Genomic DNA, 236,930 nt, shown 5'->3' with positions numbered 1-236,930 from the left:
AGAGACTTCCAGTACCTGGTCCTGTCTGTCTTCAGAGAGGGTCTTTTGGCCTCTACAACCCACTGCAGCCTGGCTGGAGTCATGATGGTGTCTCTTTGTCACATACACTCCTTTTGATCTTACACTGGGCCTCCAAGCCGTGGGGCTTGGTTGATGGGTGCCATGAGAAGTCACTATTTGCCAGAAGGGATTCTGCAATTCCTCTAGAAGTGAAAGGGTTGAGCATGTGAGAACTCAGGGTGGGAAATCATTTCCAAGAGATGTTCATTACATCTATCAGATAAAACTTAAATAAGTTGTTTTCTATTCCACTGCCAAACTACTCAGTTCCAAGAAGTCTTTCTGGCCCGAACCTAGGGTAACCAACCACCCCGGTTCACCCAGGATGGCCCTGGTTTAAGCTCAGCCCAAGTCCCGTGTCCCGGAGATCTCTCAGCCCCCGAGATCCCTCAGCCCCTTGTAGTTGGTCACCCTACCTGCACCCATCCACGTATTTCTGTCTCACCTCTTCCAGGCGGAGGACAGCAGAGATAACAGAAGTTTGTCCCCTCCGAGGTGGTCCTTTTCCTTCTCTACCTTGAACGTAGCGTTTCTTCAGTTTCGTTTTCCCTACCTTGCCCGCAAATTGACCAAGGTCTGTTAAGGTACTATGACTACATTTTCTTTTTCTTCATAAAAGTATTGCTCATTCTAAATGCTTCTCTGTGTCCCTGTAATGATCTTCCAACATGCTCTTGACTCATGAATTCTTGGTCTCTTGCATAATCCTGGATCCCACCATTTCCTCTTTGTTCTTATATTTCACGTTGCTGGACCCACATAGGCAGATTGAGTTTTAATCACCGTCAATTCCTTTAATATGAGAAGTTCTTCTGGCTAATTCTCTGGGGTTCCTGGCAATGTTTTCACAGATGATAGGGAATCGTAATGAGGCCTCTTTCATGGGGTAACAGCCCCATAAAAATCAGCCCAGTCCTAGTTCTTGGTTTCAGCTTAGGTTACATCATGCCACCCAGTGCTCCAAAACTTCAAACGGGTTCTCATCTCCAAGTAAAAGCCAGTGTTCTTACTGATGGGCTGGGGGCCTTCACTGCCGGTCCTTTCCTTGATCCTCGTCTGCCTGGCCTCCACTCCTGCTCTTCTCCACCTTCCATGTTCTGTTCTGGCCATACCAGCCTTGCTACCCCTCACATGCGCCAGCCGTGCTTCCCTCCAGGGCTCGGTGCTGGAGCCTTTGTCTACCAGGTGTTTGCCCAGGTGACTGCATCATCTTCAACTCCCCCATGGGTCTCTTTTCAAATGTCATCTTCTCAGGAAGGCCTCCCCTACCCTACCACCCTGTTAGGATGCAACCCCACCACTTAATAGCGCTCTCTTTTCCTTGTTTTGTCTCCATATCACATGATCACCACGTGACATAAATTATTATGTCTCCTTCCGTAGTCTAGAAACACTGTGAGGGAAGGGCTTGGTCTGTTTTCTTTCCTTCTGTATCCTCAGTGACGTTTAAAACCATTTCTGACACATGCTAGATGTTCAATAAGTATCTGTTGAATGATTAAACAAATGAATGACTGTACTTAGTCTCATGTTAGCACAGTGATTATATGGTGTAGTTGTTTGAAAGGGGGTCCAGAACCTGAAAAACTTGGGTTCTAGCACCGTTCTTGCCATTTATTAATTATGCGGCTCTATGCTAGTCACTAAATCTCATTTTTCTCCTTTGTCATATGAGGGTAATATTCCCTGCCCTACAGGATTAGAAAGCATTTATTTAACCAGGCAGGATTAAATTAGTCAGGAACGGGCATTCACAAAGAGGAGTTGTTAAATCTAAATTTGTGTCATCAGGACAGATACATGATTGCTCATGAGCCAGAGCCTGGAAAACACTGACGCCCAGCAGTGGCTCCGCATACTATCATTGGAGGGAATTTCTAATGTACATTCGTGCCTATTCTATTCCACATTACTATCTTAAGCATATTAACCTCAGAGGGGGTTTTAAGAATTAAAATGCTGAACTCTGCCGAGATGAAGCCTCAAGTAAACCAAAAAAAAGCAAGCAAAGTCTCTTACCACTCACTGGGTGTATCAGAGGATATAATATTCTTTTCTAAGTCGTTTATAAATCTTCCCCAAAGTTCTTGATCTAGCATTTAAAGCCCATAATGGAATTTATTTTCAGATGTTTTTTTGTAAGAATAAACTGTTTTCTGGAGTTCCCGTCGTGGCGCAGTGGTTAACGAATCCGACTAGGAACCATGAGGTTGCGGGTTCGGTCCCTGCCCTTGCTCAGTGGGTTAACGATCCCGCGTTGCCTTGAGCTGTGGTATAGGTTGCAGACGAGGCTTGGATCCCGCATTGCTGTGGCTCTGGCGTAGGCCGGTGGCTCCAGCTCCGATTCCACCCCTAGCCTGGGAACCTCCATATGCCGCGGGAGCGGCCCAAGAAATAGCAGAAAGACAAAAAAAAAAAAAAAAAAAAAGAATAAACCGTTTTCTGAACATGTCCAGCTCAGAGCTGGAATCCTCATATTCAGGCATAATAAACACAGAACCTAAGTGTCACAGTTTTGTTCTGAAGAGTGATCCCTCTGGTAATTGCCACAATCTCCAAGGCACTGCCACCATCCTTTTCTTGGACTTCCTCATTACCGTATAGGTAATAACATCCGCACAGAAGCATGCAATGTCAGCACAAGGCCAAATTAACAGGGAAAGAAAACGTTCTTTTCAAGGGAAGCTGTTATTTTAGATTATATAAGCAATTTTCCCGACGTAACTGTGTTTGTTGAAAGGCACTCCCCATTTTCTAAAGTAGGATTTAAAAATTTATCATTTTCGGTTTTAAAAGTTCCTTCCTTTCTGAAGGTTACAAACAGCATTTTAATGAGAAGAGAATTACACCACATTTTCTGCTGATATGATTCACTAAAGCCAAAGCCCTCTGAGCCCATCTCAGACTTCATCCCTTCCTCAGCCACAAAACTGGTACAATGGTGTCAGATTCGGCTGACTCACGTGAGGTCACACCAGTGCAGCTTCATTTGGAACTCAAGACTCCTGGTCCCAGCTACACACCCAGACAGCAAAGTCGCATAAATCATAGACAACCACGGACTGGGAGAAAATACCTGCAAACGATGTGACTGACAGGGGCTTAATTTCTAAAATAAACAAATAACTCATACAGCTCAATAATAAAAAAGCAAACAATCCAATCAAAAACTGGGCAGAAGATCTAAATAGACATTTCTCCAAAGAAGACAGACAAATGGCCATTAAGCACGTGAAAAGATGTGCAACATGGCCAATTCTTAGAGAAATGTACAGCAAAACTACAATGAGGTATCACCTCACACCAGTCAGAATGACTATCATTATTAAGTCCACAAATAATTAATGATGTGCAGCCACTATGGAAAACAGTATGGGGCCTCCTCAAAAAACTAAAAATAGAGTTACCATATGGATCTAGCCATCCCCCTCATGGGCATATACCTGGAGAAAACTCAAACTTGAAAAGATACACACACCCCAGTGTTCAACACAGCACTGTTTACAATAGCCAAGATGTGAAAGTAACAACTTAAATGTATATCAACACATGAATGGATACAGAAGATGTGGTGTGTGTGTAATGGAATACTTCTCAGCCATAAAAAACAATGAAATAACATCATTTGTAGCAACGTGTATGGACCTAAAGATTATCATATTAAGTGAAGTTAGAAAGATGAATGCCAGATGATATTACTTATATGTGTAATCTAAAATGTGATACAAATGAACTTATTTACAAAACAGAAACAGTCACAGACATAGAAAACAAACTGAAGGTTACCAAGTGGGGGCGGTGGGGGGGGGGAGATAAATAAGGAATGTGGCATTAGCAGATACAAACTACTATATATAATAAAATAGATGACCAACAAGGTCCTACTGTATAGCACAGGGAACTCTATTCAGCGTCTTATAATAAACTATAATGGAAAATAATATAAAAAATCATACACATACACACTACATATAAACTTGACACTACTGACATTTTGACCAGACAGTTCTTTGTGATGGGGGCTGCCTTGTGCCCCGTAGGAAGTTTAGCAGCACCCCTGGACTCAGTAGATGCTATTGCATTCAGAGTGAAAAAGACGTTGACAAACTAGTTTTCAAGGTCTCTACTTACATGTATCTGACATCCACAGCCAGCTAGAAGGTATACAAACAAAATGCAAAGTCCGGTGCCAAGACGACACAGGCCCCAGAGGGGAGAGTAAGTCATTTGTACCTCATCACTGTTTTTTCTTTTCCCACCCTTTCTTCTTTCTTTTTGGGGGTGGATGTGAGCTCTTCACGTCAGGCTAATTTAATGTCTCTTGAACATCTACTTTACACAACTCCATGGGGAAAAAGAGGAGCCTCTCTTCTCCAGGACAGCTTGGCCCAGACCCATGTGACTAAGTCAAGCACAGAGCAGGGGTGATGAGTTCCCTTCATTAGAGCTTTCCCATCTCTGGGCTTGAAGGGCTCTTGCTGTGAACACCCACATCCACATCACTTTGTGTCTCCAGTGATACCTTGTAGCTGTGCACTGACAGGTGGAAACATGCCTGCTTTCTCTCCCTCACTAGAACCTATGTTCTTTGAGGGTAGGGCCTATTGTTTACTGGACTGTAAACATGGCACTTAGTATGGTGCTCAGCACACAGTATGTGCCACACAAATGCTTGTGAGTGCAGGAATGCAGCACCAGATCAGAGACAGACTGTCTGCTATAGCACCAAGCTTCTAAGGGGGCGGTCAGTGGTGCTAACAGCGCAGAGGGAAAAGAGTCATTGCAGATGATACACGTCACAGTTAGAGCTAAATTCTCAGGGTCTGATGGTTCCGGGAGGCAGTCCTTTCCCTGCCTCTTCCAGCTCTGGTGTTGGCTTGCGATTCTTGGCTTGCAGGTGTTCCACGCCATTCACGTGGCCATCCTCTCCCTGTGCATCTTCACCTTCTGTGTGTGTACATCTATCTTTGTGTCCAAATTTTTAAAAATTTGATTAACTTTGTAAAGACCGTATTTCCAATGAAGGTCAGATTCTAAGGCACTGGGGTTAGGGCTCTAACCTTTTTTTTTTTTTTTTTTTTGGTGGGGGAAGGACACGATGCAACATGCAACAGGTGGCTCCAAGGATATAGGTCCACAGACAGCAAGTGGGCCCGAGAAGAAATTAAAGATGCTAATGAGAGGGTTGTGGGATGGCCAACTGTAGGGGCCCAGGCTGTAAGGAAAGCAGTAAGGCCTGAATTCTAGAGATCAGAGGGGTGAGTGACAGGGTAAAGGCTAAGGGCTCAAAGGCAGTAAGTGCAAGGAAGAGCTGGTTCCACAGGAGTCCTATGATGAAAGGGAAGGCTGGGACAATGAGACTTAAGGCTCTAAGATCCTGGATTAGTGACACGAGGCTCGGTGGGGGTCTGGCTGTGACCATGGTAGGCCAGCTAGAGGGAAGGAGATCTGGTACAAGGAAGGTCATCTCCAGAGGCCAGGGTGCCAACAGCAGTTTCTCCATCCATGTGGAAGAAATACAGGTGGCAGTGGTGAAACGGCCAAAGGGCAACGGGGGTCAGCTTTTGTGATCATCCAGGAAGGTGAGAGGCTATCCTATAGCTCAGGAGATGAGAGCCTGGGGGAAGGGCGGGAGATGGGTGAGGAAAGACTCCCAGAGCGCAGGGTTTGCGAGAGGGATGGAGACGCACATGTGGAAGAACTCCAAGGAGCGGGGAGCAGGAAAACCGCTGGGCAGCAGCACAGTGGAGGTGGTCTCTTCTGGTGAGGACTGGAAGCAAAGTGCGACAAGGACAGATGAGGAGGAGGAAGATGGAGGCAAAACCACAAGTAGAATTAGCAACCAGACACTTTTTGAATGATGGTCATTGAGCAAAAAGGCTCTTTTTGATGTATCTCAAATCCCCCTCTTGACATAGTAAGGGAGTGGCTGAAAAAGCCCTGCCGTGGACCAACACGTGAGAACTGACTTTTGGTCATGACCCTCTCCCTAAGATAAGGCCCTGAGGGGATACTGTTCGCACCTGTGCATGGAGGTGACACGCAGGGCGAGGAGCAGTACGAGCCTAACCTAACGGCACATGAGGTACAGCTTCAGCTTCCTCATTCGAAAATGGCTTAATAGATGCAAACTATTGCATTTGGAGTGGATAAGCAATGAGATCCTGCTATACAGCACAGGGAACTATATCTAGTCACTTATGATGGAACGTGATAGAGGATAATGTGAGAAAAAGAATGTATATATGTATTTGTGACTGGGTCACTATGCTGTACAGTAGAAAGTGACAGAACACTGTAAATAAACTATAATGAAAAAGATAAAAAGCATTATTAAAAAAATGGGAAAACAGTACCTACCTCATTCAGCTGCTGGAGTTGCTGGCGTCCAGTGAGTCCTCAAGAATGTTAGTGGTGGTGGTGGCTACTATCATTGTAAATGCCACAGGCTACTGGGGAAGGAGGGTTGAAAATATGCTGCTCGAGATCACAGTAAGTATCATGAGGATGCAAGTCCCTACCTCTCCCTCCCTCCGCCCAAAGATGAAGACCACACCAAGATGATCCCAGAACATTTATTTCCACAGGTTCTTGATAAAAGAGCTCAACGCTGTGTAGAAATACACCGCTACACCTAAGGGCAACATTACAGAGCAAGAGCTGCCCCGACCCCTTCCACAGGGAAACGTCGGAGGGGAGTTCTGCGCCTCGAGACAGTTTCACAATCATGCATCTCTCCTCTGCACTGCAAGCCCCACCCCATCCCTCATTTTCTCCAACTTCTAACTGGAACTTGTGTTGACAAGTTGTATGTGTGTACATGTGGATACACGGAAGGCTCCTTGACCTGACTGATGAGAAGCTGAGACAACGCTTTGTATAAAAGTTATCCCAACATGATGGGAAAGCCAGGCCAAGGTCTCTCCTCAGAAGCCCCTGCATTCTCAAAATGCCACTGGGGCCCCCCTGAAATTCAAAAGCCAGCAGGCCTTATGTTTGCTCCTGCACCGAACTTCCCACAGGTCAGTTCAGGAAGGGGGAGACGCAGGAAGAGGGGCAAGAGGGCGTGTGGGCACCCCCAACCCGCTCGGGCCGAGAGCTTGTGCAGAAGAGGAGACTGAGGGGATAAGATCTCAGGATGTGCAGCGGGTCTGGGCTGGGGACAGAAACCATTCCAAAGCTTGTGCTTAAGACCTGATTCTTCAACCATGGCATCACCATTGCTAGGGATTAGGGACTTTCAAAGTTCAAAATTGATTCCTGTCCCCCAGGAACTCCACCAGAAGCCTTGAGAGCCCTTACTTAGGGTATTTAGCTGGTAGCTTCAGACTGACTACTGGCCACTTCCGATGGGTCCACAGCCTTCTTGGCATCTGGGTGGGTGGTCACAGTGGCTGGACAGGTGGAACAGCATGGCCTGTACACCACAGGTGCTCCGCTTCAAGAAAAGAAGGTGGATGGAGGCAGCTGAGTGACTACGAATCCTGCAGCAGGTCTGGTGAGGGTCCTGGGGTCCCCGAGTGGCCTGGTTAGGCAGATGCCTTGGCTGCTCTCCGAGCCTCGTAATCCTGCCTCGCCCTCTCCCTCTGCTCTTGTTCTCTCTGGATCAAACGTACGCGCTCCCCGTGCCACTGCTGCAGCCTCTGCTCATAGACAGCGATGTCTTCCGCTTCACAGGTTGGGAGCTGGGCCTTGGCGAGCTGGGTGCTCAGGGTCAGCAGGCTTTCTGACTCCACTTTGCCCAGAGCCTGCAGCTTAGAATGTAAAGCCTGGTGCAGACAAAGGGGGTGGGGAGGGGGGAAGATGTGGGAGAGGTAGGGAGGGGAAAAACAAAGAGGAAGGGAGAAGAGGTAAGTCCCTTTCAAAATGGCCACACATTCTGCTCGCAGGAAAAGGTACTTCGTTGGGAGCCTGTCATGCTGCCTTTCATCTAGACACTGTTAGCTCTTGTGCTCTCCTCTCTCTCTCTTTTCCCAGCCCAGCAGTTCTGCTAAGATGTGCCGCATGTGATTTCCTCCCCTTCACTCAAACAGGAAATGGAACTCCGTATGCTGTGATTCCCCAAGTAATCTGCTTTAAACCACAAAGACTACACAAGAAAAACCCTCCATTTCCACCCTGATCTGCGCCAAACTCTATGAACAAAGAACAGTGAGATGCAAACAAAATGGCAGAAGTAGGTGCTAAAATGGAGTAAGCCATCTACAGCTTTTCCTTTAGAATAACTGAGATAAATGCTTGCCTAACAAGTTCTCCTTTCAACAGATGGCAATCACGTCAAGGCTTTCTCACTAATGGCATGCTAAACAGCTCCCATGAGTGCCTGCACTATTATAAGCGTCCACCTGCTGTGCTTCACGGCAGGTCAGCCTTGACACCCCTACTGCTTATGGCTCCATCTGAAGTGGCAGCTCTGTGTGGCCGGTATTGTATTTCTGCAGAAGTAATGCACTAAAAACACTCATCTACTTAAGTGCTTCAAGATGTAGATCATCGGAGACCCACTTATGGCCCCAGATTTAGCATATACCACACACCCCATGTTCCACAAACAAATGCAATTCACTGGGGTAGGAGATGAGCCTGCTCCAATGGGGGGTGGGGGGCCTGGAAGGTGGGAGGGGCCTATGGGCTTCAAGGAGTGGCAGGGACCTAGTGTGACATGTCAGTCATATAAAAATGAGCCCCGAAAGATTACCTGGGTCTAACAAAAGTCGGGCACTGGGAAGAAAAGAAAGTGTAAAATGAAAATTATTTCTTTTTGATATCGCTTTCCACGTGGTTTGAGGCCAAGGAGACAGCTTTGGACACAGAATAAGGACTCTACTCTGGGTCAGCAAACTTGAGTTCAAACCCAAAGTCCAGGCACTTACAGGCCAGGTTTGCTCAGCCTTGGTGTCACAGGACACAAGACGTACACTACCGACCACCCCGGGCTATAGTCAGGATGAATGAAATGCACTGGCACCGAACACACAGCCAGCAGTCCAGAAACACTGGTTTTTATTTTTTTGAATTAAAAAACAGAAGTTCTTATCGTGGTGCAGCAGAAAAGAATCCAGCTAGGAACCATAAGGGTGAGGGTTCAATCCCTGGCCTCGCTCAGTGGGTTAAGGATCCGGTGTTGCCGTGAGTGTGGTATAAGTTGAAGATGTGGTTGGGATCTGATGTTGCTGTGGCTGTGGTGTAGGCCGACAGCTGTAGCTCTGAGTTGATCCCTGGCCTGGGAATCTACATATGCCATGGGTGAGGCCCTAAAAAGCAAAAAAAAAAAAAAAAAAAGCAACCTCGGTGTCATAGAACACAAGAAGTGCACTATCTGGAAAAGTGAGGGCTGAGAATTTAATGTGGGCACAGATTTCTATTCTCTCAGATAAAATATAAAGGAAGCAAGAGAAACTGCTAATTTTTAGGAGTGATGGGTGGACTTGGTCAATTCAAATATGCTGAATGATCATCTATGGGGCTAAGAAGAGTTTTGTTGTTTAGCTTCTCTAAATCTGCAAAATTAGGCAAGGTTAAAAGGAAAGAACAGGTATGTAAATTCTTAACCTACCTGCTCATACCCTGGAAACATCGATTATCCTTCCTTTCTCAGTTTTTAAATTATAAAAGAGGAAAGCTGATCAATGACCTTATAGAAGCACTGGGAGAAACAGCTGCTAAAGGTACCAGCATCCTCCTTAGGACACGGGAAATAGGTTTCCCACAGCTGGTTCAATATAATTACTGCAAAGATTTCAATGCAATAGTCTGGCCAAGGGTACATCCTTCTGTTCCAAAATGACACAACAGTTCAGGTGGGATGGACGGGAAGATTTTCTGCTTCACACAATGAATTCTCCTTTGGGCAATATATATCTATTTCTGCTAAATAGATGAGAAACAGAGCAAAGAAGAGGCCAAGGGTTTAAACTTTGAACATGGCTCTTCCTCCCTGACTTGGCTCACAGAGCATTTTGGGATGTACAGGTGGAAGCTACCAAAGGCAGCTGGAGTGCTCGGGGCTGCCCTGAAAAGAAACAGTGGGAACCTGCTGACATCGTCCATGAAGGACAGAGAGCATTTCCAACGGCACTAGTGCACATCACAGAGCTAAGCAAAAGAAGCTGCTTGCATTTCATCTCCATCATATTCAAACGTGGCTTTGCGATTTTTTTTTTTCCTTTAGGACTACACCCGAGGCATAGGGACGTTCCCAGGCTAGGGGTTGAATCAGAGCTGCAGCTGCTGGCCCACAGCACAGCCACAGCAACTCTGGCTCCAAGCTGTGTCTGTGACCTATACCACAGCTCACAGCAACGCTGGACCCTTATCCAGCGAATCCTTATGAATACTAGTAGGATTCTTAACCCAGGAACTCCCACGGCTTTGCAATTTCTACTTGGGTTTCTGGTGATCAAGAAGGTTCAGTGCAATATGGAGAAGTGAAGATCCTCTCCACTCAGGATTGAGTCAGGTGCTTGCTATGAAGAAGTAAGCTATTCCCCAACCCATCATGTACACTTCCGGGATGAGTGGGTAATGACATGCTGCCTTAGGGAACAAAACTGTGACCGATTCGCTCCAGTACAAAAAGGAGCATAAAAATTCTATTTGTTTCTTTTAAGACCACTTCCTGTGTCAAGCAATAAAAATGTGATTTTTGACGTCAGTCTTCAATGCCTTTGTGTGCGACAGTGATGCATGAAAGAACTGCCTGTCCGGCACCACAGCAGAGAAGCATGTTTACTGCACAGCTGAGGGGGACTCAATTCAGCTACAACTCACCTCAAATCGTTCCAGGTACTGAGGAAGCTTGGACTGTTCAGTTTCCTCCACATCCAACTGCTCTACCAGTTCTTCTGACCTCTGGCTTTCCTCACCTTCCTGGGGCTGTTCCTCTGAAGTCCCCTGGGCCGGAGCAGTCACAGCCTTTAGCACTCTGTCCAGCACATCGAGCTGTGGAGTAGAAAGAGAGGCAGGGACTAAACATCCTGTGGCCCCGAAAGCAGAGTGGTTGGAGAAGGGAAGGAAGGGAAAACGGGGGTCTAAAGAATCGTGAAAAGAGTTCTCTTATCAAATTATAGGAAATAGAAATGGTTACACAATTTTACAATGGAAACATCCTGTTGTAAGGCATGGAACACTTAGTACAAAACAAATGGAATAAATAAGCAAGCTCAGATTTATCTACCTGAACCAGCGTGCTGGCTTTGATTTCACTTCTAATCAGTTCAGATTTATCTATGTGAACCAGCACATTGGCTTCGATTCCACTTCTAAGCAACCAAGAATTATGCTCAATGGGCACTGAAGTGGTTGCCCCCTCAACCCCCTCCCATATCTTTCTTCCTCATTTGGTTTGGAATTGGGAGAAAGGCAAAGAAAAACCACAAGAGACCACAATCAACAACGGGCCATTCGGAACGCACAGTAATGCCTCTGAACCTAGGCAGGGCCCTCCTTCAGAGGAAGAGTTTACCTCATGGAGTATCCACAGGTTAGGGATCAAAGATCAGACAGGCATACGTGAGCTTTATTGTACAGGTGATTTCTAGGACTTAGAAAGTAATCAAGTTATAAAACAGAGGGTTTCCTTTTGTTCTGACCCCACTTCCCCTACCACTTCCATTTTGGGGCAACCTCCCTTGACCCACAGAAGGGTCAGCATCAGAGGTGGGGCAGAAACAACTTCAAAACCAGCATTAGACCCTGTATGGATACTGAGTAATTTCATCCATGTCACATCAGAACAAAAATCCAGAAACTACTCCAAGGCTTTTTAATGCCACTAACACATTATACCCAAAGCTGACACATACCCCATTCTTGCTGATATCTGAATCACATTCCTATTAAGTCGGAACACAAAGAATGCAAATACGGCTCAAACTGGAAGGAATATATTCCATAAAGCATTTATGTATAATTCTGTGCTTTCACTCACTAGCACTGACTCAGCAGGGCTAAAACATGGATATCTATTTAGAAATGTGTATGCTTTGTTATAAATGTCTGGCAGAGAATATAGTGATTCACAGGACATCAGGAAAAGGGGCCAGTACAGGAATCAGACCCTATGGCTCAAACAAAAGCCAAGGTGTGAGTTTTAGTGATCAGGGTCAAGGCAAAACAAAACAAATAAACAGCTTAAATTTAACTTTTACACCCTGTTAATGAAACAGCCAATAGCCTTCTAGGCCTCACTCTGAACAAAACCTGCTTGGACAGGAATGAACAATGCAGTTCCCTGTCGGGTGTGAGGCTTGTCACATGGCTACTTTCCTGGAACCTGAGCTAAGTCTAGTAACTCTGTAGTGCCAAGAGCTGGAGGTGACCAAGAGGGATAAGCTTTGAGACTGGTGGGAAGTTAGTTTCCTAGCCAGGCAAAGTGAACACCTTAGAGCTTTGAAAGGATCATCTGGTCCAGATCTCAGTATCACGCATTCACCACAGATGGTTTAATGGAAGGAACAATTGACAGGTAGTTAAGTCTCCCAGGGCTACATGAGGATACAGAAATGCTAAACATTAAAAATGAGGAGTTCCCTGGTAGCTTAGCAGCTAAGGACTTGGCACTATCACTGCTATGATGTGGGTTTGATGGCTGTCCTGAGAACTTGTGCACGCTGTGCGCTCAATGCCCCTGCCCGCCCCCCCCACCAAAAAAAGAAAGACACGAAGAAAGAGGGAGTGATCCCTGGCCTTGATCAGTGGGTTAGGGGCCCAGCGTTGCCTTGAGCTGTGGTGTAGGTTGCGGACTCGGCTTGGATCCCATGTTGCCATGGCTATAGTGTAGGCCAGCAGCTGTAGCTCTGATTTGACCCCTAGCCCGGGAACTGCCATGTGCTGCAAGTGCAGCGCTAAAAGCAAAAAAAAAAAAAGGACGAACGAAGTCTTCAGCTCTCCTGAGCTCATACTGAGATTCTATTTGTGTGTGTTGGGGGGTGGACATTAAACATTATTTAATCTCAGGGGAGGGGAATTGTTTTTCTCCCAATGAGCTCTAAAATCAACATTAATCTTATTTTCTAGTGCTTTTTGTAATACTGACAATGTATGCGGTTTTTCATTGCTTTTCAACTGAATAAGTACATGATTCTATAGAGATAAATTGGGGAAGGGAGGGAGGACAACGAAAACAAATTTAAAGCTTAACTTGGGAGGAATGGGAGATGGCCAAGTCCCAGTGAAGCTGGGCTGGGGAACTTACCGCTTCTCCACACAGCTGTCCATCTTCTGGGGAGGAGGCCACCTTCTCCATCACTTGAAGGGCTCTGTGGAGGTAGCCTGGTTGCCAGAGCAGGGGCATGTTGCGGTACACAGCCCTCAGCCCTTGCTGCAATTCCACCTTCCCTGAAGCCAAAAAGAACAATGAAGATGGCTCAGCCTCGGCTTCCTGCTCTGCCTGAGACTGAGGACATGAAAGCACAAAGGAACGGTCACTGGGCAGTGGCAGAAATGGAGAAGGACTGGTTCAAATCTATACCAAGAGCTTCACCCCAGCCAGTGAAGAGGACACTTCAGATGGATGATGGAAAATGTGGTAAAATTCAACACACTCTTTTCAATATAAAGCTGTGCCAACTTATTTTTCTTCTTTTTCAACTTGGACTGCTGGCGATTATCATGAGGAATATGACTCACAGGGCTGAGGGAAATTTAGAGAGGTTGCTACATCTGCCTCTTAAATGGAACTACCTTTGTAAAACAAGTCAAACGACCAAAATATTACTTTTGTTTCAAGAACAAAATCTTCCAAAGAAAAAGAAATCCTACAACTTTCTTACAGCGAAAATCTCGCCCACATCTGACAATGCCCCTGCCAGGAAACGTTTGACATTTTTTAAAATGCTCCAAAACATCCCATTGATTGTCCTAACAGGAAAAAAGAAAAAAACGTGTATTACTTTGCTCTTCTTCCCTTTATTTGAGCTTCATCAGTACTTAAATCATATAGTCCTCCTCATCCTTTCGGATCTCAGGACATGAATGTTTGTGCTGGTTTGAGATATCAACACAAGTGGAGCTTAGGATGTGGCTGGCAGACAGCAGGGCCCCCACATGGGGGCAGGGGCTGTCTCTGGATTCCTAGGGAACAGAAGTCCTCTCCACACTAATGACCGAAGTCACCTTGAGCTGCCAGCTCTTAAATCCACCTTCACTTATCTTTCCCAGGAAGGAGGATTTGGGAAAGCTGTAGTGGGACATAAATAGACAAAGCTCATCAGGTGACAGCTAATTTTAGACCTTTAAGGTGCTTGGGGCTGGCTGCAGTCACGTTCTGGGAAGCTGCTTCTGTCGGAGGTGAGTGAGGCTGCACAGCACATGATACCGTGACAGCAAAGAGCTTTGGATCTGATGCTGCCAGAACCAAAGCACCCAGGGCTCTGCTCAAAACCAACAAGGTACCTATTTCTTAGCCCTGATAACTTTCCGGACAATCCATGCACTGTAACAGTCCTGAGCAGTTCACCTGAGGGCAAGGGCAAAAACATTTAAATCAAGAGCAAACGTAGATGGCAAATAAAGAGAAAATGATTTTTCAAAAGAGCAGTCAACTCTTTTGTCGGCCTGTCTAATAAATTCTGAAACTCCTCTGAGTCAGTTTCTATCAGAATTAGCCTCCAAGAATGCCGCACACATTTTGTCGGTGAAAATCAACTTAAAAAGCAGCCAAACTGGTCTAACTTGGATGATTTTCAGAAAACAAAGGTAATTATGTAAACACAATGTACGATCAGGAAAAGGTGCTTCTCAAACACCTATCTACTTAGGAGACCGAATGGAAGGGTAACGAAACAGTACCCAGCAAATAAAACTCTGCAAATCGGGACACACTTTATGCATGTTCAACGTTATTTGTCCAAGTTCCACACAACCCAGGTGCCGGGGCCACTCCTCACAAGGCTCTGCTCTCCCGACTGAGTTCCATGTGACTGAGGCTCTAAAGCAAAGCCAGACCCCCTGCAGGGTACAGTCACACTGCACCAGTGAGTTCCCCTCCGCTCTCCCAGTGCTACTGGAAGTGCCCTCTGAGCATCTCTTCCCTCACCAGCAAACAATACCAAGGGTATGCAGTCATCGCCAACTCTTAATTTCTTACCTCCTGGACTTTAGGTTTAAAGAGACAAAAAGATCTTCATTACTGCAGTTCCCGTTGTGGCTCAGTGGTTAACGAATCCGACTAGGAACCATGAGGTGGCGGGTTCGATCCCTGGCCTTGGTCAGTGGGTTAAGGATCCGGTGTTGCCGTGAGCTGTGGTGTAGGCTGCAGATGTGGCTCGGATGCTGCATTGCTGTGGCTGTGGTGTAGGCTGGCGGCTACAGTTCTGATTAGACCCCTAGCCTGGGAACCTTCATATGCCGTGGCAGCAGCACAAGAAATGGAAAAAAAAAAAAAGAAAAAAAGATCTTCGTTACTAATGGGAAAGATTCTATTGGCTGGTTTTCTCAAAAGAGGGCCAGATCTTTCCTTTCTTTATCCCTTCCTCATATTTGTTACCACTAAATATAAAAGACAACTGTCAGCGGAATTCCCGTCGTGGCTCAGTGGAAACGAATCTGAGGAGGAATCCATGAGGATGCAGGTTTAATCCCTGGCCTTGTTCAGCGGGTTAAAGATCCGGCATTGCCATGAGCTGTGGTGTAGGTTACAGACATGGCTTGGATCCCACGTTGCTGTGGCGTAGGCCATCGGCTACAGCTCTGATTCAACCCCTAGCCTGGGAACCTCCATATGCCACGGGGTAGGCCCTAAAAATATAAGAAGAAGAAGAAAAAAAAGAAAGAATGCTGTCAGAACTAGTTCTCACTTGGGAGTTCCCACTGTGGCTCAGCGATAACAAACCCAACTAGTATCCATTAGAACGAGGGTTTGATCCCTGGCCTTGCTCAGTGGGTTAAGGAACTGAGTGTTGCTGTGGCTGTGGTATAGGCTGGCAGCTGCAGCTCTGATTTGACCCCTAGCCTGGAACTTCCATATGCCTCAGGTGTAGCCCTAAAATTTAAAAAAAGACCTAGTTCTCACCTTGCCAGCAGTGACAGGTTTTAGAAGCTTCTTTACTGTCTTAGGTGATACCTCTAAGTCCATCAAGGTCTGGTGTTATGCTAAAAGGGAAAGCTTCATTGGAGTTCCACAGCAAGTTTAAATCAAATTACAATTTTAGTGTGAAGCAGAAGAATGCATCAGTTCCATCCATGAAGAACCATGTTTGTAAGGACCACTCGCTTACCAAGAAGTGCATAGCCATATAGCTGGGAACTCAGCCCCACTGAGTTCTTTTGCTTTAGACCTGGGAGTAACAGGGATGCACCAAAGTTCCTCTCCTCTTCCCACTGCAACAGAATATACCAGGTCATGGTCCAGCCAGGCAATGCATACCATATGCAAAAATGTGGTTTTTCATGACACAGAGGAAAAAACAACACATTCTAACACTAAATAAAAGAAAGTAACAAAGCTAAAGATACATTATAATCCCAATTTTGCAAGCAAAAAATATTTAATTTTAATGAAAAATAGGGAATAGAAATGCCCTATATATGGAGTTCCCTCATGGCTCAGCGGGTTGAGGTCACTGCTATGGCTCTGGTTACAGCTGTGGTATGGGTTCGATCCCTGATCCAGGGACTTGCTCATGATGCTGAGTGCAGCCAGAAAAAAAAAGAAATGCCTTACATGTTAACAAATTTCTGGGCAGTGAAATTGTGAGCAATTTTGGTTTTCTTCTTTGTACTTTTCATTATTTTCCACATTTGGGGCAGTGAGTAAGAGTTCCTTTTACAATCAGTACACTCTAGATCAATGCTGCCTTGACACAATCAATAAGATTATCCATGTCGTCAGCCCTGTATTCACTGACATTGCTATGACATGATGGAGAAAACTTTCTGAATTTTAAACAGTTCAGAAATAAGACTCCTACTTTACAGTGTTAAAATAAATACAACTATTAGGCTGCTTTTAGATAGATTTATGCCTCTCAAAAATAAATTAGGCAATCAGAAACACTTAGTGATCATTTCTTTCAACCCAGGGTGCAAAATTACACTTTAATAAAAATTGAAGCCTTTGGAGACTTGGGGGAAAAAAGGGGCAAAAATACAAACATTGCTAAGGTTGCTGCAGACTAGCAACAGCTGTGACAGGCGGAGCGGGATGCTCAATGGAAAGGCAGGCCTAAGGAGAGCCTTGACAACGCCCCCAGACAATGAAAGCTGTGATGGGATGGAGAGCACACGTCGTCAGCCTGAGCCTTTGTTCTGGGTTGGAAATAAAAAAGGCAAAGCTCAGGTAGCCCTGCACTGGTGGAAGAATGAACAAGCTGTGCGAGCTACAACTGCAGCCAGGTGTAAGCAGGGCACCCCAGGTGTTAATGGGCACCCGGACCTCTTTGCTGGGAATGGCCTTTGTGCAATCCAAGCATAATTTCTTAAGGTTTTTCTAAACTTTTAAAAAAGCAAAGATCTTGGGAGAAAAACAAAGCCTCCCCAGGAGCTCCGCAGCACAACTGAGTAAGAGAGCTGGTAATTAAGGACCAGGTCACTTCACTTCCTTTTCAAAAGCAAATCACTCAAAAGCTTGATTGTCCCCCACATACACTGAATGAAAAGGGCCCCCCCCCCCCGGAATAACACATAGGGAGCCTTAAAAACTTTGTTTCTTTTCTTTAGGAAAAACATGACCTATAGTACCAGGACTCAACAGGGGCTAAAAGCCAAATGAAGGGCATGCCTGCTGTGCCAGGACCTAGCAGGGGTGGGGCTGGTGAGTCTTCCAGAAAGATTTCTACAAAGATGAATGGAAATGAAGCAATGGATGTCTCAGAGATTTTCTGATGACTGCTGGGAATAATACAACCACTGCTGCTTATATGAAAGACTATCAGTGTTAACATAAAATATTAGGTCTCTTCCAAGCCTGTAACTTACATTGTATGGACTATTATGGACTAAATCTGGAGCTATTCACCAGAGTCCTCAGGTTTTCTCATTTCAGGCTTCTGCTTCTCGCATGAATACAGAGCAAACCCTCACGCTCCCCTCCCCTTCTTCCACTCTTCATCTCAAAACACTGCCTACTCTCGCTGTCTCTTTTCTGCACCTCTGACTCACTCCACAATCCACTTCAATTTGGTTTCCTGCTCCATCATTCTAAGGTGCTCATGCCAGTAAGGTTCAATGCACTCTGCAAAAGCCCTCATCTGACCTGCCCTCTCAGGAGTGTTCTATACGTAGACCTCCTCCCCCCACGGTGTTTGTTCCAATACATTCCTGATTCTCCTTTTGGCCTGTGCATCATCTACAGACATTTACACATGGATGTATACAGAGTACAGCTCCGGTCCAGATTTTTCCATTAAGACGCCAATTTCCCTTGTGAAATCTGTCTCAAAAGTATCTCAAAATGCAACACATTCAGAGCCAAATTAATTATTTTCCTTATCAAATCAAGTCTTTGTATTGTTCTTTGCAAACATGCAGTGACCCTTTTGTCCAGATACACAAGTCAGAAACTGAGGAGGTCAGATTTCACCACTACCTCCCTGCCTCCACATCTACTTCTGAATCGTGTCATTTGCCTCCCAGATACATTCACTGGCTACTTTCTAACTGCACCACTTCTGGTCCCCGTGTTACCGTTACGTTACGTCTTGGGCAGACAACCGTGATAGTCTCCAAGTGCTCTGGCCATAGCCACCCTGGCCCTGATCTAATCTCTTACCCATATTACAGCCAGATTCATAAATCTGATTACATGACCCCTTCTGCTTAAAACTTTTCTGTGGCTTCTCACTATTTTTAGGATGTAGACAAAACAGCTTAGCATGACCTACATTTTCCAACCTTATCTCACCCTACAATTCTCTTTGTGGCAGTTACACTATCTTCCTATCTTCTTCCAGCCTTTCTGCTCAGCATGCTTTCTGCCACAGGGCTTTTGCATATGTCATTTCCTCTTTTTGGATTGTTCTTCCCCTCTTCAGTCTGTTTATCCCTATTCATGCTACAAATATTAACTCAAGAACTATTTCCTTAAGGAAGAAGCTTTTCCTAACCTAAGTTTAGAATACAAACAAAAACTCCCTGCCATATAGGCTTTTCATAGATGATATCTTTGTAGTGCTCACTACAGCAAGAATTTTATATTTGCGTATTTGCTTGGTTTGTTTTAAATATCTGCATACTTCTTAGATGTAAGCAGGAAATGTTTGATCACCACTGTATAACTAGCACTTGGCAATGTATGGAATGTAGTACTTGCTCAATATATATTTAATGAACTAATGAACAAGAGGTATGCCGTGGGCTATGACACACTCATCTTAGAAAGACAGAACACACCACACATTTTTAAGAATGGAGACCGGGCTAGATGATTTCTTCAATTCCTACCCAGAGTAGTATTTTTGGGTCTGGAGGGCTAGGCTGCCTGGCTTTACCAGGTGGCTTCATCACCTCCTAGCTGGGTGCCCATCTGCATGGAGTTGTGGGATTAAATGAATTAATAAATTTAAAACACCGGAAGCAAAGCCTGATGTGAAGTAAGTGCTATTTAAGTATTATTGTTGTTATTATTACTGTTGTTATTCTTAGCATAGCAATAAACGATGACTAAATATCCTAACCTAAAAGATGAAACCAAAACCTGGTGTTCTGCACTGACCCAGAGTCACCTTAGAAAATAATGACACAAATTAAACCATCAGTACTTAATACCTGAGGTCATGGGCAAAGCTAGCTGCCTCACTGCCTCACTGCCATGCCATGTCTGGCTCTCAGTGACTATCAATTACCCGTTTCTGAATGTCTGAGGTGCACTCAGTGTAGCTCAAGTTTCAGAATGTACATAAAGACTTTTCACTTGAGACTCTTCCAGGTGGAGGAACATCTAGTTTCAGCCTGTTAGAACCCAGTACCTAAAATGTACAGAGCAAATTCTCATTTCTGCTTGTGCAGAGTCACAGGGCTGCACGCCACTTATCTCTGTCCAGATGCTGAGGGCAGGCGCTTCCTCTGGCCACCTCATCCTCCCAAGCAGCCGCTGCTTGCTTCTTTTAAGTACTGCTCTCAGTACTGCTGTGAGGTAGCTCACTTACACTCAAGTCTGTCTTCTCTGCAAGGCAGTGGTACAAAACATAGAGGGAGAGGAGCTGGGTGGAAGGGACTTCAAAAGCTTCTTGCATCATGACTTCAAAAACCACGGATAAAGCATCTGGCAAGAAGATCAATGTAAAAACGAGAGGAAATTAGCTTTAGGTAACATCATCAAATCTGTATTTAACTATAAACACTCTTTAAAAAAAAGTGGGGCATGACAGAAAAATAAACAGAATTAAGAAGTTAAGAAATGTGAGCTCTGATCCTAGTTCTTCCACACACCAGGTCTTTCCCAAATCTTTAGGTTCTAGTGTACATACTACCACGTACTGAATAAGGTGCTACTGCACCACTGTCCTCAAGGGCACTGAATAAATCACTTAATTTCTCTCAATCTCTCCCAGTATCATCTTGATAATAAGAAAAGACCATTTGTACCATATATTTCTCAAAAGATTGTTGGACAGTCCAATAAAATAACACATATGAAGATGTCTCATAAATTGTGAAGCCAATTTAAGGCATCGTGTCCGTCAGCTGAAAGAGCTGAGGAACTCAGAAAGGAGGCAAATGTATTTTCCAGGTCACCCTGACAAGTAGAGAGGGGGTGGTGCTGACTGTCCTACTGTATGTTCTGGAAACTTCTCCCTGCTTGGCCAAAAGAGGACAAGTGTTAGAGACAATTCTAAACCCCAGGTGTTATTTCAAAGACAGAAAACTGATGACTACAACAAGGACCATCAGGCTCAGTTTAAAAGAACTAAGGAAAGTCTTATTCACAGGGGTTATAAGTCCCTGAGTGCTACATGTAAGATATTTGTTTTCACATGAATGCTGATCATAGGAGACCAGATCTTGAGCAAGGTCAAGATTTATTTTCCCTCAATATTTCACAACAGAGGTGGGAGCCAAGAAAATCAAATTCAAACACTTTCCTTTAATATTGGTTGCTAAATTATAGAATGTTACTGTTGGTTTAAAATATGGTGCCTGCACATAATGCAGACACAAGAAATATTTTTGACTGGGCTGCTCTTTTAACCAATTTTTTGCATACACTCATAATTAATTGAGGACTCATATATACCCATAATTAAAAAATAGTAACTCATAATTTTGACTGTTCCTAGTCAGATGATTTTGTATGTGTGGTCATAGTTCTAAATGAGGCCACAGGCAAGAACTGCTATATTCATTTTGCAAATGGAGAAGCTGAAACGGGAGGCAGACCAGGGAGTCACCTAGTAAGTCAATAGTAAGATAAGAGCCTGGAAGAGATTTTAAAAAAACACCCCTCTCCCTCAAACAATCTGATATTTTAAAAGAACACAAAGATCCAGTTTAAAAAAAAAATCTCAAGTTTGTCAACTGTTCATTACTGAATTGAAAATTACACATGAAAAATAAATAAAATTTAATTTATAGTCTTCATTTCAGTTAGCTTGGGAAGTGAAATTACATTGACCTGTAAAAGTAATTTTCTTTTTCTCCATGATTTATGTACTTTGATATTCCCTACTAAACAATAATACAAAGTATATTTTCTAAATTTTTGATATAAATGATAGTAATCTTCAAAACATCGTTTTAAAAAATCCTCAATGTTAATTAGTCATTCTGAATTTAGGAAAAAAAACAAGCTCCTTCCCACATACCCTTTAAAGAGAGAGTGAGGAGAGGAAACTTCTACTACATAATTTTCCAGTGATATATGAATAAGGATTCTTATATCTGATGTTCACAGAGAATGGATTATGAAACATGCGAATGCTAATTATCTCTTAGTTGAATTCAGGAAATACTTGTTTAAAACTGAGTAAAAAATGGACAAAGAATAATTAACATTTCAAAAAAACCCCCACGCAGTATATATTCTTTGGTCATCAACAACTGCAAGCCTTCAGAGAGAGAAGATAAAGCAAAGAGAGGTCCCCAAGCCCCAGGCTCGTCACAGAGTAACGGATGCCATGGGAAAGGCTGAGGGTGCCGGTGTGCAGAGATGAGGGGATGTAACCCAATGACAGGAATCACAGGTGTCAGAAAGGCATAAATGACCCCCACTCCACAGCCACATCCCTGGGGTAGTGACTATCCTAACAAGGTGGCTTATGGCTCCTCAGAACCAAGGCTGAGGATGAAATGGTGGGAGAGGAAGCCAGTGTGTGGCCTCCTCTTTCCTTCTTCAATGCCCGCAGAGCTGCGAGCTCAGGCATACTGTTCCATCCACAGGAGACTGCCAAGGCTCCACTGTGGCTCTGTAGGGTCTGCCGAGACCGCATCTTTCCTTGGCCTCCCTTACTGTTGCCGAAGTTAAGAGCCACTTGAATTTGGCAGGGTCAGAGAATTTGGCAGGTAAAGAGAGGTCAGACATCACCAATGCACTTTTTTTTAAGAGATGGGGAAACAAGCCTGAGGAGGTGAAATGACTTCCCTCCATAGCGAGCATACTCCTCTTTCCAAGAAAAGTTGACAGACTTTATAGTCACACACTGCACACACTGTAACAACTGTGATTTGAATGAAACAAAGCTAGCAAATGGTCTTTTAAAAAGTCAAGCTAACAGCAGAATTAATATAATCTTAACTCGCCATGGAAACTCCGGCAAGGTTTACTGCTTAAATTCACTGTCCTTGGCCCAAAGAGACATGAACAAATAAACTCGAGAAATTCAGAGGAGAAAAAAAAAAAAACCTGGATATGATTCAACTATCTGTTCTTCTGGTATGGTATATCTATTTTTGACTGAAAGAGTGATGTTGGGAGCTCCATGGTGGTCTAGTGGTTAGGATTCAGTGCTTTACCTACCACTGTGGCCTGGGTTCAATCCTGGTCTGGGAACTGAGATCCCACATGAAGGCATAGCCAAAAAAAAAAAAAGGGGGGGGGGGGAGGGGGAAGAGAAAGAAAAGAAAAACAGAAAGAGTGATATAGAGAGATGTCATTAAGAAATTTTAAAAAGGAAAAGTGCCTACATTTACCTCCCTTTGGGAGCTGAAGATCCATCATAAACCAGCCCTGAGTTTGGTTTCTTACCTTTGTAATTTTCTTTCTTTATGAAATAATCCATCAGTAAATTAAATGTATAGTTATCTGGGAAAATGCCATATTGGACCTGCAGTGAAAACAAAAATAAAAGTAAAATAAGAGAAAAAATAATCATTTAATTCAGTTTATAATATATGCCTATGTGTTATTCAGGAAAAAAACTTGCCAGCATTAGCTTTAAAATATCTGAGTATCATTTTACAGCATCTGTGACAGTGAAATAGAAGCTATGACTCATGCAGTTTGGTAACTGGAACTTTTGGTCAGGGTGAGAAAGTTCTAAGTGGGTGTCTGATATAAGACAACTGACATGTGAAAAATAAAGCTCAATTCTAACACCTCATCATAGCTAAAAAAAAAACCCAGATCAAACCAAAACAGTAAAAAAACCACCATGCTCCACTGTTCAGTGATTCTTTTCATAAGGTATGAATATCAATGCAACAATGGACTCCCTTGAGAAAGCACACATTTATCACATCATGCAGCATTTTCTGGTCCTTAGACTGCTTTCCCCCCAATTTTACTAAGATACAGTTAACTAAGAACATTGTGTAGTTTAAAGATGTAAACGTAAGTGAACACACTATATAGACACTGCAAAATGATTACTACAATAAGGTGAGTTAACACATCCATCAGCTCATAGAGTGACCATTTTTTGGTTGTGGGGCTAAGAACTCCTGGCAACGTTCAAGTGCACAACACAGGACTGTCAACCACAGTCATCATTCTGTACATCAGATCCTCAGAACCTCATCATCCTACCACTGCAAGTTTGTACCCTCGACCGACATCTCCTCATTCCCTGCACTGCCCAGCCCCTGGCATCCGCTATTCTGAACACAGCTCTGCTATGGGTTCAGCTTTAGATTTCACATATGAGTGAGATCATAGGGTATTTGTCTTTGACTTATTTTACTTAGCCTAACACCCTCAAGGTTTGTCTATGTTGTCTCAAATGGCAGGATCTCCTTTTTCATGGCTAAATATTTCATCATATGTATATATATACACACACCCCTTCTTTATCCATTCATCTGTAAATGGACATGTAGGCTGTTTTTATGGCTTGGCTATTATAAATAGCGCCGCAATGAACATGAGGGTGCAGATATCTCTGAGACAGTGATTTCACTTCCTTTGGATAAATACCCAGAAGTGCTGGATCATGCGGTAGTTCTAGGTTTAATTTCTTGAGGAATCTCCATTCTGTTTCCCACAGTGGCTGCATACATTTACATCCCTGTCAATAGTGCACAAAGTAGCCCTTCTCGCCAGCACTTATCTCTTAGACTGCCTTTATTGGCCGTGCCCGAGGCACGCAGAAGTTCCTGGGCCAGGAATCAAACCTGCGCCACAGCAGCAACAGTGCCAGATCCTTAACCCACCGAACCAACCAGGGAACTCCTAGACTGGTTTTTAAAGACCCAAGAAACTTGAAGTTTTCACTGTTTCCCATGTGATTTTCATGCACAATCAAGTTTGACTACTAATGATCTAGACAGTGCTATACGTTAGTTTTAAATTCTTACTTTAGGAGTTTCCATTGTGGCTCAGCAGTAATGAACCCAACCAGTACCCATTAGGTTGCGGGTTTGATCCCTGGCCTTGCTCAGTGGGTTAAGGATCCGGCATTGCTGTGAGCTGTGGTGTAGGTCACAGACATGGCTAGAATCTGGCATTGCCGTAGCTGTGGTGTAGGCTGGCAGCTTGTAGGTCCAATTCAACCCCTAGCCTGGTAACTTCCATATGCCATGGTGTGGCCCTAAAATAAATAAACGAATGAATGAATGAATAAAATTTTTACTTCAGTAGGATAACCGCTCACCCCTCCCCCTGCATCTGTTAACTGGCAGAAACAATGGAGGAATTTTTTCCAGTTATACCCACCACCTTGAGAAATTCTGATAAACCTGAACCCTAGTTGCAAATCACTGCTGAACTGAGTCACTATTACTAGTAGGCTGTACAGAATGCCACAGATGTGCTGAAAGGGGAAAACAAAAAAAAGGTTAAAAGCCATTGTTTTAAAGGGCATGGGAAGTGTTTAAATTTATCAAAGCAGTATCCAAATCTTCATTAATCCCTGGGGCAAGGTAAAAACAAAATATTTTATTTAAAAAAAAAATTTTTTTTTTGGTCTTTTTAGGGTCACACTCACAGCATATGGAGGTTCCTAGGCTAGGGGTCTAATCAGAGCTGTAGCCACCGGCCTACACCATAGCCACAGCAGAACCAGATCCAAGCCGTGTCTGCGACCTATATACCACAGCTCATGGCAATGCCAGATCCTTAACCCAGTGAGTGAGGCCAGGGATCGAACCTGTGTCCTCATGGATACTAGTCAGATTCATTTCCACTGAGCCATGATGGGAACTTCAAAAACAAAATATTTTAGAATGATAAATCATTCAAGATGGAATCTTAGAAATCAACTGGTCAGTGATTCTCAGCCCTGGATGCAAATTAGAATCAACTTGGGAGCTTTAAATAGATACCAATGAATTATGAATAGGCAGAGCACAGAGGATTTTAAAGGCAGTGAAATTAGTCTGTATGAAATTATGATAGCAGATACATGTCATTACATGTCTGTCACACTCACAGAATGTACAACACCAAGAGTGCACGCTAATGTAAACTATGGACTTTGGGTGACTGTCATTGCAGGTTTATCGGTTGTAACAAATAACTCACTGATGGGGAATCTGCATAATGGGAGGGCAGTGTATGTGTGGGGACAGGGAGCATATGGGCAATCTTGGAACCTTCTGCTCAATTTTGCTGTGAACCTAAAATTGTTCTAAGAATGAAATCTATTTTTTTAAAAAACATTCAAAATACCAGTGCCTGGGCTCCAGAAAGATCATTTAAATTAGAATCTTAGAGGTGGAGAAAAGCATCTATAATTTTTAAAAACTTTTTTTTTGTCTTTTTGCCTTTCTAGGGCCACTCCCTTGGCATATGGAGGTTCCCAGGCTAGGGATCTAATCAAAGCTGTAGCCGCCAGCCTACGCCACAGCCATAGCAAAGCAGGATCCGAGCCTTGTCTGCGATCTACGCCACAGCTCATGGCAATGCTGGATCCTTAACCCACTGAGCAAGTCCAGGGATTGAACCCACAACCTCATGGTTCCTAGTTGGATTCATTAACCACTGCGCAACAACAGAAACTCCTTTAAAAACTTATGTGATTCTAATGGGCAGCAAAGGTTGGAAATCACTGATTTAGTTCAACTCACTTGCCTTAGAATTGAAAAAACTAAAACTTAGAAGGATAAAATTACTATTTGCCTGAAGTTATGGGCAACTGGTGGAATTTATGGGCTTACAGCTTGTGTCTTCCCAAAGACACAAGAATCCTTGCATGGCAAGACTAGAAGAGGCAGAAAACGACAGAGACTTTTTTTTGCCTTTCTAGACCCTTCCTGTTTTGTTTTCATCTTTGAGTATAATCTGTGTCGTTTAGCACTGAAGTGAGGAGCAGTATTTAATCCATTCCTTTCCCTGGGCCCTAGTACTAGACTTATCAGTGAATCTGTTTATCTACTTCATTAAATTATAAGCTTTCCAAGGGTAAGGGTAAGATATTTCTCATTTTTGCAGACAAGGCCATACTCAATGCAAAATCTCAAACACAAACTGTCTGCAATGTATATTAAGTTAAACTGGGCCCAAGTCATGGAAACAAAACCTAAGAACAAAATTTTCTTTTTGAGTTCTATCATACAAGGCCCAGTGACACTACAGAAATAGCACACTTCCACAGAAAGGTTGTTAAAGTCTTGTTATGGGTCAAACTCGGACTGTAGCTTGAGACTCACAACAATTCCATCTAAACTTTTGCTTATTCTGCACTTAGCTTTACACTATGAAGGTAGTGAAGACTCAACCCTTGGGTGGAGTGTATAACACTCAAAGTATAGGGCGTTCTAGGCTTGAGGGAGCAGTTAGGCACTTAGGAAGAGATGTTTTGAATAATCTGGGAATTCTCTCTTTTCCCCTAAACTTCATCGAAGGAAACTAGGCAAGAAATCCAAGACTCAGGGATAGAGAATGAAATGACTACTGACAGTTCTCATGATTGGATTATCTTTTGCTTTTATCTGTCCATTTTTAAGTCACTATGCTTGGAAATATAGCAGCTACAGGAATTTTTATTTTTAATATAGTGATTAATTTATTGCCAGCTCCATCCTAAAAAGGATATCTGAGGACAAATAAATTTAAATGTAATTTCTTTGTAATATTCTTTGCAGTAACTGTAATGGTGCAAAGACCACATTACCTAAACCTGGGAGAATAAGCTGCAGATGCCAGGAAACCACTCACCTTATTTTTAAGGGTGTATAAGGCTTTGTCCTGTGCACCATATTTTAGACACTGCCTAATCCACGTGTGGATAGTCCAATCTCTCAAGTACCAGCAGTTGGGGCTGTGTCGAAATCTAAATAAAGCATAAGAAGAGACAAAACTGGTATTAACTCTTAAATGTCAATGCCCAAATCCACCTTCCATCAGTAGGTCCTTCTCTTAGATATTCACAGATGTGCAGTCAATGTGATCATAAAAGTCATCAAGGCCATCAGTTAAGAAAAATATAAGGATAAAACTTACTAACTATAAAGTCTGAAATGGGAAAGGGAAGGCAAAATAACTATTAAACAAAGATATAAAAATTTTACTCCTTACTTATACCTTCCAATTCAACATCTTCTTTTATTTAATATGAGATTTTCAAAAGATGATCTGAGGAAAATATTCTATTAATCATAGTGTTATATAAATCCATATTTCATTAGAAGATAGATGTGGAAGCTGATACTTCAGAAGCTTAAAATAAAATAGACGAGAAAGTTCCCTTGTGGTGCAGCAGGTTAAGGATCTGGTGTGGCTGCAGCTGTGGCGTAGGCTGCAACTGCAGCATGGGTTCAAGCCCTGGCCCAGGAATCTTCATGTGCTACAGGTGCAGCTAAAATAATAAATACATAAAAGTAAGTAAATAAAACAGATAAAGCAAAAATGAAAACTCTAATAGCATAGCAATTCTAGAGGAAAATCAGTTTTTTTTTTTTTTTTAATTTTTTGTCTTTTGAGGGCTGTACCTGAGGCATATGGAGGTTCCCAGGCTAGGGGTCTAATCGGAGCTGCTGCTGTCAGCCTACACCACAGCTCATGGCAATGCCTGATCCTTAACCCACTGAGTGAGGCAAAGGATCGAACCCGCAACCTCATGGTTCCCAGTCAGATTTGTTTCTGCTATGCCACGACGGGAACTCCAGCTTTGAGTTATATTGCTATTTCTTGTGGCACTTAGGAGAGACAGGGACAATCTTCAGTAAACAAAACCAAAAAGAAAAAAAAAAAGCAAAATTTAGAATTCAGGCCCTCGCATATCCATGATGATGCTGGCTTTCTCAGGGCTCTATTCTAGGGCTTTCGTCTATCTCCTCTTGCTTCCTACTGCTCTCCACATTTTTTTTTTTTTTTTAAGGGCCACACCCTCAGCGTATGGAAGTTCCCACGCTCGGGGTCGAATTGGAGCTGGAACTGCTGGCCTATGCCATAGCCACAGCAATGCCAGGTCCGAGTTGTATCTGCAACCACAGCTCACAGCAACTCCGGATCCATAACCCACTGAGTGCGGCCAGGGATTGAACCTGCGTCCTCATGGATACTAGTCAGGTTCATTACTGCTGGGCCACGACAGGAACTCCTCCACATGGTTTTAAAAGGCCCAAGCAGTCCAAGCTAAGCTGTATTCAGCACCAGTATTTCCACAAAGGAATGGAATTTAGAAAGTAACTCAAATGCTGCTCCTGCCTAGAGCTGGCACACACTGCTGACCCCTGAGCAGGGGTGGCTTCTCCTTGCTCCTGGGGTCCACGCCACAAGGCTGAGTGAGGAGGGAGATGGAGCGTGAGGAGGCCTCATAAAGGCTTTTGCAAAATCCTCTATTGTTTATCTGTTCTGATCGGGATGGTTACTTAAACATCATCTCATGACTGCTGAAGTTCCTACCTTTTCTTTGATTATTTAGGAAGCCGGTCAATCTCTGGATTCCACAAAAATGAAACAATTTTCTTAAAAACAAAAAGGTAAGACAAAAACTTAAAGGATTTTGTGCCATATTTCGGAGTTGGGGCTATAGGCTAATACTGGTGTTTTTCAGAGGCTGGTTATTCAATCTGCCACCTGCTATTTCCTGCCATCTGGTATTGGGATAGCTTCCTGCTGAACAGGTTCTCTGTCAAAGGAAAGCTGAGAAAAAGAGAGTAAGTGAGAGGTAATATTTTATTTAGGGTATTTATTAGTGATCTGGTGAGAGATTTGGCAAAAATAAGATCTGAAAATATTTTATGGATTTAGAGTCATCTAGCCTTCTCCAGTCTTTGAATACCTTAGATTTGGCTGGAAATGTCTCTTTCACCCTTTCTTTCTCTACAAAATTAATCCCTTTGAAAGTAGAAAGATAGAAATGTATCAAATTATATTCAGGTTGAGCATGACCCAGCCAGAGAAAGACAGTGTATAAGTGCCTTAGATACTAGGTCTAATGCATACAGACGAAACAAAATATATCTTTTATTCACGCTTTCTTCCACATTTTAAAGTCAATAGTTGAGCTATTTTGAGCATCTCTCCCTGTTACTCTGGAAAAAATCTGAGATTTAAAGTGTAGCAGCCAATTAAAAGTTAATTTTATTAAAAAAAAAAAAAAAAAAAAAAGGTCAAGCTAAATACCAAGTGTACTAGTCATGTGTCTTTGCTAGCCTGGAAACTTCCTGGGCAGTAAGCAGGGGCAGTGGCTGACTCGCTCAACACTGATTCCTCAGTGCCTGACATAACTTGTGGCCCGTGGCGGGTTTTTGGCAAATAAAAATAGCTTCAATCAACACATGTATTAAATGCAATAATGTACTGATCATTTTGTTAACTTCTATGGTATATATGAAGAACTGTAAATTCTCTATCTGAGGCATTTATAATCTCATTACAAAAATAAGGTCAGTAAAACAGTAATATGGGGGGGTATGATATATGCTAAAGATGCAAAGGGAGCTGCTAGAAGCTAGAGGTGTTTTTGGTAGTAATGTTTGGTTTAGTCCATTTTCCTTTAAAAACAAACAAGCACATTAACAAAACAAAAAAAATGTCAATTACCTCCTTCACCCAAGACTGTTTAAATCTCACTTCAATCTTCTGCTTTAGGATGTCTTCAATGACTACTAAATCTACTACTTTTCTTCTGGATGGACTTTAAAATAAAAGCACCACGACCACAGCCAACCAAACACCCTTTTCTCTTATTCACGATCAACAGACCATTTTTAGGCTTTGAAAAAGCCTAACAAAAATGAACAGGATCTAGCTGTAGACTTTCGAAACTCACAAGAAAATTTGTTTAAAGCCTTTTGGGAACCTCCTGAGGCTAACTGTAATACACAGATGAACAGAAGAGTCTCTTTTTCTGAAGTCTTTCCTTTTCACAGTTTATTTCTCAGAAGCCTAAAGGGAATGTCACTCAAGACTTCACATAACTAATATAATCATCTCTGCATGGCTGCCCTTTGAAAAATTTGTTAAGAGACTCAAATTATTCTTTAATAAGTTCACTCCCTCTCCCATCCTGGAACAGAGCTACTTACTGGGTGTGATCTCTGCTCTGTAAAACCTAATAATCCAGACACATAACCATGACTAGGACATTTTTAACTAAGTGACAACATGAAATCAACTTAGGAATAAGAGGCAACATTTACACGTGACATGTATTATTAAATATGCTGGCAAAAGTGCAATTCTTGCATTTTCTAGCCAGGCGACAAATAAACTTTTGAAGCCCTCACCAGTATTAAAAAAAAAAAAAAAATTAGCTCACAACTTCTGTAACTATCTAGAATATAAACAACTCAAAATGTTGACATACAGCCCAACTCTGGATGGTGAGTTTAAAAATTCACTGTCAATGACTTTTTAAACAGGTCAGAGAGAAAAACTTGGGCCTTTTTTAGAACCACCAGTGGCAGGTAAGTCTCTGGAATGGGTACTTGCCTGGAACGATTCTGTGAGCTGCTGGACCAGCCTTCTCCTTTTCAGCTAAGAGAAAGGCAAAGAGACAAGAACACAACTAACACATTGATTTTTCCAAATTGCCTGCAAACAGACTGGCTTTTGTTCTCTCCTGCTCTGACCACCAGCCTGGCAGATTACAGGCAGCCACCGTAGGAGTCTCCACTGTGCCCCGTGCCATCAGCTGTTTGCTCACCTCGACAGAAGCTTTATTATTGTCCAGGCCTGCAGGCTGCCAAGCTAGGCAAACCGTGTGAGTGTGTAAAAGATAAACAAGAGCAACCCAAATAACCCCAACAATGCTTGTGCTCACAAAGGCAAGAGACATTTTGAGCTTCCTGCTTGTAAGATAGAAGCAAACTTAACGACAGTTCTAAGGGCATGAATGTTTCCTTGGAAGAAAGGAGGAGTACAAGGAGAAGAAGAGAATGAAGAAATGTGCTCCCCAGCTCCCACTTGACTAGTTCCCAAAGCTGGTATCCCATGGCTGAAGAGACCTCTGCCCATGGAGCTCAGTGGGGTTTCCAGGTGAAGACAGAACTTGCTTAGGCCAATCAAAAGCAGGAACTGAGAAGCTTCCTCTCCTCAAAAATCAGGCTACATTCCAGACTTTTCAGGGCATTTGCCAGCACTATTGCTCATTCAAGACTGATGTCACCAGGAAGGAAGGAGTGCAGAATCACAGGATGCATGACTTGGGGCAAAAGTCTTCGATACCTTTGAGGTATCTTAGAAGGGAAGAGCAGTTACATAAAGGAGGTCAAGAGTGAAAAGAAAAACACCACTTACTGTGATTACATAGAGGGTTCTTTACTGTATGTAGAAGTCATACGAGATTTCTTACTTGTGATCAATTTCATCAGTTCATTTAAAAAAAAAAAAGTGCAACACAGCCTTTTTTCCATGGGTTCAACTAAAGGTTATTGCTGAAGGCAAAAGTGGTGATGCTCCCCAGCTCTTTCAGTATCACAAATAAAAGCGCTCCTGGCTGAGCAGGGCTAATGCACAGATGCCAGGGCCTGGAGCTCAGCAGCTCCACCATTTAGCTGCAGCGCTGGCTCTTCCATGTGAATGAGCAAGCTTTCCACAACATTTATCTGATTATGAGAGCCACCATCCGCAAACATACACATGCAACTTCCCCTCCTCCCAAGTGGATTCTGTATCCTGTAGCAACGGGCTTTACAGATGGAAGCTTTGGTCCCTGAGCTGGGTAGACATGAAGATAGGTGAGGGGGCTGGGGTAAAGGGAGGACAGGGAGAATGCCAAAAGGAAAATACAGCTGGCTCCAAAGCTTGTAATGCAGACCTGGAATCTCATCAGTGAAGCAAAATGTATAATATTTAAAGGCTTGAGTATTTTCCTAAACTAGAACCAAAGAGCAAGAGGGTGTCCTGTGACTATTTAAATCAGAAGCCGATTCAATCATGGCCACCCAATTTCTTATTCTAGAAGGACAATTACTTTCTTTTGCTTCCTGCTGGAAATTCTGCTCTCATCAATCATTAGTTGTCCCCAATTACTACAAATAAAACCAAGTTTTGTCTTTTTTTTTTTTTGGTCTTTTCTATGGCTGCACCCATGGCATATGGAGGTTCCCAGGCTAGGGGTCTAATCAGAGCTGTAGCTGCCGGCCTACGCCAGAGCTACAGCAATGTGGGATCCAAGCAGCGTCTTCGACCTACACCACAGCTCACGGCAATGCTGAATCCTTAACCCACTGAGCCAGGGATCGAACCCACAACCTCATGCTCATGGTTCCTAGTTGGATTCGTCAACCACTGAGCCACAACAGGAACTCCAAAACCAAGTTTTGATGAGATAATTTTCTAATGGTTATTATATCTTAAGTGTTTAAAGGTGGGGGTTAAGATAAGAGCCTAAAATAGGAACTGATAATAAAGACATTGATATTATAGATTAAAACCACTTTCCTGCTTGAGATCCCAGATTCTTACTTTTACAAGAGAATTACAGGGAATTTTAACTTTCAACAATCCCTCCTGAGTGTGCATTGGGTGATGCATCAAGAGCAAGAACTCCCCTCTCAAACATTTTCCTCACGAATGCTCAGTTTGGCTAGTACATTCCCAGTGAATTCACTATCTACATCTGAGGTAGATAAAGACGTACCTTTTTTCTTTTTCTTTTTTATGGCCGAATCTGCAGCATGTGGAAGTTCCCGGGCTAGGGGTCAAATTGGGGCTGTAGCCGCCAGCCTAAGACATAGCCACAGCAATGCCAGATCCAAGTTGTATCTGCGACCTACGTACCACAGCTCTTGGCAACGCTGGATCCTTAACCCACTGAGCGAGGCCAGGGACCAAACCCGCATCCTCACGGAGACTATGTCAATTTCTTAACCATGGAGCCACAATGGAAATTCCTGCTTTTTCTTTTTTAAAAAACGAGGTTTACAAAGATATAATGTACAAGCAGTAAAATTCATACTTTTCAAGTGTAGAGGTCTGTGAGTTGTGACAAATGCATCCAGCTGTAACCGCCACCACATTCAAGCTATAAGAACAGTTCTATTGCCCCTAAAAATTCTTAATGTCTCCTTTCGAGTCAGTCTCTCCAGGGCTTGCTGGTCAATTTAGGCAAATTTTATACAGATAACCTCCTTGGGGGCTCTTTCTAACCCTAGAGCTACTCACCTTATAAGAGGAAAAGTAAATAAAGCAATAAAACTTTAATTTTAAATAGTTTATCATTTATATTCTGCCAATTTCCAAATGAAAATTTGAAAAAATTATAACCCATTTTAAGAGGAGGTTTCTCTGAGTCCTACATACAGCCACTTGACATTTGGCATCCCTGTTTGCCATTATAAAAAGAGTGAGAAGTCAGTAGATTTTGGGTAGAGAATAACACAGGCATAGAGTTTTGCAAATGTAAAGTGCTAAATAAATGCAGCACAATAACACATTTCTTGAAGCAAAGATGGATAACAGAGGAACTTGTTAGATACCAAAGTCAAAGTCTAAATTTGTCAGACCTAGAGCTTAAAAATGAGGTCACTAGCATTTCGCCTGGGATAAATATGACACATGAGAAATTACTCTAGTAGAAATACTCCATTTACCATGTCCACTCATGGAAAAAAAAAAAAAAAAAAAAAGCAATGCCAAGTGGGACATACATCCCCAAATTATTCTCTCTCTTCTCTCTAACCTGGCTGTTGTTCAGTCAGATCAACGTCTCTCAATCGAGGAGACATATTTTTCATTCGCCAAATATTTACCAAGTAGCTACTCTGTGCCAGATGACATATAGTCATCCCTGTGGGTCTTCTCAGTTTCCCCTAGTTTCAAACAAACTTAATGATGCTATCTCTCCCTTTCAGATATGAAAGAAAAACACCTACAGGCCGACTCTATGCTGTGTTGCTCTTTTTCTCTTGGTGTATAGGGAGGGGTTAGGAGTCAGTCAGATGAGGCCAGCTGTTCTTTGTCTGAAGTCAGCTATTTTTATCAGCCTCCAGAAGGTGATGCATGTGGGTAACAGGGGAGGATTATTTGTGGGAAGAACTGGAGAAGAAAAAAGTTAAATTTACAGTGATTGCTGAGGTTCCTCCTTGCAGTGGTCCTAAAAGCTTAAAATGTTTGTCTTTGTGGCCAAGAAATGACCTGCGTGTGAAACTACGTGGAAGTGCCTGGTGGGGCTTCTCTAGCCACTAGTAAGCTGGACACACAGGTTAGCTTCATGCCTGAGAGACAGTGGACGGCGAGGTGAGGCTAAAGGAGGGCTTTGGAGTTCCCATCGCAGCACAGTGGAAATGAATCTGACTAGCATCCCTGAGGACACAAGTTCAATCCCTGGCCTCACTCAGCAGGTTAAGGTTGCTATGAGCTGTGGTGTAGATTGCAGATGCAGCTCAGATCTGGCATTGCTATGGCTGTGGCATAGGCCAGCGGCTATAGCTCTGATTTGACCCCTGGCCTGGGAACCTCCATATGCCGTGGGTGCAGCCCTAAAAAAAAGGGACATAAATAAATAAATAAATAAATAAAAATAAAGGAGGAGGGCCTTTAGCATGGAACACCAGGAAGCTGAGCAAAACTGCATCCTGGAACCAGTCCTATTTATAAAAGCATATAAAGTTGTGGCAATTGGCTTGGGTTGGGCAGAGATACGGGAAATATTTTTGGTTTTCAGTAGGAAATCTACGTGCCATAAAGAGCCAGTTTGAAACAAGATACCAACGTTTTCTGATGTCTTCTAAAGTTTTGACTAGGAACTTCAGATATAACTTTTGCAAAATCATGAATAATACAATGACTAAGAGAGGAAAATCACATGTATTAATTAATCACAGGAGGCTGTACATCCGAATAGTTCTGAGGAAGGGGAAGGTGAGAAAGAAAAAGAAGGAACACAAAGGACTAGAAATCAGAATTTCTGGAGTATTCTAGGCTTAGTGAAGCTGTCAGGATAAATCTGCCACAAAAGAAATGAGCAGGCAGAAATGCCTGGCCCAGGGGACCAAACACGCCAACATAAAAGCAGGGAAGAATTAAGCCGGTGTTGAGCAGATTTACATGTGCTTTTGTGTGTGAGATTATGGATCTCTTCAGGAATATTTCTGATGGAAGAGAAGCTCAGCACTAATCTGGATTTCTTAAGAATCAGACCTTTTTTTTTTTTTTTTTATTAAAGAAGAAAAGGATCTCTGTGTTTTAAACATTTTGATTCCCTAACACATGGAAAAGTTGAATCTATAAGGATTCTGTTTACAACAAAAGGTAAGACTGGATTTACTTTGAGTTATACAACCTAAGTTCGTAGCTAGTTTCTATTTCTGTAACTCTACTGACTTCTTTATTAAGCCTTTAAGCTCTTAAAAGGCTGGGGACAAGTTATCTAAATTTTTGTGTCCTACAACAGTGGTTTGATGATCTGGCAATAGTGACTAGCCTGCTAAGACTATAAATACCAATAATGTATGTTGAAACCAATGAGTATTATTTATATTTGAAATGATAATCCACTTCTGGTTTTGAAGTATTATCATGCCTACAAACAGCCAGGAGGAAACACTACCTTCTCTGTACAAGGCCGGAGGAGATCAGAGATTTCAGAGTATGTGAAGTAACATGGAATCATTCTGGAAAACCACCCACCCCTCACTTCTTCCCTCATCTCCTTCTGCACGGATTCCTTCTACATGGATTCTGCAATATGAGAAGTTTAGGGAGCAGACAAGCTGATGGGAGAGGGAAACCAAAAACAGGAGGACAGAAAACAGCATATGGGTTCAAAGACTTCCCCTAACAATTTCCAAATTAAAAACTTAGACTCCTCTCAGGATTGGAAGAGACTCTGAAAGCCATCTAGGCCAAATAAATTGGGGTAAGAAAGAAAAATTTCATATAGAATTAGAAAATCTGTAGTTTAGAGCTGGTAGGGACCTTCAATATCCACTGTTCACTGACCTATTTATTGAGAAGTCACATTTACCAAGCTCTGTACTGGGTGATGTGAAATTGCCTAGTCTAATTCTTTTACTTTACAGATGAGGGAGGAATCTTGGTGTCTAATGAGATGAAATGATTTACCAAGATAAACACAGTTAACTATAGGACCTAAACCACACTGTTTACTCTTATTATCCCACTACTACCTTTTAATTCTTTTATTTGTAAGACATCTTTAAGAAGCATCTCTGAAGTTTGGCAAAGGTCTCTAACCTACTGAAAAAATAACTAACATCTCTTCTAAATTTAGAAGCAAAATCCAGAGGAAAATACTGGCTGTGAAACAGTTCTGGAATTGCCCTGAACTAGTTGTTTGATTTTGTAAAGTCACTCAATCCTTGGGGTTTCCTCTCCTGTAACTGTAAAATGAAGAGGCAGGATTATCTAGATCATGAACTCAAATGTCTACAGGGCCCAGTCGGTTACTATGAACACATAGAATCTTGTACAATAATAGGTACAAAGCTCCTTGTATTATTATCATTATTATCGTGCAAAGTAGCTGCCTAGTTGCACAGTTTTTGAAAGTATACTGTATGGGTCAAACGAAATGCACTGGACCTCAACTAGATCAGACCCCTGAAACTTATTCCAACTTTCATGGTTAATGACGCTAAAGAATAATACACCTAATTCACTCATTAAAATATCACACATTTACACATTTCTATTAAACCAGAAAAATGGCAGTGATACAAATAAGTGAATAGAGACTTGAAGATAAAAGCTACCATTCAGCCCACAAGGACTCTACTCGATTCCAATAGCCTCATCCTCCAACCAGGTGAATATCACTTTACTTAGTTCAGGCAGTCTACACAGATTATTATGGGGACAGGAGATCTCTCAAATGGGCATCTAAAATTTCAAGATGAAATGATACAAACACTAAATTAAATTCAAGGTCCTTAAAAGTAAAAAGTAGATTTTAACTAGCTATCAAGTTTTATAGGAAATAAAAATTTCAGCAATTGATCCTTCCATTAGTAAAGGATTTTCTGCTCAAAATGAATACTTCATTGTATTCAATTTCTATCTAGAGTCATCCATTAAAGTAACTTTCCTATAAAACACAATTTATTTCATATGTTGCTATTTTCCTTTACTTCTTAAATAATTTACTGCTAAGCAGTCATAATCATCCAAACAGTTCACCACTATAACTTACTTATTTTTGGTATCAAACCCGTTAAGTGGCAATTCTTAAAGCAAAGACGGTTTTACTCTTTACAAAAGGGCGAGTGATATGGGAGTGGTCACTGGGATATTAGGGTATTACTTGCCAGTTTCTGGAACCACAGAAGGATAAATCATCTTATTGTAGCTAAAATAGGAAAGAAATTTGAAAGTTGAGGTTCAGATTTGTTAGCCGAACTGGTTTTCTGGAAGCTTTAATTTTATCAATCACCAAAACACCCTTATTTATACATGAAGGTAGGAGAATTAAGGTAACCTTCCTTTCTTGTACTGCCAAATGGTAAAAATCAGAAGGATTACATTTAATAAGCAGCTCCTTTTATTTAGCTCAAGCTAGCATCCTTGTACTAAAACCAAACTTTCAAAACATTATTTGGAATTGTACAAACATCACACACTAAGAAAATTCTTAAGAATGACCAAATGCAAACTTCATGCCATAGGAAGACTAAGGGTTAGAGACAACCCCTAATAATGTGGTAACAGCCTTAATATGATTACAAATTTTGAACAGGGAAGAGTTCCTTAGTAATATTCCGGAAACAAAGGTCTAGGTTCATCTGTTCTGGCTGGCAAACCTTCCATACAGCTACCATGCTACAGCTAAACAAAAGCTCTTAGGCTGGCCCAGAAGGAGGGAATGAACAATTTGAAAAACATCTTTTACTGCCTGAGAAAATTTTTTTAAATGTCTGAAAGTGCCAGGAGAGCTGTCTCAATGGGACTGCAGGCAGGTTTCCAGAGTCCTCTGCTTTTCTAAGGATGAGTCACAAGGAGAGGAGAGAGCATCCTGGCAAAGATACAGCCTTTCCTCTCTGATTTCACCCTCCCTCCCCCTTGTATTTAAAAAAAAAAAAAAAAAAGCTTTGATGGATAACAGTGAATAGATTCCAGACAGGCTTAACTGAAGAAGTTTGAAAACCAGGGAGGCAAAATATCATGGCAGCATCCGTACTGTTAGCCATTGTGAGCCACAGACACAAGGAAGCATCTCCTGCATCCTAAAAAGGGCTGGGCCCACAATCATGTGTCGGGTAGTGGCTGTGCTTTGTGTGAGAGGAGAGAGAAACAAGCTATGAAACACCTTTGCTTCCCTCACTTCCTAAACATTACTAGCTCATATACTGAGGAATTACAGTGAGCTGGAAGGGGCAGGAGCCCATGCTTTATGAGTGCACAATAAGTGGAATTTCACTTGCAGTAGATGTGAGCTATCCATGGGTACCTGGCTGCTACAATGCATGCAGCCTTCAGTGAATGGGCATAATTTTTCCTTCACTAACTCCAGACAAAAAAGCAAGGGAACTAGTTAAAAATTAAAAACAAACAAAGAATAACATTAAGGAAAAACTGAATGTTGAACTAGAGAGAATACTTCTACTGCTGAACCTATATAGACTCATTTATTCAGAACGGAGCATCTGGTGAGGGCAAAGCTGCTCTTTTTTGCATGGGATCATCATTACCTACTATGAATCAGGATATTCTTTCTGCTGGGCACTAAGTGACAAAGATAAGCAAACATACTTCTTGCCTTCAATGAGGTTAGACTGGGATTATCAAAAACCAAGTAAGCATAGAGGGTACTTCTTAAGCATAATGCAATTCCTCATTTATGTAACATTATTTCCTAACACCTTGGTATAAATTTTTAAAAATCAGCTCTCAATAGAAAAGTGAATAGAATTTTTCTCCTCTCTTCCCAGTAAATAATCTGTCTTTTCTTGTGTTCTTTTTTCCATATTAAGAAGAATAAATGTTACAGGGAGAAAGTTGTACCTTCCTCCTCCCACATTTCACAGGAGGAAAGTTGGTGTCCATCATTCTCATGCATGATTTCATACCTTTATTGCCTGCGTTGAGTGCTTTAAGGTACATATATACCTTTTTACTCTGTATTCAAGGGCCTTTCTGATAGAGAACTGGGCCGAACCATACTAATGTGTGCTTCTCCAGGGTAGGGACAGAAACAACGATACTTCTGCTACCTCAGGCACAAGGGAGGCTCAGGTGCCACTCTTACTGTGGAAGCTAATCAGCACTGCCACCAGGAACATCCCTGCCAAGATGACTGCTGCTCTGCATTCGATTGGAACCCAGCCTTGACTCATTCACTCACTGATTAAATCAACCTGAGGATCAATTTTGTCATCTGTAAAGCAGAGGTAATAATGCCTTTATCATTAGAGCACTATGGAAATCAAAGGAGAATTAAGTATTTTGACAACTTTTAATCCTTTCTGGAACCAAGCAGAGTAGAAATATGCACACATACAAGAAATACTATTCTTACAGCCTACCTGCTACAGCACTTGATGGCATTCTGTCTGATACTGCTCACTAACTGCCTTAGGTGTGTTCTTTGTGAGGCTAAGGCCTGTGGTGGAATTGCCTTTGGTAGTAGAGAAGTGGTTGAGATACAAGATTTGGCAGCACACAGACCTCATTCCTATGTTATAACCCCAGGAAACTGACTCAAAAACCTCAGCATCCTAATTTGTAACATGTGAGTACAAGTTGTACAAGTTGTACCCACTTCACGTGGTACAACTTTGGATTGAAATGAGGACTGAAGACAGAAGACCTGTGACCTGCTTACTGCAATGGCTGCAATGGCACTGTCACACAACAATGGCCATGTGCAGAGGGCTGAGGACTTACATGTGAGCTCTGACAGCTACTTCCCTCTACACGGGACTGACATGCACAGGCCTGGGCACACATGAGCAGCAATGTGTGGGATGGAACAGAAGAGGAAGGGCTGTCTCAGTAAGAGAGCCAGGAGTCCCTTACCCCTCACTCCTCTAGACATGGTCTCAAGTGAGGAGCTGGAAGGCAAACAGAGCAGGAGAACAGAGAGGTTTTTCACAATCCCAAAGGCTCTAAGCTGGCTAGTACAGCGCGTGCCAGTCAGTCGATGACTGGTAGCAGGGTTTCCGATCTTACTTATAATAGAAAAAGGCCCAGGCAGGAAGAAGGGAGTTGGAAGGTGACCTAACAAAGAGTTAATTTACCCTTTAGTGCTTTTGGGCCCTTAAGACTGGTTTTTACAAGCTTGGCAAGGCAGGGTCCCAACATAATAGTTTACACTTTGAGTGCTCTGTCCTAAAGCACATTCAGTGCCCAGCAGCCTGTGCTGGAGCTAACAACGAAAGAGTATGTACACCTACTGAAGAGAAACGCAAAAGAGAGAGGTGCCATGTACGTGCATGGCTCCAATCTGTGTGTGGGGTAAAACAGAGAGGAAGGAAAGAGTATCTATGGAGGACAGGCCAGCAGCCATCTAAGCCCAGGAAATAAGGAAAAGAACAACAAGGCAACACATGTGCCTCTGCCCAACCCGCAACCTTTGCCATCCCCCAACCCCAGAGCAGCCAAGAATCCTCTTTCCCATCACTTTCCCACCATCAGTTACCCCAACAAGTTTAAGACTGAAAGCTTGCATTCCTTCCTCCTACCCGATGGAGCCATCAGCCCTTTCAGACAACTTGGACAAGGCAGCTGACAGCAGCCACGTGGCGGTAAAGGGCCACTGAGTTAACGGAATAGCTATGCAAGCCCAAAGCAAGCCCAAATAGTTTTTCTCATGTTGAAAAACAAACTGGATACAACTAACCTCTATTAACTGTGTTTTACAATCCTGTGTTAAGATAGGTTCAAAAAATGAGGGAAGGACAGGGCAGGCTGTTGCTATAGTGACCAAAGATTTGATCATCTCTAGGATTTTTCCATAATCCTGTGCAACCTTAGGCAAGTCTAATTATTAGCATTATTTGAATTCACTATGTTTCTAGGAATGAATGAATACTTTAAAAAGGGTACAACATGCTAAAGCACTTTCATTTTTTGAGTACTCAGATTTCTTTTTTTTTTTTTAAATCAAATTGAAGGACAGCTTCCATATCCCGGGTCAGTTTGCGCAAAATCTTTATTACTGAGAATGATGAGGAGAAGATAATAATGAATAATAGCATTACTAATCAAAAAGTACTGAAGACTTATTTTCTAGGCATTATCATAAGTACTTTATACACACTTTCTCCTTTTTACAGAGTAGGAAATTGGAACTACCGAGGATAAAAATCTTGCCACTCATAATGAATCCAATGCAGGTGATTTTCCCCATAGTGTTTGAAACAAACCACTGGCTGGTGTTCAGCATCAGATGCAGTTAGTTTGCATTTAGACAGCCTGCTTTATTTAAAAAAAAAAAAAAAAAGTCACTCTGAGCACTAAACTTGAATTTGGCATGGCAGGAATGTAGCAATGAAGACGAAAGGTTCTTAAATTTCATCTCACGCCTTTGCTGGGGTAGCCTGGCAGCCTTATTTTGTTGGGGGCCCCCAAGAAACGTAGGTCTTTTCTCATGCATTGGTCACTTTCTTCAGAGAGGACTCTCCAAGTCTCCTCCTGAGAGGCATAATAGGCCTTGCATCCTCAAGTCTAGAGTCTGTCTGCTTCAATTTTTCCAGAAAGAAAACCACCTGTATTTTGCAATGGATATTTCATTGCTTCTTATGAAAAACCTCTCATCAATCCACCTGTTTCAATTCCACCTACATCTCTTGTTTGGGAATTACCTGCTGCTTTTTATTTCTGAGCCTTTCTAGGGTCCTGTGGTACATACTGCCTTGCTTCCAACTTGCTCTCCTGCCAGCTTAAGTTTTATTGCTAAGAAGTTCGTTACCTCTTGTTCATCTCTTTTCTAGCTTCCAATTTTTTTTTTGCTACTGTCTCCTCTCTTGTTCTCTTTCATGGATTTTTGTATTTTTTATTCTTTATCATCCTATTTGGTAGGGAATGGGGTTAAGCACATATGTTCAAGCTGCCATGTTTCATGAGAAGGCTTCTACAGGCTGTTTGATTTCTTTATGGCTGATCAATGGATTATATAACCTAAAAGCAATGATGATAAAGAAGATGTACTTGAACCATTCAAGTATATTTCAGCAGTAATATCTTTTGCTTAAAAAAGAAGGAAACATCTTGAGTGAGAGATTTAACATATCTGGATTTTGATTTTAATAAATTATGAAACAAAAGGCTAGAAAAGTCTGTAATAACCCTTTCAACTCTAATATCCTTTCAACAAAGGCCAAAAAGAAAGTGCAGTGCTATATTTTGAATTACCTGATCAATCTAAACTATTTTATTAAAAATATTTTTGTACACACATTAAGACCCAAGTACATGGATGGTATGCTAAGTGTTAAGAATGTTAACACCCTGGGGAAAAAAGGATAATCATGTATAAGAACATTATTCAGGATAACTCTGAGCAATAAAAGATAGCTGACTCAAACTTGGCAAGTTCCTTTGTAAGAAAGTAGGACATTATGTAATACTGCAATAATTTTTTAAGGGGTAAAATTTCAGCCATATTCATAGTACTTTGTTCCGATGACTTTTTAAAAAATGAAATGTTTTATCTCTATCTTAGAGATCAAGATGCTAGGGGAATGGATCTCACATGATTATGAAATCAACACAACGGGAATATCTAACCTAGGCTGAAGCCCAGCAGAGCATCAAGATACTTATGAGGCAATGTCCCATGGCAGGTTTGCACAAAGCCTGGGAAACTGGGAACATATATCACAGCACAGCTTCCTGGGAAATACAATAACCACCCCTACTTACTACCTTCAGGTTTGACACAAAGCTAAAGAGCATATCTCCCTTCCTGGAACATGGATCCCAGTGTTTTACATGGAGGAGCAGCTAGAGTCTCTCTTCTAGAGTGAGAAAAAGGTCAGAGTTTAGTGAATTCATACCACATTGCGCACTGTGGAGAACTGTATGTATTACAGCATAATATTGCACATAACGCCACCTCTTCCTTGAGTAAATATGATGGAACTTTTCATTCCCTGTAAATGCCACATGGGATGTGATATTACACAGGAGTCACAGCTTTAGGTACATTTTATTTTGCACTAATTCAAGGGATAAAAAAGACTCAAAGAGTTGAGTTAAAAATTTAACTTTAGTCAATTCAGGTCATTCAAAGATCAGGACTGTTGCCTGACTGATATGCTGAATCATCTTTTGCTTTCTGGTTACCCTATTCTTTTCTTCAGAGAAGTACCTTCTGCCAAGAAATATGAATGTCACTTTTATTTACTGAATCAGGGAAATCTGCAGGATTTAGTAGCTCTATAGAGAAGAACTTGTCTTTCACATTTAAATGTAATTTGTTTCTTGATACAGATTCAATATACACACTTACATCTGAAATAAGAACAGCAGGCACGAACAAAGAGCTAAGAGCACCCACTCCAGATATAAACACTCATGGCATTGTGATTACCACTGCCCAATGCCTATGCCTCGACAATTGTTTTCTCTTTACACACTTAAGATGACAACACACAGATGATGAAGGTATTCAACAGTAACAAAATCAGCAGCCAGTGTTTTTGTGAACTCTTACATTACTGCAGTCACTGTGCTAACTGCTTCCCAAAAATTATTTCCTTTATATATTAGAATGACTCTATATAAGGTAAATACATTATATCCCCATTTTACAGATGAGGAACCAGAATATCAAATGGTTAAATAACTTCCCTAAGGTCACATGGTTCATATGAAACAAGGCCAGGATTTAAATCTAAACAGGTTGCCTCCAGAGCTCTTGAGAGCTGAACATACTACCTGATACCACAAAGAGGTGATTTTAGGGGCAAAGTCCTTATTAACTTTCTACTAATAATTGGGGCTTCTGAATGCCCTAGTCAGAGTATAAACAGTAGAAGAGGGGTCAATACCAATTAAGGTTACCCTCTAGAGGAGGAGGATTTGCCTAGAAAGCTTTGATTTGTCATTAGAGACAAAATCATTTGGTTTGAGATGTACTGAATGAAAGCCATTGTTGTGCCTCTCCTGATCCTGGAACCCAACATTATAAATAGATGTTCAGAAAGCCCCTCAACCCTAGCGTTTCCACTGTTATTCACTAATGACAATCAAGTATCATTTGCTATTATATCCTGTCAATGGCTATCTGTACCTAATGTCACAGACATGTATATCTCTATATATCTGATATACTCCATGAATTATGGAATTATGTGTTTTATTCCCTTACAGGTTGATATATTCTACATAAGAAAATGCTATCAAATGGAATAATATGCACCTTTTAGCTAAGAAACAGAGCTATAGTCATTCCAAAAATTTCAATACCTAAAAGTATAAACAAAAGATAAGTAAAAACAAAATTAGGGTGAGCTGGTAGGTAGGAGAAAGGACCTGTGCTGACTCAGTGGTAAGGCAGCCTACAGTAAGAATAATAGAGAGATGGAAAGGGACTCTTCAAAGTTTCCATTCAATCCTTGCACTTTCTTCATTATAAACAAAGTGAGCTTGGAAATATTATGCAACTTAGCCAAGAGCTCTCTGACAATTTTATGGTGTAAATTATATTAACGGAGCCTTACTGTATTGCCCTCTCTCTTTTCTCTCAGCAATCCCAATACCAATAATTTGGCACTGCAGTGGGTGGAAATGCAAAAATACATGTGTGAGGAAGAGTGGACTCAGTTCAGAAAGAAGCCTCACAGAGAAGAGGCAACTATTCCATGTTCTATGAATTTAGGCATCGGGCTAAGTGATCTCCAAAACAATAGTCTATTATAATGTTCACTTCCCCATAAAATGTCCACCAGTTCTGTACTCAGCACCTCTATGCTGACTCACACTGTATTATCAGATCTCAAGAACAAGATGAAAACATGAGACTCCTGAAAGCCTAATGCATCCATCCACTGATCACTAGAGGACATTCCTATTTTTAGAAGATGCTGTGGTGTGTTCCCGTACACAACAACCAGACATGCCGTTCTTATAAGCTTAGGATTTAAGGTGCCCCCTTAATTTCCTAAAGAAAGATAAATATAAGCATAGTAGATGTGCAATTATGTGCCATTTATATACCACTGATAGGAAGGAGAATCACCCATAAGGTATCCCAGGCCCCTAAAGCTTCAGCTTTTATTCTCCCAATTCTACTTATAATTGTAATGATTTTTGGTGGAATTTCTATATAAATATACTCCATTACAAACAGCTATATACTTTTGGGAAAGTACTTTACCCCTTTTGATGTACTTTCCAGCTCTACAGATTTGATTATCTTGAACAACTCAAATAAACTCTGAATCTGTAATATAAGCATGCCTTTGAAGGTCTACGCATGCTTAGATTATTTTGTTCTCGGTATACTAAAATGACTGCAGCCTATTTCCTCCCCATCCCTCCCCTCTGCCCCCCACCCCCCAACTGATTAAGTCTTCTTTCTCTTCTCTCACTACGTGCTGCTAAGGAGAAAGTGACTACTCACTATGCCTGCTACATTCACCCACAATTCTGAATCAAGTGAATCCACTGAGCTGACTGAATGGTAGCCCCCACCGCGTCCATGTAGATTAATATGCGTGTGTTTTATGGGAAGTCTGTTTCAGAAGACCAAAACTTCATATTTCAGGTTATGGTGGGGAAAAAAAGAATAAGAACTAGGTTTTTGTGACACTCCAAACACAGCAGTATTTCACTATTATTTTTACTTATTCAGTGAGGACTGGAATGGTGGTACTAAAGAAAAGACTTTTAGAGATGGCTTTCTCAATTGGAAGTTTGCAATTATTTAGAGTACTGGAATGTACTGCTTATAACCTGAGGATCTGGTCCACAAGAAGGTCAAAGACTTGGAGGGTTCCCGCGACCCTAGTTCCTCGAAGATCAGAAGTCCCAACAAAGAAAGATGACATCAAAGAACTCTGACCAGAGAAAATGCAAGGAAAGCCCACACATCCAAGTGAAGTGTCAGTGCTGTTCTAAAATGCACTGATGTCTAATGTGCGACCCTACCATATTCTCTTGTTTTTAGAGGCTTAAAAAGCAAAGAGAAACAACAAATTGCATGCTTTTTATGATCTAGGCTGAATATGAACCATTTCCTCTTCATGATTTCAAGAACTAAAGACCTTAGGTGAAGATGTAGGTAATAAAAAAGCTTAGCTGCAGGTGACTATTGAATCTCCATCTTCAGACCAAGTATCTCCCCCAGCTGAAGACCTATACATTCAGCTGCCTCCCAGACATCTCCATTTGGACCCCATACAGATTTTTTAAACACACCATGTTCAAAGCTGAGCATATTATAGCTACTCAGTCTTCCCATTTGCCTCGACTACGGGTCTTCAACATTCTGTATTCTTGCTCTCCGATGGTCTAAGGTGACTTAAGATCACTCAGATAACCTAATCCAGAAAACTCCATGCTCTGAATTCCACTACCAGACCTCCTGAAAATCTATTAGCCTCTGTTCTACCAAGTTAAAAAATCTAATTCCCCTAATTACTTTTTTACAAGCTCCCATTTGAAAACTTTTTTTAATCACAAGAAGTTATCTTTTCTGATATAAATGTATCAGTTTTTATGTAAAATTAACATGTGATTTTTTTCATGTAAAAATCACCTGAATTCTCACCACCCAGAGCTAGTTTTCCACTGTTTATTTAACTAATCCTCTAGTGACTTAAGTAATGATGGGCACTTTTCACTATTATAAACAAAGCTATAGTTAATTTTCTTGACCTATGTACAAATTTCTCCTTAGAATAAATTCTTTCCAAAAAGTACCAACTTAAGTTCCGACCAGGTCGCTAAGAATGTCTGCTGCCATAAGAACGGGTATTGGTAAATTTTAAATCTTCCTCAAAATGACAGGCAAAAAGGATTTCACTATGTTATTTAGTGGTAAGGCTGAACAGCTTTTCACATGCTTACTGGTTATTTCCTTCCCTTGTTTCTAGAACCGCCTCTTAAACTTTCTTCTATTGAATGTTTATCTTTCTATTATTAGAACTTTTTCTTTTTCGGGCTGCACTTGTGGCACATGGAAGTTCCAGGGCTAGGGGTCAAATCAGAGCTGCAGCTGCCTGCTCTACACCACAGCCACAGCAACACCAGATCCGAGTTGCATCTGTGACCTATCCCCCAGCTTTCGGCAATGCCAGATCCTTAACCCACTGAACAAGGCCAGGGATCGAACTGACATCCTCATGGATACTAGTCGGGTTTTTAAGTGGCTGAGCCACAACAGGAACTTTAAATTATTAGATTTTTTTAATTATGATTATTAAACAAATATTGTAATTACTGTTTCTAATTTAACTTAAAGGCATTCTTATATTTTACTTTTAAAATTTTCACACTGTCAAAACTGTTGTGTTATTTTTTTGTTTGTTTTGTTTTGTTTTTGCTACACCCATGGCCTGTGGAAATTAAACTGCCAGGCTAGGGATCAAACCCACGCCACAGCAGCGATCCCACCTGCTGCAATGACAAGACCAGGTATTTAACCTGCTGTGCAGTAAGTGAACTCCTTTGTGACATGATTTTTGACATTTACATCATATTTAGAAATGTGTTCATGTGTCAAGATTACAAAAACATTTGCCTATTGTATTTTCACATATTTAGATGGTTTTGCTTCTTAAATTTGATTCTTAGATCACTTGGAATTTACTCTGGTATAAAGATACAAGTATGCTTTAAAAATCTCTTCACGTTACATATTTCTTAAGTAATATATCCAGTCTTTCAGGCATTGATGTTTGTTTACCCTACTGTTTAATTTCTCCTTTCGATCTACAGACTCATAATTTGAAGATAAATCACACAAACGTTTTGGCTGCTGTATTCTGAATCAAACAGGATTCACTGCAACTTTTATCATGGAGAAAAGTTCACCACAATATAATCAAAAAGGGAAGAGGGCTTCTCCTGCTCCTTATACCTAAACATTTTAAAAAATCTGTTTTTGTGCTAAAAACAGTAGAGATAAAAAGAATATCCACTGAGACAGAATGTAAAAATCACTGCATAATAAAATATGTATCAGATATAAAAGAATCTAGTTTTAACAGTCAAGCAGTCAAAATGTTGTTACACGTAATTAAGTGGTTCCAAATATACATGGAATGCCAGGCTGTGTTTCCAGGGCAACAAAATGCCAAGTTTCATATTACCTTCTGCAATAATTAACTAAATCATTTACATTTAAGTGGCACCTTCCACATGCTTCTGAAGATTGCTACACTGATGTAATTATAATGCTGGTCAGGAAACTGTGATTTTAAAAAAGTACCCACCTGCTACAGACGCATAAAAAAAAAACTAAACCTGTCAGTGCACTCCAGATGCTTGCTGTATTGCATTTTTCTACTAGATCATGAGAGAAAAGTAAGGGTAGAAAAAATAAATACTTTCAGCAGCAGTAGCTCTGATACTCCTATAGTACTTATGAGTATGAAGGGGGAACTGATGTAATGCAATGTCTCTACCACAAAGCAAAACAAGGATTAGTTATCATAATTACTCATAACCTCTTTCCTGTCCACTGCCCATTACGTCACACTACCATGGCCTTAAGATAACAGAGATTTCATTTGTAGGCCATTTCTGGTCTGTCGGCAGTGGCCATTACATTGCTATATTGAGAAGGACTCTAAGGCTGAATCATGACAGCTGAAGTAAGTCCATGGTCAAAGACAACTGTCTGCCAAGAGTAGATCTAAACTTCGGTAGGACACGTGTAGGTTATCTGCCATAACTACAAACTTTTTTTTTCTCTTTTTGTCTTTTCAGTGCCGTACCCACGGCACATGCAGGTTTCCAGGCCAAGGCACCAATCGGAGCCACAGCTGCTGGCCTATGCCAGAGCCACAGCCATGAAGGATCCGAGCCGCGTCTGTGACCTATACCACAGCTCACGGCAATGCCAGATCCTCAACCCACTGAGCAAGGCCAGGGATTGAACTGAGATCCCATGGTTCCTAGTCAGAACCGCCTCTGCTGTGCCACAATGGGACCTCCACTATAAACTCTTTTTAGTCGGCAAGTTCAAACACATATACTAATGCACACTATACTTGCTAACCTCTATTTGGGAAAAGCGGTATGGCACAATGGTTAAAAAGTAGGGCTTTGACTCTCTGGCATGGGTTTAATCCTATCACCAGCCACTTCCTAGCCTATGTGTGTTTTTAGGCAAGCTACTTAATTTTTTGATTCTTGATTTTCTTATCTATAGGGTGAGAAAAATAAAGAGTATCCACTGAAAACGTTGTTGGGAGACTCAGCAACATATGATCATTTGGTCAGCACTGAAAGGAAAGCTATTGCTAGTATCTCTATTCAGTGACTTTTTTTGTGGACTCACAGTATCCTTTCTCCCCCTAAAGCCCCCATGAACAGCACTCCGAAGTTCAACTACAATAGTTTAGCAAATAATAACCACTCACTGGATACTGTTGAATGCCAGAAGTACAAAGATAAATTCAACGAGGCACTTCTGGACACCCCCTTAGAGGATGACAAGTGTCACAGGAAACCTCCACATTACCAGTCACAAACAACAGTAATAAACCAATTCCCCCAAACGAAAGGGGTGCTAAAAGCAAGGAGATGGAAGAAAAGGAGAAGGGAGCTCCCTCTTGTCGATGGAAGGGAGAATGAACATTTCATAGGAGCTCTCCCAGGAACAAAGTGACAGTTCTTCACGCCTGCCTCGTGTAACCTGTGTGATAGTGAACTTTATGTGTCAACCAGACAGGGCTACAGGATACCCAGGTATTTGGTTAAATATTATTCTGATGTGTCTGGGAGAGTGTTTCTAGATAAGATTAACATTTGAATCAGTAGGATGAGAAAAACAAATTGCTTCTTTAGTGTGAGTGGGTCTCCTTCAATCTCCTGAAATCCTTTTTTTTTCCCCCTTCGTTGCATAGAGTACATATAATGGAATTCTGTTCAACCACAAAAAAGGCAAGAAGTACTGATAAGTGCTACAAATGAATGAACTCTGAAAACATTATTCTAAGTGGAAGAAACCAGATACAAAAGGTCACATACTGTACAATTCCATTTATATGAACAGTCCAGAACAGATAAATCTAGATGCAGAAAGCAGGCTGTGGTTGCCAGGGGCTAGGAGAAGGGGGTAATGAGGAATAACTGCTTAATGGGTATGGGGTTTCCCTTTGGGATGGTGAAAATATTTTGGAACCAGATAAAGGTGGCCATTGCACAACAATGTGAACAAACTTAATGCTACTAAATTGTTCACTTTAAAATGGTTAATTTTGCGTTATACGAATTTCATTAAAAAAAAAAAAGAGGAGAGAGAATGAGTGTGATGGGTTCAACTGTGTCACCTAGAAAGATACGTTGAAGTCCCAACCTCCAGAACCTGTGACGTGACCTTATTTGGAAACAGGATCTTTGCAGATATTTATTTAACAGGCAATTACTGAACATTTATTGCATATACAATCTTTTTTTTTTTTTTTTAGGGCCACACCCACGGCATATGGAGGTTCCCAGGCTAGGGGTCCAATCGGAGATACAGCTGCCAGCCTATACCACAGCCACGCAGGATCCATGTCGCATCTGTGACCTACACCACAGCTCACGGCATTGCCAGATCCTTAACCCACTGAGTGGGGCCAGGGATCAAACCCATGTCCTTAGGAATACCAGTCAGGCTCATTAACGCTGAGCCACAACAGGAACTCCAATACTTTTAAGGCCCATTGCTAATTATCAAGTCTCATTAGACAAAGTTTAATTCAATGAGATAATCTCACAATTTGATAACATCACAAAGCTAGGTGACTTGTGACCAATGTAAGCTAAGCGATGCAAGCTAAGTTATACCAGTGGGCAAGGAAGGGTTACTGCTGGCTGAAGTGATCTGAAATGGCATCACAGAGTCTGGACACTGAACATCTGGCAGATTTTTTTTGGGGGGGGGGGGCATCTGCAGCATGTAGAAATTCCTAGGCCAGAGATCAACCCATATCACAGCTGTGACCCAAGCCACAGCAGAGACAATGCTGGATCCTTAACCTGCTGGCAAACTTTTAAAAGGAAAGGAATGAATCCCCGGAGCAAGGGCAGGGTCCGATTTACAGATGAAATACAATTAATACTTGTTAAGCAAAATTGAGCCAGGAAAGATAATTCCCATAAATGTAGGGTTTATGTTAGGGATTAGTGATATCTGGCTAGAAAATTAGGTTGGGACCAAATCATATAAACAGTCTGGGCGATTTCTGAAATATGTAGCATCAAGAAAAGGAACGACCCTATGGAATGGAGTGGAAAGGCTTGGTTAATCATTTTATTCCTCTTCTAACTTCTAATCTCTTAAATGATAGCGGACCTACTGATGACTGTGAGAACATATGAGTCACATAGTTTTATCACCTTCATAAAGAAAGTTCACTTGGACAAACGCCTCATAGTTATAAATAAGTGAATGATGATGTTCACTCTCTAGTTTACAAGTGGGGACTGTAAATCCAAGAAGCCATGAATATAACTTGTAAAACACAGCAATAGCCAGTGTCTTAATTGAAAAAGAAGCTAGATTCCATTATAAAAACCAAGATTATGACTTCAAGAAGATTTGTGACAGTAATGAATTTAACTGAGATTAAATATCTTATTTTAAACTAATGATCAGATTACTAAAGTGAAAGCAGGATTCTGATTTAAATTTTTTTTTTTTTTTTGCCTGCACCCACAGCATATGGAAGTTCCTGGACCAGGAATTGAATCTGAGCATAGCTGCGGCCTATCCCACAGCTGCTATAATGCTGGATCTGTAACCCACTGCATCTGGATGGGGATTGAACCCGAGCTGTTGCAGAGGTAATGCCAGAACATTAACTTACTGTGCCACAGCAGGAACTCCTGTTGATGGTATTTTTTTTTTGAAGGCTTGCTATAAACAAAATTTGAACATACGTGCTAGGAACAAAAATAGGAAACAAGTTAGAGCTTGATCTATAGATGATATTCCATAGGACAGAGCAGGGGAAGATCCAAGAATGTGGAGGAAGAAGAGGCCTCAGTTGAGAAGATAAAAAGTAAACCACAGATGCTAGGATATTAAAGAGAAATCATGTTGGGAGTTCCTGTCATGGCTCAGTGGAAACAAATATGACTAGTATCCATGAGGATGCAGGTTCGATCCATGGCCTCGCTCAGTAGGTTAATGATCCAGTGTTCCATGAGCTGTGGTGTAAGTAGCAGACTCAGCTTGGATCCCATGTTGCTGTGGCTGTGGTACAGGCCAGCAGCTGCAGCTCCGATCTGACCCCTAGCCTGGGAACCTCCATATGCTGCGGGTGCAGCCCTAAAAAAAAAAAAAAAAAAAAAAAAGAAGAAATCATGAAGAACAGAAAGGGGTAACAATTTGAGAGAGGGCATATGTCTACCATTATTCTCATAGAGTTGAAAGACATTAGGGCTAGAAAATCAGAGTCCGCATTGCATCCTTCTCCTATTTCTAAGACCCATACCTTCCTTTTTCAACCCACTCCTATCATGTTAGGAAGTGGGTATCTGTATCAGCTTCCCTGCAGGACTGCTAGATACAGTGTACACACGCCTAACCCAGGTAACCGAGTTGCATGGTAACCTTCAGTGGCTGGGTGTGAATGCAAATGAAGTCCCAAAGTGGCACTGTGCACTTTTTTTTAGGTTTTACGTACCTGCTGCCGACTCAGTTTTTAGCTATAGGCAGAAAAATGACTAAAAAATTGTTACTCAATTACAGGAGAGTATTTGGAAGGAGTATTATGGAAGGAGCCAGAAATGTGTGTTGCCATTAGGTTCATGAACCTTTCCTCACAGTAGAAAACATGCTGAATTTTATGGCAAAAGGGTCCCCAAACCTTCCCAAGTGGGGCTCAGAGCTCTAGGGAAAGCCATCTCGAGAGCAATGGGTGCCTCTTTACACCCAGATGATGCTTTAATGTTTCCAGAGATCTCTACACACATGAGCTGAGTGACAGCTACACAATTTTCTATATTCATTTTAAAGATGATGAAACTGAGGTCAGCAAGGCTGTGACATGACAAGCATCAGACTATAAAAATCATTTTGGTAGAACCACATGGAACTTGCAGTCCAGGGCTTACTGCCAACCACACCACTTCCCTAGACTGATATTCTGTTTCACAAGGAAATTTATTTGAAATTGTCTAAAAATCTGTCCTTAGTCAAACAATGGGTTCAAACAGAAGACGACAAAGTGTACGCAGTCAGGGTTTTAAATGATGTTAATGTGCTTACAGACTTTATTCAACAAATATTTATTGAGCCTCAACTATGCTCCAGGCACAGATAAGTGCTGGGAATACAAAATCAAGATATAATAAAAAGTTCACCTTAGATCGGTGGTTCTCCAGAAGTACATTTTGTCCAAAGTCACAAATATCTGCACCCAAAATCAAACTTACTGCTGCCAAAGATACACATATCAAAACAAATTAAAAAGAATCTGTACTATCTTGCAGTAATAAGATATCAAGATCTTAAAAAAAAAAAAGTGTGCTCAGATGTTGCTTTCCAAAAACTTTCCAGGTGAACTTTGTGAATCACTACAAAGTACGTGCCCAAAATGATCTAACTGCGGAGCTAAACAATTAGGCACAGAAAAGTAATAATTAGAAATGAAAAGAGAGAAGGGAAAAAATTACAGAGAGGCATTAAAAACCACTTTCACAGTGACTCCAGCTTCAGCAACAACATGGGCACCAAAACTAGCCTCAGCAGTTTCCTTACTTGGTTTTAAACCTATATTCATCCAAAATTAAAAGCTCTTCTTTTGGTGGGGAAAGAGCTCCCTGAAAAAGATCTAAAAGTCAAAGCTCCTTAAAATACAATAAAATTTCAGAATCATAAACATGACAAACGTAATTTACCACAGAACTATATCAGAATATAGTCTTACTTTCAAATCATTCTTTCTTTCAATCTTCTAAAAGCCCAGAGGCTTGCTAGTGAATCAAAACAAACATCAGGCAAATTCTGCCTTTGTTCTTAAAAAGATTTTATTATTCTCTTTACCCCATGATTGTTTTTGAATAGGAAGGAAAATGTTTTGGCACCACTAGGGACGGTGATATGAACACCTAGCCAGAAACATGAGAATGTACTTTCAGGAGAATGAAACACATCACCACAATTTCATAATTTAAATTTAACATGCGTGGATGTTTGCGGAGCTGACAAATGATGTTTTTATGAGATTGGGTGATATGGGGAAAAGGCTCAGAGGAAGAACCAGAACTTCAAAAGATCTAGGATGACTGCCCTCTGCTGTCACCCACTAGCTGTTTGACTTTGGAAAAGTTCTCTGGCCTACATCTTTCATCTACAAACGAAGGGCAAAAACAGTATCTGCTCTTTTAATTTTGCAGGCTCTTATTTTAGAATGATAAACAAAAATGAGATGACAACGTACATTCATACCAGCAAAGGTAATTGTATTAGTAGACCTTTATTCTGACGACCCACAATTCTGCTCCAATTGATGGGTGGCCAAATGGACTTTTGAGAGTTTTGTTCATTTCATCCCACTCTGGCTGAGCATTCCTGAAGGCAGGGAGTCTCTGTGAACAGCCACTTGCACTCCCTCTTAAGGAAGCGCATTACTGAAAATGATGTAACCAGCCGGCTCTGAAGCCAGCAGCTCCGATGGGAAGGGAGAGACAAAGGAAGGAAGAGGCATCTGGCTTTCTTGCTAATTCTTTCATTGACCATATTATTCATATGGTACAGTACAATTCAAAATTGTTATGTACACGTTTACTTTGTAAAGTAGCCCAAAAGTGGGAACAGGGACAAAAATCAGTCCTAGTAAGTGTGTAAGCAAATACAAGGCTGCATCTTTCAGAAAAAAGGTGGTTTTTCTCTAATTTCTCTGCCTAGAAGAGACAGTTTTTTTATTTGCACAAGCATGCCTTAAATGCTCTTTGGTGTCCTGGTCACATATCTGAGACTTTCAACCATCACTTGCGCCTCCCCACAAGGGAGGAAAGACAGAATGTATATTCAAATAGGGTATCTGTAAAACATTTCTAACAATTAACAAGAGTGTTAAACAAAGGAAAAGGGAAATGATGGAGGCTGAGCAAAGTGGTCAGAATTGTGGACTTCATCATCAGATATCAAAACACAGTAAGAAGCCATAATAATTAAAACAAAGACGATGCTAATAAATGAAAAGGCAGATCAGTGGAACAACAAACACAGAAAGTTCAGAAACCCAAACAAGAAATTAATATATGATAAGGCAGCATTCATATCAGTAGGCAAAATATGGATTATTCGGTAAATGGCATTAGGGTAACTGGGTAGCTATTTGCATTAGGCATGGGTAAGGGTATGTGTATGTATGAATCTGTACCTTACATAATTAAACACAAATAAATTCCAGGTGAACTGCATATTTACATGTTAAAAAAAAGGCATATGTTCACTTTTAGAAAATATGGGAAAATGTCTTGGGATAGAGTGTCACTCTTAGCCTGATGCAAAACCCATAAAAGAAAAGATTGACCCCTTTAGTTACATAAAAAATTAAAACGTCTACCTAGCAAAACCTACCATGAAGCAAATTAAAAGAAAAAAAAAAAAAGAATTGAGAAAAATATCAATCAACTCAAGGCTATTCCCTAAACATTAAGAGAGGTCCTACAAATCAATTAAAAAGACCAGTAACTCAGCAGAAAAACAGGATAAGAGATAAGAAAAGAAAGTTCACAGCATTTGGAATGGCTTTTAAGCATGTAAGAACATATCAATCTCACCAATAATAAAAAATATAAAATAAAACTACATTGAGAACATGTCAATCTCACCAATAATAAAAAACATAAAATAAAACTACATTAGTTTTTAAAAACTAATTTATAATTTAAAATCTTCTTAAGAAGAAAACTCCAGGCCCAGATGACTTCACTGGCGAATACTATCAAATGTGGAAGAAATAACATAAATCTTAAATCGAAATTCAGATAATAAAAGGAAAGAACACTTTCCAATACATTTTACGACATCACATAATCCTAATGGCAAAATCATACAAGGACGTTACGAGCAAAGAAATTTAGAGACCAGTATTACTGACAACATAAACATTTCTAACAAATATTAATAAATTAAGAACACATCCAGACAATACATTCTTGGGCGCTCATCCCCAGAATGCAAGGCTTGATTAACACTTGAAAGCCAAAGTAATTCAGCATTAGAACAGAAAGGAAGAGAAAATCCACATGATAGTCTCTGTATGTAACAAAATTTGGCATCCATGCATGATAAAAACAGTCAGGAAACTAGGAATAAAAGTGAACTTCCTCAACCTGATAAAAGGGTACCTATGAAAAACCCATACTAACATCATTCTTAATGGTGATATATTAAACATGTTCTGCCCAGATTACGGAAAAAAGCAAAGACATCTGCTTCTACTGCTTTTACTTACTATTGTATATTGTAATAGAGGTCCTAGCTAGTGCAATACGGGAAGAAAAAAATTAAAAGACCTAAAATTTGTAAAGAAAGATATAAATATATTTCTATTCACAGACAGTATGATGGGGTATGTAGAAAACACCAAGGAATCTAAAAATAACTATTAGAGCTAATAAGTGAATCTATCAAGTTCTTGGGATGCAGGGTCAAGATACAAAAATCAATTGATCAGTTGTATTTCTTACGGCAAATAACTAAAATAAAATAACATCAAAACCCATAAAAAACTTTGAAATAAATTTAATAAGACAGGATACCTATACTGACCTGAAAAAAACAGATGGAGGAAGGGAGGGACGCTGGTGGGGTGGGGGGTACAGGAAGAAACCATATTCATGGATTAGAAGATTCAATATTTTATGACATCATATTAAGAACCAATTATTATGTCATTTCTTCTTAAACTGATCTATAGATTTAATGAAATTCCGATCAGAATTCCAGATCTGTTTAACAGAAACTGACAATCTAATTCTAGCATATGGAAAGGTAAAGGACCTAAAATAACCATAACGATATTGAAAAAGAACAAAGTTGAAGGATTTACAGTACTTGGCTTTAGAATACAGTAATTAAGAGTACAGTATTAACATTTGGATAGACAGATGAATGGATCAGATTAAAAAGTATGGTATCAGCATTTGGATAGACAGAACAATGGAACCTCAAAGTATCTCCCCATACATTATTTACTAATTACAAGGGGAAAAGAATAGAGAAAAGCAGAAACATACATATGGAAAAAGATGAATGTCAACACATATCACACAAGAACTGTTTTGAGATTAAACAGAAACAAAATTTAAAATTATGTTCTTAAGAAAACAGGGAGTTCCCATCGTGGTGCAGTGGTTAACGAATCCGATTAGGAACCATGAGGTTTCAGGTTCGATCCCTGGCCTTGCTCAGTGGGTTAAGGATTCGGCGTTGCTGTGAGCTGTGGTGTAGGTCGCTGATTCGGCTTGGATCCCACGTTGCTGTGGCTCTGGCATAGGCTGGCAGCTACAACTCCTATTAGACCCCTAGCCTGGTAACCTCCATATGCCACGGGAAGTGGCCTTAGAAGAGATTAAAAAAAAAAAAAAAGAAGAAGAAGAAGAAGAAAACAGAAGAATATCTATGACCAAGGTATCAGCAATAAATATTTAGGACACAGAAAACAATAACCATAAAAGATTGCTAAATTAGATTTCATCAAAATTAAAAATGTCTGCTCATCAAAACATGCCTTTAAGAAACTAAAGACAAAAATTTGTATTAGGAGAAAATATCTGCAGAACATTTATGACAAAAAATAATGAGAATCAGATTTCTCACTGTCAGAAAGGAATTACAAAATAAGGTAGAGGGTAAGACTAAAATGAAACGTGAATTGTTAGACTGGAATTGGAGGCATCAGCAAGAAGATGGTTTTAAATATATACACAGATGACAGAGAGATGAATGAATGACAGATTGAGGTTCGAGCTCTGCCCTCTGACATCACACTACACTAGCAATGAGCACACCTGACATCCAGATTGACTTCTCCATACATTTTCCTCTGGCAAATCAGCTAATTCCAATTGGACTGGGCAGGTAATAGTATGAGACTAAAATATCTTCTGATATGCTAGAAAATAAGAAAATGCTCAAAGAATCATGGGGACAAACGGAACAAGGGTAGAGAGATGGTCTCCTACTGACCAAAATCTGGGATACCCTGAGCATCAAAACAAGTAATGGATCAGAACTAACTGAATAAAATAAAAAGTCCTTATGATAGAAATACATGAAGAAAGAAATAGATGAAGGGAAAGGCTAAGTCTTTCTTACAAGAGAAGGCTAACTAAAATATAGACAGAATGATACAATTAGAAAGTCATCAAAGCAAACCAATATTAGTGAGTAAAAGTTTGATGAGAAACAGGGTTACTTCATTAACTCAAAGTATATCCCCACATATCACTTACTAATTACAAAGGGAAAAACAGTGAATTTATCGTGGCCAAATCTGGTAGATACCATGTTACTAACAAGGTGATCAAAATTACATCACCAATGCAGGAATGAACTATCGACATGTATCACCTGATAAAGATGCACTGAGAAGAACACATCTCTGTTGGGGCACTCCTATCTGCAAACTCTTCCCTCCTGTGGGAATACCAGAGAAACCTATTTTTGGTAGAACTGAGGGACGTTCTATAGGCCCATCCTCTTAAAAAATGTCAAGGTCAAAACACACACACACACACAACACCAAAGGCTGAGGAACTGTTCCAAATTAAAGGACACTAAAGAGGTATGAAAACTAAATAGTCTGGATCTCTGGATCCGGGATGAGGGGGGAAAAAAATCCATAAAGAACATTAAGGAGGCAACTGACACAATTTGTATGTGGACTGTATTCAGTTTGTATATGGACTGTACTATTTTATTGCTAGTAAATGTTTTGATTCAATCACTGTATAGCAGTTATGTAAGAGGAATGCCTAAAGAAAAAGGTCAAGTTATCAGTACAAATAATGTTCGTGTAAACTGGGTGTCTATCAGTTAGTTAAGGACATCTTTCTTCTGGAACCTACATGAAAAAGAAGCACATGCCAGCCATCTGCCACTATCCAGCATTTGCTGCAGGAGTGATAATTATACCTGTGCCCATCCTGGATACAAAATAGCCACGCAACTGATTGCTCCCCAAGCTCCACGTTAACTGCAAAATCAGAAAGCTTAGGAGTGAAAGTTTGAGTCTTTACTTTCCCTCTCAAAACAAAACACAGTAAGGATAGATGAAATGACCCAATAGGATGTTTCCTCCTGAAAATCTGAAGAATAGGGAAGTGGGTGAGGGTACAGATGAAGGGTTGGCAAACTGGGGCTTATACGCCACATCTAACCTGCAGCCTATTTTTGTACAACCTGTGAATTAAGATTAGTTTTTATAGGGATTGTAAATTGGTGCAACCACTGTGGAAAACAGTACGGAAATTCCTCAGAAAACTAAAAATAGAAGTACCACTTGATCCAGCAATCCAATCCCACTCCTGGGCATCTATCCAGAGAAAACCATGACTTCCAAAGACACACGTACTCCGATGCTCATTGCAGCACTATTTGCAATAGCCAAGACACGGAAACAACCTAAATGACCATCGACAGAGGAGTGGATCAAGAAGATGTGGTACATATACACAATGGAATATTACTCAGCCATTAAAAGGAATGAAATAAAGGCATTTTTAGCAACGTGGATGGACCTAGAAATTATCATGCTAAGTCAGTCAGACAATGAGACACCAACATCAAATGCTATCATTGACTTGTGGAATCTGAAAAAAGCACACAATGGACTTCTTTACAGAACAGATACTGACTCACAGACTTTGGAAAACTTATGGTTTCCAAAGGAGACAGGATGGGGCATGGGGGGATGCTCTGGGGGTGTGGGATGCAAATCCTATAAAACTGGATTATGATGAACATTGTATAACTATTAATGTAATAAATTCATTGAGTAATAAAAAAGATTAGTTTTTATATTTTAAAATGGTTGTATACAGAAAGGAGCCCTGGAGTTCCCGTCATGGCTCAGCAGTTAACAAACCTGACTAGCATCCATGAGTACGCGGGTTTGATCCCTGGCCTCACTCAGTGGGCTAAGGATCCTGCGATGCCGTGAGCTGTGGGGTAGGTCGCAGACGCAGCTCAGATCCCGAATTGCTGTGGCTCTGGCATAGGCCAAGACCATTATTCTTAGAAGAAGGGTAGTTACCTGGCCCAAATTGGACCAAACATATTATTACCCTGTCTTGCCAAAATGAACTCTGACCCAAGGAGGGCCAGTCCTATCCTCAGGATTTTTCAAGGAGGACATAAAAAGGAACTAGCCTCAAATCTGTTCAAATAAATATTCTAACAAATATGACAAGATTTTGTGTGTGTGTGTGGTGAGAGAAGATTATTAAAAAATCATGAAGTATTTTAAATATTCCGAAAATTATGGAGAATATAACATTTATATACCCAAGTACTATCTTCATCAAATTCTAAAATCTTGTCACATTTATTTCCGACATTTTCTTTTTTAACAAAACAAAGTATTACAGATAGAGTGTAAGCCTCCCTACATGCATATTCTAATCCTATTTCTACCCTACAGTCCCTCACAGGTAATCTCAAATGTATTTATCATTCTTGAGCATGTTTTTACACTCTTACACTTTATACATGTATCCATATACATACAAAAGCTAAGGCACTGCTTTACATGCTTTCAAACTACATAAATGGTATCGTATTGATCCCTACTATGCTTTTTTCACTCATCAGGTTTTTGAGAGAACCATGCTTTAGTTTGTTGTTTCTCACCGCTACATGCTCTTCCACTGTGTGATACTATCCCACTTAGTCTCCTTTCCTGTCAATGAACATTTAAGTTGCGTCTAGATTGCTATTATGGCCAATGCTATAACAAATAACCTTATAACTTCATCCTTGTGCAGGCCAGCATTTCTCTAAGGTACATACTTGGGATTCAAAAGCTGAGTGGAAGACCATGTTCATCCTCACTTTTACCCCCTACTGTCAAATTGCTCTTTAAGGTGCTTTGCAACTTTCATCCGTCACTAGCAGTGCATCAGTTCCTATTGCTCCTCTACTTCGCCACAATTATTACGGTCCAAATGCTTCATTTTTGCATCTGATGAATGTGACTACACCTTAAATGATTATTAATGAGTATCTTTTCATATACCGATGACTATTCTGTTTTTTAAAAGTTTTACTGAAGTATAGTTGATTTACAACGTTGCAATAATTTCTGTTGTACAACAAAGTGATTTAGACCATTCTGGTTCTTTATTCTGTGAATTGCTGGTTCACAGTCTCTATCCATCTCTCTATCGGATTATTTTCTTCTTCTATTGATCTATAAACGTATTCTAGATATTAATCTTCGCCAGTTATAGGCAATGAAAACCTTTCCCTTGTCTTTGGCTTGTAATAATTTGTTAATGGTATCTTTTATGATACAGAACTTTAAAACTTCAATGCATCAAAATTTATGAATCTGGGCATACCCTTCGTGGCTCAGAGGTTAAGGAACCCAACTAGGATCCATGAGGATGTGCGTTTCATCTCTGGCTTTGCTCAGTGGGTTAAGGATCTGGCATTGCCGTGAGCTGTGATGTAGGTCGCAGATGCAGCGTGGATCTGGCGTTGCTGTGGCTGTGGTGTAGGCCGGCAGTTACAGCTCTGATTCAGCCCCTAGCCTGGAAACCTTCATATGCCATGGGTGAGGCCCTAAAAAGCAAGATAGATAGATAGATAGATAGATAGATAAAAAATAAAATTTCTGAGTCTTTTGTCAGTTTTTAATGTCATTCAAAATATCCTTCACAATGTCATATAATAAATATTAATATTTTCCTATATTTCTTTATAAGTTTTATACTTTGCTTTTTCCATTTAGGTTTTTAATCTAAATTTTAAAAATGTGCATTTGTGTTCTGAGGTGGGAATTAATTTTTTCCATATAGATGATCAATTGTCCAAGCAACATTTATTAACTAATCCATTCTTTCTCCTTTAATATATAGGACACCACAAGTTTCCATTACATACCGATACATTTCTGGACTCTATTCTGTTCCACTAGTCTGTTTGCCTTAGTCTAGTCCAAAATCTCATTTTTACTTATTGTAGCTTTCTATTAATTTTTGATATCTAGCTGGTAGACCAATCATTTTATCTTAACTTCTTAAAACTGTCTTAGTTATTTTTGGCCCTTTAATGTTTCATTTGAATTTTAGAATCATCTCAGGTTTCACAAAAAATTCTGCTGAGATTTTCATTGGAACGGCATTGAATTTATAGAAATCTGAGAGTGAGTTTTAATAGTTTTAAACAAATAAAATAGAAAGATATAGTAAAAAGCCTAGCAGGAAACACTTAGTAGGTGATTTTTCCTTTATAAATTACAAAGCATGTAATTACTTTTTTTCAAAGCAAATTTTTTTTTTTAAATATGGAAAGCTTTGTATGTTCTAAACTATCCTGTAGGGCCACATCGGTCAGCCCAGTTTTCCATTTAACAATAGGTTATACAAATAGGAATTCCTACTCAGTTTCCACAGCTTAGGAAAAAAGAAAACCCAACAGAGTACAATTAATAGTGGGGAATGCTGACAATATTAAAACATCTTTATCCTTTCTGAGCTGCTTTTGTGCACTACAGGTATCAGAGCTAAAATCACTGGAAAGCAGTCCCTCAGTTTCTATTTCAGCTATTTAAATGTTTTCCTGTCATGCTCCCAGCCCTCAGAACAGACTTCTCTTTTTGTGTCTAATCTCCATTTTGACTGCTGATTCAATGACATCTTATCAGAGATCAGTTTGGATGCAGATTGTTCCTAATGGGAAATACCTTCTTTAGGCTTCTCCCTTCCTCCACAGATGGAAGCAGCTGACTTTCTGCTGCCCCCTTCTGGTTTCTGGCTGCTGGAAGCTGAGCAATATGGGTATATTACAGGATCCCTTCCTTTTTAGGAACTAAAAAATGTGATGTTCCTTCCATCTGGGTGTTTAACTTTTACGGTTCATAAGCATCTATTTCTTCCTATCCCTGAGCCATGATAATCTTTGTAATGTGGGAGTGAAGATACTTGGGGTCTATTAGTCTTAGAAACTTAAACTGGAGTCAAAATACATTTTCCCTAAGGAGAGCAGTACAGGGAAGAAACGGTCCTTGTTTTCCAAGATGTTACAACCTAGTATAACCAATACTAGAGCTAAATTTATTGAATACCAACTTTCTTTATCCCAAGATTGTGCTATCCCAAGATTGTGCTAAGGACCTTATAATGTACTAATTTCTTTAAGTCTCATAAGTATCCTAAATCATGGGCACTATTTTACTCCCCATTTTATGGATGAGGAAACGAAGGAACAGGGAATATAAGTAACTGAATCAATAGATGGCTGTATTCAAATTTAGACAGACGGCTCCAGAGGCCATGCTCTTATCTACCATACGATATTGTTTCTCAAGTAAAGAAAAATAGTAAACACATATTTTTGATGAGTCAAAACACAAAACTACATAAGCACCCCTGCATAGGTAAAAGAAAATTCTATAGCAGGGGGTCAGAGAAATCATATTTAAGTGGTAAAAATCAGGAGACGTTTATGGATGTAGCAGAATTTGGGACAGGCCTTAAAAGACAGGCTGTATTCCACTGGAGAAGGAGACTGGGAGGGGAGGGACGGGAAGACCAGGGGCAAAGATAATTTAACACAGTGCAGTGCACAGAGACCAGCAGTCTATTTAAAAGCCTTGCATAAGTGTGCCATATGTGTTAACTGCTACTACCTGTTATTAAGTCAGCAATTGGAGAATTTTAATAATCTATATATACAAGATCCACAAACTTCTCTCTTTAACAAATACAATAGAGACTAATGACTGATTTGACTTTCCCCTCCTGGTAGCATTCAACACTGAGCCACGAAACAGTGTGTAATAAATACAGTGTTCATATATTTTAATGGCCTGAAGTTGGAAGGCCTGGTTTTAAGTCCCAGCCTTGTCCATCACTAGCTAAGAAACTGGTGATACATGTGTCTTAAAATCACAGATATTAAAAAGAACAGAAAAGACCTCAAAATATAAACACTTGCCTGGTAAAAACAAATAAACGTAACTAGAAATTTGTCAAGGAAATGACGTAGCCAAGACCATTAAAAAGAATTCACATCAGGAGTTTCCGTCATGGTGCAGTGGTTAACGAATCTGACTAGGAACCATGAGTTTGAGGGTTCGGTCCCTGCCCTTGCTCAGTGGGTTAACGATCCGGCGTTGCCGTGAGCTGTGGTGTAGGTTGCAGACGCGGCTCAGATCCTGCGTTGCTGTGGCTTTGGCGTAGGCCAGTGGCCACAGCTCCAATTAGACCCCTAGCCTGGGAACCTCCATGTGCCGTGAGAGCGGCCCAAGAAATAGCAAAAAAAGACAAAAAAAAAAGAATTCACATCAAATACTTGTCTCCAATGTCTTTTTGCCTGGACACATGGCATGTGGAAATACTCAGGAATTTGTCATTGGCCTAAAAACTCATGATGCTATGGAAACTTCTGTTCTCAAAAATCTCTTCTTGAAACATATGTTTATCTACTTATCTCTTCCTTAAATACTGAACCAACTCCTTAAAAGATCTCTTAATTATTTTCAAATCAAACATCCTTACATACAAAACTCCATTAGAGTCTCTTTGTTTGATAAATATAAGGCAGAATAGTCAGATATGCTTTCTCTCTAGCCATGGCTATAATTCCTTGTACTTAATTATGACTTTACACTTTTGAAAATAACCAGTAAAAAGATTTTTGGATCAAAGGACTCTATAATGTGGAAAAACAACATGGGATCTATCTTTTTTCAGGAAACTACAGTTCTTAGGCTTAATCCACAAGACATTCTGCAGCTATTGGAATAGATCAACTTTAGCCCTCTCCTTCTAAATCCCATGAATATGTAAGGCATCAAAAATAGGTGTTCTGTGGGTCTTTCAGGGAAAGATGATAGGAAAATGTCAAATATCTATGGCACGGACACTAGTTCCCTAGAAAATAAGAGTGAATACTCTACTCTCATACCAAAAAATTTGCTAAAGATAGTAAATGAAGGCTGTCACCCAAATCCAGAAGAGACTAAGAGATCCTCTATCCTTTTTGTTGTTGAATTTTACGCTTAATTGTTCTTTTGATACTCAAGGTGAAGGTGGCTAAACTTGAATTCCACTATTTAGATAAAAAATGCTCTGAGTGAGAAACTGAACAAAAACCAAAACCTCATGTTTTCAAAGTTTGAGGCGTGTGGTGATAAAGTCTAGCTTCTCTTCTCTATCAGTGAGACTGAAAGACAGGTTTCACTATGTAAGATGTCTTGGGAGGCATTTAAGATCATTTACTCATCTAGGAAGCTCATGTCTAGATCGTTCATTAATTGGTTCCAAGTTACAGATCAAAGGGGGAACTAAATTGGTCCTAAAATCCAGGTTGCTTAACTGTTTCTTCTCATCCTAACTCCTTCAAGGTTTTAGTACTTTTTTTCTTTTTTCATGATTATGTATTTTTCACTGTTGAGTCTGTTTCTGCTACCTTCTTTTCTGGGTTTAATTTTATGCCACTTTGTCACCAGGTATTTAAGTATTCGTTGAGTCTGTATCTTCTAGTTTATTACCTAGACTTCTCTCAGGGAAAAGAACAGGCACAAAGAGACACACAGGTCTAGCCGATGAGCCGGAGAACTTGGAAGTTAGGCCTTCATTCACAACTAGAACTTGGACATGTCACAGGGCTTTAAGGAAACTGCTTAGTCTTTTCAGGCCTCTAAGATTTCAAAGACTCTGAAAGTGAGCAGGACTTCAGAGATCATCTAGCCTAAGAGTTCCCAGCTGGTGCCAGGACACCAGGTAAACCCTCATGTAGGTATGTTTTGGCAGCTGTTCTTTCTCCAAAGGTCTATGGCCAGAGAGGAACTGGCTACAGAGGGGTACAAATGTGGTCAGTAGGCACGAGATGTGATGCCAGAAACCTAGAAATATGTATGTGTACAATGAACAGGCAAAATAAAAACCTATTCCCTTGCTGTCTTCTAAATCGGTCTCCAATTCAATACTACTATTAAAGGACTAGCCATTTCCTCATTAGCTGAGGTTCAATTTTCAGTTCATTTTTGACTCTCTTTGTTTTCTATCTTTATATTAAACCTGGCACTAATCCTGTGGATTGATTTTTTTTCCCCCTCCTATGTGGAAAATACTTCTCTTCATTTCCACTGTCAACTATAACAGGACAGGTCTTTTATCACCTTAGGCATAGACAATAAATTTCTAACACTTACCTCTTTCAATCTAAAACTGACTGTTATTAATCTTCCTGAAATACTTTTATGATATATACTTCTCAAGAATCTGACAAATAACAATCTTAAGGGTCTTTTAAAAAATATTTCTTGATCTTAAGGGTCTTTTAAAAAATATTTCTTGGAGTTCCCGTCGTGGCGCAGTGGTTAACGAATCCGACTAGGAACCATGAGGTTGTGGGTTCGGTCCCTGCCCTTGCTCAGTGGGTTAACGATCCGGCGTTGCCATGAGCTGTGGTGTAGGTTGCAGACACGGCTCGGATCCCGCATTGCTGTGGCTCTGGCGTAGGCTGGTGGCTACAGCTCCGATTTAACCCCTAGCCTGGGAACCTCCATATGCCGCGGGAGTGGCCCAAGAAATAGCAACAACAACAACAATAACAAGAGACAAAAAAAAAAAAAATTCTTTGATTAACCAACATACGCAAGTCTTGATAGATATAATTTTGTAATGGATATGCTTTCACATGTATGTGAGTGTATCAGGAACTGGAAGAGGTGAAATTTCTGGGCCAAGGGTACATGCATTCATAATTTTGATAGATGTTACCCAAGTCCCCTCTATAGAAGTTGTGCCAGTCCGCCTATCTGCCGGCAATGTATGATGCTGTCAGCATTCGATTCCCTCTATAATCTGCCTACCTTATTCCCCACTACTCCCTAGTAGACCCCTGTCGATCCTCATAAAGTCAGTTCTCACCCAACTCTATTAACCCCACCTATACTGCTTGCTGCATCTTGAACACTTGCTCTTGTTTCTGTACTCATCCAAACTTCAAGGCTCAAGCTCTGCCTCTTTTGTGAACACTTGCTGTTAATGAAGTTAACCCCTTTTGCAGCCTGCCCAAAGCATGTTTTCTCTGAAACACGTGTTCTGTTATATAGTCAATTTACCGATTTATTATATCCTAGATTTCTGTCAATTTTGAATTGTTCCAGATATCCAGTTATCCCAGCCGATCTGTAATATTTTGGATTGTAGTAATTCATACCCTTCCTTTGAATACACCATAGTTCTGGCAAATTATAAAAAATACTTCTCTTAAATATTCTCCTGGCTCCAGAACCTCCCGAATAAACAGAACTGAGAATCATTGATCTTACAGACATGAAATCTGAAATTCTGTCAAGGGCGGTTTAAATTTGCCTTCAATGGAAAAAAGATGATTACTTTCTCAAAGTCAATCTTCCTTTATATCCCTTAAAATCTTCCCTCTTATCATCTTATTTCTAGATATATATATATATATATATATATATATATATATATATATATATACACATACACTAGGCATTTAGTATGTATTTCTGGAATTGGTCTTGCTCCTAATTTCTCTATATTAATAATGCATGTATGCATGTATGTATGTACATACCTATGTAGACACATTCAGTGATTCTAAAATTGATATGGAATGCAAAGGACCTAGACTGGGTAAAACACCTTTGAAAAAGAAGCACCCAGTTGGAAGACGTACACTATCTAATTTTAAGACTTACTACAAAGCCACAGTCGTAAAGACAGTGTAGTACTGGCATCAAGTCAGGCAATGAGATCAACAGAACAAAACAGTTCAGAAATAGACTCATATATAAATGCCTGATTTTCGACAAAGATTCAAAGGTAATTCAGTGCAGAGAGAATAGTCTTTTCAACAAATGGTGCTGACAGGACTAGGTATTCTTATGCCAAAAAAATCAGTTTGGACTCCTACCTCATATCATCTAAAATAAATAAATAAATAACTCAAAGTAGATCCCAGACCTGTGAAACCTGAAACTGTAAAACCTAAAATAAAACATAGAAACAGACTCAAAGATTTCAAAACTGAACTTAAGTTTACCAAAAGCAAAACGTGGGGGGGGGGGGGAGTGGGAAAGGAATAAATTAGGGGGTTGGGATTGATATATACACAGTACTATATATAAAATAGATGGGTAACAAGGACCTACTGTATAGCACAGGGAAACTTACTCAATACTGTGTAATAACCTAACGGAAAAGAATCTGAAAAGAAATGGTATATGTATACGTATTACTGATTTACTTTGTTGTACACCTGAAATTAACACAACTTTGTAAGTCAACTATATTCCAATAAAATTAAGACATTAAAAAAAAACATAAGAGAAACATCTTTGTGGTGTTGGGTTAAGCAAAGATTCCTTAGTTGACACCAATAGCATAATTCATGAAAGAAAAAATTAACTGGACTTACATCCAAAGTAAAAACTGCTCTTTAAAAAACTGTTAAATGAATAAAAAAATAAAGTACGAGGAACAAGTTCTCAAAACTCAGTAGTAAGAAAACAAATGACTTGGCAAAAGAAAAAGGGGCAAAAGATTTGAAGAGAAACTTCACCAAGGAGTCACATGGATGGCAGATAAGCCTATGACAAGGTGCACAACTTTATAAGTTACTAGGCAAAAACAAATTAAAACCACTAAGAGTGAGTTATCATTAAATGTATGTTAGGATGGCCAAGTCTATTAGCAAAAACATGGAGGAAAATGGTATAGCCACTTTGGAATATGTATACCTACCAGAGGCTCCAGCCATTCCACTCCTAGATATCTACCCAAAGAAATGACAGCATATATCTCTAAGAAGCCTTGTGCACAGATGTCCACAGCAGCATGGACTGCTCTGGACTCCAAGGATAAGGGCCTCTGGGGGACCCATTCACTACACCAGAGGAATAAGAGAGTAACTATCTAAGGTATGAGATCACTCTGGGCAAGCTGGATGGAAAGTTAGAACCAAAGCCAAGAAAACATCCTCGAAGGAAAATTACCCCTACACCCTTCCTATGATCAGGCTCCAGGCTGAAAGAACAAGACCCGTGGGGAGAGAAGCGCAAAGTCGGAAGGAGTGGGGCCTCGTCAGGTCTTTGGCAAGGCATGGACGATGTTCCTGACAAACTGCTATCCTCTCAGGCAGAGCCACTAACAACAACTCTCTCCCAGAACTGTGGGAATGATTAGCAAAGAAGAACTAGATAAAGCACCTGACAATATTAAACTATCACAGAGTTTCCAAAAAACGCTCTAAGAGTCATTTACTACCCCTTGGGCTCTTTACTTTTTCCTTAATAATGTTCAAACATAACAAGACTTGGCTAACAGAAAACTTTAAAATTTCCTTTTAGTTCTATAAAATACAAACAATCCATATGTCCTCAAAGACAAACTACTACTGTTTAAACTCATGAACAGTGTTCCCTCCTAATAAACGCCCACCTTGCCTTTTTCCTACAGGCAGAAATGGATTCTCACAACATAGGCCTGGGCAGTGCCCTCACCTTCTAAGGAACCATAGGGATATTTTTGCTTATTGAAAAATGAAGCTATTTTGGTCCTTCCTTTTTCAGGCTGGCTGCCAATCCAGGACCTGGAGACGTGCAGGCTGCCATCTGCCTCACCCCAGCTGTTCCTGACCCGCCATCCGTCTCCAACTGGGGACGCCTGGTATCTGCCAGGTCAGTTAAGTCAAGGATGAAAGACGTCTGTGGCCAAGGTACAGCGTGGACCAGTGTGTTGGCAGCACACAGCCTGCCACACAACCTTGACTTCCTCTCATTAATGGGTGGCTCTGCATGCTCCATGACAACACAGAGGGCTGTATTCTGAGAAAAAGACTTTCCTATGGAGTTCTGCAACAATCTGTCTAACTGTATGACAATTGTGCAGTATTCCTCACATTTCCCCTAAAAACCCAAAGGCCCATATAAAGAATATGTGACATACCTAACAAATCTCTATCACTTATTCCTCAGAAATGACCATCTCTGTTGCAGATTAAATTATCAGTTCAGACTAATGACATTCCGCTAGTAAAAGGAGCAACTTTAATTTCATGCATCTCTAAACTGCCATAGTCCCAAAATGATTTGAAAGTCTAAATAAGCCTTTAAAAATGCAATCTGCAAGCATCCTCACTGAAGAGGAGGATATCTCAGAGAAAGAAGGAATTTTTATGGCCTGAGTTTGCATTCTATTAATGTAATCAAATACGAATAGAGCCATTGTTAAAGCATGTTATAAACCATGAAAATAAGAGCTTTTACTGCTGTCACAATTTCACTGATAACCTGCAGTTTTATCTCCTAAAAGGGGACACAGAGCCTGCCTCAGGGCTCACATGCCTACATGTGGGCAGCACCAACCTGCAGAGTCCTGAGCTCAAAACTACTGACTAGATGGCCCAGGAAAGAGATGCGCGAAACAAAATGAGAAAGGAAAATTCTAGATAAATTCACTATAAAATAACATTGACCTCAAGCTGACAGATCCCAAGAGGAGATCTCTTGTGGAGAAAAAAAGATCATATTCTCAGAAAACAAACAACTCATGGACTATGAGAAAAGAAATTCAAAGATTTCCTCTTATCCCTTAATTTTAATTTTCTCCTGCTTTACCATTCTCTATACTCTGGTCTCCACGGAATCCCTGCTGTCTCAGTTTTCTCCCAAGTAAACTGTAGCCCAATCTGAAAAGCTTATTGACAATATCTTGCACGGGGAAAGCACCACCTTGGTCTTTCTAGCACTGTCCCACTGTGCATGTGCCTTCACTGTGGTTTCCCATCTCCGCGCAGGGCAGGCAGTGGCTTACACTCTCTATGCTGGGTGTACTTGGTGAATCTCCATGTGTCAGCAAAGCAAAGATGCAAATTGGATTCTTTTATTTTTATTTTTTCCTTTTATGGCTGCATCCATGGCATATGGAAGTTCCTGCGCCAGGGGTCGAATTGGAACTGCAGCTACCATCCTACACCATGGTCACAGCAATGCCAGATCCGAGCCACATCTGCCACCTATGCTGCAGCTTGCAGCAACACCAGATCCTTAACCCACTGAGTGAGGCCAGGAATCGAACCTGCATCCTCATGGATACTAGTAGGGTTCTTAACCTGCTGAGCCACAACAGGAACTCCTGCAAATCAGATTCTTAGGAACAGAATAAATTTATAGTAAGGCAAAAGTAGGAAGTCTTTACTACAAAAGCCTATGACATGGCATGTGGGTAGGAGGCAAAGATTAATCCTCTGCCCAAGGAAAAAAAATAGTTTGCTCAATTCTTTTTAAAATGAACATGGGGTGTATAAAACTCCTTAACAAACATAAAGCATCAGTTGGTAGTCAGCTTCTCCTCTCACCAATCACTGAGCCGCCTCTTCTTCTCCGCTGCTACTGGCTGTACTGCTCTCTCACCTTTTCCCTCCTTGCCACGACACCTCTGCTGCTACTGTGGGGGCCACACTGTGACTTCTCCCCTCGCCAACCAGGGGGTGGGGTGATGATGCCAAAACCGAGCAGAAGTGCTCTTGCGCAAAGCCCTCCCAGCACTGGTCTCCGGACGGACAGCAGCTCAGGGCCTGTCCAGATCTCACTTTTCACCAAACCTTTTCCTGCTGCGGTGGGGAGAATGAGACTGGCCGTACCTGTGTTCATTCGGATAACAGAACACGCATCAACCATATGCTTGGCCCACTCTATAAGGTCTAACCTAAAACAAGAGAAGAGAGCCTTCTTTGTAAGAAGAAAAGCAAAGAACTAGAAAACTTGAAAAGGCCTGGAGGAAGAAGCAGCAATAAGCCTAAACAAAAGACCTTCATGGTGAGATTCACAGCTTTTTTTTTTTTTTTTTGCTTTTTAGGGCTGCACCTGTGGCATATGGAAGTTCCCAGGCTAGGGGTAGAACTGGATCTATAGCTGCCGGCCTGTACCACAGCCACAGCAAAGCCAGATCTGAGCCAAGTCTGGGACCTACACCACAGCTCACAGCAACGCCGGATCCCGACCCACTGAGGCAGGTCAGGGATCGAACCTGCATCCTCATGGATGCTAGTCGGATTTGTTTCCGTTGCGCCACAACGGGAACTCCCATAACATTGTTTTATGACAGGAACTCTGGCAGTCTGATGACACTGTCTCGAATAATGCTTTACACGCACAGGATTACAAAGGAAACCAATTATAGTGAAACAAAATGATCAAAACTTTAAAAAAATCCTTGAGATACAGTAATACATGCTTCTTTACTAATGCAAGAAATAACACTAGCTAGCAGTAGTTTAATTATAAACCTAATTTCTAAGGAGTGATGAATATAATTTGTCAAGGTATCTGCAACAAATGCAATGAGACATAAAAAAAAAATCAATGATCTTTACTGGTGAGAAAGACATAGACACTGCTAATACTGTACTGGGATCTACTGCCTATATTCGTAACTGCAGGCAATCCTAAATACTATTGAGAGGTTAGTGAAAATAAAAACAATTTTATTTTCATCTAAATTCACAAATCCCTCTGAATTCTCTCTGTAGACCTGATACTTGAAGCAGCTGGAGAGAGTTCTTTGTGGCTCAGTGGTAACGAACCTGACTAACATCCATGAGGACGTGGGTTCAATCCCTGGCCTCGCTTGGTGGGTTAAGGATCCGCTGTTGCTGTGAGCTTTGGTGCAGGCCCAAAGCTCAGATGCCCACGTGGCTGTGGCTGTGGCATAGGCCAGCAACTGCAGCTCTGATTCGACCCCTAGCCTAGGAACTGCCATGTGCCTCAGGTGCAGCCCTAAAAAGACAAAATAAATAAAAAAATAAAATAAAATAAAATATAGCAGGTGGAGACACAGATCTTCTGGCTGAAAGAGAAGCAGAGGGCTGGTGGTGGCACTGCCTAGCCTCTCCCTCACTGCCTATTCCTCCCCACCCACCCGCCAGACACCCCTGTAAGGGCATCTTGGAAGAGTTTGCAGATGACTCATGAAGAGATTTATTATTCAGCCTGCAGCAAATCTCTCTGCAATAGCATGGCTGTGCCTATTTTCCTAACCTCTCAGCTATACTGATAATAGTTTATAAAGTCTCTGGCTTAAGTCCTTCTTATCTTGCTTGATTTTTCATTTATTTTACTTTTTACTTTTTTATTCTCTCATTTTAATCATGTTTTATTTTGTTATAGCCCAACAGTTCTTATCAGGCTTTCTTTTTTTGTTTGTTAGCTTTCATATTTTATTGTACTTGAATTTAGCCTTTTTACTATTTTAATCATTGTTACTCCTGGAATAACAATTACTAGGTTTTTAAATATATTTTTTATTGTCAACCTATATATCTCCTGGTATTTTTTTTTTTTTTTTTGGTCTTTTTGCTATTTCTTGGGCCGCTCCCGCGGCATATGGAGATTCCCAGGCTAGGGGTCCAATCGGAGTTGTAGCCACCGGCCTACGCCAGAGCCACAGCAACGCGGGATCCGAGCCGCGTCTGCAAGCTACACCACAGCTCACGGCAACGCCGGATCATTAACCCACTGAGCAAGGGCAGGGATCGAACCCGCAACCTCAAGGTTCCTAGTCAGATTCGTTAACCACTGCGCCACGACAGGAACTCCTCTCCTGGTATTAATTGCCTTAATCACCTTCAGTTCACAGTATTCTTTTGTTTAAAGCATCATCTCCCTTTCCTCAGTGTTCCATTTTTTATCTGTATGTGACAGGGCACAAGCTGATCAAAAGGTTGTGGCCCCCAGAGAAGAGCCCATAGCCCAAACAGGAGTTGGTTGGATATTTGTTCTCCCTGCTGCTATCTAAAAGCACCCTCTCTAATGCTCCCAAAAAGATCCCTGGGGTGCTTTAATGTTGACATTCCTAAAATTTAAAATCTGCTTGCTTTAGGAGGTTCAAAGGCTGAGATTCTCTCCTGGGATGGTAGGATGATAACAAGCTGGCATGTGCCGGAAGCACCCCAAACTGCTCGAACTGGGAACCCCCTACTTGTGCACCTGATTCAGTGTCAGATGCTAAATCAGCCCTCCACTGATCACTCCAGGTTTCTAAACTTCTGTGGCTCTTACGAGGCCTTTAAGTAATCACTGGAGAGATTTGATCACTAGAAGATGAGAGGATACACTCAGCCTGCAGGCTGGGGCAGGGAAAGATCTGTGCCAGTGACAGAAGTGGCGACCAGAAGTCCTGTGGTGGGCCTTCCCCTCCAAGACAGTACTGCCTGGGGAATGAGAAATCCTGCAGGTGGGCCAGCAGGAAGCTGTTACTTGTAGGATTAAGAAATTGCTTCTATATTTCCGCATCCTTGACCTGTAATTCTAAGTTTACTCTGAGATGTCCATCAAGTCAACCCATGTTAGGAAATGTCAGGCATTAAAACAGCGCATGCTCAATACCTAACTGGTAGAAATCTCACAGCCCTTGGTGTCCTCAGGATTAACATTCCTGATTTCATTTCAGAGTTCATAACCCCAACCTGTCATTTTACTGAGGCTATACGTTTTGCATATCCTCTAAGGCTAGAAGGTAGGAGTTGATACTTAGCTGATTAGTGAACACTGACCAACGTCCACTATCTACACCTAACGCAGCTTTACGGCATTGTACCTCGTCTCACACACATACAATAGCAATCTCATCAAGTCATAAAAATGTTTCTTTAAAAGAAAAAATAAGCTGAGAAAAAGAGAGCTAATTTTCTTGGCAAGAGAAGGGAGGAGAAATAAGAGAAGTAAAAAGCGTGATAAGTCATGATTAGAACACTAGTTCTATTAAGCAAAGGATAGGATGTCAAATTAAAAAATGGCTCAGACTTAAGATAACAAGAGTCTTCTATATGATCTATAGAAAAACAGGAAATAGAGATTTTATGAAACTTTCAGTAAGACTCCAACCCTCACAAAACTGGACATGATATGAAGAATTAATAATCACGAAAGGTCTTCAGGTTGGACTTAGATTTCTCAATTAAACTTTAATGTAGGGAGACAGGCATGGTGTCTAACTTATTATCACCAAAGGCTGAGCACCTTGGACAAAGCCTGGGTACACAATAAGTGCTCAGTAAATAGATGTTGAGTGGTGACTTGTTGAAATCAATTATATGCTACAGAGGTCCATGTAAATTTGGAACTTATTTCTTCTAAGACCTTCTACTGTGTCCTAAAAGATAGAATTCTAAAAAAATAGTTTCTATTTATAAATTGGAACTATTTCCTGCATTTTTGCCATGAACAAAGCCAAGGGTATGAGAACTGGGCAGATGCCAGCCCAAATACACCTTTCACCATAAGCAAAAAAACCCAAAAAACAAAAATCCTAACAAAGGAGCCCTCCAGTGCCAAAGAACCACTAAAGGAGGGCAGGGCTTGCTCTCATCAAGGGACCCATTTATGTTCATCCTAATGAAGGGCAGGAGGGCACTTGCAATTACAATTTCAGACACTGTTATTTTAGACTTTTTTTTTTTTTTTGCTTTTTAGGGCAGCACCTGCGGCATATGGAAGTTAGGGGTCGAAACAGAACTACAGCTGCCAGCCTACACCACAGCAACGCAGGAACCAAGCCACGTCTGAGACCTACACCTCAGCTCACTGTAACACCAGATCTTTAAACCACTGAGTGGGGTCAGGGATCAAACCTGCATCCTTATGCATACTAGTTGGGTTTGTTTCCACTAAGCCACAATGGGAACTCCAAATTTATGTTTAAAATAAAAAATTTTTATTTTAAAGTGTGGAATCACATCCACTTGAGATTTATATTTAAACAAAAATAACCAACAAAATGGTAGACTCTACCCAATTCAGAAAGAAAAAGAAGTCTCAATACTAGTAAAATCACATAAAGGAAAATTAGGTAAGTCTTCACTAATATTAAGAAAGTTTTTAAAAATGTACCCGGATGGAAATAACTGAAAACTCTTGATCAAACAAAGTAAAATCAAATGGGAAATTCTAATGGAATGCTTTCTGGAAACATTTTAAATTTCAATCTGAGTCTATTTTTGTAGTGTAGGAATTGGAACAAGTCATAAATCAGATTTTTAAAATCACAATGAAGAATCACAATAAAAATTAGCTGTAAGGTATCATTTTGACAAACATTTGAGATGTGAAAAATCAACTATAAGAATAAATCACTTGATGAGTCCTTTCTTTAATGAGCTTTTAGCTTATCCAGTTTTTGCTGCTATAGATGGTGCAGTACGGAACATGCTCCTCTGTACACAGGGGTGGGTGTGTCTGTAGTTCAGGGGAGTGGGATTGGTCCCAGTTGTGAGAAAGAATGAAGTAAATGTGGTAACGCAGAAGAAGTTTTCAAATATGGTGTCATGTGAAAATACGTATTGAACAGTGCTCAAAGAGTCTATTTCCAGCTAAATAGAAGAGACAAATCTATATATTATTTTTCACTTATCAGACTAATAAAAATCCAAAAGTGTGAAAAATATCTCTGTTGGCCATGCTGTAGAAACAGGCCTTTCTCACGGCTGGTGGGAATGTAAACTGGTGAAATCTCAATGGAAAGCAATCTGGCAACAGCTATTGAAATTACAAATGTAGATACTCATGAGAACTATGTACAAAACTACCTACGTACCAGATTATTAATCATTGCATTGTGTATCATACAAAAAGAGAGCACAAACAACCTAAAGGTCCCACAACAGGGAACTGGTTTAAATAATATATTCATACTATGGAATATGATGCAGTTATGAAAAATGAGGAAGCTCTCTATACACTGATGGAGAAAGATCTCCAAAGCACAAACGTAAAAAGCAAGGCACTGAACATTATACTTAACACCTTGTGTGTTAAAAAGGGATGTGAAACAAGAGACTATACAGTCAAATGAAATGGAAAGCTTACTTGTAAAGATAATACTCCGCGTGGTCTATATCTTCTCGAGATGCAATGTTGTCCACAAACTAAAAGAAAAAGAAACCTTTGTTTGAATAAAAATTATGTCCTTTATTGAGACTAATTCACACAATGACCTTAAAAACAAAACACCACTTTATTGGAACAGTGTTCTTGGATGTGCGGCTCCATCCTTGAAACCCCTTATGTTAATGCAAACAAAGAATCTACAATGGCCTCTTTTTGGATATGCAGAACAACCTTGGTCAGGAAACCTGTTTGAAAACTAAACGTGAACCATGTTCAGAACAAGAGAGAGCTACTCCTACTAATCAGTCACAAATATGTTCCTTTATTTTTAAATTCTGATATCATCTCTGTTCTAAGCTCCAAGTACATAGGGACACATTTGAAAGGATGAAGACTCCAATGGCTGAAAAAAATTAGCCCCAAGAGAGGAAAGTCTTATAACCATTTTTTTTCTACTCTGATTTGGTTCTGCTATGGACTAGTCAACCTGCAATTCTTCTATCAAGTCTCCCTTGAATCCCAAGTCTGAGTGTGCTCCTTAACTCTAAACCAAAGAAACAGAAAAAACTCTTCCAAGGATGAATTCCACTCTAAAGTAGAGAATGAGAGGCAAAAAGGATGAAGTAGGAAAAATGGCATGTCACGGAGTTCCCCAGTGGCTCAGCAGGTTAAGGACACGGCATTGTCACTGCTGTGGCCCTAGATACACCTGTGGTGCGGGATCGATCTCGGACCCAGGACCATCCTCATGACACAGTTGAGGCCAAACAAAACAAAAGAAAAACCTTGTGAAGAGGGGGAGGAGAATAAAGAGGGGGAGATGTAAGGATCTTCCTCTTTTTAGGACTTATGAATTTGGGGCCAAAATCTCATTGAGGGGCAGATAAAATATGGTTCAAACACAAGACCTGATTTGAGGACTAGTCCTCCTGACGGTTTGCTGTGTGGCATAAACAGAGGGCACAGCCTCTCTGGAACTTAACTGCTCCATCCACATAAACAGAATAAAAGCACTTGCACTGCAAAGTATGAGGCTCCAATGAGAAAATGTACAGAAAGCTCTTTAAACTCTGAAGTGCTGCCTAAAGAAACACCAGGCATTATGGCATACAGATTTTATCCATCATGTAAGGGATGAGCCAGTGGCCTTTCAGTTCCCCTCCAATATGAAAATGATAAATCTAAAATTTAGGTTATGATCTAAACAGTTTCCCTACTAAAAGGAACGTATCAAGGAACAGAAAGGACTCAGACTAAAAAGGACGATGATTCCTGTATTTGTCCTCATCTAGATTAAACACTATCTTGAATTTTATGATGCCGTTCATTTCTACAAAGAGCTTTCATAACTAAGATCTCAATTCAGCAACACTTCAGCTCTGTGAGTGAGATATTATTGTCTCTATGCTGAATATAAGGAAGTTGAGAAGGACTTAGGTACCCAATGTTACAAAGTGAATTCATGAAAACAAGATCAGATCTTTCTGACGGAGGCAACAGAAAACCGCTTCAACGTCACAGAGATCTGAGCTTGCAGCCCGGTTTTCCCGCCTATGAACTGTATGAGCCTGGGAAAGTCATCAATCATTCTGAGTCTTACATGCAAAACGGAGAAATAATGCTTATCATCTCATATGGCCACTATGAGAAAAGTGAGACAAAGTATGTTGTCTATCATCTATTTTACTAGAAACTAGTAAAATAGCTGGCAAAGAAGGTGATCGGTAATGGTTAATATCAATTCCTATTCCTGATGCCTAGTCTAATATTATTCTCTTATCCACTGCTCTGTAGCAGTTTAACATTAACATTAAAATCCATTATTTTATAGATTTTCTCAACTACCAAAATTACTTCCAATATTAATAAGTGAATACTATCACTCTGAAGAGGCCACAAACTTAAAAAAAAAAAATCATGGTATCATATCAAATCCTGGAAAAATTAAGATAAGGGAGAAACACAACAGTGATCACTGACATTGGACTCTGGTCAATTTATTACCTTTATTTATCAAAGAAATTTGCTATTTAATCATAAAATATCTGCTAGTAACTGCAAAAACAAACTATACGCAGGAAAAATATTTCCTATGATAGTCTTAATTTGTACAGCCTCATCTATACATAGAGCTTTGCTTGCTTGCTTTCTCCTTCTTCCTTGAAAAAATATATATCTAAGATTTCTTACCCGTGATATTGTTAAAGAACTAACAGGCAACTGTCTCTCATATGTTTTATCCATTAAAGATGCTAGATCCGCTGTGAAGAAAAAAAAGAGAATCTTGTTAAATATACAAATTTCTTTAGAAAAATCTAATAGCTACAAATCCTGCCAGATGACTGTCAACATTATAAAGTCAATACTAAAACAGATGCTCTTTCTTGCTCTTTTTAGAAATTATTTTTGTATAAATTAACGAGGATAGAGAAATATTAGTATATTAGTATAATTTTTAAAAAGTATTAACTGGAGAAAGGATTATTTTTAAAATCTTAGCATAGACAGAGCTTTTAAAAAAAGGATCAATAAAATGTCTCTGGAAGGAGACACAAGAAAGTATTATTATTGACAGACTCCAAGGAAAGGAATTAGATGGCAGGGGGCTGAGAAAAGGAGTCTCTTCATTGCTTACACATTTGTTCTTTTGCGTTTTTAAACCAGGTAATATATGAAATGTTCAAAAATTTAAGTTGGAATTCATTATTATTATTATTTTAATTTTTTATGGCTAAATCTACCACTTAAGGAAGTTCCTGGGCCACAGCTTGAATCTGAGCCACAGCTGAGACCTACAACACGGTTTGGCAACACCAGGTCCTTTAACCCACTACGCTGGGCCAGGGATGGAATCCGAGCCTCCTCAGCGACCTGAGCCATTGCGGTCAGGTTCTTAACCCACTGTGCCACAGTGGGAACTCTAAGTTGGAACTGATTAAATGACTTTTATACATTCTCTGAACAAATCAGAGGGGCTATGTGCCCTGGCTCTAATTAATGATTTTCAGCCTGAACTATTCCTATCCTGATGCCTTTTACCAGTACATCCATACAAATACTTGGTACTCCTGTGATTACGCTATTATCTCAGAGTCTAAAAAGATCTAGAATAATAGGCAACATACTCTCCAAACTAATTATTTCACTTCAATAATTTTATTACTTCTCATTGCTTCTAGAACTTATAATATGTGCACCCTTTCCCATCTCCCCACACTCTCAGCTCACAATTTTGTCTTACTTCCCTGCGTATAAAACAGAAGCAATTAAGAGACCTTTATCTTCCTACCATCAGGTCTACCAGGTTAGCAGCATCTGTGCCCATATACCCTACCCCCCCCCTTTTTTTTTTACAAAGTATGAATTTTATTAAACAGAAAGAAAAATTTTCTTTGACCTCCAATCTCCCTCTAGCTCTAGCTGCTTTGCCTTTGCTCTGCTCTTGTCAGCACCGAGACTTCTCAAAAGTTATCCCAGATACAAGCATTCCCACTTCCTTAGTTCCGTTCTCTCCTGAATTCACTCATATCAGATTTTAGTTTCCATCACCCTACTAACACCCAAAATCATCTCCACCTTGTTAAATCCAATGGTTAATTCTTCATCCTGATCTTACCTTATCCCTCACTAACGTTTCACATGGCTGACCATTCTATCCTTCATGAAATGCTTTTTTTCCCTCTCTTTCTTGGGTTCCTCTGCAGGATCTCCTCTTCTTGACTTCCTAATGTTGCTGTGCTCTAAGTCTGAGGAGCCAACTCATTACCATCTGCTTGGTCCCTGGGCATCTTATTCTCCCTCTCTCTCTCATAGCTTTAAACATCATTTACAGATTACTGCCTCACACATATATGCCTACCCTGACTTCTGCCTGTAACTCCAGACTTTTATTTCCAACTGCATAGGTGACATCTCCATGTGGGTGTCTAATGTTGTCTAAACATCACGTCTCTCTTAAATCTCCAATCTCCCATTCCAAACATTCTTTTCTCTAAGCCTTTCCCATCTCACTACCTGGCCACTATGTAGGCTGGCTTACTCAGGTCAAAAACTAAGACATCACCCCTGATCCCATTCTGTTTTCACACTCTGTAAACATATGACAGCAGATCACATGAGCTCTAGATCTGAAATTTAAATATATCTGTCTCACCACTACCAGTACTAACCTTTCACCTGCTGACTAGTCCCCTTAACTACTGTCCCTACTCCTACCATCTAATCTCCACAAAGGAGTCTGAGGGAGCCTTTTAAAAAATAAGAATTCCTGGAGTTCCCGTCGTGGTGCAGTGGTTAACGAATCCGACTAGGAACCATGAGGTTGCGGGTTCAGTCCTTGCCCTTGCTCAGTGGGTTAACGATCCGGCGTTGCCGTGAGCTGTGGTGTAGGTTGCAGATGCGGCTCAGATCCCACGTTGCTGTGGCTCTGGCGTAGGCTGGTGGCTACAGCTCTAATTCAACCCCTAGCCTGGGAACCTCCATATGCCGCGGGAGCGGCCCAAGAAATAGCAACAACAACAACAACAATAACAACAAAAAAATAAAAATAAAAAAATTAAAAAATAAGAATTCCCATTGCGGCTCAGTGGTTACGAAGCAGACTAGTATTCATGAGGATATGGGTTCGATCCCTGGCCCTATTCAGTGGGTTAAAGATTCGATGTTGCGGCGTGTTGTGGTGCAGGTTGCAGACGTGGCTTGGGTCTGGTGTTACTGTGGCTGTGGCCAGCAGCTGTAGCTCTGATTCGATCTCTAGCCTGGGAAACTACATATGCCACGGGCACGGACCTAAAAAGCAAAAAAAAGAAAAGATAAATCATATCCCATCGTCTTCTTTTCTCAACCAGCCAATAGTTTCCTATCACATTTGAAAATAAAATCCAAAATATCTTCTATGACTTACAAATGCCTACATAAGCTATTCTGTATTTTTTTTCTGTCTTTTATACTTAGAAGTAAAAATCCATGCATGCAAGACTTAATTCACTAATATATTCTTAGAAGAGTTCTTAAGAGGCACTCAATAAATAGCTAAAGAAATAAAAGGAATAAAGTAAAGGAGGAAGAGAGGGTCAGGAAAAGAAAGGATCCACCGCAGATACCAAAATCCAAAGATACTCGAGGAGTTCCCGTCGTGGCGCAGTGGTTAACGAATCCGACTAGGAACCATGAGGTTGCGGGTTCGATCCCTGCCCTTGCTCAGTGGGTTAACGATCTGGCGTTGCCGTGAGCTGTGGTGTAGGTTGCAGACGCGGCTCAGGTCCCGAGTTGCTGTGGCTCTGGCGTAGGCCGGTGGCTACAGCTCCGATTTAACCCCTAGCCTGGGAACCTCCATATGCCGCGGGAGCGGCCCAACAAATGGCAAAAAAAAAAGAGACAAAGATACTCGAGTCCCACAGTTGGCCTTCCACATCCGTGGATTCAACCCACGACATCACACAGCACTGTGCTGAAATGAATCTATATGTGAGTGGACCTGTAAAGTTCAAGCCCGTGTTGTTCAAGGGTCAGCTCGAACTGGAGTTCCAAGTTTTATTTACTCCCTGGTGGAAAAAATTAATATGAAGTAAAAAGGAGACAGGTATTTGTGGAAGACTTATTGCTGTGTACTTAACCAATTTTTTCTCTTTTCTTTCCCTGGGCAATGCTCTTAATGACTCAGTAGCTAGGAAAGGAATTTTGCAAAACCACTAAAACCCAATACAATATAAAAGTAATTACTTTTCTTATCATTACCTTAGAGAGACTGATACCTGTGGTGATTATTATTATTATCATTATTATTTTGCTTTTTAGGGCCTCACCCGTAGTATACAGAAGTTCCCAGGCTAGGGGTCGAATTGCAGCTGTAGCCGCTGGCCTACCCCACAGCAACAGCAACGTGGGATCCGAGCAGCGTCTGCAACCTACACCACAGCTCATGGCAACGTTGGATCCTCAACCGACTGAGCGAGGTCAGGGATTGAACCCGCATCCTCATGGATACTAGTCAGGTTCGTTATCGCTTAGCCACAACAGACTCTGTGATTAAAAATTTCAAAACAGACATACACACACAAAGATATTCCCTAAAACCTTTTCACACTGATGAAAATTAATATTATTAAATCTAACCACTCAGAGAATATTAAAGAGCATTTCCATGATACCAAATCTTTATGGTCACTTCATAACAGAGGCTCTTGTGTTGATGATAGGCAATATAAAAAAAAATCAACTCCCTTTACTCAAAATTTAAACTAAAAAAAAAAATGCAGCATTAGGATACACTAGCCTAATTAAAGTAGCCTCCGTTTCCCTGTGGATTTCATATAATGCACAATGTATACCTAAACACTGGGTTGAGTTGGCTTCTGCAGTGTGGTAGCCAAGATTCCATTTTAATCTTTTACACCAAGATCTCCTCAGTCAAGCAAAATTGGCTGGGGCCTCAGAAAAGGCAACAGCTGCAGAGCCAGCATCTGATGAATAATATTTGCATATTATAAGTCAGAGAAAGGTTTGCTGCTACATATAATATGCAACCAATCACCTCACATGATAGCACTGGGGTGATGAATGAGGCGGAAAACTGCACGGAGCAGGGATGGCCAGGAAAGCTGGGGCAGGCAGCTGTGGTCTGCAGAGGGCCAGCGCCATAGGCTTCTGGACTGTAGCTTCAACAGTCAAAATAATCATACTTCATGTTTTAGCAAGGGGCCAGCAGATGCCCAGGTTTTACTCAAAGGGATGTGCCAAAGATGCTTTCTTGCTTCTCACTCAGCAACTCAGGAATATACACTGCAGTGGATGGTTGAGGTCAACAAAGATCATAAAGGAAAATGGGTCTGAAATGTGTGAATTCTTTATTTAACAAAGTGTAAAGCTATATAGACAATGTGGAAGTAAGTCTGTAAAATGAAAAGCACCAGTGTAAAAATGCTCTTTTTGTTTGAAGAAAACAATACCATTGATAATCTAATGACAAAGGATTTAATGAGGACCCTGCAGTATTCCAAATACAGGGGTGTAATCTTCATTATGGATTTGAACCTCTGAGAGGGTTTAAAATTTTAAAACATAAGATTCCTAGGCTTCATCCTAGAGGGTGACTCCAATTCCACTGGCTTGAGGTGCGTCCAGGGAAATACAAATCTTTAAACAAAAGACCCAAGAAACTGTGATACAGTCTTGCAAGCACACTCCAGTGCATTCATTGGAGAATTCCCACAGAAGGAACACGAAACAAGTCTTGGATGTTGGTCTTGAGTTTGGAGATGATATTTACTAAGCTGAATTCATTTCTGGAATAAGGTGGACTAAATATCCTTTTAAAAATTCCCACTATAAAAACAAAACACCTAAATAAAAAAAAAACCTTTTTTTTAATATATGACTGAGCTTTCAAGAAGACAGCTATAATTGTCAGAGGCAAGATGGGGCAGAAATCTTGAGTGTTTAAGGGAGTACCAAGCAGTCACTAGAGAGCATTTGAAGGTTCCCAGTGACACGGAGGAGTGGTTTTAATGACTTACAGGGAACAGAGATTAGAACCAAAGCCTTTATAAGGTGGGAAGCTGCTTCAGAGATCCTCAGGTAGAGCCTGGACGGCCGAGGGCTACACTGTAGTGAAGGCGAAGTAGAAAACAATGCATCCAGCAAAGGGAAACAGTGAGGACACTGTCTCCTGAGGATTCTAAACAACAAAGTCAGCCCCCACACCTCTGAGACCCTAGTTTGTACTTCCTATGTTATACAAGATTCAGCTACCAGAGGAGTGTGTTTTAAGTGACTTAAAGAGTTGATTTTGTTACTTGAAACTGTAGGAAATACATCAATCTATGGTGACAGTATCAGTAGTTTCCTGGGAATGTGGGGAGCTAAGCAGGAAGAAGAGGAAAGGACTACAAAGAAGTAGGAGAAAACGTGGGGTGGTAGGCAATAGATGTGCTGATTATTTTGCTTGTAGTGATGATTTCATGGACTCACACACATGTACATGTCAAAGCTTGTCAAACTGTACATTTTAAATATATGCAGTACGTTCCACATAAATAATACATTAACAAAGCTGTAAAAAAGAAACAGGAAGAATAAATTAAAGAGCAGGTTAGACACTGATGAAGTGAGAATTAGTGACCTGAAAGATCTACAAGAAATTACAAGAAATTAGAATGCAGCAAAGATACAGATGAAAAGTATACATTAAAAAGGGGGGGTTAAGAGATGTAGAAAATAGAATAATAGGGTCTAAAATACATTTAATTGAATTTCCAGAAGAGAATGGGGAAAGGTGATACATGATGAGCTAATAGCTAAGTATTTTTTAGAAGTGATAATAGACATCCATTTTCAGACTCAGGAAGTACACAAAAAATCTACAGGCAATTAATCCCACACCGGACAAATAAGAGGACTTTAAAAGTAGCCAAAAGGTAAAGACGGATTACTAACAAAGTAAAAACAACTACACCAGTAAGTGTTTTCTCAATAAATAAGAGAAAACAGTAGAATAATATGCTGGGAGTAAATACAGTCAATACAGAATTAGATACCTAGCAAAACTATCTTTTAAGGTTAAAGGAAAAAAGACATTTTTAAAACAAAAACTGAAAGAATTTATTAGCAACAAATATTCACTAAAGGAACTTTTTACATATTGTGTCTTTTAGAAGATGTGTTTTTGGAAGAAGGAAAATAATTCTTTAAAGAAGACTGTATAGCACTGGGAACTATATCTAGTCACTTGTGATGGAGCATAATGTGAGAAAAAGAATGTTTATATGTATGTGTGACTGGGTCACTTTGCTGTACAGTAGAAAATTGACAGGACACTGTAAACTAACTACAATGGAAAAAATAAAAATCATTTTAAAAAAAAAGCAGACTTGAGATGCTAGAAAGAATGCTAAGTAAATAAAATTGGTTCAATGTGGGAGGAAATGGACTGTTTAGTAATGTCTTATGTGTGTGTGCATGTTTTAAAGGATAAAATTTCAATATTAGACAATAATACACGGTTGGGGTTATGTGACTGGACTAAAGGACTGCAGAGTACGACTAACACTAGAATTTAAGTTAAATATGCATGCTAGAAGTTATGCAGCAACCATACAAAAGACATTTAGAATGGTAAAATCTATCATTCTGAAAGAGTAGAAATAGAAGATACAATTTCTAATGGCAGAAAAAGGTAGAATCAGAAATAAAACATTTAATTCAGGAGGGATCAGGAACCAATTCAGTCCAAGTCATCTTGAGGCCCTTATCCCTGGCAGGATAACACAAGCAAACTTCTTATGGAATGCAGGGAGCTTCCCCCATCAGGCCTGCCCTCCTACCAGCACCCTACCCAGTTCCCTGGAATGGTTTTCTCCTGAGTCCTAGTCACTGAGGGCCCTAATCTGTAATTCAACAGCTGCTAACTGGCTAACGCTGAGAAGTTTCACCCTGTATCCCCCCAGTAGATCTGCACCATCCTAATGTCAAGAGATAATGCTTTAATTCAGTGTTTATTTCAACCCAAAAGAAGCCCATTACAGAAATAGTCTAAAACTGAAATCTTCTGATTTGAGCTGGAAAGCCCAAGAACTCCTAGGCTGTATAAAGCCTAATTGGAGAACTAAGGCTCTTTCAATAAAAATATCAAATGCAGTGGATTAAAGTGTCTGGAATCCTTTTGTTTTGTTTTTTTGTTTTTTTGGTCGTTTTGCCTTTTCCAGGGCTGCTCCTGCGGCATATGGAGGTTCCCAGGCTAGGGGTCTAATTGGAGCTGTAGCTGCCAGCCTACACCACAGCCACAGCAAGAGCAACATGGGATCTGAGCTGTGTCTGTAACCTACATCACAACTCATGGCAACGCCGGATCCTTAACCCACATGGAATCCATTTTGAGTTCATGATGATATATTTTAAACTAAAGCAAAACCTTTATTGATCATCTTTAGAGGATGGTAGGAAGTCAATTCATTATTTTCAAAGCTGCCCCTTCCGTACAAACTATATCTGAGGTTAACTAAACTGCTGATGAAAGGGAATTTTAAAAAATTAAAAAAAAAATTTCTGGGTAATAAAGAAAAAATGACAGAATTAAAAGAGCAACATTTTGCAGCTTCTAATGAAATAAGCAATGATCACGAATGGCTCTAACATTAAACAGGGACAACCAGACGCTGTGTGCCCGTGACAACAGAATACAACACTATCTATGAAGTATTCATACGAAAAAGAGAAACAAAGAAAACCCTCTGAATCTGATCAAGCCTCCTCTAATTACCAGTTTTCATAGGACATACGGGAGGTAGAGGAATATGTTAAGCACAACCATAAGGATGAAAATAGCAAATCCAGAACACAGCAAACTACGAAAGACCTGTTTTCTTAAATAAATTGTAAGAGAGAGAGAAATCTATAGATTAAAGTCATTTCAATATATTACATTGTATGGACCTTATCTGAATCCCATTTCAAATAACTCTAAAAAGAAATATGTAAGATATTTGAGGAAATATGAACATTGATGAAATATTTAATGATGTTAAGGAATTACCAATTTTTAGATACGAAAATAGTACTATAGTTTTTTTTTTTTTAATCCTTACCTATAGAGGTACATGTCAATATATACATAAAATGCAATAACAACTATTTGTTAAAAAGTAATCTAGTGATGGGGTAGGGATTTGATGCAACAGGGAATTGGTAACTGCTGAAGCTGGGTTGTCTGTCTACTCTTGTATAATTCCATAAAAAATATTTTAAGAGGTAAGAGAAGGAGAGAACATAACTAATTGCACCGTAAAGATCTTACGTGAATAACCATTAAAAACTGTATTAAGAGTATAGAGGAAATTTGAAAATTGTCTGGATATTTCATATTTAAATGAGTATTAATATTTTATTTTAGTCTTTTTAGGGCCATACCCATGGCATATGGAAGTTCCCAGGCTAGGGGTTAAATTGGAGCTACAGCTGCCGGCCTATACCACAGCCACAGCAATGTAGGATCTGAGCCGAGTTTGCAACCTACACCACAGCTCAAAGCAATGATATATCCTTAATCCACTGAGCGAGGCCAGGGATTAAACTCGTGTCCTCACGGATACTAGTCGGGTTCATTACCCCTGAGGCATGATGGGAACTCCTGATTATTAATATCTTAGATGTGATAGTGGTATTAAAAATATCCTTATCTTTTACAGGTACATACTGAATATTGATGGGTAAAATGATATACTGGTATCATTTGGGGATCAGCCTCAAAATAATTCGAAGGATCAGGACAAAGTAGAGATGAAATGAAGACTGGCCATGAACTGAATCTGGGTGATGGGTAGAGGGGTTCCTTATACCATTCACTATACTTACATGTTTTATGCTTTCCATTACAAAACCTTAAGAAACAATAATAACCTATGGTGTTAGAAGTCAGGAAAATGATTACCTTTGAACAGGGGAACGAGGGCCGCGATAAGGGCTCTGGAGTGGTAAGAATGTTCTATTACACGTGTTCATTTTGTGATAATTCATCCGTCTACACATTATGACTTGTGCGTTTTCAGCATATATTACACTGCAGTCAAAAAATGAACTTTTTTTAAAGCAAAAGAACCACTGCTTCAGTGCACAGCTGATACTACAGCAATCACTAAAAAAACCTATTTTTGACCAGAAAGGCAATACAATATTGTGTGGCCCTAAGCAAATGTTAGGATCTGGCCTCAGTTTCCTCATCCTAAGAGAAATAACAGCTGCCTTGGCCGGCTGTTGTGAGCATTAAATGGAACGGTGCGTGCGAAGTGCTTAGCACATAACCTGGCGCACAGCTAGCCCGGAACAGAGGCTGCCTTTTGACTTTTAAATCAAAGGATCCGGCTTGCATTCATGCATTCATGGCCTGCCTGCTTGCCCCCTAGACTGCAGCGAGGTATATATTGCACTACATAGCACTTCCGGTGTTAATCGAGACCTCCGTAGTAATAAACTACTCTCAGACAGGGAGCTGGACAGATCCCCATCACCCCTCCCCCAAGGCTCTAACAGAAAACCACTAATGAGACTGAAGAGAGGAGGCACCACAGCTGTAGGACCATCTGAGATAACTCGCCCATCTCCCCTGCAACATTCAGATGGACGCCCCACACCCACACCCAGGTATCTTCCCAACCCAGACGGGATACACTCCACCCCACCCCACCCCACCCCTAGCCCTCCAATAGGGAAGCAAGGAGTAAAAGCCTCATATCGCCCCTCCTCCCTCCCCCAATCAGCACACCGCACCAGATAGCTGTACCCAATCACGGAGCTCCACATGCCGAGGGCAGCCTTGCTGCGCAGGCGTGCTCAGGAAGGCTTCCCAAAGGCCAGCGCCCAAACGCCAGCCTCCACTGGCTGCGAACCTCCGCAAAAGCCACACTGCCACCTACTGTCCGATCATGGGAATGCACCCTCAGGCGCACTGCCTGATTGTGGGGTCCATATAACTAGCCTAAAAGCTCAAGTAAGTATTAGGGAAAATATACAATATCACGTAAGCACAAAAATTGTAATCGCATTCTTCTATTACACAGAAGAAAAATAAAAACACTGTCTCTAACAGTCTCTCTTTCTTCGAAGCATTTCAAGTTTCAAAACCCTGTCTCACTTCCTTCACATCCTAAAGTTTGATACAGGGGGTAAAATCAAGGGACCTGGGAACTTATTCTTTCCACTTATTTTTGGAGCACATATTATATGTCAGGGTATCATCTGGGGCAGGCATTATCATCATCCCTAATTTATAGGTACAAGAACCAAGTTAAGTGACATGGTTTCTGAAAGCTGGCAGAACTAGGATTCACACCCAGATGTTTTTTCCCTCAAGTGCAGACTCTTCACATCACACTGCATAATGAAGGTACAAAGTGCTGTAAGAATACAGGGTGAGGAAAAATCATTTCTGACTGGATAGGAACTCAGGATATACAGAGAGAATTTCTGGCAGGATAGCATTCAATAAATGGTAGCTAATACTGCTTTTGTAAGTACACTAATCTTAACAGAGAGGAGACAGTTACTTCCATGTGATATTTATTCATTGCAGATTATTATGCTCATTCTTTGGCAAATAGCATCTTCTTAGTCAGGAATCCATGGCAACATTCCCAGATTTGTCTCTGAATAACAGAGTTGACTATAAATCCATACCAAGACACCAAATGTAATGGCCAGTTTCCTAACTTTCCCTTCATACCTAGGAAAGTATTGACAAAGGCTTTCCTAAAATCCTGTGTTCTCTTTTCCATACTTCCACAGCATTTTTCTTATAATTCCGATATGGCACATCAGAACAAGCTTTGCAGTATAATTGAGTCCATGTTGCTTTCATCACTAGAACAGTGGTTCTCAAAAGAGAAATCTTTTAACATTCTAAGCCTTTTCAACGGCATTTCAGAATATAGAGAGGTCATCTGACTGAACCAATGGCTGCAGGGCATTACTAGCACTTACTGAGTAGAAGACAGGAAAATTAGTCTGCAATGCCAAGAATGACCCACACATCAAAACACTGTCCCTGCTGGGGCCAGAGGGGCCAGAGTTTTCAGTATGGAAGGGAGGTACAAATATGGACTAGAGGAAGGCAAGGAAGAATGCTGGAGGGATAAACTGGAATTGGAAGTTTCAGTATAATCCATTACTTGTACGTATATGTAAGACTATGTGCATGTATGTGTATATATGTTTGTTCACATGTATACAGATACATAGTTTTCTTAGCTTTTACACTGAATGAGCAAAGAAGCAAAAATTCCATAGGAGCAAGGGGACACCTAGTACATAAATCCTAGTTTCTAAAACTGTTCCCTGGTGCAAGGAACCAGTGTTCTCTGACCCTTGGACAAAACAGGTTTGAACTGTGCAGGTCCATTTATACACTAAATTTTTCACTACATGCACACTACTGGACTATTTGCATGATTCACAGTTGGTTGAAGCCAGGGATGGAAACTCGGCTAGGAAGAAACCACTTATCTGGAGAACCAACTATAAGTTCTGTGTGGATTTTTGATTGTGTTGAGGGTGGGTGCCCTTAACTGCCACTGCTCAAGGGTTAACTGTAATTGATTTCTGGGCTAGGGAGGAAGGGTACAAGAACATTAGGAGCCAGCTTGAAAAGGATACTACTAGGCAAATCTGGGAGAACTGGACTACCAAAATAACTACGGTAATGAATCATTAAAAGGAAAAAAAAAAAAAGGAGAAATCCACAATCCATGAAATCATGCTGGTAGTACACAGATAAACAGAGAAAGAAAGAAATGGGAGAGAAAGGAGGGTTCTTGCTTGTAGTAAATACTGAGTACTAACTAGTAAATATGGAGGTTAATACCTCCATATTAATATGAGGTTGGAAAACCATCATTTGCAACCATCATAGTAGAGATTGATTCTGCAGTTAAAATAGCCAGGCTGCATGGTAATTAACTATGTGATAAAAATGAACAACAAGTAAGAAAGAAAATAATCATTTATAATTCAGAGAGATTAATCATCAAGGCAAAAATGAAACAGAAATTTGCAGAATAGAGAAAATAATTCTGTCGTGTGTGAAACAATATTCTAATTCTTTCTAAGGCTTAAAATGTGCTTATCTGAACTAGATTATCATAAAAGCATCATTTTACATATATATCATATGAATATATGATAACAAACATGGAGTGACTGGAAATGGCACATATAATAGCCTGACAAGTACCTACCGAGGTGACAATCTTCTTTATCTCTTGCTTCCCATTTATGGCTGTCCACATACGCTGCAGAAAGCAGGCATCTTCTACCTGAGGAAAAAGACAGTTATCTCAATAGGCATGATTTCACCACAGGTTCAGTTTATGTATCTGTCTTACTAAACATATCTTCTATCATTTTTTTCCACTTACCTAACGATCTATTTTGAAACTAACCAATATCGCATAGTTTACAATTCAGTTCATGACACCATGCATTCAATCCCTAACAAGCAGAAGATGCAGAAAACCTGTTCCAATTTCTAGTGTTATGACTAAAAACATTAATTTTGTTCCTATAGGAGTTCCCGTCGTGGTGCACTGGTTAACGAATCCAACTAGGAACCATGAGGTTGGGGGTTCGATCCCTGCCCTTGCTCAGTGGGTTAAGGATCCCGTGTTGCTGTGGCTCTGGCGTAGGCCGGCAGCTACAGCTCCTATTAGACCCCTAGCCTGGGAACCTCCATATGCTGCGGGAGCGGCCCAAGAAATGGCAAAAAGACCAAAAAAAAAAAAAAAAATTTTGTTCCTATAACTTCAGGACTAGAAGCCATTAGGTTACACTGAGAGCCTACATGAGCCTTAAAATTCCTTCTTAGAACCCAGAATACTTGCTGAATGGTTGCTTAATTCATTAACTGGCTGCTTTATAATCAGTAGTCCTAGAAAAGTCCATCTGACTTGGATCAGCATATTTACCCTTATTTCACATAAAGGAAAGAGTACTATCATACCCAGTAACCCAGCACCTTAGAGTTAAATAAGAGAAAAGTAGGCCAAATTTGGAGTAACCCACAAGATGACATCCGTCACAATGACTGGCATGTGGCAGTGCTCAATAAACATGAGCTCAAGGAATGAATGAGAAAGAATGAATGGCAACTTAATCAAAATTAAAGTCTTTTGTGCTTCAAAGAACACCATCAAGAAAGTGAAGGGATAACTGAGAATGGGAGGAAATATTTGCAAATCATTTATCTGATCAGGATCTTGTACCCAGAATATATAGATAATTCTCACAACTCAAATTTGAAAAAGAAAACCCAACAGAAAAATGGGCAAAGGATTTGAACAGACAGTTCTAAAACAACAACAACAACAACAATAATAATACACACACACATATGGCCAACAAGTACATGGAAAGATGGTTAGTATCATTTTCCATTAGTGAAATGCAAAAAACACTGAAATACCACTCCACAGCCATTTAGGATGGCTATAATCAAAAAGGCAGATAATAACTGCCATTGATAAGGATGCAGAGAAACTAGAACCCTCATATTCTGCAGATGAGAATGTAAAATGGTACAGCCACATTGGAAAAGTTTGGCGGTTCTGTAAAATGTTAACTTAAGAGTTATTAAATAACCTGGCAATTCCACCCCTAGATATATATCCAAGAGAAATGAAATCATGTATCCACACACAAAAAAATGTACACAAATGTTCTTAGCAATACTATTCATAATAGCCAAAAAGTGGAAACAATGCAAATATCCATCAACTGATAAATGGATAAAGAAAGTGTAGCATATTCTTACAAAGGAATTACTGATACATGCTACGTATGGATGAACATGGAAAACATTATGCTCACGAGAAAGAAGCTGGTCAGGAGTTTCCATCACGGCGCAGCAGAAATGAGTACGACTAGGAAATATGAGGTTGCAGGTTTGATCCCTGGCCTCACTCAGTGGGTTAAAGATCCGGCATTGCAGTGAGCTGTGGTGTAGGTTGCAGACACGGCTCGGATCTGGCGTTGCTGTGGCTGTGGTGTAGACTGGCAGCTGTAGCTCCAATTCAACCCCCAGCCTGAGAACCTCTATATGCTGTGGGTGCGGCCCTAAAAAAGCAAAAGAAAAATTCCATTTTATGAAATGTCCACAACAGGCAAATCTAGACACAGAGCAGTGTATTGGTTGCCTCGATCTGGAGGGTAGGGGGTCAGGAAAGCTTGCAGGGGAAATGGAGAGGTGACTGCTAATGTTTTTTTGTTTTGAGGTGATAAACATGTCCTAAATTGATTGTGGTGATGGTGGCTGCAGAATCCTGAGGAAAGACAAAAAAAAAAAATTGAATTGAATACTTTACATGGGTAAATTGTATATAAGTCAAATCTCAATAAGGCTGTTTAAAAAAAAAAATGAATGGCAGATAACTACCTCAAGGTTACAGCAGATGATGCCAAACATAACTAGATAGCAAGGGAGCAGATTAAACAGAATATCTGCATGCTATTGTTATTCTCTTTCCATCTCCCAACTAAAACAAATATAAACACATCTTTGTGTGTTTATACACAAAAACCAGTCCCTCCTTTACCTTAAGCAGGTGAGACCTTTACCAGGATAAAGCTTAAGCAATGATGCAATAACATTAAAAGGGTTCCAAAGGCTGGGGATCTAAGACTTTTTTTTTAAACGGTAACTATTAAAAAGTGCCTATGTTGGGAGTTCTCTGGTGGTGAAGGGATTTAAGGATCTGGGGTTGTCACTTCTGTGGCTCAGGTTTAATCCTTGGAATGCTGCCAACATGGCCAAAAAAGAAAAAAAAAGTGCCCACATTTCAAATGGATTATTTATTTATTTATTTATTTATTTTTTATTTTTTGTCTTTTTAGCTATTTCTTCGGCCGCTCCCGCGGCATATGGAGGTTCCCAGGCTAGGGGTCGAATCGGAGCTGCAGCCACCGGCCTACGCCAGAGCCGCCTATGCCAGAGCCGCAGCAACGCGGGATCCGAGCCGCGTCTGCAACCTACACCACAGCTCACGGCAACGCCGGATCGTTAACCCACTGAGCAAGGGCAAGGACCGAACCCGCAACCTCATGGTTCCTAGTCGGATTCGTTGACCACTGCGCCACGACGGGAACTCCGAATTATTTTCTTAAATGATTAAATTTTTGGAATTTAGAAGACATTTTTTCATAGAAATGATGTTATAAATTGTCTGTTACATTCCTAGATCTGCCAAGAAGGATGAATAAAATCTGGCATTACATTGGGTGTGTAGGTGTATACCAGGTTAGGAGTGAGCTAACCTGAGACTTAGTTTGAGTTTTACCAGCTGGTAGAAACCTTCAAACTCTGCAGTTCCAAGTGAAGGAGCTGAGCTGGGTGACGTTTTAAGGTCCCTGCACGCTCAGTCTGACACAGAATCAAAAGAATCAATTCAGACAACCCATTCCTAATTTCTAGCAGCATTTCCATGCAAACTAATTCCAGTATCTAAAACCAGGTAGATCTTTTGTGGGAAGTAAGAGCAGCCCTTTTCTATGTGAGCATGAATGAGGAGGGGGCTGTTAAGCTATATATTCCAAGCTACCAGTGATTTACATATTCTCTACTTGCTGTTATTACACTTTCTCCTATAGTCTCCGTTTCTTCTTCTAGCATGTGCTTTATTCTAGCATAAGAAATCAGCCCTCCTTATTCTAAAGTTAGGACAGACAATTGTCTAGACCAATGTTTACGAGTTTTGAAATGGGAGACAAAAAAGCAGGGGAGGTGATGGTAGGGAAAGGCAGGAGTCCCACAATGCCTTGTGTGCAGTTGTTCAAGGGGATCGAATGAACCTTAAACAAGTTAAATTAGGACTATTAAATTTGCAAAAGATAAGCCCAGTAATTTTCATATATACAAATTTTTAATTAATTTTTAAAATTGAAGCATAGTTGATTTACAATGTTATGTCAGTTTCAAGTGTACAGCAAAGTGACTTATACATGTGTGTATATATATATATGTGTGTATGTATATGTGTGTACACATATGTGTGTGTATATGTATGTGTGTGTATATATATATATATATATATATCCTATATATATATATAGGATCCTTTTCCCTTATAGATTATTACAAAGTATTGAGTATAGTTCCCTGTGCTATACAGTAGGTCACTGCTGACCATCTATTTTATGTATAGTAGTGTGGATATGTTAATCCCAAATGAATTTTAAACACTTGCTTTATAAGGAAGTAACCATTTTCCATCTCCATTGACGGTAGAACAAAAGGAAATGCATGTAAGGATGAAGAATTTAGACTTGGCAATGTTAAATTCTCCTAATAAAAACCAATGACAAACAGAGGAATGAGTTGCCAAGCATTGTAGGCAGAACAGTGTCCCCTCAAGAGACGTCTATCTCCTATTCCCCAGGACCTGTTAATGTTAGGCTACATGGCAAAGGGGAGTTAAGGCTACAGATGAAATTAAGATCAGCAGACCTTAAAATGAGGCAACTGTCCTGAGCTATCCAGGTGGGTTCAGTGTAATTACAGGTCCTTAAAAAGTGGAAGGGGGAAACAGTGATAATTGAAGGACAGTGATATAAGGAAGGCCTGACTTGCCACTGTTCACTTTGAAGACGTTTGAGAAAGGGACCATCGGCCAAGCAATGTAGGTGGTTTCTAGAAAAGGGAAAAGACAAGGAATCAGACTCTTCCCTAGAGTCATTCCTTAAGAAAATACATCCCTCTCAACACCTTAATTTTAGCACAGGAAGACCCTGTGTCAGACTTCTGACCTACAGAACAGTAAGGTAATAAATCTGTGTTGTTTTAAGCCACCAAATTTGTGGTAATTTGTTACAGCAGCAATAGGAAATTATTGCACCTTAAGACAAACAGATAAGAGTTCCCGTCGTGTCGCAGGGGAAAGGAATCTGACTAGGAACCATAAGGTTATGGGTTTGATCCCTGGCCTCACCCAGTGGGTTAAGGATCTGGCATTGCCCTGAGCTGTGGTGTAGGTCACAGACACAGCTCGGATCCTGCATTGCTATGGCTGTGGTGTAGGCTGATAGCTATAGCTCCGATTGGACCCCTAGCCTGGGAACCTCCATATGCCTTGGGTGTGGCCCTAAAAAGGAAAAAAAAAAAAGGACAGATGTTCCATTTCTGTAAGCCTCTTAAGGCATGCCATTCATCTTTCTGAGATACTTTTAAATGACCTAATTTAAATTTCATTCCATCTCTATAATGTAGTTGGGAGGTCTATATATTAAAAACAAAGAATTTCTATTAAGTCAGAACATTACATTGAGTGGACAATGGCAAAATGGAAAATCTAGATCAGCTTCTCAGACTTTAATGTGCATATGAATCTTGATATAATGCAGATCCTGATTCAGTAAGTCTGGGGTGGGGACAGAGATTCTGCATGTCTAAGAGTTCCCAGGAAATGCTGATGATGTTGACCCTCAGACAACACTGAAGTAGCAAAGGGATTGGATGGTATCAGTCTCACAAGGTAAGATCTCTGAGCCTGTCTAATCCACTCTGAAAATGCCACTCAAGAGTATATACAAACCCTTGTTAAACCTGCTTATCCCTTCGGCCCGTCAATTTTTGGAGCAACAACATTCTAAGATAACTATCCACAATGAAAAGTATTTCCTCTATTAAATTCTGAAAAGATACCTCCTAAGACCAGAATTTCAAAGCTTAGTAAAAACTTATTTATTTTACAGTTATTTTGGCCTTTGGCAAAACTTCTCCAAATATATTCTCCATCCAAAGGGAAGCAGCGTGATTGTGAACACAGACAGGCTTTGGAGTCACAGTCTTAAGTATGAATCCTAACCTTGCTAATAAATATTATGAAAATGTGAGCAAATTACCCCAAGTCTCTGAGCCTCTCTCTTCATATGTAAAAATGAGGAAATACTGTATCATAACTTAAATGAGGACGTATATTACGTGCCTAGCCTAATGGCCACTACGTGGTTAAGTGTCCAGTAAGTTTCCTTCTCTAGCTTCTTCATGTACTTAAGTCACTTTTTTGACTCATCTTAAGAAATCATTCTTTCATCCTCTTCATCATTTTAGTTGCCCTTGCCCATTATGCTGTAAGGAGAATCAGTGGATGCACCAAGTATTTTCCTCTTTTATCCTGTAATGGTTCAAGATGTTTTGCTGACTTAAAGCTCCTTATCAGCATTTTCAAATCACCAGTGGTCCATAATGTAGTATCCTACCTACTTATATTACTTGCCTTTAACCTCCTAATTAGAGTTCCCGATTTCAAGACTCTCTTCATCTGTGGTCTAACCCAGTGCCTGTGCAATATAACTGTGTAATTAAAGAGAAGTTCAGTTCTGAGCTGTCCAATACAGTGGCCGCTAGCCACAGGTGTTAGTGGTTTGAGCCACCATTGAGCACTTAAAATGTAGCTAATGTTACCAAGGAACAGAATTTTTAAATTTAACTCTAATTTAAATAGCCACATGTAGCTAGTTACTACTACAATGGACTAGCACAGGTGTAACCTACCACAAGTTCACCAGTTCAAACTAAGACCAAAGTGCTAACTGGAAATTCTCTCATTTCACCTTTATCTAATTCCCATTCCTTCATTAAAACGATTAGCCCCAAACATCCTAAGCAACTCTGATACTTTCCCTGATAGACAATCCAAGGTCTTGCTTAAATTGAAAAGCATTTACTAACAACCACAATTAAATAGCTCCAATAGTTAATTCGGAGGTGCCAATTCTGAACATCAGCTAGGTTAACCAGTAAAATCTCAGAAAACTTCTGGCGGCCAACTATGAGGTTTCACCTTCATATTTAAAGGCCTGTGAGCAAAACTGTTGATTTTTAATAAGGGCTAGAGGAGGTATGTTAGAAAGAGGAGATAACAGGCACTGGAAAAATCAATTGTGATTATTGTAACTTAATCATATAACCAGATACAGCTGTCAGGATTTAGCTTCTGTAAATTAAAACTTTTTTTTCCAATGTCTTTATGAGCAGCAGATCCTTTAAACAGGTTTTGAGTAAGCTGTCCTTCACATAGCTATCAAAGTATTTTAAAAGTAGCTTAGCATTTTCTGCCGGGATGGAAAACTTTAGCAAAGAAAGGCTCATCAAAAGTTGTGCCCTAGGTCATCAGGTAAGGTGAGGTTAGTACTGAGAAATTCCTCCAAGTGAAAACCTGGGGTCTGACCCCGTGTGAGGCGCTGAAAATATTCACGGCGTCCCTCTAAGCAAACTCAACAAGGTGAAAATTTTCATAGCCCCAGGGGTGAAATTTAGGCTTTTCAGGGACAGCAAAAAGATAACCATCCTAACACACAAACATACGCAAACCTCTCATGCCGAAACGTCCCGTACTCTGGGCGGGGAGACATTATTAGGTAAGCAGAAGGGTCAGAGACCTTACCTCCCCCTTTCTGTGCTAATGAAAGCTCCAACGCTTTCTCTAGCAACTAGATTCCAGAAGCACTTCCTCTTCCCTGTATTCAAGGAACAGAGGTTTCAGGAACCTAATAAAGCAGCCCCACGAAAGTAGTAGCCACCAACCTGCCAGGGAGAGTTGAGGCAGCAACACTTTCCGCGCCCGCAGGACCCCGCGCCGCACTATGGAGGACGCCATCTTGGAGCATACCAAGGGGAATGCCGGCGCGGGGGCTGCCGGTAGACGAGGGGGTGGAGTCGAGTCGACGCTCCGTCCCCCCCCCTTAGTTCCCTCAGTTGGCGCAGCCCTTGACAACATGGCTGCCGCCTTTCGGTCCCCACAGCAAATTGTGCTGCTGCGGAGTTTGGTATGGCCCGGGGTCTTGGACTCAGGCTCCACGTGCTGCCGCTGCCCTCTCGGAGGTATCCGCGGTCTCGGGCCATGAAGGAGGGGAGGGATGGGACAGAATGGAGCTTTACATCCCAGCAGGCATCTCTTTGGAGAAAGAAGAGCGCCTCAGTCACTCACTGACCTAGTGCAAGCGAGCATACCCTCCTCGCCCTTTGCGCTTTGCGCGTGGGTGCAGTGGTAACTTCTGGGTGTCGTGGACGCCCGTGTGCCTGGGAAGCAAAGGAAAGCTGGGCTGGGGTTTGATCTTGGGGCTGGACTACTTCCTCGGATGGGGCTATGCTGCTCTCCGGAACACCCCTGCCTCTTGGGATATTCTGTTCTGCAGAATTTGGGAGGGGAGGTCTAACTCTCCAAGTTTGGAGTCCAGCTTTGCAGCTAACAATCTGAAAGACCTTGAGCAGGTTTCTTTATTTGTAAAATTATCCCTTAATATGAAAATGATTAAGTTTGAAAATACTGGTGAGTGATAATAAAATATCTAACACTTTGTGTCAGGCGTTACTCTAATGCATTTTACATACATTCATTCCTTTTCTCCTCGCAACACCCAGTGAGAAAGGTGCTGTTCTTTTCTCCCCTTACAGGATGGAGAAAGGCTAAGTAATTTGCCCTAGGTCAAAGGGAACTGGTATAAGAAGGATTTGAACACAGGCCGCCCAAGAATAGAGCCCTGTAGTAACCACTCATCTGGGCTGCCTTTTTGGAAATCAGCAGCAATTTTTCTTGTTATTTTGCCATCACAGTACACAGAGCTCTTTTAGCGGACAAGTCTTTAGCCAAGCATCCTAAAGAAATGGTGTTGCTCAAACTCACATTTCTACTAAGTTGTGGTCAGTGATTTTTCGTGTATCTAGAGGACATCAAGAGGGCAAATCCGAGAGGCCGTACCTCGGACAGTACTGAGAATTTCAGTGGTCACACTAACTTTTCCCACTACCCTGTATGATTCTACCTAGATAAATCCAATCTAGGTATACCTGTTTTGTTATCTGTCTTTCAGATCCCAGATTCCTGTCTATCCATCTCCATACACAATGAATCACTAGCTCCTTTTACACGTATGTGAGGAATTTGCACTCTCTGGTAGTTTGGACATTTTTTTTCCTTGCCAGGGTGACTACTATATTTGTACCTATCTGGATGGTTTATTTAACTAAGCATGGATAAGACTGGTTATTAGAAAGAGACAGCCAAGCTCTACACATGTCATTTGCTAAGTATAAAACAGTTGATTTTTACTTTCTTTAATTATTAGCTAAAAGATACCTACTTATGGAGAATATTATGAAATTAAAAGAATTCCAGCATAAGAAGGTGGCTGTTGCATGTAATCTTCCTGGCACCAAAGGTAATCAAATCTACTTTTTTAACTTTTTCATTGATCTGTCATTCATTCACCTTTTCCATCTTTATTCCTTTGTAATCACTCCTTCAGTGACCTTCCATGTATTCTTAGTTTCCTGGTCTACCCTTACATGCACTTTTCACCTCACTCTGTTTCTGCAGAATCTACTGTTTTCTCATCTTAGCCCTTCTCCCAGGATCGCAGAGAAATACTAAAACTAGTGCTGCAACCAGTCCCCTAGATTCATGCTGCTCAAAGTAAGGTCAAGGGTCAGCAGCACGAGAGAGCTTCACAGAGATGCCAAACCTCCAGACGATTTGTCTGCACAGTAACGTCCGAGAAGAACTGCTCCACATGACTGGCTTTCAAACTTTTTGATGTAACCCTCAGTAAATACATTTTTCATCGCATCTCCAGTACACATACATACCTAGCTATATGTGAGTGAAATAAAATGAAACAGAACGGTGCTAAGTATGAAGGGGAAGCGGAGTTTTTTAAGGAACCTCCATACTGTTCTCCATAGTGGTTGCACCACCAAATGGACTTGAATGTAAGAAAATACAGGAGTTCCCGTCATGGCTCAGTGGTTAATGAATCCGACTAGGAACCACAAGGTTGTGGGTTCGATCCCTGGCCTCACTCAGTGGGTTAAGGATCCGGCATTGCCATGAGCTGTGGTGTAGGTTGCAGACGCGACTCAGATCCCGCATTGCTGTGGCTCTGGTGTGGGCTGGCGGCCACAGCTCCGATTAGACCTCTAGTCTGGGAACCTCCATATGTTACAGGTGTGGCCCTGGAAGAGACAAAAAAAAAAAAAAAAAAGAAAGAAAAAGAAAAAAGCTAAATCCATAGCACTACCACTCTAGATTCTATTCCCTTTCAGCATCTGAGAAATCTTGTATTCATTCTCTCTTTTCTGCACATTTTGAGTTTTTCCCAGTACTTCATATTCCTTTATAGATACAAGACTCCATTTAAATAAATCCTTTTTTTGTCCTTCACTTTTCAGCTATCCTTCTTCTTCTCACTGTCAGATGTTTATGAGCACCTAATAAACTCATCAAGCTACTTTCTTCCCTTCTCTCCCGGTCCAGCCCTGCAGACATCAGTCTTCCTCCACCGCTCTGCTATTTATATATATATACACATACGCAATGTTATGTAAAATATATATATGTTATAGAAAACCACCTGTAGAGCAAGAAGATATGAGCGAAGGAGAAGAGATTAGTCTCCACCTTAGTAGACTCCATCTAGATTTTACCTCAGTCTTTTCTTTTTACCTCCAGTCATCTGGAGCTCTGTGAAGTTTGCAGAGTTCAGGCTTCATGTTACCATCTAGTTATTATTCCAGTTGTCAGTCCTTCTAGGGCCGTGGCAGTTGTGCATATGTTCTGAAAGGCAATTAATACGAGTGCCAGTCTACTCCACTGTCAGGTATTTATAAGATCCTAGTCCACATTTCATCATTATAAGCAAGGGTTTTATATTTTACAGTGAGTTGCATGTTTATGGGAAAAAGTGCTGAAAATGGGGTGTGCTCTTTTCTATAAATTCTTATGTAGCCATAGTATATGATAGACTGCCCCATAACACAGCTTTTCATCAAGAGTTTATTATTGTACTTCACTTTGGAGCCAAAAGTTGGTTTTTTTTGGGGGGGGGTGGGCAGAGTGGGAGTGATATATCCAACTACATGAGCTACTGTAGGTATTAAAATCTTAGAAACTTTGAATGAAATTCCACTTTGTCCAGATTGGGAGAAGTAGAAATTTATTTTAGTTTAGAGCATATGTTTTTTATTTCCTTTGTTGTAATCTACAAAATACAGAAATAAAGGCAGTAGCCTTTCTATAGTTTTATGACCTGTATTTTCAAGCAAAACATATAGGTTACAACTTACTGCTTACCTAAATTCATTTTAGTACTTCGTGCATTCTTTTCATTTTTTTCATGGTGACCATCAGAAGAAAAAAATCTTATTCTAACTTCTTAAATATATCATAGTGAATAATGGAGCATTTTGCTCTAACATGCCATTATATTTAAGGTATTATTTCCAAGACTGATTATAATAGTTGGGGGATATAATAAACCACTATTTTGGAAAATGACATTTTACTATTTTCAGTGTATATCACAATTGATGTCATTATTTTTCTTTAAAAGATTTCTTCATGTTTATGAAATGGCCTTTGTTTTTTTTTTTTAAGTTTTGAATTGTGTCTTAATCTCTCCACATTTAACTATTCATTTACAAAAGCACTGATGCCATGATTATGGGAGGCTGCTATGTATCAAGGCTATGTATTAGACCAAGATACAGCTGGTTTCTAAAAGTGTCATTAGCTCAGTTCTCCCAAACATGGTATTTCTATTTCAGTGGTACGAAAGAATGTTTTAGACCATAACATAAAGAATAAGGGATTTAACCAACTAGGAACCATGAGGTTGCGGGTTCGATCCCTGGCCTTGCTCAGTGGGTTAAGGATCCGACGTTGCCGTGAGCTGTGGTGTAGGCCGCAGACGCAGCTCAGATCCCATGTTGCTATGGTTCTGGTGTAGGCCGGAGGCTACAGCTCTAATTAGACCCCTAGCCTGGGAACGTCCGTGTGCCATGGGAGTGGCCCTAGAAAAGGCAAAAAGACAAAAATAAATAAGGGATTTTTAAAAAGAGACCCCACGGTGGTACTCTGTTATATATCACGTCACGTACAAACTCCTCCCCTTCTAGAAACTCACCCTTTCTAGATAGAATCCAGTATAATTTCCTGTTCATCTACTCACCACCTTTCCCCCCAGTTCTGTGCTATTTCTCATGCTGATTCCCATATGAAAAATGCCCCATTCCCTCAGTGTCCCCAACCTTGCCTGGCCCCTACCTTCCTCTCAGTACCTCTCCACTTCCCCCAGACTTGGTCTATTTCTCCCATCCTGATTTCTCTCTTCTCTCCTGCTCTGTTTATGGTCAGTCATGTGTCACCTACTCTGTCATTATTTTCAGACAGCTTTGTGTAAATATAGCTTCTTGAGTACCCTTTAAGCTCTTTCAGGGCAGGAACCATACCTTATCCTTCCTGGTGTGTCTCACACAAAGAAGGATACCTCTGAATATGAATCTACAATAAGCACTTAAATCTTGATTGAATTGTTTCAAAATACAAATTACATCTACTGAAAGTTTGGACTTATTAAGGTTTAAGATGTATAAGATATGGAATTCCCATCGTGGCTCAGTGGTTAAGGAACCAGACTAGTATCCATGAGGACGCGGGTTCAATCCCTGGCCTCTCTCAGTGGGTTAAGGATCCGGCATTACCATGAGCCGTGATGTAGGTTACTGACACGGCTCAGATCCCACGTTGCTGTGGTTGTCGTATAGGCTGGCAGCTACAGCACGGAATCGACCCCTAGCCTGGGAACCTCCATATGCCCCAGGTGCGACCCTAAAAAGACCAAAAAAAAAAAAAAAGTGCAAGATTTAAAGTCATCCCAGTCACATCTTTTAGACTGGAAATTGTTTAGAAATATTTAACAGAACAAATCCTCTTAAATCTGAAAGTGACAGAAGGAATGAAAATAAGAACAATAATGTGTACGGTTTCCTGGCGGTTACTATACGCTGGGCCCTGCGCTAAGTGCTTTACTTAGATTATCTGGGGATGACCCCTGAGGTCCGTGTCATGATCCTCACTTTACACACGGATCAAGCCACACGGACAAGTATCTCCCCACTGGATGCAAGTGGCAGAGCTTAAATTTCAGTCCCTTTAACTATTACTGGTTCTACATACGAAGAATGGCGGGTCCACTGCATTAACTCAAACCTGTGGGGTTCTTTTCTTCTAAATCGAGAGCAGTATCTGCCTCAGCCTCCCGAACTTGTGTTTTTAATGTGCATCGTGCCATTCCTTTAAGCAGCATTCCTTCAGAGCTCTGGGCCTTGGAGCAAATCCTGTCGACTTTTCATGGCAGCTTCTGATCGCTGAGAACAGCCCTGCCTTCTGGAAAGCAGATGCTTACTTGGTGCCTGCCTTGCCTCTCACCCCACATTCTGGCAAGAAGACAGTCCATTCCTAGTCCTGGGAAGCAGTGTTTCCTTTTGATGTTTGACTCCTTCCACAGTTGATCAGAGACAAGTCAAGGGACACAGACCGTGATCACCTTGAAATGCTTCTGTTACTAAAAGAGGGTTTGCTGCTGTTTGAAAGACGTTTTTCACCCAGTCTGTTATGTTGTGCGTGCTTTCTAACAGCTGAGCAGAGGGGGGCCGAGAGGCATGAAAACGAGGTAAAAAACTGTGAACCAAGTGTACATGAAGTATTCCTGAATCATGTGAGGTAGTCTTTATGGATTTCCAGTTCACATTTTCCTTTCAGTTTTCCTTTTTCCTTATGGGTCACTTGTATGAATTCATGTTTTTGTTTTTGTTTTTTCTTTTTGGCTATCCCAGAGGCATATGGAAGGTCCCATGCCAGGGATGGAACCCGTGCCATGTCAGTGACCCATGCAGTGACTGTGCCATGCAGTGTCAGGCCACAGCAGTGACCACACCAGATCCTTAACACATGGCGCCACGAGAGAACTCTTCATGGGCCACTTGTAGACACAGCTCTTTGGTCTAAGCTCTGGGACATTAGTCTCAAACTTAAAGTGCATAAGCATCATGCGGGTAGTCAAAAATGCATGTTCTTGCGCTCCTACCCCCAGAGATTCTGTGGGGAAGCCTGGAGTGTGGCCTGGGCCTGTGCTCTGTGACGCAGATGCACTGCTGCTTACACCGCTCTGACACTCTGCTCTCGAAACCAGCCAGTGGTGGGCGCTGTGTGGCCCTTCGTAGTGCGCCAGGTTCTAGCCTCCCTTCTCCTTCAGGTCAGACTCCTGATAGTCCGCCTGAGTGATGGCCACCAGGGATGTGCTTTCTTGCAGAAACCTATTTGAGAAACTTGGAAGAGAAGTTGACCCAGAACAAGCTCATCTTGAAAGAGGAATTGAGAACCTTGCTTCACCTGTGTGAGTCCCGGGATGACATGGAGCTGGCTAAAAACGTCATTTACAGGTGAGGCATTTTCTTAGAGTCCTGCCACCCTCTGTCTCTTCCTGAGCAGGCTCATCCACCCCCAGTCCCCTCTACCCTGGTGACTTCCAAACCTCGTGTCCAGATGCCTGCCCTGAGCTCCGCACATTCATATTCATTCACTTAGCAAACCCTTATTGAGTCTCTGTTACACACCAGGTGCCCAAGAGAGAAACACAAGTCATTCGGGCCCCAGGCAATCAGCAGCCTCTTCCCTGACTCCACTAACATGTTCCCTGGGTCTTACATTCAACTTACGCAGACACCTTCCTCTTCTGTGTTTCTGGTCACGCTGACCAGTCACCCTTCCCACCATCTCATGTGCCCCCATCCCTGACAGGGGAAGAAGCCCCCCTGCACCCCTTCCCTGGTGTCTTTGTCTTCTCCAGCCTTCCTCTCTCTGTCCATTCTTTAAAGCTGTATTTCTATGCATGGACCTGTCCATTTATAGAGGGAAATACATAGTATTTGTATATAGACTGTTGGAAGAATGTATACCAGAAGTTAACTGTGGTTCTCTGGGAATTGTACATTATATTTTTTGTTTGTCTAAATGTGGACTTTTCTGATTTCTCAAACTCATCCATAATGGACATTATTAATCTTATGATATGAAAAAAGTTAATGTTATTTTTAAAAAGAAAAGAAAAACAGAATTACACATTTCACTGAAAATTCTAAAAACACCAAAAAAGGAGAAGGAAGAAATACACTGTCAGGGTCTGCTGTTTCGATTGTCTCTTGCTGTATAACAAACCAGCCAGAACTTAAGGACCTAAAATGACAGCTCTGTGGGTCAGAAATTGAGGTCAGTCTCAGCTGGGCAGTTCCTGTTGGTATTGGCTGAAGTCACCTGCACATCTGCAGTCAGCTGGTAGTGGCTGAGCAGGAAGGCCCAAGAAGGCCTCGCTTGCATAGCTGATGCCTCCGTGGCCCCTTTCTCCCCATGCAGTATCTCACCAGTCATGAGTGCAGCCTGAGCTGCCTGAGCACACAGCCCAAGAGGCACCTGCAGTCTGGTAGAGCTGCCCGGGATCGGCACATCTGCACTTCTGTCCCATTCTCTTGGTCAGAGCAAGTGACCGGCCAGCCCAGACTCTTGGGAAGGGGAAAGGATTCCACCTCTGGATGGATGGAGCAGTGAGCACAGACAGGCCTGGGGGAACTGATGGCAGCCGTCTTTGGGGCCTGTCTACCACATACAAGAAATCACTCATAAAATTTTGATGTATTTTCTCACCAATTTTTTTTATGCAAAGATTTTGTGGTTTTGGTAGGGTTTATTTTACATAGTTGTAGTTGCTATTGTGTGTATAAAGTGATATTTTTCTTGTTTTCTAATTAGCATTATAGCACAAATGTTGTTGCTTGTTAATCCTTTAGGAATCATATTTTAATGGCTGTACATCATTCCATTATTAGAATGGTTAGATATTTTAATTAACTGTGCACCTGTTGTTGAACAACTAAATTATTTCTAATTTTTCACCAGTATAAATAATGCCATGATGAGCAAACTCTATGCATAAAACTAACTCCTTATTTCCATTTTGGGATAGGAGGGTATGAATCTCTTTTTTTTAATTCAATGAATTTGATTATATTTATAGTCGTATAGGGTGTGACTCTTTTGAAGCTTATCAATACAGAATGCCCGATTATTTTCCAAAAGGGATTATGCTCATTCACAGTCACTATAGGAGCAAACCTACGTCTGCTATTTCAGTATCATAAAGTTGAATCATTTGAGACCTCTGGCTTGTTTCATTGGCAGTGAAAGCTCTACCCAAAGCTTTTGGATGTTTACAAAAGTAACAAAACAGGGTAACATTCTGAACACTCTTTCAACTCTTATTTTTGTCATAAACACTCAAAGTATGATTCATGACCCCTTTATTGAGGCTTGTAACTCTGTCTGTAACTTCCTTTCCAGTCGGGGAAGAAGAGCAGTGAGCGGGAACACAAGGTTTTTATTGAGCCCAAGATGAGAAGCAAATGAATCTCCTCATAGTCTTGACCATGTGCTGTTGTTTGGTTTATAGAGAGATTGTAGATCCTCTCACCTCAGTGTTTCTTGTCAGGAAGAGGTGATGCATTATCCCTGTGACTTTTTTTAGCACTTTGATTAGTGTGAATGTCATTCAAGTTGGGAGATCTTTCATTTTTGCTTTGTTTTGTTTTGAATCTGGCACACATTTCTCATGAGACTATGTACTGAAATATTGATTTTCAAAGATGTTTTCCTGAGCATGCCTTACATTTTGTAAGAGGTAACATACATGGAAGACTTACTGTGTGCCAGGCACATCATCTCATTTGATCCTCACAAAAATTCTTTGAGTTCTTTTCTTATTTATGTTTTACAAATGAGGAACCTGAGGCACAGAGTGGTTAATTCATTCATAGTTACCCAATTAGTAAGTAAAATAGCTGGGATCTGAAATGTCATTTTGGAATCAGTCTAAGAATCCTTATTCACTACATATATTGCCTTTTAATAACTTAATTGTTTCTTCTTTTCCCCAGTTTTATTGAGGTATAATTGACAGATAAAAATTGTATATAGTTAGGAGTTCCTGTTGGTGGCTCAGCGGTTAACAAACCCAACCAGCATCCATGAAGATGCAGGTTCGATCCCTGGCCCTGCTCAGTGGGTTAAGGATTCAGCGTTGCCGTGAGCTGTGGTGTAGGTTGCAGACACAGCTCGACCTGGCATGGCTGAGGCTCTGGCATAGGCCAGTGGCTATAGCTCCAATGGACCCCTAGCCTGGGAACCTCCATATGCCACAGGTGTGGCCCTAAAAAGAAAAAAAAAATGCGTATCATTAAAGTATACAACTTGATGTTTTGATATAACTTAATTCATAACTGATAAAAATGAAGTAGTGAATATTTTTTGTAACTTACGTAATTGGATTATGAAATGTATCCTTAAAAGTACACTCATCATTCTATTTGGTAGTATCTATGTTTAGAAAAGACTATTGATAATGCTGCTATGACTTTCCTCAGTGATTTCAGCAGAAGGTTAAAAAAAAAAATACTTGGAGTTCCCGTTGTGGCGCAGCAGAAATAAATCTGACTAGTAAACATGAGGTTTCAGGTTCAATCCCTAGTCTCACTCAGTGGGTTGAGGATCCAGCGTTGCCATGAGCTGTAGTGTAGGCCACAGACTCAGCACGGATCCTCCATTGCTGTAGTGTAGGCTGGCAGCTGTAGCTCCAATTCACCCGTAGCCTGGGAACCTCCATTTGCCACAAGTGCGGCCCTTAAAAGCAAAAAAAAAAAAAAAAAAATCTATTCTTTGATGTTATAGTTTTTTACATAATGAATGAATCTTCCTAAAATCTGATTTACATGTAATCATGAGGTACTTGTTTTCTACCAGATTGTCTTTCTTGGTGACTAAAGCGGCTCTTGAAAGGAAATTTTTGGGGGATGATTTTCAGTTCTGCAGTTTTAACAGGCACACTGGCTGCTTGTAGAAATCCCAGGCCACATATAAGATATCACTGTCTTGGAAATTAGCCTATTCCTAAAACTAAAATTTTAAAATTGCGTTTAACTTGTTTGGTAGGTGACTGTGGGTCACATATGCCTCTCCCTGAGCTGGGAAAACCAGAGATTGGCCTAAATTGTAAAATGCGCCTGTTGTTTGTCTGCCATCAATACGGGGATAAAGGCAGACTTGAGGGACAGAGCATCCCCGACTCCTCTTCCTCTCCAGGAGCACAGAGACAGTACCATTCCGACGGGCTTAGAGAGGCAAGACCCCTGCTGCTCCCTGACATACACTCACACGCCATCCAGGCAGGTTGTTGGTAAATTGGGTATATGACTGCAATCTGCATTTTCCTTTCTTTTATTTCACAGAATATGTGGGCCTTTAACAAGCCCTGTTTTTTATTTAAATGCCTGGTATACTCCTGCCCTCGGGGATTCTTCTGATCATCTTTAATTATGCTTTCCCCTCCAGTCTGAGAGGGCCTCATTCTTTCCGAGTCTGCAGCACCTAGCAGAGTGCCTGCCACGGTCTGCCTGTCCCTTTCCTCAGTCCCACGCCTGGCTCATTGAATCATTTTGATTACCAGGTACCATGCAGAGAATAGGAATATGACTGTGGGGGAGTATAAGTTTGGACCGCTGTTCATGAGGCTGTGCTACGAGCTGGATCTGGAGGAGTCTGCAGTGGAGCTCATCAAAGACCAGGTTATTGTCTCCTGATTGCTTTCCCTGCCGCTGTGATCGAGCTGGGCTGAGGACGGGGTGTTTTCAGCCTTGTCAGGAAAGGCAGTTCTCTACACACCACTCCTGGGTTAGATTTTCAGAGAAAGGCTGCTGGGCTGAGGGCTTGCTCCTGCATCTTTTTTTTTTTTTTTTTTTTTCCAGCCACCCCCACAGCATATGGAAGTTCCCCGGCCAGGGATTGAATCCTGGCTGCAGCTGCAGCATTGCTGGATCCTTAACCCACTGCACCAGGCTGAGGCTCGAACCAGTGCCTCCACAGACACAAGCCAGATCATTAACCCACACCCCACAGCAGGTGCTGCTCTCCTGCATTTGTAAGGTTTCCCTGGAGTCAGTGCCTAGGAGGTGGTACAGGTCTCTTTACCCAGAGGAGTAGAAGAGGTGCAGGTTACAAGGTATCTCCCTACCTTGGATGTGTGGCCACGGGACTGATATCTGCTCTTCTGAGGAGCTTTTAGTGAGGATGGTTTAAGGCAAGCTGCCCTTTTAAGACCGCCTGTTCTGTCCTTCACCTGTGCTGCTCTCTCTCTCTCTCTTTTTTTTTTCTTTCAGTTTTTACTTCTGATTGAAGGCTATATTGTAAAGTGCTTTTCCAAGGCTATATTGTAAAAGTGCTCTTCCGTTTTCAAAATTACCGATTTTCTTTTCCTAAAAACAAAGAGAATCGTTTGTGTATTTATTGAATATGTCCCACGTCCTCAGCCCGGGGCTAAGGCAGTGTACATGGTCCACTTCATTTGTTTTATCGCAACAGCCCACGTGAGGTAGACACTGTTGTTTCCATTTTACAGATGAGGAGACTGGAACTTGGAGACATCAGAAATTTTTCCATGGTCAGAAACATTTACTCAGTCTGGGGCTGGGGTTGGCCACCAGACACTTTGCTTAGGGGCCTCCATAACGAAGTTGTCCTTTTGCCTCTTACTCTTTTTCATATAAAGTGTTGTGTCCATAGTGGGGCCATTAATGCTCAGCTTGCCCCTTTTTAAGGACACTCAGTATTAGAAAGATGACCATACATATTAATAAGCAGAGAAAAGGTGGCTTCAGAACAGTGTGGATTCATTTGAGCCTGTTTTTTTCCGAAAAGAAGAAACACACACACATATTTACGTTCCCGGACATACGTGTTAAAGATTTGGAAGGAGACACACTACTTACTGGTGACCTTCAGTGGGGAACTGGAGGAGTTCTCAGTTTTCACTTGATACATTTTTTAATTGTTTGACTACTTTACAGTAAGTAGTGTTAATGTAATTAAGAGAAAGTTTCACTGTAATAAATCATAGCCATGAGTATAACCATAAAAAAGGAACAAGAGGAGAGAAAATGATGTTTTTGTTTTTTTTTAACCCACCCATGCATGAAACATTTATGAATGGGTGAGTTTCCTGGAGCAGAAGGATGACTGGACTGGAGCCACACTGCCTAACGCCCAACCCTGCTTCCTCCCCACCCTGTGTGACCCCTGCCCCCTGCCCAGAACCCAGCAAGGCGGCCCCTGAGCACATGGGGCCATGGAGCCCTTGGACTGGGGCTGGTTCAGGCTTACATGTGCCGCAGAGTAAAATACATGGCAGATTTCAAATGCTGGGCATAAAGAAAGAGTGCAAAGGATCTTATTGATAATGTTTTATATCGATTACAGGTTGAAGTCGTATTTCACATTTAGTGGGTTAAGTAACAAAGTAGTAAAACTGACTCCATATGTTTCTTTTAACTTTTTAGATGAAGCTCCTTGAAAATTTAGTCACATACATGGGTCACACTTGAGGTTAGCCGTAGCTTTTTATGCACAGGGCTGCTCAGGTGGCTGCCCATCACCCTTAGCATTGACCTCTACCCCCTGACCTTGCCCCAGAGGGCTCTTTGTGGTAGTTCATCTCCCGCCGCTGTCCCCCTTGGTCCTTCCACTCTGGACCTTCTTTCTCAGACACGCCAAGTCCGTGGCCTCAGCCTGGAAGACACACCTGCATCACTGAGGTCTCCTCTTCTCACAGAGCCTTCCCTGACCACCTTCCATCGTCTTCTCTGACCCTTTATCCTGTTGCATTGCTCTTCATGGCCCTCATTGATACATGAAATTATGTATACATATGTATATTTTTCCCCCCTGCTTGTTTTATTCACTTGTTCTTTGTCTCCCCTATCAGAATTTAAACTTTGCCAGATTATAGGCCCTACTAGAGTTTAGGGCAGGGTCTTTGTCTTGTTCATCATTTCTTTACTCTTAGTGCCTAGAACAAGGTCTGCATAGTTAACTCTCAGATGATAACAAACTTGAACAAAACCTTTACTAGTGTAATTGAATAGTATGTGTCCCATGTTCAAGGCATGAAAAACTTGAGAAGAAAAGATGAGAACCACTATTTTAGTGAGTTATTTCAAAAAAGTGAAAAATCAACTCTGTCTTATTCATTTGCCAAAAGAGGATCATGGCTGTGTAAGCCTCTCTTGCCTTTGTCCTCAAGCAGACTTTTAGCTGCCATTTCACGTTAATCAGCTGCCTCTCAGGTTCCAGGACCACCCTCCCCAGGAATTATCGGCCTGGCTCTTTTTTCTAAGCTCAGCAGAGCCATACTGTACAAAGACATTCTTCACTGTATTTCCAAAACCCAGACATCTCTTGCCGTACCTCTTGACTCTTGTTCATTGTGCCCACTGCCAAAGGCAAGACACCAAGACAGGAAGCAGCATTTACATTTTTTAGAAAAATAGATCCTTAGCATAAGAGATTAATTAGAGTTCAGGAGGCCAAATGAATTAAGTATACACAAAAATAAGTCCTAGACAGAGAAGATGCAGTATAAGGATAAGCACTCCCTCAATAATTTTAATTTTTAACCAAACTGTACTGCTTTTCTTCATTAGCATTTACGAGGTTTCTTCTCAGACTGCACATCATTCAATATTTTGATGGATACATTGTTTATCAAAGGCAAATATAAAAGTAAGTATCACAGTTTATGTTTGCTGAAAAATTCTGTCCCTGCTGGTACAGAAATTAGGACAAATGATGGACCATGTAAAAATGACCCTTTTATTCCTGAAGAGGGGCTGAATTATGGAGACCTCATTCTTTAAGTGTGAAAACATTATTGTATCACAGGTCATGACTTAAAGACCCCGGATTTTACTTATGCTGCAATTATAGTTGGTTTTTCAATATTAGTTCTTCTGTAAGACCTGATAATTTGTTTTGAAATTTAGTTAACTGCTAAGTGACTTTGACAGGTAGCTTTTTTGTGCTCAAGTATACTTTTCAGTAGATTGTGCTAAGCAGATTGAACTGTGGGAATCAACAGTAGAGGACACTGAACTCCCCTGAATGCGTCTAACACTGCTGCCCCACTCCTGGCTTTTGGCAGGTGCACTGGAAGTAATGATTGAGATGAAAAACCAAGATGTGAAGTTCAGCAAAGACACCTACGTTCTTGCTTTTGCAGTTTGCTACAAATTGGTAAGACTGCCTTCTCTAAACTTTTAGAGCATTTTGGGTAGTGTCTGAGAGAGGATTTATTTTTTTCTCTACAAATGAAATTCTGTTCCTCTGAAGTCTGTTTTCCATCTGGTGCCGATATTTCCATTTTAAATGTGTTCATTTTTAGAAAACCCAAGTTAGCCACGTCAGACAGTTTTATCATGGGAAAAGCAGTGTTATCATCTTCCGTCTCCTCTGGCATATTGTAGATAATGGGAACAAGAAGCAGTGTGCTGGGTTCACACTCTGCTTTAGAGTCCTTTTGCTCTAGAGTCCTCTTGCTCATGCTGGACCTCACCAGACCAGTGTTCTCTGTCGCCTTCTCCCGTGGAAGTCCTGCCACCCTTCAGTGGTGAACCCAAGGACTACTTTGTTCCCCTCGGTGAATTTTTCTGTGATCGCCTACATTGTGTTGGGAAGGGATGTCTCTCTCCTCCAGTATCCCTTGATTGTGCTCTATTTTATTCACGTATGAGGCACTTAACCGATGTGCTGAACAGATGCACGTTTCATTCTCCCCACGAGAGGATAGACTCCTCGAGGCATCTTTATGTGCCCGCACCTAACAGTACCTGGTTCACAACTGATAGTTAATAAATGTCATGTGACATTAAAATGAATTCTCTTAAGAAACAGACTCACAGACATAGAGAGTAGACTTGTGGTTCCCAAGGGGGAGCGGGGAAGGGTGGGATAGACTGGGAGTTTGGGGTTAGTAGATGTGTTTGCATTTAGAATGGATGAGCAATGAGGTCCTACTGTATAGCCCAGGGAACTATATCCAATATCCTAGGATAGACTATGATGAAAGATAATATTAAAAAAAAGAATGTGTTTGTGTGTGTGTAATATATATATATATATATATATATATATATATATATATATATGTATAACTGAGTCACTTTCTGTACAGCAGAAATTGGCAAATTATAAATCAACTGTACTTTAACAAAAAATAAATTATTTGAGAATAGAGAGCATGACATATAAATCCCTATCTCATTACTGTATCAAGACTGCTTCGTACACATGGGAAGTATTTATTAATTATGGAGTGAGTAAATGGTAACTGAAACAGGGTGACCAGGGTTCCATGCATTACCGTCCACATCCATGCCGTTTTAACTCTGGGAGCTGAACAAAACCTTTTTACACTTTTAAAATGAAGGAACACCAAGCAAGGTAGAAGAACATGGCCTATGGAAAAATTTCCCTGAAAAGTACAGCAGTATCAGCTTTCCAAAACAAGACGGGTAGTTGGGTTATAGGGGAAAAAAAAACCAACTTGGAAACTGAGTGATGTGGAGTCTGGTCTCAACTTGAGCACTAATGGCCTTGGAGTGGTCACTTACCTCATTTGTGAAATGAAGTATTTGGATTCGGGAGCCAGCAAGTTTTTCCTATAAAAGTCCAGAGAGTAAATATTTTAGGCCTTGGGGGCCACATACAGTCTCTGCTACCTATGGTCCCTGCCATATCTTCTTTGTTTTTATAAACCTTTAAAAGCGTAAGAACCATTTCTAGCTATAGGCTGGATTTGGCAGCAGGGTCAGAGTTTGCTGACTGCCGGATTATGAGATGGTCTTTTCCGGTCATGCCACTTGATGATTCTGTGAAACAGAAGGCCAGCAAAGACAAACAGCCCCTGAGCGTCAGTTCTTCAGCAGTGATACCCAGTTTCCTGACCTCCTCAGAGATGCCTCCCTGAGGACATACTGAAGTGGAGAGAATTTGACTCGACGACCTAGGAAGTGCCAGAGGCCTCTTCTCCCCTATGGCGTGTCCAGGAATGACTTGTCTCACTCAGTGGAAGCTGGAGTTGAAAAACTAAACTGGTCAGCTGTGAGAAATCCCAAGCCAATTTTGGGAACTGTTCTCTCTCATCTTTGTGAATCACCTCATGACAGACAGATGCAGTCGCAGAGCTGCTCTCATAAACCCAGTCCTCCACCAACATAGTCAAAAGGAGAGAATTCTGTTTTACTACTGCTGTCTGCTAGTCCATGTGCCACTCATGTTCTTGGATTTTTTTTTTTAAGGTTTCTGTTTTCATGGATTTTTTTTTTTTTTGTCTTCTTCTAGGGCTGTGCCCGAGGCACATGGAGATTCCCAGGCTATGGGTCTAATAGGAGCTGTAGCCACCGGCCTACGCCAGAGCCACAGCAACTCAGGATCCGAGCCGCATCTGCAACCTACACCACAGCTCATGGCAACGCCAGATCCTTAACCCACTAAGCAAGGCCAGGGATCAAACCCACAACCTCATGGTTCCTAGTCAGGTTCGTTAACCACTGCACCACGACAGGAACTCCTTCATGGGACTTTTCATGATTTACATTCAATTAAGTGTTCATATTTTCAAACGTTTAACGTGGATATTTTCAGATTGGAAATTCCCTCAGGAAAAGTTCTGTGGTGTTGCTGAGCTTTATTTTTTATTCAGGTAGTAGCAGGCTGACTCTTCACACTGGAATGTTCTGGAACCTATATTTGGAAACCAACCTGCCTGGATAGAGACCTGTATGCTTGCTGGTAAAACTGCCCCAAGTCAGAAAATTGACAATGAACTAAAAATAGTTAATTTAGATTTGAGCTGTTAATATATAACAGACTATCTGCAGAGCGTCTCTGTATAGAGCTTATTAATCTTCTAAGTAGCTTCAGATAGGCTCTGGGAAATTCTTCCAAAAGGAAACCTGTAACAGTGAGCACCAGTAACCATCTTATTAAACTTAAAGGTTTGTGACATTTATTTATTGAGCAACCCTCTCTCTCCTCCCAGAATAGCCCTGAATCTTTTAAAATCTGTACCACATTAAGAGAAGAAGCCCTAATCAAAGGAGAAGTCCTCTCCAGGAGAGCATCCTGTTTTGCAGTGGCGCTAGCTCTGAACCAGGTAAGGCACATCAGTGAATTGGGAGTGGGTAAGACTTTGACTTTCATTTGTTCTTGCTTTTATTTTCTTGTTTTTCCTCTCACTCCATCAGAAAGAAAAAGTAAGTCCCCATAAAGGGACCAGTGCCTCTGGTACCATGGCAACCTACACGTGCCTCTGCCTCCAAAGAATGTTTGCATTTACAGTTGAGGGCCTAACATGCACTGCTGTTTACAAGGGGTTGACCAGGATTCTGTGGAAAAGCAATGAGGGAAGCTGCACTCAGAAATTTCTCAAGTAATTAAAAATTTCAAATGAATTGCTCATTATGTAACATGCTCAGAGACTAGTTTTAATTTAATGCTCTCCGAAGTGTATCTTTTAGTAAATTCTTCAGGGGAACAGTATTCCTTGAGTTCTTGGTACTTAAAATCATTTGTCCGTTGTTTTTTTTACCTGACCTACAGTGTGGTCAGATATAAAATTTTGAGGCCATACTTGCTTTACTTGAGGTTGTCTTAGGCATTGCTCTTTTGTCTTCTAATATGGAATGTTGCCATGGAGAAATCTGAGGCCTGCCTGAATTTTGGTGGTTTTGTTTATTTATTTATTTATTTTTTACTTCTCAGTGACTAGATCTCTACCCTCCTCCTACTCATTTCCTTTATATCCAGGGAAACATTTTTCTATTGGGGTTTATCTGCCAGTTATTTTCTTAAATTTGTTTTGCTATAATCCTTTTTTACACTCCTTTTTTTCTCATAATGTCTTTATATAGATCATGTGCTGGTTCTTTTTTGGTTATTCATCATTGAAAAACATAAGTTTCTCTTAGACCAGCCATTTGCAGAAGATTCGTGTCAGAGACCAGAGCCATGTTGCTATGTTCTAGGCAAGCAGGAATTTTTTCTTTCTTTCTTTCTTTTTTTGGTCTTTTTTATTTTTATTTTTATTTTACCCTCAGCATATGGAAGTTCTCAGGCTAGGGGTCGAATCAAGGCTGTAGCCGCTGGCCTACACCACAGCCATAGCAACAGCAACTCGGGATCTGAGCCTCGTCTGCGACCCACACAGCTCAAGGCAATGCCAGATCCTTAACCCACTGAGCAAGGCCAGGGATCGAACCTTCGTCCTCATGGATGCTAGTCAGATTCGTTTCCACTGAGCCACGATGGGAACTCCAGGAATTTTCTTAATGCTGTGAGTTTTGTCCGCAAATATGCACAGACTCCATTTCTCCCTGGCCAGTGGGTAGGCATGGAGGTGACTGTTAGTGCAAAGTCTCTTCTCAGCTGCTGCTCTCAGTGACTTACTGTTGCCTGCAAATATAGCAGATCTGTGCAAATTCTTGATTAGCTTTACCTCTGCCACCAGAAGGATCCAAAGACCTCATTACTAGTCCTAGACGCTATTACCATGATGGTAAACAGGAATCGAGTACTTCAGGCTGTGCCCCTCACGCTGGAGAACAGCTCTGTGTGCTCTCTCTGAGATGCCCAGCGCTTCGTCTGGAACTTAGCCATGCTCCATCTCCACTGGGTTTTGGCAGTGCAGACCTCTTCTGTGGTTTGAGGTTTTTGCTATTTTCTAATTATGTTAAAGATGGGTTTGCATTTCTGTTTCTCAGTCTTTTTTTTTTTTAAGTTCATCTACTGGGAGAGGGAAATGCCAGCTTCATGCCTCCATCTTGCAGGTTGTTAAAACAATCAGTAACATGCCACTGTAGGAAAGATTTCATAGAATGTTCATTTTTGATTACCAAAAAACTTTTTTTCTTTGTGGACTTCAAAACCCTGGGGCACCATGAATAGGAATATCCTGACACCTTGAAACGACCTTTACGACCACAGCGTAATGTTCATGTGACTTGGGGTATGACTTTGTTTTTCTTCCTTCTAGAACCAGCCGGCAAAGGCTCTATCCATTTTTTCTCAAATCATGAAGCCGGAAGGCATAATCTGCACTAATTTAAATGTAAGTGACTGTTTTATGGTTTAAAGTAAGGCTTAAAATTTAATAAAATGATGTCTAGGGGTTTTTCTGTCTGTGTACAAAGAATGACTTTGGATCTCCCAGGGCCTTCATTCATTCCGTTCATGTGCTGATCCCTGCGTGAAAGTTACAGTAGAGCCCCCGTGAGGGGCGCCAGCCTGTGCTCCTGGGAGTTTAAGTGGGGAATCTAGCTACGCTCAGATGTAGGAGGTAGCTAAATGCTGCAGGTATTGCACATGACTGCAGGAGGCTGCGCTCTAGAGAGAAGGGAGATGGATGCTGCAGTCTCCTCTAAGAAAAGCCTGCTGCTTACTTCCTGTCCATGGGGCCTAACTCACAGAGTCAGCCGACCTACCCTGCATAAAGTTGTGTCTAATGTGGTAAGTGCTCAATAAATGCTACTTGCATTCTTTGTTGCCAGCCTGCCGTGGCCCAGTGAGTCATCTGTGCCTTCCTGGGGCAATGAAAAGACTAAGAGACTCTCCTGTCATTAAAGACATCACAGCCCCCACTCAGCCTGGCCCGTTGAGGCCCTGCCTGTATGCTGAGTACATCTGTGCTCTGGGGAGTTGAAAAGAAAGCCCCTAACTTCCAAGAACTTGCAGTCTCGGGGTCAAGACGAGGAAGACAGTCAAAAGAAGAGAACTGTGTAAATGCCAGCATGACATGAGCTGGGATAACGGGTCATAGCCAGTGCGGTGCTCCAGGTTGGGGAGCCAAGGGCCAGCCAGCAGGAACACACAGAGGAGACCTGGGGAGGAGAAAACTTGAGCGGGGTTCTGAAGGCGGGCAGGATGATGGGGTTGGAGGGGTGGAGGTGAAAGGGCATTCATTGTAGGGGATTAGTTTTGCTGAGGGTTTGCTCGTTAGTTTGCTAGTTCTCTTCCTAGCTCTGAGTCCTTATGCAAAGTTTTATCTGAAGTAGCAATAGTAACAGTGATGGTACCATCCTTTTTCATTATTAGAACTGAAAGAACGATGCATACAAAGTAGTTAGTACAGCACAGTGAGTGCCTGGCATGTAATCAGTGTTCAGTGATGCTTGCTAATACCAGTCTGTTTGGAATATGTTAAATAAAATGGATGATTTATTTGTAACTAGTCCCAGGGTCATGGATGGGAAATGGGCTTAACTCCATGCTCCCATGGTTTTCAGTTCTGCCCACAGGGATGACCCACACATGTCCCCCCAAGACTGGTGCTCAGATGACTTTCAGGAGAAGGATAAGATAAGCCTTTAGGGTAAACTTTGGAGAATAAGTTCTAGTGAGAAGTCTGAGATAAGAATACCTTATATTTGACCTCATGTTTACTTTTCAGAAGGCTCCTTCAGGGAGCCGTGGGGGTGGCGGTGGGGGGAAGCCCTTGAACCTGGCGGGATGGGCATGTTTCCCACAGGGCCATGTAAGGATCCTGGAATTGATCTGAATATGAATCATCCTTCCCCTCCTTGAATTGGGTCACAGAATTGTCACTGTCCACAAACTTAAAGAGAGTTTTACTGCTTAAAAATTCTCGCACAATTCTTCCAAATTTCCAGTATTTCAGTATAAGTCTGTTTTATCTTCCTCTGGGATGGTGAAAAAGAGATGGTTGCCATTCTCAGGTTTAATAATCTTTCAGATGCTGGGTCTCTTATTAGAACAGGTTTTTTGTTTTTTTTAAATAATTTAATGGGCCCTAGCTGCGTCATCTGCTTGTAATCCCAAAGGACAATTTGTTAATTTTTCAGATATGGAAACAAGACGAGCAAGCTGAGTAGAGTCTGTCTGGTCAGTGTTAGCAGAAACAGGAAAAAAGCTTTTTTTTTTTTTTCCTAATCTACTTTAAAAATGTATGCCTTATACTAAAATCTTTTCCTGCTGCCAGCTGGAATTTGAATTTACCTAATCCCTCCCCCACTTAATTCTCTTTTCATCAGAATTGTTCCTGTTGTCTATATGACCCCGAGGGCCTGGTTCCCTTTTGCTCAGCTAATGCTGCTCCACACTGAACTGACTGAGCACAGGCTCTCCTGGAGGCGCAGAGCGTGTTGACTCTGCCCTTCCGGTCTGAATTTAAACTCCTCTATTGCAAAAGAACGGTACCCCCTCTTTAGCACTGCTGCTCAATATCAAAGGACCCATTTCTACATCCAAATATGCCTGAAAGACGCAGAGACCAACACATGGTAGCTCTCCACTGATCTTATTTGAATTCTAATTGTTTCTCTAGAAATCTAAACCCATTTTGGAACTTTTTTACCTTGCAGGGGAACTGACAAGTGGTTAGTTTCACTGCTTTTATCCTTATTTAACACAGGTTAATTTTTTTTATGATTTTTTTATTTTTTCCATTATAGTTGGTTTACAGTGTCCTGTCAATTTTCTACTGCACAGCAAAGTGACCCAGTCACACATACATATATACATTCTTTTTCTCACATTATCCTCCATCATGCTCCATCACAAGTGACTAGATATAGTTCCCAGTGCTCTACGGCAGCATCTCATGGTTTATCCATTCCAAAGGCAATCGTTTGCATCTATTAACCCCAGATTCCCAGTCCATCCCACTCCCTCCCCCTCCTCGTTGGAAACCCCAAGTCTGTTCGCCAAGTAACACAGGTAAATGTTTTAATGTTTGTTTCTCCTACTCACTAAGGGGCATGCTAAAGTTCTAGCTCAAGCTGAGAAGTCTCCTAGGCTGCACAGGTAGGAAAGGAGACAGGACTTCATATTTCTCATAAATCCCTTTGTGGCAACATCTCACCTATGTGTGTAAGTTAAGAACTGCATTTGGATGGACTCTTTAAAAAGAACAAGACTCTTTACAAATTAGAGGCTTTCTTTTTCCATGGAGAAAACCAGAGGTGGTCAGTTCTAGGTCTGGTATGACATTCCACGATGTCGTTGAGACCCAGCCTCTTTCTGTATTTCCACACCACCATCCTAAGCACGTGCCTTCCTTCCATTACATTTCCGTTCCAGCAAGGAGGAGGAGAAGGGGGGAGGACCAAGAAATTGGTCCCTTTGAGGACTGTCTTCCCAAATGTCGAACTCACCAACTTGTACTCACGTGTTATTGGCCAGAGCTTGATCCCATGGCTGCATCTAACTGTTCTTGAGTTCCATACATTACAGTGTCAGTTAAAGTTAGGGAGCTCTGTTATCAAAAAAAAGAAGAAGGGGATATTGGTCACACTATGATATTCTGCTTCAAATATAGCAAATTTAAAAAAAAAAAGAAATGCAAATTTCTGCATGTTCAGGGCTTCTGTTCCCTTTTTTGGTCAAAGGTGTCCAGTGACTTAACATTTCTTGAGGTCTCAGGGTGGGAAGTATGTGTTCTTTGAGTAGTTTTTCTTTTTTCTTTTTTTTTTTTAGGGCCGCATCCGTGGCATATGGAGGGTCCCAGGCTAGGGTCAATTTGGAGCTGCAGCTGCTGGCCTATGCCACAGCCACAGCAACGCAGGATCTGAGCCTCGTCTGTGACCTACACCACAGCTCACGGCAACAAGATCCTTAACCCACTGAGCGAGGCCATGGATCGAACTCGCAACCTCATGGTTTCTAGTCGGATTTATTAATCACTGAGCCATGACGGGGACTCCTGAGTAGTTTTTCTTAACCAGAATTCCCCCTGCTTCTTGCTAATTCAATTTTCCTAGGCTTTTGTTTGTGCTCTGTAAGAGCACAGCAGTGTGCCACACCCTGATTTAGCTTTTCTAATTGTACCCTGAGACTTCGGTATGAGACAAGCTCCCAGCTTTCAGTTTTCTCTTTGCCTATCATCAGTATCTGCCTCCTCTGTGTTGCCCTTCATCGGGATTGTTCGAAGTACTGAACCTTACTCTAAAATCCCTACCGAATCAGAGAGAGTTGCCAGCGGCAGGAGGGAAACTGGGGAAACTTAAGGAGATAAGTTGAGCACATCATTATAGTTCCTAGCATGGGGCTCTGGAGGCTTAGCCTTGTAGACTGCTTAGAGCTCTCTGCTCCCTTTCTCTCTCTCATTGATTACTGTTGAGTCTCTGTGCGGTGCCAGGCACTGCAGATATGGCATCAATGAGGTCGGCTTGTCCTTGCCCTGGACAGGACAGACCGCTGTCAGCCACACAGGTTAGTTTTCATTAATAAGACTGTTAAGAACGATTCAGAGTTGGAGCTTTTGCCCCACTTCCAAGCTAGTGAGTTAAGCTGCCAGTTTCCTGATGCTGCTGGAAAACAAGACACTGAGAGGTGTCACAGCAACAGCGGTAGCCAGAGGCTTTGCATTTACGCATCTGTTGCTTGCGCTCAGTTCCCACAGAGCAACATGATAGTTTTTGCTGTCCACACAGGGGGGTTATTTTAAGAGAAGAACGTGGAACTTGGGAAACCCAAATCTCTTAAAATGAGCAGTGCGCTGTCTGTCTTCCCAGGCTGCTGTTGTGCAGACACCCTTGACAGTATAGTCTGGACTAGAGACAGTCAGTGCTCCTGCCTGACGGTGAGCGACCCACAGAGTGTTCTCTCCCGACGAGGGCTGTGCTCGCAGTTTTGCCTGTGCTCCGGAACACTGCACTTAATCAGGTCCTTTGGAGTTGGGCCCATTTAGGATCATTTCATTCTGTTCTTTAGGACCAAAGACCACCTCTCATTCTGATCATCTGCTCAACAAACATGCAATACTATAACAAGGACTATTAAGAGAACTTAGCTGGTTTGGTATGAAAAAGGAATATCTCTTCCAGAAAAGAAAAAAAAAAAATCATCCTTCCTAAAGATCAAGAGCCTTAAAAAATGTTTATACCCTTTGACTTTGTAATTTCACTTCTGGGAATCAAATCTAAGAAAGTAACAATTTTTTTTTTTCACTATTTCTAGGGCCCCTCCCGCGGCATATGGAGGTTCCCAGGCTAGGGGTCCAATCGGAGCTGTAGCTGCCGGCCTATGCCACAGCCACAGCAACGCGGGATCCGAGTCATGTCTGTGACCTGCACCACAGCTCACAGCAACGCCAGAACCTTAACCCACTGAGCAAGGCCAGGGATCAAACCCACAACCTCATGGTTCCTAGTCGGATTCGTGAACCACTGTGCCACGACGGGAACTCCAGAAAGTAACAATTTTTAAAAAGTATGCACATTTATTGATATAATAAAACATGTAATTGCTTTATTTGCTGCATTATTTACATGCTGGATTGCTATGCATTTGTTATTAAAAATTAGGTTTTGAGATAGGAAATGAGTTCAGACACCGTAGTCACAGAAAGGGCAGCTCCCGCTGGCAAGCGCTGCCGGTGAGCGTGAGCTCCTAACATGAAGCATGGAGACTCATTCCCAGCTCCCCTGCTCCTGTCCTGTAGCATCAGGACCTGGGGAACTTGACCTTCATACTGGCTCAGAAAGGCTTTCCGAATAGTTGATGCTTATCAGGGGTTGGTGCCAGATACACCCAGGGCAGCTACAAACAGAGTCTGTCTTTGCTGCACCAGCAGGGCCAGCAGCGTCCCCTGAGCTTGCCAAGGCTGAGATGCGAGAGAAACATCCCCAGGACCCCCGACGGGATCCAGCTCTGAGCAGCTGCAGTGGCTCCAGCCCGTCACCTCCTTACTGGGTCTCCATTTTCTCAGGCAGTTGGGGTGAGGCTGAGATGAGGACATGTAGGAAGCAGTGGGTAAACCGTGACACACACAGGACCTAAGACCAACCCACCCACCTTCTTCCTGCCTGCCCTCCCTGCTGACTTGTCAAGTTATCGGGAGGGGGCTGGCCCAGGGTCAGGGACACATCCAGGTGTTCATGGTGTCCCCACAGTTCACCGTGACCCCCTTGTCTCTCTGGAAGCAGCAGTCGAGCCCCAGAGAGAACATGGCCCTGCAGGTGCCGGCCATGTGACCTGACAAGGGACCTAGCCTCTCAGTGCTTCACTCAGACATCAGCAAAATGGGCATAATAATAATAATACCTACCTCATGGGGTGGTCATGAGGATTAAAAAAAAAAAAAAAAAGTAGGTTTTATTTTTTTCCCTAAAATTATTTGGAAGATAATATGTAAGATTTTAAACAATGGTTAACATCAGTCGGTGAATTCTGAGGTATTCTCATTTTCTTTAAACTGTTCTGTATTTTTCAGCGGGCGCTGGCAATGGGGAGGGCTGCAGGAGAATGTGTTTTTGCCCTTCTGTTAATTGTACCTGACGGCAGGCGGTGAGCAGTGTCACGCGGAGGCCACGTCTAGGGCCCCCTTTTGAAAGTTCCTTACTAGCTACCATGTAAATAGGAATTCCTCATTAAGACATTAACCAGCTTCCACTCTACACTTGCAACAACCTCTATCCCTGCTGTTTCCGAACCCCAAAGTTAAATTAAAAAGATAAAGGTGTCATTTGCCCCAGAGCCAGTCTTTAGGAGACTGAGTGTCTCAGCCTCTGAATCTAGAAGAAATAGGAAAAACTAGCAGTAAGGATTATTGAGTACCTCCTGCATGTTGACAGTAACCCCAAATGTGAGCTGTATTTTCCTCATGTTACAAATACAGGAATTGGAAGAGATTAAATACCTGGCCAGAGTCACTCCGCTGGTGACTGCCAGTGCTGGGATTCTGGCCCCCGCTATGCCAGACTCTAGAATTCCCCCATTTCTGCCCTTTAGCAAGTTGTGAGGTTTTGGTGTTTTGATTAGCTTATGAAAACAAATTTTGGCTTGTGGGCATTCATTTCGAAGCACTTTTGAACCTGTGCAAGCAAATGGAGGAGTTGGCCTGAAAGTGGGTGGAGGGGGGGTGGTGCCTGTCAACGTGGGCTCGTCTCACAGGGTTCGTTGCTCAGTGCTGATGACTGGCTCCGTCTTGTATTTGCTTGTTTCTTCTTTTTATTCAGATTATGATCCATGTCCAGTGCAATATGCTGAAAGCCCTCATAGAGATCCTGAAGGATGCCACAGAGGGAAATTTATCAAGATTTGTGAAAAAACATGTATTCTCAGAAGAAGTGGTGAGTATGGGACAGAGATGACAGGACGGAGCAGGGGCAGTCTCTGAACCGGCCACTCAGTACCTTAGTCCCCTAAGGCCACCTCATTAAACACAGGCACAGATCTGGCTGCCTCGCTGTTTTCTTGTCAGAGCTCTGTGTGTGGGCGCAAAGTCCGTTCTCCCTTCTAACGTAATAGAGCCTCTGCAATTCGAGGAAAGCTTTCTCCCTTTACATAGTTCTTTCCCCACACTGTTTGCACGGGGGGTCGGCTCTCTTTTTTCCCTTTCTCCTCAAGCATCCACTTCCTTCTCCCCACTCCTCATGCTTCAGGGGTCAACCTTGCCTCATGTCTCAGAAGGAAATAGAAGCAATCAGAGCAGAGCTGCCTCCTTGTCCCCCCACCCTGCCTTCCCTCCTGAAGCCCAGGTGACTACAGACAGACAGCTCTCTAGAGCCAGCTCGGCTCCCCAGCTGCGCCTGGGCCCCCCCCCCCACCCCTTTGGAGCATCCGCATTGTGCCTGTGGATCACTCCCGTGGGCACATAGTAGACAGGCGCATCTCATCTTTAAAAAGAGCTCCCCGCCTTAAACAAGTGAAAAGACAGACCAGGTATTTAGATAGGAAGCCTCAACCGCATAAAATTAGTTCTTCCAAAGTTAATGTGAGAATGTAATATCACAATAAAAACACCGTTAGGTTTTTTCCTATAGTTAAAGCTTAGTAGAGCAAACTAGCAAGAGTAGCTGGGAAAACCCTGGGAAAGAAGAGTAGGAAAAGGTGCCAGACCTGCTGGATATGAAGCCACACTAAAGCTGCTCTAATTAGAACTCTCATTTTGGCTCCTGAGTAGACCAACTGATGGAACCATATAAGTGCTTTGCAAAATTATAAAATAAGTTAAAATTGAAAAGAAGCAATTTCTAAACATTGAAAGCAAAATGAAACAAAGGAACCAATGTGTCACATTGATGGCTTAAGCACACAAAGAGGAATTGTAAGTTATTTGAAATTTAGAAGGCTGGCAAAGGGAGCCTGTCAGCAAACTTAATTGGATAGGATTAAGTCTAAAGCTTCTTTGTATTTGATGTCTTAGCGCTGTGTAGGTTGTGCCTCACCCACACCTTTCCGGAGGATGTTTAGAGAGGTAGGGAACTAGAAGGTAAAGCGGGGTTAGAGCGCTGGAGTGTGTGTGTGTGTGTGTGTGTGTGTGTGTGTGTGTGTGTGTTCGTGTTCCTTAGACCTGGCTCATGCATATGTTGTTCTAGTCGTGTGACTGAACCATCCAAACAAACTTCACGCTGAAAAGTACTGGTTGTTTTGTTTCCCCTAAAGCCTACAAGGCTCATTTACTCAGAAAGCTCAACCTCCAGTTCCCTGTGTCCTCTGGTTGTTGTGAGGCCACTCGGGGAACTGCTTGTTGAGACATGAATTGATCCATAAAACTCCAGCAGCTCTTGATCTAGTGCTCAATATGTCAGCGAGATTGCACATGGAGTCTAATATTGTAAAGCCCTGTATTTTACAAATGCTCTGTTTGGTGTTTATGCCACCAGTTATTAAAAATATCCTATGCGTGGAGAGATGGTGCCGTTTCCGCCCCCCAGAGGAATGTTGGAAAGAACTGGCGACTTTCTGCAGCCCCCCCGGGGAAAGCATTCAAACAGGAGCTGCTTCCTTATTGACTTCTCCTGTAAAACTTCAGTTTACAATGTGGTACCGCCTCTTCTCTGCTTAAATTGCAGAATGGACCAATACCACGTAGTATTTCTGCAGTGAGTTAAGAGATGGGTAGTATTTGCCGTGAGGGCAGGGTCACCTGCAGCTCGGCTCCCCTGCTTTGCTTCTACTGGAAGCCGTGCACTGCTGCACATGGAGTCACCCCACCTTGAACTTGAGGCCTAAACAGGCTTTCCTCTGTAAGAACATGACAAGTGTTTAAACTTTATGCGAAGGTTCAGTGGGGAGCCCTTGTTTGAAAGTGTGTAGAGAGCAGACAGGAGTGTGGTAAATTAGGATTCACAGAGATTCACCAGAGACCTAGATCACCTCAGTGTCATCAAGAAATGCTGTCAGGTTGTCTCCTTAATAAGGTCTGAACTACGTAAAATGTTGGTTTTGTTCAAAAAGTGCTGTTGCATTCTGATTTTGAGCTGACCCCTTTTTGTAGCATAAAATACCATTCATATACTTGTGATGCTGATATTTATACTCCTGGTCTTGACCTGGCCTCCATGCCTCCTACTCGTGTATCCAACAGCCTCTGGAAATATCCACGTCGGTGTGTCATAGTCACCTGCCTTGTCCGAAACAGCACTTGTGATTTTCCCTCCCAAGTCTGCTCCTCCCCCTCCCATCTCAGGGAGTGACACTCCCCATCTCCAGGCTGCTAAAGCCCCAACTGGGCAGATGTCTTTGATTCTTCCTGTTCCCTTAGCAAAAAGTCCTTTCAGTTTAATCTCCAAAAATACACTTTCTTTCCCTCTACTTCCCTATCTCTTCTATACATTCCCCATCTAAACCATCACGTGTTCTCATCTGGCCTAGGATACAGGCCTCTGGTTAGTCTCTACATTCTGGAGTCCTCCACTTCCCTACCTGGCTTTTTAAATCTAAATCAGATCATGTCTCAGTGTGGACCATCTGATGGCTTTTAGCATAAATTCCAAAATGAAATAAATTCCAAAAAAGCCCTACATCATCTGGCTCTGCCTCCTGCTCTGACCACTAAACTGGACACAACTGGAGTTCCCGTTGTGCTCAGCGGTAAGGAAACCAACTAGGATCCACGAGGATTTGGGTGTAATCCCTGGCCCCACTCAGTGGATTAAGGATTCAGTGTTGCCGTGAGCAGTGGTGTAGGTCACAAACACAGCTTGGATCCCAAGTGGCTGTGGCTGTGGCGTAGGCTGGCGGCTACAGCTCCGATTCGACCCCCAGCCTGGGAACTCCCATGTGCCACAGGTGCGGCCCTAAAAAGCAAAAAACAAAACAAAAAAAACCTGGACACAATTGATTCTACTGCTCTCTGACCTCCTTTCCCCCCTGTATGTTTTGCCACACAGTATGTGCCACTTGAACCCCCTTTTTTATAAAATACTAGGTATGGGAGTCCCGTTGTGGCTCAGTGGTTAACGAGTCTGACTAGGAACCATGAGGTTGCGGGTTCGATCCCTGGCCTCACTCAGTGGGTCAAGGATCCGGCGTTGCCATGAGCTGTGGTGTAGGTTGTAGACGTGGCTCGGACCTGGTGTTGCTGTGGTTCTGGCGTAGGCTGGTGGCTTCAGCTCCAGTTCAACCCCTAGCCTGGGAACCTCCATGTGCCGTGGTTGTGGCCCTAGAAAAAGACAAAAAAATCAAATAAAATACTAGGTATGATTTTTTCAAGAACTAATCCTGAATGTTGTATGTAGCTTGTGGACTCCCTTATAGCCCGCCATACCTCTGTGCCCCAGTACCCTCTTTTCACCATTTTAGGTATGCACTCTACATGCATTTGTCTGTTTTTATTTTTTGGCCATGCCGGGGGCATGTGGAAGCTCCCAGGCCAGGGATCAAACCTGTGCCATAGCAGTGACCAGTGCCACAGCAGTGACCATGCTGGATCCTTAACCTGCTGAGCCACAAGAGAACTCCTTTTAAGCATGTCTGTCTCTGCTTCTTGGAGGATGAAAAGAACAAGGAAGGAGTCTTGCAGAAATATAATGACGTGCTCTTGTGATTTTCCAGCTGGTCAAAGTGAGGGAAAAGGTGAAGCACGTGCCTGCTCTTCTGGCCAAATTTGACGAGCTCTATGGGAAACTGCACATAAATGGCCAGGTCACGACTTACAGTTTGGATGCTCTGCTCTGCCACACGCCCAGGGACGTGAAATCCCACATGGGGCTGCTCAACAAGAGGACAGTCAGCCGTCGGACCTTCCAGCCACTCAGCCAGTCCCTGTGGGCCGAATAACCCTGGCTTCAAACCAGCCGTGGGCCTGAGTTGGAGGGGCCTGCCTCTAGTGAGTTACTGGCTTCCTAAGAAGTCAGGCATCCCACTCCGGTGCATCCTCTCCTAACCCCTGGTCTCCTCCTTCAATCTCCACATTCACTGACTGCTGGCAGGCTGACTTGAGAAGTTCAAGGTGTGCCGTTGTGAAGCAAGCACAGCAGAAAGCTTGGCCCCCCGCGGAAAGGAGGCTTCCCTGTGCAGACTGCCGCGGGTCCTCGGAGGGACACGGTCACAGTCACCGTGTTCAGCCCAGCTTCTGTACCAGAGCAGAACCCAGGAAGCGCTCGCTGGCAGGAAGGAATTTCACCGGAAGTCGCCAGCTCCAGCCAACGTCCAGGGGAATAGTTACTTCCAGATTATACCCTTGCTGAATTCAGGAGGTCGGAAACCCTATTCTGTGCTGGGAAGTAGCCCAGGATTTTCTCACTGCTTCTGTCCTCACTTATCTGTGACACTAAATTATGGCCCTCATGTTTCCATCTGTAAAATAAACATTGCTCATGTGAATCTGTGTATTAATTTGAAATTTTCACTCAAGGTTCAACAGGGTCAGGTTTTCTCAAAAATAACAGAAATTAAAAGGTTCCTGAGAAAAAACTTTTTGTTTTCGCCGCAGAACAAACAAAACCAGGGTTTAATTCTCAGAGCTAATAAATAAGCTGAAAATTTAAATGGATACCACTTGGGTCATGGGCATGCCATGTGCTTTTCAAAATAAATGCCAGTAATGCTGTCAGTATGGCTCAGTTTTCCATGCGGGTCATAAATATTTGATCCAATAGTTCATTTCATTTGTTAATCATTTTCTCTTTTCTCTCTTGGTATGTTTTATTTTTTGGTAAAAATAAATGTGTCAGGACAGCAGGTCGGAGCTTCCTCAGACTGATCTGTCTCTTGACAGTCTGAAAGCTGGCCCCTGTGCCGCCACCCCTTTGTTTCTGAGGGCCCCCGTGATGGGAAAGCCTCCCAGCCGGCTTTCTGGGGTGCTACAGACCCCTTATTCAGCACGCCTCAAAACCCAAGGCCGGCTCTAACTTTATATTTACACTGAGACGAGAACTGTTCCTAGAACCAGGAATTCTAGAGCAGAAGGAATCTTCAAAGTCTCCTACTCAGGTCGAGGAAATGACTTTTGCCCAATGTGGCCTGACCAGTTTGAGGCCTGGCTGAGGTTAACCTCCACATTCCTAGTCTCACACCCTCCCACTGCGCCTCCCTGGGGCTCCTCAGAGGAGAAAGAGCAGAATCTCTTCAGAGATGGGGCACCGAGGGCTCCCACAACCCTGCGTGGCCATGGGCTCCCCCCCATCTCATTTGTTAAATGGGGTAATAGGAATACCGCTTCATGGAGTTGCTGTGCAGATGCAGTGAGGTACACGTGAAGCTGCCTGGCTTGAAGTAAGTGCTGTATAGACATTAGCTATTAGCACTGTCGGTAGCATTCAGAGTGTTTGCACCTAGTTGAAGAATTACATAAACAAATGAGTTCTTCCTCCTGTTCAGGAATAGCAGAAGAATTTCTTTAGCCTCTGCTCTGTGAAGCATAAGCGTCATTCCAAGAAAATTCTCTGCCTTCATAGAAGCTTAATCGCATCTTGTCTGGTGTTTTGCAAAAGAAAAAAAAAAAAGCATTTCAATGTCTCTACCTTCAAAGTCTTAGGGAATAATAGGGCATGCTTCCTGTCCCCCAACTTATCTTTTATCTTCCCCAGCATTCACAGAGGGCATTCAAATGGCTATTATGCCCTGGGTGAACGTGGCCTTGGTTGTTAGCTAACGACTATTCATTAGCCAAAAAAAAAAAAGAATTTTGTGTGCAATAAATAGCAGCCATGACCTTCCCAAGCCCCGCTGTTCTGAGCAGCTGGCGGCTGTGGTTCTTTGCTGACTGCAAAATGGGCCTTCAACCTGTTCCCACAAGTCTCACTGAGGGGCAGCTTAGTACAGAGGTAACAAATGTGCATAATGTTTACCCTAAAATAACAGACAATTCTGAAGGCTGGGAAAAAAAAATCAAAGAAAGTATCTCAGATACGGCAACCATCCTATTCTTCAAAACTTGGTAGTTTCTTTGAAAAAATAGGGTTTCTTTGCAATTGATAATTTGCCTAAAGCACCTGCATACTCTTCAGTAACTTGCCTCAAGTGTGTGCTTAATTCCATTAATGAGAATGTCTGATGGACAGAACCTCTTATTCCCCAAGTCTGTTATGAGCCTTTGTAGGTTGTTTTTCACTTACTGTAAATATCTCTTGCTACAGAAGCCGAAAATCATGGTGAGTACAGCACAGTATGAGAAAGAGACGAAAAGATATCTCCTTAATTAGGTGATATGGGCTGGCGGACTAGTTATCTACTGCTGTGTCAGAAACACTCCAGAATTTAGTGGCTTAAAACAAGACCAATCATTTTATTCGAATTGACTGGGCTCAGCCAGGCAGTCACCTTGAACGCTTTTTCACTTAATGTTTCTGGCAATTGATGCTAGGACCTCAGCTGGGGCTGGGGCTGAGCATCCACACGTGGCTCCCTGAGGGCACAGTGCCTGCTACCAGGGAGTGAGTGTCCTCAGGGGACAGGCAGAAACTCTGTCACCTTTTACGACCCAGTCTCGGAAGTCACAGCATCACTTCCACTCAAGCTACGGAGGAAGCATACGTCCCACAGTCAGTGATGGGAATGTCAGAATTTATGGGCATGTTTCTACCATTCATTCATTCATTCATTCATGATTCATTCATTTAGGCTGCACCCACCACCTGCATAAGTTCCAGGGCCAGGGATCTCACCTGTGCCACAGCAGGGACCCAAGCAACAGGAGTGACAGCACCAGGTCCTTAACCTGCTGAGCCACCAGGAAACTCCTGGACATGTTTTAAACCACCACAGTCTTTTTCAGTAAGCTCTCTAAACTAGTCCTTTCCCATCGCTACCTCCCTAATTAAAGCCACCATCACCAGTCATCTGTCTTTCAGCTCTTCTCTCTACTGCAGCCAGAGGGAGGCTTCCAAAACACATTTGGCCTCTCTTCTGTTGAAAACCTCCGAGGGCTCCTCACATCCCTCTGGGCAAAGCTCAGACTCTAACAGGCCTGAGAAGGCCCTTCCGAATCTGGCCCTGGGGTCTGCCCATGCAGCCCCATCCCACTCCACCACCCTTCTTCCCTCCTGATCGTCTTTTGGGTCATAATTTAGACATCCTTCCATTGTCTCACACCTGTCATACTCCCACCGCTGCCTGTTTGCATTTTTCAGTCCACGTAGGAGCCCATCTACCTTGCTCTCCACTGTCTGCTCTGTACCTGGCGCAGCAGGGAGTGCAGGAGAGGATGAGCACTCACTGAACTACTACCTCGCTTGTCATATAATCATGTCGGCTGTTGTCACCATCCCCCCATGAATCGCGTCTTCTCGCCAATGCCACGCGCTCAGCCACAGACACTTCACATTTAGACCTGATTCCAAGCTTTGGCTCTGCCCATCACGTGACCTTTTCTCCTCCTACCTAAAATGCCTTCACTCTTACTCTAGCCACCTTTTTCTCCCCAACTCATGTGTTCTCTCTTCTACAAGGCATCCTCGAACTGTAGAACCCAGGTGGGTTTTCCATTCCTTCATCCACCAAATCCACAGGGCGCACGTACAACAGACAAGGCGACGTGAGAGGCCCTGAATGCCATGGGGACAAGATCGACAAGATGGCTTTTCCAAAGCAGAACACTCTGAGCCTGCCATGTGGAACTAGGAACCTTTTGGTCTAGACATTTGCTCTTTGCTTCTGTAGCTAGTACTCATTACAGAGCAATCAAAATCCTACTCAAGAACACTCGGTAGTGAAATAAGACCCATTCTGGGCCACTTTTGGTGATGATGACCCAAGAAATTAATGCAAATGTGAACTAATTCCTAAGGACTCTTACTGGGAAATTATAATGGGGCAGTAAAGCTTTAGCTGCTACAATTCACGTAGGCAAGATGAACAAAAATTTCTTATTCATTCTCTGGCTATATTGAGAAGCCAGTAGAGGAATTCATGGGAGACTTGATCTTGCTGGAAGACTATTTTTAAGTTTGACACCTTTTAAGGTAAATGTTTGATCTTTCCGATATATTCCTCTTGTGTCTTTTCCTAGCCAGGAGGACAGCTGAGGCTAAGGCAGTGGTTGTCAGACTTTTAGCAAGCATGAGAGTCACCTGCGGAGCCTGTTCACTCCCAGATTGCTGGGCCGCCTCCAGAGCTTCAGAACCTGTAGCCCCAGAGGAGGGCCCAAGAATGTGCATTTCTAATACATTCTCAGGTGCTGCTGTTGCTAGTCTGAGGACTGCTTTAACCACTGCTGTTGGAGGAGGCTTGTGTTCCTTCACGTGCATGGGAGGCTCAGGCTTCAGGTCTAGTCTCTGGGACCACAGGAGGGGGTCTCTGCTGTGAAGAGGGACAAGCAGGGGAGCATGGCTTTGTCCTCGGACTCCTGAGCAGGTGTCTGCTGAGGCCACGCCAGTTCCCAGGCTGAACTCTGTGCCTTTGCCACTTGCCTCTACTCACCAGGCCCCTCACTCCGATGCTGACTCACCTCAACCCCAAGCCCTGCCCTGGATTCAATGAATCAGGAGCCTCAGGGCATTATGATTTAAGATCAATGAAAAGGAGATTTATTCAGTGTTTTCAAATTATATGCATATCCACATAAATTAGCCAACAGGTGGCAAAATAGCACAGTGCTTAACAAAACTAACCCAAGATTCAAATTTATGTTATAACATTTCTACCTACAAATTTGACTTGGGAAAATTAAACTTAGTAGATAAAATAGCTATTTAAAAAACCACAATGGTAGTAGCTAAATTAATAAAATTGGATATGCATTATGCATAAAAAATGTGTAGTGAACCCAATCATTTTGAGTTGATCCCAGTGGAAATAGTTCAGAGAAGCAAAAATTAAAAAAAAAATGTTGAAAGGAAATTATTTGACTGTATTGCATACAAAAAATGGATCAAGCAATGAGGCTGGCTTAAATGACATTACCTCAGAAATATCTGAACAAAAACCGAGTAATGTTGATGACATTCTGATTGAAATATTTTTTTATTCTTAACATGGAGTTAAAAGGAAGGGGATTAAAAAATACCCTCTGTTCTCATGGACTTGCATTCTGCAGGAGGAACAGATGCTCCAGTACATGGATGACCATACAAATGACCGCATGATCCCAAGTGGGACAGATAAGTCCAGGGGGTAACTCACATTGCCCTGTGGCAGAGATAGTAAGTGGCATGTGCATGCACACATGCACGCGTGCACACACACGCACACACACACACAAAGAAGTGGACCCTTTCTGGGTCTTTCACAGCACCAGTCATCTATGTCCTTCATTTTGACACATAAAGTACGTTGCCTTGTGTTGTTACCGAACTTTTTAGTGTGTCCAGGGTCTCCTGAAGGATGAAGTGTTCGACCTTTGTCTTCTATGACCCCAAAGTGCCTTTGCAGCATAACACCGTACACATCATGGGCCATTAATATTCTTTGAAAGAATGAATGAATGGCAGATTTTAGTTACTGTGGACTGTCTACCATGATATGCTTAAGGACCTCACAACTTTGTCACAACCAGTTGCTTTTTCTACCTCCGTTTTAGATCTGACAGAGCCCAGAGGCAGTGAAGGGGAAGCCCGGGCTGATGAGAAGGGGGCATTAACACATGGGTCTGAGCCCCTCTATCTTCCAGTTCTGACGCCATGGATTCCCTCCCCCCACCTCCCCCCGTAAGGCCAAGCACTCAGCTAATCTGAGACAGAAGCGACTGGGGGGCAGGGGGAGTGGGGAAGGGCACAAGGGTTCCAGCTGAAACTTCCAAGGTGCGAATGAAAGAGGGTCAAACCCCTGCAGAACCTCGAACCCACCCCACCCCCAGTTGCCTGCCTTGCGCAGGGGATCCTTCTGAGGCCTGTGGCTTCCAAAGGCCTCCCAGGCACCTCGGCCACCATGATCAAAGGCGGGGTTGAGGGAAGAAGACTCAGAGGGAAAAAGAACACCACGCTTGGCTGCTATCGCTGCCCTGCAGCTGAAACCCTGCAAGGCTGGTGCGCTGGGATAGGAGAAGGCCTCATTTCATTAGGTTCAGAGAGGAAAATGTGCAAGGAACCAGAGTCAGCCTAGAAGGCATCAGGGCAACCTAGGGTTTCACCTGCAGGCCTGTCTGGGACATGCATGGCCTGGTTAATGATACTTACATCCCTCGCCTTCCTGAGAGAGAGCTCTCTCCCGCCCCAAGTCAGGCCAAGCTGCTCACCCAGAAGAGCCCAGCGTCACTGCATCACCTAATCCCTCAAACCTCCCTCAGTCCCAGGCAGCAAGATCATGTGTCAAATTACAAGTGATATCACCAAGAAGGAAGAAGCAACCCTCCCTCCCCCCTACCAGGGGCTGCTATCTACAGCTGGATTTGATTTTGAATTCACGAATGCAAGTCACATGCCTGGCAACCAGGCAGCAGAACCTCCTGGTGTATCCTACTGCACCCCAGGGGGACACATCATGTAGCCACTAGGGTTCAAGAGGATTAAGGGTGACCTTCAGGTTCACGGCTGGAAATTACTGGATTAACATCAGGTAGTCAAAGGAGCATGTTCTGGTTATAGCCGGCGGCAGGATGGCCACAGGCACGTCCAAAGATAATTCAGCACGAATGCTGCTCACTGAGAAGCCACGAGAAACTAGGCAACCAACTCAACACGAGGCTTCTAGACCAGAGGGTTTGTCCCCCATATAACACCATAGAGGGTGGGGGAAATGTCACTCCCAATTTAGATTAGCGGAATCATTTCTGTGACACATCGCTGCTCCAGGGACAGGGAATTCAACAACTATGAAAGGGCTTTATAAGCTAAAGTTCATAAAATAAAGGAAAAACAGCTAATACATAAGACTTACCGCTTGTCAGATCGTATGCAAAGCACTTGTATAGAGTATCTCATTTAATCCTCAGGAAAACTCCATGTGCGACTGTTCCCCAGTTCGGCAGATGACGAAACTGCAGCTCAGAGAAGTTAAGGTACCTGCCCATGGATATAATGCTGGGGAGTGCGTGAGAACAGCAGTCTGACGCCAGAGCTCATGTTTGTAACTCTCTCTGGATTCCTGCCCAAACAGCGGCTGTGTGTGTGGTGCGCGTGTGCTCGGGGCACCTGAGTGCGTGGGTTCGCACGTGCGCATGCGTATCCTTTTCAGGAGACGTGGTTTTATGCTGTTAATTCGGCCAAACCTCAAAGGGGTTTCTGAGCAAAAAAGGTTAAAATGTACATGCTTACATACATATAATACTTATATATGAGTATTTCTACACACACCCACAACCACAAACTTTTAGGTATTTTTTTCAGGGCTCTGGCCAGCTTCAAGCTTTGCTCTCTGCTGAAGAACTTAAGAGTTGCCAGCAGAGGGCGCCAAGAGCCACCATTTTTAAAAGGTGCAAGTGTTCGGCTGCATCTTCCGTTTCTGGAATTCAGAGAGAACCGAAGCCCACATTGCAGGCTAGACAGCCAAGGTAGCTATCAGCAGACTTTAGAGAAGATACAGAATATAGCCTTCACTCATATTAAGAACTGCCCAGTATTGGAGTTTCCAGTATGGCACAATGGGGTTGGTGGGGTCTCTGGAGCAGCTGGGACACAGGTTCCATCCCCTGCTCTGCACAGTGGGTCAAGGATCTGGAGTCGCCCCTCAGCTGAAGCTCAGATCTGATCCCTGGCTGGGAACTCCATGTGCTCTGGGGCAGCCAAAAAGGGAAAAAACAAAAACACAAAAACCTTTAAAAAATTATCCACTGTTGAAAGGATGTTTTTAGAAGAGAGAAAACAGTGAGGATGAGCTTCTGCAGATAATACACCAGTGCAAGTGTGTGTGTTGCATCAACTAGATGATTGATGAGAAAACTATCATCTGACTTTTCCTGAAAGGTAAACAGCTGGTCCTTGTCTCACTTGGAAAAGAGTCTCCTAAATTAAGAAGAAAAACAAGGAACTATTTGTCTTTTTTCTGAAATCACCTGGGTATGTGAGAGAAGTGAAAAGGAATTAGGCACAATTATTTCCATTGTCTTTCTACCCTAGTCAAATCAATCAAATGACAGCAACCTGACTACCTCTTCCTGCCACCATCAGGAAGGTCCTAAGTTTTGGAACTTTCTCCATTTAAGTGAGGGGGATTCTGGTATTTGGTATTTGTCGTTGCCCATTTCTAGGAATAGGTCAAAGGTCAAGTTTCTCTTGACCTTTGTGATGTACATTATCACAACCCTTTAATGTAAACTGAGACTTCACCAGTACTAATTATTATAATGGGATTGGGCTTGGGATTGTGGTGAAAGACATCCCTGCCAGAGACCAGGGCCCAGGAGCAGAGGAAGAGGAGAACCCTTGCTCAGAAGTGTTGAATAGGTAACCTCTTGGGAACCACCAAAAGGACCTGGAGATTCTGTGTGACTGTATATCTGACAACTGATGGGGGTGAAAGAAACCAGCTGTTCATTACTCTAAACGGGGCCCACAGAGTTGGTATGGCTTAGGCACAGCAGTTCCATAAAAAGCTTGGGGGGACATCCTATAGTAGATGCTATTCGCCACATATAGTCTACAATTCATCTCCCTTATAAAGTGAAGAAAATCGCAGAACACCTGGCTGATGGCCATTTGGTCAAACTCCTCTAGGAGTGTGGAGCCGAGTGGGCAGAACAAAATCTCTCTCTACAAAATCTCAAAATCTCTCTGTGTCAGCTGACTAACCCACTCGGAGGTGGGAGTGTGGGGAGGCCCATGTGAAGGCAGTGCCCTACTGCACCGCCCGGGGGGAGGCGACCTTACTGTGACCTGACTCAAGTAAAGGGGCAGCAGCATGAGGCTCACTCACACAGGGTCCGTCCTGACACCGCTGAGAGCTGACAACCAGGACACAGCTGGGATGGACGGCAGGTCTGGGCTCCCATGCACCTGCCCGTCCCCCACCTTTGTTACCGTCTCAGAGTCAAAATGCCAAAGTCAGTGGACCACGGGTCTGGCCCAAATGTATCATCTTTTATTCATGTGGACCATTTGGGTCTTTTTTTAACACCTTTTTATCCCCCCAGACATCTGAACTCCACATTTCACTTTGCAAGAGTAGATATAACTTAAAAGTTAGTGATCATTTCACTCTGTTGAAATCCTTCTATGTGCAAAACACCTCTGTAGATGCAGAGGGGGAAACGAAGGTAACCAGCACAGCTCTGCTGCCTCCAAATGCCACCTCTCCTGACTCCATTCTGAAGATCCAGAGACAAATAGGTAAGAGTCCCCCTGTGTCTGAGTTGGTTTTGATAAGCCTGCTGGGCTGGAGGTGGCTGGGTGCAATTTTGCCTTCTGTTCAGGTTTCAATAAACCAATGTCATGATTTTTTCTCCTCCTGAATTCTACTTCCTCTTTCTTCTTTCTCTGTTCTTCTATTTTGTGTCTTCCCCATCATTTTGTTAATGCTTCTCTCTTTAAAAAAAAAAAAAAAGATTTTAGGTCCCCTTTTTCAGGCTCTTTGGTGACGGAGTTTGGCTTCCTGTGTTTTACTCTTTCACTCACTGACTCAGAATGGAGGCTGCTTTACTGGAACTTAGGAGAAACTTGAGGTTTGCTTTCAGTCCTGTTTTCTCCCTGCAGAAATTATTATTTCAAGGGAGAAGCTCTGAATAGGCCAAGTTAATGAAATAAGCCCCCAAACTGACTTTCCTCCCCAGCTTCCCTTGGGTCGTATTCTGTAGAAAGGGAACAAGGCCGGCTTGGAGCTGCTCGTTTTTTTCCCCAAATCTGTCACCCGGGCGGAGCATCTTATGCTGCCTTTGACACAAGCCCCTCAGGTTGGGGCATGGGCAGGACTAACCAACTAAAACTGTCTTTTACTGCAACCCAAGGTACATTGTAACTTTCCCACTTTGTTCAACAGAAAATATTTAGCAAGCATCCATTTTGCTGGGAAAACAGAGCGGACAGGTTAAAAAATAAGAAAGTGTGTTTGCCAGTTCAGCATTTCCAGGCCCGACACTCAGGTTCCTCCTGACAATGGGGAACTTCAGATCTAAGTTTGTTTGTTTGTTTATTTATTTATTTATTTGTCTTTTCTAGGACCGATCCCTCAGCATATGGAGGTTCCCAGGCTAGGGGTTTAATTGGAGCTGTAGCTGCCTGCCTACACCACAGCCACAGCAGCTCAGGACCCGAGCTGCTTCTGCAACCTACATTACAGCTCACGGCAATGCCGGATCCTTGACCCACTGAGCGAGGCCAGGGATCGAACCCGCAACCTCATGGTTCCTAGTCGGATTCATTTCCACTGCGCCACGGCGGGAACTCCACTTCAGATCTAAGTTTAAAGTCCAGCTCTGAGACGACATCCCTCACTCTTAGAGTCTGAAAGATGTTTATTATTACCAAATCAATAATACGCCCTCCCTTTCACCTTCCTTAGGTGGAGGCAAACAAACTACCTTTGTCCAGAGCAGCTGGCAGAGGCATATCTATGTTTAAATTGATCCCACTTTTTTCTCATTCCTAGAAATTGATTATTGAACAGAAGCTGCTCAGTCAGATCTCTGGGTCGAAAGGCAAAGGCTGTGCACGCATGCGTGATTAGGGAAAATTGTACACCTGATGAAGACAATCGTGGGAAAAGAATGAACCACAACACTCGGGATGACTCAGCTGATGACACTTTTCGGTAAAGTCCACACTGTTTGGAAAGCACATTTTCATCCCTGGTATCCAAACCTCCAAGGGCACGTGGAAAAGGAAAAGATGCTGCTCCACGGTGAGATTGTGCGGGGTTATTTCGGAGCCCTACAGTATTTAATGGTGACGAAAATGCCTTTCGTTTCTTCACCTTGTCTATCAGACTCCCTGTTCGAAATAATAAGTCAAATGGAAAAGAAAGCCAACTAACCAGTCATCAGCCCCCCCTGACTGGACGGGTTCCAGTCAAGTCCAATAGAACCACATCAAGTGGCCAAAGACATTTGCCTGCCGACAGCAACAAGGGCACAGCGGTGATGTTCGAGCCTTTGGTTCGCATCCCCCACCGTTACGAGGCTGTCGTGGCCCAGATTTTGAGAAATTGAACCTGCATGCAAATGTGACAGGGCTTTCCTGGCAACCTGTAGTTCAACAAAGAATAGGAAACGAAAACCATCTTTATCGCCACAAGGTTCCTCTCACATAAGTTTCCATAACTTAGAGAGGTACCCCTGCTCTTCTGCCCTGTTTTCCTCGCCTACACGGCTCTGCATTCCCTCAAAATGAGGAAGAAGGGGAAGTGCTTGTTCCAGGGGTGATAGGTCTCAGGAACCGGCTGAGACTCCTTTCAAGGGAAAAGGGGCACCCCTAAAAATGGGCACCCTTCCCTTTGCCCAGGTGGAGCCCAGAGCCACTGCCTTAATGACAATCATTTCCATACCAAATATACCAAAGTCCTAGAAAGTCTCAAGAATGCCGTCTGCTTGGGTGTTTCCTAAGTAACCCCAGCAGCATGTAAGACCAAGGGCCCTGATGTGCAGCGGGGCAGCTGTGCCTCAGCCAAGGATGCAAAGTGGCCGAGGGCAGGCTGAAATCCGAGGAAGCACCTTTTCCTAACTCACCCAGATCAGCTGTGTGGACAGGTGGGGGCTGTGACAAGTCGCCCTGCCCCTTGCTGCTTGATGGTACAAACTCAGAACACGGCATTCCCTGTGTCACGTCTTCCGAGGCCTTCCCACTGCACTGAGAAGCAACTTCAAGTCCCCATGGTAATGTAGCCTGGCCCTGCTGAGCTCTCCAACCTCAGCTCCCACACTCGTCCCTTACTTGCATTCTTCCTGCCTCACAGGCATTGCAACTGTTCCCAGAGGGGCCTAGGCAGGCTCCCACTTCAGGGCCATTGCACTGGCTCTTCCCTCTGGTTTGCTCCCCCACTTGGTTCTGACATCTGATCACATGTCATCTCAGGGAGGCCTTCCTTGACCACTGAGTTGAAATTCTACCTTGCCTCTTTTCCATCCCTTCTCCTGCCTTAGGGAGAAAAAGAGAGGAAAGAAAAAAAAAAAAAGCACTCACTACTTGAATGGTATATTTATTTGTTTATCATTTGTCTTCTCTCTGGAACAGGTTGACAAACTAGCCTGAGGGCCAAATCAGACTTGCTGCCTACTTTTGTTAAGTAAAGTTTTACTGGGATGCCGTCATGTTCACTCATTCACATACTGTCTTTGGTAGCTCTTGCCCTATGGCTACGGAGTTGAAGAGCTGCAGCAGAGACTGCGTGGCTGGCAAAGCCCAAAGAATCTATTATCTGGCTCGCTAGAGAAAACGTTTGTCAGAGTTCCCGTCGTGGCTCAGTGGTTAACGAATCCGACTAGGAACCGTGAGGTTGCAAGTTCGGTCCCTGCCCTTGCTCAGTGGGTTAACGATCGGGCGTTGCCCTGAGCTGTGGTGTAGGTTGCAGACTCGGCTCAGATCCCGAGTTGCTGTGGCTCTGGTGTAGGCCAGTGGCTACAGCTCCGATTCGACCCCTAGCCTGGGAACTTCCATATGCCACGGGAGCGGCCCAAAGAAATAGCAAAAAGACAAAAAAAAAAAAAAAGAAAGAAAAAAGAAAATGTTTGTCAATCTTGCTCTGGATGTAAGCCCTGTGAGGACAGCCGTTATCTCTTTTGCTCACTCCTGTATCTCCAGCACCCAGAATGTTGCCTGGCACTTAGTAGATACGTCATAATTATTTATCAAATGATTGAACACATGGATGACTGCGTATCCAAATGTATCCAGCAAAAGCTTTTCTTGATTCAACAATTTTTGAGCACCAACTTGTGCCAGGATTCTATGCAGAGGATCCAATGACAATGCGAAACCAACAAACTCAAAGGCTCTATGAAGAATATCACATTACAGGTAAGTGCCAGGTGTCAAGCAGCCATAAAGAAAGGTGCCTGCCCCAGGCAACTAAGGATGGTGAATCCTTCCAGCACTACTCCTGGGCGTGTATCCAGAAAGAAATGAAAACACTAATTTGAAAATAATGTGCACCCCAATGTTCATAGCAAAATTACTTACATTAGTCAAGACGTGGAAGCAACCCAAGTACCCATCAACAGACAATGGATAAAGGAGATGTGGTGTATGTGCACAATGGAAAATTACTCATCCACAAAAAAGAATGCAATCCTGCCATTTGCAGCAATGTGGGTGGACCTAGAGAATATTATGCTTAGTGAAATAAGTGAGTCTGAGAGAGACAGATGCCGTATGATATCACTTACATGTGGAACCTAAAAAATTATACAAACGATGTACAGGCAAAACAGAAACAGACTCGCAGATACAGAAAACAAACTAGAAGTTACCACAAGGGAGAGGGAGGAGGGACAGGCAAGATAGGGGTATGGGATTAAGAGACTCAAAGTACACTATAGAAAACGGATAAGCAACAAGAATATCTTGTATAGCAAAGGAATTATAGCAGTTATCTTGTAATAACTTCTAATAGAGTAAAATCTGTACAAATGCTGAATCCCTATGCTAATATAATATTGAAAATCAACGATACTTCATTTTTTAAAAATATGATCATCCCTAAAGAGGTGGTCTCCAAGCAAAGATACGTGTGAAGGGATTTGCAGGCAGAGTAGAACATGAATTGGTCCAACCAACCATGGTGGTCTGAAGTTACAACTGTGTTTTTGGTATATGAGAGTTGTTGGAAGGGTTTTGAACAATTCTTCACGAGCTTGAATAATCACTATCTTCATCTTTATGACTCTTACTCCCTCGGTTACCATTTAAAATCTGGAGAGAGATAATGATTCTTCTCAAAAAGGCGACGCCTTTTGTGTGGAAGTCTTTGGTCCAACCCAAAACACACTAAACGCGTTTTCTGAAGGGACATCTGGGATATGTCATATCAAGATTTCTCAACCTTGGCCCTGGTGACATGTTGGACCAGGTGCTGTCCTGTGCACAGTAGGATGTTTAGCAGCATCCCTGGCCTCTACACACTAGAGGTCAGTAGCACTCCCCCAGTGTGACAACTCCAAATGTCTCCAGATGGGCTAAATATTCCCTGAGGGGGAACATCCCCCCCCCAACGAGAACCACTGCACTAGTCAGTGCCAGCCAAACACACCGGGCAACCTGCAGATGAAGTATGTTAATAGCCTGCAAATGCTGGATGGAGGGGGCTTTTGAAAGCTTGAGGTACTTGGGCCTCTGGAATAATAACTTCCTATCCCTTTTTACCTCTAGAAGATCACTCTATCATGGTTATGACAAGGAACCACAGAATTTGAAGAATAAACCTTAGCTACTTCTTCACTTGGTTACCCAAGTGCCATTTTCCTCTAGGGACTCATCAGCATTTTAGCCAGTAAAATGCTAAGTTAAATATGCAGGACAACAGAACCCTGCTCAGCAATAAAAAAAGAAGAATCTGTGGATAAATGCAACATCATCAATGACTCTCAAAAGCACGATGCCGAGGGAAAGAAGACTGTTTCAGAAGGTTACATGCTGTCCAATTCCATCTATATGGCTTTCTGGAAAAGAAAGGACAGACACGTGGTGACAGGAGTTGGCGTTGGGGGAGTGTGACAGGGACAGCACGAGAATTTGGGGTGACAGACTGTTCTGTATCCTGATGGAGGTGGCGGGTACCTGAGTCAATACACACATTAAGATGTTCCTGGACGTTAATTTAAAGAACACATTAAAAAGTAGTTCCTGAAGAACGACGTGTAATACTTACATGTCGTCTTCTAACCACGATGAAGCATTTAAAGCCATATTTTTAAAAAAAGGCACCGGGCAAGGTGGCCTTGATGGCTGGTGATCGCGGTGCTGCGGGGAGAGGTGAAGGTTGATGCGCTGGAACCAAAGGAAGAGCGTTAGCTTCCTCGCTTCAATTCCTCTTTCACTTTCCACAGAACAAGGTGATCTTCACTTCCCAATCCAGGCTTCCCAAATTTCACCCCACAACTGGCTGAGCCAGAAGAGTGGAAATGTTTTCAGAACTTGACATATTAGAGCAGAGTTACCGGTACACTTCGAGGTGTGTACAAGGTCAGGATGTCCTATTGACGGGATGCCAAGGGGTAGATGAAAAGGCTCATCTAGGGGATGAGAGAGAGTCTACAGGAGTGTGGGGCTGGCTTCCCAAGGGTCCAGGAGCAGGTAGGAACAGGAGCACAGTGTAACGAAAGTGACTGGATTCTAAAAGAGAACCATATCCTGTATTATTATTCATATAAATAATATCATCGATTCATATGCATATGAAATAATCAGTATGGGTCTTTAACTCACCTGCAATATCTACGCTGTTGTTTTAAGATGATGGTGGTGGGGGCCAGGGGTGTACACGGGAAGGTAGTGGCGACCTTTACCGAGGCTCCCACCCCTAAGTGTCCAGTTCAGGGTAGGAATAGCTGGGATTCCTCCCGTTGCAGGGAAATTGCACGCTGTGGTTTGCACATGCATGGAATGGCTATTCACATGAAAGTCTTGTTCATTTGCTCGTGCAGTGATGCTAGTTAACCACAGAATTATCACGCCGGAAGAGAATGTGCTTCTCGATGAAGTGCATGGCAAGAGCGAGAATCAGAACGTGTCATCTGCCTGATATTCACCCTGAAAGAGCTGCACGAAGCACGATGGCACATCGTGCTTGTGAAGATTATATTGGTTTCTCTTCGCCCACATCATCCAACATTTTCAGCAACATGATTTCATTGGGACAGCTGAAGTGTCTTTAAATTGTTTCAGAGGTAGCCTAGTACACCAAACATCCCCGGGGCTGAATGTGAACCATGAAAATGAAGTAAAAATTACAGCCCTTCTGTGTCGGGGGCAGGGGGTGGGGAGGGCAGGGGGCAGAGGTAAGACATATGCTGCAGGAGAACTAGCTCCTGACTGGGGATCATCTTGAAAGTAGAGCTTTGACATTTTCGGCAGCGTTTTCCATCTTTGAGCTTAGTGGATCCTCACAACTACCCTCCCCCCATGATGTCAGGAATTATTACTTTATACTCATTTCACAGAAGCTAAAACCAAGGCATATGTACAGTAAGAGTTTCCTGGAGATACCACAGCAGGCGAGTGGGAAAACAAGGCATGAAACCCAAGTCTCCTGATTCCAGAGCCCATGGTTCCAGTCAGCAGAGCATATTACACAGTGTCATCGGGCTTCCCCAAACTCAGGCTAACAGCTGGCAGATGAAGACGGACATTTTGCAGGGATTGTTGAGCTCACACTCCTCTTCCCAAGCCTGAAGGTTGTGATGTGTTCATAGCTGGGAATATGCCTGATCCCATTCAAGACTCATCTCAAGCATCGAGCTGACCCATTGCTACCCACAAAGAATCGATTACTCCCTTGGTTGAGCCCCACGACACCTCAAATACAGTGCTGTCTCTGTGCCTGTGACTCTTTCACATGCTTCAGGGCCCGGGTCTTGCTTTTCTTGGATTCTCAGGTCCTAACACAGTGCGTAGCACCCAGGAGGTTTGTGTGCTGAATGAAGAGCATGGCCTGAATGCCATTCCTTAGAGGTGCAAATCAAGGGCAAGCTGGGCGTGGAAAAACCTTGGGATGTCATTTATCCTTGCAAAGCCTCAGTGTTCTCATCTGTACAATGGGGATACTAAGAAAACAAGAAGCCTGTGGGGTTATTGTATATAAAATGCTTAGCAAGGTGCCTGTCTCACAGTAAGCTCTCTGTAGATGTAGGTCTTCATGGTAGCTAGCCTCAGTGACTCTCACTTCCCCTGGTATCCACCCTGTGTGGTCCCCTTCACACTGAATAGGGCTGCCTATGTGACCAGCAAGATATTGGAGACATGGCAGTGTGACTTACCGGACTAAGTCATAAAAATCACTGAGGCTTCTGCCTTGCTCTCTCTGGGGATGGCTAGACATCCTAAGCTGAAGCAGCCCTATGGAGAAGTCCCTGTGCCCAGGAACTAGATTTCCTGCCTATGGCTAACCTTCCATGTGCGTGAGCTGTCCTGGAAACCCATTCTCCAGCCCCAGTAAAGTCTTCAGATGACTGAAGCCCTGGTGGACGTCTCGATTGCAAACTCTTGAGAGACTGAGCCACTCCTAGACTCCTGACTACAGAAATCACGTGAGACAAATGTTTAGTGTTGTTTTAAGTGGCCCAGTTGGGGGGTAATTTATTATAAAGCAATAAGTAAACACTATTCTCTTATCGCAAGTGGTCATATGTGTATCAGTAAAGGCATACCTCCCCTGTGGTCAGTCGTGGTTCTTGCCTGGTCTCAGGTCACAGGCGCTCTGGGGAAGGAAGGCTGATTTTGACCAGGTTGGGGCTCCTCCTTCCCCCAAACTGAGGAGGTACGCAGGCAGAGCTTCTCAGGAACTGACCTGAGGGAAGCGAGAATGTGCTCGTGGTGCTCTTTGCTGCGTCGGACAGACCTTCAGGGAGTAGCACTGGACCCCGAATCAGATCTTCTAACGTTATTTAAAGGTGTCAAGCATGCAGGTCACTGCTCCAATTAGGGGGACAACTCTGACCCCAAGAGCTAATCTTAGACTCCCTTCTCTGTCCCCCACCCTCAGCAGCCAGCATACCACCCACACCAATTCCTTGCTTGTGCCACCTTCCCAAGACCTTCATACCACAAAACTTTGATGAAAATGGTGACATTTTTTCAGTGGCCAATATTTGACTGAATATTGAGAATTCCTTATTTTTTCAAGCTACACAGGCCTTGGCGATATTTGAAGCATGGATGATGGGCATGGAAGTACTTGGCTCTGAGCTCCCAAGTGGGTGTGTTACTGTAACTCTGAACCCCAAGTCCCTCCCTTCCCCAGGGGTCATTCGCCACTGCTTCCACAGCCTTCCATTTCTCAACAAATCCGTTCATTCTTTACTGCCATCCCCAATTCTCCTGTAGTCCCTGCACTGCTCAGTTTCTCTCAAAACTGAAGGGGTTGTACTCCAGGCCCCACCCCAAGAAAATCCACTTCTTTCAGCTGACCTTGAACTGTCTGACCCTTAAGGGACACGGACTTCGAAGGCCCCTTGAGGCAGCCTCTGTGGAGGAGTTTGCTAGTTCCCTGGGCAGGAGGACACAACCTTTTGTTCTGCGCTTAAAAGCGTGTCTTGTCTATAAAAGACAGATGCCTCGAGATGGACGAGCGTCTGTCCCTCCTTCTCCTCAGAGAGTGCTTGGCCCACATGCACCCCTTCTGCCGCCAAGAGCTTGGCACAGACACAGTCTCCTCTCTTTATCCAAGAATTCCAAAGCCCTCCCCCGTGCTCCAGGGAGCTTACACACCTCTCTTCATTCGTCCCACCACAGCCAGTTGGCCTTGGATCCCAGAATCCCCAGAGATGCAAAGATGGATGGGACCACCGTGACACCCTGGGTGAGAACTGGAAAACTTCAGGCTGTGCGTGAAGCTGGCCTCGGCCAACTCCCATTCTATTGGATATACAGCATTTCTCACAATCCTCACCTAAAACTCTACCATTATTTCCCCCAACCCAGCAGTGACAGGGCCAAGAAGAGGACATGGTGATCCCAGCCACTGGACCACCGAGGTGCTGGTTTAAGGATCCACAGCATCCGGCCTTCATGCACACCTGACACTAAAGTCCTGTGACCTGACTGCCAGGGCCTGCTTTCACATCCACACAGTCCCCTGGAAACGTGGCCTTTTTAGGAATCCGTGCATGTCGTGTTGTCTGAAACATCTAATGGCCTGTGCTTTCAAAACTGGAGGATGTCTGAGTGGACTTCAGCCCTCAGCCGAGAAACCAATGAGGAAAGAGCATGCCCTGGGGGTCCTTACAGAGAATTTGAAATTTTAGCAACTCACCTCTGCTTCCATGCAGGCTGTTACCAGGACACTGCTCAAATTCTCCGTCCCTGAACCTAAGGAGAAATGCTTGTATTCGCTCTTAACATGGTGTGTTACACATTGAGGGCAGCACATCATCAGTTTTCGACTTGGCTTCATTAACATTTCCCTGCGCTGGGAGGATCACCCGTTGAGCGTCTGTACAGAGGACTACTTCCTCCGTTTTGTCAAGGTTGTAATTTTGTTCTATCACTTCTGCCACGTTAAGGAAGAGAGACCCCAAGTCCAGCCTGGAGAGCGAAGAAAAGGCAGTTCAACCTGTCACCATTTTTACCCACTGGGTTTCCACCTGTATTATTACTGGCCCCTTCAGGGTTCAGGGGTTAAACTCCCCTCTTCAGTCTTCTCACGAAAAAGAAGATAGATAAACTAACCCATTTCCAAACTTGATACTTACTCTCTAGTGGCAGAAAGATTATGTTTCAGGGCCAACGTTATTTATGTTATGGGCATGCCCAAATTATAGAAATAGCCTCAATAGCTGCAAAACATAGGAAAGAAGATAAAATTTGCTGATTTTCATTCCTCCCAAGACAAATCCATGAGTAGCTTTGCCCAACTGCCTGAAACTTCTTACAAGTAATTTCATGGTAATTTTACTATGGAAAAGAAAAAGGAGAAATAGAAGGTAAAGCCTAGGAACTTCTCTTTTATCTCAATCGTCTATCTCTTCTCACACTTGGAGTGACAGGAACAGAGACTGAGCATGGAAATGGTATGATTGATACATATACAAAATCTCACTCGTGGTTAAGACTTTCAGGGGAAATTTAGACCACAGCCTCAGCTTCCCGTGCTCACTACCCTTTGGAGCGGTTCTGTTTTTAAAAATCAAAAAAAAAAAAAAAAAAAAGCACAACATTTGGAAGCTTCAAATAAGATACATTATGAGAGATAACAGCATTTCTCTCCATCCATTGAAGGCTATGCTTTATAGCAGAGCTCAGATCCTGCAGGACTGACAATTCCAAGCTTGTGAATGTCACAGAGCAGATAAGGAGGTAGAGGACTTGACAAGGTGTCCTGCTTGAAACGATGACCAGCAGTGAAACATTTCTTAAGACTGCAGGGCCCCCCATAACTACGCATGCCTAAATCACCTCGAGTCTTTTCCTAATCCGATCCTTCTGACACCCGTCTCCAGGCTAACCCTTCTAGTCTAAACAGCTGCCTCAGTCACGTCATGCTTGCCTTCAGTGACTCGGCAAGGCCTCCCAAAGTGTCAGTTACCCCCTAGGCTGGCCTTTATATTGTGCAAGAATCTGGGTGCCTCGGACATTTAATCTCCTTCCATCTCCAACAGGAATCTGCCACCCCAGGCAACAGTCTCTGACCACGTTCTACTTGCCCATCTCTATTGCAAACCTCTAGCTGGGACGACCTCCATTCTCCTCGACTGGACTATCTTCCTCCACCTGACCTCCTTCTCACCCACCAACTCCAATAGGTATGATACAATAGAGGGACTTGGACTTAGGTAAATCTGGGTTAAATTCTAGCTCTGCTACCCACTTGCTGTGTCTCATTGGGCAGGTATCTTACCTTCTCTGAACATCGGCTTCCTCTTCTGTAAAATGAGAATGTCCATACCAGGTTCGCAGCTGATGCTCAGTAAAGATTAATTTCTTTTTCTCTACATGTCTGCCCGACTCTCTGCACCATCCCGAGCTCCCAAATCAACTAATTTCTATCATTGGGTCATAAAATATGGTTTACATATGAGAGTAAGGTTTGGGTGCAGGTCAAGAACATAGTGATCGCAAGACTCTCTCAGGACGGAGCTCAAAGGCCAGCATGCACAGGTTCATTCTCTGCCAGCAACACACTGAAATTTCAGTTTCAAAGGAGTGGAACCCAGTACAAATACTTGGAAAAGAGCCAACCAATCCATGGATGGGAAATTATGGTATTGCCACAACTCACTGATCGATCGTTGAAAGAACTACTGAATAACGTATTTTTATAGTTTCCCCTCAAACTTACAAAAAATGCCAATTAACAAGTTCAGTTCCATGGTACCTGAATCTTAGTTTTTTAAAAAAGTAGATGCATTAGATGTGCTGATGATCGATCCTTCAGCCCCTTTGAAAGAAACTGACCCACCAACAGACCCTTCATTTGGCAGGTGATTTGCCATGTGATGGAATCCTTCTCTGGGCACATCTGATTGGTGGAGGGACGGGCACCAGACTAAAGGGCAGTCAATCCCATGGTCTGGAGGGTAACTATGGCTCACGTCTGAGTGCAAAAAGGTAAGCTGAGCCAATCACATCCTCTGTCTTGTGAGAGCTGGAACTAGGAAACCTGCAGAGAAGGAGCCTTTGGCAAAGAAAAAGAAGAGTGTAACGATGGTCTCGGGGAGAAATGCTGGCAAATGCCATGAGCAAGCCACAGCTGAGACAGTTCAGAAACATCAAACAAGCTGGACCAGCCAGTTAGTAAAGAGGAGAACTGAGCAGAAGCATAAGGAGAAGCAGGAAGCCATGAAAAAGAGATGGCAAGAATAGTGGGTCCCTGGAGCTGACCAGTTCCTCAGGTTGCCTCCATCGTTGGAGTTATCTCAGTTCCTACAATAAAATCCCCTGTTTCACGCTACCTTACATTGGTACTCCTTATAAACAGAACCTAATCTAAATGGGAGGGAAGCAGTGAGATATTTTACTACTAGAAAAATATAAATACACCTCCACTGAATGCACACATAATTCCACAAGTTGCAAACCAATAGGACCCCAAGAGTTACGTCTTTGGGTAAGACACAAGGTGCAGGGTTGGACTACTTTAAAGGACAGAGCAATGTTCTCGCAGAGCACTGGCAGGAGGGAGGCATTTCCGAGAACAGCCACCACAGTGTGACACTTTCAAAATGTTCCCCCTGCCTTGAAGGCTCAGACCATCCCTGGTCGGGGATGCCTGGGTGGCCTGGAGGAGAGAGTTCTCTCTGGCAACAAGACAGGCCACCTGTGCCCTTTGACTGGTGATACCCACTCATCCTGTGACCCCAAGAAAGTCATCTCATCTCTCTGAGACTCAGCTTTCTTCCTTGTGACAGATGACCACTAAAGTAACCTTTGGAATGAATAATATATGAATCTTCTAAGTAAATTTCTTCCTCCCATTTGTTGAGAAGGGGAGGCAGCCTAGAAGAAAAAGAAAGACTGGGCTGCCAGTCAGGAGACCTGCACTTCGGCTCTGCTGCCCACTGGCAGGGCAAGCTTGGACAGCGCATGTGACCCATCTGGGTCTCATTCATAAAAGGAAGATATCATCAAAAGGGTATTTTCACTCTAAATTCTTAATTCTAAGATCGCTAAACATTCCAATCTCTGATTCCAATGGCTCCCACCCCAATGATCGGAAAGCAGTCTGTGCCACAGTTCCTAAGATAAATTACTTCTTTCAGTTTGTCCAGCTACAGACTAAGCTTGACGAATGCTGAGACAAGTCTGATGTGTTTCAATCCAGTGCTAGTTGGAATGGACTTGTGGACTAATTTGGATTCCTGGTGGCCCAAGTTCTCCTGATTGCTAATAGAGAGCTGTGAGGTCTAAACAAGAAGACAGGCCATATTCAAAAGAAAATCTGTATCTCCTTCCCAGAAAACCATAAATCCACAAATGGAAAACGAAGATATGGAACCCAAGCATTCCCCAAGTCCTTTTCAAACGTCCCTTTTTAAAAAGGTTAAGTTGATCGGTAGAAATTAGGAGTTTGGGCATTCATGGATTAAGGAAGTAGAGGCCAATAGAAAAAGGGCAGGAGCAAATATGGCTCTTTATGAAAGAAAAGTAGTACCCTGTGATTTTAGGAAAAAGTGAAAGGCATAAATGATTCCAAGATACTGAAGCTCATGGATTTTCATTGTTTTGCCAACACAGCAAATGCTCTAGTTAAATGAAGTTGCAAAACTCTACAGTAACAGTTTTATTAGCCCAGGGGTGCAACTCACCTAAACTAATCAGATACAAAAGGTGTGAACTGATAACACAGAATAAATACCTGCCGGCAAGAAAGGTTTGAAAAAGGGGTTCAATCTCAATAATAATTAAAATTTTAAATGAGACTTTTTGCCCATTGGGGTGGCAACAAGTAAATATAGAGCCTTCAGTGCTGCCCAGGGTGTATGAGAATAGGCAATCTTGAACATAGTAAGTAATGCAAAATTTTAAACACGCATAGCTGTTGACCTACCACTATCTGTCCTAGAAACAGAGCCATCAGAAATTCTTCCATGGATCTTTACTTAATGTTCACTTACTCTTAATAGCAAAAACTGGAAACTACTCACATCAATAGTGGCTTAGTTAAACAAATTTTGTACATCCAAATAATAAGAGTAGTGCTCCATACTTGTTTTCAAAAGGATGATCTTTAAAGTAACTGTACTTAACTGATGTGGGAAGATCTCCCTGTGAAAAAACAAGTTTTGGAAGAGAATGCATAGTAGGATCCAGTTTCTTTAAAAGGTGCACAAGTGTGTAAGTGTGCATGGGTGCATGCACACACACCACACTCTCCAAGACCCTGCCTTCCTCACCCCTCTTGCTGTCCCCACCTCACAAGCCTTGTTCTAGCAGCCTCTGAGTCTCTAGCTTCTATAATGTGCCGCCTAAGAACACATGCTCCGAGGGCCTGATCCTCCACCAATGCCTGGCTAACTCCCAACCTTAATCCTATGCTACTGCAGTAATCTGGAAGAGTATACACCAAACTGTTAGTCTGGATATTTCTGAGGCCATGAGAGCAGGGTATTTTCCCTTTCTGTATCACACTTTCCTGGATTGTTTGAATTTGTAATAATGAATAATAATTTTTTTTTTGCCTTTTAGGGCCACACCCACGGCATATGGAGGTTCCCAGGCTAGGGGTTGAATCAGAGCTACAGCTGCCAGCCTATACCACAGCCACAGCAACGCCAGAGCTGAGCCACGTCTGCAACCTACACCACAGTTCATGGAAATGCTGGAACCTTAATCCACTGATAGAGGCCAGGAATCGAACTTGCAACCTCATAGTTCCTAGTCCGATTCGTTTCCACTGCACCACGACAGGAACTCCGGTGAATAATAATTTTTGATTATTTTTGTAATCAATAAAATGTAAAGAATAAAACTGAAAAAGAAAGTAATCAGATTGTACCTCTTGTCCTGCAACTATTGCTACATTCTGCCCCCTTTAAATCCATCTAGTTCCAGGTCGGTATCACCCACCTGTGGACTAAATAGCTCTAAATAATGTGTCCCTGGAAAGCTCTAGGGTAGAGGGAATAAGACAAATTTGTTTGTGACTTTAAAAGATGGTGCTTACTTCCAAATTTCAGGTTAGGAGATGGGAGTATTCTCAGCTCTGTGGAGTGAAAGCTGAAGTTTTGGTTTGCTGTTTAACTTCTCAGAGAACCTAATCAGATCAACAACTTCAGTAGGAACTAGATGTGATGTTTCAATTTAGTTTATATTATCAAGCTTCCCCAAGCTAAAAATAAAATCAAAGAATATTCTTTTGCTAACTGTAAAATAAAACAAAGCTCCGTTACTTAATTGATCTTATAAAAATCAAGGTATAGTATATCCAAAACTTTTAAGTATCAGAGCATCTGGGTTATAATTTGAGTTCTACAGTAATATGTGGGCTCATGTTAGTGCACGTCACTCCAAACACAGTAAGTTCAAAGTAAGTTCAAACATAGTAATTTCTGGAGTTCCTGTCATGGCGCAGCGGAAACGAATCCGACTAGGAACCATGAGGCTGCCAGTTCTATCCCTGGCCTCGCTCAGTGGGTTAAGGATCCCATGTTGCTATGACCTGTGGTATGGGTAGCAGACAGGGCTTGGATTCCGAGTTGCTGTGGCTGTGGTGTAAGCCGGCAGCTGTAGCTCTGATTCAACCCCTAGCCTGGGAACCTCCATGTGCCATGGGTGCAGCCTTAGACAAAAGACAAAAATTAAAAAAAAAAAAAAAGTAATTTCTTTCTCTCCATCCCCTGCTGACCTCCCCACCTCCATGTGATGAGTCTCCAGGCTCTGTCATCCTGTCCCTGGGGGTCTCTCAAATCCACCCACCACCACACTCCACGTCAACTCAGCACCCTCCCTCACCTGGACCGCAGCCTTATGTCTGGTCTCCTTGGTCCTCGCGGTCTATTCTGCGCACTATAGCTGGAACTGATCTGTTATGGTTCACTCTACAATCACATCTTTTCTCTGCTTTAACCCTTTGGTGCCTCCCCAGTGCTCACAAGACAAGGTATTCTCAGCCCTATGGAGTGAAAGCTGAAGGGTTGGTTCGCAGTTTGAGTTAAGGGTGAGGCTTGAGGCAGCTTTCCTATTAAACGCTGCCTTGGTTAAAGCAGTGATTCCCAATCTTGAGATTTACCCCCAAACTTTTTAAGGCTGATGCATTCTGAAAACTCATCCCAGACAACTCAAAGTGGGCAGATGCCCACACTTTGAGGAACACTGATGAGTGACAAGCAATAAAGAGAGTCAGAGCTCCAAATGCGGGAGCAGCCTGGAGTCTGGCATTAACCAAAGGTGGCTTCCAAGTTCAGGGTAAGCCGCTGTTCTCAGAATCTGCACCAAAGGTGACTCATTTCATCTCATCCCCTCACCAAGGAGGAGGGTTCTGGTGACATGCTCCAGCCAGGGGCTCTTTAAAAAAGCAATGTAAATATTGCATCTTCCTTTTGTTAATAATGCACCTATTTATTTATAGAAAGTAAATGTTTAAAAAGCAGCAGCCTCGTGATTTTAATTTGGAATTTAATCCTTTTACAGAATTCAAGAGCAAAATTCCACAAGGGCTGGACCAGTTCATACAAATACTGAGTCTCCATCAGCTCTCCAAGACTCTGTGCATTGCGTGTTCAAATACATGTTGGGTCTGGGGCGGGGGAAGGGTTGGGAAGGAGGCTCTATTTTTTATCCCACAGTTTGTCATTGAGAAACTGATTCCCTCTTTGCCTTCACACAGGACTGAAAAGATGATTCCAAACTGCATACATCTATTTGATGTTACAAAAAAAAAAAAGGGGAGTTTCTGTCGCGGCACAGCGGAAACAAATCCAACTAGGAACCATGAGGTTGCGGGTTTGATCCCTGGCCTCACTCAGTGGGTTAAGGGTCTGGTGTGGCTGTGGCTGTGGCATATGCTGGCAGCTGTAGCTCCAATTGGACCCCCTAGCCTGGAAACCTCCATAGCCACGGGTGCAGCCCTAAAAAGACAAAAAGACCAAAAAAAAAAAAAAAAAAGAAAAAGAAAAAGAACTTGAAGAGAGAACATCTCTCTTAGGAAACTGTGCATTCTAATTTCTAAGTCTTATTCCAAGGCACTTTTATTATTTTTGTACCAATCATCTCTCATTATTATTATTACTCTTTGAACAGACAGGCCTGGGATTGACTACTATCCCCCAAAATACTAGCTGCCTAAATCTGGTCAATGAACTTACCCTCCCCAAGCCTGTTCTCTGGCTTTTCTTATTTAAAATAAGTATTCGGAACCTGGTAAAACAAGGTAGGTGTCAGAGTTCCCACTGTAGCATAGTGGGTTAAGAATCAGAGTGCAGTGGCTGGAGTCACTGCAGAGGTACAGGTGTGATTCCTGGCCCAGCACAGTGGGCTAAAGGATCTGGCATTGCCACAGATGTGGCTTGGATTCAACCCCTGGCCTGGGAATTACCATGTGCCATAGGTGGGGCCATAAAACAAAATGTATGTAAATTCCCCTTCCTTTCCCTTCTCCCCGCTGCCCGTCACATACCAGAGCATTGCCTCCGGGTTGCAGTTGCGCAGTTGATAATCAATCTCCTTTTGGTCTAGAACTGGAATTTATTTCCTTGCACATGCCCTTTGTACTAACGTCAGTTTGAAGAAAACATCGCTTGGTCTCATGCGGTCCAGCAGAGCATCCTCTAAGAGGGCTGTTGGTTGGCTGTCAAGAGGACTTTCAGGTGGCATTTATCCTACGGGAATTCATGACGGTCCAAGGCCTCTTCTTCAGCCTTCCAGACCAAGAACCTGATTTGTCCAATGTGCTGATGGAGGATCTCTCCTCCCTGGGACACTGTATGTTAACTGAGGCCACAGAAACGATGCAAACAAACCAGAAAGCTGATTCCTTAATTTATGGTGAAATATACCATTGGTGGTGCTGGTGATGGTTGGTGAAGGAGGAGGGACAGTTTATTACGGGTACAAACAAGAGAAACTGGCTACACAATGTTGCTAAGAGGCCCTGACAGCTCTCTCCCTCTTCCAGAAATAGAGTTTGCTAAGGTAGCCACATTCAGCTTCTCAAGTTCTAGTTGCCACTTTCTGTGTTCTAGTCTATGCATTTCTGCTCATGCATCTTTCTCCAACTAAAACCATTCCAGTCCTGTCACCTTGAGATGACCTTGGTTGAAATCCTGGGTGCCTGCAACCCTGGAGCTGCAGTGCTACACTCTTGTGCTTTACTCCTCGCTACATGGGAATCCTTTTCCTCTGGCTGACATGGCCTTTGTGAGGGAAGAGTGGTTAAAATGACAGCCTGGACTTTCTTCCGCTCCCCCTTTCACTTACAATGTCACCATCCTGACCACCAAGGAAGATGGAGTGGCTTCTCTACTTGGTACATTTGGGGAAAAGAAAGTGGATATTCAAGGTTGGCTCCTGTTTTTTCCTTTTTGGCAGCAGACCTGCTCACAGAGAGTGGGATTTCTCCCGTGCTCCCTCTAGCACTGCCCGAGCCAGGTGGGAGTCTACCTCATTCTGCGCTTCAGTATCGGGCAGACCCGCCCATAGATAAAAAGCTTTGTCTTCTGATCTAGCTTTATCAATGGAAAGAGTAGCTATTTTGATAACTATTTGTCTTTCTTATTTTATTGCTCAATTGTCTCAGAAGTTGATACTATTTATTAGGCCCTATCCAATGTTCTGTGGCTGTTAGGTGTTCATCAAACATGGTCAACCATCCTGGTTGGTCTGGGACTGAGGGGTTTCCTGGGCTGTGGTCCCTCTCTCTCTCTCTCTTTTTTTTTTTTTTAGGGCTGCATCCATGGCATACGGAAGTTCCCAGGCTAGGGGTCAAATTGGAGCTGTAGCTGCCAGCCTACACCACAGCCAGAGCAATGCAGGATTCAAGCCACATCTATGACCTACACCACAGCTCATAGCAACACCAGATCCTTAACCCACTGAGCAAGGCCATGGATCAAATCCACCTCTTCATGGATACTTGTCGGGTTCATTACAGCTGAGCCACAATGGGAACTCCCATGGGCTGTGGTTCCTTCTTAAAGGCAGGGATCATATCTCCACTTTTTAAAGTCATAGTAGAAGCTCAATAAATGTGTATAAATTCAGTTGATTGGTTATATTAGATCCACAACAGGCTCTGGTTTTAAATAGCCTTCTATTTTTTCAGTGTTAAAAATCATGACGGTTTTGATTCAAAACTGTGGAACTTCATAGCCAATGTCAAGTATGTCTTATAATAGCTTTACCCTAAGTTCCCAGAAAATAACAATAACTCTTATCTGTGACCTTGACTAAATCTTCACAAGCGTACAAATACTCTTTGTGTTGAAAACTCAAGACATTTAAACCTGGGTTGCTTTAATACTTCTCTTTGCATGAACACATATAAGAAATCATACTTAACTATGCACATGAGTGGAGGGAGGCATTGACACAGAGAGTTTTAAAAGGGGGCTAATATACTTTCCTTACTATTTTTGAGACCAGATGTGCCAAAGATCCTGGAACTCCCATTGTTTCAAATAAAATAATGAAGTCACTGTGAAAAGATTTGATTTGGAAGAGCTGACTCATGGTTCTGTATCCTGTCTTATCAAACTGCTCCCTGATCTTTACCTCATCATAAAAATCAGCTAGAGCACCCTTCAAACTGATGGTAAGTGAAACTTAGCTACAATACTTTGTCTTAAAGTTCGCTGTCTTCTATGTCCTACTTCTTTAATGCTGATGTAAAAGCTTTATGCATTTTTTTTTTTGTCTTTTTGCCATTTCTTGGGCCGCTCCTGTGGCATATGGAGATTCCCAGGCTATGGGTCTAACAGAAGCTGTAGCTGCCGGCCTACGCCAGAGCCACAGCAACACTGGATCCGAGCTGTGTCTGCAACCTACACCACAGCTCATGGCAACGCTGGATCCTTAACCCACTGAGCAAGGCCAGGGATCGAACCCCGCAACCTCATGGTTCCCAGTCGGATTTGTTAACCACTGAGCCACGACGGGAACTCCAAGCTTTATGTATTTTAACAGAAAGGGCATCAACAGCTTTAGATTAGTGTTGACAAACTCAATAAAATAAAGTTGATGATGTTAACAAGAAGTTTAAGGCAAATTTTGCTAGTTATGACACTGTTTGTAACTTGTGCTCTATTAAAGAAAAAAACCTTCAGTGACACTGAAGGTTAAAGAGAGAAAGGCAGAGCTTATTCAGGACCATCATGATAGGTCTAAGGATCTTTGTACTGCGGTGTTAGTGGGGAAGAGAGATTGGGCTCAACTCCAAATACAGCATGGCCAAGTGGGAAATTATAGCCAACGATCAGGGTGGGGGTCAGTGCACGGAAAATTACTAAGAGGAAGTGTCAGAAGTAAGGGGTTTTGGCTAAATCAACATAATGGGATTCTTTTAGGACAGGCTGGGGCGATCAGATACCACCTGAGAGATGGTGGAGGGTGAAGAACCTGATTAGATGTTGAGGGAGATCAGCTGCTGAGGGAAATCGGATCTTGAGGGTGGGCAGTTCTGTTTAACCTGACTTAGCAGGTTTCTGGTTAAAGCTGGATTTCCCAGGGACGGGCACAGACAGGCCTAGGAGAAGGTTCGGGAGCCTGCCTAAACTTTGGTCAGAGTCTTTGTCAGCTCTCTAGATCTCTAGGGGCTTAGGAGGGCTCCTGAACATTCAAATGCAAGCTCTAGTGGTCCATCCCCACGAAGGGTTTTCAGCTCACTGGGGTCGGAAGACAATAAACAAGTATTGAGAGACGATAGACAGTATTAAAAGAAGCTTAAAGGAAGCGGTAAAGGAGAATAAGGAGAGGCCACTTTGGCAAGTCAGTCGGGCGGTGCTTTGAGAAGTGCATAGCGCTGAGGCCAGAGGCGCCTGGTGTGGTCTCAGAAGGGTGGGAGAGCCAGGGTGGCTGGAGTGTGGGGAGGACAACGCCCACGCTCAAGGTCGAGAAGGAACATGCAAAGGAGGGTCTGATTTACTGGATGAACAATGGTAAACCAGTGAGGGGTTGGTAAACTGGGTCAGGATTGGACCTGACTTGCATTTTAAGACAATTGTTCTGCGCCGTTTGGAGAAAAAGGGTTGTAGAGAGGCCAGAGGGAAGTGGGCATACCTGTCAGGAGGCATTGCAGCAGACAGCGAGTGCTGAGGCAGGCTTCTCTAAGGCTGCGGACAGTGGGACCTCAGGAAGAAAGGTGGTCTTGATCAGATAATGCATAACGAAAGCTATCACACAGTTAAATGCTTTCTAAAATAATAACAACTGACTTTTAATGTTGACCTTGTCCTGGAGAAATGCAGTAACTTTATGGTACAAATAATCCCCAATTTCCATGTAAATGCATAGGACTGACATGCAATTTTCACTGAATTTTCATACCTGGCAGAAGAATCTTCCTACACCCGCCATAAAGCAGGAGCTTGGAGACGGCTCCTGATAAACAAACTCCTGTTCTCTGTGACTAAGAGAGACTGAGTCATATAGGGAACAGGCCTGTTAATGTGCAGCTGTCTTAAAATAGGCTGGATGGCAGAATGAGGGAAGAAGGAAGAAATCACAGTCCTAATTTTCTTGCTGATTTCCTCCTTGGGACACTGGGTGCAGGGAGGGATCTATTATCAAAGATGTATCAGATTATCCCGGGAGGGTGTAGTGAATGAAGATTGTGCACACAGGTATGCATCTCACTGCTTTAATAGCCCACGCATCACTATAACTAGCCATAAAGAAAACAAGTTCATAAAATTCCACTCATGAAAAGATTCCAGGGAAAAATGACTTCATTTGGTGACATAAGTAGAAACCCCACCAAAGTAAACTTTATGTGACATCTAAATTGCTTGGCAGCAAATATAACAGGTTTGAAATAAATAACTTGGTAAAATCACTCTATAGAAACAACAGTCTATGAGAAAGAATTTAGGCCTGCTCCCTGGGTAATGAATTTATCATATAAAATGTGATTCTTTGATTTGAACCCAATAAGGGAAAGGAAAACTCAGTACCTCTGCTTCACCTCAGCCTTTAACCCCATTTCCTGTCTCGAGGCCCTGCAATCTGTGGCTGGCTTGGGTAATTGAGATGTTTGAGGTGACGAAAATATCAGGAGACTTGAAGGGGCACTGCTATTTGAGGGCAGAATGAAAAACTGGGTCAGCTCTGTTCTCACTCTCCACAGGCCAAAGCAGTCAAACAATTAATTTAATTAAAATACTTAGAAAAAAATGAGTGACACTTTGTGAATGGGATCTAAAGGAAAATGCTTATTATGATTTATTTTACAAGGTTTTAAACAGATCAGTGAATCTCTAATGCAGGATAGAGAAGATGCTCCCCCCAAATTATTCAAATTAGTTTAGTTGCTGAAGAACTACTGGTTAATTTTTCAAACTATTGAGAAACACAGAAAGAAACAATTAAAATTTCCCTCCTCACTTCCTCTACTTTCTCCTAAACAACCACTGTTACATGGGGTCAATATCCTTTTAGATTTTTTCTAACCATATATAAACTTATATGTAATAGACAACATACTTCTAACACATAGCATAGGACATATATTTGACTAGATGTACTCTTCTGCAAATTGCTTTCTTTACTTTTCAGACACTATACTTAGTCATGCTTTTTAATAAGTGTCTCATTATTTTACCAGTGTCCTATTGGTGCAAAGTTAGGATGTTAATTTCAAATAATACGTTTTCTTCATGTAATGGGAGGATTCTTTCTGTGTAAGGGTAGACTGTACCTATGCTGTGGTAGGATTTTTATCCAAATGATTGTAAACCAAGCATGGACATGAACTGAGAACTGTTTGGATTTCTAGAGAATTGAGGCCATGAGACACTGAGGAACTTACCTAGGGTTCAAGGGCATGAGGCGTCTGCTGCCTGTTCCTTAGCCTGAGGTCTTCCCTTTGGAGGCAGTGAATGTCACTGTCCCCTAGGGATTAGAAGGGTGCCGAGATGGGGAAGAAGCTTTTAGTGGAGAAAATAATGCAAGGAAAGGAGACAGGAAAGTGACACAACAGGCAAGGGAAGAAGGAAGAACAAAGGGAGCTGGTGACCTTGCTGGGGTTCCCCTGAAGAGAAGAGGGAGGCCACTGGAGGGACTGAAAATCTGTGTGGAGATCCTTGGAACACAAGGGACCCTGGAGCCATTTTTTTTCCAGAGGATATCTTGATGAGAAAATAAAATTTAAGAGAGAAGCCAGAAAGAATTCACATGGGAAGGACATTGTGAAACTTTGATTAAATTCTGGCAGATGACTCAAAGAACATTGCCATGACTCAGATTGGAATAAAAAGCATGATGCAAGCTTTAGGAAGGGAGTGATTGTTCTTGTTGTTATTTTGGGGGTGAGCATTCCAATGATGAAGGTTCAGAGATGAGGTATGTTGCCTCCAGGCAAAACTACAGAGGAGATCCAGCTTTGTCTGGGTCCCCATTCCCCCATTCTCGGCTTTCTCTCACCTTGGTCGCTGTCCCTGCTCCCTAATGCCCTGAGTCACAGTGGTAGCTTCAGAATTTCTACAGAACTTAGGGGCAGCCAAACTACTAAGATTTGAGTAGAAGGAACTAGAGGCCCAGTCTTGAAGTGGCATCTATAGAGTAAGCAAACCATTTTATGTTTAGAGTATGTGATACAGCCAGATAAATAGCGAAGTTTCTAAAAGTTGCTTTTATTCCCACTCTACATAATATTATGAGAAAGTTAATTATTCACCTCAAATGATGTTTCCCTTATTTTCTATGGGGTGGCCTGGAAGAATGGAGGAAGGGAAGCCCCCCAGGTCACACACTAATTCCTTTGTACTGCCTCCCATGGTCCTCTTGTTCTCTCTGCTTCCTTCTCAACATTGGTGCTGAGGACAGGTGAGGATGAGCTCAAAAAAGGCACTTCTGGATCACAGGCTCAATACTCACAATGACTGGCTCTCTGCATTGTGTCAGGGAACAAAACCCAAAGAACCAGTCTCTTCATGGTGCAATGTTAGTTGGTGGTGTGGGTATTCTGGAAGGGAAATTGCTCTTTTCAGCCTCCTGAAGTCTGTCTACCTCTCTACCTGCTCCTGAAGTCAGGCCAAATGAGTCGAGGGATTTAGTCAATGCATTTAGGTTGGGTAAAAAATGACACTGTCATTAGTCAAATAAATAAAATACTGGATAGACCCTGCATTACGTAAAGACATGGACCTGAAGATATTATCTTCATTGTGAAGGGTGTGCTATTTTAAATACATTGGGCTCTTCCCACGTGATCGAGCATGATAAGGAGCGCTGGAGGAGTGCTCCACAAGGACCCAACATGAGGACCGGCCTCAGGAAGTTTCTAAGAGCATGCTAAAGTGGAAGTTTCAGGCTGGCTGTTGAGGTGCCAGTGAATTTCATTCCCTACTCCTTTTCCTAAGGGGAGGTGTATCAGCCAGGAATCATTTGCAGGAAACAGAAACCACTCTAGATATTTCATCAGAATGAGGTTTATTTCAATGAATTTGGTACTTAGAAAGTTTTGGAAGGGCTAGAGGAGTAGATTTCAGGCCAGGCATACAGAAATGCCTTTCAGAACAGGACCACTAAATAGACCCCCAGGGGAGCTGCTGCTCTGGTCCTCATCCAGAGGTGCCGAGTCAAGAGCCCAGCCTTAGGGCTCTAGAAGCACTGATGTCAAGATCATACCACTGGAGCTGTGATCTGGGATGAGGAATCCTCTGCCATCACTGAGGCAACTGCTTGTTTGGTTTTTTTTAGGACCACACCTGCGGCATGAGGCAACTACTTCTTAATGTCCACCCAGACAGGGCTTGGACATTGGACCATGGATGAGAAAAGTTCCACCTCTGTTTCCATGGACTTGAATGCAGTGGGAAGATCCCTTGCCCCATCCTCCTGTTCCAGTCTGCCTTCAAAATCTTGTTCAAGTGCCATCAATTGGCAGAACCTAATTTGCCTCCAGAACCCTAACTGCAATAGAATCTGAAAATGACTGTTTTCAGTTTTGCAGTATAAGAAGGCACACAAGGAAGGAGATTGGAATTGATGCTAAGGACCAAATCACTTTATCAGTCATAGAAGGGAGGACTTGGGGCGGGTGTCAGGGGGTCAGTCCCCCTTCCCTTAGCTCAAGACTGAAAGGTGTCAGGGACACTACTCAGAAAGTGAGCAATTCGTCCTCTGCAGTTTAGGATGGAGCAGGGGTTATGGATTCTGACTCCTTCCTGGGAGTCTACAGTTGAGAGATGCCCTGACCTCAGGAGAAAGGTGATTTTGGTGCTGCAGAGTGACTAAACTTTTCTCCAAGAGTTTGGGATTCAAAAAGAAGTAAGTAAAAAGAAGCATGAGGGTTTCCAATGGACAGAATGGCCTACACTTGAGAAGGGGCTGGTAGGGAATTGACTCAAGTCTGTGCAAGTGGGTCGTCTGAGGGGGAGTGGGAGCTTTGGCAGGAAGAGGCTGGAAGTCATCCTTGGAATTGTTGGGAGATGAAGAAAGAGCCATAAACATGGAGCAGGAGGAGAGTATAGCAATTATATCAAGAAGGCCTCCCAAGGAATTCCCTGGTGGCCTAGTGGTTAAGGATTTGGTACTGTCACTGCTGTGGCTTGAGTTTGATCCCATGCCTGGGAACTTCTGCATACAATGGGTGAGACCAATAAGTAAGTAAGTAAGTAAGTAGATAAATAAATAAAATTAACTATATTTAAAAAAAAAAAAAAAAGAAGGCCTCTCAAGAACTGAAAAATCTTCCTCCTCGAAGAAGGAATCACATTTTCACTCTACCTGGCCTAGAGAATGTGCTGAAGGCTCACACCAGCTTCCGACAAGAACAAATGGTCCTGCTTCCTTATATGTCCTTCTCACCCTATTCATGGGTTAGAGACGAGGTACAAGAAGGGAAGGAGAAAAAGAGGCAAGGTGATGAAAGTGAGTTCAATGGACTGAATTGTGTCTCCCCCCAAGTTCATATATTGAAGCCTGAACTCCCAATGTAGCTAAATTTGAGAGAGGGCCTTTAAGGAAATAATTAAGATTAAATAAGGTCATAAGGGTGGGGCCCTGATCCAGTAGGATTAGCGTCCTTTTAAAAAAGAGACACCAGACAGACCTCTCTCCACCTTGTGAGGACACAGTGAGAAGGTGATTACATGCAAACCAGGAAGACAGTCCTCGCCAGGAACTGAACTGATCAACACCTTGATATTGGACTTCCCAAGCCTCCAGAATTATTAGAAATATATTTCTGTCATTTAAATCACTGAGTCTATGGTATTTTGCAATGGCAGCTCGAGCAGACTAACACAGTGAGAAGCTAACCAAGCCCGCTTCTCTGTCTCATTATAACTCCCAAGCTGAAGGGATGCACCAATTTGCTAAGACAAGTCTTTGAGGCTTATGGATGACTTGACAGTTCATGGTAAATTCATAGATTGATATTCTGGTTTCTGTACCTCAGTCCCTGTGAGCTTGGTTCATGTGAGTCTGTCCCTGAGGGAGAAACCCATTCTCAGGGTCTGCCAGACATCAGTCAATCAAGTATGCCATGTATTGATAAGATTTCTGATTTTAAGACTGACACCCAAATCCTAGTAAGTTATCAAGGCAAATAATTTATTGTGTCTCATGGCAGCTAGTTGTACTTCTGGAGACATGCACTACGAGATGTGTTCCTATTTCCAAAGTTACCAATGGCTTATATAAACATAGGCAGAATTTAATTTCATGAGCCCTTCAAGGAATCTATGCAGATCATGACAGTTTAGTTGGAGCTGTTTCATGAATCACAACCTAATTTCATGGCTATTTTGTTGTTAATGAAAATGTCTGCCAAGCAAAGGATCATATAACGTCTTACTTGAACATATTAAAGCATATTTGGTATATGACAGTACATGACGCCTCAGGCATGCAGCACAGAGCCGGGTTATAATCTATGTGGAAATAACAGTTGTGTAAATAGTCTGACAAGGAAGTGTAATTTCATTCCAGTTGTTGAAAGCCAAAGCGAGGAGATTCTGTCCATTAGCCACCTCCAGTCTGCTTTCTTCAGCCTCTCTGGCCCTCTTCCCAAGCAGGATAATTCTCATTACTGAAATAACACAGTTCTAAAGCAGGCCACCCACACGAGGTCTGAATGGGGCGAGGAACATGGCAAACATTCCTGACCTTCTACCAACACGAAAGCAGAATAGGTTAATACCCTCATTGTAGGAAGAAGCCTAATCTGACAGGTAACAGAGAACTCAGATTCTGATGAAAAATCTGACCATGATAAAGGCAAAATACGTGGTCTCTTTTTTACCACTCATCTTTAAAATTTTGAATTTAACTGAACAAAGCGAAACCTTTCTTTCAGGTCTAAAAAGTCAGCATTTTGAATGTGTCTGTTTCTTCAGTGTTGGATTTTGAAGACATTGACTAACATTGTCCAAGTCTGGTAACCTAGTAAAGGAAATAAATCAACAAGCACTTTAATTTATTTGCTCAGGGGCCAAGCAAGGGCAAATGGTACTAAGGGACAACGTAATGTGTTTGCACCCTCTATCCTATGCAATGCTAGAGTTTTCCCAGAAATGAGTAAATGCACAGCAAAGCAAGGTGGGTTAATAGATTCAAAAATCAATAAAGCTAAAGATAAAAAAAAACACCTAGCAAAGTTTAAATAAAAAACAGTTCTCTAATTTACATACTATATAATTTACCCGTTGTAAGCACTTAATTATTTTTAACCATTTGGCAGTTGTACAACTACCATCACACCCAGTTTTAGAACTTTTCCATTGCTCCAGACATTACCTTATGCCCATTTGCAGTAAATCTCCATTCTACCCTCAGCTTCAGACACTAATCTAGTTTCTCTATATATAGGTTTTATATAAATGGAAAGCAGTATGTACTTTTGTGTACAGCTGGCTTCTTTCAGTTGGCATAAGATTGGGCTTTTACCAACAATGCTATGATGGATATTCTGTACAAGGTTTTGCGTAGAAGTCTGATTTTATTGCTCTTCAATGGATACTTCAGAGGGGAACTGCTAGGTTGTATGTAAAGTTCATGTTTAACTTTGTAAGAAACTACGAAGCCAGTTTCCACAGGGGCTCTACCATTTACATCCTCATCAGCAATGTAGGAAAGTTCCTACTTCTCCACATCCTCTCTGACACTTGCTATTGTCTGTGATGATTTTAGCCATTGCAGTGAGTCTGAAAAGGTAACTCGTTTTAGTTTGCATTTCCTTGATGAGTAATGATGTGAACGGTTTTTCATATGCTTATGCTTATTAAAATACTGATTTAAATCTTTTGCCCATTTAGTTGGGTTATTTGTCTTTTTATTATTGAGTTGTGAGCATTCCTGTATATTCTGGATACAAATCTTTTATTTGATACATAATTTGCAAATATTTTCTTGCGGTAAGTGACTTGTTTCGGTTTTCTTAGTGGGGTCTTTGAAGCACAAAACATTTTAATTTTCATCGAGTCCAATTTATCAATATTTTAATTTTATGAATCATGTTTTGATGTGACAACTTTTTTTTTTTTTCTGATTCTTGGGAACATATATTCTCCTCTGTCCCCTTTGCTGTAACTTTAAAGCTGCCCGCAAGTATTCAGTTGAAGCAAAACAGGACTAGGGAAAAGTTTTCAGGTAGGCACAAAATCTAACATTATTTTGAGAGTACGGGAAACTCAGCTTGCGTTAAGTAAAGGAGAATACAACCTAAAGTACAGTCTAAAAGTCACTATTATGGAAATGTTGCCGTAAACCCAATATTAAATTAATATAAACAAGAGGATGGAAGAGCAGGACAGAGGGAACAATTTAAAATTAATGCTTTTGCCCCTTTCCAGGGATTATAAGAGAAAAAGCAGAAGCCTCTGGGGGGACCTTAACTTTAGGTGGGTCATGGGAGGGCCTGGTGATGTTTCCTCCCTGTCATTCTCTTATTTCTCCTCTGGTGACATGGATTGAGCGGGTTGGCACAGTGTAAAGAGGAGGAAAACAGAGAGGCCAGTGATACATACAGAAACTAATGACGTGGAGGAGTTGGAGTCAGAACACTCACACTTGGATCCCAGCTCTGCTCCCAACTAGCTAACCTGCCTCGGGTGGGACACTGCGTCTCCCAGTCTTTGTTTCTTCGCCTTTAAAAATGGGAACAGTGGCGGTCCCGTCGTGGCTCAGTGGTTAAGGACTAGTATTCATGAGGAGGCGAATTCAATCCCCAGCCTTGCTCAGTGGCTTAAGGGCATTGCTGTGAGCTGTGGTGTAGGTCACAGATGTGGCTCAGATCCCGCGTTGCTGTGGCTGTGGTGTAGGCCAGCAGCTACAGTTCTAATTCAACCCCTAGCCTGGGAACCTCCATATGCCGTGGGTGCGGCCCTAAAAAGACATAAATAAATAGATAAATAAATAAATAAAATGGGAACAGTAATTCTGTTTCACAAGGGCTCGTGAGGATCAGAGGTGTGTGTGTGTATGTGTGTGGGGGTGTTGAGTGGGCGATGCTTATGAATGTGCCCTCTGCACAGTAGGGACCCAGCAAACTCTACCACGGGGTCCAGAAAAGTTCTGGAGCCAAGTGTGTCAGGGTACGGCCAAGGTGTGCTAGGATTGGGTCCCAGACGCTAGAGACAGAAACAACCATTTACAGCAAAATTCTACATTTGGAAATACTGACAGACAGTAAGAGAAGGAATCCCAATGTCATGTAACCTGACTTGGGGAGAGGAAAGAGGGAAGTCTCCCTGGGAAAAAGAAAGGCCATAGTTTTTTGTTTTTATCTTAAATTAGTAGGAGTGTAGGAGATCTGAGACTCTAATGGAAAGACAAATGATACAAGAGAACAAACAGGAGAGGAAGAGGTGAGTTGAAATTTAAATGCTGACATTAAAGAAGGAAAAAGCAGGAGGGGTTTTTCTCAACAGTCAGATGAAGGGGTTGGCATAGTTGATAACCTCAGAGACTACTGCTTGCTTGTGATTCCACCATGAAGAAAAGCTTTCCAGACAAGAAAGACTGTATTTGCCAGAGGAGAGTTTCCAGAAGAGTTTTTAAGGTGGTTGATGAGATAGAGAGTTGCTCACAAAGTTCCTTTAAGGGGGAAGGTATTTTGAATGAAGTGAAAAGGCAGAAATAAAGAATTCCTACTTGAAGACATCTGGCAGCACTTAAACACGAATGCGTGGAAAACACTGAGGACACATTTAATTTGGTAGCCAGAATCTACTGTTCAGATAGGCATTCAGAATACGTGGGTATTTTGGACGGGATGCTGAGAGGGGGTCACTTTCAGACTGCAATGTTAGACATTCGAAGTACATTGGGAAAGCCTGGAGATTGGCAAATAGATGATGAGACTCAGGAAGGCACCTAAGAGACAGATTTATTTAAAGGGCCTGGACCTACACACTGGCTTGAAGGAACACTGCGACCCACATATGTCACAATTAAATTGACTGTCATTGAAAGGAGTATTTCCAGAGACGGGCAATTTCCCCCTAATTCTCTAGGCCCGTGACTCCGGTTGCCAGTACCCTCAAGCTTACACCCACCAGGCAGGTTTATTTGTGGCATACGGCTGTGACTGAGTTTTAAAATATGTTCTTCCCTGCCTTGATACGATGTTCTATAAAGATGTAACTCCTGAAATAACTGCGTTTTCACACCTGTGCTGAGTATTTCCCACTCTTCCTTCTACAGCTTTTCTCCACTGCTCTGCGTTTGGCTCTGGAAGCCTGGCTGCCCCGTTTGGTCTCCATCAGGAGCACCCTTTGCCCTTTAAGTCCCTGCTGGGACCCTGGCTAACACCACACCTAGTGCTATGTGTTAGGAAAGAAACCTGATTAAATTCTTCAATCTCAGGAGAATGGGAGTTTCAGTTAGGGTGTGAGTGTGTGTGTGTGTGTGTGTGTGTGTGTGGTGTTTAATTACAATAGAAACATGTGCTGATTGTTGAATATTTCTGAGTATATGAAACAGTATAGAGGGAAAATTAAGAGGCACCTTTTCCTACTGACCAGAAGTTGCTAAAGAAACATCAGAATTAGGTATAGGGTTTATTTCATAATTATCTGAACTCTCCCTGTGCTCAGCCTGCAGAGTGTGACACTCGCAGAACTCAGTCACAGGCTCACAGCTAAAACACAAGGTCAGGGATCGCTGACTTTGAATGACATTCTCTCCCTGAGCTTTGCGGTTTCTCACGGTCTCTGTTCCCCTCTTCTTTTCAGTGAAGAATGATTTGGTCATGACAGTCTCGATGACCATAATCTAAGAGAAATGTGAAAAGCTTTAGGCAGGAATTCGTCCCCTTTCTGAATAATGTAAAGGTGTTTTTGAATAAAAGAAGTATTTTTTTCATAACGAAATAGTACACTATTATCATAAGTACTTTAAGCAAAAATAGGTAAAATAAAATGTAAAGATGCCCCCTTTCCCTTCCAAACTTTACCCTCAAACTGCCCCAATTCCACACTTGGCGGTAACCATTGTTTAAATATATTTTGTATTTTAGAGACTAAGCCCTTGTCAGTTGCATCATTTGAAACTATTTTCCCCCATTCTGTAAGCTGTCTTCTTGTTTTCTTTTTGGTTTCCTTTGCTGTGCAAAAGCTTAAATATATTTTAAAAAGAACTGAGTAAGTAGAACAAATTTTCTTCAAACGTTTTAAAAGTATGAAACATTTTTTTTGGAGAAAGAGACTTAGCCTATATTTTGCCCATTCTAAGTGGGGGGAAAGGGATAACACCAACACAGAACTGATTCAAGGTGAGAAAGAGGCTTACAAAGCGGGTGGCACAAAAGTAAGAGACGAGGTAAAACCAAAAATCTGAGATAAAAGTGTACCACTAGAGAGAAATTCAATTTGTTATGGGGGGGGGGGAATTAAGAAGAGATTCAATTTTAGCAAGTTTTAAGAATTGAAACTACCAGAGAGAAGTAGAGATAGAGTGTGGTTCACACCCCATGGGAAACGGCTCTCTCCGGACATGAAGGGCTGCAGTGGGCTGGTGACAGGGTCCCCCAAGGATGCCAGTGAAACGAGGGACAGAGCTGGCCACGCTTGATTGTTGATTGTTTGATTTTAAGTCCTCGGGTCCAACCCACTAGGCAGAGAGGCAAAGGAATGGCGTGATGGCCTGAAAACAGTTGGCAATAGGAACTAGGAACATATTAGGCAGACAATAGAAAGCTTGTCGTGAGAAGAAGGACAGTAATGACCCCAATGTACACGGCTGCTTTTAACAGTTTAAGATGATGATTACAATTAGAGAGTGTGGACCAAGGGTGTTTACCAAGTAGGGTACAGGTGACAATCTTTCTGGGTTTTGTTGATGGCTACAACTGTTGGCAGGGCTTATTACTGATTTGTAACCAGATTTCTTGGCATTTCTTTCTTTCTTTCTTTCTTTCTTCTTTCTTTTCCTTCTTTCTTTCTTTCTTTCTTTCTTCTTTCTTTTCTTTCTTTCTTTCTTTCCTTTCTTTCTTTCTTTCTTTCTTTCTTTCTTTCTTTCTTTCTTTCTTTCTTTCTTTCTTTCTTTCTTTCTTTCTTTCTTTCTTTCTTTCTTTTCTTTCTTCTTTCAAAAATAGCCACTGTGTATTTGGAGATCATTGTATTGGGATTAGAGCCCTCAAGGCATTTTGCATGAGAAAACGTTTGAAAGTCAGATGCCCCACAAGCTTTCTTGGGACTAATTATGGGCATGAGCCCATTTAGGAACGAGAGAAAAATTCTCCTTAAGGGGAAGTGAGAAGAAAAATGAGGAACAAAACTGTAAGAAAGAGGTAGGCTGGAAATGTTTATGTTCAGTAACTTTGTGTTATCGGTTTCTGAGTGTGGTGTGAAAAAGTTAATAGACGATGATTGAGTAGGAAGTGGTAAAGTGGAGAGAAAAGAATGAATCCTCCAAAATAAGGTTAAGCTATTTTTGTTATTGTTGTTAGGCAGTTATTATTCATTGAACTGGTTTTTTGTTTAAGTATAGGAATTATAAAGTTAAAAAGAGTTGGTATATAGAAAGACGTAACACGTGTTTTGTTATTTATTTTTTTTTGAACTTCCTTTGTAGCACCTTTCCCACTAGAGTATGTTGATCATTAAGTTGAAATCTGGTTTTGAAAAGTCAGCAACCAGTATTTCCCCTAATTATCCCATGGATGGATGCCCGGCAGGGGAGCTTGAAGATTAGAATAGGACTTTAGAGCAAGCATTTCTTCAAGTGGACAGACTGAAGCCAGGAAGTAGCAGGAGTGTTTAATGGAAAGTATGTAAAAAAAGTAGCAAAACTAGTGGGTTCCACCTCTAGCCCTCCTACTCTTTTAAACATGCTTATTAGCTGCATGCTTAAAAAAAGGGGGGGGGGAACCTACCTGCATTTCAGTCTGCTGAATATCAAGAAAGCCTGGATGATTTGGTGAGAATTACTTTGATTATAAGAAACAGTGTGGACACATGCCAAATGCAGAAAAAGACACATGGTGACATCCCTGGGAATCTGATTACCAGGCCAGGGGAAGGTGAGAATCAAGGCAACTCTGAGCCCTGGCCACACTCTCTCATCTCCTTTCCATCTCACAGCTCACCCCTTCTTTTCCCTCTCCCTCCCTCCTTCCCCTCCCCGCTTGCCTCCTTTCCTTTTGGGGGGCAACTTTCTTCTTTCCTCTACTTTCTAAGTTGCTCTAAGTGGCTTCTGTGTACCCACTGTCTCTCCCTCACTCCTTTGCATGTTCATGTACTGCATCTTCACCCTGACTGTTCACCCTCGTCTTCTTAGCCTGGTGACATCCTGTCTGCACCTGAGGAGGATGCAGCCTTTTCCAAGAAGCTGCCCTCTGTCCCCCAAAGTTAGGATAAGTGTCCCATCCCTGAGCTTGCAGATTTGCTGGTGCTAGTTATTCCATCTTAGGCTTTCTACTCTGTACGGCAACTGCCTGACCTCTGGTGCCTTTCTCCCGACACACTGAGCCACTTGAAGGCAGGGCCTGTCACTTGCTCCTTAAGAGCTCTGCTCAGAGCATGGAAACATCTGTGCCTGGCGTGGCCTGGAGTGATGTAGTGCCCTCTGACCAGGAGCTCTATGAATACTTATTGAATGGATGACTAAGTGAAGAAATGAATCTATTGATCATACTTCTGGATTACATATAAATTGTTTATATTGTCACAGCACTTAGTCTCCCATCTTTGTCTTCCTCATCATGGCATGTATCAGATTTACGTGAGTCTGGAGTTGAAGTCCAGAATTTTTTGTTGTTGTTACTTTTTTTTTTTTTAAGGGCTGTACCCGAGGCTTATGGAGATTCCCAGGCTAGGGGTCGAATCAGAGCTACAGCTGCCAGCCTACAGCACAGCCAGAGCAACACGAGATCTGAGCCATGTCTGCAACCTACACCACAGCTCAGGCAATGCCAGATCCTTAACCCACTGAGCAAGGCCAGGGATTGAACCTGCAACCTTACAGTTCCTAGTTGGATTAGTTTCTGCTGCGCCATGATGGGAACTCCTGAAGTCCAGAATTTACAGTGCAAATCATTATAGGTCCCTCACTAAGTAAAACTGTACCAAAGCTGAACCAAAAGGACCCTGACTCACCTCTTGTCTCGAACTCCCCAACTGAGGATTCTAGCTGGCAAAGAGGCAGCAAACCTGCAGGAAGATGGCTCAGGAGGAGTGACTTTGTCCATATCTCTGAGACAAGGCCTACTTTGGACATCAAAGGACTGAGCTGAATCAGTATTCCTCTTGAAAGCTTCCATTCCCAACTGGAGAAATTCAGTGTGTAAAGAAAATAAATGGCTTGTGATTCATGTTTTGGGGATCTTAAGAATATTCCCAGGAGACACCTTATGTGTTCATCCTCTCACCAGGCTCATAAACTCTTGTTTGGGGTATTTTTCTAGATTGCAAACACTTGTTTTAATGTTTCTGATTTGATTTCATCATAGTCTGTGAACACTACAAATTAGTAATGTCTGCAGTGTAAAAACAGTCTATTTTACAGTTACAAGTTTCTTTGGGAGCCTATTACTACCCTCTTCATGGGCTCATACTCATCTGTAAAAGAGGGTGAAAAAGTGGGTTTGAACCCTAAAGTATTTCAGTCTAGTAACCCATTTTCCTTAAGCACCAGATCTAACTGCTGAGTCAGAGGTACCATATCCCCCATGGGGCTTATTGTGAATTTTTGGGAATATCAACATCAAGAGAAATCATGCCCTCTTTCTAATTGAGGCAGGAGATAAACTGCATTTCTTTGATGAGAAAATGGGATTTTCCTCTCAAAGCCCATGGGGAAATTTTTGGCTTACATGATTTTGCTGCCACATCCATGGAGGTAGAAGGTCCTTAAGTATAAGAAGTCAGTTTCTAGTTGTCAAACTCTGTCCCAACCCAGGGATTAATTTCTCTTTAGCTAGTTTCACTGCCTTTGTCCATAGTTCTGCTTCTCTCTTCAGCATTCTTTGCTCAAGATAAATAACAGAAAAATCTCCACGGTAGGCTGAAGGGCACTCCTTACACATAAGCACAACAGGAGTTTCCAAAAGGCAACTAAGTTCTGGGTTGGGAAGGTCAGAGAGGAAGTCAAGTCAGTTTTTTGGGGGGTGAGGGGTGCCAAGGAATAGTGGCTTTATTTGGAAAGCGAGCCGATTGAGAAGATGGTGGACTATTGTCTCAAAGAACCATCTTGACCATGTTTGCATGCAAGTTTCTTTTCTAGAACAAAGAGAGGGAGTCAGTGAGGAACTAAAGTAAAAACTATGATAAGTTGTTGGAGGAAATCAAGTCAATGCTGATTTAAAATGGCTACTTAACGAGTGAGACTGTAATATAGAAAACCGCACAGAACTTTGCTTTTATTATAAGAAGCCATGTGGATGTCTACCAAATATTTCGTTTCATTAAGTTCAGCTTTGACTTTTGGTTTCTGGGACATTTTGAATTAGGCAGAGCTGAAAGGAGGCAGCTTACAAGGAAATTATTTTCTTTTGCAGTATAAATAACCCAACTGGTGGTGTATTGGCTCATGGCCATATCCACTTATAGAGGTTCGAGCCAAGATTTGCTCTTTCCTGGATTAAGATTTTTTCCAGAACCACATTTAGGAGCAACTATATCCTTCCCTTATTAAGACTCAAGCTATAGAAGGAGGAATGGAAAACGAGGAAGCTTGCCTGTCAGCAGGGTCACTAAATATTCCATCCCAGTAGGCCAACTGGTGCTTGGTCAGCCACTCAGAGTTGAAAGGCCACAGGACACCTGGATCAGGTGCTTCCTGCCTTACCTTGATGGTACAGGGCGCCACATACTTGGACAATATTGAATATGAACTGAAGGCCAGCCTTTCCAATTCCCCTGCAAATCACATATCAGGCATCAGGTGGTGCCAAAAATAGTTTTTCCAGGCAAAAATATCTGCCCCACTTTCCATTCTCTGATGCCTAAGATACCACCAGTAAAGATTTTTATCTTTATCTTGAGGAATGGAGTTTACAAGCCAGAAGTTTGAGATTGTGTCACTGTGTTTCCATGGCAAAGAAGGCACTTAACTTCTTTGAGCCCCAATCTCTCATCTGTAAAATCTGTTTAATAATGCCACCCTTCATGCGCTTGAGAGGATTAAATGGGATATTAGTTGCTTTAAAACTTAGATGAAAATTATCCCAAGTGCTTGTTAAAAACACAGGTTCTCAGGCTTCCTTCAGAAGATAACGTATGTTAACATTTTGTAAATGTAAAGAACTGTACAAATATAAGTAATCGCTCTTATCCTGTGTGTTCTTGAAAAAAGTTGGCACTTTGAGTGGTAATTACTCTGTTACCCACTAGGAAAGGGAGTGGGATCAAAGGAATTGTCATTCCTTGAATATCTAATCTGGTCTAGGCCAATTAAATTGTAATATTTAATTATATGAGGTGGGTATTAATATTCCCATTTTACAGATGAGGAAATTGAGGCTGAGAGAAGTGAGGAGTCTTGTTCAGCATCAAAGGGCAGGGTCTGTGGACCTGCTTTTCTTGTCTCCAAAGCCCAGACTCTTCCCACTCTACTAGAATTACATCACTGATAGACATGGATCCTTTCTAAGTAACCATGAGCAGAGTCCAGGCCTGGAGAGCAGGACAGATATAAATACGATGTCCTCAAAGTATGGTTTCCAGGTCAGCAGACTTAGCATCACTCTGGGAGCTCTCCAGAAAAACAAACTCTTGGACCCCACCCCAGATTTCTGGATCAGAAACTCTCGAAGTGAGCCCCAGAAATCAGGGTTTGACAGGCCCTGCAGGGGATTCTGATGCCTGCTCACATCTGACAACCTCTGTTGCAGACCCGAGGCGTTGAGTGTGAGTGCACGTCTGGGTGTGTCCATGTGGTGGGGAAGACCTGGCAGGCTGGGGAAGGTTGGGCAGCCCTGTTTGTCTCAGTCTCACCATGAGGCCCCAGGCAGGATGGGCTCCATGTCAAGGAAGGAACTGGTGTCAGGAGAGTCTTGGATAAGTCGAAGGATCTGCTAAAGATCTGAGCTAATCATTCATTCATTTCATACAGGTGACTGGACATTTAGGGCAAGTTCAATAAGGAAATCTTCAACTAAATATCAGAATGATCTCATAATTAATGGAAACAGAAAATGCGCATTAAAAAATGTTCCTCTTTTCTTTTTGCTTTTACCTCAGCTTCCTGCACCCCCACCCCCACCCCCACCCGGAAAACACTATCTGGTCATCATTGGAACTATTTTGCTCCCTTTCAATTTAAAAAATTTCCCCTCAAAAATTTTGCTGAGATTTAAAAAGGAGTGAAGGGAAATCGATAACCAAATGGCAGGAGCAATTTGAGAATTAGAAAATAAATATCCATACGAATGAAATGACTAAAATGCAATTTTGGAATTAATTGCATCAGATCATGAGCATAAATTAACCATAGGCATGTAAGAGACTTTAGGAAATTACCAATTGTGGCAGAAATGGATTCTTTCAATTAATTGCTGAGGATTTTTAAAATGTGGTATTTGAACAAGCAAGTATACTGACATGGTTCAAAATTTAAAAGATTCAAAGGGGCCCATGATGAAAAGTCTCTCCCACCCCATCCTTTAACTGCTCAGCTCCTCTCATGCTAGGCTACCAAGGTCATCAGTTTATAATAAATCTTTCAGAGATAGTTTACACATTTAAATATTTTTACATGGATTTCAGGATGATATGCTGTCTTCTGAAACCTAATAATATACTTTCAAACCATTAAAAATATGATATTTTACATAAAAATATGAGCCAGAACTATTAGTGTGCCTTCTGAAAAAGTATTCCCAGAATGAAAGAGTGTTTCAATATAATTTGTTCTTCTATGAAATAGTTCTGTCTTCAGAAGCTTCATTTTATCTTACTTTGTCATCTCATAGTGGTTTCTTGCTGTTAAAGAGGGGCAGGAGGAGGTGAGCAGGCATTTCCAGTGAATATGCTTGGGCTGGGTGGCCTGATAAGAGGGGCTACCATATGCTGGTACCAGGTTTTGACCTTTGCTGGCCCAGAAACACCTCTTTACTTTACTAGGAGTTGTTCCAGCTCAGTGAGACGCTCAGAGAAAATTTTTAAGTGCCCATTTTAAACAAGACCCAAAAGAGTCAAGTGGACTCCTGTTGGCTAGTGAGTCCCATTTCTTTTCTAGGTATGTCTACATAGGAAAAATCACTATCTAGAGGTCACTTGGTAAAAATAGAGTTGGTGCTTAAAGCATTTGTCGGTGGTATTACTGGCTCTTGTCATTGAACTACTCTCAATTTTTGATGGGCAACACTTACCCATATAGCTATATTTTTGCCAAGCACTCTACTCCTATTACCACACTTGATTCTGACACAATGCTGTGGGGTCTTATCTGCATGTTACAGATCAAGAAACCAGGCTAAGAATGGTTAAACAACCTACTCAAGGTACGTAAAACTGCTAATTAGTCCTCTCCACACTCTCTTTCGTGTGTGTCTCTAGGTCGATAAGACTTCATTTACTTATTTATTTTGTTTTCTTTGGCTGTGGCATGCAGTGCAGTGGCTTGATGTGGGATCTCAGTTCCCAGGCCAGGAAATGAACCTGGGATGCAGCAGTGAAAGCACCGAATCCTAACCACTAGGCCACCAGGGAACTTCCCTCCAATCTCTTTTTATGATCTTTGGACAAATCCTCCAATTAATACATTTACTCTTCTCCCAGGCTAAAGAACCTTGGGGTCAGAGTTCCTTTATTACATCCTAGTCCCAGTGACATCCTACTTTTCCAGCACCTGTTCATGCATGCATCCAGCATCACTGGCTCCTTGGCTGCTAGAGATGCAGGTATGAAGGGGCTCCTACCTTGTCTAGGAATGAAAAAGACATATAAACTAATATTCACAATGCAGGATGCTCTCACATAGACAAGGTGTATCAATATTTACCCAAAGGTGAAGGAAAAGATTATAATGGCTAACATTTATTGAGTACTTACCACATGCCAGGAACTGCCCTATTATTTTTTTACACACATTTATTCATCTCAACAATCCCCCAAAGGAGGGACTATTATTATGGTATCTTACTGATGAGAAGATAGTCACAGAGAGGTTATGTAACTGGTCCTGATAGCACACAGTTACAACGTAGGCTGAGCATTTCCAGGATTTTTTTTTTTTTTTTTTAGTTCAATTCAGAGGACAACACAGCTGAGTCTTGTGGCAACTTGCTGTGACACATAAGAGCTAATTGTGTTGTTATGGCTGATGTTTGATGATGTGGTAGCTAAAATAGTGTCTGTGGAGAAAGAATAAAGTGTGAAGGTACCTAAGGAAACTGCTTTGATTTTCAACAGTGTGCTCAGATCCCCTTTGAGGGAGAGGTTGGGGAGAGGAGACGCGACGTGGTATGGACATAAGTCATTTTCAAAATGGCCAATGCATTCTATCTAGGGTGCGGTGCTCTTGTGCCTGGATTAAATTTTCACTCCCTGCACTGGCCACCCAACCTTTCCAATGGGGAAAGCTCTGTTGCGCAAGTGGCAGAAGACTATACCTCCCAATCAGCCAGTTCACTCCCAATGTGTGAGGTAACAGGGGAAACTAGTATGAATGACTCAGCATGACCATAACTGCACTAGAAAAATAACCCAAACCAACACTCTTGAGCTCTGATTTCCTGGTGTCCAAAGAGCAGTATCATCTCATGGATCCTGAAGAATCCCCTGCACAGAGGGGATTTCACAGAAATTCAAGAATTCACATTGTACATGGGTGGGGCCTGTTTGGAAAGAGGACTCTGGGCATTTCAGAAAGGGGTTGGTCTGGAATGGAGTGTGCACGGTGAAGGGAAGATGGAGTCTCTCCCTGGGAGAAGTTTATGGTCTGCTCCCAGAGAGAGACTGAAGGTAGGAGGTGGGGGAAGGGATCGGAAGAGTAGCAGCCTCCTGGAGCAGCTGCCACACTCTCATTTTCCTCCTCAGAGAACTGGCTCCTAATCACCTGCATGGGCTCCTGGCTTTCTTGACTATAGCAGATTGGTCCAGGGCACCCAAGACCTAAATGGAGCCCATCAGACTTGGCTCTGAGGAATCTGAAAGTTAGGAACAGACCTTAGGATCCATGCTGTTGAGTGAGGGTAGTGGCTGGAACTGATGCTAATGTGTGCGACTGATTTGCCTTGGGTCCACCTGTACCCAAGCTGGTTGTTCAGCTCTCGCTGGGACTTCCTTATGCATGTATGTATGTATGCATGTATTCTATTACTAGCTTATGTTTAAGTTAGCTAGGATTGATTTCTGTGATTTGGGATCAGAAGAGACTTATCTAAGACTCAGAAAGCTGGCAAACACCCCTTCAGGCTTCAGCATTATCTGCCCAATGACTGAAGGAAACCCATTTCTTCTAAGTAAGATTGACAGGTTAATTAGCTGCAAATTAAGGCTCCACTGAAGTCTGAGACTACTGGAGAGTGGAAGCCAAGAAAAGTGTCCCCCCTCCCATCTCTCAAGTCATTTAAATTATATTTCAGAGAACAAGATTAAGGTCCAACTATGTTGGCTCCAGCCAGAGGTGGCTGACAAGTGTCCCATCTGATGATGGCTAAGAGTTCTAGAACATACTACTGGCTGCTAAGCTAGGTTTATTGCATCAGAATAGCTACAGAATACCTAGGAACCAGGAATGTATGTTTTCAAACAAGCTCTCTTATTATATTTTATGTTAATTTTTAGGTAGATTTTACATATCATATTGATATATGATATATATTGATACACATGTATCATTATAGGATATACATATTGATATAACCGACATATATATATATATATATATATGTATATATCAGTTATCTTGGGTCATTCCAACTTTTAAAAAAACATTTACTAACCACTGGTTTACTATATTAGATCTTTGGTGCTACCTAAACAGATTACTATAAACTTGGGGTCAAAAATGACAGAAATGTATTCCCTCATTGTTCTGAAGGCTAGAAGTCCAAAATCTACGTATTGGCATGTCTATGCTTCCACTGAAGACTCTGTGGAAGAATCCTTCCTTCCCTCCCCTGCCTTCTGGTGGTGGCCAGCAAGCCTTGGCAATCCTTGGCGTGCAGCTACATTAGTCCAATCTTTGTCTCCATCATCACAGGGCCTGCTCTCCTGTGTGTCTGTGTCCCTAGGTCCCTCTTCTTATAAAGACCCCATTCACTGGATCAGGGCCCACTCTAATGGAGTGTAACCCATCTTCACTTGATTACATCAGTAAAGACCGTATATTCCCAAATATGGTCACATTCGTAGGTACTCGGAGTTGAGACTTGAACATATTCTCTTGGGGGACTCAATTTAACTCAGAGTTCCTGTTGGTTATTTACATGCTTCTAATTTTTTTCCCAAATGATAATGCTGCAGTGGACTTCTTTTGTAGAAATATTTGATGTCACCTTCTCTGATTATTTCTCTATGATGAATTAGTAGAAGCAAGTGACGGGTCAGATGGAGGATTAATTAAAGTCCAATCAGGAAAACAAAAAACATTCAAGTTTTTCTAATAATAGGGGATTCATGCAAAAAAAAAAAATTGATTCCACAGGTTCTAGAAGTGGCTGTGGAGTCATCAGGGGATGTGAGTTTACCCAGAGTTTAAGAGTGAAGCCAGCAGCCCTGGGAGCTATTTGCTTTCCTTTAATACAGACCTTGCTTGCTTGCAAAAAAAAAAAAAAAAAAGAGAGAGAGAGTGAAGCCACTGTCAACCTCTCTGAGCACCTGATGGAATCTAGAACTCCAGCAGTTCCTTTTAGAGGTGCCACCAAGATGGGGGTGGGGAGAGGAACTGCCTTCCCCTTTCCCTCCACCGCCAGATTTTCTCTAGTGTGACCACAACCAGGTGACCGGGGAGCCTCAAACACATAATCCACAGGGATCAGCTCCCTGCAAGTCATAGCAGATCAGGGGAAGGCAGAGGAAGTGCTGGAGGGCATATGGGTCAAGACTGGAACAGATGAGTGGCATTTTAAGGGTTTGATACATTGCTAAATGCTTTCCAGAGAGTGGCTACCAATGTATAGTCTCACAGTAACAAATGAGGGCCTGTCTCATAAAGCTTTTGCTAGCATTGAGTATTTCAAATTAACAAACAATATTTCCTCCTAATTTCAAAGGCAATACATATTCATTGTAAGAAATCTGGAAAGTAGAAAAGCAAACAGAAAAAATATGAAAATCCCCTCTAATTCTATGGCTCAGCAACAAGAACTTTTAACAAGTGCTTTATCCACATAAGTGAGAGCTTAATAAATATTCTAGAAACTAAGTGGAACTATGCATTAATTGCCTTGTTACCAGCAAGGTGAGAGTTGCCTTTCACATGAATGTTCATTTGCTGAAGATTTTTCTGAATATTTGCTCTCCTGAATTCTTGAGCTTACATCACTGTTAAAATATGCAGCATGATGCAACTCAACAATCCAGCAAAGGGGAGTTCCTGTCGTGGCTCAGTGGTTAACGAATCCGACTAGGAACCATGAGGTTGTGGGTTCGATCCCTGGCCTTGCTCAGTGGGTTAAGGATCCGGCGTTGCCGTGAGCTGTGGGGTAGGTCGCAGACGTGGCTCGAATCCTGAGTTGCTATGGCTGTGGCATAGGCTGGCGGCTACAACTCTGATTCGACCCCTAGCCTGGGAACCTCCACATGCCGTGGGAGCGGCCCAAGAAATGGCAAAAAGACAAAATAAATATATAAATAAATAAATAATAAAAACAAACAAACAAACAAAAACAATCCAGCAAAGAGTCCCACAGATTCTGCCTTCTGATCTTGGGTTTAGTTAACTCATCATGATGGAAGCACATACTCAGAAGACCCTTCCTTCTCAGCTTCCTGTCCCCAAGTCCAGCCCAGTGCGAGGCTCAAGTGTGTGTCCTATAGATAAATGTGTGTGTGTGCGTGTTTAATGAGGAGTGAATGAGTATACCAGTACTTTCTTTGAAATTAACCACATCAGCACAATCAGCCTTATACAAATTTAAAAGTAAGATAGGGACTACTTTTCTCACAGAATCACAATAAAATTACTACCTCTGGCCATGTTCTCAAAAATGAAGGTGAGGCGTCTCAGTCTCTAAAATATGCCATAGGTGCTAAAGTTTACTCTTCCTCAGCTGAGGCAGCTTTCCTAGGCCTACTGTCTAAACGCATTTCAAACAAAGCAATCCATGAACACATCCAGGATTCAGACCAAAGAATCTTTGGTAAATAAAAGCTGATAAGACCTGCGGACAGAGAGGAAGCAGTTTGTTGGCATTCCCTTGCAGCCAGTTGAGGCAGAGACAGCAGCTTGTCCCTGGCCCTGGCCTCAGATCACAGAATCAGAGGCTTAGGCAAATCAAAGGCAGAGATTGCCTTTAAATTCTTATCACTGGACTCCTTGTATTTTACGTCCCTACATTACTAAAGTGAAGACAGAAAGGCCCCACGGGCCCTATAAAAGATAGGCATTTTGCAACTTTATTAAGTCTTGAAATAATTTCCAGACCCTTTATCCCAAAAAAGACAGGTGTAGTTCACTATGATGCTTGGTGTCCCATCAGATGAGGTGGCGCGTTATGAAGGAAGGTGGGGGAGGGATGCTTCTAGTGTTAGTTCTAAACCAGGGGTTGCCTGGGGCGGGGGGGGGGGGGGGGGGACTCAGGAGAACACGGCTGGGCAAAGGGAGCTAGAATCAAGACACGGGGTTGCAGAAGTGTGGCTGCTCCAAAGTAGGAGTGGGGAGTGAGAGCCATTTGTGCCTCAGACCCCCTTGGCTCTCCTTGTCTAGGGTTTTCATGGGATTGTGTTCATTTTCTTTAAATGTTCTAGGACGAACTGCTGCTCAAAAGTGCTTTTTTTTCTTCCTTCCATTTTCAAGCCAAACCATTCAGTGGGAAGTGTCAGCGATCAATGCCTAGACTAAGACACCCCTGCACAGACTGGAAACTCTGGGACACTTCCTAGCCAGTGCCTGCTGTTGCGTGCTCCCCTTCACCCCAGCATCGCTGCAGTGGACTGACTCCCAGAAGAAGGGGCTACAGCTCCTTTTCCTTGCTCCACCTCACTTGAGCATCATGTCATCTCACCACCCCAAAGATATTTAAGAACTAAGAAAATGTGAGAAGAGTTTCTTTTTCCAAAAAAAAGTTCCTAAACTAGGCAAGTCATTCTTTCCTCAAATATTTATTGAGGAAATACTTACCTATGTAAAATAAATATTTACTGAGGAAATACTTACCCTAAATAAAATAAATTTGGGCCCCAGTCTCCCATGGGGCGGGTCAATATTAGCCCAATGTCAGCATAACATCTGTCATTTTCCATATTCTCCCTTTCCTTTGACTTCCACCTGGACACTGACTCCTAACAGGTGTGACTCCAAAGATATGAGTGTGACTCTGTGTGTGTGAGTGTGTGTATGTGTGTGTGTAGGGGACAGGAAAGTCCTCTGATTATCGGTTCACACTGCTCATCCTCAGCATCACTCCACCTTCACTGCACTGCATACTGCTGTTGCCCGTTTCAGCAGATCTCCGCCTTCACTAGAGGTTTGGGTATAAGGGCCCAGGTCTGCTCTGAAAGCCATCAGAGCCATTTGGCATCTGGCCTCTGTAGGTATCACACAGGTCTTGCAAGTCAGAGCCTGCCCATGAGAAACGCAAGCCATACCTCTCTCCTAGTATCCTGGAAACCAACAACCCCAATAAGACACACTCGTCTCTTTCATCTTTGAAACACAAAAGACTTTCTAGGACTTTGAGAATAAGGCCTCTTTGGGGTTGTCTGGCAGCTCTCCGTGTGTGTGTGTGTGTGTGTGTGTGTGTGTGTGTGTGTGTGTGTGTGTGTGTGTGTAGTATCACATGTGAAGTATATAAAACCATTGCTAAGTGCTCCTTGAAGGTTTGAATAAAGGGATAACTGCCTAGCCTTTACTAGTGGGAGAAGGGGGTAAAATTCCCTTTGTGTCTTTCCAAATGTCTAAAGTAGGAAAAAAAAAAAGGCAACAATTAATGCTATAAGATCTCATCTTGTTACATATTAATTCCTTCCAGACTCAAAATCAGGTCACATCTGGATTCCAAAGCTGAAATAAACAGGAGCCAAAAGGGAATAGTATGGGGGGAAGGAGCATTTATGTCAATATTCATAAACGGGGGAGGCAGGGCCTACTAATGTCTAAAAGCTCAAAGATCTAGACTCCTGGATTCCAAAAAAGTGGAAGGAATCCTTGAGACACTAACCTCCCTCCCCATTTAGAAATGAATTTTATGAAATCCCACAAGTGGTGACCTGGTCTCAGACTATCTACACAACAGTAGAAAAGGGCTTTCTTCTTTCAGAACACAAGTTTTTCCTTGCCTTAAATCAAAACATTCTAAATTTCATCCCTTAGCTTTCGTTTTGCATTTTGGGAGTAACGTGGAAGCAGGCAGCCCGGTGGAACATTATAAGTCAGTTATCACACTCACCCACCTGGCTCCCCCAGTGCCCCAGTTTCCAAAGCTGGAACTGCTTTCTCCTCAGTGCAGGTCAGTCAGGGATCTAGATAAAAGCAGCCTTGAATTCAAAGTTCTGTGCTTCTTCATCAAGCAGTGGGATGGTTGGATCTACTTCATCAGTATCCCCTAAGGCTAAAGGCTCAAAACATGAGCAGTGTTTGCTAATGCTTAAATAGGTCAGAGTCATGGGTCTAAGTGCTTTGCGTGTGTGTGTGTGTGTGTGTGTGTGTGTGTGTGTGTGTGTGTGAGAGAGAGAGAGAGAGATTTAATCCTCACAGCTAGCCTACGAAGTAGGCACTGTTTTACAAATAAGGAAATTGAGATCACACAGCTCGTTACTGGCAGAACTGGAATTTAAACTCTAGCATTCTGACTCTAAAAGTTCCCATGCTTCATCCCTAAGACAATGGTTCTCAAATCTGAGCACACCTGAGGATCACAGAGGGCCTGTTCAAACACAGATTGCCAGCTATTTCTATTTCAGTAGCTCTGGGGTGGGTGTGAGAATTTGCATTTCTAACTAGAGCCTGAGTGCTGCTGATGCTGCTGGCCTGAGAACTACATTTCAAGAACCACTCGTTGGTGATGACTCTTTCTCATGATCCCCATTTTGGATGCCTGCCTGGTGCCCCAGCTCCTCAGAAACTGGACAGTGCTATGTACAAGAACCTGGCCAGCTCTCCTCTCTCTGCTCTCTGATGCCCCTGATACTACCTGCTTTCCTGGACCTCTGCCTGTTGTCATGTGCAAGACATCCCTATTGTCCATCTACCCTCCTGGACTTTCGGATGCCAGAAACTTCCCCAATCACAGCCACTCTGTGGTGGGTTTATCTGGTCTGTGGGTTCTATTCTGTCCTGTCCCACAACTACTGACCAAGCTGTGGCTGACAGCTGTCTCATATTCTTTAACTCTTCTCTGATCAAGAACAATTAACCTAGGCCCCACGTTCTCAAGTGACAGGGTGCTCGGACCTGTCACTGTTTAGATGACCCTGCTCAGGCCTTTCTCTAAGCTGTCACTGCTCATCTTTAGTATGTGAGGCTCAGAATGGTGCTCCTACAGGATCCAGGCAGAATTGATTAGAACCATCACTTCCCTTCTCCCAGACTTTTTTCTCTTTTGTCTCCCCCCTCCCCCAGGGCTGCACCTGCCACATATGGAGGTTCCCAGACTAGTGCTCAAATTGGAGCTGTAGCCACCCGCCTATACTACCGCTCACGGCAACGCTGGATCCTTAATCAGCGAGGCCAAGGATCAAACCTGCGTCCTCATGGATACTAGTCGGGTTCACTACCATTGAGCCACAACAGCAACTCCCTAGCCTTCTATATTCTGTTACTACTGCCTGTGACTGTGTTCACCTACTCTTTGGCACATGTAGACTTTGAGTCTAAGCCTTCCAAGTATTTTCCAAATAAGCCATTCTCAGGCTCATCTTTCCCCCATTTTATGCTTATGTCATTTCTTTTTACCACAACACAAGGCTTTACGGTTATTTGTGTTAACTTTTGTCTGGTTTGTTTCAATACTGTTCAAGACAATGGAATTTGCTCTTTTTGAAACAAGTCTATTAATTTTTCTTATTATAAAAGAAATACTTGTTCATCACCAAAAAGCCATAAAATATAGATAATCAAAAAGAAGAACATTAACATTTTTATTATGCCACCCACCCAGAGTTAATCATTATGAATACCTTGGTGTATATATTTCCAGAACTTTAATAAACATCTTTCTGAATTATCTGTAAATAAATTTCTATACATGAATGAGTCATAGAGATCATTTTTATACTTATTCTTATATCCAGTATATTTAGTATTTCTTCTAGCTCTATGTCATCACAAAGTGGCTTCTGTGTTTTGGTGTAAGTGGTCAAAAAAAAAAATATTGTATAGGATGAACAAGAACAGGATACTGTAGCAGCACCCAAGATCCTACCCTCCAGAAGGTTGCTGCCTCATCATTCAACATCTGTTGGATAGCAGTTTTCACCCAGTTAGAAATGCACATACATACTTTTGGTCCAATTTTCCACCTTATTCTGATGGATAGCATGAGGGGCTTCACCTAAGTTGTGACAATCATTCTGCAGCCTCTAGATGTGGTCTAAGTTTTGTAATCCCCAAGGACCCAGGCTTCTTATTAAGTTGACTATTTGTAGATTCCAAACCCCAATATTATCCTATCCTACCTCCTTTCAGGCCACACTGCCACTCCATTTCCAATTTTCAGACCCCTTTTCCATTCTTTTTTATTTTCCCCAAATTACTGGCAATAATTCTACATTTGCTCTGGTTAGTTCTCTCAGTCTCTGGGGACAGAATTCACTCAGGTCTGGAGGCGGCATGCAGTCTTTTACGGAAAACACCCTGTTCTCTTACTGCATCAGCTCCTGTCTTGGACATCAATGACCTCTTAACCATGTTTATTCCACACTGTCAGGTTTGAAGGTTTTTCACATTCATTGAGAAGATGGAAACAAAATAAGAGTTGTGAAAAAGTCCTATTTCCCTCCTGTCACCCATTAGCCTTAGAACATCAGCCTCAGAGCACAATCCTGGCCATTTTTGTTCTGGTCATATCCACAAAAGACCATTTAGATGCCTCTAGTTTTTTCCGTAAGCTCTGACTCATTTATTTTCTTGGCTTTAGCCTTCTGGCTATAGTTTTTATTCTTTCACACCAAACTTTCTTCTTCCCCTCAGTAATACACTCTTCTCTGATCGTGTGTTTGAGTGTGTGTTCTTTTATAATCTGATTTCATCGAAGTGGCCCATTTGCTCCCTTATATTCCACTCTCTTTTCCTTCACACCAAGATCATTTTTTAAAATTACTTTTTCATCTTGATTTTTTTGTAGAGTCTTAAGCCTCATCCCTCCCCCCTTTATAGGCTTTAGCTGTACTAACATAGCTAACTCTTCTTTGAGGTTTTGAAACATCAGCTAGATGACTCATTCATGCCCTCTGTTTTCCTCTGGGCTGCCACAAGGATGATAGAAAGATAATACTCAATAAAGAGTGTATGGATATCATACTCAATTTGGTTATGAGGTTAGGTGCAACAGAAACAGACCACGGCTAAGTTAAACAACAATGGAATTTGTTTGGAGGGTTCTCAGGAAGCTCACAGACTAATGAGAAGATTTGGAACCAGGTTCCGAAATGACCAGAACCAGGGTAGCTCCAGAAGTCCACTTAGCAGGAATTATTCTCCCCTTCCATCAGCTGACTTTCTAGACAGCTTGGGTTAAAGGTACTGGGCAGACTGAATAAGAACCACTGTTTTCAAAGATACACCCTTCATTCTCTTAACCTGACAGCAAAGTAAAATTCAAGAGCCTTTGCCTTTCTCCTGGAATGCCAGCCAGTCAGCTGCTCCCCTTATTAGCAGAAGCTGAAACTTCAATGGCCTGGTTTGTGACACAGTGTATCCAAACCAGCAGCTACTCCTGAACAGCTAGGACAGTCTCAGGATGTGATCGTTGTCCAGAGAAATGGCTCGGAAGCTTGACTGAAGCCAGCTTTAGTGAGATTGTGTATTTTTCTGGGGTTAGTTGATGGAAATGAGGGCCGATGGCTATGGAGAGGCTAAAGTTCTCAAACCATCTCCTGGCACCACTTTCTTTCACAATCAAATTAGTTTACTCCACTGATGATTAGGGCATGAGAAAGATGCAGAAAAAACTGTGGAAAAGGTGTCTGTGGGGGACGGTGATGGTGCTGGAGGACAGGACACACAAAGATACTGCCTGACCCAATCATTTCACATATACTGATGATTGCGAGGGAATACGATTCAGATTTCAGTGGCTTTCAAACTATTCTATGACCAACAGCAAAACAAACAAACAAACAAACAAAAAAACAAAAACAAAAAAAACATTTACACTGCAATTCCTCCATCTATATATATATATCTTTAAAAAAAGTATCACCAAAAGTTTTTTTGTTTTTGTTTTTTTTTGTTTGTCTGCTTTTTTTGTCTTTTTGCCATTTCTTGAGCCACTCCTGCGGCATATGGAGATTCCCAGGCTAGGGGTCCAATCGGAGCTGTAGCCACCGGCCTACGCCAGAGTAACAGCAACATGGGATCTGAGCCGTGTCTGCAACCTACACCACAGCTCACGGCAACGCCGGATCCTTAACCCACTGAGCAAGGCCAGGGATCAAACCCGCAACCTCATGGTTCCTAGTTGGATTCGTTAACCACTGAGCCACGATGGGAACTCCACCAAAAGTTTTATTGTATATAAAACTCTTGGCTATTTTCTACTTCAGTCTATTGCATTTTGTGAAAATGCTGGTCTCAACCCACTTGACTTCATAACTCATTCATGAGTTGAGACCTGTAGTTTGAAAAACATGGCTATCTCTGCCACACATAGACCTGGGGTAAAATTCAGGTGTTCGTCTTGTGAAATAAGAACCTTAAAAGCCTGTGTTGTCTGCTTGCTTGCTGAATTGTTCTTCCTTTAAAAGTTAAAAGTCATCCTCGTTAAATGTACCGGAAGCAACATAACTCTGACTTTCTCAGAAGTTGGCAGTAATGTGCTGTAATTTGGGGTTGGTGCTGGGAATATCAGTAAGTGCACCTGGCTCTGTCATTCTGCTTGATTGTCTGTCACAGTTGGGGAGGTACTTCCCCTCTGGATGCCCTCTGATGCAGCTCACATGAACAGAATACAAATGCTAGTCAGCCCAGGCCAAGAATCTGTCTCCCTGTAGCTGACTGAGTTCTGTGACAGAAAGAGGTGTCTCTCTCTGTCACTTGCAAGAGTGATCTGTTATATGGGAAAACCAGGAGAATGGAGAAAAATGAGCAGCAAGGAAAGGGGTGCAGGTGTGGGAGAACTCTCCCTAACCTTATGCCAGCACCTGCAAAGCAGTATCAGTGATGCTCCATTATGTTCAGGTCAGTTCAGGAGGATGGGAGAAAAACCAACATGGTTTGTAGGTCACCTGTGTGTCAGGCCCTCCTCCAGGCGCATTCCCATGTGGTCACTGCAGTGAGTGGAATAGGAGCTAACCTGTACTGAGTGCTTATTTTTCTTTAGGCATTTATAAGCATTACCCCCTTTAAATCTCACAATTCTATGAGGCAGATGCTATATGATTCCTAATTTTGCAGATGAGCAAACCGAAGCTTAAGAGAAACGATCACTTCCTCCAGGTTACATCACTGATGTGAGATGGAGCCAGGACCAGAGCCCAGATCTGTCTGAGCCCAGAGACTGTGCTTGTTACCACTGATAGGCATCATCTCTATTTAGCAGAGAGGAAACCGGCTCAGAAAGGTTAAGTAGTCGGCTCAAGGTCACACAGCTGAGAGGTGGCAGAGCCGGGATTCACGTGGAGTCTGCCTTGACACGCTGTTCCTTTAGAACCATTCAGCCCTGCTGCATCCCAAGCCCACGGTGACCTGGAACAATTTAAGGGGAAACGTGGTTCTTCCAGGGATGCAAGGGTGAACGTGGTTGGGTGGGATGATCCCGGGGCTGCTACTGAGAAACACGGACTCTGCTATTGAGTCTCCATAAGATGGCTGGTGGGGGTGGGGAGGGGCCTCAGAGAAATCATCCCGTGTCTTCAGGCAAATAACAGTGCCAGCTCGTGGACATGTCTGAGCTCCCTAACGTCAAACCCCAAGGTGTGAGAGCTTTGAAAATCTTTCAATTCAATATAAAGCCTTGGCTTAAAATTCCTTCTTAAGCCAGACACTTTATGAGAGGCCAAGAAAAATGTTACACTTCATTGCTTAGATAACTAGAAACAGATCGCCGGAGGGCAGGAAGCACGCTGCCTGCTTCTTGGAATACCTAGCACTCAAGTCTTTCTTCACTGTTACCATGTAAAGCCCCAGAGGAGGAATTTCTAATGCCAGGGAAGAGATTTAAAATGTGCGGGAAGGGAGAGGTGGCTATAACGGCAACCCCTACCAATACTACCAAAGGCATTTAAGTAATAGTTGTTAATACTATACATAGTTAACACATATGAGTAGAATTCTAGAGTCATCGCCTCAACAGGAATTTAATCATTCTGCTTGTGATCTGAGAATTTTTATACACCTGATGTTTTGTTGTTTATGAGTGAGCTCATGCCAATGGCCTCCCAAGGTCATTTGGGCCAGTGACTGTGTGATGCTCATTCTGGTATCTCCAGACCTCTCAGCACAGGCCTGTCACATAGCAGGTGCTCAATAAACATTCCTTACGTGAATAAATGAAGTTGCTGATGCCCTTTTCAAACAAATTTCCTGTGGAAAAATAATGCTTGGCAATACTACAAACATTTTTAATTTTAAGAGTAATGATCAAGTTTTTGATGAATGAATACTGCTCCCTAGTTTTAGAAGCTGAGTATAGACTTTGATCACTGAAACGATTCATATTAGTACTAAACTAGCCACATATGTTCTTTCTCTCTAAATTAACCAAAGGCTTATATAGGTTTTTCATTAATTTTTTAAAACAGTTTTTATAGTTTAGGGAGTTCCCGGAGTGACTCAGGGGTAACAAACCTGACTAGTATCCACAAGGATGCAGGTTCAATCCCTGGCCTCGCTCAGTGGGTTAAACGATCTGGCATTGCAGTGAGCTGTGGTGTAGGTCACAGACTCGACTCAGCTCTAGTGTTGCTGTGCTGTGCTGTAGGCCATTGGCCACAGCTCCAATTGGACCCCTAGCCTGGGAATATGCTGTGGGTGTGGCCCTAAACAAAAAAGCCTTTCTAGTTTAAAATCTATAAGCTTGGACAAGGGGATAGACTGTTTCCAGCATGGAGGATGCTGGTTGGATGCAGGCTGTACTGCTTTCAGGTGCATGCCTGTCGCTATCCTCCAGCCCCACCCAATGGAAGGGGCAGCTCCGCCCACTATTTCACAGACAAGCTCCAGGAAAGATTAACCCCAGTCTTTTTGATACAAGTTCTACAAGCGCCAGCCCAAGCTACAGCCTGCTTGCTCTAGCTGTTAGCTCACCTGGTAATTCAGGGTCAAGGGAAAACAGGATCAAGGAAGAAAAGAGAAAATGGATGAGTAAAACAATAAAACACCAAAATAAAGATTTCTCTTCAACACTTAAGCAGAGTCTTTGTTCCCTGAAGGATAGGAAGTACCAAAAAACAGCAAGACAAGAGGAATAAACCCCACATAAATCACTGGGGCATCCACTTTCTATCTATGAGGAAAAAGCTCCAGTTCATCTTTTATTTTCTAGTTTTATATTCATGAGAAAAAACAAATACATTATAAGATGAAATATGGATCCCAGCATTAACAGCTGAACAGATAAGGAACTTAAATGTTTTAATTTAAAAATTATGATCACAATGAGATACCATTTCACATCCATTAGGATGGCTCTTATCCAAAAACATGGAAAATTACAAGTGTTGGAGAGGATATGGAGAAATCGCAAGCTTTATGTGTTGCTGACAGGAAGGTAAAATGGTGTAGTCACTGTGGAAAACAGTTTGGAAGCTCATCGAAAAGTTATACATAGAGCTACCACACGACCCAGCAATTCCACTTGTAGGTGTACACCCAAGAGAACCGAAAGTAGGGACCTGCAGATATTTCTACACTAATGTTCGTAGAAGCATTGCTCACGACAGCCCAAAGGCAGAAACAACCCAACTGCTCATTATCAGACAGATGAATGGAGAGACAAAATGTGTGTCATACAATTCAGCCTTAAAGGGGAATGGAATTTTGATACATGCTATGACCTGAATGAACCTTGAAAACATTATGTTAAGTAAAGTAAGATAGACACAAAGGATAAGAATTGTGCGACTACACTTATGTGACGTTATCTAGGGTAGTCAAACACATAAAGCCAGAAAGGAGAATATCGATTACCAGAGGCGAAGAAGAGGGGATAATTATTGTATAGTGAGTATACAGTTTCTGCTTGGGATGATAAAAAATTTTTTGGAAATGATAGAGGTGAGGTTGTACAATATTATGAATGCACTTAATACCACTAAATTGCACAATTAACAGTTACAATGGTTGTTTTATGCTGCATGTCTTTACCACAGTAAAAAAGAATACACTGTAAAATCTGTGAATAAAGCAATTACATTCACAGTTCTCCATAGACATCACCAGCAGCTGCGGCCACCTCCCTCAGAAGAGGTGTTTTGTAGTGCAGGGTGGGCAGAAATGGGAACTGCTGATATTCACTGGCTGCTCTGCTGGCCTAGAATAGTCTTCCTACTCAAGGAACTGGGGGAGATGGTCACTGCCACTTGGCTGCAATAACCTTCCACCTCATGGATGTGGGTAGGGGCATGGGTGCAGCCATGTCTGCCACTGATCCTACTGAGTTTCTGTAGCTTTTGCTGAATAGCTATTTCTTAAGTTGTAAGTTCTTTGGTCAGTCTTCAGAGATTTTTTTTTTTTTTGAATAGTTGTCTTTACAAATGTTTACCAGTTTAATGTCTCTCTGGGGGTGAGGTTTCACTGGAATCCTCACACCTCTATTCTGGGGGCTCCCTTCTTCCCCAAAGAATTTTAACCACAATGGAAAGATGCATAGTTTTGACTAGCAGTATTTTGTACAGGTCCCCCTTTGAAGGGTTTTCCTGGTAAGTTCATGGATCTATTTTATACCTTTCTTAAAGTCTTCCAAGGAGAAGCAGAGATAGTGGCCATATCCAATCTTGAGTCTGTCTAAAAACCTGCTGGAGGTGGTGTGATGGTGGCCCAGCCCTTGGCTCAGAGAGCAAACAGTCTGATTATGGAGAAGCGTTTGATTAGATAAACCTGAGATCAAAAGTGAAGTGTCCCTGCAGTAAGTTAAGAGGATTAGTGTCCTGGAGGCTCACAGAGCTTTTGGAAAGACAAACCCTTTGAAATTCACAAAGTCACCTATGTTCTTCAGATAGGTGCTCAGAGTGACTTCTGAGGGATTAGACCCTGTCTGCAGTGCTTGCTTCCTAGAGATGCATCATCATATTTGATGATTTGTTAATCAAATGTCCCCTGGGAGGCTGACATTGTCATTAACTGTTTTTAAGGCTCTGGATAAACTTGCTTTGATTTTTTTGCTTTTTCTTCCTATAAAGATGGCTACTGCTTGGGATTTCATACTTCTTTTATTTTCAGTTGGTGTTTAAAGAGTGAGAGGACGTAGCTGACCCAATTCTATATATACAGTCTTGCAAAACCGCAGCTGAGGATATCAAGTACTTTTCTGACTTGGATAACCTGCCGCTCTAAGTGGAGCTGATTTCTTTGCTAGACTCGCTCCAGGTTGGAAGGGAAGCTGCCCTTCAATGATGGCAAATGACACAGCTATTGTGTCTGTAAGGCCAGCATGATTAATAGACTCTACCTCACCTATTCTCTCATCTGACACTGCTTGGAGACCAGTTCCATTATTCCTACTTTCTAGAAGAAGAAACACAATCATTTGCCAGCCTGCTCAATATGATGAATCGCTAAAATGAAAGAAGTATCCTCGTGACCTCTTTAGATGGCTCTTAATGTATCACGCTGCTTTCCTTCCAAAGGCCATTTGTTGATTAAGATCTGCGAGTGAAGAGACTCACAATGCATATTTCAAGTATCGGTTTAAAATAATTCTTCAGGTGCAATGCCAGAAACTTTTATGATCCCCTTTCACGTTGCCTCTGTGATCTCCAGCGTGTCCTTTCAATCACCCTCCCCCTCGCCCCCTCCCTGCCCCACTGCCTTCTGAAAAGCAAGGATTTCTGGCTGCACTTATTGTTTAGGTCAAGTTCAGAGAGTGTTCTCGTGTTTCTTTCATCATCTAATACAGATGGGGGTGGAGGTCAGGGGAAGCCTGTCTTGGAGATGAAGGGCACATTGAGATCTTTGATTCAAAGACTATGGCTCCATCACTTTCTCTTACATAGAAACAGTATTCATCCCACACTTCCTATTGCAAATCACTCTGGTACGACGTGACAATGCAGCAGATACACAAGGACTTTTCCCACATCACAGTACAAACACATACACCCTCTCCGGGGAACCTAAGAGAAACTCTTGGGCTTCCACTTCCCCTCCATTTGTTTGAAGGATCAAGAGAACACAGTTCCATTTTCAACAAAAATTAAAAAGGAAAATCATGAAAAGAGCCAACCTCCTTTTTTGTCTCTCTCTCTTAATATATTGTTGCATCCAGGGAAGAGGAAACAGTGAGCGCCACTGATACTGGGTCCCCAGAGACCCTATAAGGGTCACTCCCCAGCTCTCAAATGAGCTCGTCTTCCTCCACTTGCAGAGCAAGTTCATAATGGACTGGAAGTTACTCTTGGCTCAGCTCTACTGTGAAGAAAAAAAAAAAAAAAAAAAAGCCATGGTGCTTCAGGGAACCAGGCTGTGTTTGAACCTGGGTTTTCACAGGGAGGAAAGTTTTTAGCTTTAAGGCTTTGGAGATTTGGAGTAAGGAGATTTGAAAAATCCTGAGCCATGCTCCTGCCAGTCTCCGCAGGCCTTGGGAGCTGTGTGGTCCTTAAGGTCAGGGACAGACTCCTGCCACACGTTTTCATTTTTTATTTCTTCTTAAGCAGCTGTCTGTGGTGCCAGGGACCAATTCATTGTGGGGCTTAAAATAGACATCTTGTTTATTCTGCAGTGTTGCCGAATAACGTGTGCACTGGATAAAACTTTGCAGATAGCTGCTGGTAACCCTTTGAGAATAGTTTAAAACGAAAATGGATTTGAAGTGCATTTGCTTAGTAAATATGGTAGAGAAGATGAACTGCTCTCTGACCGTTCAAGTCCTTCACCACGAACGTGTATTATTTTACTGGCTGGATCAGAGATGTCCCCAGGGCCGGTGCAGATGAAAAGGCCTCTTTGAGCCTCAGCTTACAGATGGAGTTTTGGCCTCTTTCATCAGGTTACTGATTTCTAACTCTGTGCCCATTTGTCTTCCCTGCTGCCATTTCTTCCAGGATCTGTATCTGAGAAGCTTCACTGTTTTCTTGAATCTTGTCTATTTCCTTCTTCACCAGTTATAACCCAGAACAAAACTGAGAGAAACCAGACGGACTTACGTTTATATATATTACTTGGTAAATATGCTCTCTTACCAATCAAGTAAAGAGCATGGGTTTTATGATAGCTATAAAAATCGAATTCATCCTTCCTGTCATTATGTGGGGAGATGGACTTCGATCAAGTGGCATTTTATTTTGTACTTAGGAAAATATGCATTTATCTTGCTATTAAAATTTGCCTTCAGTAGAACATGTCGACTGGACCTCCAAAATAGATTTGGAATCGTGCATTTCTAACTTCCTCTTTGCCACCTTTTTAATCCAGGCCAGTATTATCTTTCACAGGCTATTAAAACCACCTCTTACTACTCTCCGAGCATCATCCTTGGCTTCCTTCCAATCCACCCACCACAGGAGAGTCAGAAAGAGCTTTAGAAAATGTAAATCTCATTATTTCACCCCCATGCTCAGTGGCTTTCCACATCCACCTCACCTTGCGTCACCCTCCCTCTCGTGCTGTGTTCTCCGCACTGTCCTTCTCTCTTGGCCATGTCCCCTTAAACCACAGAATTTTGCACACATTGTCTGCTTTGCCTGAAACGCTCTTCCCCTTGTTTCCCCCATGGCTGGCTCCTTCTCCCCTACAGTTCTCAAATTAAATGGCACTCACCGACCACTCTTAATTAAAGTCGATATTCACTATAGTTGCCTATAGAGTAGAGGCGTGCAGATAAATGTATAGGAGTGAACACAAAGTATGAAAATCTTTGTATCACATGTTAACACTCATCAGATAGCACCCACCATGGATGGACATTAAATGGTCGGGCAGACAGCTGCCAGCCGACTTCAGCCCTCTGTCAACAGCCACTCCAATGCTGTAACAAAGAGCATGAGAATGAAGTGGCCAGAGCGGCAGAGATGGAGGCTACATGTGAGCCCAACAGCATGAACTGTGTTTGTCAAGGCTGATCTGTTGCTGAATAGCCAACATACCAGCAAGAGAGACTGATGCTGAGCTTGCAATATGGCACCATTGCTCAAGGACACCAATTAGTCACTTGGTGAGAAGTTGACTATATTGAGTCCCTTTTGTCTTGGAAGAGCCAGTAGTTCCTTGTCACAGGAATGGATGTATACTTTAGATGTATGTTTGCCCTTTCTGCTGGTAGGACCTCAGCCAGCACTACTCTGCAAGGGGTGGGTTATGGAGTGTTTGCTCTACTGGATAGAATCCTATATAATATCACTTCAAACCAGAGCATTCACATTACAGTAAGGGAGGTGAGAAGATGGGCCCACAACCATAGGATCTACTGGTCATATCACATACACACTACCCAGAAGCAGCCAGCTCCCTAGAGTTCTTGGAGGAAACACTCCATGAGGATGGGAGGTCATCTTCCAGTATATGCATTGAATGAAAGACTTCTATATGGTCCTATGTCCTCAACAGGAAGAATGCATAGGTCCAGGGACCAAGGGTGGAAGCAGGAATGGTCCTACGTGCTTCACTCCTAGAGGACTTGGCACTTCTCATCCCTATGACTCTAGGTTCTGCAGGCTTAGAAGTTCTCCTCCTCAAAGAGGGTACACTTTCACCTGGAGCATAGCAAGAATACCTTTGAATTATAAGCCATGTCGGTCACCTGGGCACTTTTTATCCCTTGTCTCCAGGGACCAGCAGACAAGGAAAGAAATCATCGTTTTGGCAGAGGTAAATGGCCTGATCACCAGGAGAGAGAAGAGCTGTTGTCACACAAGGGGTCGGGGAAGAATACGTGTGGAACCCAGTGTGACCCACTTGGGTTCTTTTGGTATTTATTTCCCCCTCCCCCTGGGACTGTAAATGAACAGGAACAGCAACCTCATCCTGAGAAGGACACCTGTCTTAGCCCATTTGAGCTTCTGTAACCCAATACCACAGACTGACTGACTTAAATAACAAATATTGATATCTCACAGTTCTGAAGGTTGGTAAGTCCAAGATCTTGTGCCGGTAGCTTCTGTGTCTGGTGAGGACTCTCCTCCTGGCTTGCAAATGGCCACCTTCTCACCATGTCCTTTCATTGCAGAGAGAGAGAGAAGACTCTGATCTTAGCACTAATCCCATCAAAGGGCTCCATCATCATGACCTTATCTAAACCCAACTACCTCCCGAGGGTCCTGCCACCGAATGCCATCACACTTAGGAGTTAGGTTAGCACATACATTTGGGGGGGATGAAAACATTCAGTCTGTGGCAACATGATGACCAAGGCTCAGCCCCTTTGGAGATGAGGTTCTGGTCACACTACCTGGGAAGCTACCAAACCCGGCAGAAGTGGCATCTAATGGTGAGAGGGATCTAGGCAGTAATGGAGGAAGAAGGCAAACATCAGTGTCTCTCCTAGACTAACTGCAGCACTGAGGCTGAAGTTTATCCAGCTAACTTCCTCTTCTCCGTTTTCCCTCAGGGAGAGAGGCCCACTGGAATCCTGGAGGAGATGTTCCATGCGCGTATGTGAAGAAGTGGATTGTGGTGATGCAAGTGGTGGGCTGTAGCAGACACAGAGTCACCCAGTCTCTCTTCAAAGAGGGCCCTGCCCAGAGCTGTGGGGACTGCAGTCAGTAGCTGCCTCCAGCCACCAGCTCCCTCAGGGTTTGCCCCTGCTGCTGAGCCACCCCTTTCTGAGGTCACGCCCTTTGTGGGCAGCTCACAGCTGATGACTAAGCAAGGTAGGGGCACAAAGGCCTGGACACCTCTGCCCAATGTGGCACAGCTCTGATGGGCAGTCCTCACATTGGGTGAGGCTTGGTCAGGCCTGCATCACCGTCTGGCTTCTCTCTTTGCTCAATCTTCCTCCCCCCGCTCCTTCTTTTCACTGGTGTGAAGCCCTAATAAAAATCTTGCACCCAAATTTGTCTCAATATCTGCTGCCAGAGAAGCAACTTCCAGAGAACAGGCTATATGCTTGGAGGGCAAAGGAGGCACTTGCTAACTGAATAATCCGGAGCAAATTACTTCACTTTCCTGAACCTCCATTTCCTCGTCGGTAAACCGGAGATAGCCACGTTTGTCTCTCGGGGCTATGTGAGGCTTAAGTGAGATCGTGTGTGTAAATCATCTGGCACAGTGCTCAGCATAGAGCAGCATATAAACTTTAAAAGGGCCACTCTCAGAAATGGACAACTTTCCATGATGATGCACTTTATGAGGGCTTGGTTAAGGAGGGGGAGCTAAGCGTTCAGTGTTCTGGCTACTTCATTGATGGTAATAATAAGGGCTAATCTTTTTTTTTTGGGGGGGGGGTCTTTTTAGGGCCACACCTGAGGCATATGGAAGTTCCCAGGCTAGGGGTTGAATCGGAACTGCAGCTATGGGCCTAGGCCACAGCCACGCCAGATCCTTTACCCACTGAGCGGGGCCAGGGATTGAACCCGCATCCTCATGGATATTAGTCAGGTTTGTTACCACTGAGCCACAGTGGGAACTCACATAAGGGCTAATTCTTACACAGCACACAATGTGAGCCAGGCCCATGAGCACCTTCATACATCAGCTCATTGAACCCACAAAACAATCTGCTGAGGAAGGCACTGTTCCTAGTCCCATTTTACAAGTGAGGAGACTGAGGCACGGAGAGAGGTTCGCAAACTGATTTCAGCTCCCAAAGATCAGAAGTAGGAGAGCTTGGCTTTGAACCCAGGAACCCGGCACCATAATATGCACTCTTGCCCCTGAGAGTATACTGCTCTTCGTTGAACTTTATTATATGATGAACTTGACGCAGAATAAGGCAATCCTGGAGTTCCCTGGTGGTGGAGTGGGTTAAGGATCTGGTGTTGTCACTGCAGTGGCTCAGGCTGCTGCTATGGCACAGGTCTGATCCCTGGCCCAGGAAATTCCACCTGCTGTGGGTGTGGCCAAAAATAAATGAATAGATAAGACAATCTTGCCTCTAACTTCCCCATGGCACCCTTCCAGAACTTCCAATTTTTCTGACCCGAAGAGAAGAAGATGAGGAAGCTGTCACCTGGCTGCCGATGGGCTGAGGTTCACGAATCCTTTCTGAAGCCTGAGGGAGGGAAGAGCCAACACTTGTGTCTCACAGGGCTGAGAGCACCACCCTTGGCTCTGGTAAAGGTTCTAAGGACAGAAGTGAGACACTGAGGCAGCTTCCTCACAAAATTTCAGGTATGTGCAAATAATTAACTCGGTTTTTTCAACATGTCTTTATTTGCTTAAATTAACAAAATATAGGTTACATGCCATTTTTTAGGTAAACTACTTTCTCATTGAAGCAGAAAGCAATATTCACAACTTGGGTTGCTACATATTTGGAATTTTAGTTTTAAATAGCAAGGCAGGATTCTGTACAAAATCAACATTTGGTGTCATATTGTCCAAATATGTGAAGGATTTTAAATGTTAGCTCTGTTACATTTTGTTCCAGCAAAGCAGACAAAGATCATAATTCAAAACACGATGTTAATATTTTATTAAATGCCTTCAGGGCTTAATAAATACAGTATGCACATTGGGCTGTTTCATGCAACTACTCATATACAAATATACCAGTTACCCTTGCAGAGCTGTGGAAGGTCAGCCTCAGTCTCACGGCCGGTGGGCAGTCAAATTCTTAAAAAGAGAGAATGAGTTGAAAGGCAACAAGAGGGCGCTACCTGAATAAAAAGGTTAAAAGAGAAATATGCCGCTTGGCTGGGTTGGTTGGTTCAAAGAGAGTGGTCAAAAGCCTGGAAAGCATTTGGTAGTGACCTGTGTTCAGAGTGTTGCAACGTGCTGAAGGTCAAGCTATCCTGGCCCTTGGGGTGCTGATGATCCTGGTTGGTGTCATCCCTTAATTGTTGAGGATGGCCTCAAGGCTGCTCTCTCAGGCTTGCACTCTGGATAATTTGCAACTTGGGCAAGGCTGGCCGTGCCTTCCTTGAGCACTGCACTTATACGCAGGGTGTCCATATAATTTACCACCCAGACTGGAACACTTTTAAGAGTTAAGGTGACACTGCTAGTAACCACATAGGGACAACAGGTATAAACCCAGGTTGTCCCAGGCAGACTAGGATGCTGATCACTTACAAAACCAAGGTTTTAGCTTGGCTCTCAAAAGGTCAGTGCATGTGAACCATCCACTTATAACTGATTTTCTCAATCCCAGAGTCAAGAACTAAAAACAGGCTTTAGAATACATTCCATGACAATTTTTATTACTTTTTCTACACCCTTTTTTCTTCCTCCAAGGGGAATTTTACTTGGAAGGCTAACATGTAAAACAGATGGAATCTGAGCTGCTTTGAGTGAGGTGGTAACGAGGGCTAGGAATTGCTCCTCCCCTTGCAGCTCCAGACGGCCTAAGAGGGACCTCTGGCTTCTCAACGCATAGTGTGGAAACCACCATTCTAGACCATGCTCTCTCCATCCCGACATTAACTTGTTCCTCAAACATTTCCACATGATTCGTTTTGGGTGGAAACACTTAGAGCTTGCTATTCCAGATTTCCTAGTTCCTATTCCAGCTCAGTGCACGGAGAACAAACTGGAAATCTGCAGGTCTTCAACACCCGGCTGCTGGAAGAATGAATATGTAGCAGGATCCTAAGAGCTGGAGACCTCACTCCTGCAGCCTCTGGCTGATGTCATCGGAGGCACTGATGAGCTACATTAATAATAAATGGAAGGGACGTTGCCCCTCTGAAGACTTGGACAGGTTCTAGGTCCAGCGTTGGGCTTATAACAACAGAAACCTTCGACCTTACCTTCACCACCCCCCTTGCAGGAGCTCTGACCTTGGGACATGGATGGCAGTAGGAAACCCAAACGGCTTTGGCCCTTTGAGGTGGTAGTGAAGCTGGAGGAAGGAGCCCTACGAAGGGTGGCAGAAAGAATGCATCAGGATTGACAAAGCGCACGCATGGCTGATGAGAACCAGATGAGGCTGAAGGGGAAGCACCTTGGCCAAGAGAAAAGGCTGCATCCTGCAGTCAGAGATGGGCCACGTCTTCCAAAGAAATGTATTGGGAGCTCTGGAAGGAGAGGAAGCAAATAACAGACAGTACCTAGCTCTACGAATGAGTTGAAACTAATGACCAAGAGGCAGTTTTTACATCAACACAGACCCAGTACCAGAGGGTTACTGCTTCCAGTCAGTCACATGAATGCGACATTCTCAGCTCTGCTTTATTCATCAGCTGCTGGTGCCTAAAGAAGGCCTACCTGCTGGGCTCAACTCACCCATTACAGTCACTACCCCCCACGGGAATCATGAATCACCTCTAGGAAGAAAGAATTAGTTACTATAGGCTGGCTGTGTATTTTTAAACATATTTAGTGACCATAAGCAGCATAGGCATCATTTTCTAGTACAAAAAAAGATCTGTTTACATAGTGTGTTTGTATCGGAACAGGTAAGAAGACCTAAGTCAGCAGTATGATTTCAAGGCCTCTTGCTTTCTATTTTAATGAGTCTAAAGCCAGCAGCAGAAATATGTATGGAGTCCCTGGGAGGGGGTCTTGGGAGCCACCCTTTCAGCCTAGTCGACCTTTCTGAACCCTGGCCACACATAAGAATCATCTGATAGGGGGCAATTTGGGAAATAACCAATGCTGGGGCTTCACTCTAGACCAATTAAATCAGAACCTCAGAGGGGTCAGCCCTAGCACTGGTAGTTTTTAAAAGCACCCTGAGATGGTCCTGATGTAGTAGAGGCAGCATTGAGGATGTCACCCAGCATCTCCCTTACTGGTGGTTATTCTAATACTCCAAACAAGTTAGAGCTTAGATTTCAGGGAGAACTCCCAGCTCCAGCACTGAAGAGAAACCCACTGTTCCTGGGGTGACAACTCTTCCTGAAGCTGCTTTACGGGGCACGAAGCCTTGGAGCAAGGTCTCCAGGAGGCAGCTCTGCTCAGGACGCAAGGGTGAACTTGCAGTCACTGAGCACTGTCAGGCCACCTGAAAATGTGCTCCAAATGCCATGTCTGATGAAGGCAGCAGAAGCGGAACAAGGCAGTCTCAGGCAGGAATCTAAGTATTGCTGGTTTTTCCTTCGTCACAATGATTCACATTCTCCTGAAATTGTATATCTGCAGCAACTACATGAGAACCTTCTCTTCCATAACTCACCCTCCTGTGTCATTTCTGTTATGTTTTGATTATTTAATAAAGCAGTTTTTATACTATGCACAACTACTAATATTTTCATCTATCTGGAAAAATATAGCTTTCACACATTCAACTAAAGAGTCATTAATAAGGTGATGTGTCAAGCACCATATTTTTGCAACTAGAAAGGAATTTACCATGTATTGCCTATTAGTCAATAGAAAATGGAATTTCTAAAAGCACCTCAGCATCAGTTTACGATGTCCGGAAGAACAGCACAGTTTACTACACTAGAGATCTGTGAAATAACACTGAAGGAGACCCTGCACGTGTGCTAAAAATCAAGGGCCCAATTAATGACCTGAGAAGCATTTACACGACTGAGGACGTCCCTGCTCCTTTAGCCTGAGCCATTTGTAAAGATTCCTGCCCTTCTCCCATCTCCAGCAAAAACGGAAAGCTGTATTTGCACCACCTAGTTCTTATTTTCCAAGTGTAATTTTGAAACCGTCCACTTAGATCCCTAAAAGCACTGCTTGTTTTTCCATTTTCCTCTCCAGTAATTCTTTCAAACTCTCGTCTCTGTGCTTGAAGTACAGGTAATCAGAAAAGGAGGGGCCCCGCCGCGCGCTCTGCAGGGCCCGGAGGCCAGGGCACTCGTCTCTGCCGACCAACTCTCTGTCCTGGCCGCGCTCCGGCCCAGGGCTGTCCCGGCTCTGCAGCAGGCGGTCCCCCTGCGGCGCGTCCTCCTCCGCCTGCGCCTCCTCCCTGGGGCCCGGCGCGGGCTTGGCGGACAGGTCCTGGGGCGCGCAGAGCGGCGGGCTGCGGGGACCGAGGCCCGGGCTGTCCCGCTCCGCCTCGTAGCAGTGGTCGTCGTCTTCCTCCTCGTGGCAGGAGCTGCCCCTGGCGCTCTCCCCGTCCGACTGGGAGGCCGGGCCCTTGGCCCCGCGCTTCTGGGACAGGTCGAAGGGCTCCTCCTGCTCCAGGCTCCTCAGGCCCCCCGCCGTCTGCGCCAGGGAAAGTCTCCCCCTTCCAAAACCTGCCAGAGCAAAGGCACCGTCAGGCCCGGGAAAGGGTCAGGACGCCGAGAGGGCGCGCTGGCTGGAACCTGGGGTGGGTAGTGGGGCTTGATTTTACGTTTTAAAAATAGATAATCTCCAGGAAGCCTGCAGAGAGGTGGGCCTTGTCACAGGGTCTGCCTCGGTATGACTCCTTTCAGGGGAATTAGGCAACATGCGCCAAGAGCTTTAAAAATAAGTACACCTTTGACTTGGCAATTACACTGCTGAGAAGTTAAGCTGTGAAAATAGTCTGGCAGATGCACACAATGTATGTATAAGGATGCTCATTGCCACATTTTTTTCAACAGGGAAACTGAAAACAATTCATCAATTTAACAACAGGATTGGTTAAATAAATAATAGCACCTCCATACAATGAAGGTACTACGTGTATAGAAGGTACTTCCATGTGCAGATGTAGAGACCTACTCTTGATCATGAGAGGGATTCTCTATATAATTTTAAAATTATCATATATCTTATTTATCCTATATATTTATAGTGTAGACTCAATTTTATCTATTAAAAATTGGAAGGATGTCTGCCAAAATCTGTGAGGTGATTTTTACATTTTTCTATTCACTTCGAATATACGTCTTTTCATTTTTAACAGAGAGCACCTATTTTATCGTAATAATTTTTTTTTGTCTTTTGTCTATTGAGTGCCACGCCCATGGTATGTGGAGGTTCCCAGGCTAGGGGTCAAATCAGAGCTGTAGCTGCTGACCTTCGCCACAGCTCCAATTTGACGAAATCAAATGGGGGGTCTGTGACCTACTCCACAGCTCACGGCAAACACCGGATCCTTATCCCACTGAGCAAGGCTAGGGATCGAACCTGTGTTCTCATGGATACTAGTCGGGTTAGTTAACCACTGAGCCGCAATGGGAACTCCTACAATGATAATTTTTAAAAAGTTATTTTTATTTTGAAAAAACCCCAGATATTCCATTTGGGGCCAATGAGGCTACCCCATAACTGGGCCCCCTAAGCATAGACGGAGTATGTAGGGCACAGGAAGGGCCTTTGAGGGGCTCAAGAGCCCCTGTGCCCAACCACAAGTGTTCCTGCTGTCGGGCATAGTGACATGACAGGGTCTCACTTTTAGTTTCAGTTTGAAGGCCCCTGTAGGGATGGACTTTTCAGTAGCCAGCAGACAAGTGGTGAGGGTCCACCAGATTTTATCTTCAAGGTCTCTTCCCCGTGGGGAGCCAACAGTCAGGTCCCAAGGCATCAGTGGGCACGACTGAGGACAGAAATGCAAGGGAGCGGTCCGGGTGCAGCCAGACCCTGCTGCACAGAAGAACCAGGCTTCTGGGGTGGGGACACACGAAGGATGCTGATGCCAACACTGCCCACTTTATGGTGTTGTCAGGCAATGAAGCTGCCTGTAACTTTAATCTTGTCAGCGGTACAGGGAGGGTCTTTTTCATCTGGGTCATGATTTTTGAGCGGTTTCAAAAACCAGAGCGCAGAAATGCTAACACCTTTTGTAGGTGAAAACATTAAAGTTGTTGAAAGTCTGTTAAAAACTTTCAAAGCAACTCTCTGATATATAATGATGCTCCTGATTTTTCCAGAAGAGTGACAGTCCTTAGGTGCCTGTTACGATTTGAGCATCCTCATGGGGTAGGTCGTGGTGACCAAGTCAGGCTTTCAGAGGGAGGACTGTCTCCTCATCGGCTTCTATGTCTCTAGCCCCAGCGACTGGGCAAACCATCTATTCTGGAAAAATCCAGGCCTAGCTTGGGAAGTGGCTCAGGCAACTGGAGAGGCAAAGAGTAATTCAGGAATAAAACATTCTCAGGAAAAAAAAGTTTTTTTTTGGTTTTTCTTAACCAGAATTTTTTCAGGGCTTTTGTACAAACTCCAGGCCTTGTCTTATGATGATCACAGTTTCTTGTCACCCAGGAGTCACCATAAACTCAGTGGGAGTTTGAGAAATCTGAAAGCTACAATCATTTTGTTTTATGCTAGTCGTGCATGCGTGCATCCTATTTAAGAATATGGGTGCCTAGCTAACTATCTCTTTTGTAAAGGGGTGGGAGAAGCAAAAACATGAACAAAGCACCCCATGTTTTCACCCAGTGTAGTGAGCACACTGACTTGAGCCAGAAATGCTTGAATTAGAATCTCAGTTCTGCCTTCAGACTTGCTTTTCGAGCTTGAGCAGTTTACATAACACCTCCTGGCCTTGGTTTCCTCTTACATAAAATGAGAATAACACAGTTTACTTTGTGGAATATTGGGGACGAGCAATAATATCTAAGTGCATTGCCCTGTGCCTGGATCAGACTAGAATCAGAAAACAGCAGCCAGTTAACCTGATATTGTAAGTTACACATACGTGTGTCTTTTCTTCCCACACACAGACCTCCCAGAGGGCGAAGATGGGCTCATTCCCCTCGACCCATAAAACATGCCGCCCCAGGCAGTGCGTGTTTACTGCCCTTTTAAGGAAGGACGACCCACTGAATTCAGGACACTTGCAACATAAACTAAGGGCCTTGAAACTGAGAAACATAAACTCTAAGACCCTAGACACTGAGAAGTTCAAGGAGGCAGGAACCTTTCATCAGTTTAGTTAGGAGTCAGCAGGGGCAAAGGAAGCCCCTGCTATGCCAATGGGCCAGGCAGCCCTACCAAGCAGGAAAAATGTCCTTGCATGTGTCTGGTCGTGACCAAGCAGCAGAGACCTAGCCTGCCACAGACACACTTCTGGCTCACGGCAGTACTTGAAGAGCTGTTTTTCAGAAAGGAAAGAAAAATCACATGCCCCTTAATAGCAGTGTGAGGAAATGGCTACAAGAAGGCTTTTGAGTCAGGAAGGAAGGTCTGTGTTCAGGTCCTCAGCCTGCTACTTCTCAGTTGAGCAAGTTTGTATTTCAAAGCCTCAGTTTCCTCATCTGTAACATGGGGATAACAGAAGTTTCGCCAGCCTGGAGTTGCTGTAGAGATTCAGGGACAAAAGCACCTGTTGAAGGGTCAGGAACAAAGAACTAACAGTGGTACTGACTGGCATCATTGTGATATTCTAATCTGCTCCCTATAATTCACTTTTACTTACCACCTTCAGAGATTAGCATTATGTTTGTTACAATAACACTGCCAGCTTGTTCCTGCTATCTGCTGTGGTCATGAAAATTACACTCTCTTTTTTGACCCTAAGAATAACCCCCCAAAGTAAAGCTCCCCAAAAGCAGGTTCAGCTCCCGTTTGTTACTCTCCGGCCACCACGGGCTGCCTGGAAGGGAGATTACCTTGTGAATGGAGGCCCCGCTCCATGACCCCGTGCTTCACTTTCATGTGGCGTGTCAGATTCCCCTTCAGGGTGAACTTGCTGGGGCAGTAGAGGCACTTGAAGGGTTTGCTGTCAGAGTGCAGGTGCATGTGGCCCATTAAGTTGTGCATCCGGTTGAATTCCTTCCCACACAGCTGTTGAGACAGTGACGAGGAGAACGAAGGTTACTCGCAGGCGAGGACCCCATCCAGTAACCACAGCCAGGCCTGAATGAGGACTGGTGTGCTGCTGCTCCATTTGGATCTTGGCATTTTCAGTTGCTTCCAAAGAAAGTGTTCCCATGGAAGTCAGAGAGGGGCTGTATTAAGTCCAGGCTCAGAAGTGGGGCAGGTAGGGATGGATTCAGGAGACTTTATTCCTGTTGTGCAGGGATTTTAAAACTCAAGGTAGGAACTGCAAAGCTATTAAAGCTTCTTTTGAATGCAACCTTTTGAAAAGGAGAAAAGCTGCTCTGAAAAGCAATTGCTCAAAGTGTGCTTCATTTTAATAATAAGGATATGGTGGCTTGTTTAATATTTATGGAGCATTTACAGTGTGGAAGGTGCTGGCCTAAATCTGCCATGGAATATCTCGTTTAACTCACATCAATCCTATGAGATGGGTGCTGTTATCAGCCCTATTTTACAGATGGACAAACTGAGGAATGAAGATTAAAGGACTAGCCAAGGCACACAGCTAGCAGGTGCTGGACTGAGATAATGAACTCAGGTCCTCAGACACCAGTGGCCACATGGTCACAACCACACCATACTGTGTGTTGTTCCCCCGGACCCCCACATAAAACTCTTCTATTAGACTATATCGGGTGATGCTTTTCTAATATTTAAAATTTATTAATTACTGGGATGGATTCCAGAGTTAAAAGGAACACAGAGACCTATAAAGAAAGGAGTGTCTCTTCTCCGGGTTAGAATCTGAAGTACTAAAAATATCATCCTAAGTATACAAAAAGTAAACTTTATTTGTTTATTCTTTTTTTTTTTTTTGTCTTTTCTAGGGCCACACCTACGGCATATGGAGGTTCCCAGGTCCAATCGGAGCTGTAGCCACCGGCCTGCACCAGAGCCACAGCAATGCCAGATCTGAGCCGCGTCTGCAACCCACACCACAGCTCACGGCAACGCCGGATCCTTAACCCACTGAGCAAGGACAGGGATCGAACCCGCAACCTCATGGTTCCCAGTTGGATTCATTAACCTCTGAGCCATGACGGGAACTCCTTTTTTTTTTCTTTTTATTTCCATCAAAGTGCAGATACATGATGGACCACAACAGTGTTTCTCCAGCTTCTTTAGCAAGAGCAGAACTGCCTTTTTAAAAGCAATGTGTGCAGATGCAGGAGGTGTGAAACAGAAGCAGCTACTCTGGGGAGTTTTCCTTGCCTTTCTTGTCCTGGAGCCTCAGCAGAGCAGGTTTTGGAAACTCCAGCCCTTCCTTGGCTGCACTAGGGGAATGTGAAGAAGGACTGTGTCTGTGCTGGCACCAGAGCGTTAAGGGACAAACATATTCCTCCCCTTTCCCTTCCCCCGCTGAAGCCCATGTGGCCAGGGCAGTGACATGGAGTGAGAGATGAGCGGAGAGAGCACTTGGGGTGCGGCGTCCCTGAGGCGGACACCAGTTTCCCCTTCTTACTGAGAGATGTTTTCAGGGCCAGTGTTGAGGGTTCTGGGTTGAACTTTTTTTTAATGAAGGCAGTGTTTCTTCAGGTGGCTAAGGAGGTGAAAGCTGGGCTGGCCTTGGAAAAAATGGGTAGACCTAACAACTGTGACCTGGGGAGAGTAGCCTAAGAGAATGCTGGGCAGTGTAAGAGGAAGCCATCCTGGGATTACAGAGTTGCCACAGAGAATCCACACGTGGATGTGGCTGGTTCTGTATTTTTTAATGATTCACAGTGGGGGGTTTAAGTACTTTTTCCCTTTTTATTTCCTTACTAGCAAGAATGAATTCAGCATACTGGTGTCCCACACTTAGTATTCAAGCACCCACACACCACATTTATTTGGAAAAGTTGAGAGAGTGGATCTAATTTAGGAGAAAGCCCTACATGTAGGATGGATATTTGCTTTCTTTTTATCCTCAACAGAGACAATTTATAAAGATCTATTAGCCCATGGCTCAGTTTTGCTCATGTGTGAGAGTTACCGTAGAGTTCTCTTGATTAGCTTAGCTTATCCTGTTCTCCATCCTGGCTAAGGAAAAAAATGTAGAGATTCTAGTTTAGGTATTTCCAGTCGTGGGTATTTTGGAAAAGGTATAGCTCATCTGGTTCATGAGATACCTCCCGATTATTTGGAGTGATGTTGCTCTTGGGAGTGTTGAGTATGAACAGTCTGTTGGTAGACTCTACAGAATCTCTCAAGGCTCTTTCTGCCTTTTTGCTACAATTTTTGCCTAACACCAAGCTTGATATATGATAGGTCCTCGGTAAGCTTTTGCTAAGTCAGTGAAGGAGCGAGGCACACTAGAGCAGAAGATCTGAAGACAGCCATGGGCAGTTAGGCACAAGACACATATGTGAAGAGGAGCTAAGGTTGGAAGATCAATTAGGCTACTGCATTAGTCCAAGCCTGGACTAATGTCTCTGTTGTTACGGGCCAGACAGAGAGAATTAAAAGGAAGAAATGGGTGGCTCCCATGGAGAATGATATTCTATTCTTAGATATCATCTGTGTTTGCTGAGGTCTTTGATGCTGGATTGGTCTGAAAGAGTTTTATAAAGGAGACAAAATTTTAATCTAACCCTGAAGAACATGTGGTGTGCCTTTTGGTTTTGTTTTGACACAAGAATAAAGTCTCCTCATTAAATATTTTCAGACACGCCAATCAACCTTAAACTTCAGGCAAGGCAACTATTACTATTGTTAGAATGATCCACTTCTTGTCGCTGCTGCAATTGCTGTGACTTTGAGGTTAGAGCTGATCCTGCAATTCACCTGCCCAAGGTAGCAGCTTCCTTCCCACCTGTTGCCCCATCTCCACCCGACATACCAGGGTGCACACACATCATGAGGGCTACTGCTGGGCATTTTCTGGATTCTTCCTTAGCCTTAGACAAGCAACCTTTTAGGGTCATCACAGCTGAGTGTGTGTTTTCCACTGTAATGGTTTTCTGGATCAATTCATTCAATACTGCACTTCCTGAGACATTTTAGTGGCAGATGGGGACATGAGGATGTTTAATCATTTTAGTAAATGATGCTGTCTCCTGAAGTCAAGGCCTATAGCCTCAGGGAAGCAGATCCACTGTGGATGACCACATGACTGGTCACCTATATTATCCGATGTGTGATTGATTTTGTTGCTATTGATACAATTTTATTTTTAATTTTTATATACCAGAGTTATCTCTTATGGTTTATGGTAGCCTACTGGTAGGCAATGGAGAGCTTGCCCAGGGCTAAGAAACAACATGCCACCCCTGAAAGATGCTTGGGGCACTAAAAGGTGTTCCAGGTAATGTTGAGAAATGTAAGGACTACCTTCCTTTCCTTTGTGGCCAACCTCAGTATCGATCACACACAGTAACACTTAATGAATATCTAAGTACGTGGTCAGGAAATAAACAACTGAGTTGGGAAAGATAACTCTTCTTCATGCAAAACTTCCACATGCAACCATCACCAAATCTCTTTCTTGCCCCCACTAAACCTGCACACCCTAGTTTGCAAACCAAAATCCTCAGTGGCAGGAATAGAGACAATTAACTCAGGACCTGAAGTACTTGGGCACCATTCATGTCTCAGTGGTAGGTACGCTAACATCTTCCTCTCAGCCTCTGACCCTTCTACAAAGCCCTTTGATCCTTACCCAGAACACCTGGCCTCTTCATCTCTCTCAGAGGACTGTTCTCACATGACAGTACACAAATGTACAGAGTTATTTTGTGTCTGTGAAATTTGGAGAGGCCTCCCAGTCACTGTTAGCGAAGAGAGGCCAGAGAAAGAGGGCCGAGTCAATTCAAGATGGCACTCTTGGGTGGGGTTTGGGTGTGAGCTCCAAGCAGACCATTATGTTAGAGAGGGGTGTTAGATTGGAAGGAAGAACAAAGGTTGGGAGTGAGCATCAAAAACTCTAGTTTCTAGAGTTCCTGCTGTGGCGCAGCAGAAACGAATCCAACTGGTATCCATGAGGACTTGGGTTCGATCCCTGCCCTTGTTTAGTGGCTTAAGGATCCGGTGTTGCCATGGCTGTGGTTGTAGGCTGGCAGCTGCATCTCTGATTAGACCCCTAGCCTGGGAACTTCCACATGCCACAGGTGCAGTCCTGAGAAAAAGAAAAAACAAACAAACAAACAAACAAAAAAAAACCCTTTAGTTTCTTCTCCTGGGAAAAGCAGTCATCTACAAGGGCCCCTTTAATCATGAGATGTGAAGCTAAGAGCTTGCCCAAATTAAGACTGGCTGAATCTCCATCTCCTGCCAAGGTCTGTGCAGATTCAAGTCAGGGTGGATAGTGGCACAGGAAGCTGCTAAAGAAATGAGGAGTCAGATTCCATCTTGCATGTGGTCATCGCAGCCCATCATCCCCTCCTGAACTCTCAGTTGCCCTAATGATCAGTATTAGTGTGCCTCTGACATTCAATATCAGCTTTTCCATCTACTGCCACTTTTGTACCTACTTTTTGAGAGGAAGGTGGACTTCAAAATGTAATTGAAAATGGGAATAAATGTTTTGAACTGTCCTTTAAAAAGAGGTTGCACAAGCATCAGGCTTTGAGATGTCGGAGCAGAGAGGCAACGGGGAGACCCCAGAGGGACAGAGAACTTGCTTCATCTTCTCTTGTGTAGAATGTCAATGATAATCACAGTTTCCCATGAAGCTTTTTTTAAGGATCAAATGAGATGATTCATGTAAAGGGCCTGGCAAACAGTAGGAGCTCAATAAATATTAGCTCTTGTTACCATCACTATCACATACATTTTACATTCCAGAAATAGAAAGCTCTTTGAGGATGAGGGTGCTTTCTTTTTATTTATTTATTTTTTGTTTGTTTGTTTTTCTGTCTTTTTGTCTGTTCTGGGGCTGCACCTGCAGCATATATGGAGGGTCTGAGGCTAGGGGTCTAATTGGAGCTGTAGCCACCGGCCTACACCAGAGCCACAGCAATGTGGGATCCGAGCCACATCTGCAACCTACACCGCAGCTCACAGCAACACTGGATCCTTAACCCACCGAGCGGGGCCAGGGATCGAACCCACAACCTCATGGTTCCTAGTCAGATTTGTCAACCACTGAGCCACGACGGGAACTTTCTTTTTAAACCAAATTATGTGGAAGGAAAATTATGGAAGGACCAAGGGACAAATCCTTTAAGTAAATACCTGCCAGGTTACTTGAGGTACAATAGAAATGGAAGCAGCTGTGGCTGATGCAGCCCTGGGAAATGCAGATGGAAAGAGAAGGCTCATCCTTGACGGCAGGCTTCGGGGAGCCAGTATCTGGCTCTCTGATCTTCTGTCAGCCCTTTAAATAGCTGGCAGATGCCCTGTCCCCTTATCTTCAGAGACACTCCTAATTCTGGCCTCCTGGAGCCCCTCCCCTCCCTGGTCCAGAGCCCTAGAGGCGCCTCAGGCAACTTCCCTTGAGTCCCAGTAACAGAGCCAACAGCCAGAGTCACCAAGCAGTCACTGTGCACGGAGGCAGGGTGATGGCAGTGGGCAGCCACTAGGCTGGGGCCAGAGGCCCGCAGAGCCAAGAGGAGGCACACTCCTGAGACTGCGATGCACCAGGAAGCCTGTGTTTCCCTCTTCTGCGAGGAAAGGTCAGGGAGCTGCAGCCTGTGCCGTGGAGAATGGCCTCCGCTAAGCGGCCCTTCCCTTGCATTCTTCTTCTCTCTCTCTCTCTCTCTTTTAATAAGAAGGGTGTTCCTTTCCTCAAAGGGAGAGAGAGGGAGGGAGGGAGAGAGAGACTGTAAACTGTCCAAAAGGACCGTGAGAAAACAGGAAGCTTTGAAAAGTACAAGAGAAAGCAAGATGAAATCTATTTGCAGGCGGGCCCCTGGGGACATGCGAGGCATTGTTAAGCAGGCAGTTCATACAGCTATATCCTTCCTTCTGCTGAGGAGGGCTTTGCTGCCAAAAGGCTGCTATCTGGTCACTGCCTTAACCCCCTCCATGCCAGCCTGAGAACCCTGATTTCAAGCACTGGGCCCTCACAAGTCCCCACTGGGATTCTCCCCTGAGGGAGCATCTAAGAGCTGGAGGGGGAAAGGGAGCCGGTCTGGTGGAGGAGGAGGCAGGGGCCCTTTTCAGGGCGACCTCATCCTTTTCTATCTGTTCTGCCCTTGGCCTTCAGGCCTCTGCTTCAGGCCAGGCTGCAGATGACCTGGTGATTCATAACATAGGCAGCTCCCGGCTTCACCCATCTCAAAGGAGAACTTGTCCCGGAAATTCTGGATGACTGCTTTTCCTGGACAGGTTTCCCAAAGACGGCAGCTGGTTCTTTGCTATTATGGTGTGGTCGCTGCAAGGATAGCATCCAAATCAACCTCTGCGTGCTTACGCAGAATCTGGGAAGCACATTTCTGAAACATGGCTTAAGTCTACAGGCGCAGGTCTCTGGAGAAACTCCAGCTGGCTCCAAGAGGCAAGGAGTCCAGAAGTCGAGCCAATAGCAAAAGAACCCAGAAGGGCAGTAACTTCTTTTATAAGGAAAAAAAAGAGAGAGAAACATAGAATGGAAACCTTTCCTCCCCTCGAATTTTCCATGCTATTGTTAAAGCTTAATCCCACAGTAAACGAATGTTTCTGCTTGCCATGGACAGCTGTTTCCACTGAGCCAGGGCCAGAGAGAACCAGTTCATGTGGCTACACGGGGAGGGATATATGTTAGAAAGAATTTTTAGTGGTGAGAATCCCAGGAAATTAGAATCTGTTACTCAAAAACTCTCCTTTTCTTGCAAGTTTTAGGGTAAAGGAGATGGAGCCAACTCTTGGAGGATGGAGGAGGAGCAAGGCCTGCCTATTTTTTCCAATCACGTAAGGGAACAGCTCTTCCTTGTTGCTATGAGAAGGTCAGATTTAGTTGTCTGGGCCTGTCCTCCAGCATCAGCACACAGCCCTCTCGGAGGGCTGTGAATTGCACGGCGATGAGCAAATGGTTCTCTCTTCTTTTCCTAATTCCCAGACCTGACAACCTTCACCCACGGCCAGACTTCCAAGAATCCAGCATAGCATGAATAAGAAGCAAAGTCCACAGGATACCGTCCGGAAATGGCCCATCCCACAGTGGGATCTGGAGCTAGTTATAAACACCCAGGTCCCATTACAAAATCTGTAAATTCAGATATCCTCTGAGATTCCTTTGAAGTGAAGAAGGGTGATGATATGAAGAGGACACCAAGTGGGCGGCACTTTGCAGGGAGATGGGTATAAAGAGAGGAAGAACCTGGCAGTATGATCGGGCACTGTTCAGGAGACAGAGGGCTCTTGACCAAGATGATTAATACCTGTTCCTATTTCAGAAATGTCTAAGAATGGAGATGGGCCATCTAAGTTTGACAAACAGAACACTTTAACACCCAATGCTTTTTGTTCAAATGACAGATACACTCTCCTAGGCATCCTCCAACCTCCTGTGGTCTGAGAGGACCTGCCCACCAGAAAGAAGTGACCTTTGCAGATGACCAGTCCAATTCCTGCGCCAGGCCCACCTCCCACTGGAGAGTTAAAGTGCATCATCAGAGCTGGCGTTGTACACTACAAGTCCTTCTCTTACAGGATTCCATGGTGTCATCAGATATCCAGAGCCTAATCCAGCTTCAAGGAGAGGTCAGATTGAGTTTACGAACTCTCAAGTGGACAATCAGACTCCCTCCCTTTGAACCACATGTGGTGCACTAGCATCGGGGTGAAGGGAGGCCTGGCTCACTGCATCACTGGCCCATCTTGTCCGTTTTCTGTGCACTGGTGCCAGAAAGAACCCTCTAAATCCTCAGGACCACCGGAGGCCCTTGAGGTAGAGAAAAAGAACTGCCTCTGTGCCCCCAAATCACCATGCCTGCAACCCCTTTCCTGCACTGGCTCTGCCCTGACATATCCCTCCGTTTCAGAGATGTTTTCTGCCTAGTTAAACCACTACTGCTGGCCCTGCATGGGTGAGGTGGAGGGGGGAGTTGGCTGGACTAGACAGACGTGGATTTTTAGGGGACTACAAATGATGCAACAGCTCCCTGCATATTTTAACACCTTTATGTGCTCCACCACCTGTTAATCAAAAGTTTGGGCTCCAAGCCCAAAAGTATACGAAACACAAGGAATGAGGAGGGGCAAAGAGCCTCTACTGTCACCCTTGGCAGGCAGAAACAGCTCTGTTAAAATGAAGGGCTCAAAGCACTCCGCGAGGCGGGAAGGACATCAAAGGAGCGCCTACAGGGAGAGAGAAAAGGCCATCTGTGGTCCACGGGCTCACACAGCCAGACCTAGCATCGTGGTTGTGCAGCCTGTGCGGTCACATGGGGCCCTGGATTCAGAAGGGTCCTGGGTTTTGAGTGAGGAACGCTCTACCCTCAGTCTTGAAAATCTGAAAAACATATGAACAAGGGGTACTGCACCAGGCCCTGTGAATCACAAGCACCGTCCCGCATGCCACTTCCTCCCCCTCAGGCTCAGATCACTCAAGATGGACATAAATTGACTTTCAAACCACTGGGAACTTGAAGGAAAGGAGGGGAAACACAAGGGGGTGGCCGGAAAAGGGCTGGAGGGAGAACCCTCCCTCCCCCACCTCCGGAGAATGCCCACACGGGTCTAGGGAAGCTCTGGTTCCTGACCCCTCTCACCCCGTCCAGGAGTGGCCAACACAGGAAGAAGTCAGCTTCACAGGGGGTTCCTTCACATGGGGGGACATGCCATGGAGGGATTAAGGCTGGAACAGCCCTTGGAAGCAAGGGAACCCTGCTTTAGAAACAGGGATCGACAAAGGATACCATTTGGATGCTAAGCAGTCATGCAGTGCAGAGGGAAGGAAAATTCCATTTCAGAGAGAAAGGCTGTACTGATAGCTGAATGTGGTGACTTCCCTCTGCTCCCCCCGTGCCCCCGACTCTGATGACACTTGGCGGTACATTCCATGAATTAAACTGCCCCCATCCTGAGCAAGACTCCTTCTCATCTTAGAAGTGCAGGAGGGAAACAAGGCGGGGCGCGGGCACAGCCTGGGGAGCCCGACCAGGTCTGAGTAATAGCCGTCAGTGCCTTGGGCTTTCTAGATCTCCAGCTCACTCTTCATCTCAGCAGATGAAATCAAATCCCTACCAAGTTAATGTGACGCGGACATTGTAACGAAGATGCTCCACGGGATTTAGGAATCAACGAGAAACACTGCAGCTGACCTGGCTCACAGTTATTCCTTGGCCCAAGCAAGTATTTCTGAGGTCACCAGAGGGGCTGGCCTCAGAATGTCTTTCATCCCTTCCAGAGACCTGCCCTCAAATTACACTGCTCGGTCCAAGAGTCAGGAGGGCAGGGTTGGGGCAGTGGGAAGGGAAGAGGGCAGGACTGGGAGCTTCTCCGACTCCTCTCCCTGTTCTACTCCTTGGCTGGTCAGGGGAAGAGGGCTAAACCGACCGGACTGCTCTCCCTAGAACAGGAGCGCTCACACCACCCTCATCCTTTCACGACCTCATTCGCCAGATGGGCCTTCTGCCCTCCGCCCTCCCTGTACTGGCTGCCTCCACACCCTGTGAGCTGATTCTGCAGTGAGACAAACAGAGTAGCTCCCAGGGCTCAGGTGGGCACAGAGGTGGTGGAGAGAGGCGCAGAGTGGCCGACGGGCCTGGCGTTGGCCGCAGACCTACTGCGCGCATCAGAGGCCCCTCTGATGAGACTGAGTAGATGATCCCCTCCCTGGAGACTCGCCCACCTGCAGGTGCGCAGCCCTCTGAGCCCTCCCTCTCCGCGCTCCCCATGGCCCCTCCCCAGCCCACCTTGCATTTGAAAGGCTTCACATCCGAGTGGACGATCATGTGGGCCTTGAGGGTCTGTTTCTGCACAAAACTCTTGTAGCAGAGGTGACACTGGTAGGCGCGGATGTTGGTGTGGATCAGCACATGTCTCTTCATGTTGGCCAGCAGGGTGAACTCCCGCCCGCAGATCCCACATTTGTGCTCCTTCACGCCCTGGACAGAGGCAAGAGTCAGAACAACCGTGGTTAGCAGGTAACAGGCTTTCATCAGCACAGTCGTCCTCGCTCTTCTCGCTGACACATACATCTACGAAGAACTTGGTGACAGGTGTTGAGTTCCAAATGGTGTGGCTGGAGCCTTGTTAAATTACTATTTTCTTGAAAAGTGTTGATTATATAATCTTTTTTGTTTTTCTTCTAAAAACCATAAACTAGCCAGACAGAAGGAAAGAGAGCTATTGCTTTTGTTGTTCCTGCTGCTGCTGGGGTTAATTCTACCGTAACAGTTCACAGGGATTAATAGGATGTTGGTAAGAGCACCGTAGAATGAGTGGTATGTGAAACGAGTCTCTAACTGGGCTTTCATGGTAGTGAAAAAATAAAACCTCCTACACTGGTAACATAATTTCCTATATGAAAACCAATGTTCTCATGAGTTCTCATTAATAGACTTGAAAATCCAGAAAGAACAACTCACATCCACACTTCAAAAAAAATCATAACCTGCTCCTCACCTCCTGAGATGGTCCCCTGGGTTCCCAAAGATAGTGGCCTCTGTGTCATTTGGCTATGGAGCCTCCTCCAAGCCAGCTTCTGTCCCTTAGAGAAATTTGGCAGAGGATAGATTTTTGAATTAGGAAACAGGAAAGAAGGAGATTTTCTAGTTTCCTCACTGTTTGTGTTTGAATACTTAAGCACTGATGCCCTCAACGGAGAACATTTCCAGGGACTTACAGCACGAGCAGAGTATTACCTAATTCTGACTAACCAGTGCCTCCCTGAAAAGGCAAGAGAGCTTGACCTAGAATAACTTTTTGGAAAGAAAACTTAGAGAACCTCAGCATTAAAACTAAGGTTATTATAGGTTTAGAACACTTGTTTAGCTAACAACTATTTTACAAAAACTATATTGCCTGGTATCCATAGCGACCTAAGGCAGGACGAGTTCCAAGATTCTCTCTGCCTGTATTTCTACTTCTTTCATTTGGGACATGGGATGAAAGAACCACTCCCCGGTTTTGGTGAGCCCATGGCACTAATGGGTGAGTTCGGGTCTCTGCCCAGCCATTTACTGGCTACATAACCTTAGATGAGTCTCATGGCTTTTCCTGGTGAAGGCCTCCTCATCCCAAGATGAAGTGGTGGGTCAAGAGAACCCGGGGGCTCTTTCCAACTGGAATACTGTCTAGTCTAGATGATTGCAGATGAGTATGGATTTATGCTAATGAAGAGCTCTACATTTTAACAACTTCCTAAGATGATGAATTTTTAAAGTGTGTTCCATATTCAAACAGTGAGTTTAAAAATATGAAATTAATGAAACCTATTTTCTTGATGGGTTTTAAAATTTACTTCAGCACCTTTCTTCTCAAGACTGTCTCTATAGTTGGTTATGATGGTTCGTTTCTCTTAGCACTGTTTTAGGAATCCTCTAAAGAGAATTCTATGTCCAAAGTCAAAGCCACATGTGGGCTGGCCTAGAATTCAAGAAAATGAGAGGCTGGACCCAACTTTGGGAAAAAGGAAGCTGCTGTGTCTTTAATAGGATCAGTGCAGCCACAGAGAGGGGGCCTAGGACGCTGCTGAGGTGAAGGGAGGGCGGGGGTGGGAAAGGGGTAGCCTTGACAGTAGTGTTCAAGAGCTCAGGCGCTGAAGACAGAGATTCTGGGTGACTTCCCCCTGCCTTGGTGTCTTCATCTGCAATCTGGAGTAAGAGGTAGCTCTTAGAGTTGTTGGGAGAGGATTAAATGAGAAGCAGAGCACCTGGCACATAGCAAGTACTCAATAAATACTACCTCTCACTGTTTGTTGACACCTTTAATTAAAATACATTTTGCTTTCTGATTTGAACAAGAGCTATTTTCAGATATCAGGCTGTTTTCTCCATTTGGATTTCATTTTCTACAATTGTACAGAGTTTTTATAGGTTCTAAAGTGCATCTCTGATTCTGTTTCCACACACGTAGGAGTCCCTGCAATCAGCGCATGGCTCCCCTGTCGGCTGACTCTCAGTTTAGGCTTTGTTGATGCCTCCTGCACTCTGCAGGCGTCTCCTCTCTGGCTGTATCAGAGGTCCCTTTTGTGGGACAGCTGTTTGTGCGGAGCTCACAAGGCAGCCACACGTTTTGTTTGGGTTTGGTCCTAACCTATCAAATGAAACCCACAAGGCCAGAGCAGAAATCTTATCTTGGCTGGGCAAAGTCCTGCACTGAACTTTCAGAATGAAAGAATGTTTTAGAAAACATTGCTCAAGTCTCAAGTCTCTCCTGCCAAGAAAACCATGTGAGGTCAAGGGTGTGAGAGTAGAGGTCAGTGGGGCAAACTTCCCCTCTCCCAAGCTCAAAGCAGACTCAATTCAGCTAATTGGGTAAGATTTCAGGAACACACTGAGGCCTTGTTTTAATTCTTCCTGAATGATTCAAGGTCTTTGGTTGCAAATTAGACTGAACTTAGACACCTGGACCTATAATTCTCTTCTTGAAGACTTGAGTCCAGGGAAGAGAAAAATCAAATCCAACAGAGAAGACTGGTCTCTCCCGCCTCCAGCAATACAAGCTACAGAGCACCGCAGCCAGCTAGGCAGGGGCTCAACAGGGGAAGCACAGGCCCTGCGGGGCCCAGGCCAGACTCCACTCCCCTCGGTCCTCGGCAAATGAAGCAGTGGAGGGAGAAAATAACCCAAAAGGTGGTCTCTGTTTCAGCCGAAAAAGACCATGAGAGTTCTCTGGAGTTTTCTAGAAGGCTCTGATTAGTATATCCCAAGCACAAAGCTGGTGTGGGGTAGGCAGGGAGTGATGGATGACACACTCATGCTCATGCCCTGGAAGAAGTTTCCAGAAACAGATTTTTAGGGATTCCGGGAGGTTTAGAAGCAACAGCACAAGGCTCAGCTGCTTCCTTCTGTCTTCCTCACCCTTCTCTCCAAACTGCACTATTTCTTTCTAGGCCCACCTCAGGCTCTAGAAGGTAGAAGGGAACAGGCTTGACAGCAGGTCTCCGCATTCTTCCCAGCTTCAAGGTGAGGACATCGGGGCTCAGGTCAGGGAAGCCTCCCACCCAGGGTCACGGGCTCCTCCGAGTCAGAGGTGGCGAGCAGCGCGGGTCCCCAGGGTTCCGCTCCTCCTACCCGAGGCCCGGCCAGCCCCGCCCCTAGCTGGGGTCCCCGCGGTACCTTGTGGGTGAGGGAGTGCTGCTTGAGGTGGTGGGGCTGGACGAACTCCATGCCGCACTCGGAGCAGATGTAGGGCCGGATGTCCTTGTGCTTCATCATGTGGTTCTGCAGCTGGCTCGGGTACTGGAAGGTCTTGTCGCACTCGGAGCAGCTGTACTGGATGGGGCCCCGGTGCGTGGTGAGGTGCCTCTTCAGCTGGGCCAGGGTGGGGAAGTCGAGGCCGCACTCCACACAGATGTTCTCCCGCCCGCTCGCGTGCTTGGCCTCGTGGGCCTTGAGCTCGCTGGGGTAGGCGAAGCCCCGGCCGCACACGCGGCAGTTGTGTGGCTTCACCTCACTGTGCTGCATCATGTGGCGCTTCAGGTGGCTGGTCTGGGTGAAGGCCTTGTGACACACCTGGCACTTGTGGGGCCGCGTGCCCTGGTGGGTCAGCATGTGAGTGTGCAGGTGGCTGAGCTGCTTGAAGAGCTTTCCGCAGCGGCTGCAGGCGTGCGGCTTGATGCCGCTGTGGCCCAGGATGTGGGTCACCAGGTTGTACTTGGAGGTGTAGGACTTCTCGCAGGTGGGGCACTGCCAGCGCTTCTGCGTGCCGCCCACGTCTACGTAGTAGCTGTCGTCGATCTGCACGTTCACGTCCACCCTCTCCACCTTCTGCTTGGTCTCCTCGCTCTCCCGCGGCTCGGCTTTGCGGGCCTGCGGCGGTTCCGGGGGCTGCTTGGGCAGGAACGTGTGGCGGCTGAAAGGGAAGGGCGAGGCCGAGGGCACGAAGAAGGGGAACATGAGGCCCGGGGGGACCTTGGGGTAGTAGGGGTAGGCCGTGGGCAGGAACGGAGGGGGCGTCGGCGGGGGCCACAGGGCGCTCGGCTTCGCCGGCTCCTGCTTGACGGCCTTGCTGCCCAGGTGCTCCAGGCTGCGGTAGAACTGGAAGCCCACGTTGCACAGGTCGATCATCCGCGAGTCGTACTTGGGGCGCGGGGGCTGCGGGAAGAGCAGGGGCAGGTCGGGGCGGCCCGGGTGCTTGCTCCCCTCCGGGTGCAGGGCCAGAGCGGCTTCTTCCGCGGGGTGGCTGTAGGGCATCTTGGTGGGCATGCTCTTGCGTTTGCGAGACCCTCCTCCTTCAAAGACCCCCGGGAATCCGTCTAGGTCTCCTGGAGGAGGCTCGTACCGGAACTGGGAAAATGGCCCCCGGAGAGCTTCCGGGAAGGGGTGTCGGGCGGGAGCTTTCCCCCGGGAAACCACCGGCTGCAGGCCGTGGGGAAAGGAGGGGGCCGCCTTCACACCCAAACTGAAATGCACATCCTCATCTTTGACCATCTTCATTTCCTTCTGCATCCTTGGCAGTTTTCCTTTAAAGAGAAAGAAACATCGGGGGTTTTTTTGTTTTTTTGTTTTTAAATCCCTTTTTCCATTAAGAGTTTTGGCTAAATGTCAGGACTAATTTATGAGAAGTAATGCTTGCTTAATACGTTATCCCAGGGCTGTTTAAAATATTTTTTTGCATACCCGGTTACTAATGTAGAGAGCACCAGCCTTAGGGAGTGGGACCCTAGAGCTCCACAGTTACAAAACCATAGCTGGGGGGCGGATGGGGTAGAAGAGTGGGCTCAATTGGGAGGAAACCTGAGAACTCATCCAGCCATTGTCCCCATTTAAGATGAGGTAACCATGGCCTGGAGAGATGAAGTGACATGCTCGAGTCTCACAGCTACTCAGTGCAGGAGCCAGAACTGGGACACGTTCTTCGGCGACTTTTTCAGCCCGAGATGGAATTGCATCTGCCAAATGGTGATTTAAATGCCTTTCAGGGTCATTTCTTCTCTAAGCGAAATTGATTTCCATTGCCTTTTCCCATCTCTGGGCCTTTGCTGCTGGAGGATGAGATATTGAAGGCCACACAGGAAAAGGGACTTTATTGCTTAACTCAGATCTGCCACTATCTGAGTATGCACCCCTAGAAAGGTGTGCTGCTGAGGTACATGGAACAGAGTAAATCAGTGTGGTTAAGAAAATCATATAGGGAGTTCCCTTGCAGTGCAGTAGCTTAAGGGTCCAGAGTTGTCACTGCAGTGGCTTGGATCCCTGCTGTGGTACAGGTTTGATTCCTGACCTAAGAACTTCCATATACTGTGGGCGTGGCCAAAGAAAGGCAGGCAGGAAGGAAGAAAAGCATACACTCCGATGTTACCAAGCCATCCTGGCAATTTATGCATTCTAATCTTCCACCTGAAGCAACTTTGGGGGAAAAATTCCAAGACTGTGAGTCTCCAAAACAGCACTTCTGTCTCTTCCTTCCTGCAGTGTCAGAATAAAGCTCAGCCTTTGCTTTTGGTGACTCCTGTGGTGCCTGTCCTTTCCCCGCTGAGCCAGCTACTGTGTCCTGGTGACTGGGAGAGCCTGTGGGGCCAGAGTCTAAACTAGGGGCCATGCTTCCTTTCACACGTCTCCTTACCAGTTTTCTATCCTCCTTGCATGGATACAGGGGAAAAGAGTCAAGAGGCTCACATTTCCAGTGAGGGCCCTTTCTACTCAAATCCTCTGAGCTTGGGTGGGATAGGTCTCCTTTGTTCAGCAGAGGCTCCCACAGGACGAATCAGCCTGGCCAGGTGTCAGGTCTGGCCTCAGGCCGCCAGAGACAGGGCTAGGATAGTTCTGGAATAACTTGGGGCTCTGGCCCCAGGAATGATTGCATGCTGAGTAGTACAGAGTGAAGCTTCCAGGGGTGAGAGGACCCGTGGTTTTCTATAGTCCCTGATGGGGCAAATGCAGTTTTTATAAGTACCTGGATATTCTCAAATCTCATGTGTGACTTTATGAGCGGTCTGAGAACTGTAGCACAACTGAAACAAAAATGGGTCTTTTTACGCTGGATTACCACTTCATATGCAGAAATTCAGTGGAGGGAAAAAACATGCGCCCTTATTATAGGAATATTTTAACTTTATTTAAAACTGTTATGTGAAAGTGTTAGAAACTTATAACATATGTCTGTTAGTCGTTGTTTTGTGTTTATGTGAGTGGGAAGATAGCCCCGGCTTGTTTTCTTTCCATGAGTTTGGGGCTTAGTAATTCAGAGGGGGAGTTTGTCAGAAAAAGGGAGGTCTAGCCCTGTGCCCCATGCATTTCTGCTTCTTCCTAAAATTCTTATTGAAATGCTGGGTCTTCTGCCACTACTGTCTCAGGAACCAGGCACTTGTAGGAAGTGATGAGAACAGTAGGAGAAGGAAGTAGCTTTGTGAGTCAGGGAGGGGTGTGGGGACACTATCAAATAAGAAGAGTTGTGCTGCTGCTATGAAGGGACCAGCACCAGGCTGGAGAGAGCAGAGGCTCTTAGTTTTTCATGTTTACTAGACCATCTCTTGGCTTGCAGTTCATTAGGTCCTGAGCCCTAGATTCACATGCAGTTAGAGAGGGTGTGGTTCTGGTCCACGAGTTTGTAGCATCTATAAAAATAATCGGCTTTCAGAAAACGCTCATGTGTCCTACTGAAATAGCAGGGGGGAAAATGGCAGCTCCTTTCCCTGGAATTTCATTTTGGCCACAGTTGGTTGAATACCCTCTTTGGAGATAAGATTCTAGTTGCAAAAAGGCTGCTCAACTGAAGAGAATTCCTCCAGGCTACAAATGCCTATGGCCCTCCGAAGCAGAGCCCAACAAAGCAAAGAGGTGGTTCTTTATTCTGAACTGGTTAATAATGGAGGGATTCCTACTTCATATTAGAGAGCTTGACTGGAGAATTAGGGGAAAAAAAAAAAGAGAGAGAGACATGTCAGAACATGAGCAAGAACTTACTGGGGTTTTGTGGATTTTATTGTTTAAAAGCTATTTGAAAACACATGGCTAATGGTGTATGGTATCTTTGATACCATATGCTGTATCATACCAGAGAGTTAGTAACTTAGAAAGGAATGTTATCACTAATTTTGGTTTATACACATTATCACCGTCTTTGTTTAATATTTCTGTTTTTAGTTGTGACATAGTCCACTAATTGATGTATTTTAATATATTAGGAGTGACACTTCCAATGTAATGCCAAGTTCAAAACCATATTTATTTTCAGTGTTTGGATTTTTATTTTGTCACCATTGAGTTAGTGAAGCAAAGAAACGTTGTTGAATAAAGATGATGGGTTTTTAACATAAATGGCAGAATTGTGTCCCCCAACTGCAGAGACTTTACATACACAGATTTTAATTTCCTCCTTCTTTTAATGTTATAAAAAATTTCCCCCAGTTTCTTACTTGTGCATATACATACACCACTTCTAAAACAGCAGTCTGTCTGCTCTAGAATAAAATCAAGATACTCAGGAGCAAAATCCTCAAAATGCATTGAGATCCATCCATGGACATTCCCTCAGAGGTGTGAAATAGCAGTCCCTTTTTTGCGTAAAGATCTTAAAGAGCACTGCTAATCTCTCCTGAGGCCAAGGATAACTAGACCTGCTTCTTTCTGACCTTCTTGAGACATAAATCATCTATAGCTGCTGCTAGTTATTAATATCCCTGTCTGTAGAATGCAAAATGCCGAGGGGAGCCCTGGGTGGAGGGTAAAAGAATTAGACCCAAAACACAAACCCATATTGGGGATGAGGAATGTCGAAGGGAAGAGAAGGGAAAGGCTGTCTTCTTCAGGAGGTCATTTATCTTGAAATCAGTCAACTTAAAAACTCTAAATGGCCTCTGCAAAAATATTAACAGACACCTAGAGAACCTGAATTTGAGCCACCCACATGCTCCTCTCTATTTCTAAGAATAGCTCCACAGCATCCATGACAGATGCAGGATTCCAATGCAGGAGGCAAGAGAGACCCAGGGGCAGCGATGCTCTGGTCAGGGGAGGGGCCAGGGAACGGCAGGTCCTCCCTTGGCCAGTAATCTGTGGCTGCTCCCAGAAAACCAGCAGGTTAGAAAACATTGTGCTGAAACAATGTGCAAAAATAAAGTACTGAAATTGTCAAAGTAGACAGCTCTGGGAGAGTGCAAAGAGCACTGGTTGGGAGCCTGAGGACCTGGGTTTGAACACTGGATTTGTGTTAACAGCTGTAGGAAAAAGAGCACGTTAATTTGGATGTTTGATTTTCTCATCCATGGAGTGGGGGTTGGGATATCTCCATGGGGTTGTTGGAGACTAAAACTAGTTGGAGTGTATATCTGAAAGTTTATTAATTAGACAGTGTGTGCTCTTGAAGGGTAAGACAGAATAGACAGGAGAGGAGGGTTGGGGTGGGAATCAGTGGATTGAAGCCAACTGACATCATCTCTGTGTCCAAGCTGAAGCTCTTGATCAACAGTAACTGGATCTGCGTCTCGTCAAGACTAAGACTTTACCCATTTACCCTGAGTTGTCTTGTCACAGCAGTGAGTATGAATCAGCTCAAAGAGGCCAATGGATAAGGCCAAGATAAATTTATTTACTCAGTGTAGAGATCAACCTTCTAGTTTAAGAATACTCTCCTGTCCCTTCTCTGTGGCTCTTTCCTATTATGGAGATAGAGTCCAGCCTACATCAATAACAGATGACTCTGGCTACAAAAGGGATTGGCGATTGGGTGGGGACAAAGGGAATAGGGTGGTGTCATGAGCTATTTTAGCAAGTCTGTGGAAAGCTAGGAATTGCCCCTAGTCTAATATCAGAGGTCACCTTCCCATAGACAAGTGGACCTGTTCGTCAAACCCAAAGTCTCAGGCACTGGGACAGTGCTGGGAAACCAGCACTTGCAATTGGCTGGACTGTGAGGGCAAAGAATGGGTCTGTTTGATTCACTGCTGGGTTTCCAGTCCCGAGCATGATGCCTGGTGTGAAGTAGATGCTCAATAAACTGCTATAGTCAGAATATTCTAAGGCTCCTTTCTTTCACCAAACACAATAGGCTGTAAGTCAGGAAGCAAATGGTTTGAGGAGGAAAACATTGGGTTGATCTGTGTTAGAGGAATCTGGAGCTCGATGTCTTCTCCAATGGGTATTATCCATGAGAATTAGTTATGGGGACATGGATTTTAAAAACAAAAACCAAATCTCCTCTTTGAACCAAAAAGACCCATTAGAAATGCAAGGCTTAACCAAGATGAAACTACATTTAGTTTGGGAAAATAATTCTTCTAATAATACCCTTTAATTGGGAATTCACCTACTGCACCAAAATATAAATATTCCCCAGATAAAATTACTGGTATTTTGTGGTTCTCATTGGAATCAAAGGTCATTCCAGTAAATGCTATTAGAAGAGTCACTCTGAGTCAGCATACCAGGGGCAGATCTATTTATCCCCACTCCTCAACACTAATTTCTGTTCATCCTAAAATTCACAAAAAAATACACTTGCTCACATTTTTTATTGCTTGAGGGTTTCCAGTATTTCATCGGAAAACAGTACATTTTACTATTGAAGACACTGGTTTCCCTTTTAGTCCAAGAGCGTGGCACTTATGTGGTCAGCCTGGAGCTCTGCCCTCAACAAAGATGGAAGCAGGGAGGAGGTGTAAGCTGGGGAGAAGTCTAAAAAGTAGTGCTGAGAGCAGCAAAGGGTCAGGGGTTGTGGGAAGATAATGTCAAGGCTGGATGGGGAATGTATGGGCTGACTGCCAACCTCTCTGTTCATACAAAGGGATCTTGCTATAAGGCTCCTCCAAAGTGGGATTTTATTGGATCACCTGTTTTGTTTTTTTTTTCTGAATTTGTGATAACAGAAAGCGTCTTTGAGTCTTAGAATAAAACATTCTAATTGATTCAGTGTAATTGTCCTAATATATATGTAGTTGTACTGCTGGGTTCCTCATCTGCAGGTGTTTGGCAAGTTATGATTCAGTCTTGCATTCCTGCTGTTGGCAGGAATAGAAGGTTCTCTGTATGCCTCTGGCAGATAGAGCAATAAGTTCTAAAGAAATAAATGGTTGGCTTTGTCACTTCCTGGGTTAGAGGGAGAGCCAAGAAGAGGTAACCAGATGCCTGGTAGCCAGACCCCAGGGGCCTTCTGGATGCACTTGTGGCCCCTATTTAATTTATAAACCTGAATTATTTGTGTTTTATTATAAAAAGTAATCTGACAGCCCATGGCATGAGCTTGGTTTCCTAGGTTGGGCAGAATCTACTAACTGGTGATAAGACCTGTTCACAGGTGAAAGAGTCAATTGAACTCATGTCATTTATTTTAAGTTCCTACATACCACTAAAACATAACATAGTGAAATCATTTAGTTTTCCATTGTTTAAATTGTCCAAGATGAGCATGTGTATGTACTATTTAGATATAGATATATTTTGTAAAGAGCCCTTATTGAAACAAGGCAACAAATTTGGCTGCTAACTTGTGTAGTTTAAATGGATACAGGTTTCACTTAGGAATGCGCTTAATCCCTAGGTCTAGTTTCTGGAAAGTAGGTGTGGCTATAATCACTTGAGCACTGGCACAGCTGCTAACACGTTGGGGTTATCACTGCCCTCGTGACCCATTTAAAGGAAGGAAGTGAATCGGAGATATGACTTAGCAATTCTCTTTCCCAACCCTCAGAGCTAATATATGTCTAATATATCTCTTGTGGATGGAGCTCTAGCTGGAATGTTAGAAGTTTTCTCCTCATTTCTTTGGGGGAAATGTCAGTTTTGTTGTGGTCATTGTTGTGTTATATTTTCAGATCAAGTAAACTTGATATACCCACTCCTTGCTAAGCAAAAATACACATGCATGTTCAAAAGCTTCATTTTGTCCATCTCTGGAAGTGACAGCATATTTGGTCTGGTGGGCCTTAGAATTGGTAGAGAATACCAGAAAATATGACCCTCTGGCAAGCAAAAGTAGTAGAACACATAATAGATGAGGTAGCTGCTGTAGAAGGAACCTATTTTAAAATGTCATTCAAGGTAATATTTTTGTGGGGAGGGGGGTGAAAAATTGTTTTGTATCTTAATTGTGGTAGTAGTTACACAACTCAAAACTCATAAAATGTAAAAAATGAATTTTACTGTTATGTAAATTCAAAATAAGTTAAAAATATAAAAGAAATATACAATGAATGCTGCCCTGTATATTATAAAAGGAGTAATTGAGCATATATGGGAAATATCCAACAGAAGTTAGGGTGACCAGACTCCATCCTCTAGTCAATTCATATTTGAATACATCCAATAATATGCATATGGCTTATAAAGAGGGGCACTAGGTTTTAAGAATCTGATGATCTAAATTCCTGCTCTAGCCAAAGAGGAGACTTTCTATAAGGCAAATACAAGCTGTGTGTGTGTGTGTGTGTGTGTGTGTGTGTGTGTGTGTGTGTGTGTGTGTGTGTGTGTATTCTACTCAACAAGAACACTGTGAAGCAGGGACTGTGCATTAAGTTATCCTTCAAGGTCTTCTCATCTCTGGCCCTGCTTGCATCTTCAGCAAACAGTCTTCTATTATTGCTCCAACCTTCTTTGAAATGTAGTCAGCAGACAAGCTCATTCTGGCCATTAGAAATATCCTTCTACCCCTTATCAATTAATAGATTGATATTGACATGCAGATCCATAGCTCACTCTTGTGAATGCATCATTTCCCGTAAGACTGATGAACTGAGGGCTCTTACAGAATGGAACTCGTGAATCTCCAAACTCACAGACCAAATCCAGACTCACGGCAGCCACACCAGGAGCTGCTACCCCATGAAGTCTGACTGAGTAGCCAGACAGCACAACAATGACCACTACCTGCTGTCTTTCTCAGGTAACGTTCCTTGAATATATTATCCCATCCCAAGATTTTACAGAGTAGGAGGTGGAAAGAACCTCACCTATCAGAGGCTTTATGGAGATCTAGGGGTGAAACTTTCCTTTCCACCAGAGCTGGAAGAAAATTCCTCCCTTCTCTGGTCTGCCACATTTATTTGATGTTCCATTCATTGAAGCTGCTAGTCACCTTTCTGTGTAGGCAGGTAGCTTATATTTCTAACAGAATATGGTAGAAAGTCAGAAACTTGCCTGTTGCCTTATATATTGTTGGGACCCAATAATTACCTGGAATTTTTTGACAAATGCTTAGGATCAAGCTTGCTCTCACTCCTTGATCCTAAGCAGAATTTTGCTATTGTGTGAAAGAAAGAAAAACTGGTTTACTTGGCCTCTTCCAATCCACCCAAAGCCAATTTCAAATCAATAAGCTGTCAAGAACAACTCCAGTGAGGAGGAGAGTTTAGTGAAGGTGTAGCAATGACTGGGTTGTGCTTTTCAGAAAGCAGAGCAGCTTCTGCATGGCTCACATTCTGTGGCTGGTATGTGCCATATTCCTTTGACATGGAAGGTAGAATATTCTTTCTAATAAATTATCTCTCACCCACTTCAAATGTTAACTTTATGTCTAGAGAAAAAAAAGGACCAAGATGTCAGTTTACTATCACCATCCACCTTGACTATTCATTCTTGGCTGGTTTTTACAAAATCTTGTTCATTGTTTCTTGGACATGACTATTAGCTTTTCTCCTTCTTCCCATTTCTGTATATTGGACACTAGTTCAAGCGCCCATCACATTACTCCAAGATTACTTGTAACAGTTTCCATCGACTCTTCCAGATCTTCCTTCTCCTTCCTTCCAGGTCCTTTGAATAATAATGCCAGTTTCATCTTCTGAAAAGTCATCACTTTTTCTAGGACAATTCTAGATCCTATAACAATAGTATGTAGAGATGCTGCACATTGTGTGTAGATTGATAGTTGCTGCTCCAATATCCATTCTCCTTTTTTTCTGTAAGAAATAGAACTCTGATCTTGCTTCTGGTGACAGTGTGCCCAGCATAAACACTAACCTTCCCACACATCCTTTCAGTAGGGGTTGCCTTGTGCCACAGTTCTGGCCAACCAGATGTAAGCAGAAAGCCGCCAGGATTTCTAAGAAAGCTTTTGCATTTCTAATGAAGACACCGCTTTATCCTTCCCTGTCTCTTCTTTCTGCCTGAAATGTGGTTATGAGGCTGGAGGTGGAGTGGTCACATTGGAACCATGAACAATAAGGTTAATGACAGTGCCACCCCCAAAGTTTGGCAGAGGGGAACAGGGAAGGTTCCATTGTGGAACTGCTGGATCCACTTGCTGGTTTTCTTCCTATTTGAGAAAATGAATCCTTTACTTGCTTAAGAAAATGTACTCAGAGTTCAGTGACTTGTAGCTAAACATATTCCCCATCTGATACAAATCAAATGTCAGTTCTTCTCCCTGACCTTCAGAGTCCTTTATAAGCCGGTCCAACTCAATTCCCTTTCTCTCTAGAATCCTCCCAACCCTAGTCAGACTGGCTTTCACAATTCTCTACATGGGGCAAAGTAATTCCTACCTCTTTGTCCTTGCTTAGACTGGTTGGTTATCCAGGAACATTCTTTCCATTGATCCACCTCTTCTTCCAGACTGAACTTAAATTCAGCTTCTTCCTGCAAGCTTCTCCTTCTTACTCTTTGCCAGTAATCTCCCCCTTCTTTCAAATCCTGTTGCATCCTCCCATGGAGCCCAGTTAAATACAGTGGTTTTCCTTGTATTGAACTCTGGGTATTTCATGGTTAGGTTCTGCTTTCCCAACCAGTCCCTTCAGCCTGGGATTCACACTCTTCTGTCTCCCATCATACTATGTATGACACCAGTTGCCATGGAGATTCCCAATACATTGTTGTTGCCTCCTTGGGATTCTCATGCTATGCACTGCTATATCTGTTTTGTTTGTTTGTTTGTTTTTAAACAAATTTGCCTGTGGTTTTAAGAGCACATGTGCATTTAGGTTTTATTTCCACCAGATAAATTAATATTACCATTGGTTGCCAGTTCAGAATCAGTATGAATTCATTTGCTGTGTGGTGAAGTTTGCAGCAGCAAGCATTATCACTGTGGGTTCTTTATAGCAGTGAGCATTATAATGGATTCACACATTGTTGAGAGCACATATCTTGGTGTTGGAGATCGACCTCCAACCCCTTAAGTGTTGGTTTTCTCAGCATCAGGAGTATGTGAGATTAAGACTTTTTGGCACCCATTTCTCCCTGTCTCGGAAGCAACTACAATGACCAGTTAAAAGGCTCTGCTTGAGTGAGAAGACACACATCTGCTCTCAGGCTTGGAGCTGGGGCCAGGCGGCCAGTGGACAGAACCTGCCCGCAAGTCTCCTCAGAGGGCAGGGCTCCTCTGCTGAAGGCAAAGGAGGAAAAGAGAGAAGGGGAAAGTGTCACGGCAGATTAAACCTCTAAGGGTTTAATTACTCTTCCATGAAATTGAAATAATCACAAGACATATCTTGGACAGCTTTGTGTCCTTTCTTAGGCATTTCAACTGTGAAAATCAAAAAGGACATTAGTGTGGGGAGGAGGTGTCTCAGTTCAGAAATGAAGGTTATAGGAACTTCTCAGTTTTCTTAATTTTTCTTCAGTGAGATATCACCACAGTCATAGCCTCACTTTTCATCCTTTCTGTCTCATACACACACATATATGTACACGTATTCACATGTGTTTCTGTATTCTGTGTATTATGTTAATAAAATAGGGGTACAGCTACCATGGAAAACAGTAGGGAGATTCCCTAAGAAAATTAAAAATAGAACCACCATACAATCCAGCAATTCCACTGCTGGGTACCTACTCAAAGAAAATGAAAACGTTATCTGTATCTGTACTCCCATGTTCACTGCAGTATTATTCACAATAGCCAAGGTATAAAACCAACCCAAGTCTGTCTAAAGTTATGCAATCTAAAATTAGAAATGTACACATCTTTCAGCTCTCTTTCACAGCTGCAGCTTTATTTTCCTGGTAGCACTATCAGAAAATATTTTGGCCATTCATTCATTTATTCTGTCTTGCCCCCCTAGATCATAAGCTTCATGAAACCAGGTACCTTCACTGTTTTAATCACCTAGAACAGTGCCTGGCACATAGTAGGTCAACATATTAGGATCATTTAGGACTTTTAAATGTATAATGCCTCCCCACACCTGAAAAAATGCAATGCCTAGACCCTTCCCCAGGCCTGCCTTCCATCAGGATCTCTGTAGGTGATTCTCATGGCCACTCAAGGTTAAGAACTACTTTAGGGATAGTGCTTGATTCAGAGCTTATACAATAAGAGAAGTGTGAGTGGGCATGGGGGTGGGGATAGAAGAAGAGTTCCAGTGGAAGAATCCCTGTGGCTTGCAGTCATCCTTGCTTTTTCACCACTCACCTAGGTTCCCAGTGATGGGGCGCGGGGGTGAGAAGATTCTTCTCTATGCCAAGGCTGAACTGATGAAGCCCAGCCCGTGGCAGTGGCCATTTTGGGGTCCAGGTAATCCACAAAGAGAAGCAACCTGGACAGGTCATGTTGTACATGGTGAGGGGTGGGCATACAGGTCCTAGACTGGAGAACCCTCCCTACCTATTTTCCTCTTCCCAGGCCTCCACCTGCCTGACCCCACGGGCTTACCCAGCCACTGTGCAAGATGCTGGGCTGGAGATTTGTAACTATCCCAACCCCCCACCAAGGAATGGCTCTTCTTGACTCTTCTAACCTGCAAAGGTTGACAATGAGGAAGAGGGTAAGGAGAAGATTTTCTCCCTGCATGACTGTGATACTTCTGAAAGGTTGAGCTGTGGGATTTTTTTTTTTTTTTTCACTTCTCTCTTGGAAATCACCTCCATAAGCTGATTGGACTATTGGATAAGACTTCTTCTTTACAATGAGAAAGCATTTCCCACTATATTTAAGAGGCAAAATGGGACTAGTATTTTTTTAGCTTCATTAATGGCTTTTGATGCCACTTGTCAGAGATGGTTTTCTTTAAAATATATTTGTAAAATTTTCTAACAATAATCAACTAAATGCAAAATCTTCCCCTGTTCTTTGATTGATGGTTCACACCTTTTGGAATATCAAGCTCATAATTTTAGAAGGAAGCAGCTGGTACTCTTGACATTTAATTCCAACAAAATGCCTCATTCAACTCCCCCTCTCCCAGATAGGGTACACAGTTTATTGGAAAATATTCAATGACACTGATCCAAGTGTCCACAGTAAGTAGGGAGGAAAGGTAGAGTATGTTTTTAATATCCTGGAAGCTGAGCTAATAGTGTTGAGTTGGCTGATCTTGAAAAAACATGATTGTGGTGAGAAAGGGGGACTATTTTAGCTGCTGTTGACATCTGCATGGGGGACCTTTGAAACTCGGGTTGAACAAACAGGTTTTTGTTCCTGGATCTGGGTGAATGTTTTACCCAAGAGGCTTTGCTGTAAATCAATAGCGTAAGTACTAATAATCATAGCTGTTGTTAGCTGAGGACTCAGCGTATGCAAAGTTTTTACGTGGATTATCTTATTCAGTCCCTATTATTGTCCCTATTTTATTTATTTGTTTGTTTATATATTTACTTTATTTATTTTTTTATTTTTAGGGCCACACCTGCAACATATGGAGGTTCCCAGGCTAGGGGTCGAATTGGAGCTGTAGCCGCCGGCCTACAATGCCAGAGGTATAGCAACACTGGATCCAAGCCGTGTCTGCGACCTACACCATAGCTCACGGCAATGCCGGATCCTTAACCCACTGAGCAAGGCCAGGGATCAAACCTGCAACCTCATGATTCCTAGTTGGATTCGTTTCTGCTGTGACACAACAGGAACTGCATCATCCCTATTTTATAGATAAGGAATTAGAGGCATAATGAATGAAAATGATTTGTCTAAGGACATGGCCTGAAAGTAGTAACTTTTAACCAGGGAGTGACAAAATTCATTGTAAAGGGTCAGAGAGCAAATATTTTTTGTTTTGTGAAGCCTGTAGTCTCCACTGCACCTGCTCAACCCTGCTGTTGTAACGAAAGCAGCTATAGTCACTATGTGAATAAACAAAAGCTTTATTGGATAAAAGTGTAAGTATATATACTTATTATATATTATATACATACTTATTATATGTACATTATATAAGTAACATATAATGGGAGAGAGAGAGAGGGAGGAAGAGAAAACTATGTCTCAATAAAACTGGAAGGAAAAAGAAAAAAAACTATTTAAGTTTAAAGGCTATTGTATATTTGAAAAAAATCTTTATTTGCAAAAACAGGCGGTGGTCTGAATTTGGCCTTGTGGCTGTGGTTTGTTAAGTCTTGCTCTTAGCTGTGACACTAAGCTCTCTCTTGAGGCCTGTTGCTGGACTCTTACTTCACTGAGCCTCTTTCAAGATCTTTTACATTTACATATGAACTATTGCAAACAGTCATTGAGCCTACTTATACAATGACCTACTGAACAAATAATTGTGATTTTTTTAATGAGTCATATTCTTTTTTTTTGTCTTTTGTCTTTTGTCTTTTGTCTTTTGTCTGTTGTTGTTGTTGTTGCTATTTCTTGGGCCGCTCCCGCGGCATATGGAGGTTCCCAGGCTAGGGGTTGAATCGGAGCTGTAGCCACCGGCCTACGCCAGAGCCACAGCAACGCAGGATCCGAGCCGCGTCTGCAACCTACACCACAGCCCATGGCAACGCCGGATCGTTAACCCACTGAGCAAGGGCAGGGACCGAACCCGCAACCTCATGGTTCCTAGTCGGATTCGTTAACCACTGCGCCACGACGGGAACTCCTAATGAGTCATATTCTTTAATGCCAGCAACACTCTAAGTATTATGATGGGGAAGGGCTTTTGGATGAGTGGGATTATAAACCAATAAGGACCCTTCAGAGGGAAGACTCTGTGCACATCTTAGCATTCAGGAACTTGTAAGCAGGCACGGTGGGAGAGGAGCTGGGCTTTGCAGCGTCTGCTGGGCTCCAGGCCCTGTGCAGAGGCTCTTCGTGCTCTCTGTGTCTTCAGAATGACTATATACCATTCCTTCCATACAAATTTCAAGGAGGCCCTCGATAATTTGCGACACCAACAAGATAAAAAACTGAATAAGATGGAGCACTGTATCGTTTAATCCGCACATCAATCCTACAAGGCAGGTGCCATTATTCCATTTTATAATGAGAAATAGATGCTCTGAGGCAAGTTACTTGCCTGAGGACAGAGAGCAAGTAAGTGGCTTGGCTGGCATTTCGCCCAAAATGTGCCCAATTTCTTTCCTTGGGCACCTTCTAGTTGGCCACATTGCCCCTTCATAGTGGACGGCACACCCCACCTTACTTCATAACGCAATCACTGAGTTTGGAAAGTCAGTTCCATTTGAAATTGTATTTACTTTTATTCTGCAAAAATGAGGATGGGAAGCCTTGGTGTATCCTGCTCACTTGACATAGTTGCTAAGATAGTCAAACAAAGTAGAGTGTGTGAAAGGTCCTTGCAGAGGGTGAACTGCAAAGTATCATGGTGGCATGTGTCAGGGAACTGATCAGAGTTGCAGTGAGGCAGCCACTTTCACCTCCTTGCCACACTCCTGGCCACTGAAAAGTGTTTCTCTGCCCCTAGGGGACCCCAAGCCACTGAATCATTCACATTGCCCAAGTTGGGGGAGGGGTTGGCCCCCCAAAATCCCCTGAAATCAGCCTAAAGCTCAGAAACTTGGAAAAGGTTATAGAATAGTCACCCAATTTCTATTCACATAAATGACTCCTATAAACACACTCATAAGTGTCATCACCATCCCTCCCACACTGCCTTCCTCCCAAGAGACCTTCCTTCTACTTCTCTTCCTCTGGTTTCACAAGGAGCTCTTTTATCTCCAGATAAGTGTAAATCCAACCCTATCTTCCAGCTCTAACCCCTGCCCAGTTGTTCCAATGACGCAGTAGGGAATGTGGTATGAGATGGCTTTCATGGGTCTTTGCCTCAAATCTGTGA

At 42.9% G+C, this 236,930-nt stretch overlaps 3 protein-coding genes and 1 long non-coding RNA gene across 10 annotated transcripts in view; 1 reads left to right on the top strand and 3 right to left on the bottom strand.

The window, feature by feature from the left end:
• Window positions 1-6,619: 6,619 nt before the first annotated feature.
• On the bottom strand, window positions 6,620-100,113 carry MRPS27 (mitochondrial ribosomal protein S27). The gene is made up of 11 exons (XM_047793342.1): window positions 99,989-100,113; window positions 92,652-92,729; window positions 80,122-80,192; window positions 77,911-77,969; window positions 27,527-27,641; window positions 23,180-23,258; window positions 20,145-20,260; window positions 16,278-16,380; window positions 13,256-13,398; window positions 10,831-11,001; window positions 6,620-7,829 (listed from the first exon to the last, which is right to left on the bottom strand). The coding sequence occupies exons 1-11, from the start codon at window positions 100,059-100,061 to the stop codon at window positions 7,590-7,592; spliced, it is 1,248 nt and encodes a 415-aa protein (XP_047649298.1). The 5' UTR covers window positions 100,062-100,113; the 3' UTR covers window positions 6,620-7,589.
• A 40-nt stretch (window positions 100,114-100,153) lies between these two features.
• Window positions 100,154-130,739, top strand: PTCD2 (pentatricopeptide repeat domain 2). 2 transcript variants are annotated; one of them, XM_047793469.1, is made up of 10 exons: window positions 100,154-100,285; window positions 101,530-101,622; window positions 106,534-106,681; window positions 110,791-110,908; window positions 113,819-113,897; window positions 114,316-114,407; window positions 117,214-117,327; window positions 119,206-119,280; window positions 126,146-126,259; window positions 129,969-130,739. In XM_047793469.1, exons 1-10 carry the CDS (start codon window positions 100,180-100,182, stop codon window positions 130,191-130,193), a joined length of 1,164 nt encoding a protein of 387 aa, XP_047649425.1. In that variant the 5' UTR covers window positions 100,154-100,179; the 3' UTR covers window positions 130,194-130,739. The 2 variants fall into 2 exon arrangements, with proteins under 2 accessions (XP_047649425.1, XP_047649516.1); XM_047793560.1 differs by lacking the exons at window positions 100,154-100,285; window positions 101,530-101,622; window positions 110,791-110,908 and having other exon boundaries at window positions 106,618-106,681.
• Window positions 130,740-139,270: 8,531 nt separating this feature from the next.
• LOC125134129 (uncharacterized) lies at window positions 139,271-185,642 on the bottom strand. Of its 5 annotated transcripts, XR_007136580.1 has the most exons (7): window positions 185,404-185,642; window positions 160,520-160,588; window positions 149,124-149,395; window positions 147,520-147,659; window positions 145,580-146,916; window positions 145,023-145,486; window positions 139,271-139,750 (listed from the first exon to the last, which is right to left on the bottom strand). It is a non-coding gene; the product is annotated as an uncharacterized LOC125134129 (long non-coding RNA). The 5 variants fall into 5 exon arrangements; XR_007136572.1 differs by lacking the exon at window positions 160,520-160,588 and having other exon boundaries at window positions 185,404-185,641; XR_007136584.1 differs by lacking the exons at window positions 160,520-160,588; window positions 185,404-185,642 and adding an exon at window positions 149,563-149,970.
• Window positions 185,643-200,877: 15,235 nt separating this feature from the next.
• ZNF366 (zinc finger protein 366) overlaps window positions 200,878-236,930 on the bottom strand; it is a 343,082-nt gene continuing 307,029 nt past the window's right edge. For both annotated transcript variants that reach the window (XM_047792838.1, XM_047792753.1), the window contains 4 exons: window positions 221,173-222,518; window positions 217,804-217,995; window positions 207,838-208,012; window positions 200,878-204,555 (listed from right to left, as the gene is read on the bottom strand). In XM_047792838.1, coding sequence (XP_047648794.1) covers window positions 204,032-204,555; window positions 207,838-208,012; window positions 217,804-217,995; window positions 221,173-222,504 — 2,223 coding nt within the window. In that variant the 5' untranslated portion in view covers window positions 222,505-222,518 and the 3' untranslated portion in view covers window positions 200,878-204,031. The remainder of the gene's footprint in view (window positions 204,556-207,837; window positions 208,013-217,803; window positions 217,996-221,172; window positions 222,519-236,930) is intronic.

This window comes from Phacochoerus africanus, chromosome 1, assembly GCF_016906955.1.
Source record: "Phacochoerus africanus isolate WHEZ1 chromosome 1, ROS_Pafr_v1, whole genome shotgun sequence".
Lineage (NCBI taxonomy): Eukaryota > Metazoa > Chordata > Mammalia > Artiodactyla > Suidae > Phacochoerus > Phacochoerus africanus.
This window is presented reverse-complemented; position numbering and strand designations above follow the sequence as displayed.

Bases quoted from the DNA above. Each gene is read 5' to 3' on its own strand.
- MRPS27 (XM_047793342.1), bottom strand. From the start codon at position 100,061: ATGGCGTCCTCCATAGTGCGGCGCGGGGTCCTGCGGGCGCGGAAAGTG. The intron at 77,970-80,121 runs GTAAGAAATCTT...TTTTTCTTTTAG, and splicing joins GTTCTTTAACAATATCACGG to TTTGTGGACAACATTGCATC. The intron at 11,002-13,255 runs GTAAGTTCCCCA...TCTACTCCACAG, and splicing joins GACAGCTGTGTGGAGAAGCG to CTCGATGTGCTGGACAGAGT.
- PTCD2 (XM_047793469.1), top strand. From the start codon at position 100,180: ATGGCTGCCGCCTTTCGGTCCCCACAGCAAATTGTGCTGCTGCGGAGT. The intron at 119,281-126,145 runs GTAAGTGACTGT...CTTTTTATTCAG, and splicing joins TAATCTGCACTAATTTAAAT to ATTATGATCCATGTCCAGTG. The intron at 126,260-129,968 runs GTGAGTATGGGA...GTGATTTTCCAG, and splicing joins ATGTATTCTCAGAAGAAGTG to CTGGTCAAAGTGAGGGAAAA.